Source organism: Panicum virgatum, chromosome 5K, assembly GCF_016808335.1.
Source record: "Panicum virgatum strain AP13 chromosome 5K, P.virgatum_v5, whole genome shotgun sequence".
NCBI classification, from domain to species: domain Eukaryota; kingdom Viridiplantae; phylum Streptophyta; class Magnoliopsida; order Poales; family Poaceae; genus Panicum; species Panicum virgatum.
In genome coordinates this window covers 56,538,496-56,797,933 of record NC_053140.1, presented here as the reverse complement: position 1 = coordinate 56,797,933, position 259,438 = coordinate 56,538,496, and the positions used below count along the sequence as shown (strand labels likewise).

General features: G+C 47.9%; 28 protein-coding genes, 2 long non-coding RNA genes and 2 pseudogenes across 43 annotated transcripts; 12 read left to right on the top strand and 20 right to left on the bottom strand.

Annotated features, from left to right (window-relative positions):
* Positions 1 to 39,517: 39,517 nt before the first annotated feature.
* Positions 39,518 to 41,447, bottom strand: LOC120710798. Its single transcript, XM_039996373.1, has 3 exons — positions 41,029 to 41,447; positions 40,723 to 40,912; positions 39,518 to 40,183 (listed from the first exon to the last, which is right to left on the bottom strand). Exons 1-3 carry the CDS (start codon positions 41,131 to 41,133, stop codon positions 39,696 to 39,698), a joined length of 783 nt encoding a protein of 260 aa, XP_039852307.1. The 5' UTR covers positions 41,134 to 41,447; the 3' UTR covers positions 39,518 to 39,695.
* A 1,634-nt stretch (positions 41,448 to 43,081) lies between these two features.
* On the top strand, positions 43,082 to 46,021 carry LOC120708862 (ribosomal lysine N-methyltransferase 3-like). Of its 3 annotated transcripts, none has more exons than XR_005689504.1 (7): positions 43,082 to 43,178; positions 43,266 to 43,638; positions 43,888 to 44,084; positions 44,302 to 44,447; positions 44,550 to 44,614; positions 44,732 to 45,556; positions 45,801 to 46,021. XR_005689504.1 is itself a non-coding variant. In XM_039994282.1 (6 exons), the coding sequence occupies exons 1-6, from the start codon at positions 43,156 to 43,158 to the stop codon at positions 45,404 to 45,406; spliced, it is 1,479 nt and encodes a 492-aa protein (XP_039850216.1). In that variant the 5' UTR covers positions 43,082 to 43,155; the 3' UTR covers positions 45,407 to 45,903. The 3 variants fall into 3 exon arrangements, 1 of the variants encoding a protein (XP_039850216.1); XR_005689503.1 differs by having other exon boundaries at positions 44,732 to 45,466; positions 45,623 to 45,903; XM_039994282.1 differs by having other exon boundaries at positions 44,732 to 45,903.
* A 170-nt stretch (positions 46,022 to 46,191) lies between these two features.
* Positions 46,192 to 49,502, bottom strand: LOC120708863. Its single transcript, XM_039994283.1, has 4 exons — positions 49,286 to 49,502; positions 48,959 to 49,042; positions 47,597 to 48,170; positions 46,192 to 47,241 (listed from the first exon to the last, which is right to left on the bottom strand). Exons 3-4 carry the CDS (start codon positions 48,161 to 48,163, stop codon positions 46,375 to 46,377), a joined length of 1,434 nt encoding a protein of 477 aa, XP_039850217.1. The 5' UTR covers positions 48,164 to 48,170; positions 48,959 to 49,042; positions 49,286 to 49,502; the 3' UTR covers positions 46,192 to 46,374.
* A 2,104-nt stretch (positions 49,503 to 51,606) lies between these two features.
* On the bottom strand, positions 51,607 to 52,711 carry LOC120708864. The gene has a single exon (XM_039994284.1). The coding sequence runs from the start codon at positions 52,430 to 52,432 to the stop codon at positions 51,818 to 51,820; it is 615 nt and encodes a 204-aa protein (XP_039850218.1). The 5' UTR covers positions 52,433 to 52,711; the 3' UTR covers positions 51,607 to 51,817.
* Positions 52,712 to 54,038: 1,327 nt separating this feature from the next.
* LOC120708861 (extradiol ring-cleavage dioxygenase-like) lies at positions 54,039 to 56,799 on the top strand. Its single transcript, XM_039994281.1, has 3 exons — positions 54,039 to 54,522; positions 55,954 to 56,324; positions 56,415 to 56,799. Exons 1-3 carry the CDS (start codon positions 54,130 to 54,132, stop codon positions 56,605 to 56,607), a joined length of 957 nt encoding a protein of 318 aa, XP_039850215.1. The 5' UTR covers positions 54,039 to 54,129; the 3' UTR covers positions 56,608 to 56,799.
* Positions 56,800 to 58,827: 2,028 nt separating this feature from the next.
* On the top strand, positions 58,828 to 63,889 carry LOC120708860 (amino acid permease 4-like). The gene is made up of 6 exons (XM_039994279.1): positions 58,828 to 58,976; positions 61,827 to 62,060; positions 62,178 to 62,271; positions 62,385 to 62,748; positions 62,855 to 63,076; positions 63,184 to 63,889. Exons 1-6 carry the CDS (start codon positions 58,913 to 58,915, stop codon positions 63,619 to 63,621), a joined length of 1,416 nt encoding a protein of 471 aa, XP_039850213.1. The 5' UTR covers positions 58,828 to 58,912; the 3' UTR covers positions 63,622 to 63,889.
* A 395-nt stretch (positions 63,890 to 64,284) lies between these two features.
* Positions 64,285 to 67,550, bottom strand: LOC120708857. 7 transcript variants are annotated; one of them, XR_005689496.1, is made up of 5 exons: positions 66,816 to 67,550; positions 66,395 to 66,657; positions 66,163 to 66,239; positions 64,535 to 65,544; positions 64,285 to 64,499 (listed from the first exon to the last, which is right to left on the bottom strand). It is a non-coding gene; the product is annotated as an uncharacterized LOC120708857 (long non-coding RNA). The 7 variants fall into 7 exon arrangements; XR_005689499.1 differs by having other exon boundaries at positions 66,395 to 66,444; XR_005689498.1 differs by lacking the exon at positions 66,816 to 67,550 and having other exon boundaries at positions 64,535 to 65,104; positions 65,194 to 65,544; positions 66,395 to 66,809.
* Positions 67,551 to 67,882: 332 nt separating this feature from the next.
* LOC120708859 lies at positions 67,883 to 69,744 on the bottom strand. Its single transcript, XR_005689502.1, has 2 exons — positions 68,524 to 69,744; positions 67,883 to 67,993 (listed from the first exon to the last, which is right to left on the bottom strand). It is a non-coding gene; the product is annotated as an uncharacterized LOC120708859 (long non-coding RNA).
* A 4,134-nt stretch (positions 69,745 to 73,878) lies between these two features.
* On the top strand, positions 73,879 to 76,344 carry LOC120708856 (amino acid permease 8-like). The gene is made up of 6 exons (XM_039994278.1): positions 73,879 to 74,048; positions 74,193 to 74,426; positions 74,577 to 74,670; positions 74,818 to 75,172; positions 75,345 to 75,569; positions 75,718 to 76,344. The coding sequence occupies exons 1-6, from the start codon at positions 73,979 to 73,981 to the stop codon at positions 76,147 to 76,149; spliced, it is 1,410 nt and encodes a 469-aa protein (XP_039850212.1). The 5' UTR covers positions 73,879 to 73,978; the 3' UTR covers positions 76,150 to 76,344.
* Positions 76,345 to 81,709, bottom strand: LOC120708855 (receptor protein-tyrosine kinase CEPR2-like). The gene is made up of 3 exons (XM_039994277.1): positions 81,477 to 81,709; positions 77,424 to 79,987; positions 76,345 to 77,015 (listed from the first exon to the last, which is right to left on the bottom strand). Exons 2-3 carry the CDS (start codon positions 79,963 to 79,965, stop codon positions 76,645 to 76,647), a joined length of 2,913 nt encoding a protein of 970 aa, XP_039850211.1. The 5' UTR covers positions 79,966 to 79,987; positions 81,477 to 81,709; the 3' UTR covers positions 76,345 to 76,644.
* An 8,365-nt stretch (positions 81,710 to 90,074) lies between these two features.
* LOC120708854 lies at positions 90,075 to 91,736 on the top strand. Its single transcript, XM_039994276.1, has 3 exons — positions 90,075 to 90,512; positions 90,899 to 91,274; positions 91,412 to 91,736. Exons 2-3 carry the CDS (start codon positions 90,954 to 90,956, stop codon positions 91,568 to 91,570), a joined length of 480 nt encoding a protein of 159 aa, XP_039850210.1. The 5' UTR covers positions 90,075 to 90,512; positions 90,899 to 90,953; the 3' UTR covers positions 91,571 to 91,736.
* A 9,417-nt stretch (positions 91,737 to 101,153) lies between these two features.
* LOC120710282 lies at positions 101,154 to 104,043 on the bottom strand (annotated as a pseudogene).
* Positions 104,044 to 104,762: 719 nt separating this feature from the next.
* Positions 104,763 to 108,455, bottom strand: LOC120708852 (PHD finger protein At1g33420-like). Its single transcript, XM_039994274.1, has 5 exons — positions 107,626 to 108,455; positions 107,127 to 107,256; positions 106,536 to 106,751; positions 105,848 to 106,453; positions 104,763 to 105,767 (listed from the first exon to the last, which is right to left on the bottom strand). Exons 1-5 carry the CDS (start codon positions 107,960 to 107,962, stop codon positions 104,915 to 104,917), a joined length of 2,142 nt encoding a protein of 713 aa, XP_039850208.1. The 5' UTR covers positions 107,963 to 108,455; the 3' UTR covers positions 104,763 to 104,914.
* A 2,909-nt stretch (positions 108,456 to 111,364) lies between these two features.
* On the top strand, positions 111,365 to 114,412 carry LOC120708853. The gene is made up of 2 exons (XM_039994275.1): positions 111,365 to 113,627; positions 113,686 to 114,412. Exon 1 carries the CDS (start codon positions 111,399 to 111,401, stop codon positions 112,680 to 112,682), a length of 1,284 nt encoding a protein of 427 aa, XP_039850209.1. The 5' UTR covers positions 111,365 to 111,398; the 3' UTR covers positions 112,683 to 113,627; positions 113,686 to 114,412.
* A 5,839-nt stretch (positions 114,413 to 120,251) lies between these two features.
* Positions 120,252 to 122,588, bottom strand: LOC120708851 (probable beta-1,3-galactosyltransferase 8). The gene is made up of 8 exons (XM_039994272.1): positions 122,310 to 122,588; positions 122,146 to 122,210; positions 121,825 to 122,012; positions 121,475 to 121,735; positions 121,290 to 121,377; positions 120,991 to 121,116; positions 120,796 to 120,905; positions 120,252 to 120,663 (listed from the first exon to the last, which is right to left on the bottom strand). The coding sequence occupies exons 1-8, from the start codon at positions 122,571 to 122,573 to the stop codon at positions 120,515 to 120,517; spliced, it is 1,251 nt and encodes a 416-aa protein (XP_039850206.1). The 5' UTR covers positions 122,574 to 122,588; the 3' UTR covers positions 120,252 to 120,514.
* A 1,007-nt stretch (positions 122,589 to 123,595) lies between these two features.
* On the bottom strand, positions 123,596 to 131,019 carry LOC120708850 (mitotic spindle checkpoint protein MAD1-like). Its single transcript, XM_039994271.1, has 15 exons — positions 130,613 to 131,019; positions 130,369 to 130,468; positions 129,957 to 130,117; positions 129,331 to 129,528; positions 129,162 to 129,254; positions 128,864 to 128,986; positions 127,870 to 128,117; positions 127,463 to 127,634; positions 127,055 to 127,303; positions 125,781 to 125,943; positions 125,411 to 125,498; positions 125,265 to 125,334; positions 124,912 to 125,040; positions 124,798 to 124,836; positions 123,596 to 123,962 (listed from the first exon to the last, which is right to left on the bottom strand). Exons 1-15 carry the CDS (start codon positions 130,838 to 130,840, stop codon positions 123,873 to 123,875), a joined length of 2,151 nt encoding a protein of 716 aa, XP_039850205.1. The 5' UTR covers positions 130,841 to 131,019; the 3' UTR covers positions 123,596 to 123,872.
* A 2,325-nt stretch (positions 131,020 to 133,344) lies between these two features.
* Positions 133,345 to 136,212, top strand: LOC120708849 (DNA repair RAD52-like protein 1, mitochondrial). The gene is made up of 4 exons (XM_039994270.1): positions 133,345 to 133,690; positions 134,561 to 134,598; positions 134,735 to 134,829; positions 135,766 to 136,212. The coding sequence occupies exons 1-4, from the start codon at positions 133,410 to 133,412 to the stop codon at positions 135,907 to 135,909; spliced, it is 558 nt and encodes a 185-aa protein (XP_039850204.1). The 5' UTR covers positions 133,345 to 133,409; the 3' UTR covers positions 135,910 to 136,212.
* Positions 136,213 to 139,041: 2,829 nt separating this feature from the next.
* On the bottom strand, positions 139,042 to 144,680 carry LOC120708847 (RNA-binding protein 24-B-like). 2 transcript variants are annotated; one of them, XM_039994269.1, is made up of 6 exons: positions 144,243 to 144,680; positions 143,963 to 144,095; positions 142,787 to 142,925; positions 142,355 to 142,391; positions 140,725 to 140,998; positions 139,042 to 140,350 (listed from the first exon to the last, which is right to left on the bottom strand). In XM_039994269.1, exons 1-6 carry the CDS (start codon positions 144,423 to 144,425, stop codon positions 140,325 to 140,327), a joined length of 792 nt encoding a protein of 263 aa, XP_039850203.1. In that variant the 5' UTR covers positions 144,426 to 144,680; the 3' UTR covers positions 139,042 to 140,324. The 2 variants fall into 2 exon arrangements, with proteins under 2 accessions (XP_039850203.1, XP_039850202.1); XM_039994268.1 differs by having other exon boundaries at positions 139,042 to 140,330.
* Positions 144,681 to 156,456: 11,776 nt separating this feature from the next.
* On the bottom strand, positions 156,457 to 157,697 carry LOC120708845. The gene has a single exon (XM_039994267.1). It carries the CDS (start codon positions 157,462 to 157,464, stop codon positions 156,832 to 156,834), a length of 633 nt encoding a protein of 210 aa, XP_039850201.1. The 5' UTR covers positions 157,465 to 157,697; the 3' UTR covers positions 156,457 to 156,831.
* LOC120708846 lies at positions 157,473 to 161,027 on the bottom strand (annotated as a pseudogene).
* Positions 161,028 to 162,727: 1,700 nt separating this feature from the next.
* LOC120708844 (SUN domain-containing protein 4-like) lies at positions 162,728 to 165,466 on the top strand. 2 transcript variants are annotated; one of them, XM_039994266.1, is made up of 5 exons: positions 162,728 to 163,151; positions 163,477 to 163,530; positions 163,627 to 164,819; positions 164,901 to 164,986; positions 165,127 to 165,466. In XM_039994266.1, the coding sequence occupies exons 1-5, from the start codon at positions 162,965 to 162,967 to the stop codon at positions 165,356 to 165,358; spliced, it is 1,752 nt and encodes a 583-aa protein (XP_039850200.1). In that variant the 5' UTR covers positions 162,728 to 162,964; the 3' UTR covers positions 165,359 to 165,466. The 2 variants fall into 2 exon arrangements, with proteins under 2 accessions (XP_039850200.1, XP_039850199.1); XM_039994265.1 differs by having other exon boundaries at positions 163,477 to 164,819.
* A 2,795-nt stretch (positions 165,467 to 168,261) lies between these two features.
* On the top strand, positions 168,262 to 169,983 carry LOC120708843 (F-box protein At2g40910-like). The gene has a single exon (XM_039994264.1). It carries the CDS (start codon positions 168,619 to 168,621, stop codon positions 169,687 to 169,689), a length of 1,071 nt encoding a protein of 356 aa, XP_039850198.1. The 5' UTR covers positions 168,262 to 168,618; the 3' UTR covers positions 169,690 to 169,983.
* Positions 169,984 to 170,391: 408 nt separating this feature from the next.
* LOC120708839 (chloride channel protein CLC-c-like) lies at positions 170,392 to 174,969 on the bottom strand. Its single transcript, XM_039994260.1, has 7 exons — positions 174,668 to 174,969; positions 173,924 to 174,124; positions 173,660 to 173,837; positions 173,312 to 173,574; positions 172,947 to 173,216; positions 171,746 to 172,877; positions 170,392 to 171,645 (listed from the first exon to the last, which is right to left on the bottom strand). The coding sequence occupies exons 1-7, from the start codon at positions 174,898 to 174,900 to the stop codon at positions 171,559 to 171,561; spliced, it is 2,364 nt and encodes a 787-aa protein (XP_039850194.1). The 5' UTR covers positions 174,901 to 174,969; the 3' UTR covers positions 170,392 to 171,558.
* Positions 174,970 to 176,043: 1,074 nt separating this feature from the next.
* Positions 176,044 to 180,010, bottom strand: LOC120708840 (cell division control protein 6 homolog). 2 transcript variants are annotated; one of them, XM_039994262.1, is made up of 17 exons: positions 179,698 to 180,002; positions 179,484 to 179,583; positions 179,164 to 179,387; positions 178,998 to 179,072; positions 178,798 to 178,904; positions 178,605 to 178,711; positions 178,468 to 178,527; positions 178,309 to 178,382; positions 178,152 to 178,202; positions 177,982 to 178,031; positions 177,671 to 177,731; positions 177,179 to 177,268; positions 176,992 to 177,057; positions 176,808 to 176,903; positions 176,631 to 176,720; positions 176,395 to 176,541; positions 176,044 to 176,293 (listed from the first exon to the last, which is right to left on the bottom strand). In XM_039994262.1, exons 1-16 carry the CDS (start codon positions 179,836 to 179,838, stop codon positions 176,497 to 176,499), a joined length of 1,437 nt encoding a protein of 478 aa, XP_039850196.1. In that variant the 5' UTR covers positions 179,839 to 180,002; the 3' UTR covers positions 176,044 to 176,293; positions 176,395 to 176,496. The 2 variants fall into 2 exon arrangements, with proteins under 2 accessions (XP_039850196.1, XP_039850195.1); XM_039994261.1 differs by having other exon boundaries at positions 179,164 to 179,583; positions 179,698 to 180,010.
* Positions 180,011 to 184,055: 4,045 nt separating this feature from the next.
* On the top strand, positions 184,056 to 186,024 carry LOC120708842 (glycosyltransferase BC10-like). The gene is made up of 2 exons (XM_039994263.1): positions 184,056 to 184,782; positions 184,876 to 186,024. The coding sequence occupies exons 1-2, from the start codon at positions 184,240 to 184,242 to the stop codon at positions 185,515 to 185,517; spliced, it is 1,185 nt and encodes a 394-aa protein (XP_039850197.1). The 5' UTR covers positions 184,056 to 184,239; the 3' UTR covers positions 185,518 to 186,024.
* A 1,286-nt stretch (positions 186,025 to 187,310) lies between these two features.
* Positions 187,311 to 189,797, bottom strand: LOC120708838 (dnaJ protein homolog 1-like). Its single transcript, XM_039994259.1, has 3 exons — positions 189,438 to 189,797; positions 188,985 to 189,334; positions 187,311 to 188,064 (listed from the first exon to the last, which is right to left on the bottom strand). The coding sequence occupies exons 1-3, from the start codon at positions 189,612 to 189,614 to the stop codon at positions 187,611 to 187,613; spliced, it is 981 nt and encodes a 326-aa protein (XP_039850193.1). The 5' UTR covers positions 189,615 to 189,797; the 3' UTR covers positions 187,311 to 187,610.
* Positions 189,798 to 200,380: 10,583 nt separating this feature from the next.
* LOC120708837 (beta-galactosidase 3-like) lies at positions 200,381 to 207,177 on the bottom strand. Of its 2 annotated transcripts, XM_039994258.1 has the most exons (19): positions 206,843 to 207,149; positions 206,644 to 206,739; positions 206,423 to 206,535; positions 206,264 to 206,330; positions 206,083 to 206,175; positions 205,641 to 205,787; positions 205,148 to 205,236; positions 204,906 to 205,011; positions 204,593 to 204,680; positions 204,395 to 204,513; positions 203,914 to 204,078; positions 203,319 to 203,503; positions 203,031 to 203,134; positions 202,628 to 202,737; positions 202,340 to 202,447; positions 202,044 to 202,154; positions 201,755 to 201,966; positions 201,329 to 201,665; positions 200,381 to 200,865 (listed from the first exon to the last, which is right to left on the bottom strand). In XM_039994258.1, the coding sequence occupies exons 1-19, from the start codon at positions 207,014 to 207,016 to the stop codon at positions 200,755 to 200,757; spliced, it is 2,535 nt and encodes an 844-aa protein (XP_039850192.1). In that variant the 5' UTR covers positions 207,017 to 207,149; the 3' UTR covers positions 200,381 to 200,754. The 2 variants fall into 2 exon arrangements, 1 of the variants encoding a protein (XP_039850192.1); XR_005689492.1 differs by lacking the exons at positions 200,381 to 200,865; positions 201,329 to 201,665; positions 201,755 to 201,966 and having other exon boundaries at positions 202,072 to 202,154; positions 202,340 to 202,440; positions 206,843 to 207,177.
* Positions 207,178 to 208,746: 1,569 nt separating this feature from the next.
* On the bottom strand, positions 208,747 to 216,264 carry LOC120710281 (beta-galactosidase 7-like). Its single transcript, XM_039995920.1, has 17 exons — positions 216,037 to 216,264; positions 214,406 to 214,501; positions 214,156 to 214,268; positions 213,970 to 214,036; positions 213,453 to 213,545; positions 213,218 to 213,361; positions 213,029 to 213,123; positions 212,843 to 212,951; positions 212,669 to 212,753; positions 211,831 to 211,949; positions 211,652 to 211,741; positions 211,318 to 211,534; positions 211,185 to 211,214; positions 210,630 to 210,742; positions 210,045 to 210,152; positions 209,765 to 209,910; positions 208,747 to 209,667 (listed from the first exon to the last, which is right to left on the bottom strand). The coding sequence occupies exons 1-17, from the start codon at positions 216,262 to 216,264 to the stop codon at positions 209,316 to 209,318; spliced, it is 2,205 nt and encodes a 734-aa protein (XP_039851854.1). The 3' UTR covers positions 208,747 to 209,315.
* A 541-nt stretch (positions 216,265 to 216,805) lies between these two features.
* On the top strand, positions 216,806 to 220,107 carry LOC120708836 (ubiquitin-like domain-containing CTD phosphatase). Its single transcript, XM_039994257.1, has 6 exons — positions 216,806 to 217,179; positions 218,444 to 218,588; positions 218,989 to 219,103; positions 219,187 to 219,250; positions 219,345 to 219,519; positions 219,631 to 220,107. The coding sequence occupies exons 1-6, from the start codon at positions 216,872 to 216,874 to the stop codon at positions 219,874 to 219,876; spliced, it is 1,053 nt and encodes a 350-aa protein (XP_039850191.1). The 5' UTR covers positions 216,806 to 216,871; the 3' UTR covers positions 219,877 to 220,107.
* A 1,416-nt stretch (positions 220,108 to 221,523) lies between these two features.
* Positions 221,524 to 224,707, bottom strand: LOC120708835. Its single transcript, XM_039994256.1, has 3 exons — positions 224,102 to 224,707; positions 222,682 to 222,809; positions 221,524 to 221,961 (listed from the first exon to the last, which is right to left on the bottom strand). The coding sequence occupies exons 1-3, from the start codon at positions 224,486 to 224,488 to the stop codon at positions 221,814 to 221,816; spliced, it is 663 nt and encodes a 220-aa protein (XP_039850190.1). The 5' UTR covers positions 224,489 to 224,707; the 3' UTR covers positions 221,524 to 221,813.
* A 14,698-nt stretch (positions 224,708 to 239,405) lies between these two features.
* Positions 239,406 to 244,859, top strand: LOC120708834 (disease resistance protein PIK6-NP-like). The gene is made up of 3 exons (XM_039994255.1): positions 239,406 to 240,545; positions 241,087 to 241,806; positions 242,579 to 244,859. The coding sequence occupies exons 1-3, from the start codon at positions 239,511 to 239,513 to the stop codon at positions 244,511 to 244,513; spliced, it is 3,690 nt and encodes a 1,229-aa protein (XP_039850189.1). The 5' UTR covers positions 239,406 to 239,510; the 3' UTR covers positions 244,514 to 244,859.
* Positions 244,860 to 247,875: 3,016 nt separating this feature from the next.
* LOC120708833 (probable anion transporter 7) lies at positions 247,876 to 250,076 on the bottom strand. Of its 2 annotated transcripts, none has more exons than XM_039994253.1 (2): positions 249,739 to 250,076; positions 247,876 to 249,547 (listed from the first exon to the last, which is right to left on the bottom strand). In XM_039994253.1, the coding sequence occupies exon 2, from the start codon at positions 249,475 to 249,477 to the stop codon at positions 248,095 to 248,097; it is 1,383 nt and encodes a 460-aa protein (XP_039850187.1). In that variant the 5' UTR covers positions 249,478 to 249,547; positions 249,739 to 250,076; the 3' UTR covers positions 247,876 to 248,094. The 2 variants fall into 2 exon arrangements, with proteins under 2 accessions (XP_039850187.1, XP_039850188.1); XM_039994254.1 differs by having other exon boundaries at positions 247,876 to 249,541; positions 249,739 to 250,070.
* Between the last annotated feature and the right edge of the window lie 9,362 nt (positions 250,077 to 259,438).

Genomic DNA, 259,438 nt, shown 5'->3' with positions numbered 1-259,438 from the left:
TTTGAAGCGCGATTTGACTTGTTCTCTTCCACGTCAGGCACAGCTAGCCGTGCTGCTTACGAGCACACCTGCACGACGAAAGGATGGAAGAGCGACAGACTGTTAGGCGCGGACATTTGAAGCCCGACCCGTGCCGGGTCCGAATTAGGCCTCCTGTTAGGCCGAGACTAACCGAACAAGGCAAGGACGATGAGCGAGTGGTACACGAGTGGTAGTTGACTGGCCTCCATGGCGCGCGTGCATCTTCCGTGAGCAAACAGAGGACGCTCCGGACGATGGGTGTGCTAAAAGTCGTTTTCCATACCGGAACAGAAGACCAGGCCAGACCTAGAGTCTGAACCCGCGAAAGAGACGTGGCGTGCCACACGAAGCCGGTGACAAATACGGAGTAAATTCCGTGGCCCTAACGGCTAGGGCCGCCCCGTCATCGTCAACATCATCCAGCTTGTCCTCACTGATCGGGCCTGTATGATTCACGCTACGGTTCTTAGTGCACACAATTCAAAAAAAAATCTTACATGCATAGAGTACTAAATAAAGTCTATTTGAATTTTTTTTAGAAATGAGTATAATTTTTCGAGGTTAATCTAATGATGGTAATTAATCGATGATTGGCTACAGTGATGCTACAATACCTATCATCTAATTATGTGGTCAAAGACCTCATTAAATTATTCAGAATTCCTAGCACGAGGTTCTGGAGTTGGTTTTGTAAATTTGTTTTGTTTAACACTATAATTAGCTGTCAAAATTTCTAGCACGGAAAACCAAACAGGGGCTGTGGACTCACTGAGGGCCGGCGGGTCGCCCTCGTGACCTCATCTGGACACTGTGGACGAGCGAGCCCGGCCTCCATCCAAATCGGAGGCGCTGTGTAGTGTGGCCTTGCCGCTCGCTCCTCGGGATGCTGATCCACTGGAAGATTGGCTATCGAGCACCCATCTTCGATCCGGTCGGTTCGAACTCGTTTTCCATGTGGCGTGTGCACGGTGCATCGACATGGCCCTGTTTCTTTACATGTTTTTGCAAAAAAAATTTGTGAAAGAATTTTGCCAATTTGAAGTACTAAATGAAGTCTATTTACAAAACTTTTTGCACAGATGGGTTGTAAATCGCGAGGCGAATCTAATGATGCTAATTAATCCATAATTAAGTAATAATTAGCGGATGATTACTGTAGCATCACTGTTGCAAATCATGGATTAAGTAGGTTCATTAGATTCGTCTCGCGATTTACAGCCCATCTATGCAAAAAATTTTGTAAATAGATTTCATTTAGTATTTCAAATTAGCAAGATTTCTTCGCAAAATTTTGTGTTTTTGCGTTTACAGTGTGGGAACTAAACATGGCCATAGTAGTAGGGTGCCCCACATCCGGCCTGGGTGCACTGCTACCAGGTACCCCCACACGGCTATAAACAGAAGCGGGAACGTGACGTGACAGATCTGGAAGTGAAAAATCGACGGCCCCAACCGAGGCCACCGACGACGCGCCAGCGTGGCAGACGGACCCGCCGGCGCGGTACGGAACCGACGGCGGCGGCGCGGCCCGAAATATTCTCCGGACGGCCCGCCTGGCGGTGGACACAGCCGGGTTTTGCTTTGGGGGTGTTTAGTTAGTAAAAATTTTTGGATTAAAAGTCACATCGATTGTTTGATCAGATGTCGGGAGGGTTTTTCGGGCACTAATTAAAAAACTAATTTCAGAACTCACTTGGAAACCACGAAACGAATCTTTTGAGGCCTTTGACCGCGTCATTAGCACATATGGGTTACTGTAGTACTTATGACTAATCATGCACTAATTAGACTTAAAAGATTCGTCTCGTCATGTACATCCAAACTGTGTAATTAGTTTTGTTATTTAATTACATTTAGTGCTTCATACATTTGTTTAAAAGGGAGTTGAAAATTTTTGGGAACTAAACAGCCCCTTTGCTTCCTTCCTTGTCCCGCCGCCGTGTGGCAGCGCCAGCCGCCCGCGCGGACCCATGCCTGCCGATGGGCATGGGGAATCTGCTGGAAAACGCGCGCGCCCCCGAACGACGCGCTCCGCCGTGCACGCTGGCGTGCCTTCCGGTGAGGGCTGGAGTGAGACGCACGGCCGGACGCCGCCGGCCCGGAACGCGATTCACATTGACTGAAGGGGGCGCGACGACCGGTGAGTGTCTTCGAACGCAAGCAACATGATAATGGTAGCTGCTGAGGTGTCTGTCTCTCCTTGTCAGCCGAGCGTCGAGGGGACACGCATCGGCGGCGCTGTCATCAGGAGTCCGGGGACAGTCAAAGGATTCGGTGACAATGGTCTGGGAAGTAAAAGCTTCTTACTACTACACGTGTCGTCGTCCTGCGTGGAATTAGGCGATGTACATGCATCCATGGGGCCGGGAGTCAAAGCAAATCCTTCCGATCGATCGCAGCGCCATTCGCGGCAGACGAATGCAAGGAAGATTGAGCCAGATATCACCAGATAATCTCCAGGTAGAAGTGTACTCAATGAGCTTCTTTGTACTTTTTTATTTTCTTTCTTTTGAAACGATTTATTCTTTTTTGATGTAAACTTTTGAAACGATTTATTGTACGCATTTTCCATCCGTCCGTAACTGTAGCAACAATGTCACGTTGTCCCATCTGCAAGCGAATCGATCGACGGAAACGAATCTATTATTCGCAACGCCGTTGAATAAATAAAGATGATAAGGAAGTTTATTCCTGAGCGCCGGCCGCGACAAGCCACAATTTGGTGCCGCAGATCGCAGTTGCGCGTCGGGCTTCTCCTAGTAATGCCATGCCAGGGTGGCGACACATCGCTTTCCCGCGCGCGCTCCCCCGTCAGGCTGCACGTGTTGCGGCGGGGGAGATAACAAGAATTGGATCACCAGTTTCATGGATCAGTCGACGCCAGTTAGGAGGAGGCGTGTTGCGATGCTCCTCCGCCTCCTCCTTGGCTGTCACAATATGTACACGAGGAATCCAATCCGCCCTCTTCCCGCTGGCCTGATCGACATCGACGCCCATCGGATCAGCTTATAGGTGCCGCGTCCAATCAGACCGACGGAATTTTTTTTTTGTTTTAGTTTTGTCTTGACGACTACCGATGGAAGTCTACTTTGTCGATGGATGTTTGTTTTGCTGGCGTGTCATGATTTGCATCCACAGTAGACCAATGCGACGCCGAGCTCCACGCTGCGCAAGCGCAACAAATCATCCCGGCAAGGGCGGAAGGAGAATGTGACCGCTAGGGCTAGCAGATTTCCAGGAAGGTGGCTACTCGAGCCCATGCAACTGACCAAACAGTTGAGCAAGGACGGCTGCTGGCAAGTGAAGTCCGTTTGTGCCGAGTTGATGGGCACGCATCGCCGGGTGGTCCGGATGACCAGATCTACTAGTACTCCGTAGCTAGTAATGCCCGCCATATTTGGATCATGTTTCTGTCTCTTGCGCCGGGGTCCTAGCCGTTCGACGAAGCTCCCAGACGAGCAGAGCTACCGTCTGTTACCCAACTGCTCGTGAATGTGCCGCCCAAGATCATAGTGTTCTGGTGGAGGGTGATTCATAACTCGCTCCCATCTAAATCAGAGATGAAGAGAATGCATATAGGGAAGGAGAGTTTTTGTGAAGTCTGCGGTGATCCAGATGAATCATTGTATCATGTTTTCTTCTTGTGCCCGGTGGCGAAGAGACTATGGGCAGAGATCAAAAGGTTGTTCGGGATCAGGATTAATACTCTTCACCCTCGATCCTGGACAGTGGATATCTTCAGACAAGAAGTGTGCTCGAGCTCTAGTGTGGAATGATTAATTTGTGGAGCTTGGGCATTATGGAATGGAAGAAATAATCGCCGGCATGGACGGAAGGTGTGGGAACCTGGAGCCATCGCAAGGTATATATCCGGGTTGATTGAGGAGATGTCCTTTCTGAAAATGCCGGCGAAGTCAAAGAATACAGTCGGGGTGGTACACTGGAAACCTCCGATGTCTGGGTGGGTTAAGATCAACACTGACGCTTCCTTCGATCCTAATTCATCTTCTGGCGCAGCAGGGGTGGTGATCCGAGATGATATGGGAGCGGTGTGTTCAGGTGCGGCTCGCTGGTTCGACAATATACAAGATGCTTTGATGGCTGAAGCATTGGTAGCGAGGGAGGGCTTGGAGCTTGCGGTGGAGATGGGTTATGATCGTATAATCTTGGAAGTGGACTGCAAGAACCTCAAGACCTTGATCGAGGATGGCTCGGGAGTTCGCTCTTCGATTGGGGGACTTTGCTTCGACATTACAGAGCTTAGTAAGATGTTTAGTGATTTTAGAATTGAGTGGGTGTCACAACCCCGGAAAAAAAGGAAAAGAAAAGAAAAATCGCACCGGGCCCACCTGTCAGCCTCTCCCTCTCCCTCCTCTCTGTTTTCTCCCGCGCGCCGCGGCACGCGTCGCCGCCGCCGGCCATCCTCGTGAGCCGCGCCACGTGCCGTCAATCGTCGAGTCCCGTGCCGCTTCTTCCCTCTTCCCTCGCCCTTCTCCTTATCCGCGTCGCGGCCGTTCCCGTTCCCCGCCTCAAACCCTAGCCCCCTCCATTGCCGCCGGCCCGAGCTCCCGTCGCCGCCCGCCGCCGTGATTCGGCCGCTCCGGTGAGCCGCGGCTCAATTCTTCGCGTTGGGAGCTCCCTCGCGTCGTCATCCTTTGATTTCGCCCCTCACCCGGCTCTCTCTCCCTTCCTGCAGCGCCGTCGGTGACCGCCTCCGTCCGCCGCCGCCCCTGCTCGTCGCGCCACCTCCTCACCGCCGCTCCCCATCCACGCTATCGCCGGTGAGGATCGCCTCCATCCCCTCCGCGCCGTGCGCGCCTTCCCCGGCCCCTTCTGGCCTTGCTTCGCCGTCCCGCCTCGCGCCGCCGCCGCTGGCGCCGCGCGCGCGCGCGTGCCGTGGCCGCGCTCCCGGGCGGGTTGAAGCGTCCCCTCATAAGAGAAGACTTAAATGTGATACAAAACATCAGTCCCAGGAGGCTGATGCCACATTTATTACATCAGATGGTTCAAAACCTTACAAACCTTGGCGGACACTCGATACAGATGATAATAATAATTAACTAGGCTACAACATAACACCAGACCGCGAACCACATAGGGTCTACTACGGGCTCAGAGTACTGCGACAGCGGAGGCATCTCAACAGGGCCGGTTCCACAGGCAAGGTTGGGTGTAGAACGATAACCCTACTCGGCGTCGTCTGGTACGAAGTCCGGGTCTTCTTCTGTGAAAAGTAAGAGTGGAGTGAGTACAAACGTACTCAGCAAGTCCAACCACACCCACGGAGGGGGTTATAACAGAATAATATGCATAGGTAAATCAAGGATAAGGTTACGGTTTAATTTGCAGAAAAAACGATATTTTATGCAGGGGTTCATTTAACAGAAAACCTTTTTTTTTGAAAACAGTTTTTGTAGTAACACAGAGTTCAGGTTTTAAAACTGCTACCGGACTCCCCGTCCGTCGTAGCACACGGCACAACTGCCGGACATAATTCCAAAACAACTCACACCAGCCCATCCCAAGGAAACACTAGTTATGTGACCACACCGTAACTCGCCCAATACCGTGGGCACGGACTATTCGAATAGATTCTTAACTCTGCAGAGGTGTGCAACTTTACCCACAAGTAGGATACCACAACTCGAACACCGTCGTGTCGGTGTAGATCCCAACATAGCCATTACCCACCATAGCTAAGCCTGACTAGCCATCACGGGATGCACCAAGGGGTCATTGACCGTTCACTTAGGTATAACCGGGCATAAGTCACTCGGGGCTTATCCCTTTTCCTTAGTTACCCGTTGCTCTCAGCTCTCCTGATGGCTATCACACCAACTAGTGGGATTTATGCTACGCCGTTGCCCATTCAACGGTCGAGTGGTTTGCACGATAGTGGAGTTAGGTGAGATGACACACCAACTCGGTCCTTAGACGCGACAAGATGGATATCCCCCTTCTTTGCCCTGCCACACAGGCATAAGCACACCAATCGGCAAATCACACAGAAATGCCGTCCATCTCGCCCAAACTCATCTTTTGAAAATCCACATTTTATCCCTTCCCACATGCACACATTTTCTTTATAAAATAAATAGCATTATGAATAAAGTTCTAAGCATTCTAATATCGATTAACGTCCAAGCAAAATCAGACATTAATCTAGGTGGTCAAGGAATGGTCATCACAAATCAAGGGGTGGCTATCCAACCGTGTTTTCATGCAAGCAAAACATATGTAGTTTTATAAAACAGGCCATTGGGTTGTGTTTATAAAACTAGGATAGAAACATGCATCAAAGGATGGGATTGAACTTGCCGTCTTCAAAGCCTTCGGGGAAGTCCTGTCCTTCGGGCTCGGGGTCGCGGAACGGGTCCTCGTTCACCTGCTCACAGCACTGCTCGTCAACGGGTTCTCCTTCGTTCACTCCGTGGTCTACAGCGCACACAAACAAACATTCAATCAAAACAAAGATTTGTCGTCGAGCTCGAAACGGGAACTCATGAAGCATAGATTATTATTTTTGAATGGTTTCTGAATGGTATGGCCAAAACTGAGTTAGGAGAGGCGGGGTAAAATTTTAGGTTAAGCCGAGGTCATTAGGCGCATAAAATGATAGGTCAGGGGAGCGTTTAGGCTCTAAACAGGGGTCCAGGGACCTAATTGTAATTAGGACTAAGTAGGCAGGGGCTTGGTTTATATTTTAGAAGTTTCTTGGGTTAATTAAAAAGGGTCAGGGTTTTATTTGTAATTAAGTTTATAAGGTGGGGGGTTTGTTTTGGAAATCCAATAAGGGGTGAGGCTTTATTTGAAAACCCCAAAGAGTGGAAGGGTTCTTTAGTAAATAGAAGGGAAAGGAAGGGCCTAGGGGCAAAAAGCCCTCTCTTCCCCCTCACTCCTCCCGTTCAGAACAGAGGAAGGGGATGGAGGGGCGCCGGCGGCGCCAATCCCGGCGGCCAGAGGCTCGGGGGTGGCTCCGGAGTGGGGGAAAAGGGAGAGAGGGAGCCGTGAGGTTGATTCGCAGCCACGGCTCGGGCGGAGACGGCTTGAGTTGGCCTGGCCGCGACGGGGTGCGGCGGCGAGCGGCGGCGGACATGAGGCGGTGCTGCAGCGCCTGCTTTCGGCCCGGATTCGAGGGGAAAAGGGGATGAGGAGCTCGGGAACCCCGTTGCCTACCTCGGCTCTAGCTGCGGTGCTGCGGAATGGGGGCTCCGCGGTGACCTGTGCTCGCGGCGGCGGTAATGGTGGGAGTGGTGAGCGGCGGCGGCGCTGCAGGGCTGAGGAGAGGGCGTGGGGTGGCTGTGGAGCTCGGAACTGGGGTGTGGGGCGGAGGAGCGGCGTCGGGGCCTTTTATAGGCGTGAGAGGCGGTGGGATTCGGCGGAACGCGGGCGGAGGCCGGCGAGACCTGTGATGCGACCCCTCGGCGGTGTTAATGGCGTGGGGGCCGGCTCAGAGCTGGGCGTCAATGGTGGGCAGGCGCGCACGGCGGGGCGACATGACGCCTCGGCCAGGCGGCGACCGCTGCGGCGTCCCTGTGCCGAGGTCGCCGCCGCCAGTACGGCGTCAACGGCGGCAGCAGCGGCGTGGGGCATGGGGGGGGGCAGGGCGTGGCGTGTGCGGGCGTTCTGGTCGCGGCGTGGTCGCGTGCGCATAGTTTGGGCGCGCGCACGGGCTGAGCAGGCGGGCGCACGGCCGAGCGGAGCGGCGTGGCGCGTTCGGGCAGGCGAGGTGAGCGGGCACGAGCGGCGCTCGGGGCCGGGTGTGCGGAGCAGGGCGCGCGCGTGCTCAGGGGAAAAGGCGTGCTCGGTTGGGGGCACGGTCGGGCGAGCAGGGGGGGCGAAGGTGGGTGGCGCGGCCGAGCCGTGCGGGGGAGGAGGAGTCGGGGTGAGCGGGAGCAGAGAGGGAGGAGGGGCCAGGCACGCAGGGTAGGAGGAAGGAGGGAGAAGGAGAGGGAAGGGGAGAGAAAAAAGAAAAGAAAAAAGAAAATGGGAAAAAGAAAAGAAAAAGAAAAAGAGGAGGGGAAAGAGAAGGGAAAAAAGGAGAGAGGGAGAGAGAGATCCGCGCCAGGATCACGGCGCTGATCGCGGAGCCGGTCGGCCACGCTTGGCGCCCGGGCGCGCGAGAGCGCGACGCGCAAGTCGAGGGGAAACAGGGTGCTGGGTACGGGTGTCGGGTCCTTGGGGAATCGGGAGATCTGGCAGAACAGGGAAGATTCCGGAAAACTGGGGTTAGGGTTTCAAGGAGGGATCTCGAGCTCAACGACGAAGCAAAATTTTAGCGCACGATTTATTTAGGTAAATTTTCGGGATGTTACAAACCTACCCCACTTAAAATGAATCTCGTCCTTGAGATTCGACTGGTTCCTAAACAGGTGGGGAAATTCCTTCTTCAGGGCATCTTCGCGTTCCCACGTAGCTTCTTTTACTCCGTGTCTGCTCCACTGAACTCTGCAAATTCGTACTTCGGAGTTTCTGGTCCTCCTGGTGACGGTGTCTAGGATCTTCACCGGTATTTCCTGATATCGCAGGTCGGGCTGCAGATCTATCGTTTCAACCGGCACATGTTCCACTTCGGGTATCCTCAAACACCTTCTCAACTGCGAGACATGGAATACTGGGTGTATATCCGACATTTCTTCTGGTAGCTCCAAACGGTATGCTACCGCTCCAACTTTCTTCAAAACTCGGTATGGTCCAATATACCGAGGGGCCAATTTTCCTTGTACTTGGAATCTTCGGGTCCCTCGAATAGGCGATACCTTGAGATACACGAACTCTCCCGGGTTGAAACTTATTTCCCGTCTTTTCTTGTCGGCGTAGCTCTTTTGTCGGGACTGGGCTGCTTTTATCTTTTCTCGAATCTCGGCGACTCTTTCTTCGGCTTCTTTTATGAGTGCGGGGCCGACTAGGGCTCGTTCTCCAACTTCTGACCACATCAGAGGGGTTCTGCATTTTCTTCCATAGAGAGCTTCAAACGGTGACATGCCCAAGCTTGCTTGGTACCCGTTGTTATATGAGAACTCGGCATACGGTAAGCTTTGTTCCCAATCTTTGCCATAAGTGAGAACACACGCTCTCAGCATATCTTCCATAATCTGATTCACCCTTTCCGTCTGACCATCCGTCTGCGGATGATAAGCGGAACTAAAGTCTAGCTTGGTGCCCATGGCTTTGTGCAAACTCTTCCAAAATCTTGAGGTGAACTGGGTCCCTCTATCTGAAACGATTCGGCTGGGCACACCATGAAATTTCACTATATTCTCTATATAGAGCTTGGCTAACTTCTCCCCGTCATAGTTGGTCCGTACGGGTATGAAGTGAGCTGATTTAGTAAGGCGATCCACTATTACCCATATGGAGTCATGTCCTTTCTGGGTTCTGGGCAAGCCCACCACAAAGTCCATTCCTACTTCATCCCATTTCCACACCGGGATGGGTAGGGGTTGCAGTAATCCTGCCGGCTTCTGGTGTTCAGCTTTGATTCTCTGGCAAGTATCACAACGAGCGACAAATCGTGCAATATCTGCCTTCATCCCATTCCACCAATACTTCTGTTTTATGTCCATGTACATTTTGGTGGATCCTGGGTGAATTGAGTAGGCCGAGTTATGAGCTTCATCCATGATCATCTGCCTGAAATCTCCTTTCTGGGGCACACAAATTCTGTCTTTATACCACAACGTTCCCTTATTATCAACTCGAAAGTCTGGGGCCTTATTCTCTCCGGTTTGCCTCCGGATTTCCATCAGTCCCTTGTCCGATTTTTGGGCTTTCCTGATTCTTTCTTCTAGAGTGGATTGAATGTTCAGCACTTGGCTGGAACCTCGAGGGACAATGTGCACATTTAATCGTGCCATTTCCTCTCGTAAATGGTCATTCTTGGGCCCGTAGGATTTCCGACTTAGAGCATCAGCTACTACATTTGCTTTTCCTGGGTGATAATGAATTTCCAGATTATAATCTTTGACTAATTCTAGCCATCTTCTTTGCCTCAAGTTCAAGTCCGGCTGGGTGAAGATATACTTCAAACTTTTATGGTCGGTGAAGATTTCACACTTATTCCCAATCAAATAATGCCTCCAGATCTTAAGTGCGTGCACTACGGCTGCAAGCTCCAAGTCATGGGTCGGGTAATTTTGCTCATGAGTCCTGAGCTGTCGGGAAGCATATGCAACGACTTTCCCATCTTGCATCAGCACACAACCCAATCCTTGTCGGGACGCATCACAATAGATGACAAAATCCCGATGAATATCCGGCAGGGTTAGCACTGGGGCTGTCGTCAATCTTTGCTTCAACTCCTGGAAGCTCCTTTCACACGATTCCGTCCAGGTGAACTTCTTTTCTTTCTTGAGCAGCTCTGTCATGGGCCGGGCTATTTTAGAAAACCCTTCAATGAATCTCCGATAATACCCAGCTAATCCAAGAAAACTCCTGATCTCACTCACATTGGTCGGCGGCTGCCAGTTGGATACTGCTTCGACCTTCTCGGGGTCTACTGCCACTCCTTCTGCGGTCAAAATATGACCAAGGAAGGCTACTTTCTCCAGCCAAAATTCACACTTGCTGAATTTGGCGTACAGCCTATGCACTCTCAGTTTTTCCAAAACTACCCTCAGGTGCTGCTCGTGCTCCTGAATGCTCTTCGAGTAAATAAGTATGTCGTCAATGAAGACTACGACAAACTTGTCTAGCTCGTCCATAAACACTTTGTTCATGAGGTTCATGAAATAGGCAGGTGCATTTGTCAATCCAAAAGACATCACTGTGAACTCAAACTGTCCGTATCGGGTGACAAAGGCTGTCTTCGGAATGTCGCTTTCCCTAATTTTGAGCTGAAAATATCCGGACCTTAGGTCAATCTTGGAAAAGTACTTGGCTCCTTTTAATTGATCGAAAAGATCATCGATCCTGGGAAGGGGGTACTTATTCTTGATAGTGACCTCGTTTAGTGCCCGGTAATCTACACATAGCCTCATACTTCCGTCCTTCTTCTTGACGAATAGAACCGGGGCTCCCCAAGGAGACGAACTTGGCCTGATGAAGCCAATTCGTTGTAGTTCCTCTAATTGTTTCTTTAATTCTGCCAACTCAGGGGCTGCCATCCTATAGGGTCTTTTGGCTATGGGGGCGGTTCCAGGAACAAGATCAATGATAAATTCTATGTCCCTATCTGGTGGCATACCGGGAAGTTCTTCGGGAAAGACATCGGGGTATTCATTCACTACTGGGACTTCTTCCAAGGACTTGGCTTTCATGCTGAATACCATCGGGTTTGCTCCACATTCCCGGGTATGACAGGTCACTCGGACTCCTTCTGGGTTCGTTAGGTGTACTACCTTGTCCGTACAACCTATGAGGCCATTGTGTTTGCTTAGCCAGTCCATTCCGAGGATCACATCTATCCCCTCTGACTTAAGTACTACTAGGTCTGCTAAAAACTCTACCCCACTTAAATTGATCCTTACCCGTAGACAACCCAGTTGACACCTGATGTCTCCTCCGGGCGTCCGGGTTAATAGGGGTGTTTTTAGTAGTACTGTAGGTATTTTATGTTTCTCCACAAAACTCGAGGATATGAATGAGTGTGATGCTCCAGAATCAAACAGTACTGTTGCAAGAGTTGAGCTGACTAGGTACTCACCGAGTACTACGCCCTGGGCTCCTTGAGCTTCCTGTGCGTCGATGTGGTTGACGCGGGCTCGTCCAAAAGACTGCTGGGGTTGCCTCTGCTGGTTGTTGTTGTTGTTGCTGTTGCCACGGAGGGGCACTCGGTTGGCACCGGTCAGAACTGGCTTGGGTCCGTTCACTGTGTTGGAGAAAGCTGAAGTAGCTGGCTTGTTCTTGGCATAAGGGCAGTCGGCGATGAAATGCCCTGTCTCTCGGCAGTTGAAACAGGCCCTCACATTGCTGTTGTTGTTGGTGACCTGGCTCGCATTATTCTGTGAGGCCCTCATGGTGTTCTGGCTTCTGGGCTGTGTGTTAGGGGTCCGTGGTCCTGTCACTTGAGACTGAGTTTTGTACTGCATTAGGGCTTGGGACCTTGGCGCGTTGTAGCTGAGACTTCTGGTTTTCTGGAAACGATCCTGCTGGCGTGACTTACTCTCCAGGAACTTGCGCTTGTTCTCTTTTCTTTCCTCAATCTTAGCCCTCTCGGTGAGGATTGCCTTGTTCATCAAGGTGTTGAAATCAGGGTAGATCTGAGGAGTGAGCAGGGTCCTGAGTTCTGGGTTTAGTCCCTTCTTGAACATGTCCTGCTTCTTCTCGTCGTCGTCTACTTCATCTGGCGCATATCGAGACAGCTCCATAAACTGGTGAGTATATTCTTCCACCGACATACTCCCCTGCTGAAGTGCGCGGAATTCATCCGCCTTGCGCTTCATGGTGGCCGAGGGGATGTGATATCGGCGGAACTCCCTTACGAATTCATTCCAGGTGATGGTGGAAGCATCTCGGGCAGCAGCGCAGTAATTCTCCCACCAGGCTAAGGCAGTCCCGGTGAGTTGATGTGCAGCCAGAAGAACTTTATCTCGATCCTGGCACCCAAATGGCTCGAGCTTCCTTTGGATCACGCGGAGCCAGTCATCTGCATCCAAGGGGTTGCTGGATCCGGCAAAAGTAGGTGGCTTGGCCCTCAGAAAAGCTGTCAGCTTGTCATTAAAGGTCTGCTCTCGTGGCTGCCTGTTCACTAGAGCATTGGCCAGTGTCTCCAGTATGAGAGTCTGGTTATGGATTACTTGTGCCAGGTCCACGAAAGGTGGTGGTGGTGGTGGTGGCAGCTGTGCACCATGGTTTTCTCCTCTGCCCTGACTCACTTCTTGTTCCTCCTGGGGATGGTTTTGCCCGTCAGGGTGTATTCCTGCATCAGCGGCTGCAGGGTCCCTGACTCGGGAGGCCCTTGTGATGCTCCGGGAAACCATCTGCAGAACGAGTGGATTGGGACTAAGATTAGGTGATGTTTAAGTTGGTTAAATCGTATTTTTGAAAAGGCAGTACCTATTTACTGCCGGCAAGCACACAATCAACAAGCAATCATCACAAACAACAAGCACAAGCAACTTTATTACAGCAAGGGTGGTACAACAAGGGGCAAGGTCAAACGCGTACTACACGACCGGGTACACAACAACAAAAGAAAAGGAGCACTGATCTTCTTCGGACCACACGGCTTCATCCCTTGACGGTCGCTAACACTTTAGGCTGACTCATCGGCTTGAGTGGGTTCCTCCCTCGGAAAGGAACTCACGACCTCCGGGGAAATGAGTGGTCCCGGTTCGCCATCCTCTAGTCCTCCGTTTTCCCGGGGTTGCGTTGTGGCTTCTCTTGCGGCGGCGGCCGTAGACCTTCCAGGGTTCTCGGGTGGGGCTAGTGGATTTCCAACGAGTGGTCCCCATCCTATGACGGGCGTTCCGAGCAGAACATGGTCTTCTCCTATTGCCGGGACTGGGGTTCCACTGTTAGTCCATTCTTGCATACGCTGGTCCCGAGCTTGCCTGAGGCTCTCCTGAGCAACTGCTTCACTGCTGACCGCTGCTGCGGCTCTTGCCTCGGCTTGGACTGCTCGGATCTGCTGCAGTCTTAGCGCGAGCTCTGCTTGCTCGGCTCGATGGGTCTGTTCCCTCAGCAGGTTGGCTTGCTCATCAAAGAGCTGATCCAGGGAGGCTAGGTAGGTAGCCACTTGGTACAGGAGGACTTCTTCATGGCGACGCCGTTTCAGGCTTCTCATTCGGGCTTCCCAAACTGGAGTTCTGATGGCTGGTGGGAAGAATCTCATTGGTGTGGGGGTGAGGTGTCCTTCAAATATCCGACACAAGTAACGGAGTGCTTTCCTGACGGCTAGGGGATAGGTGTCCTGGTGCCTAAACCCTGTAGCAGTCACTCGCCATGACAGGATGTCGGGGTAGCGGTCACTTCTGGCGACGACTAGGATCACCCGGCAGCGGAGAGTGCCATGATGCTCGTACTCTCTGCTGTAGTACCTTGGGTGTTCCGTGACGCCAAGGCTCTCCAGGGCGTTGATCAAGAGGCTGGGGAAGCCAGGTGCAGCTTGGCAGTCGCCCTGGGTCCATCCTTCCTCAGCCATCTGAAAACAAAGATATGGTGAAAAACTTGTACAATTATTTGAGGTACACAAAGGGGTAGATGATTTTTATTTATGGCGTCATGGGGGGTACAACTTCATGGGTACATGATTATTATTAGAGCAAAGGTTCTAGCTTGGAGACAACTCCTATCATGGAGACTCTTCCTCGATCCTAAGAGGGCGTTTCTTCAGTGGGAGGTACTGACCCATCATGTCATCCTCGGTCTGAGTTCCTTTATCCCAGTGGGTCTCTTCAGGTTCTTCTTCTTCAGTTTGAGTTCCAACATCCCAATGGGTTTCCATGGGCTCTTCCTCTTCGGCCTGAATGCCTACATCCCATTGAGCCTCTTCGGGTTCTTCTTCTTCGTCTTCTTCTATCCATCCACCTATTCCCCAGCGAGCCTCGTACCTCCGCATCCGAGCTTGGAGAGCGGCTAGTGAGTCCTCAGCGCGTGTGGCTCTTGCTCGCTGTTCTTCCAGTTCTTCCTCTTTTTCATCCATTTGGACTTGGAGGGCGGCTAGGGAATACTCAGCATGGAAAGTCCTCGACCGTTGTTCCTCCATCTCCTGGGTTGCTTTTTCTGCTCTGTGGACCTGCTGTTTCAGTTGTGCTGCTTCCTCGCGATAGAGCTCATCCAGGCCGGTGAGATAGATGGATAGGTGAGAGACCGTGTCTTCTAGGTCTTCTTCTTCTCTTCCAAGTCCTCTCATCCTGGCAATCCATGTGCGTCCTCTTCCTTCAGTCGGCGGGAAAAATCCCATAGGAGTCCGCTGGAGGTGATGCCTGTAGATCACACGCAGACGCCGCAGGGCTTTGCGGGCGGCTTTCCGATAGGTATCCGGGAAACGGAATCCAGTGGTGGAGATGAACCAAGGGTCCACATCAGGATAGCGGGTGCTCCTTGCTATGAAGATCATCAGGTCGCACCGAAGAGTGCCCTTGGAGTCATACTCCCGGTAAAGAAACTCTGGCGGATCCACAACTCCAATGCGTTCCAGGCTGAGTATCAACAACTTAGGAAGGCCGGGCTCTGCGAAACAGATTCCGCCGATCCATCCATTGTCAGCCATCTGGAACAGGGCAAGAACCAAAGGTAAGTATTTGTGTGAGGAAAGGATTAAGGATAGAAAAGTCCTAGGGTGAAAGGTCCTGAAAACGGGTTTCGCTCCTAGGGTCACGTCCTACGGCCAACCTACGGCTCTGATACCACCTGAAGCGTCCCCTCATAAGAGAAGACTTAAATGTGATACAAAACATCAGTCCCAGGAGGCTGATGCCACATTTATTACATCAGATGGTTCAAAACCTTACAAACCTTGGCGGACACTCGATACAGATGATAATAATAATTAACTAGGCTACAACATAACACCAGACCGCGAACCACATAGGGTCTACTACGGGCTCAGAGTACTGCGACAGCGGAGGCATCTCAACAGGGCCGGTTCCACAGGCAAGGTTGGGTGTAGAACGATAACCCTACTCGGCGTCGTCTGGTACGAAGTCCGGGTCTTCTTCTGTGAAAAGTAAGAGTGGAGTGAGTACAAACGTACTCAGCAAGTCCAACCACACCCACGGAGGGGGTTATAACAGAATAATATGCATAGGTAAATCAAGGATAAGGTTACGGTTTAATTTGCAGAAAAAACGATATTTTATGCAGGGGTTCATTTAACAGAAAACCTTTTTTTTGAAAACAGTTTTTGTAGTAACACAGAGTTCAGGTTTTAAAACTGCTACCGGACTCCCCGTCCGTCGTAGCACACGGCACAACTGCCGGACATAATTCCAAAACAACTCACACCAGCCCATCCCAAGGAAACACTAGTTATGTGACCACACCGTAACTCGCCCAATACCGTGGGCACGGACTATTCGAATAGATTCTTAACTCTGCAGAGGTGTGCAACTTTACCCACAAGTAGGATACCACAACTCGAACACCGTCGTGTCGGTGTAGATCCCAACATAGCCATTACCCACCATAGCTAAGCCTGACTAGCCATCACGGGATGCACCAAGGGGTCATTGACCGTTCACTTAGGTATAACCGGGCATAAGTCACTCGGGGCTTATCCCTTTTCCTTAGTTACCCGTTGCTCTCAGCTCTCCTGATGGCTATCACACCAACTAGTGGGATTTATGCTACGCCGTTGCCCATTCAACGGTCGAGTGGTTTGCACGATAGTGGAGTTAGGTGAGATGACACACCAACTCGGTCCTTAGACGCGACAAGATGGATATCCCCCTTCTTTGCCCTGCCACACAGGCATAAGCACACCAATCGGCAAATCACACAGAAATGCCGTCCATCTCGCCCAAACTCATCTTTTGAAAATCCACATTTTATCCCTTCCCACATGCACACATTTTCTTTATAAAATAAATAGCATTATGAATAAAGTTCTAAGCATTCTAATATCGATTAACGTCCAAGCAAAATCAGACATTAATCTAGGTGGTCAAGGAATGGTCATCACAAATCAAGGGGTGGCTATCCAACCGTGTTTTCATGCAAGCAAAACATATGCAGTTTTATAAAACAGGCCATTGGGTTGTGTTTATAAAACTAGGACAGAAACATGCATCAAAGGATGGGATTGAACTTGCCGTCTTCAAAGCCTTCGGGGAAGTCCTGTCCTTCGGGCTCGGGGTCACGGAACGGGTCCTCGTTCACCTGCTCACAGCACTGCTCGTCAACGGGTTCTCCTTCGTTCACTCCGTGGTCTACAGCGCACACAAACAAACATTCAATCAAAACAAAGATTTGTCGTCGAGCTCGAAACGGGAACTCATGAAGCATAGATTATTATTTTTGAATGGTTTCTGAATGGTATGGCCAAAACTGAGTTAGGAGAGGCGGGGTAAAATTTTAGGTTAAGCCGAGGTCATTAGGCGCATAAAATGATAGGTCAGGGGAGCGTTTAGGCTCTAAACAGGGGTCCAGGGACCTAATTGTAATTAGGACTAAGTAGGCAGGGGCTTGGTTTATATTTTAGAAGTTTCTTGGGTTAATTAAAAAGGGTCAGGGTTTTATTTGTAATTAAGTTTATAAGGTGGGGGGTTTGTTTTGGAAATCCAATAAGGGGTGAGGCTTTATTTGAAAACCCCAAAGAGTGGAAGGGTTCTTTAGTAAATAGAAGGGAAAGGAAGGGCCTAGGGGCAAAAAGCCCTCTCTTCCCCCTCACTCCTCCCGTTCAGAACAGAGGAAGGGGATGGAGGGGCGCCGGCGGCGCCAATCCCGGCGGCCAGAGGCTCGGGGGTGGCTCCGGAGTGGGGGAAAAGGGAGAGAGGGAGCCGTGAGGTTGATTCGCAGCCACGGCTCGGGCGGAGACGGCCTGAGTTGGCCTGGCCGCGACGGGGTGCGGCGGCGAGCGGCGGCGGACATGAGGCGGTGCTGCAGCGCCTGCTTTCGGCCCGGATTCGAGGGGAAAAGGGGATGAGGAGCTCGGGAACCCCGTTGCCTACCTCGGCTCTAGCTGCGGTGCTGCGGAATGGGGGCTCCGCGGTGACCTGTGCTCGCGGCGGCGGTAATGGTGGGAGTGGTGAGCGGCGGCGGCGCTGCAGGGCTGAGGAGAGGGCGTGGGGTGGCTGTGGAGCTCGGAACTGGGGTGTGGGGCGGAGGAGCGGCGTCGGGGCCTTTTATAGGCGTGAGAGGCGGTGGGATTCGGCGGAACGCGGGCGGAGGCCGGCGAGACCTGTGATGCGACCCCTCGGCGGTGTTAATGGCGTGGGGGCCGGCTCAGAGCTGGGCGTCAATGGTGGGCAGGCGCGCACGGCGGGGCGACATGACGCCTCGGCCAGGCGGCGACCGCTGCGGCGTCCCTGTGCCGAGGTCGCCGCCGCCAGTACGGCGTCAACGGCGGCAGCAGCGGCGTGGGGCACGGGGGGGGGGGGGGGGGGGGGGGGGGCAGGGCGTGGCGTGTGCGGGCGTTCTGGTCGCGGCGTGGTCGCGTGCGCATAGTTTGGGCGCGCGCACGGGCTGAGCAGGCGGGCGCACGGCCGAGCGGAGCGGCGTGGCGCGTTCGGGCAGGCGAGGTGAGCGGGCACGAGCGGCGCTCGGGGCCGGGTGTGCGGAGCAGGGCGCGCGCGTGCTCAGGGGAAAAGGCGTGCTCGGTTGGGGGCACGGTCGGGCGAGCAGGGGGGGCGAAGGTGGGTGGCGCGGCCGAGCCGTGCGGGGGAGGAGGAGTCGGGGTGAGCGGGAGCAGAGAGGGAGGAGGGGCCAGGCACGCAGGGTAGGAGGAAGGAGGGAGAAGGAGAGGGAAGGGGAGAGAAAAAAGAAAAGAAAAAAGAAAATGGGAAAAAGAAAAGAAAAAGAAAAAGAGGAGGGGAAAGAGAAGGGAAAAAAGGAGAGAGGGAGAGAGAGATCCGCGCCGGGATCACGGCGCTGATCGCGGAGCCGGTCGGCCACGCTTGGCGCCCGGGCGCGCGAGAGCGCGACACGCAAGTCGAGGGGAAACAGGGTGCTGGGTACGGGTGTCGGGTCCTTGGGGAATCGGGAGATCTGGCAGAACAGGGAAGATTCCGGAAAACTGGGGTTAGGGTTTCAAGGAGGGATCTCGAGCTCAACGACGAAGCAAAATTTTAGCGCACGATTTATTTAGGTAAATTTTCGGGATGTTACAAACCTACCCCACTTAAAATGAATCTCGTCCTCGAGATTCGACTAGTTCCTAAACAGGTGGGGAAATTCCTTCTTCAGGGCATCTTCGCGTTCCCACGTAGCTTCTTTTACTCCGTGTCTGCTCCACTGAACTCTGCAAATTCGTACTTCGGAGTTTCTGGTCCTCCTGGTGACGGTGTCTAGGATCTTCACCGGTATTTCCTGATATCGCAGGTCGGGCTGCAGATCTATCGTTTCAACCGGCACATGTTCCACTTCGGGTATCCTCAAACACCTTCTCAACTGCGAGACATGGAATACTGGGTGTATATCCGACATTTCTTCTGGTAGCTCCAAACGGTATGCTACCGCTCCAACTTTCTTCAAAACTCGGTATGGTCCAATATACCGAGGGGCCAATTTTCCTTGTACTTGGAATCTTCGGGTCCCTCGAATAGGCGATACCTTGAGATACACGAACTCTCCTGGGTTGAAACTTATTTCCCGTCTTTTCTTGTCGGCGTAGCTCTTTTGTCGGGACTGGGCTGCTTTTATCTTTTCTCGAATCTCGGCGACTCTTTCTTCGGCTTCTTTTATGAGTGCGGGGCCGACTAGGGCTCGTTCTCCAACTTCTGACCACATCAGAGGGGTTCTGCATTTTCTTCCATAGAGAGCTTCAAACGGTGACATGCCCAAGCTTGCTTGGTACCCGTTGTTATATGAGAACTCGGCATACGGTAAGCTTTGTTCCCAATCTTTGCCATAAGTGAGAACACACGCTCTCAGCATATCTTCCATAATCTGATTCACCCTTTCCGTCTGACCATCCGTCTGCGGATGATAAGCGGAACTAAAGTCTAGCTTGGTGCCCATGGCTTTATGCAAACTCTTCCAAAATCTTGAGGTGAACTGGGTCCCTCTATCTGAAACGATTCGGCTGGGCACACCATGCAATTTCACTATATTCTCTATATAGAGCTTGGCTAACTTCTCCCCGTCATAGTTGGTCCGTACGGGTATGAAGTGAGCTGATTTAGTAAGGCGATCCACTATTACCCATATGGAGTCATGTCCTTTCTGGGTTCTGGGCAAGCCCACCACAAAGTCCATTCCTACTTCATCCCATTTCCACACCGGGATGGGTAGGGGTTGCAGTAATCCTGCCGGCTTCTGGTGTTCAGCTTTGATTCTCTGGCAAGTATCACAACGAGCGACAAATCGTGCAATATCTGCCTTCATCCCATTCCACCAATACTTCTGTTTTATGTCCATGTACATTTTGGTGGATCCTGGGTGAATTGAGTAGGCCGAGTTATGAGCTTCATCCATGATCATCTGCCTGAAATCTCCTTTCTGGGGCACACAAATTCTGTCTTTATACCACAACGTTCCCTTATTATCAACTCGAAAGTCTGGGGCCTTATTCTCTCCGGTTTGCCTCCGGATTTCCATCAGTCCCTTGTCCGATTTTTGGGCTTTCCTGATTCTTTCTTCTAGAGTGGATTGAATGTTCAGCACTTGGCTGGAACCTCGAGGGACAATGTGCACATTTAATCGTGCCATTTCCTCTCGTAAATGGTCATTCTTGGGCCCGTAGGATTTCCGACTTAGAGCATCAGCTACTACATTTGCTTTTCCTGGGTGATAATGAATTTCCAGATTATAATCTTTGACTAATTCTAGCCATCTTCTTTGCCTCAAGTTCAAGTCCGGCTGGGTGAAGATATACTTCAAACTTTTATGGTCGGTGAAGATTTCACACTTATTCCCAATCAAATAATGCCTCCAGATCTTAAGTGCGTGCACTACGGCTGCAAGCTCCAAGTCATGGGTCGGGTAATTTTGCTCATGAGTCCTGAGCTGTCGGGAAGCATATGCAACGACTTTCCCATCTTGCATCAGCACACAACCCAATCCTTGTCGGGACGCATCACAATAGATGACAAAATCCCGATGAATATCCGGCAGGGTTAGCACTGGGGCTGTCGTCAATCTTTGCTTCAACTCCTGGAAGCTCCTTTCACACGATTCCGTCCAGGTGAACTTCTTTTCTTTCTTGAGCAGCTCTGTCATGGGCCGGGCTATTTTAGAAAACCCTTCAATGAATCTCCGATAATACCCAGCTAATCCAAGAAAACTCCTGATCTCACTCACATTGGTCGGCGGCTGCCAGTTGGATACTGCTTCGACCTTCTCGGGGTCTACTGCCACTCCTTCTGCGGTCAAAATATGACCAAGGAAGGCTACTTTCTCCAGCCAAAATTCACACTTGCTGAATTTGGCGTACAGCCTATGCACTCTCAGTTTTTCCAAAACTACCCTCAGGTGCTGCTCGTGCTCCTGAATGCTCTTCGAGTAAATAAGTATGTCGTCAATGAAGACTACGACAAACTTGTCTAGCTCGTCCATAAACACTTTGTTCATGAGGTTCATGAAATAGGCAGGTGCATTTGTCAATCCAAAAGACATCACTGTGAACTCAAACTGTCCGTATCGGGTGACAAAGGCTGTCTTCGGAATGTCGCTTTCCCTAATTTTGAGCTGAAAATATCCGGACCTTAGGTCAATCTTGGAAAAGTACTTGGCTCCTTTTAATTGATCGAAAAGATCATCGATCCTGGGAAGGGGGTACTTATTCTTGATAGTGACCTCGTTTAGTGCCCGGTAATCTACACATAGCCTCATACTTCCGTCCTTCTTCTTGACGAATAGAACCGGGGCTCCCCAAGGAGACGAACTTGGCCTGATGAAGCCAATTCGTTGTAGTTCCTCTAATTGTTTCTTTAATTCTGCCAACTCAGGGGCTGCCATCCTATAGGGTCTTTTGGCTATGGGGGCGGTTCCAGGAACAAGATCAATGATAAATTCTATGTCCCTATCTGGTGGCATACCGGGAAGTTCTTCGGGAAAGACATCGGGGTATTCATTCACTACTGGGACTTCTTCCAAGGACTTGGCTTTCATGCTGAATACCATCGGGTTTGCTCCACATTCCCGGGTATGACAGGTCACTCGGACTCCTTCTGGGTTCGTTAGGTGTACTACCTTGTCCGTACAACCTATGAGGCCATTGTGTTTGCTTAGCCAGTCCATTCCGAGGATCACATCTATCCCCTCTGACTTAAGTACTACTAGGTCTGCTAAAAACTCTACCCCACTTAAATTGATCCTTACCCGTAGACAACCCAGTTGACACCTGATGTCTCCTCCGGGCGTCCGGGTTAATAGGGGTGTTTTTAGTAGTACTGTAGGTATTTTATGTTTCTCCACAAAACTCGAGGATATGAATGAGTGTGATGCTCCAGAATCAAACAGTACTGTTGCAAGAGTTGAGCTGACTAGGTACTCACCGAGTACTACGCCCTGGGCTCCTTGAGCTTCCTGTGCGTCGATGTGGTTGACGCGGGCTCGTCCAAAAGACTGCTGGGGTTGCCTCTGCTGGTTGTTGTTGTTGTTGCTGTTGCCACGGAGGGGCACTCGGTTGGCACCGGTCAGAACTGGCTTGGGTCCGTTCACTGTGTTGGAGAAAGCTGAAGTAGCTGGCTTGTTCTTGGCATAAGGGCAGTCGGCGATGAAATGCCCTGTCTCTCGGCAGTTGAAACAGGCCCTCACATTGCTGTTGTTGTTGGTGACCTGGCTCGCATTATTCTGTGAGGCCCTCATGGTGTTCTGGCTTCTGGGCTGTGTGTTAGGGGTCCGTGGTCCTGTCACTTGAGACTGAGTTTTGTACTGCATTAGGGCTTGGGACCTTGGCGCGTTGTAGCTGAGACTTCTGGTTTTCTGGAAACGATCCTGCTGGCGTGACTTACTCTCCAGGAACTTGCGCTTGTTCTCTTTTCTTTCCTCAATCTTAGCCCTCTCGGTGAGGATTGCCTTGTTCATCAAGGTGTTGAAATCAGGGTAGATCTGAGGAGTGAGCAGGGTCCTGAGTTCTGGGTTTAGTCCCTTCTTGAACATGTCCTGCTTCTTCTCGTCGTCGTCTACTTCATCTGGCGCATATCGAGACAGCTCCATAAACTGGTGAGTATATTCTTCCACCGACATACTCCCCTGCTGAAGTGCGCGGAATTCATCCGCCTTGCGCTTCATGGTGGCCGAGGGGATGTGATATCGGCGGAACTCCCTTACGAATTCATTCCAGGTGATGGTGGAAGCATCTCGGGCAGCAGCGCAGTAATTCTCCCACCAGGCTAAGGCAGTCCCGGTGAGTTGATGTGCAGCCAGAAGAACTTTATCTCGATCCTGGCACCCAAATGGCTCGAGCTTCCTTTGGATCACGCGGAGCCAGTCATCTGCATCCAAGGGGTTGCTGGATCCGGCAAAAGTAGGTGGCTTGGCCCTCAGAAAAGCTGTCAGCTTGTCATTAAAGGTCTGCTCTCGTGGCTGCCTGTTCACTAGAGCATTGGCCAGTGTCTCCAGTATGAGAGTCTGGTTATGGATTACTTGTGCCAGGTCCACGAAAGGTGGTGGTGGTGGTGGTGGCAGCTGTGCACCATGGTTTTCTCCTCTGCCCTGACTCACTTCTTGTTCCTCCTGGGGATGGTTTTGCCCAAAATGTGGTTTAATATGGAACTTTTTGCAGGAAAGTGATAAATTGGCAAAACCAGTTTTGTTAGCTTTGTTTTCATGCCTAGTTTCTATGATAATTTTCTTGGATTTGTTTAGTTCAGTTTGTATGCCTTTCCCGATTTATCTTGCTTAGAGTACCTGAAAATTGATCTATTTATGGTTACTTATAGGAAAATGCTTTTCATGCAAAACCATTTTTCATGAGTTCTTTGCATTGTCCTCTGCATGTTTAATTTGTTTCTTGATTAATGCTTGTTGTTAAGTTCATTTCTTAATTCTTGCATCGCATTCATGCATTTTAGTGACCGAACCGTCGGAGAACGAACCCGTGGAACCCGCCGAGTCCGTGGAGGCTGAACCCGGAATCCCGTTCGTGGTCGAGTCTGAAGCTAACCAAGGCAAGCAGCTAAGCATGAATCCTTGCTCCTTTTAATCTGACTTAACTAGATATCTCACCGGGTAATGTGGGGTTATGTATAGTATGTATGTATTGCATTTTTATACCTAATTTCCTGCATTATCTTCCTTGAATTGTTAACCATGTCCTTGTCACTAGTTAGTTAGTAATAACTTAATCTGACTAGATGCTTAGCCCGGCTTAGAGTACTTTTGCTCGCTAGACAGGAATAGTCTGGAGGATCACACTTACTGGTTACCCTTGATCGCACTGGTTTAGTTTAGTGGTATGAGTTTGGTAGTATCGAGATTCGAGCGGAATAGTAGGGCCTCGAGAATGAAGTCACATGGGTATAGTCCGCTTGGATCAATTAAGGACCGAGTTGATGCCGTCGGCCTTGAGCACCTTTCCGTGCTACCACATATCCAATATAATGGAACGGATGAGCCAAATACCTTCTTTGAATTGATCATTGGGGCCCGGTCCCAGATGCGTGGCCAACGGGCTATGCAGGGAGGCTTAGCGGTCCCCGAGTGGAACTATGTGTAGGAAAATTTAGAGATGTCCTCGGTGGAACTAAGTCTTCACGCGCAAGCTGGGCGTACCCTCAACGGTTGAGCCTTGTTGGGAACGGTTGACGTGAGTACCCCCTTGCCCGGCGTGATCGGTTGGGTGAGTCGCATGGTCCTCGCGTCGTGTGGGTAAAGTAGTACACCCTTGCAAGGATTTAATCAATTCGAATTGCCGCGCTCTCGGTTATGAGCAAGCTCTTGGTTCGTCGAATTCTTCATAGAGAGTTTCGGTATTGTTGGCTTTGGTTTCATGTCATGTTGAGGATCTGTTATGTATTTTGTGTTACTCTCTTAATCAACTAAAATTCTGGGGGTTGGGCAAGATTAATTAAGTTTGCTAGGTGATAGTCTAGGCAGTTTATGCTTATGCAATAATTACTTAACTTTAAAGCTTTTACCTAAGCCTTGCATGATCCTTGTCTATATAATCGCGTAAGTCTTGCGGAGTACCTTCGTACTCAGGGTGCTTTCTAAACCTAGTTGCAGGTGAGCCAGAAGTGGTGTTCGGCCATTTCTACCCCGCTGATCCTAATGCGGGGGAAGAGTAGGCTGTTGCTGCTGTGGTGATGTCCTTGAGCAAGGCATCATCATCTTAAGTAAGTTTTAACGTAGCTGAGCTTCGGGAGAGCATGTATTTTCAATAAGCTCTAAATCTCTGTTTAATATGACTCGCGTGAGCCCAAGGCTTGTAAAGTGAAGCTTGAAACCAACCTATATTGAACTTGTAATATTAAGTCTCGAACTCTGTTTTTATATAACTGCTCTTTGTGGATTATTGGCTATATATTCGATTGTATACGGTATGTGCATATGCTGATTCTGGACGTATGTTGGAGCACATACCGGGACTACCGGATTTGGTATTATTTTGAATGAATGATGTGTCGGTTAATCGTGTCTCTAGATGTGGGATAACATGTGGCACGTTCTACGGCAAGCACGGTTAACTCTCATCTGGGTGATAATGACCGGCAGTTTGTTTAAAATAGTATCAAATTGGGCGGTTCTCACAGTGGGTGAGTAGAGGTGCCAACTCGGTCGCTCATTACTGTGCTTGTACGGTATCTGCGACGGAGCGTTCTCTCTTTTGTCGTGACGATGTTCCGGATTGGTTGTCCGAAATCGCAGCCATTGATTGTAATTTGATTCCAAGTTAGTGAAGGCTCTGTGATGCTCAAAAAAAAAAACTGCTCGTAACAAACCGTGCTACTCCAGCATCGACTGTCAGACGTTTTACTGTGCGATGATTTTTCTTCACGGCCGGACACCTCGGCAGGAAACCCCACCTGAGGCTCTGTCCGGTGGCATCCGGATCCTGCCGGTCGACCGTGTCGCCTAGCCAGGCCGGGACCAATAGACGATGATCACGAGAGCTGAGTTGATAGCGCGGCGCGCCGATCGTATCTCCCATCCCAGTCCCAGCCGGATTCTCTATCATTATCCTAAGCGTTAACCCTTGGCCTCATCCTCGCTAATAAGCTATGGTCGCATCGCAGATGCGTGAGATAAACAAAGGCATCGTCCCGATCTGACGCCGCCGCGCCCCGTCCAGATTCCATCCGTTGCGCCACGAGGTGCCAACCTGTGAAGCGCAGGCGATCCGCCTGCTTGGTACGAGCACGGCCGGCCGGCCGGCGTGCACGTACCTGTGCCTGCGCGCTGCGCGCTCAGATCAGATGCCCCCGGGGATCGGAGTCACGGTCGCAGACCTGGCCAGGGCCAAGCGCCCCCCAAACCACCAGGATTATTGGGCAGGGAAACAAAGAAGCCATCCCGGCGGTTTGACCCCGAGTGCTCGGCAGCGATGGCTCGCCTGTCGTTCTGCCGGCGGCCGCGTGCGCGCATGTGCGCGCGCGAGGGCGAGGGCGGAAGCGACGCCGCGGCGGGGAGCCCGGGGTCGGTCGCGCGCCCCACCCCGCCGCTTCGCTATCGCTCTAGCTGGCCCGGGCCGCCAAACGCGGAGCTCCCAGGGGCGTTGGCGTCCAGGCAGGCGCGTGTACGGGGGGTCGCCGTGCCATCAGGCCGGCCACCGCCCTCCTTGGACACCGCCGGCGTCTCGGATCATGCAATGCAATGCAGCTACCCCGTTGGCAAATTTGGGGGTGTTCCGCGCTCATATGACTAGCTGTCTGGCTATGACTGTGCATGGGACGCTTCATTCCCCCGATGATGGTCGGCATAACGAGGTGGAAATGATTTGCTCGGAGGATATGATTCCATCTGTTTGTCCAGATACTTGGGAGTAGTCCTATGCGTGAGCTCCGTGCTCGTCAATGTACAGGTAAACGTTTTTATATAGGGTTAAAAATGAGCGGTGGCACCTGGTGATGTCATGGCGGTTAATTTCAAACTTACTAGTGGCGATTAGTTTACAACCGAGGATAAGCAAGAGTAGGACTCGAGATAGGCTAGGGGTCTCTCCAGCCAGATGCCCAGATCCTGCTACACCGCCGTCGGCGCCATTGGTACCCGCGTCGTCGAACGTGCACGGGACGGGACGGACTCATTTCTGTATTGCCTATGGACAATGGCAGTGGCGCCCTGTTCATCAATTCCTAGGTCTCGCGTGTGCTTTACTCGCTCGTTCTTCGCAGGTAGGGTAGGGTGACCAATGCAAATTTTCGGACGCGCCTAAGGTACGGGCTGAATATTATTACAGGTCAATGCCAAGTTGTCGAGTAGTATAGGACGTTAGTACTAGCACTTTTTTTCGTTATTTATGTGCTTATTAAATATTAAGACCAGCCTAACGTGCAGGGTGGAACAACAAGGTTTGACGAACTAGACTTTGATCCTAGAATCCGAGCGTCGAGCCAAAGAGAAAAGATGGTTCGCTGATAGTTTAGGTACACTAGCTAGCGGCATCGAGGAAACCTAACGGAACGGAGAACAACCGCGCCCTTGCATTTCCAAGTTCAGACTTTGTTCCGGATTGGATGCTGCTCGGCGTGCTTGCAGACTCGGTTAAGTCAAAAGATAATCATCGTCGCTACCTAAACTCGACGCGGCAAAGAGAATGCCGCCGTGCGGCGGCTCCTGCGGGCAAAGCTCCGAACTAGCTGCATCTGATCTTCACCTAAAAGTCGCTAATGGACGGGCAACTGTGTGATCCCAGTTCCCATTAGCTTACCTAATCTAGCTGCTGCTCGTGTCAGGCTAAAACCCTTTCGCCTTACTGGGTGAGCTACCCCCACGGCCCTACTCTGGAAGTCCGGATCATTCAGAGAGCCATGCCCATGCTGTTTTTTTTTTGAGAGAGGACATGCTGTTGTTATCGGGCACACAGGCCTGTTACTTTCGGTTCAGTGCACAGAGCCCGATCAGTCACCCAGTCACAAATTTTGCAATGAAATCTTGCTAATTTGAAGTACTAAATTAAGTTTATTTATAAAAATTTTTCACAGATGAGTTGTAAATCGCGAGACGAATCTAACGATGATAATTAGTGGATAGTTACTGTAGCATTACTGTTGCAAAACATGGATTAAGTAGTCTCATTAGATTCGTCTCGCGATTTACAGCCCATCTATGCAAAAAATTTTGTAAATAGACTTCATTTAATACTCTATGCATGTGTCGAAATATTTGATGTGATGGTTTTTTTGCGTTTACGGAGTTTATTAGGTGGGAACTAAACAGGGCCCTAAACCTAGCCCGTGTTCAGTTCCAAACTTCCAAATTCCAAATTTTTTTTCCGGCACTCGCATGGAGACTTAAATCTAGACGAAATAAAAAACGCATTGCGACTGCTGTCTGTAAATGGCGAGACGAATCTAATGAGCCTAATTAGGCTATAATTAGATGCTAAATTGCTACAGTAATGCTACAGTAAATAATCTCTAATGCCAGATTAATTAGGCTCGTTAGATTCGTCTCGTGATTTACAGACGAGTTCTGTAATTATTTTTGTGATTAGTCTATGTTTAGTACTTCAAATATAGAAAGATACCTTTTCAAAAATTTTACAGCCTGCAACCAAACGGGGCCCTAAACTGAACGTGCATTTATGTCAGATTTTCTCATGCATTAAGGCTGTGTTTAGTTGGCGCCTTGTAAACGCAAAAAAATTTTTGCGAGGGAATCTTACCAATTTGAAGTACTAAATGAAGTCTATTTACCAAAATTTTTTGCATAGATGGGTTGTAAATCGCGAGACGGATCTAATGATGCTAATTAATTCATGATTAATCAACAATTAGCGAATGATTACTGTAGTATCACTGTTGCAAAATCATGGATTAAGTAGGCCCATTAGATTCGTCTCGCGATTTACAACCCAACCATGCAAAAAGTTTTATAAATAGACTTTATTTAGTACTTCAAATTAGCAAGATTCCTTTTCACTTTAATGTGTTTACGATTTTTTTGCGTTTACGAGTGGGAACTAAACAGGGCCTAACGCAACCTGTTGCAGTCGTACCACTCGACATGAGTGCCTGACACGACTGTGTCTGTGTCTGTGTTATGCACGCTCATCATCCTCTATTCTCCTTTTTTATAAAAATATTCCTAGTCTGGTCATCAAGATATTCTCCTCTATATTTAGTTTTTTTGCAACCATTCATCCTCTAAATCTCTACCCTATACCAACTACCAGAGATGGACCCACATGTCAGAATTCCTTTTTTTTAATTAACGCCGGCGGTCTCTATCTCTCCCCCATTCTCTCTCTCTCCTGGCCTCGCTCCCTCCGCGCACCGCGCCCTCTTCCTTTCCTCTCCCCTTGCTGCTACAGCGACCTTCGCCCTCCTCCTCCCTCATCCCTGCTGGCTCGAGCTCCCCGGCGGGCCTCGCCCTCCTCTGCTCGCGGCGGCGGCGGAGCTGGGGCGGGGCGCTGCAGGGGCTCACTGCGGCGGCGCACGCCGCTCGCCGGGCTAGTGAGCTCCGTCGCGATGCTCGAGCGCCGGTGAGCTCCGAGCTCCGGTGGGCCGGAGGTGCGACGTGCGGCGGCCGGGCATGGCGTGGCGGCGGAGGAGGCCTGCCTGCGCCGCCTCCATCCTCCTTTCTCGGGGCGCGTCGGCCGCGGCGGCGAAGTCCATGGCGCGCGTCTCCATCCTCCTTGCTCGGGGCCGACGGCGGCAATGGCGAGTCCATGGAGCGTGCAGCCGTCCTCCTCTCCCTCCTGGCCACGGCGGCCCGCTGCCGACCTGCGCGAGCTCGGTTGCCGGCGGTGCAAGGCCCCCGCGCCGGAGGAGGCGGAGCGAGGGCCCAGGACGGTGCCGGAGCGGATCCGCCACCAAAGGACGCCTTCCTTGACCTAGTCCACGCTGACGCTCCCTCGTGCGCCTGCGCCACCCGGGCGCGCTCCACGTCGTGCTGTGAAGCGTCCCCTCATAAGAGAAGACTCAAATATGTTACAAATATCAGTCCCGGGAGGCTGATACACATTTATTACATCAGATGGTACATTACCGTACAATCTTCCGAGGAGATGGACACTCGAGATAGACAATAACAAGTAAAAAGGCTGCAGTGATACAACAGAGCACGACCCACATGGGTTCCAGCTCGGGCTCAGAGTATCGCGCCAGCGAAAGCATCCTGAACTGGGCCAACACCACAGGCAGAGTTGGGTGCAGGACGGAACCCCTACTCAATGTCTTCGGGAACGAAGTCTGGATCTTCCTCTGTAAAAATTAGGAAAGAGGTGAGTACAAACGTACTCAGCAAGTCTAACCACACCCACAGAGGGGGTATAAACAGAATGTAATGCATAGGGTAAATCAAAGATAAGGCTAGAGCTTTCTTTGCGGAAAGCTAATTTTTATGCATGGGTTCATTTGAAAGAAAATGATTTTCAAAGCAACTCTCTCGCACCAAGTAACACGTAGGGTTGATCTACACAGGATCCAAGTTTAAATTTGCTACCGGACTCCTCATCCGTCGTAGCAGACGGCACAACTGCCGGACACTTTTCCAAAACAACTCACGCCAACCCATCCATTCCTAGAAGAAACACTAGTTGTGTGACCAAACCGTAACTCGCCCAGTACCGTGGGCACGGCTATTCGAATAGGTTTCAACTCTGCGGAGGTGTGCAACTTTACCCACAAGCGGGGTACCACAGCACGATCACCTTAGTGTCGGTGCAGATCCCAACAAAGCCATTACCCATCTTAACTAGACCTGACTAGCCACCACGGGATCCACCAAGGGGCCCTTGACCTATCTCCGAGGTTTAACCGGGGCATCAGTCACACATAGCTTATCCCTTCTCCTTGATCACCCGTTGCTCTCAGCTCTCCTGATGGCTATCAGACTAACTAGTGGGATTTATGCTAAGTCGTTGCTACATACAACGGTCGAGTGGTTTGCATGATAGTGGAGTTAGGCTAGATGACACACCAACTCAGTTCTTAATTGTGACAAGATGGGTATCTCCCAACCTTGCTCAACCGCACAGGTACGAGCACACCATTCGGCAATTCACACAGAAGTGCCATCCATCCCGTCTAAACTCATCTTTCGAAAATTCCACATTTTCCCTTCCCACACACTCACACATTTTCTTTTTATAAAACAAGTGGTACCGTGTTCGAGGTCCTGAGCGTTTTAGCAGCGATTAACATCCAAATAGAATAAATCATATTCAGACATTAATCTAGGTGGTCAAGGAATGGTTATAACAAATTAAGGGGTGGCTATCCAACCATGTTTTCGGCAATCAAAACATATGTAGTTTTGTAAAAAAAGGTCAATAGGTTGAGTTTATAAAACTGGGACAAAATATGCATCAAATGATGAGATTGGACTTGCCGTTCTCAAAGCCTTCCGGGAAGTCCTGATCGAGGTACTGTCCTTCGGGTTCAGGGTCGCAGAACTGGTCCTCGTTCACTTGCTCGCAGTACTGCTCGTCGTCGGGTTCTCCCTCGTTCACACCGTGATCTACGACGCACACAAGCAAGCACACAATCAGAAAAAGAAATAAAGATTTTATCGTTGAGCTCGAATTGGAAACAAGTAAGATATGGGGCTAGGAGTAATGTTTTTGGGCTGTTTTCTAATGGCACGGCCGAAACTATATTAGAATTGGCATGGTAAAGTTTCGGGTGAATCCGAGAATGTTTGGCGCATGAAATGACGAATGAAAGAGGGATTCAGGGGTCAAATAAGGATTCAAGGACCTGTTTGTAATTATTTTGGGAGAGAAAGGATTTGGTTGCAATTTTTGGAAATATCTGGGGCATACTACAGAGGTGCAGGGGTCTTAATTTTGGAAAACACGGAGGGCTTATTTGGAAAAGGACATAAAAAGAGAAGGACTCTTAATTAAAAAGCAAGGAAAGGAGGGGCCTAAGGGCAAATTTGCCATTCCCCTTCCTCCTGCCGACCGAAAAACAGGGGAGGGGGGCGGCCCTGGGGGCTCAGCGGCGGCCGTGGGGAGGGGAAAATGGAGAGGAGGCCGCGGTGGTTCGTTTCCCCATCTAATTTGGGCGGACGCGGTCCGTGGAGGCTTGGCCACGGCGGCGGGCGGCGGCGACCTTGGTGGCGGCGCTGCAAGGCTCGGCGGTGGCCGGGGCTAGGAGAAAAGGGAGAGGGAGGCGAGGAGGTTCTTTTCCCCTCCTTACCTCGGCCGGCGGTGGCCGGCGGTGGCCGGCGGTGGCCGGCGCAAGGAGGCGGCTCCGCGGTTGCCGGTGGAGCTCGGTGGCTATGGTGGTGGTGGCGGCGCTGGGAGCCCGGGGAGGGGCTGCGCGGTGGTGGAGCTGGCTGTGGAGCTCGGAGGCGAGGTGGAGGGTCCCTTTATAGGCACTGAAGGCGGTGGAGGGGTGGCCGGCCGGCGAGCGGCTCGTGCAGCGTTGAGCGGCGCGCCGAGGTCTGCAGGCACGTGGAGCGCGTGGGAGCAGTGTGCGGCACAGGAGCGGCTGGCGATGGAGGCGGGGCGCCATACTTGGCACGAGCATCGAGAAGGGCAGGGGGCACGGCGGTGCCGGCAGGATGGGACGGGGCGAGGGCGGCCGCGAGCGGGGAAGGCGCGCCTGGGGGAGGCTCGGCACTGGCGCCGAGCTGCTCTGCGCGGCCAAGCGCGGCAGTGAGTGAGAGGGGAAAGAAAGGGGAAGGAGGGGAAAAAAGGAAAAAGGAAAAAGAAAAAAAGAAAAAGAAAGAGAGAGAGCGCGTGCCAGCGAAATTCGCGGCGGCGACCGCGGGGCCGGTCGGCCACGCGTGCGCTGCGATGTCCGGTCGGACGGCGATGCGTGAGGAGAAAAAGGGTGATGGAACGGTAATTGAATTCGGGTGTCGGGACAGAGGTTCGATGGGAAATGTTTCGGGGGATTCGGAGAGCTCAGCGACGAAACAAAATTATGAAATATTTTTAAAATTCATTTTTAGCGAGCAATTTTTTCGGTTAAATTTTTGAAATGTCACATGCAGGCGCTCGACGAGACCAAAGCCGCCATGGCCATGGCCCCTACGCGCGGCTCCGGCGAGCTGGTGGTCGGGGGCGCGCTAGCGGGGAGGCGAGGCCGGCCGTGGCGACGGCCGCGCCGCCTTGGATGGAGCTCGAGGGGGATGCAGGGGAGGTAGCGACGCAGCCCGCGGTGCACAAACCGCCCGTGCTCTCCCGCCGCCGCCACTGCTCCTTCCCCTTCCCTCTCTTGGCGCGTGCAAAGGCCGCTGGATCGGGCGCATTTGAGGATGGAAGACGAGCGAGAGAGAGAGAGAGAGAGAGAGAGAGAGAGAGAGAGAGAGAGAGATACAGGACTCCTCTAAGGATAGGGAAAACAGGATGATACTGAATCGTAAAGGAAGCTGTAGAGAACACCGGTGCAGTAGATTTTCCCTTATATCCATCCTCTAGGAAGCTGTAGTGTCTCCCAGTGTGAGCAGCCTTAATACTGTGTACGGAGTACTCTTCTCGGCGTGGGGGATTCAAAGCATCCTGCTAGTATGCAGTACACGATCCGGTATGGGCGAGCAGGACAATGACATGGGCCGAACAGGCCCCGTTTCTAATGTTCGTGCTGGGCCTACTGATTTCATATCAGACCAGCCCGACGACGACGTGCTACTACGACCAGCCTATTATATCGCCATCCCAAGCGGCAGTGAACGAGACCACAATTTATATCAGCACAATCAATACGATTGCTTGCTTTTTATCCGAACTGAGCTTTCCATGGCAGATGGTCTACACAGCACAGTAAAGTCGAGCAGTTGCTACTTGTTGCTAGCTGCTACATAGTGACTGTGAGAGCTAGATTCCGGCATTGAAATGAAACTTTGGAGAAACGGCAAAAGAGTACTCTACGAGAGTAGCATACCCTTGTAACACCTACCTCATGGACAGTCCGCGCGGGATCGGCGGACAGCCCGCCAGGCAACGCCCAGATATTTATTTGGATGGTCGTGGGACCCACCTGTCATTCCTCTCTTCCTCCTCACTCCGTCCAGAGCCGAGGGGAGCACGAGCGCTCGCGCCGTCGTCGCCCCCTTCCGTCGATCTCCCTCCTCCGGCCACCAAACCTCGATTCCTCGCGCGGGAACCTTCCTTGGCACCCCCTCCACCTTCCCCAACCCCTAGACCGGCTTCTTACGGCCGGAATCATCCCTCGCCACCACCGGTTGCCATTGGAGGTGTTTGAAGCTTTGCTCTGCGTCGATCCGCTTCTCCAGTCGTCCTCCGCTCGAACCGACCGTGGGAATGGATTCGTGGTGAGTTCCTTGTGCTCCCCGGTTGTTTTTCCCTTCCGTGGTGCGTTGCCGGCGCCGGTGAACGGCCACCGCCGTCGCCGCCGGACTTACTGCCGGCGGCGGCGCGGGTCAGAAGCAAAGTATCGCGGACGGTCCGCCTAGGAGGCGCGGACAGTCCGCCGGTCCGATTGGGTTTCGTCCAGAGGCGATGTTGTCTCTGGTGGGTTAGCAGAATTGACTGCGGACAGTCCTCTATTGGGGAGCGGACGGTATGCCGTTGAACTTGAAGTTTGTCCAGAGACGATGTCTCTGGTGGGGGTGCGCAGGATTGAACTGTGGACGGTCCGCCACTTGGGCGCGGACAGTCCGCAGTAGAGTCTAGGATTTTGTCCAGAGACGTCGTCGTCTCTGGTGGATTGAATACGTGAACTGCGGACGGTCCGCAAATGGGGGCCGGACAGTCCGCAGGAAGGATTAGAAATTGTTCTAGAGACGTTGTTGTCTCTGGTTGGTCGGTAGAATGGTACGGCGGACGGTCCGCCACTTGGGCGCGGACAGTCCGCAGGGTATTCCAGTTAAAGTAAAATAGTTACATCTTTGGGCTGCACTCATTTACTTCATATTGCATACGTGTAGCATCCGCAGCTGAGGGCGCCGTATTTGAGGTGATTGCGGCACCGCAGGAGCAACCGGTACAAGCCCAGGAGGAGAGGTGTGAGCACCCGGCGCAAGGCCTGTCTGACCCCAGCTCTGTGCAGCAGCTCGAAGGCAAGCCCCGGTGCACATCCTATTAATTTTAAATTATGACACCTATATATGTATTTATTACTTATGCATTACGTTTAAGAGTTGTTTGAAACCCTAGTTGCATGAACCCTAGGTGTCCTTGAGTTGTACTAGTATGTATAGGACGGTAGAAATGCTATGCTAGATAGGGTTTGGTAGAAGTCGAGTAATTCTTGGTTACTCGTGAGATATAGGATAGCTTTATGCTCCAGATATGAGTTACTAATTTATGGATGAAAGTCTTGAAATGAAAGAAAGAATAGAATCTGAGACCGGGCGGGAGAGGTGTAGTTCCGCCTGTGTCGGTTAAGGACCGAGCCGTTGTTGGCCCTGCTGATCATGTTTGAACTGTACTGACCGCATACTGGGAGTAGGAGGTAGTCGAAACCGGTAAGCCGAGTACTGCCTTGCTTCGGAAGTACAGAACTTCTACCAACCCCTTAGGGCGAGTCGAGTGGCCGCGGAGAATTGGGATGCATGAGTTTACTTTTGGTGGTCTCTCGTAGGGTTCGGCTAACTATATGCAGGTGGGCCGGTTCTGTAGTTCGAGGCGGGGAGGGGAATGGTTGGTGCGTGTGGTCCGACGGGGCATACTCATGCCGTGTTGGTTAGGTCCACCTTGCAATGTTAAATCGAATCGATTCGCCGTCAGTAGCTCTCGGATATGAGCACCTTGGTCACTGCGTCGCAGCGTAGTGTTGTTATGAAAAGATGGTTATACTTATGTTGATGAACACATGAATTATTACTTGTTGTTCCACTATGTTTGCTCTAGATTTGGTTATGCAAATATTAGACTTTGTTAATCTATATATAACTTGGGCTAAAATAAGAAAAGTGAGGAATTACTTTAGTCGTTGTTTTCTGCAAGATTATCACCAGCCAAAAGCCTTACATGTCTAGATATGTGGGCTAAGTTATACCCACTGGTCGGGTAAGCCTTGCTGAGTATTAGTATACTCAGGGTTTGTTGCCACAATTATTTCAGGGCACGCAGACGTAGACTTCTGTCCCTGCTGCGCCAAGTTCATCCACCATGATGCAGAGGGATGGGAGGTTGTGGAGCCAGATGTCTAGATAGGGATCTCCCTAAGGCATACTTTTGGTAGTTGTAGGCCCTTTCCTCTAGTTGAACCCGGATTTCAGTAATGCAAAGTTTGTAAATTATGTATTTATTTAAACTTGGTCTGTAAAACTTAAGGTAAAGTCTTATGTATATTTGTTGTATGTTCAAGTATGTGTCGTGTTTATACCATCTGCGCCCACCTTCGCGTGGGACTATCGATGATGTTTCGATCGGGACGTGGGTTGATAAAGGATCGCCAAATTAAGCCGTTAAGCTAATGAACCCGATGTGTTCAAATGACGGCCATTACGCTTAATTAGAGTTTTAATTTGGCGGTTCCGTCACAGCTCTCGGCAGAGCGCGTCCTGGTCGAGGGCTCTCGAAGCGTCTCCTTTCTTCCCGTGAGAGGGGCGTCCGAGAGGCGACCGGGGGGGGGGGGGGGTTCCGGTGCTCGCGGTGGCGAGTCCGCCGTCCTTCTCCGTCTCCGTCAGCCTTCGTGGCCACGGAGGTGAGGGGGACGGCGGATCCTCGCCGCTGGTGTAGCGTGAGGTTTCCCGGCGGCGTTCGCGGGTGGCGGCGGCGGCGCCATGGTGGATTTTGTCCCTTCGGCTCTTCGTCCACCTCGCCGGGGCGCGCTCCCGCGCTGGCGACGGGCCAGTGAGGGTGGATGCCATCGGATCTGAGGTGGCGGTTTCAGATCCGGTGGCCTCCTGTTCAGGAGCTCGGGGAAGGCGCTCGTCGGAGGTGTGGCCTTTCGGATCCGGCGATGGCGTCGGGGAGATCGATAGGTTTGCTCTCCCTTTGCGTAGAGTTTGTGGAGGAGATGCAGCTGGGGGTGATGGCATGCAGCAGGAGGGTCGGCGGAGTTCGGGAAGAAAACCTTCTCTTCCTGGCGGTGAGCCACCAAGTCGATCTGGAATCCGCTCCTTCAAAAGCCGGTGTGCGATTGGAGCTGCTTCGATCCTGGATGCGATGCCTTGTTTCCTTCTGGCTTCCGGCTCCGGCGGCGACTCTGGCGATGGCGACGAGGATGACGTGGCGTCTCGGGCGTGCTCAGAGGTTTCTACGGACATGTTTGTAATTTCTATCTTTGTCAGGGACCTCTGTCTAAGTAAGCTGAAGCTGTTGTATCCTCTATATGCTCTACGTACGCGTCTGTATGTGTACGGCGTCCTGTACGTATTCCTTACTCAATAATACAGACGCTCCCCCCCACAAAAAAAAAAAGAGAGAGTAGCTTGCCCTCCTGATTTCGTGTAGGATTCTTCACCGGCTCGGGGGATCGATCTGGACCGAACGGCTTGTTCTCGCGGCAGCAGCAGCGCTTCAATCACGCCGCAACGCCACCAATCTCCCCCCTCTTTTCCCTGAGCCTGCTTACCGGCCGTGGTACGGACCGACGCCTGACAAGCCATCTGAGGTCGCTTTCTTTCGTTCCCGTGTCACCGGGGCCGCCCTGCCGGCAAAGGGGAGGGCCACCTGGGCACGGCGAGACGCGGGGGCACATGCGCGTCGCGACACGACGCTCCGAGCTCCCCAGCTCATCGTCGCGCCAAAGCGAGTTTTGTTTAACCGGGTGTTGTACGTGCGGCTAGCCAACAGCTCACTCGATGTGATCCCACTCCGGAGAGCTCGTAAAGGGCGCGGCGCCAAAGGAGATGAAAGGGGTTGGGTTGGGTTGGGTTGAGCTGCTGATCGACCCGACCTCGCGCGGGACGCCACGCTTTTGTCCGTCGCTGGGCGTGACGACGAGGTTTGGCTTCTGTCCTCATGTCCTCGTCTCGGCGTGGAGGTTTGAACGAGAACCGGTAGCAGGGCGTTGGGTTTTCTTGGTCCGATCGATCTGAAGCCTCTGCAGGTAACTTTGTTGGCACAATGGCATGCCCCAGCTCGTTGAGACTTGAGAGCATCACTGGCGTAGTAGTACTCCACTGCTGAAAGCCTGAAACGCGCAGGACAGGAGGCAAGGTGTGACTGTGTGTTTAGTGATGGGAACAGCGGTGCCGGTCTCTGGAGATTTCCAATCATGGTCGGAAGTACCGATCCGAGGGCCTACACAAGGACGGGGATTTGAAAGGGTGTGAAAGACTTGGCCGTCGGTGGGCTGATGAATTTTGCTTTTGGCACGGCGGGGCGCAGCATTGCCCTGCACAGCAGCCAGCCAGCGCTGCTGCGCATCGTGGCCATGGAGGAGCTGAGGAGCACGAAGGGACCAGCGCTACCGCTGTTCTCTGCTCAAGTGTTGCTGCTGCTGGTCTGCCGGTGTCTTGTACTGGAACAGAGTGACAACGAAGAACGTAGCAGGCGAAGAAGGAATCGGGGGAAAAAGGGTATTGGAGCCTGACCTATGTTCAGGCCCAATAGGAAACTTCAGGTTTCTTTATCGACTGGCTTGGACTTGGTGGACTGTAACCCGTGTTGGGTGGGCTCTCGGCACGAGGCAGCTTGGTGGTGGACTGTACTCTTGTTGGGTGGGCTCTCGGCACCGGCGTGCGTGTTGGGCCGTTATTAATTCTACTTTGGGCCGCGAGGACAATAGCCTAGCCGTAGTCCGTAGCCAACCGACGACTACGACGCCCCTCCCATTTCTTTTGTTAGCAGCATTTACCTGTCCTCAAAGTTTTTTTGATATCAGTTCTACTCAGTTTATGGACCATTGAAAAAACATTAAAATAAATAAACAAACCAAAAAAGGACATCTTTTCAGTCAAAAACGCCAAAAACAGCATAACGCAACTACTGAACTACTTCTTGTATCCTTTCAAATGATCTTATGCTTACCACTCATGGCTTCGCGTTGCAACAGCTCCTTCCATGTCTAGCCACCGAAAGCTACTTTTCACATCGCGTCTTCAATACCTATTCCATCAACCTCACACTTTCACACAGCACCAGAGTACTACGCCTCTACAATACAGTACTCGCTATTGCAGCACACAGCGGGTTGAGGTCCTTGGTTTGACTAAATTAGAAAATGTAGTAACTTTGATCGCTAATTACGATGTCAAACAAAATCAGTTTGTAAAATCAACTCTAAAACCCTGCACTAGAAACTTTAAAGAATTTAATGAGTTTTTTTGACCGCGTGATTAGAGAATGGTTACTGTAGCATCACTATAGCCAATCATCGATTAATTAGCGTCATTAGATTCGTCGCGAAAAGTTACATCCATCTCTAAAATAATTTTAAAAATAAATTTTATTTAGTACTCCATGTGTAAAGAGTTTTTTTAAGAAAACGTGGCGATCCAAACAGGGCCGAGAAAAAGAGGACGTGAAGCAGTAACCTGTCAGCCCGGCACGGTGCAGGCCGCGCAGTTACGTCGGTCCATGGAGATGGAGCCCCGCGTGCCGGACCGGACGGCCGGACGGCAGCGGCAGCGGTGCGAGTCCGGCTGTCCGGCGACACGGCGGCATCGCTGCCTCCCATGGACTCCGGCGAGCCTAGTGATGGCTGAACGTGTTAGCGTCGCTAAGCTATCATTGCAATGCAGCCTCCGCCGAGTGGTGGAGTAGGTCAGAGCTGCAGTGCCGTGCTGCTTGCGCCCACGCACTGTTCACCGGGTCACGTCAGGGAGTCATTGCCTGCCCTGACCTCTTGTGACCCGCCGCTCAGGAGTCCTTTCTCGTGGACTTGTGGAGTATAGGCAATTCAAGCTGCGAGCAAACCCAGACAGAGCTCATGAGCCTCCTCCTATCTCTGCGACTTTCTCGCATCAGAAATCGACAAACTTCAGGAGATCTTTCTTTCCGCTGCATACATATGTACACGTCGTGATCAGGTTAAGCTATCAGGAAACGTTAAATTGCATTGCTAATCTCTCGTGCGGCAGCGCAAAAAAACACAAAAACTGGTTGTGAATGTTGCCGCAAGCTAGCACTACGGGTTGCTAGTTCATCTACTAGCTTCCATTCTACTCTACTCCTATGATCCTATCTGACCTCTCGAGGTAGAAGATGAGAGGCACTACGCCCACATGGATCCAGCTTGGCCTTGGAAGCCGTCCGCCTCAGCGCCGGAGCCTGACAGCTCCATGGAGAGGCCGCCGCCCGTGCCAGTGCCAGACCTCCGGGGCCCGTCGCCGAGCACCTTCCCCATCGCTACCGACCACTGGGCCATGGCCACCTCCGGGGCCCCACCGGGCAGCGTCACGTCGCGGGGGAGCCACTTGGCCTGCATGTACCCGGACCGCCGCCACGGCGGGACGTGCAGGCCGCTCTCGCGCAGCGACCGCTGCGCCGCCGCGCACAGCAGGGACACCGCCTTCCGGAGCCTCGCGCGCGGGCCCACGAACACCGCTGGCAGCCGGGCCCACAGGTGCGCGTACCACGGCGCCGGCCGGGCGAGCTGGAACTGGGACCGGAAGTCGATGTCGACGACTAGCCTGGAGGAGGAGGCCGCGCCCGCGCCGTCCTCCCCCGCCGCCACCACGACGTCGATGTACTCGTAATCGCCTGCAGCAGCAAGCATTGATCATTTCGCAGCGAACTTCCTGCCGAATAATCACGACGATTAATAACTAGTAGTAATCGATTGCGGCACTCGTGCATGCTGGCAAGGACCAATGCATGCGTAATGGTGGCATTGATCATTTGCAGTTGCAGTGACATGTAGTCGTAGGCAGACAGCAGTGGATCGAGGAGTTTGGAGAAGCCTTGCTGTTTTCCTAAAACGAAAAGCGAAAACAAAGGGCAAGCAAAGAAAGAGAAAATTTCAACCCAGGTGAATCGGATGGGACTTCATGTAGAGAATGGAAAATTTGGAAAATATTTTCATACCAAAAGAAGAAACATGCTTTACATGACAGCATTTTCTGCAGGCAGCCAGCAGCTACCCCGTTTTAGAATCTTACCAGAGCAGCAAACAAGGACATACTGTAAATGGTAAAAAGAAGAGGATCGAGAGTAGGATATATTGTGGGTGCGTGCTGTCACTAATTTCACCATAGCCTAAAACTCGATCATCATGCACTCTGATGGTCAACTCTTATTACCTCCGGGGTGCTCAGTTGTGGCGACCCAAGAAGACCTGCAGAGGGAGGCATCGTAGCCGTCCTTCTTGAGCCTCATCATCAGCCTCCTCTTCAAGCTGCTCCTCTTCCTTTCCTCCCCCATCTCCCTCACGTGCTTCATGGCCCTCTCATGTATCTCCATCTCCTCCTGTGTGCTAGGCTCAACCATAGCCTGGTATGTATATGAACATGCAAACAGAGAAAAGCAGCAAAGATTTGAATCATCATCAGCAATGTTAAAAGAGATTTGATCATAAGAGATTGCAAGAACAGATAAACTAATCAGACCTCCAGGATGTGGCATGGAGTTTGGTGATGCATAATGGAGATGGTTTCTGGCGATGATGGTGGTTCAGAATCCATCTCAAACATCCACTCGTCTGAACTGCTCATGATCTAGCTTCAGGAAGCAAGCCAGCGCAAAAGACTTCTTGAGCTCAGCAATGGCGGATAGACGGGAAGAGGCTCGATCCTGCATTTATCTAGAGGCAATGTAGGGTACCTGTACTACTGCTACATCCATATATGAATGTGATGTGAGTTGGGAGCTGCTTGGATGACCTCATTTCTTTGGAAATTTAAAGGCGGGGAGGACTGGAGGAGGGCGGTCGACCGGCCGGGGTAGAGAGGGAGAAAACTTTATGGGACGTGACACGGTGATGGAGACAGACTTGTGAGTAGAACTAGACAGTGATCGATGAGTTGTGTGGTCAGTCGGTGCAGCGCAGTAGTGATGCAGAGCAGCGGGTAGCAGCTGTCTAGCTGGTGTTTGTGTAAGCACGGGGGGAATAGATTCATCACTGGGAATATTCAGAGCAAAATCATGTGTCCCGTTTGAACTGCAAGCTTCTGGTATTGATAACGAAGAGTGGAAGACGTGTCTGTCGCTGCACATGCCAAGCATGGATGACTAGCATCTCACCAATCCCTTTTAAATCTTTTCTTGGTAAATTTTTGGAGCTGAGAAACAAAGCCGATAAGTTCATATGGCCAACGAGAACAGCGAGCAGCAGTCTGATGCCTCGGCCAAAGCATCGAGATTCGAGCGAGGAAGATTTCCACGGACTCGAGCGTTTAGGCCAACCATGGCGTTCTGATGATCTGATCCCTGACGCCACTGCTACTGAGCTTTGCTGGCGTCAGAGGATAGCTGCACGGCAGCAAAGCTGTAATCGGGCGTAATCACGCGTGGATGCCCTAGACGCTAGAGGGTTACCTGTGGCCTAGGGTTCGCTAGGTGTCCAGATGTACGCCCGCGGCGACCGCATCGTGGATCGAAGCATGCAAGCATGGAAACGCAGCGATAGGACGGAGGAATTGGGTCTCGCTTCAGCAAATCAGCAGTGATAGCATTTATAGCCCTCAGTACGTTTCATCATCAGGAATAATCCAAGAAGCTCATTCATGCATGATTCGATTCCATCAGCAATATGGTGATACTACTAAATGTGAAAACACAGACACACACAGGTGGTTAATCCTGGTGTAATGCTGTCTGAATCCAACAGCTGCCGCCCATAATTCAGGCAGTAAAACCCCTTGTCCTCCGTCTTCCACAGGCGCCCACTAATTCAGGCAGCTGTTTACCCTCCCATTGAGTCGCTGCGTCCTCGAGCTCGAGAGCTGATCGCGGAGGCGCTTCCTGTTTCGCTCTAGCGCTTGTCTTCTCCCCGGGGGGTAAATGCATCGACAGCTACCTGCACAGGGCGTATAAATTGCCCCCTGCGCTCGCTGCGCAAAAGCGGGCCGGGAAAAGGTTGGGTTGGCGATCGATTCGATTCGCTCCCCCTTTATTCTCGCTGGTACTTATTTCTCCACAGGGTCTGTACGACCACGGCTAACCTTGCAGCCCAGCTATCAGCGGCTATGTCAACAGTTGTGGCAATAGTGTTGCTCACTTCCTCGGTAGGGGCGCTCATCAGCAAGCAAATGGCCATGGCCCGGCCTAAATGGGTCAGGTCAGTGCGCCAGTTACTTTCAGTCCAACAGGAAAGAAGTGTTTACTGTGGATGATGCCTAATCCAATTTAAGGCTAATAAGTTGTTTACTGTGGGTTTTCATTGGCGTGCAAGACGACGAAATGGGACCGTCGACCTGTGCGGAACCCTGACTGAATTTATGCAAGTGCTCATTAACATGGCCAGGCAATTGATCCCGGCGAACTTGAATTGCAGTCCTGGTTGCCTGCCCTCTCCAGAGCAGAGCAGTCAGTTCCGCGGGCCATGTTCGCGCGACGCTGTGCAGAGATGCGGCCCAAACTTGTAATGGGCCGGGCTGTGTTTCAGCCCAGCCCATCAGCAGCCCAGCCATATTCCGGCGGCATTGTGCAAGCAACTTGCGCCGCCGGCCGAGCCACTTCCACGCTTCTCCGAGAAACCACACCCCAGGACGGACCCCCGCGCCGCCGCCGCCGCCATGGACGGTGCCGCCGCAGCACGGTGAGATCCCTCCCAACGTCTCCTTCACCTCCTACTCCTCCACCCTACCCCATCTAACGCCGTTTGCCATCCGCGCGCCGACTGCAGCCGCCTCCGCGCCTTCAAGCGGTGGATGCGCGCGCGCGGCGTCGTCTGCAGCGACGTGCTCCGCCTCGACGCCACCGATCCCCTCGGCGTCCACGTGCGCGCCGCCGCGCCGCTCCGCGAGGGCGACCTGGTCGCCACCATCCCGCGCGGAGCGTGCCTCACGCCGCGCACCACCGGCGCCGCGGGGGCGATCGAGGCCGCCGAGCTCGGCGGGTGCCTCGCGCTCGCCGTCGCCATCATGTACGAGCGCGCGCGCGGCGCCGACTCGCCGTGGGACGCCTATCTCCAACTGCTCCCCGACCGCGAGTCCGTGCCGCTCGTGTGGCCCGCGGACGAGGCAGAGCGCCTGCTCGCGGGCACCGAGCTAGACAAGGTGAAACGTATTCCTGTACTATTGATACCTGCATGAATATAATCGATGCTGCAATGCAGTAGCATACTTTTGAGTGAATCGATTTATTTTGCACTTGCCGGCTAAGTTTCCATTGAAAAGGAACATATCTTTTCCGTTGTTTGTTTTGTGATATACTACAAGCTAGTCAATTGTTTCGTGTTGATATTTGTTTTTCCTTTATTGACTATAAACATGGAATGAATCTAATAACAGTGAATTTCTAGGCAGATAGTGAAGCAGGACAGGGAATTCCTTTGTGAGGACTGGAAAGAATGCATTGAGCCCCTGATATCTTCTGGAGAGCTGAACGTTCGCCCAGATGATTTTAGCGTGGACAAATATTTCTCTGCAAAGACTCTTGTTTCTTCAAGGTCCTTCCAGATAGACAGCTATCATGGATTTGGAATGGTTCCATTGGCTGACCTGTAAGTTTGTGGTAATTCTGTAATTATATCATTTTATTTTCCTTGTTATATTGGAAACACTACATCGTTTCAACATGTACCAAGTATTTCGGCAAGTTGGCAACTATTTCTTTATACTGTTAATGTATGGTGGCTGAAGTCAACTGTTAACATGTAAATGTCCTTAATCCTATATGATTATGCTATTTATGAAAATTTCGGTCCATCCTCTCCCCAGTTTCAATCACAAGACTGATGGTGAACATGTACACTTCACGTCTGCATCAGATGACTCAGACTCAGACAGTGAAGATCATGATGAACAAAGTGATGCTTCTGCTGATGACCAGTCGACTATAGAAAACCCGACGAGCAGTCCTTCAGGTTATATTCAAGAACAGATGCATGTTTGTCATTAGACCTTATCTAGATTTGTTATTGATCGATGGCAGCTTCACTTCTTAATTTTATACTTTTGCATTAAAGGCTCAAGAGTTGGCGACGAAGATTTGGAAATGATTGTTGTAAGAGATGCTGATGAAGGCGAGGAGGTAATGCTCAGTTTCCACCTTTGCTATTGATTTACAGATTCTAAGGACTACTAGCTATACTTCTGAATCTACATTTTTCTAGTAGTAATGTCTGTTTCCTGTCATCTTCCATTTTAGGTGTACAATACATATGGTACAATGGGGAATGCTGCTTTGCTTCATAGATATGGTTTCACAGAACTTGACAATCAATATGACATTGTCAACATTGACTTAGCAATGGTCACTAAGTGGTGCACATCCATATTCTCTGGTCGGCATGTAAGAGCAAGGGTATCACTATGGCGTAATCTGGGTTATTCTGGTTGTACTAGCCAGGATGCTGAGTACTTTGAGATTTCATATGATGGAGAGCCCCAGCTTGAACTTTTAATCCTCCTTTATATCATCACTTTGAAACCTGATGTTTATGACAAGTTGATCAGTGCGGCTCATGATTTAGTTGGCGATGAAGAGCATGATACTATTCGTAACGTGGCTAAGTTTGTCAAAGTAACAAACTCCAACCAATGTTCTGAACTTAATGGGCTTGAGGAACTGCCTGACGTGAAGAGATTACTGCATAGTGAGAGCATTTGTTCTGCACTTATATCACTTGCTGACATGAGGGAGACTCTCTATGGCTCAAACACTTTGAAAGACGACGAGGAAAAGCTGCGAGCATGCTGCATTGTCAGAGAAAGGAAGCTGTATCATTCTCTGGTGCTGCGGGTTAGTGAGAGAAGAATACTTTATAGATTGCGAAAATATGCCTCTAGCAGGTCAAAGACCAAGAAGAGGAAGCATCCCTAGTGTTTGAAGACAGTGTACTCACCTGGCGAAGTTTGAATCTGGGTCAATCCAGCTGTTTGTAATCACTGTGTTCGGCTGGTGGTTCCAGCTCCAGCTCTACAGTGTTTCCCTCTCACATCCCTCCAGCTCCAGCCTCCAGCCACCAGCCAGGTAACAGTGTTTTTCTTTCACACCACTCCAGCTCCAGCCTCCAGCTCCAGCCTGCCGAACAGGGTGAATGTTTGCATTTTGCGATTACCAAGCAGATGAAAATTTTGTTCAGTTAAGATATGACAGATTAGTTTGTGAGGTTGTTAGAAACTTAGAATTGCAGGAACATTCGAATGAGCCATTTCAGGCTTCTACTGTTGTAGCATGCAATCCTTTATCTCTTTCTACTATTCTTTCCTTGTAGTGGAGTAAACATAAGGTATGCACCGTGTTCTTTGGAAGATTAGATGCTTGTGGCTTGTGCGTGCATTGTGTTCTTTGGAAGATTAAATGCTTGTGGCTTGTGACATGCGAGGCATTCTGTGATGATTTGGTTGTGAACTTCATCTGCTGGTAATGCGAACTTTCTGGAGAAGTTATAAAATCACTGTATCCTAGTAGTTCATTTAAGTTTTCAAACAAATGTGATCTTGCAGATGAAGAAATGCGATTGAGAGTTGAGACCATAAGCCCGCTGGAACAAAGGGAAACATCTAATGATACTTGTTTGACGGCAAATAAAAGGAGTCGTGCAACTTGCTCTCATGGCATTGGCATCAAGGGTTGCATGAAATAAGATGGCCATACCCATACGGTTATCTGGAATTCATCGTTTTTTTTTTCTTTCCAGCAGAAGTTAGTGACAATCCAACACAAAAATGTATCTTTAAAGTATGTTTAGGAGGCCTAAGTGTACAAAAGCTCGAGGAATAACTGATTAGGAACCTCAAGCAAGTTTCTGAACAATCTATCTGTCGAAGTATAACTATCCTATGTATTCACTGCAGCAGCGAGGTATACCCCACCCTCCAAGCCTCTGGGAGGCGCCATTTCTTATGCCAATAAATTGACACCCTTGACCACAAAGGGAAACCAAAACTGTAGTCTAAAGGTTCATCTGCCAGCCCTCCAATGAACAGAGGAAGCCAAACATAACGGGAGTCTCTCAAGTTTGATGGACTCCATCTATCCGCCATGAAGATAAATGTACCAGGCAAACCAGGGAGGGGAAGCACAAATGTGCTTTGAGATAAGAATGTTGTCAGCCGGTAGAACCTGTTGCCTCCAACACAAGGGTTTCCCAGTGTCTCCCACGGGCCCATGATCGAGTCTGCAGCATGTGCCAGTGCCCTGTTGGGAGCCCAGCCTGAGCAACCAGAGGTGATCATGTAGTAGGTTCCTTGGTGCTTGAAAACAGCTGGAGCTTCCCGATGTCGCCTTATTAGTATTCTCTTCATTGATGCTGTGATGTGAAGATAGTCCTTCGTCAATGGACTAATGTGGAGCTCAGTATTGTCACGAGAAGAGTAGAAGAGGTAAGCAGCTCCATCATCATCTTTGAAGACTGTCATGTCTCTACTCTCAAAACCATGCGGGCGAAAACTGTAAAGGTAAGTAAAAGGTCCAGTTGGAGAGTTGCTGACAGCCACACCAACAGAAGCTTTGGTGTAGTTGGCATCATCTATGTGCATCAACATGACATATTTCCCTGTGTGATCATTATATATCACCTTAGGTCTCTCAAGCACCTTCGATTTATGAAGGTCGTGGGTGACATTAGTAGGCTCTCCATGAAGCACGATTCCTTCATGAGTCCATGACCACAGGTCCTTAGATGAGTAGCAGCTTACTCCAATGATGTTGACCTGGCAAATTGGAAACAACCAATCATCACTGCATGTCTTTGTACTAAGCTTCTAATGCTGTCTCTTTAGACTTCTCAACTACTCTAAATTACTGCCTATTCTATGATCATGATTCAGCATTTTGTTTTCCACAGAAATTTTGAAGGGCAACTAAGACGTTTTATCTACTTCCTGAATTCCTGTCACAAGCCTGAAACAACTTCTATTTGCAACTGGATAGAGAACTATTGAATATTGGTTAGCACCAAGATACAAAGTAACATAAATTACAGCTCCAGTGATCCTTTATACCTGAGCAAAATTGCAAAGAGTACAAAAATAAACCAAAGGTGCCCACGTTAGAATTTCTACTGACCCGCTGTGTCCCTTTGGGATGAGCTTGGTATGTTGGTCCATCTTTGTTTTCTCCATACCAATAGAATTTGGCAGTCTTGTCATCATACATAATCCCACCACCATGGGCTTGAATGGCATTTCCATTGGTGTCTAGCCACACTCTACCGGGATGAAAGTACATGGTATCATTTCCCCCTTTTGTTGGGTCCACAGCAGTTCTTTGATCAGGGAAGAACAATGCATGTACTGCTGAAGACTCCTCCAGATAATCATCTATAACCTTTCGTTGCTTACGAGGCCCCCGCCTTTTCACTGCACGAGGATTTACCTTGTGAGGAGGTGGCACGCGGAAATGATCCTCCTCAATGTCCTCTAATTCTCTGGTTGTAGGTAGATGGCTCAAATAAATATGGGCCTGCCCACTGTCTGCTTGATGTTTAAAGGAAAGGAAGCAGACAACGAGTCCAAAACCCACCAAGCTCCATACAATACAAGATAAAGAATATCCACGTCCTGCATCAAAACCGAGGGCAAATGATTTTCTCTGTTTGTTCCTCATCTTTGTTCTCCCCTTACTAATCTTCATAAGAGAACTGCAGTAACAAATCCGCTATGGTTTTTATCCATATGAAAATGCTGGACCAAACTAACCATACAAAGTGATTCAAAATAAATAAACAACTATAATAGGAGCACCACCGATATTGGGAGAAATAATCATGGAAAAAAATTGGAATATGAGAGTGAGGTGATGTCTGAAAGATATATAGTGATTAGCTAGGTTGCCAAATGATTGTGACAATACAAGTTAGTTTGCACAAAAATAGAGCCCGCATAATATTGATAGAAAGGAGGTAGACATAAACTTGCAGCGGAGATGAATTTATCTCAAACTAAATGCACATGTTATCTAAGACTGATAATGACAGTCGGGGGGGGGGGGGGGGGGGTCTTGGAAACAAGTGTGCCTAAACTACAAACTTAGGAGCACAAACAAAATAAGCAATCTGTTGTTGCCAAACATTTTTTCCCTTTCACAATTAAGTATTCAGGGAAAACATTCAAACAACGTATCTGCCAGTTTCACAAAGCTGCTTCAACGAACTGCTTGGAACAGCAATGCGAAACAGAGACTTTAGGCTATCAATCATAGTACTGAACAGCAGTTTAATAGACTTGGAACTAGTTTGCTGCTGAGTGAAATTGAAGCTTAGCTCCGAGCCATAACAAACACATCGACCGTTGTTATAACCATGCTATAATTTGGCACACTCACATGTCACATGTCAGAACTAACTAGATTATGGGCACACTCTTTTCCATTGCAGTTGCACAGAGCGTACAAAGAGAAAGCAAAGCACCAAAAGGTACCAGAACACACCTAATCGGCGAACCATCCCGGATGCAGATCTTGGAAGTTAGTCCTACCGGTGCATGATCTGCGCACGCGACACCGCCCGCCCACCTTCAAACATAGAACCAAACCAAACTGCAAGCATCAGTACCGAGATTCGAGAAGAGCAGCAGCAGCAGCTTATACGAGCAATCGACCCGTCTGCTCGACCGCCGAGCGCCCGGGCCAAACAGCCGATGCACCGTGAGTGCGCCGACGGGGTGCCGGTGAGGGTGCAGTCTTCCCTCCACCCGTTTCCCCCACTTCCTGCACGCACATATGGAGGGAGCACCGGAGTAGAGTTGAAGACTTTGCCTTACCTTGGTGCAGAGGTGGGGGAGCGCCGTTGCGCCGGATCTGAGCAAGACGAGCGTCGAGCGGCGGTGGGGCGGGCGGGGGCTCGGAGTGGAGAAGCAGGTGAAGTCGTGAAGACGAAGGATAGGGGTTGACCCGGACGGAGATGTCCGGTAACCGGCGGCCCGGCCGTCTTTGGAACAGACACGGCAGACGAGGTATGACCTCGGCGGCTGTCTCTAACTACCTTTGGGGCTAATCTCTTTTTTTAATGGGTCTTTGGGGCTAATCTGGATATAGGAGTGTTATGGTAAGTTCTCCAAAGATATCGTGTTATATAAAAAATAATTAAAATATTATAAGGTTATTTTACCAAATTTATTTTTCTGTTATACAATATGTCAACGGTTATGAAACAATGTATGTGCTTTCAGCTGGTTTCCGCGTCTAAGTTGTATCTGTGCAAGTATAACGTTTGTATCTCCATCGGGGTTTGCTACGGTACACCGAAATGATTGTGGACCGTTGATCTAAGGTTATATTACCTCCTATGAGGTAATAGTTATAATTTTATTTTAAATCCAAAGTAGAGAATTAGATCCAACTTCCATGCATGATTAGTTGAGATCTAATATTTCTATTTTTTCCCATCACCTGACCAATCATCTCCTAGCTCAAATCACATCACACGTTTGCTCTTTTCCCCTCTAATCACACGACATTTGCAAACCCTATCTCATGACATGGATTTGGTAGAAAAGAATTCACCTAGCCAGTCATATCCCTAGCTCAAATCACGTCATACACCCATTTGCTGATTTTGCCTGTCGCAACATGTCATCTTACAATTAAGATCTATTATAGGCGAAATATTTTGTAATTAGCAAAAGGTGCATTTTTTATTTCCAATGAAAATAATAGATAGGTGATATGCATGTCACATGGATGTCATCTTTTTGTTATATACATGGCAATTGTTTTGAAAGATATGCGTGATTTGTTTCTTTTTGAAAGGGTACATATATGATGGAATCAGTCTATCTAATTTTTCTCCAAGTCATCAGAAAAAATAGATCTAATTAAAATACGACATGTTTTTACACTTTTTTTATTCTAACGTGACAACAACTAAATGTAACATGCGTGCAGTAGATTGAAAATGAACCACCTCCGAGTAAAAAAGGTCCCAGCCCACGCTAGATTCCCTGCGTGCATGCATGCTAACTGAAACGGCATGTAAAATCATTTTTACATTTAATTAATTGGCTTCTTTCCTCTAAAATTTAAAGGTCCAGATTTATTCAACCTCTTACCTCTTAGGAGGTAATAGGAGTACCGTAGCAATGCCCATCTCCATCTCTTATTTAATTGCTTGACATATCAGCAAAAATCCTATGCAACACTACCTATATATCTCTCATGTAAAAATAGTATAAGCAACTACACCTTCAATATTCAACTATAACACATTATCTTAAAGTTACTACAGACCTGCATAATCTTAGATCTTTGTTATTGCACAATTTTGGAAAAAAGTTGTGTAGACTAAGGGGGTGTTTGGATTCAAGTACTAATATCCAGAAGTCCTAAATTTTAGTGCTGGTCCATCCAAACAGAAGTGAAATAGAGTTTGTTAAACTTTAGCTAAGATTTAAAAAATTTAGTAAGATTATGAGTACTAATGGCAGCTGCAACGTGCTTACCAAAGAGGTGCAGAAAAAGAGAGAAAAAGGTAGTTGAGGTGCAAAGTATTGGACTGAAGGTGTAGCACCGGCTGGTACTTGTGGCAATTTTTGCCCCTTGAAGCATAGATTATGGGTGGATAATATTAGAGCAATATGGACCATAGCTTTACTAGCTAGCGTGTCCTTCACTAGCAATTTCTTGTAGTGTTCAGACTAAAGCAGTTCTAATAGATGCTAAATTTTAACTCTTCCAAATAAACCCTAAGACCAGTAGTTAGTAGACTAGTAGTTAGTTTCATTTCTCTTCAAACTTCATAGCTAGCTAAATTGGCAACCAGAACGTGTAGGAGGTGGCGGCCAGCCACGTGCAGAGCGAGGGAGAATGGCCCCTGCCCCACATCTTCCATCTCATTTCTTTGCTCGACAAGGTGACGGCATTATTCCCTTGCTCGCTGGACACCCTTCACCTTCGAAAGAACGTGACCGTGTTGCCGTCCGTATAGCTGACGTATCCTGGCTCCTGCCGTCCCTGCGCCTGGTGTGCCCGGACGTCGCCGAGCGAGGATCAACCTCGTCAACTTCGATGGCGGCTGCATTACCTCCGCACCAAACCCTGCTTTGAGGTTGACTCCTTCCGCTTGTTTTTACACTCCGCGGTAAAAAGGAAAGAGAAAAGCATACGCTCACGCTGCTCCTTTATTTCGATCCAAAAAATAGAAAAAAAAAATACACCACCGTATATATACTGCTACTATCAATGCAAATTCTATACTCCTACATATATACTTACTTTAATTTTAAAAATACAGTAGGACCAGAGATTTTTTAGAACGGCGTAGATGATGCGTATTCACGTATACTATATAGTCTACACGGGCTTGTGTGGAACAGGAGCGTAGTGGGCGTACGGCGGCCAGTACAAGTGAAGCTCCGTCTTGTACGTCACCGTTCGTCCCCGCAGGTCCACCGGCGTCGACCGGACGTAGCCCAGCGCGTAGGCGAAGTCGCCGGTGCCGCCCACCACGGGGTAGTCGGACGGCTTGGTGTTGTAGGTGCCCCCGAGGACGGACACGGAGCCCCGGTGGCCGGCGTGGTCGACGGTGATCTTGCCCAGCGACAGGCTCTGCAGCCCGTCGAGGGTGGTGGTGATGGAGCTCCCCTCCGCGACGCCGGCCACCGGGGAGGCCCGGTCGGCGCGCACCGTGAGGTCGTCGCGGAAGACGTAGATGGTGCCGAACGGCGTGGTGGTCTCGCTGACGCCCGCGCCGGCCACGCCGTCGACGACGATGTACCCGGTCTTGTTGATGGTCTCCTGCTGGTACAGCGTGAGGCTGAGGGTCCTCCCGTGGCCGCCGCCGGCCCTGCTCCCGTTTTTGCCGAGCGATGTTGCGGCTACAGCCGGGGACTGAAACTGGAGGTGGTGAAGAAAGGCGACTGCTGCCAAGCAGAGCAGCAGGCTCTTGGCAGCACTCGTGGCCGCCATGGCGACTGATGATCCGTTGCTGCTACCTACCTGATTGTTGTTCCTCCTGAACTGGCTTAGCTCTTCTTGACGATGAGGTAGCAGAGGAGCTTTTATACACTGCAGGCCTGCAGCCAGGATGGACTAGCGAGCAATTCTGAAGCAGCTGATCTTGAATTCTTGACGAATTGGAGGCTAAGGTCTTGAAGGAAATTGACGGATCGAAGACGTTCGTGACAATGGACATAAATTCGGTCGCCGTCCAAGTACAACTTGATCATCTATATGGTTGACTAATGGTGGAAGATACCCTTCTCTGTCTTAACTCGGAAGACCCGTGACCTGACCTCAACTGCGACGTACTATGGTGGACTTGGTTGCCTGTGGGGGGACCGCGCCGTGGCGTATATGCCAGGGCGTTCAAGCTCTTCCTTTCTCGGGAATTGGTAGTCTTTTTTTGAGATTGGAATTCTAGTAGATTTTTTTTGAGTAAAACACCATAAAAGTGTCTCATATCTGATTCATATCAAAAAAAATAATTGGTAGTACAACAAGACGACATAAAGAAAATAAAATTACACCGAAGAGTTCTCTGGTCGTCTTCTTCATCCGATTGTTCGTCGTCCAGCAGAACTTGAAAAATACACTGAAAAAACGGTAAGAGAAAGGAACACCCGCAAACGTCATCGCCACACAAGACTTTAAAGATTGCAAAAACCACTCACTATTTGCAACGAGATCTAGTAACCGCTGAAAGAACATCGGCTGGGGAACACCCCAACCAACACAAGTTTGCAATCCTTCACCACCAAAACAGAGGGTTAAAGAAACCGGATCTTGCCGCCGAATAGATCGAAAGAAGAGGTCGAAATCGCCACAACAAAGGACAACCAACTGCATCTTCTGACTGACAAACCAACTGCAAAGATCTTGAGAGAACCTTCAGATCTTGTAGAACTAACTCTCACTTGACCATCGTCAACGCCAGAACGGACATCGTCGAGGTAGAGAAAGGCCGGAGAGACCTTATTCTAAAGCATCATCATTGCCACCACCTTGTCGATGTCGCTGGAGAACCAAACTCTAAAGAAATTAAACAGATGTAAAAATTCTTTAAACAGATATAAGAAAAGGATTGATCCCCACTCCTCTTCCAACCGGCGGCGAGGCCACAGGAGGGGCGAGGAGGGGGCAGAGGGGGCAGCGTGGGAGGGCCTGGCGGCGGCTGAAGGGCCTGGCGGCGGCTGCGGGGAAGGGGCGTGTTTTTTTTGAGCGATGTTTTTTCACCCAGCCGTCTGAATTCTGGTAGACTTGGTTGTCAGTTAGTAGTGATTCCGTTTTCCTTTCCCCTCTCCTTTCTCTTCCTTAGTGGACCCAGTAAAAGCAGAGGAGGTTTCTTTCAAAAAAAAAGCAGAGGAGGTGCCCTAGCTCCAGCCCAGTTGCAAGCCCATGGAAGACCGGCCCGGCGAAAAGGCCCGTCTAACAAAATCCGCTTTGTTTCCTCGTTAGCGGGGTCGACTAAAATACGCGGCCGTGCGTCATTGCTTACCCGGCAGTGACCACACGACGACGTGGGCCGGCAAACGGAACCAGTTCCGGTGAAGGCCATAGAAGATTCCTCCGTCTCCGTCCGTCCACCACCACCAGCACCAGCTGACCAAAACAATTTTTCAGACCAAACGCGACGCACGCGCGCGATAGCAAGCCTAGCGGGATTAATGGGGCAGAGCCAGGCCCGAGCTGGCAGAGGGAGACCCAAACCAGACGCGCGGCACGCGACGCGGGAGGAGGAGGAGAGGCAGGAGCGGCGCGGCGACATCGCGAGGCCAGACGCAGGCGCCGAGGAGGAGGAGGAGAGACCAGCGCGCGGCCCGGCCATGGACACCTTCTTCCTGTCGCACGGTTCGCCGACGCTCTCCATCGACGAGGCGATCCCGGCGCGGCACTTCTTCAAGTCGTGGCTGCCGGCGAGGGTCGCGGGGGACCGGCCGCCGCGCGCCATCCTCGTCGTCTCGGGCCACTGGGAGACGGCCACGCCGGCGGTCAACGTCATCCGCGGCACCAACGACACCATCCACGACTTCTACGGCTTCCCCAAGCCCATGTACCAGGTCCGATCCCCCACCTCTTTTCCTCTCCGGCGGCCCTCTCTTCCTCCCGAATCCCGATTCTGTTGGGGGAATGGGAATCCTCTGGTTTGAGATGACGGGGCGTGTCGAAATTGGCTTCTGATTTGCTCGCGATTTCGCATAGGAAGAAGTCAAAATTGGAAGCTCCCATACTCGCGTACAACGGCCGATGACACTGGATTATACGATTTTAGCAGTTCATTGTTGCATCCCGTAGTTGAAATGGTTCGGCTAAACAAAGATGGCCTATGCTTTTGAGTTACCTAGCAGATCATCAGCTCTGCAGGCGAAGAAATGGGGAATTTGTCATATCTCCAGATCAAAGATCTCGCTGTGCTTGTTTGTCTTAAACAAAGATAAAAATATGCTGCATTTGCCATGTGCAGTGTCAGATTCATGGGTCCATTGTGCAAGTTGTTGGCATGCCCTGCGGCTGAGCAACTGGGCTCTGTCATCGGTTGATATTAGTTTACAGCAAAACTAGAAGATGCAGACATCTCGCTGGCCTAAATTTCACCTACTCTGGTGTTACATGGGCTACGTAAGCATATAGGCCCGCTTGTCAGCAGCAGAAATCACGACATTATTCTTCATGGCTATGATGCTATATTTATGCAAATTGAAGTAGGTAAGGTGGCACTAGCATTTCCTGGATTGATTAGATTAGTCATTAGTCGACCAGCCTGCCACCACTCTGCATTTAGTTAATTATTTTACCATCTCAAAATCGAAAACATGAAAAGGACCTTTGCAAGTAAGATGTCCTTTTGCTATGGTTGTATTGTATCTCTATTTCACAGGCAGAAGTTAAACTAATAATATATAGTTTAGCTACTATTTTGTTGCAAACTCAACACATTTTTATACAAAAAATCAGCACAAGTACTACTGTACTTTAGCATTTTGCATTCTACCATAATTCTATAATTTGGATAGCGGTTGAGGTATCATACTTGTTAGGTTTGAGGTCATTTGAAAATGGGGGCTTTGGTATTTTTTAGCGTGTAAGCTTAGTTTAGCGCATTCATTCTCATAGGTCTCTTTGGGTGTTTGTTTAACCTCTAAGTTTCAACTCAGCTTTAGGGTCACCAACTTATTTTAACTATCGGTCGACAGTCTATGCTTCTAGATACTAGTACTCTTGATCCTTGAGTAGGTAGGTTCATAGCTAATATAATAATCATTAATCAGAAAAATGTTTAGGTGCCATTGCAAATCTCGTCAATGCCAATTTGGCATCGCCTTTGCCTATGGCCTTTTGGCCAACATGCCCTAGAGTCGTCGATGATGGATATGGAAACTTGACAAAAATCATGAGCATGCTTTGAAAGTTTGAATGGAATTGCTCTGAAATCTGAACTCTCCCCTCTTTGATCCTGAATCAACTGTTTGCCACTGTCCTTCCTCGTCCAGCTCAAGTACCCCGCCCCCGGCGCCCCGGACGTGGCCCTTCGGACCAAGGAGCTCCTGGAGCGCGCCGGGTTCGGCCCCGTGAAGGAGGACCACAGCCGCGGGCTGGACCACGGCGCGTGGGTGCCGCTGATGCTCATGTACCCGGCCGCCGACATCCCCGTGTTCCAGCTCTCGGTGCAGACCGACCGCGACGGCGCCTACCACTACAACCTCGGACGGGCGCTGGCGCCGCTGCGGGAGGAGGGCGTCCTCGTCCTCGGCTCCGGCAGCGCCACCCACAACCTCCGCAAGATGGGGCCCATGGACGCGCCCGTGGCACAGTGGGCCGTCGAATTCGACGCCTGGCTCAAGGACGCGCTCCTCAGCGGAAGGTAATACTAAAAGAAAAGGCGAAACTGACCGGCGCTCGGAGCTGAGCCGGTGATGTGCTCCTGCTGATGATTCCCGGTGGCCTTGGGCAGGCACGATGACGTGAACCGGTACGAGGAGAAGGCGCCGCACGGGAGGGTGGCGCATCCGTGGCCGGACCACTTCTACCCGCTGCACGTCGCGCTGGGCGCCGCCGGGGAGGGCGCGAGGGCGGAGCAGATCCACCAGAGCTGGACCAACGTCTCGCTCTCCTACGCTTCCTACAGGTTCTCCGCAAACAACTGACGGCCGGGTCGTGCCGTTGGTAGCTGCCAATTGCTGAATGATTGTGAAGTGCGAACCATATCTACCATCCGTGGTCGTGTACAGTATACGCACGCTTGTAGCATTGTATGCATCAGAGATAATGTTTGATTGTATCATTCAGTGAGGTGGCTTATTATTTCAGAAAATAAGCTCTCTGGAGTTTGGCATACAGATGTTTCTTGTGCTCCCTGGACTCGATTACCCGAACTGGGCCGTCCTCCCCGAAAGGCCGATCTAGCCCAACTGCGCCCACGGCCTGACGCTTCGGCATACTGTTGTCATGTGGCTGGCACACGCACACAGGAAAGGAACTTTCCCATTGGCCTGCCTACAGGCTACTGTATATCTGTACAGGCAAAGTTGTTGCGCATTTGGGCTATGAAACACGGAATCTGACCTGATGACAATCGTTTGTTCCGAGCAAAAGGCCGCTTTGGCTTTGCCTTGCTCCAGTCTCCAGACCTCCAGTGGCCAGTGATCTCACAAATTAAAGGTCCCTTGCTTTCGTGATCCTAGACCTGCCGACGAAGCAACGGCGGCATGTCATCCGTGCATTGGCGGCTGCGCCGTTTCGAGCGTGGTCGCCTCCAGCCTCGCGATCAGTTCAGTTGCGGGAGCACTGCACCACCTCGTCCACCGTCGTCCACGTCGACACGTGCAAGGGTATACTAGCGTAGCCTTAGCTGTTTTGCGCTGCTGTGTTCTCCCCCTCGCTCTCGGATACGGCGTGCACAACCGATTCGATTCGACGGTTTCGGAATACCGGCAGCCGGACGCCTGCACAAAGCAATTTCCACACGCTGATCAGCTGATGTGATCGAGTGGAACACGCAGACAACAAAATCTATCGTTGAGACGATCTGCTTGGCAACGTAAGTAGGGCAGAGGTGAGGTGCGGCCGTGCGGGTTAAAATCATGCACGGACAGAGTTTAACCTCTGTCGGGTGTAGCGTGTGGTCGCTTTATACTAGTAGGTCTCGAAGTGATGTTCTACAAAAAGATATCAGCTTTACCTTTTTCTTACACTTAGTTTTTGCTGAATGATGGGGTGATCCACCAACCAAAAGGAGCACGCACCGGGGCCAAATTAAGACTTGAGAGACCACTTGGGTGAAGGAGATCGCACCACTGTAAAAGTGTAAATACGAGCTACGACATGATTCATGGCGTACTGCAAGGGGTAGTTATCTATGTTCTAAGTGCCAAGCGCTAAGAGTGTACCTAAAACACTTTCAGTGGCGTCAAGAGATGGGTGACCGCACGATGGCACATCAATTGGTCTCCAGCGCAGTTTTGCAGGGTGTGGGTGCTCTCGTGGCGAACCGGCTTTACGAAACGAAGTATATTTCCCTTTTTTGGAAGCTCATGCATGTGCGGCATATGCCTTCAAAGTGCTCCCTTTCTTTTCTTTCTCTATAGGTTAGTACTACAAGACTAGAAGATGAGAGTCTGAGTCGCAAGGCAGCTTTAATTTGTTTCCCACTCCAAGAAAAGCCTTCACTGCATGGATCTTCTTTTGTTTTTTACTTCAAAAATAAAAATGTGTGGGTGCATAACATTTTGGAGAATGTAAGGTTAAAATAATCCTACACGTATTGATTCTATTTGTTTCTACGATACGTTTGGAAGTTGGAACTAATGAATTTTACAGAAATTTTAGACACATTTCACATAAAAAATTATTCAATTTCTGTAGCGACTAGCGAGCAAGCAAAGGTCGGAGGACAGAGGTTGTCTTTTGTGCAACTATATATTACTGTATTGTTGAAGATGTGCTACGGTACTAGTTTCTCGAATGAATACGCCAGGTTTTAGTGGTCCTACTTTGAAATTTATGACTGTGATTTCACTGGTGAAGGAAAAAATATTTTCGTTTAATTTCTAGTTTATTTTTACTTCGGTTGACAAAACGTCACATTATACAGCTCCTCTGCTGGCACAAAATAGATGAAACTGGAGTCGGTACAAGTCCTCCCAAGCAAATTTTTTCCATTCCATTCATGCTCGGGGAACATAAATGGAAAAGAAAAAATGTGAACAAATATTTCCATAAATTACGTACGCGTACGACCGTATACCTGATCTTATTGAGCCCTACCTAGAACTCGTAGGGTTTCGTGAGGACACCCCTGCATTAAAAGAATGAATGTACAGTGAAAGGCTGGTCAGGTGCAACGCTCGCCACCTCTATATATAGCGGCCGCGCACCGAGCCCATCATCGCTGCCAGAGACAGCCTTCAGCTCTAGAGAGAGAGAGAGAGAAGAGAGGGAGAGAAGGGACAGATGGACGTGGAGAAGGTCGAGAGGAAGGAGGTGGAGGTCGACGACGATGGCCGCGTCAGAACAGGTATTGGGCGCTGCACTTGCTCCCTCTTATACCTGTACGCGTCCCAATTCCCATCGAGCTCTGTAGCCTCTGAATTTTGGTCTCTGTTCATCATTTATCTGCCTTCGTCAACACCGCCATGCTTTCGTATGGCAGTCCGCGGCCTCCGGCGTGTCCCCGTACTGCCGAGACGTGAATTTCTCCATGCCTCTGATCCGTAGATTTTTTTTTCTTCGAACAATAGATCCATAGGAAGTGGTAGGAACATACGAGAGACGCTAGAAGTGCAGAATATAGTTCATGCTTCATGTTAGAAGTTTTCTAGCAAGACCGTTACCATCTACAGCGACCTCCTGCCATTACCAGACACTCGCCATGTGTGTGCTTCCTGCTCGGGATCATACATGGCAGTAGCCAGTAGATCGACACGTCCATGTCATTTCTTACTCTGGAATCTGGATAGGAGCATGAGCCATCTTTCTCCCTTTTGAGTTTTGACCGAGGAGCCGTGAAGCTTTCAGTTGTCAGCACTTAGGAAGCATTCAGTTCTCTTGCATGTCATTCAGACATCGGACCCTTCTCATTCCCTGTTTGGATCTTCGTCTTTCTTAATTAAAAAAAATACTAGCAAGGCGAGGTTGATAGAGCATGGGCATAGATAAAACTTGAATGAATTCAATTTCCATTTTATCCGGAAAAATATGAGTACCTCATACGAAGATGGACACAAATAGATCTCCATCATTCAAAATCTAAGCTAATCCTTTTGACATTTGTTACCTGCAAAACTTATGCGGTGCTTGGAGATTTTATGAACCATTGAGAGGTCCGGATACAATGGTTAAAAAGGGAGGAACCATCTTGCAGTGAGGCCCATGTCACTAATTAAACTAGAAAGGCTATTTATTTACAAAATCAGAACAAATAAACAGTGGCAATGCAATATTTAGTTTCTTTGGTTTTAAAAAGTAGTAGTAATATATACATGGCATAATAGTTAGAGTGAAGGGCCCAGCTTAGATCTGACGCCAACATCTTGCTAAATGTAGAAATTTGAGACTCTCGTTTTTATATTAATATAAGAATGGCAAAGTTTAAAATTTGAGTCAAACGGTGTGTTAGTATACGATCAAGAAATCTAGTTGAACATATTCAGGGAAACAAAACCAATTTTGCTTATGATGGTCACAGTTTTGAAACCTCGCCAAAATTATGAACTTCCATCCTGATCTCAGTTTCCCTGACCTGCCATGCTTTGCAAGCGTGACTCAACGAGATTGAACTTTCCTTGAGCGTATCAATTTTCTCTGAAATAGCACCGTGATACTGAAGATGACTACAAAGTATATATTCTTTTTTTTTTGCATCATTATCTAAAAAAACAGGCACTTTTGCATAGTATAATCGAATAAAGCTAGCACCAGAAAATGTGGCATACTGTATAACTGAATAAAGCTAGCCAGCACCTGAAAATGCGACATAACATTGAGTGAGGCTTCTGTTACCACACCTTTAAGAAGATTGGAAGAGCGTTAGTGGCATAGTATTGATGCAGGAACTGGGTCCTGTGTCTGCTACCAGTTGGTTCCAGCCACTGGGTTCCTTGCAAGATCCAAAATGCCAGTGACTTGGCAGCCACTACCTTTAACATACCCTTGAACAAGAAGTGATGAGGTATTTAGTGTCATTCTGCTGCTACACAGTTCCAGTTGCCAATACTAGTCCTCCAGGATTATATTCAGGCATAGTGCCGTGTGAGATCATGTCATTAGATGGTTGTTGCAATCAGTATCCTACTGTTTTATTGGAGTCCCGAAAAGAATGGAGAAAATTATTCATCTGGAATCTGTAATAGTCTATCAGAAAGTGTTTAGCGTGGGCCATCATTGGGTGATGAATGGATGGCTGGAAACCTGCAAGTTGTGCTCTCTCCACTTTCATCAGGAATCGTAATTCTTCAAATAGCTTTCAGGGCATCAAAATAGCACATATATAGCTAAGTGCATTTGGAGTGCTCCATTGTGGATTTGTGGGCCTGGACAGAGTTTGTGAGTATGACTGGACAGTTGAGCCGTCCTGAACACTGGCTGGTGAAGTGCAGAATCTGTATGGATGCGCCTGTTGGTGAGATGATGTTCCGTTATTGCCTTACGGGGTCTTATTGGCTTGTGAGTTTGACTAGTTTATGCCTGGAAGCAAATACCTGAATTCTCAACTGTTGCAAGGTTGTTGGGTGCCACATCATACTCCACATACTCAGGTTGCTCAAAAGAGTGAAGTTTTTCTTCTCAGGTGCATGCTTACGTTGCTCAAAAGAGTGAAGTTTGTGCAGCTCCAGTTGAGCTAATATAACACGAGCAACACGGGCAAATCTTGCTTTAGCTATTTAACTTTCTTATAAGCATGCTTTGGTTGTATAATTGCTGCTACTTTGGTAGTGCTTGGAACTTGGAAGCCAATAACTGAGAGGGCGCTGCGTGACGATCAACACATGGGCTATGATTAGTAGCTTATATACACATACACTATACACTGGTTGTTCAGTTGGTTTTGCTTTATGTAATGGTATCCAGCGCATGAGCAGTATATCAATGGGCTCGCTTTGCTCAACTTTTTTTACGAAAAATGATCGAAAATGATGGCGACTTACCTGGTGGGAAAAAGGAGTCCTGAGTTGACTAGCAAACGTAACGCACTTGAAAGTGTTTTCATGATGGCTTCACTGCTGTATCCAAATCTTTCTACTGAAAAATGTTCAGAGATCGCAAATACTAACAAGCTTCTTTCTGCAGCGTCCAGCACGGTGTTCTGTTCTGCATTCTATCAGAAGGTGAACGATGGTAACTGACCTAGTGACCTGGATATTTACAGGAACGGTATGGACGGCGACGACGCACGCCATCACCGCCGTGATCGGCTCCGGCGTGCTCGCCCTGCCGTGGAGCGTGGCGCAGATGGGCTGGGTCCTCGGCCCCATCGCCCTCATCGGGTGCGCCTACATCACCTACTACACCGCCGTCCTCCTGTCCGACTGCTACCGCACGCCGGACCCCGTCCACGGCAAGCGGAACCACACTTACATGGACGTCGTCCGATCATGCCTCGGTAACCAATAAGTGTCCAAATCATAGGACTTTTCTGAATTTCTTGGACGCTGGAAGCATGTTCCTGATTGCGATAACTGACAATATTGCTCTGAATCTGATGATCCATCATGTGTAGGGCCTAGAGATGTGGTGGTGTGCGGACTCGCACAGTATGCCATCCTCTGGGGGACGATGGTGGGCTACACCATCACCACTGCCACAAGCATCATGTAACTATCTCTAATAGCCTGAATCCTGGATGAAATCTCTGAAAATGAATGTGCAGTGGGGGCGCATCGATGATCGATCTAGTCTGAACAAAGTTTGTTGGGCGCATGTACAGGGCCGTCGTGCGCACGGACTGCCACCACCACAGGGGCCACGACGCGGCGTGCGCCTCGTCGGGGACGATGTACATGGTGGTGTTCGGCCTCGTGGAGGTGGTGCTGTCCCAGTTCCCGAGCCTGGAGAAGCTGACGCTCATCTCGGTGGTCGCCGCCGTCATGTCGTGCACCTACTCCGTGGTGGGGCTGTTCCTGAGCGCCGCCAAGGTCGCGTCCAACCACGCGGCGCACGGCACCCTCCTCGGCGTCAAGATCAGCGCCGCCGCCGGCGTGTCGGCGTCGACCAAGACGTGGCACTCGCTGCAGGCCCTCGGGAACATCGCCTTCGCGTACACCTACTCCATGCTCCTCATAGAAATCCAGGTACATATATATATTCTTGCACATGCCTGCCAGTGCCACTAATGTCCATGGTGGAGACTGGAGACAGAGTAACACTGGCATCGCTCGCTTCTCCGTTGATCTGCAGGACACCGTGAAGTCGCCGCCGTCAGAGAACGTGACGATGAAGAGGGCGAGCTTCTACGGCATCGGCGTGACGACCATCTTCTACGTGTCGCTCGGCTGCATCGGGTACGCGGCCTTCGGCAACGCCGCGCCGGGGAACGTGCTTACCGGCTTCGACGAGCCGTTCTGGCTCGTCGACGTCGCCAACGTCGCCGTGGTCATCCACTTGGTCGGAGCTTATCAGGTGACGATGATCATGACCGTGTGCTGCTTATTGGCTGTTTCGCACAGTACGTAGGAGTATGCGTGTGATGATGAGCGTTGAGCGTAATGTTTTCTTCAATTCTGCAGGTGTTCGCGCAGCCCATCTTCGCGTGCTACGAGAAGTGGCTGGCGGCGCGGTGGCCGGAGTCGGGCTTCTTCCACCACGAGTACGCGGTGCGCCTGCCCCTGGCCGGCGGCGGCGGCCGCGCGGCGCGGTTCACGCTGTGCAAGCTGGTGGTGCGCACGGCGTTCGTGGCGGCCACGACGGTGGTGTCGCTGATGCTGCCCTTCTTCAACGCCGTGCTGGGGCTGCTCGGCGCCATCGCCTTCTGGCCGCTGACGGTCTACTTCCCGGTGACCATGTACATCGCGCAGGCGAGGGTGGCGCCGGGGAGCCGCAAGTGGGTGGCGCTGCAGGCGCTCAACGTGGGCGCGCTCGTGGTGTCGCTGCTCGCCGCCGTGGGCTCCGTCGCCGACATGGTGCAGCGCCTGGGCCACGTCACCATCTTCCAGACGCAGCTCTGAATGGAAGCGCATTCAGACCTGACCTGATGGGCGCGCGATGGCAGACATACACGTGACGCGTGCAACTGACCGATCATACTTTTGGATGTATGCGCCGCCGCCTGTAGTACTGTACTGCTTGATATTTAGCGTATTGATTTGGGAACAACTAAGAATGTCTGTAAGTTATCTGGCTAGATTTATGTGTATTGCACGAGTGCTTTATCGTGTACACTCGATGGGAAGCCCAGCTAATAAATTATTTTAATAGATATATTTTTAGAAGCTCAAGATAAGAGAGATGGTTTTGTGGTGTAGTTGGTTATCACATCAGTCTAACACACTGAAGGTCTCCGGTTCGAGTCTTTTATTTCTTCCTTTTTGTCATGGGTCTCGCCCCAACCGTTTCAAATGGGCTCTCAAGAAGGTAAGAACTTTTTCTTGAAAATACACTACAGACACAGACTGCGCACATAGATGCAAACTCACCTCTAAAACTCACACACCCTACTTTATAAGTAGCATCGAGAGATTGGATCGGTATAACTTGACGAGTATTTTGCGCGCGCTACCGTTTTGTAGTTTTTTTTAGATATGTCAGATAATAAGTTTATTTATAAGTATTATTACATGTTGGTATGATTTGTGCAGAACATTCTGTATGCTGCATAGACAATGGGATTATGACCTGGCAGTATAAACTAATAATATGAACAATATTTCCATTGACTGGTGAGTACAGTTGTAGATATCTAATTATATACAGGTTCATAGTTTTACAAACATACATAAGTAGAGACACAGAAACAGGAAATGGATTGGGGTCTTGGGAATGACATTGTATTTCCCACTTGCTTCACTTGGGAAGGTCTCGATGCCTTGTTGTGCTATTGGAGGGACTGCGAATTAAGAAGGCAGTACAATGAATACGCACCTGGTATGTTAGTTTACCAATTTTTTGGCTCATTTTCTCGCATGAGCCCCTTGTCATCCCATTGTCATGACCATATGATGAAGCTTCAGGTATTACAAATAAACAAAAGGGACTAAACTGTATCCACTCCAGAAATTTCAGTTAGATATTCTAGATGTTATTAGTACAAAATTTGTCGCCTTAAACTGAGGTTTAGTATGTCATATAAATTAATCTATTGAAGCAACTAAATCTTGCAAATTCACATGATACTATAACGTTTATAGGATACTACAATCGATAAAGTGGGAATCTTTATGAAGATTCATAATCTGAACCAACATTAGTGTGTTCTTTAACTGGTATTAAGTTCATTCTTATTACACTATTACTATAGAGCTCTGTTGAAGTAGCGCAGCTAGAGGATGAGATGCTATATACATCAATTTGAAAGAGAATTACCTTCTTGGCTGTTTGTTGAAGATCCACTCATCTTGTAGTATAGTGTCATTTAAAGAGCATTGTTGAAACGTGCTTCACAAACTGCACCTATGGAAATACATTATCCCCACAGTTGCAAGTTGAATAGTTCTGCAAATGGATAGATAAAAAGCGAATGACTCAAACTGTGATCATAAATGGTCCAAAAAATTATGATAAGTCAGTTAATATTTGCTAACCTCTATAATTGGCACGTAGAAAAGGTATATTATATTCGGCAATGGAACAAAAATGCAACTGGTAGCATTTTCAATGGACATGATTATCCGGCCTTTTAGGAAGGATAACACTATATTCTGTCATGAAGCAGTTGATAAAGTCCAGTATACTAATGACAGAAAAAGGTCGCAATATGATGTTGACAGGATCAGCATAAACTATCGCAAACTACAATTCATTTATGCATAAAAATATAATGTATAAGATAAGCTTCCTTGTAAGAACTATCCTATTTGGCCACAAGCAAAACATGTTTCTTTCATTCTCTGAAATATAATTTGAATTATGGGCTTGACTACATCACGGTACACCTGTTCATTCCATAAGGTGTGGACAATAAAAGTTAAATGATTATTGTTGAGAATATGTATGCACAATAATGGAGAAACATCAACTGTCAATAAAAAATTGGTACTATGGACTTAAACCCTGCTTGGACTTAATTAGGGACAGCAGCTTGGACTGAGAAGAGAAAGAGCAATACCTTATCATTCGAAACATGTTCATCTAGAACATCGTCGATACAAAATTTAAAAAAATGAGGAAGTATGAGGTTATAATTATAAGTATCAATGGCATGGTATACTTTAGCTAGCAAAATCGAGCCTTTGCGACCAGGAGAATGACATTATGACAATGACATACTCATGAAGAGTAAAAATGGCTACAGAAATGCGTCAATAGCACGGTAAAATTTGACAGGTGACTGCAAGGGCAGATCAATCAAAAAAATGCTGGGTGTTGTCTTAATAGATATTCCTGTTAACCAGTGCAGAATACTCAAGCCACACATGCATTCTCAAAAAACATCCTATATTACCAAGTAGGTAGCGAACAACACTGGATAGCAATGTGGATAAAGGACATCTAGCCCCATAGAGTAGGAGAAACTAATGTCATAACAGGCTGGATGTATAAAGATCACTTACAATAGCATGCTGCCCATATGCCCATAAGCTGCCACTGCACCACCATAGTATGAATCAGCCTACGGGTGTGATATAGCCTGAAAAATGAAAGCAACTCGTGTTATTCATGTTTAGTGCAACTGGATTATTTCTTTTGGTTTATTAGTTGATGTGGCATGATTTGGATGCTTTTATGTGCACCAGCACATATAGAAGAGAAGGTATGTAAAGATTGTGTCAATCAGCATTGTACCATGTGTTTGTAGTTTAGTGGATTAAGTTCTTCAAGATGAGCCACGCAGCCTGCAGAAACCAAATCCATCAATCAAGGTTTAAGATATTTCATGAAGGATTTGGGCACAACTCTTCCTAAGTAAAGAGATCCATATTAGGTTGTGCAATGTTAAAGAGATAATACAGATCCCTACAAATACTATGGAGTGGCATCCCTCGTGAGTACAATGAGAAAGTATGAAAATCATTGATCTTTGTGAGTATGTCTTCCACTGAGATTATCTGAAAGTGTTAGCATCTAGTAACTCTGATAGGACTCGAAATTTAAGATTTGCAGACTCTGCATTGAATAACCTCGAAGAATTTGTGAAAAGAAACAGATCTATTGTATAATATAATATGTTGCGATAATTTAAACATGTAGGTTTGAAGTTATTTACCTTTTGGACCTCCAGGTAATGACTTGTGTCTGCAAGCCAAACATCCAAATGCATGAATTCAGATAGTCTAGAATATTCAGAGCATGAACCTGATCAAATAACTATTTGGATTGAACACCTTACCAAATAATATTGGTAAGGTGTTCAATCCAAATAGCGACTATACTTTTAATATTATCCAAAGATATTTGTTGGACTTGATGTTATCCAAATCAGGATATTTATTATAGTTACTATAGCTGGAACTATTATCCTAAAACAATAACTCCATCAGTCTTTCAAAAAAGAAAACAAATAGCTCCATACATATCTTCATAATGCTTTATTTAGTTATGTACCAAAGCTCAATCATGTTGCTTCTTTTTCATTACAAAATTCAGAGAGATCATGACTCCAGATGCTTTAAGATCCAATTGAGTTCAGGTGTGCACACCCATTATTCATCCAAACTCTCTATGTACTTTTTGCGAGGATCCATCCAATTCCTGTTTGAATGCATCACTAAAAAATGGTTTGTTCACTATTTAGTCTGAACTTGACTATTTGTGTCACTAAAATGTAATCAACAATTGCCTCACTGCATGTGTCAAGCCTATGCCAAACATGTGCTAATATGTGTTTGTCATTGTATTCTATTGGGAAATAAAAATTGGACCTAGTCCAAGAGAAGAAACACCATGATCTTTGCTGGAAATATCCACTGTTATCTCATATTTCTATGATAATGGAATTAAAAAAAATTCTTATATAAAAAGGTCCTCCTCGGTTAAGGTTTTCTATGATAATGGAATTAAAAAAAATTCTTATATAAAAAGGTCCTCCTCGGTTAAGGTGCAATGCTGCAAAACAACACCAGAAAAGTAGCTTCATAACTGTCAATTTGCAATTTGCTATGTTTTCTTTGGTGCACTATACACATAAAAAAACTACTTGTATCATACTCCCCAGGGAGGTATATGGATCATGCTTGGTGAAGTAAATAAATGGAGTGGTGGGAAAAAAAAAGGAAGAAAAGACATGAGCAAGAACTAAATACATAAGACCTTTTAGCCATCAGCACACAGTGGTGTCTCACTACACAGAAAGCACAACAGCTCAGTTGGAAGCAGTCACCACAAAAGTTAATAGTACAACATCACTGCAAAAGGATCTTGGGCAGAGCTTTATCTCAAAGAACACTGTAATCAATTGGATTTAAATCAATAATACCTACGCAAAATCAATAAATCAAATACAACAGCTGAATTTTTTTTCTGCTGTTACGTAAATTTTCTTGCAATACAAAAGGGAAAATACCAAGTGGTTGAGTATTCACCTGCAGTTAAATAATAGCTTTTAGTAGAGGTAAATGTCAAATGGTTAAGTATTCTTATGCAGATATACAAGAGCATATAGCAGAAGGTGCAAGAATCATAATGATTGTCTTATTTCTTTCTACAACTACTGGTATTGATCCTCGTCAGAAAATCCGTAATTATATGTCAAGAAGTATGGTTACATTAGATCATATCGTGTCACAAACACATATAGTACGTGAGCTTAATCACAATGGCTAATGGATAAAGAACTATTTTCCTTTAGTCAATGCAAATATGTGGTTTGCTCTGAAGTTGACATAAGAAAGGCATATGAGCACATCCAAGGTACTTTTAGCTTGTTAAATTTATGGCTTGAAAAATAAGATTCATTTCCGATTTAGAATCATTACCTAAGGCAATGCAAGTAGACAGAATGTGCCTTCTTGTTTTCATCAAATAGGACTCCTTGCCAACTACATGTGTAGTCACTTTTTATTCAAACTTTTGCAGAAATTAGGGCATGGTTAATAAAGGTTAAAGGATAAAGAATCATTGTCTATTTCCAAATGCAAACATGCAATATGCTGAACTTGATACAAAATTACCACAGGAGCATGCCCAAGAAACTTTTAGATTATTACAAATTTATTGTTACAAAAATATGATTAATTTCCGAGAGCTAGAAACTAGAATTATGACCTTAGACAAGGCAAGTAAACTGAATGTGCCAGCGCATTTCTATTCACTTTTATTGTTATCTGTGCAGAAATCTGGGCATGGTTGATTGTTCACCGACTCACCATTGCCAAGGCAAACTATCAAACATATGGTGTGCACCTCCATGAACAGATCATTGGTTTGGTTTGCACTGGCAAATCATCAAACACAGTGTGCATCCTCCATTGATGAGACACATGTGGACAGCAGGAGGTGGAATTGGAGCGGATGGAGCTACAGACCTGAGACCTTGCCGCGTGCTACAAATCAGCCGTTGGTGCTGGCAGGGGCCGCCTTGCGCGCCTGTGCTGCCCGCTGGAGACACTGCCATATCACAGCATGACCCTCATAAGCGAGTTGTGCCTCCGTTGACAGCGCAATGCGATACGGCCCTCATCAGCGCAGCCCTCGCTGGTGAGCCGCGCTGCTGTAGCGCACGAGAGAGAGCAAATGCCAGAAGCGTGATGGGACTCGGGAGCAAGGCAATGGCAAGGGTGCAGTCACAACAGGAACGAACAGAGTGGGCAGATGGATTCGAGGCCTAAGAAGAAGTAGATAGAAGTGATGAGTTAGAGAGCTTAATTTGAGGGCAACAGGCTCAATTTGGGTTGGGGCGATTTGGATCCAGTGAATAGAAATTCGTTTTTATTTTGCAAGCAAGAGCACTGGACCGCCTGATGCGCATCCGCCGGCTGCCATTCATGCTCGCACGGAGCAGGTGCCTGCACCTGCTATCCGCCCCTCGCATGCCTTCCTCGCCCGCTCGGCGCAGCGCTCGCCTGCGCCGTCCTGGTCGGAGAGCCAGCGCCATGGAGGAGAGTAGGGGACGCCAGCAGGAAGACTCAGGTGGACTGGTGGAGTAAAGGAGAAGATGGGAGGGGTATGATATTTTCCGTGTCTACTGACATGAGGAGCCGAGAACCTTCCGGCCAATAGCATCGCAGCAAGCAGGAGCCCAGACGCCGGATTCAGTACGCACCGCATGATACGGATCAAACGGTACATATTAATTTTGTTATCGTGGATAGCCTAGCTGACTGTCGAGCGGTACACAAATAATATATAAAAATATTGACGAAGTCACCTGATGTCTCGACGTGGCCGTGGATGGGCACGTCAATAAGATCAACATCCTGAATTGCTAAAATAATAAATCAAGAAAAAAAATGCAAAATCAAGAACTTGAATATGAAGGGATATCTTCTACTTAAAAAAAACTAACTTTGCTCCTCATTTGTATTTCAGATGTTTTTTTGTGATCAAAGTTAACCGATAAATATTTCTTTTAATTTGCATCCAGTATAACTCATTTAAACTACTAAAAGATGGTGCAAGTGCCCTAGCAAACTCTGCTTCCTTTTGTTCCCTCCTTTTTGACGATCCCCTTATATTCTCTGAACACTCAACATGGAATTTGGTCGGAAACATTGGGTATCAAAATTCAAAAGCTCATTAGTGAAAAACTAGCACCATTTTTTTTTCAAAAAAAGGAAGAATAAAGCTAAGGAGCATGCTGACTTGACACCAGTGGAGTACATCCCACAGATCGACGCAGTACACAACAAAAGCAGCAAAGCTAAAATGATTATCAGCTTCTCTTTCTTGCCACAGCATTCCCAGTCGCATCACTTTGCCCTGCCTAATGCGCATACACGATTCAGCCACTTTGCAAGAGCGGGGAGCAAATCTATGGTGTCGCACGATTGTGTCTAGATACATTGGAATCCTTGTGTGCCGTGCCATGTTCGCCTCCTTAAGTGTAAAACAAGAAAATCGCAGCTGCATTGGAGAACTTTTGCCCTATGCTGTCTTCGATTTGTCCATACATTTTCTTCACCTTTTAATAAGGATGTTTTGCTTTGGATGAGGATATGGCAAGCAATGACTTTTACCATATTGTTATCACCTGTCGATGGAGATGTGCATGATTACTTCTATCCAATCCTCTCAGGTAGGCCCTATATGCATATAGATGATGACAAATAGCTAGAATACCATCAGAAAGAATATATGCCACAAATTACTACTTTAGTTTTAATTCACACCAAACACAAGATGCCGGTTATATACCACTGAAGAAATGCTTTATGTACTTCAGTTATGAATCCATTACATATTTACCTGAGCTGTGTTCTTCCTATATATCAAGGTTTTACAACTTTATAGGTGTAGTATTCGAGTTGGATATAATCTCAAAAAAAAAGAAGTTGGATGTAAAGTTTTATTCGAAACACAATATAGATACATACACTTATATTTATTTGCACACACTCACCCATATATATAATGCACATACACACATCATACCCAATGAGAGCACATTAGGAAAAACATCAGAAAAACTAGGCCAAGTCACTATAGGAACGACGCCTCACTTTAACAAATATATTAATTTCTCGGAACTAATTTAAAAAAATATTAGCATCTATCCTGAGTGTGTGGGTGGGTACGCAAAGCCAAAGTTTATATTGCGAAATTACAAATTCAGCATAAAATGACATATTCAGTCGACAAGGGTGGCGCCCAGATATATATCCCCATGCATTTCTATGCTTTACCATCATTGTGTGAAGTTATTAGGGGGCGATCAGCTTTTTGCTGGAGAGGACCATGCATCATGTGACCAAAGTTCCTATCCGGTACAGTAGCAATGCAGGAGGTAGGTGGTGAGCTAACAAAATATCCTATATTAAAATTGTTGTAAGATTATATTCTATTTTTTACACAGAAGGTTGTTCCTCAATTTATGGGCCTCCTGGTTGTTCCTCAATTTTTGTTCTTCATTTTTTGGACGCAAAGCCGTTTAGTACTGGTCGGTGTTGTATTATGCATGAATTTTGCTGGGGCCTCCTGACTGTCCTCAATTATTTTCTTTATTTTTTGGGCGCATAGTCATTTAGTACCGATCGTTATATACCAATCCATACTAAACCTTTAGTACGGGTGTTTTGGCCGGTACTAAATGGCGAGGCGGCGTGACATTTAATAATGATCAAGCAGTACCGGTTAGCCACTCGATACTAAAGGGGAGTTGCTGACCAGTACTAGAGGTCAGTTTTCTAGCCGTGGAATGTGTTCCATTTGTCTATGAAAAAGGTAATTATTCTATAATTCCATCCTATCACAACACATATACTCGACATCTAATCTGCACGTTTCATTTAATTAAACAAGTGTCACAACTTATATGGCACTCTGCCACGTCTCTACTTCCGATCCACTTCCAAGTAAGCATATAAGATGTGTATTTTTCGTCGAATATCTGGCATCCCGAAGCTGCTATTGCTGTGACATTATTTAGTTTTCGCTTGCTCCTCACGCTAGGAGAACTACCAGATTGGTCTAGTAAGAACTAGTGAAAGAGTTGCGATGCCATGTTTTATTGCGTGTTGTTTATTTTAAGAGAGAGTGGAATTTAGCCAGGTGCCCAGTGGTCTGCTCCCGAAAGGGATGATTCCAGTTCCAGCGATCTTATCAACAGAAGCTCATGAATCTGCAAGTTTAAGGTGGCCAGCTGAAGTAGTATCATGTTGCCATAAGTTACCTCCTCATCAGTCCTCAGTCCTCACTCGATCAGCGTCCACCATGGTGAGGTACACGTCGTCACCCGCTCGCTGGCCGCGTCCATCTGCCGATCATTCCGGGCCCCGGCCGTCCTGCGCTTCTGATAGCCGACGAGTGATGGCAACGCAATGTGGCGATCGATCAGACGATGGCGACCGTGAAAAGGCGTCGATCGATCCGCGCGCGACGCAACAACCGGCCGGTGTCGGCACTCTGCTCCCCACCGCATCGGCCGGGGCGGCGCCGGTGCTCGTCGTCGGCGCACGTCGTCAGCCTGCAGTGTGGTCGTAGTCCCTCACTGCTCTCCTGACCTCGATCAGCTAGCTTGTGTAGTCACGCCGCTGGCCGGCCAGCGATTTCCGTTGCCGAATCGTGGTGCCGGCCGGAGTGCGCGGCGGCAGCGTGGCACCTGGCGCCCATGCACGCTGATCCGGTGCCCTCTCCGGCTTTGCCGATTCGAGCGTGTCCGTCCATGCGCTTCGCCGGACCGGACGGGAAAGGAAGTTGCGGTCCGCATGGACCTCCACCACTCATCCGATGACGACGACGCGCCGCCGCTGTTTGGCGCCTGCTGCTTTAATCCCCTGACATGATGAGAGCCTGCGAGGCACCTGCAAAACCGTCAGGCCCGATTCGGGGTGCTGGACTGCTGGTGGCTTGGCTTGGGCTTGCCATGCATAAATAAATAATACTACTACTCGTTAGTGCATTGGACTAGTGTGAAGTGTGATCTGAGCCGTGTGCTTTTGGTACGAGACGAGGCAATCCCCGTCGTTTTCGCCGGCTGCACTGACTGGACGTTTTCGCGATCCCCCACCGCCGTGCCCTGAGCGACCCGACAACAAGACATGGGAACACGTAAGCGCGCTGGCAAATGATGCACGCCTAAACAACGGCCTACTAATTGCCAAGCGGGGTCGAGCTCGTCGCCCCCCTGCTTTCTAGTGGAGCTCGGCCACACGTTAAGCTGGGTGCTAGGGCTGGGCCACAAAAGCTCAACTTTCTACCATGCACACCATCCGGCACGCAGGATACATTTTTTTGCCCCGGATCCGGCAGGAGTTGAAGTGGTCACGTGCATTCGTGAAAACCTGTGTGTGTGAAATCCTTTTTTCTTTTCTCTCCAAGTAGCGAAACTCGTGCAGAGTCCATAGAAGTTGTGGAAAGGCACGTTGTAAACATGGTCCATTGTGACTAATTAACGGCGTACATGGACAGAGATATTAAAAAAAATACTAAACATACCGTTAATTTGATGATTCCAACAGAGCATGGGGATTCGGACTCTGCACGATACCAGGGTCCAGGGGAAAGAGAGCTCCACCCAATATCCAAGAAGGCAAGAACAGAGGAGGAGTCCGTTGGCTTGCCGCTGCTGAACTGGCGCGCCGGGGTTCTACAGGCCCAGGCGCCGGTCCTGCCAGAGCGCGCCCCCGTGTTGGCTTCGCCTTCCCAGCCCTATATAAACCGCCCAAACCCCGTCCCGGTTCGTCGCGTGGCCCCTCCCTCTCCCCCCTCCCTGGCGCTTGCGCTTGCCGCGGTCACGGGACACCCGGGGCGCGCGCACCGGCGCACGGGTCGGACATGGACAAGAGCGCGGCGGCGGCGGACGACGTCGAGAGGGGCGACTACGAGCAGGAGCACGAGCGGACAGGTGCCTTCCCCCTTCTTCCCCTCCCCATGTTTCGGGGGATTTTTGGTGTGCTTCGGTGCCGGGGATCGGTCAAGACTTCGGCGATTCTTTCGGGTTGTTGAGCTCCTTCGGGGTATTTTTTTCCCCCTCTCGTGTTGGTTGCAGGGACGGTATGGACGGCGACGGCGCACATTGTGACGGCGGTGATCGGCTCCGGCGTGCTGGCGCTGGCGTGGAGCGTGGCGCAGCTGGGCTGGGTCGCGGGGCCCCTCGCGCTCGCCGGCTTCGCCTGCGTCACCTACTACACCTCCACGCTGCTCGCCAACGCCTACCGCGCGCCGCACCCCGTCACCGGAGACAGGAACCGCACCTACATGGACGCCGTCCGATCATACCTCAGTTCAGTACGCGCGCCGCGCAACACCCCCCCCCCCCCCCCCCCCCCCCCCCATCTCGCCGCCTCTCCGCACCTGCACGAACACTAGCACGTTCGCCCTCTGTTCCTCGCGCCGTTTTACTGATGAACGCCGCAATGCCTGGAAATCGCAGGTCCCAGGGAGGTGTTCATGTGCGGGATCGCCCAGTACGTCAACCTGTGGGGCACCATGGTCGGCTACACCATCACCGCGACCATAAGCATGGCGTGAGTAACCAAACCCCATTCAGTTTCCTCTGAATCGCTGCACAAGCTTGAAAAAAAAAACAGAGAGAAAGAGAGAAGAATCATCGTGACTCAGGATGTGCTAATCCTCTTTCCCTTTTTCTGTTGGTCTGTTTGCACGTCACGCAGGGCGATTAGGCAGACGGACTGCTCCCGCCGGAACGGCGGCGCCGACGCGCGCTGCGACGCGTCGGGGACCGTGCTGATGCTGGCGTTCAGCGTGGTCCAGGTGGTGCTGTCCCAGTTCCCCGGCCTGGAGCACATCACCTGGCTGTCCGTCGTCGCGGCGGTCATGTCGTTCGCCTACTCCTTCATCGGCCTCGGGCTCTCGGTTGGGCAGTGGGTGTCGCACGGCGGCGGTCTTGGGGGCAGGATTGCGGGTGCCGCCGCCGCGTCCTCGACCAAGAAGCTCTGGAACGTGCTCCTGGCCCTGGGGAACATTGCCTTCGCCTACACTTTTGCCGAAGTACTGATCGAGATACAGGTACGCCGCGTGCATGATTCGAAATACAAAGGGCGAGCGTGCAGCCACTCTTGCTCTGAATGAATAATTTGCAGTGGCTTCGAAAGGAAAATAGGTTCAGAACATTAGGCCGAGTAACGACGTTCTTGTCAGTATAGTGCCTTTCTGAACTGTCCTGAACTTCTGATTCTAGGACACGCTGAAGTCACCACCAGCGGAGAACAAGACCATGAAGAAGGCATCAATGTATGGGATTGGAGCCACCACCATCTTCTACATCTCCGTTGGCTGTGCTGGGTATGCTGCATTTGGTTCAAATGCTCCCGGCAATATCTTGACGGCGGCTGGATTAGGGCCCTTCTGGCTCGTCGACATTGCCAACATGTGCCTCATCCTCCACCTCATTGGAGCATACCAGGTCAGCACATCTCGGATTGCTAACTTGCTGCACACCTGAATAGAAGAATTTCAGTTATCAGATTCAGAACTGAACTAGGTACCCAAAAAATAAAAGAACTGAATTGGGTGAACTATGCAGCTTAAGCTAAAGCCCTTTCTTAATGCAGGTTTATGCACAGCCTATATTCGCCTCAGTTGAGAGGTGGGCTGCCTCCCGGTGGCCGGAAGCCAAGTTCATCAACAGTGCATACACCGTCAGCATCCCCTTGATGCAGCGAGGATCCGTGACCGTAGCGCCATACAAGCTCGTCTTAAGGACAGTCATAGTTGTGGCGACGACTGTGGTGGCAATGATGATACCATTCTTCAACGCTGTGCTGGGCCTCCTCGGCGCATTCAGCTTCTGGCCGCTGACGGTCTACTTCCCCATAAGCATGCACATTGCCCAAGGCAAGATCACCAAGGGGAGGAAGTGGTATCTTCTGCAGGGTTTGAGCATGGTTTGTTTGATGATTTCAGTGGCAGTGGGTATAGGCTCTGTAACTGATATTGTGGATAGCTTGAAGGTCTCTTCCAACCCTTTTAAAACTGTCAGCTAGAGCCCTAGAGGCTAGAAGTCATTGTAGTCATGTACAATAGCAAAAATCTGCTCCAAGTAGGAGAAGACTGTAGTCATGCTCTGATCTGATTGTGTGTGCTCTGTTTTCGTCTGATTTTGACATATCGGGTACAAACCGGCTGTAATAACCCTTCAGATTGTTCATACTCTAATAAATAGAAACGGATGGCTAAAATGAAGCACTAACCTTATCCTCATTCACAAACTTTTGTAAGGAATGCACTAATCACACGGACGCATGACATATTTACAGATTTTTTTTCAGTACAAAATACTAATTTGTACAGAATATTATCTAAAAGCTTTTACATATGGAGACATGCTTTGCAGAGGCTACACCTCAGCGTTATTTTACCAGCCTGCTACTGTATTCACTAGTCAGGCACAGGCAGTCTGAGGACCTAATAAGCTTCCCCCATGAGTGCTACAGGGTGCTTAGAGGCCCTGATGTTCTGATTGTTACTAGTATATCTTACTAAGAAAAAGCATGTTGTTGTAACTTATCATTCTTGTTCTTTGCCCTCCCAGTTGTGGAGCTTGGATCATTGTCCATGAGCATTTTCACGACTTCTCTCATTGTCGGCCGTTCAGATGGAAGCTGAGCAGTACAAAGAACAGCAATATTCAGGGCCTTTATCATGTACTCTGATGAGTCATTGCTTACTTTTGGATCAAGAACAGCTTTTGGGTTTTGCTCAGCCAAATGAAATGAAACCCAGGTGACAATGTCCATTTCGCTGTCAAACTGCTGATCAGTTGGGCTACGACCGGTAAGCAACTCTAGCAGTACAACACCAAAGCTGTAAACATCGCTCTTCTCTGTCGCTTTTAGAGAATACGCAAGCTCTGCATATTGATTTAAGATGACATGAGACTGACATATTCAGACTAATATCTTTAAATTACATGCATCTGACAGCTACATAGTTTTTAGGAATAAATGATAATTACTGAGTAAGTATGGAACACACTACTTGTGAAATGATATACTATTAATAACTGGTACCAGATCATTAAGAAATTGTAGAAGAGCAACTAAGAACTTTGCACCCGTCTTTAAGTGACAACTAGCAATTAGAGTGTTTAACAATTTGTGCACCATTTCATTTGACTAGGTTATTTACCAATACAAGTCAAAATGGATTCTAGAGCACTTGAGTTCCACCGACAAAATATTTTCTACAGTAATAGTAGAGAGCGATGTTCAGTAACTACAGCTATGCAAAAACGGAGAGTAGTCTTCAAAAAACTTACCAGGAGCCATGTAGCCATGGGTACCAGCAAAGCAGCTAAGTGGTGAACCTTCCACCAACCTAGCAATACCGAAATCTGCAAGCTTAGCTTCATACTCCTCATCCAAAAGTATGTTGGTCGACTTTATATCCCGATGAATTATGGCCGGGGAGCAATAATGGTGAAGGTACATGATGCCCTTAGCAACCCCAACAGCAATCCGGCACCGCTTGTCCCAATCAAGCTCGGGCTGTCCAGCTTTGAACTCACGGCGAATAGCATCATACAGGTTGCCATTCACCACATACTCATAGACAAGAAAGTTTGATGTTCCACCAGTCAAAAATGCATTGAGTTTCAGAATGTTCCGATGGCGTATCTTCCCAAGGGTATTTATCTCAGTCTTCAAGACCTTTGCATCATCACGCTTCCACAACTCCTTCACAGCCACAGTTCCCCTTCCCTTGCTCAATTCTAGTCTGTAAACTTTGCCAGTGCCTCCACGGCCAATCAAAGTCTCTGCATCCAAGTTGCATATTTCCTCAGGGTCAAGCTCTGGAGGATGGAAGGTCTCAAGAACCCACTTCAAGTCAGTGCCGCCACCACTCTCAATGTCCCCTTTTCTATTGAACTCTTCAAGTTTGTAATTTTCATAGCTCAGACATGCCAGCCCAGATAGGAGAACAACCAAAGATGTCACTGTGATCAGCACAAGAAAAAGACGTCTTGTTGAGAAGTTGTGATGGTTGTCGGACCACTGACAAGGTCTTAAATTAGAGACACTTTTTTCCCACTCTTCTGAAGTGTCTGCAACACAAAGGCCAGCATTTTCAGAGAATGCATCATCTCCAGCTATCATCAGGAATTGACGAGGGACTGGGCCGGATAACTTGTTATGGGAGAAATCAATATCACTCAGCTTCAGTGACTGCAGACCATCAGGAATGTCACCAGAGATCATGTTATGGGATAAATTGAGTGAATTGAGAGTGAAGAGGGAGACCAGTGTGTCTGGAATTTCTCCAATCAAAGAATTCTCTGCAAGGTTCAGGTCAACCATGCTACTGCACATACCAATGTCCGGTGGTATTGGCCCTTCCAGTGCATTATGTTCCAAATGAAGGTAAGTTAGCTGCTTGAGACTTCCAATCTGTATAGGAATTTGACCAGAGAATCTGTTGTTGGAAGCAACCAACTTCTGCAGCTCGGAGAGCCTTCCAAGTTCTACTGGAAGCACCCCAGTGAAGTTGTTGTTCTGAACATACAGCTGGTTCAGAGTAACTGAAAAGCCTATATCAGAAGATATGTTCCCAGTAAATCCATTACCAGCAACATCAATTATCACAGCATTAGGCAATCCCCATAAGCCAGGAGGAAAACTCCCACTGAATTGATTTTGACATATTCTGAACCTCTGAAGTGTCTTGCAGGAAGAATAAGAGCCAGGGAATTCACCTGAGAAGTTGTTGCTCAAAGCCAGTAAGAACCGAAGCTTGTTGTTTTGGCACAAGAATCTTGGAAAATCGCCAGAAAAATAATTCTCTGATATGTCAATTGTGTTCAGTGGTGAGAATCGGCCAAGGTTGGCAGGAAACTTTCCTGAGAACTGATTTTCATAGGTTGAGAATGATTCAAGAAACTGCAGTTCCCCCAGCCCTTCAGGAAGTTCACCATAGAAGTTATTGTGGTATATATGAAATATCCTCAGCTTTTTCAGGCCACCAATTTCCTTAGGCAGCATGCCGGTCAGCTGATTGCGAGACACATCAAATTCAGATAACAAGGTTAGATTTGCAAGCTCTTGAGGAATTTCACCGGTCAGGTTGTTTTGGTAGAGCTCAATCTTCCACAGGTTCCTCATTTTGGATATTGCCTTCGGAAATACACCAGTAATCTGATTGCGTGAGAAGTCCAGTGTCCCAAGTGATACCAAATCAAAGACTGAAGCTGGTATCTCTCCCCTAAGATTGCATTGTCCCAGGAATAGCCATGTTAAATTCTTCAGGTTTCCAATGCTTTCTGGAACATCACCATCATCGAAGTTGTTCTCTCCTAGGCCTAATTCAGTTAGACCTGATAATTTGCTGATCCATACCGGAAATGCCCCATTAAAACTATTTGTGGACAAGTCAAGAACTTGTAGGTTGAGCAATGCTGAAAGATCGGGCAACTGGCCTGTTAAACTGTTCATTGACAGATTTAGAACCTGAAGATTTGTGCAGTTGGCCATTGCAGCAGGAACAGTTCCTGAGATGGAGTTTGCCCCAAGCTCCAGAGTGCGTAATTGTTGAAGAAGAGAAAATGAAGATGATATAGTCCCTGATAGTGATATATTTGAGAGTGATATCCCAATGACATCACCAGAATCCTGGTCACATGTAACACCGTAAAATTGGCACGGTGAATGAAATTTATCCCAGTTGCGTAAGTAATTCTGTGGATCTTTCAGATAACCTTTTATGTCCAAAAGTGTGTCTCTATCCAGAGGTAGGGATTTTGATATTCCCAAATTGCATAGCAAGAGAAATAACCAGAAATATATATTAAAATCTGAGGTTGACATTGCACTCTTAGCACTGTTTTACCTGAAAATAAGAAAACCTGACGTAAGTGCACTGGTGACTGGATTTGATGACAGTAATAAACTAATAATACCTTGATATTTTAGAAAAGTATACATTATTTAACGTTGAAAAAACAAATGAAAAGGATGTGCAGTTCACTTGCATCACAGTGATCATTGAAAGGAATTGAAGGAAATTGAAGTGTGAAAGGATTGAAAGGATGTACCATTCTATTGAAAGCGAGCTACTCAATGATCATGGGGACCATGTGATAAAAACATAATGAATTATTTTTTTATCCAACCTACTGTGCTTCTCTCGTCACTGATTTGTGACTATGGTTTCTGATACTCTAGTTTTGAATAGCACTAAGTTGCACGGTGATTATTCTTTTTCAGAAAGAGATATTTGACAATGATCAAATTCCTTGCTAACCACAGAATTATGCCAACTAGTCAGATATTTTAGCAGATACTGTGATATACACGTTACCTTTTCACTGACCCTCAGTTAGTTAGAAGAACATAAGGTTAAGGTCTCGTGTATGTTCATACTTCATATATCAGCAATTAACTCATCCAGCAAGCGGATGAGTGAATGATTATATTCCAGATCAAAGCAAAGGTACTTATCAGAGCAGTCACTAGCATGCAAGGCCGTTGTCTAATGTCTAGTGGTACTTTTTGTAGCTCATGAGGATGATGTGAAAGTTCTAGCACTTTTAATACAGTTAATCCTAGCGGACCACACGTCCATATACAATGAACCGGTGAAAATTGTGAAATTACACTTCAGCGACACATGAGCAACTGACAACAATCACCAGCTTTAATATTGAGGCATTCAGAGAAGCGCATAGACAACATGATGCGCTGACCTGAAGGCGCAGATAGCATAGCGCGGTGACATTATAGGAATATGAATATCTGATTTGTATGTAGGTAACATAGTGGTAGGAAAATATAGTACATATGTTACTTGCTTTCTACTATCAATGAAAAGCAGAGAACCTGCCATATTTGCTCAGGAAAAAAATTACACTTCGTTATATGATCTGCAGGTGGTTATGTTGTATTTCTAACTTTGGTCGTTCATCCTGTTAACATGGCCAATCCAAGCACTGTCGAGTACTAAGCAACACCAACATATCAATGTCATGAACCATGGAATGGAACATTGAACCTCCATTTCCTACTCGCCATACCAACTCAAAATCGTAGCCTATGCATCATATGACTGACTGCTACTGACTACCACACCATGTTTGGGCCACTGCTTATGAATCCAGTTCCACAATGAAATATTAGCATTGGAGACTCACTCACTTCTTTCTGATTACTCGCTCTCTATTTTCTGACAAGACTTAGTAGCCTCCCACAGGGCACCCTCTAAACTTACAGTTTAACAAATGCTACTCTAAGTGAAAGTGAACCAATGAAAAAAATGCGCAAAGCAACCGTACAATGGCTATGGAAGAATTGGAAGACATACAAGTTCAGATCGAACTTACAGATATGAGATGGCAGAGCCAGAAACTCGAGCGTCCAGGGAATCTGAGTTGATCAGGGATACAAGCCAAGAACCGGGAAATGGAAGTGCATGGCCAGGTAGGACAGGATGCCACCAGAGACCAGAGACCAGAGACTGGACCAAGACAAAGTAGCTAGTGCGAGGCCAGCCTAGGTTCTAGAACTCCCTAGCCTCTGCTGGAGACAAAGCCATGGGTGCGGGAGGGAGGGAGAGACCGGGTAGATATAGAGTCGGGGGGAGGAGGCGGCGAGCGGGCGCGACCAGTGGAGCAAGTAGTGGTGCGCAGCGGAGCGGGGCGCGGCGGGCCACGCACGCGGGCAGCGAGCGCTCCCTGTTGCGCCTGCGCCGCGGCGAGCTCGCTCGCACTGGCCGTCCGGTGCGCGCATCGCGTTGCGTCCCGCGCCCGATTCGCACCGCATGCGGAGGCGGGCGCACGCGCGCAAGGCAACAAGGCGGCGGATCGAACGGGACGAGGCAAGAAAATGTACGCACGCGCCGAGCGCGCCGGAATCTACCCATCCTGTGGACGGCGCGCGCCGCTCGGCCCCCCTCGCCGGAAAGCGACGCGAGCCGCTGGGATCCCGCCCGCTCGGCCTCGGCCGTGCGCCAGTGGCCGGTGCCCGCACGGCCCTGCTCACGCGGGGGCGGGATCGCGCGCGCGCGCGTGCATTTGGAGATTTGGAGATTTGGAGATCATGTTAGACTGTGAAGAAACTATTAGTGTCATGGTCTAGGTAGGCCGTGTCGTCTGTCTGCCTCCCCATCCAATCTTCCGGAGCAGGATCCGTACATGCATCGGAGACCTCTACGGCCATGCGGCCGGGAACGCATCTTCTTCCTCCTCGTATTTTTTCTTGAAGAAAATGGGAAGGCATCTTCGGCTCTTGGTTTGCAGGAGCAGGTTTTTACGAGCCATACAAAAATGCTCACCCGCATCGAAATCGGATTTTGCCATCCTGTAGCGACTGTTGTTTCAGACCACCTGTGTTACGCCCAACTTGGATGCCGATGCATGGAAGTATCTAGGTCCAGCATTATTGGGTGCCCGGCTTCTTACAGTGTTCGTATCAAAATCTAAAACATCCGAACATTGTCGAAATCCAAACCCTGTGTGGTCGTGTTGAGTTGCTCGGCACTCGCGTTGTATTAACTTTAATCATTCTTCTTTTTAATCAAAAGACACGCAGGTTTCCTGTGTATTCGAGAGAAAAAAAGCATTGTCAAAATGGTAAGATTCATGCTTGCGTAGAAAATTTGCTGAGAACCTCACTTTCTTTCTCCTGCGGATTTCAGCTTCGAACATCAAGTTGACATGTCGAATATTAGCCTTGTACGAAGTTGTTGCATTGGCATGCCAGAAAACTGCATCCTGAGCTTACAAGGACGACCAATCAATCATCGGATCTTGACAGATAAGGAAGCTCCGAGACAAGGATGGCGGAGCCAAAATTCTCAAGCTGATATTCGGGTCAAAGATCTGCTGATTCAGCCCGTGAGCGGCCTATTTGACGTAGGAAAAGAACAAACCGAAAGCTGCTGAGCGGGACCCCTGTAGGCCAAGGCAAAACCTCCTCTCTGCCACATGAACTCTCCGCTGCCAAAATGCTGTGTCACTCTGTCAGATAAGCTCTTCCTCTCGATCTATAGTAGTATTTTTGTACACGACCAGAGAATACTGATTTGTATCTACATGTCTGATTGGATTGTGATGTGCCTCCTTTTCTTTTCTGAACTGATCATGAACGTAGCCCCGTGATTAGTCGAAAGGGTTCCATTCACAGGAGCAGATTATGAGCAGGGAAGCGGCCGCCCCTTGTCGGATTGAAAAGCACCGGTTGGCTTTGGAAGGGCACTGCAGTGCCCATAAACAACAAGCATCACTGAACGCTATTACATCAGCTCGCATCGCGAACAGTGTAAGGATCAAGTGCTGATCTGTTCTTCAGACAAGCCTAAATTATTTCCGCAGTGGACGCTCCTGCTGGAGTATATGCTTCGTTTTGCATGTGAGCTTTGACCTTACTACTCTTTAAGTGAGGTGGAAAGTAATGGAATTACCTCAAGCCTATCTATCAACCTACGCATCCAAGGACTAGGAAAAATGATTGTTTCAGCTGTTGGTGAACAGTTTAAAGAGAATCTGTCCACGTCCTAGTACACACCACAAGGCCATGTTTAGTTGTCTTCAAAATTCCAAAACTTTACAAGATTCTCATCACATCGAATGTTTTAACGCATGCATGAAGTATTAAATGTAGCTAAACAAAATAACTAATTACACAGTTTGTATATAATTTGCGAGACTAATTTTTTTAGCCTAATTAATCCATAACGGGATAATAATTACCAAATACAAACGAAAGTGTTACAATACTTTACACCCAAAAATTTACGCATCTAAACAAAACCTAAAGCTATATTTTTCATTCCAACAGTAACTCTGACCACAAAAATGCCTTTCAAATTCTGCGAGCCTGTGTGTTACAGTTACAGCCCTGCTCCATGATTGCACTCGTGTCGTGGCAACCTTGGCTCGTGCTCGACCTGAATTGACCGGGGGGAGAATCTGGCCTGATGTTCTTGTCACGGACAGGATATGATAGTATGTGTGCAGCCTCTTTTGAGTTTTGACCAGCACAGGGGGGACTGAGGAGACACCTGCTTTTGGTGGCACTACCGCCCTGCAGCCACTAGAATCGTGTGAAGACGAAGGTCTAGGTGCCTAGGACAACGATGCTGTCTGTTGGGAGCAGAGAAATCTCGCTCCTCGGTGCCTTGCTCTGTTAGAACTGGCAACCTGCAAGGTGAGGTGTGTGTGGACACGGAGTGCGAGCGTGGTCAGATAGCGAGCATACAGTGTGCGCCCCAGCTCTTCAGACCCGTGGAAACGCACCTCATCACCTTGTACCACTTACCGTCTGTCTAGTCAGCGTCTCCACAGCTACACTCGGAATATCGGATCATTCGCCGTGGTGATCTTCAGTGGTCCAGCTCACGATGATTCAGTGAGCACTTTACCGTTGCAAAGGACCAGTCTTTTCTTCCAGAAAAAGGATGAAAGCTCCGAGTCGGGCGCAGTACGCAGCACGGCGCCAGGGGGCTATTGCTGATCTCCAACTAGCGGTGAGAGCTAGCTAAAGTTTCTTTCGATCACAGCTAAACTTGATTGTGATCGCCTGCACTCGTTCGACAGTATACGCGACTGTATGAGGAGACATCAGAGTAATAAGTCCGAGACAGGCGCTTGTCTGCGTGCAAAGAGAAGGGACAAACCGCAGTGTCTTTGGGCGGCAAGGCACGCACGCCGAACTCTTTTAAAAATCGGATGCAGAATCCGTGATCGGAGCAAGTAGTGAGCGTCTGGTCTCCATTATCCGTCGCGGCCACGGCCTGAATTATTGCTCATGGTCCATGGATGGCGCGGACCATCGATAACTCCATTTCGGATTCCAATGATGATGATCCGCTTCGCGTCAATGATTTGATCTGCCCCCAAAGTGCGAGGTGCCGCCGCCCCGATCGGTGACCTGGCGAGACACTTCCTGCCGTGTAGGATAGTCGGAGGCCTCAAAAGAAAAAGTGTGCCGGCCGGCCGGCCGGCCGGCGACGTCGCGCGCAGACAAGGAAGTGGCCGAAGAGGACCCCCTCCGCCCTGTCGCCGTTCGCCGTCGTTGCCGCGCCCATGCCATGGCCACGACCTCGACGGAAGGTAGCGGGCAGAGAGAGAGAGAGAGAGAGAGAGAGAGAGAGAGAGAGAGAGAGAGAGGAATAAGAAGGGAAAGGAAGCATCGGCGGCAGGAATGGCGCCATCACTCGTCGTCCTTCCGGCCCGATGGGGCAACTCGCCGTTTGCCCTCGCGGGGCAACTGTGATCCACTCCGAGGCTATGGATGCCCTTCCTCGACGGTCGACGGACGACGGGGCAAGGCAAGCGTCCATCTTTCGGCAGGATTCCCCCTCGAGTCAAACTGATCGGTCGATTAGTCCGCGCCGTGCAAAGCTGTTACTGTTGGGATTATTACTGCAGATTTTTTTTCTTTTACTGTGTCGATCGAATCTTTCAAAAAAGAAAAAAACACAGTGTCGATCGAGGACATCGTCCACGCTTGAAGCCTCTGGAGCACGTGAGAGATTATTATACCACTCGGAACGCGGAACACGTTAGAACTTGAACACCAAGTTGACACAAAAAAAACGACTTTGGGGGTTAAACGCTGACACTTGGATAGGGTGGATAGATTTTGAGCTGCCGTGCGCAACCGGGCCCGGCACAGTCCATGACACGTGCAGCACGCCGGTCCGGCAAGGTGCTGCGTGCGGTGCCGCTGTTGCGCCCGGGCCCCCAAAGGACCGAGGGGATGTAGGTACGGCGACGGGAGCAGCCCGCGCGGCGATGGCTGCCGAGACACGTGTTGATCGTGGACAATGCGCCGGCGCGCCGTGCTCCGCCCCGCCTCAGGGCTCCTATACATCTTGTGGAAGGTGGAGAAACTATTCATCTTTAAAGCTCATTCGGCCCAATTAGCTGCTGCAAATATGTCCAACATTTTGATAGGATTAACTCAACAATTTTTTTAAATAGGTTCAATATTTAACAGCAAAATGTTGAAAACTATATAAACAAATGTTGAAATTGGAATCATGGAATGTTGAATTCGAAATGTTAAACGCAACGAGCCATCTTCTTCTCCGGCGAGGCAGCGGCGCAGAGCCCGTGCGCCGGCGTGGCGCAAGCGGCAACAGCGGCGCGGAGCATGGGGCGACAGCGTGGCGCAAGTTGCGGTGCGCGGGCCCAGGCGGAGGCGCACGGTGGCTGGAGGCGGCGGTGCGCGTCGGCTTGAGGCGCGGCGGCGGCCGGATGCGGCACGCGGGGGCCAAGGTGCGGCGGAGGCCGGAGGCGGCGGCGGCGGGACCTCCAGGGCACGGCGGCGGCCGGATGCGGCACGCGGGGGCCAAGGTGCGGCGGAGGCCGGAGGCGGCGGCGGCAGGACCTCCAGGACCTCCAGGGCACGGCGGTGGTGGGACTTCGGGGTGGCGCGCGGGGCGCAGCGGCAGCCATGGGTGGCGGTGGGGCACGAGAGAGGAAGGAGGCATGGGAGGGTTAGGGTTTGTGGGTAGATTTATTGGTTGTAGATGATTGCACGAATCTCAAACACTGGAAGATACGTTGCAAAAAAAAACTTCTGGGAGATGATAGGTTTTCTGCCCCGCCTCGAGCTCGCTCCTCTTTGGTCGCCCCACTCTTCGCCACTGAAACTGCCACGGGCTTGGAGATGTCAGCCCGGCCCGCCGGCACATACGGTGACGCTGTTCCGCTCGAAACAAATGTGGGCTCCTTTTCCTTATTCAGTTGCTTGGCTGGGCCTGGGCGCCTGCTGACAAAAGGCCTGCGGAAACACGGCCTGCCTTCGTTTTCTTATCAGGCCTACGTTGATTTTCAGCCTGGCCCAACCAGCAGGCATCGATACTTTTCGGTCTTTTTTGCTCCACTGTTTTTTCCACCACACGATCGATCTCTGACTGATCTTCTTTTCTTGAAACCCGAGTTCGTTCTGTACGTCACCAGCCTACTGCTCGACTTCAGCCGAGCCGCGCTGCCGCTTTATCTGCAGCTCTGCACACCAGAGTTTTCTCGCGTGCTCGCTTCAAGAAAAAAAAAACGGAGAGTTTCCTTTCCGGCGCGGAACCGAACCAATTCCTTTCTTTCTCGTCCTCCCTCGGTTCCCTTTTCCCCTTTTCTGCGAGCCGAGGAGGAGGGAGACATGTGAGCCCCATCCACATGCATGTGGTCTTCGGCTCGGGGAAAAGGCCTTTCCCATTTCTCCTTTCTAGGTCGCGCTAGCTATCATCACCTGCTCCGATCTACGCTTTACAATCATAGACCCCGCTAGATACAGGCCCCAATTATCCGCCTGCTGCTGCAGTACTACCATGGCATGTTCAGATTTTCTTATCGAGCTATCATCTTCTAGTGATCTTTCATATGACTTGGGGTTGATTTGATCTGCGCGCTTCTGAATTTTCTTATGGCTGCTCCAGTTTCGCTGCATGTTCCATCCGGTCTAGGCTTTTCCCAGCACCTGTCCATTTCTTTCGCGCACTGCATGGTCATTGCAAAATTGATCTCGTGCATGCATGAACCCCCTTTTTTCCATCTGTTTCTCCCCCCCCCCCCCCCCCATCGACGATAATGCGGTCTAGTAGGTGATTAGTTTTCTTCATCCGTGTAAGGCTTTATTCTGGAGTACGCACCACTTCATGCTTTGCGTCCCTTTGTTTTTCTTGGGATGTGGCTTCAGCTGGGGCACTGAGGGCAGTGCTGCATTGTAAAGGAGGAGCATGAAGTCCAAACTAAGATATGCTTTCATAATTAAGCTCGTTTGCCTCCAATGGCTTTGCCTCTCCAGCACTCAAGTTGAATGGTTCTAATTCTATAGAAACCATTCATTCTAATATAACCAACGCACAGAATGGCATGGCATGTTCCATCTCCATCCGGGACGGATGAACTCTGTACGAACACAAGGCAATGAGTAGCACATAAACTACACATGGCCGTCGTCGATGCTCTCTTCCATGCCATTCCATGTCAGCCACTGGTGCTAAATGCTCAAAGTTACAAGTAACGTGTGCAGCTGCATGCGCTTTATGAGTTGTCTCCCAACTCACAAGTGCACAGCAGCCTTAACTTTGGAAGCAAGCATTGGCGATTTTTAATGCCTCCCTCTTTTAGCTCAGATTGATGCTTGCTCAAGGCAAAGGAGACAAGATGATTTGGGGATGAAGGGAGTTTGCGAATATATAAGCAGACGAGTGTCGAGGACTGCACACCTGATGGAGGAGCTGATTTATATGTAATCTGCATGTGTAATCATCAAGTCACGGCTGTTATTTTACTACTAGCAGCGCCCTGCCAGTGCCCAGCAGCTAAAAAGGGCCATACATACGCCCATACATTTGAATACTGTCAATCTGTCATCGCATACGCACTTTAACAGGATAGATTTCACTAGCTACATGATGCAGACGCACTCTAATCAGTAACGGGAAAAAAAAAGAATCTTCAAGTTAGTCAGCCTACTAACGACATTGACAGCAGCTTTTGGGTGGTTATTAGTGACGTTATCTCTCTGTTACTCTTTCCTATGCGGATACTAGCAGCACCTATGCAATTAAGATTTTACTACGCATGCAAATCATCGCATAGGAATGTGCACTGGGGATCAGAATCTTACCCATTCTGCCGACGGTGAGAGCTGTAACAACCAAAGGATTAAAACTTAAAAGTGGGGCGCGTCGGCAGTTAAAGACTGGTCCGCCTTCAGGACAGCAGCTATACAAAGAATTTCAGTAGTGGCTGGGGATAGGATTAGCCTTGCACTGCATCCACAGACATTGTTATTGGCATGTCGCTAGGTTTGGATTCTCCGTCTTTTTCTGCCGGTGGTGACAGCCCACCCCCAAAGCATCGCCCGTCACAGACAAGCCCGATTTCATCGCATTGTATTATCCTCGAACAAATAAAGCGTTTGTCATATCGTGTTGCCAATTCTGTGTGCCACACCTCCACAGATGATTACAATAACCGTACCGCTCCTTATCTCAGAATCGAATCATATACAAGCACAAGTGCGCAACGGGAGCTTGTAAACCCTGCCCCTCTTTCTTTTGAAAGCTTACGAACCAGTAAAAATCCGCCATATTTTTAGTTATGATATGCAGGCAGCCGTGCTCCTGCAGATCGATGTTGTGTGGCTGCGATGCTCCGCGGAGATTATCTGGTGGTGCGGTAGGGCTGGGGCCTCAGAGTTTTTTTTTTACGTGCCTGAATACATATTTTATAAAGAGAAGGGGCTTTAAAGAATTGAATCGGCCAATCGTGTCCCATCACATAGGGATGCAAGTCTCGTATTTTTTGGGTCACTAGGTCAAAAGTGACATGCTACGTAATTAATTTAGGAGAGAAAATGAACTAACATGAGAAATTCAAAAACACCAATGGATACCCACTTGCATCCCTACCATCACAGCAACAGAAGCATACTTCCATGAATTCTCCCTTGAAGCAAAGACACCCACAGACTCGCAGTCCTTTTGATCTCACAGGAACGCACCACCTCACCATCTGTTGTTAATCCAGCAACCCGAATCATCGTCGCAACTAACACTAACACAGGCACATGCTCCTACATAGAAATGACATGTGAAGACGATGCAGTATAGTCGCACGGATAATTCCCCTGCTGTACGCCGCCGCCGGCCGGTCAGGTTAACCTGACGTGCACCATGATGCGCATCAGAGGCCGATTGGTCCCCCGCGCAAAGGCCGCACGTCCCTTCTTTCCACAAGCTGCTTTGCTTTTATTTTCCTGCGTCGTCGCCCGGCCGGCCGGCCATTCCTTTCGCTTTCGTTGCGCTTTGCATTGGCTCGGCCTCAGGCAGCTACAGCCTACAGCAGCCACAGCCCCGTCGAATCATTTCCGCCCTCCTCGCCTATACGGACACTACGCTAGTCTTTATAGGCGGGGTGATCATGTGGCCTGCTGCTACAGAGTGCGTGCATGGGGGTGGGGAGCCACTCCTCCGAGGCATGATTCCGGGATTATTTTTTGTACCGGCCTCGCAGCCTTGGCCATCGCATCGAACTGTTGGAGGCGAGTGTGGCAGCCTTTCCCGCGGCACTCTTTTTGTTCCTCCCAGACTTGCTCCCCTTTTCCCCCTCTCTAGTTTTTCCTTCGTTCCTTTCCTCCACATTGCCACCAACAGATCAGCTGAGATCTCACTTTCGATTCAGTGACTGGCTGGCTTTAAGTAGAGAGGCAGCCGAGCTGGACCCGGTGCCTTCTTGTAGGCTCTTCTTGGCACCCGGTGATCGCCACCGGGCTCGATCTAGTGATCCCAGCGCATGAGCACAGGCGAACCGTAGGGCTATAGGAAGTCGCTAGCCCCAGCCTTGGTCAGTTCAGAGACGAGCGCAGGGTGCCAGTGCTGAAGCCTCGCTGCCTGAACCTTGAAGGTACGCTCCCTTTCGCCTGCAGTGAACGTAGTCCTGAATTCTAGTCCGGAATATGTAGTTTCAACTTCCATAGCTCCTCTTCTGTTGTTCATGTTCCTCTCCTCTTTGTTTTCATTTCATTTCTTTTCGGCTCCTCTTCTGTTGTTCATGTTCCTCTCCTCTTTGTTTTCATTTCATTTCTTTTCGGCTTTCTTGTTTGAGGAAATTGTTAAGATGAGTTCCGACTTTCAGCGTGTGATCCTTTATTCTTTGAGATTTCATCATTAGTCATAGAGTAGCCAGTCACAGCTCAAAAAGGAAGTCAGCATTCCCTGGAGCAGTCACCATGTCATGCAACTGAAACTGTCTTCATCAAGGTTCGTTGCTTAACAGAGTGAAAATTGCAGGTAGATTGATCGACGTCTGATCGCAGAGGAAGACGCGAGCGCCGGTCGAGCAGCCATGAGCGGGTTCGGGCAGAGGTCGCGGCCGTGGCCAGGGGACCCCGCGTCCACGCCGTCCGAGCCAGCGGCGGCGGTGGCGGCGGCCGCGGACGGGAGGGGCGAGGCGTCCACGCTCAAGGACTTCGGCACGTCCATGGACGCCATCTCCTTCGGGTTCGCGGCCACGGTCGTCCTCATCTCGCTCTTCCTCCTCATGGCCATCTTCGAGCACCTCATCAAGCCCCGGGCCTTCCCGCCGAACTCCCCCGACGGCGGCACGCCCCGCGCCGCCCGCCACCGGCACGGCCGCTCGCCCGGCAAGCTCCGCAGCCCGCCCATGGTAAGATCGCCCCACCCAAGCTTGCCAATCTACCATGCAGTTACTTGCTGGCCAGGTTGCGATACTGCTCAGTAAATCTCGCCATGTTCTGCGATACTGTTTCTGACGTAAAAAAAAATCTTTGGCGTGTTTCTCAGGTGGAGGCGGTGCTGCAGGCGGCGGACCTGTCGGTGCTGATGCCGGGGCAGCGGTACCCGACGTACCTGGCACAGCCGGCGCCGCTGCCGCCGTCGTGCCCCAGGGAAGGGGTGCATTGGCCGCCGCACGACCACCATGCTTCCTACATGCCGCCCTGATTCCGTAGCCGTGTCCGGCAAACACGATCGCGCAGCATGCCGTGTTCACCGCACCGTACGCATTTCTCATTCAACATTCATCGCGTCTGTATAGCCGAGGGGGGTTGTAAATCAAATGCAGGTGATGGCAAATCTGTCCTGGCCGCCTGTGTTGTTCTTGTCCGCACGCACCGTCCTTTTCAGATGCCGAAATCGCCAATAGCTCAGGCGCAAACGTCCAGGGTTCACCTGGCAATCAGGGCCGCCGCGAATGTGCAGCTGTTCGATCGCAACAGTCTAGGAGCAGAGCAGTGCTCGTCCTCGAAAGGATGGTCCGGTCCAGTAAACTCCACTGCACATCCGTGTGACGTGCTGCCAGCCACATGCCGCCGATCCTTTTGGCGTAATGGCATGTAACCACCGATGCCCATGGGGCTTGGCTACTCGAGTTCGCGCCATGATTGGAGCAGCTTGTGTAGCGTGTGCAGGAGTGCTCGGCTAATACACCATGTGCCGATACAGTGCACGGCAAAGAAGGCTCCGAGTGTGAGCGCATGAACAGATCGACGGTCTAACAGAAAGAAGGAAGAAGGGTATGGTGTGCCCTGCCCGTCAGACATGGCGTGAAGACAGAGGAGGAATTTGCGTCCGGTGCGGCCTCCTGGGCCGGCACGGAGCTCTGAATCTGTTGGACATGAAAGCAACAATGTCCCAGGAACTCGAGCCCTGCACATCTGCAACGTGAGATCCAAGTTGCGCGCAGCCCTAGCTAGGAAGGTCAAAGAACGAGCGCTAGCCTGAAGATGGCCATTTCGGATCGTTCAGTCTTTTCAATCAGACAGATTAATTCCTCAAATGCAATCTACCAACCAGTCTGAACATGTGACACGGTACCTAGTAAGCACGATACTAGTACGAATACAGCTGTAGCTGTTGTCATTACTGTAGTAATTTGAGCGAAACCCTCCGTACATTCTCTGTCTGAGCGCGTCAAACGTCAACATAGGACAGTTCACGGGCCCAAGGGCGCGGCACGGGTACAAACTCCCGCCTGAGCACCGCCTCCTCGCTCCGCGTCGCGTCCTCGGCCGTCACCCGGCCGTCGGTCCGCCACTGCCCACTGGCCGGAGATCTATTATATAAATATTTGAGTGTTAGAAGAAGCCACCACGTTTGCTGAGAGAGGCTAGAAATTCTCACGTTAATCTAAAAAAAAGAAGAATTTAGACCGTTGGATTTTACGAAGATCCAACGGTCTGTATTATCCCACGTTTGCATATTATATTAAAAATATCCACACATGATAAAATTTGTGTATTTGCTATTGTAGTCGGACACCTGAACTAGGACTCAATTAATATCGAGAAAGGTAGCATAGTTCGATTCTAGGCAGGGTCATACTAGGACTCGATCAAAGCAAAATCGTACTAGGACTCTATCAAAAACAAAGGTAGCTTGCTTACGTTTCTAGGCAGGATTAAAAAAATAAGGAAAAGTCACATCATAAAATATGTCCATTTTTAAGTACATCAAAGTTTGGTTTCTCAGTTCCAAGGCCACCTCTGCCACGCATATTCTCACGCTCGGTATATAAATATAACGCTAAAACAATTGGTACAATTAACTTTGTCTTGCATAGTTATTTCTAGCCGAAAGAATTTCTCCATTGTTTCTCAACTAGATCTCTCAAACAACTGGCCTTAGGAATTCATCAACTGAATAACAAGTATAGTGTTAAAAGAAGCCACCACGTTTGCTGAAAGAGTCTTGAAATTCTCACGTTAATTTAAAAAAGAGAAAAATTTGCACCGTTGTATTTTATGAAGATCTAACTATCTGTATTATTCTAAAGAATCTATATCACATAAAAAACTATATTAAATTAAAATTTTGTACTTCCTATTTCCTATTAGACTCGGGCTCCATTGTTTTATTACACTCGGACTCTATTGTTTCCGATCTAAAAAAAAGACTCCATTATTTTCGTGGCGTAAAATTCGTAAGGCAGTGTGCTTTTCTAGATGGGAACATGTGTTGTAGCATTCACTCACTGTCTCTGACTTTTGCAGTCTATCAATCTCAAATTTGATTAGTAGGCTTTGCAGCCCTAAATCTGGCCATAGCAGAGGATTACATGGCATGCTCTCGCTCAGCAAAACGATTTGAATACAACTGTACTCCATCCTAGCTATCTAGCAATAGGAATATGTACATGGCAAATATGGCGGAACAAAATTAACTATAATTTGATAGATTGAAGACCCACTATTTACACAATAGGATAAGAGTCTTATCAAGCTGAGGGCATCGATGGTGTGCTGCTGTGATCAGCGGCGCCACTAGAAAAACAATTGACATCTATCTATAATATTAATACGAGAGTGTTAAAAGAAGTCACTATATTTATGGAGAGGGTTTAGAAATTCTGATGTTAATTAAAAAAGATATGGATATACTCCCTCTGTATAGAAAAAGAATGTTGTTTTAGATAAGGTCTGAGTCAAACATTGGGAATATAAATCATGAATAACTTTTAAGTTATTGAGTTTGAAAAAGTGAAAGCCATATGAATAGATTTTTTAAAAAAACACTTTCATAAAAATATACATATATCACTTTTGAACAAATATTTTTATAAAAATAAGCGGTTAGAGTTATGCTTTGGAGATCCTGTTGCTATCCTTAAAGTCTTCTATTTTCTATATGGAGGGAGTACACCGTTAGATTTTATGAAGATCTAATGGGCTAGATTAACTCGAAGAGAAATTTCCACGTTAATCTAAAAAGCAAAGGATTTATACAATTAGATTTTATGAAGATCTAACGGTCTAGACTTATTTGAAGATAAATTCCATGTTAACCTAATAAAGAGAATGATTTAAATGGTTAGATTTGTAAAGATCTAGCGGTTCATATTAATTTAAAAAATCTATATTTAAACAGTCAAATTAGAAATTAAAAAAATAGGATAGACCAAGCTTATAACGTCAAAGATTTTTCACAAAAGATATGGAAATTCATCTTTCATCCATGTGCTATTCAAGTCAAAATGTATTGCGTTAGGAAATAGTATTATTGGTTTTTCTCAGCGTCATGGGAATGGGTCCCCTTAGCTCTAGACACATCGGGGTAGATAGACACAATGCCATTCAAATATATATATCAGTGTATATTAGTATTAGGAAATAATTTGATTTGCATTTTTGTGGACAAAAGACATAAGCAAAAGGGGAAAAATACCAATCATACGGCAGGGCATGCATATATATATATATATATATCGTTGCCCCCCCCAAAAAAGGTTGTCTTGGCCAACAACTAGCATCAATCAATCATGCAAAAGGTTTTGAAGGGAAGAGCAACTGTACATGAGTGGTGATATGATCTAAAGGAACCAACTCAGAATCAATATTTGACATGGATATACCTATTTATGGGTTGTCCAACATGATGAACCTTATCCGTCCGTAAAATGTCATTCCAACTAATATGTTGACCCGGTTTGGATAGAAATTTTCGATCGGCAATAAACAATAGGTTGGATAGAGGTCGAATTTTCTTACCCAAAGTCCAAAAAAAACTGGCCCGACTTGAAAATTGTACATGAAAATTGGGTTTAACCCAAGCCTGATCACATATCGGGCTGGGCTTGGATTAAAAAAAAATCTAGCCTGGTGGTCAAGTCGGGTCGAGTTCGGGCTGAAGAGAATGCCGAGCTTTTTTAGACCCGACCCTTGATTAGATATGTATGACCCCTGATCAGGTATGTATATTAAGTTGCGGACCATCTGAGATGCATCTTCATTGACTAAAGTGTGTAGTGGGCAGAACCTTCTTGGGTCTAAATGTAGCAAATGGAATGAGCACAAGGGGCTATACCTTGCTTGCATAACAACAAATTTATTGATGCAGCCACCGCAAAACAAGGTGAGCATGTTTACATCTGTTGTAGCAATTGGAGAGATTGGATATGAAAAACAATGAAGACAATGCATCCACCACTCATTAAGTTTTTGACTAATATTCAAAAACTAATTCTAATGATATCAGAGTAGTGTATATTAAGTCACTCATCTAAATCTTATTCTTAAAAAAATAAGAGTAATTTTTAACCGCAACTAAAATTTTTAGAAAAAAATATTCACTACCAGTCAAAGCTTAATTTTTATATTCCTTTCAATAATACCAAAAAATATGTTTCTATGTGAGGTATTCTAAAAATTTATATGCCACAAAATATTATGGTGGGAAAAACATAGATGCTACCTTCGTCTAGGATATTGGGACAAAACAAATACAATGATGTCACAAACAATGCTATTGGCATAAATTTCTTTTAGAGTAGAATACAAATGTGATTACATCCATTCAAAATTATTTACAACTTTAGTTTTGTCGTAAGTGGAACATTTCTATTCACTGACCAGGATAGTAAAATATATTAATTTTCATAATGCCAAATAAACACACTATAAATATATATTTTATGATAGATTTAATGAAACTAATTTGACGTTATAGATGTTGGTACTATTTTCTATAAATTTAATTTGAATTAGATTAGTTTCAATTAGAACAAAGATAATATGTACCTAATAAAGTGACTAATAAATTAGAATAGAAACAGTGATATAGAAAATATCAAATATCTAGCTACCCGCGCTATTTGCGCGGGCCACCTTGCTAGTTTAGTGACATTCCACGGTAACATTTTTGGTGACTCAATGCCATCGAATCTCAATCCCACCGGCAGCGCCACGAGCGACCGCCTCTCGGTCGCCACGGACGGAAGACCAGGACGCGGGGGAAGCCCACCGCCACCAAGCGGCCGGGCAGTCTGACGGAACCGTCAAATTAAAATTTTAAATTAAATGTAATGGTCGTCATTTAAATATATTGGGCGCATTAATTTAATGGTTTAATTTGGCAGTTCTTTCTCAACCCACAGCCCGATCGAAACAATATCAGTAGTCCCACACGAAAGCGGACGCAGATGATACAAGCACAACGAAAACTTAAAATATAACAGCGCAACAATAAAAAATAAAACATAACTTTTGCAAACCGAGTTAAAATACAATAGTTTTACAATCTTGGTTTAAGTACATATATAATTTACAAGTTTTACAAAGATCAACTAGAATTTACATCAAGAGACGACTACGCTACGATGCTGTCGGACACCCTATTTTGATATATCGGTCAGACCGATTCCCACAACTGGTCAGATCGGCCTGCATGGATCCCGCCCAAAGTCCACCAGTCAGACCGGTGCGCTGACCGGTCTGACCGGTCTAAGCAAAATAGAGAGGTTGCACCCTCTGGCCACAAGGGTGCAACCCGCCAAATTCCTAAGCTAAGGGCCTCTATCCACCACTTTCTATCCCTCTGCATCACGATGGATAAATTTGACACAGTAGGGGCAGAAATTCACGTCCGGGTGTCCTGAAATAAAAATATGTGGCAACAAACCCTAAGCAACTAATACTCAGCAAGACTTACCCGATCAGTGGGTATAACTTAGCCCACATACCTAGACATGCAAGGCTTTTGGCTGGTAATTATTTTTGCAGCTAAAAGCGGCTAAAGTAATTCCTTACTTTCATTATTTTAACCCCCGGATTATATATAAATTAATTCTAATCTAATATTTGCATAAATCAACTATAGTAAACATGGTGGTGCAATCAATAATAATTCAATGTGTTCAATATTATTTATATATATATAACTCACATTCTAACATTTTGCTACGACGCGGCAAAGAGATTAAGGCCCTCATAACCGCGAAACACGTCGAATCGATTTGATTTAACCTTGCAAGGTGGACCTAATTAACACGGCACGCAAAAGCCCCATTGGACCCCACGCACCAACCTTTCCCCTCCCCGCCTCGAACTACAGGAACCAACCCAACGACATATGGTCAACCGGGCCCAACGTGAGACCACCAAAAGTAAACATATGCATCCCCGATTCTCCGCGACTACTCGACTACCCTAGGAGTTGGGTGCGGGTTCCTGTACTTTCGAAGCAAAGCAGTACTCGGCTTACCGGTTTCGACTACCTCCTACTCCCGGTATGCGGTTAGTACAGTTCAATCTCCGATCAGCACTGCCGACAACGACCGGTCCTTAACCGACACAGACGGGACTAAGACACCCAGAAACCCTGTCCTGCTGCCATACCTATGCATCCTCATCATTTCCCGTCCGGTCTCATTTCTCCATTTATTTCATCTCAAATTCACAACTCAAATACTGGAATACGAATATATCTTATACCTTGCGAGTAACCGGAAATTACTCGACTTATAAACATCCTATACCTCGCGAGTGACAAGAAATCACTCGTCTTCTATCGAAAACCATTAAGCATAGCACTTCTATCGACCTATACATACTAGTATAACTCAGGGAAACCTAGAGATCATGCAACTAGGGTTCCAAACAACTCCTGAAACGTAATGCACAAGTAATAAATACATACATATAGGTGTCATCATTTAAAATAATAGGACATGCACCGGAGCTTGCTTTGCGTCTGCTGCTCAACACTAGGGTTAGCCGGGCCTTGGGACGACTCCCCACGAACCTCCTGCTGCGGGGCTTGCCCCTGCGGCTCCTGTGGCTCCGCAACCACCTCGAACACCACCTCCTCTGCCGCGGCTGCTACACGTATGCATATGCATATGACATGAGAAATGCATGCATGATTTATAAAAACTACAAGTATTCACTAGCCAAATTAAATTCTAACTACTTGCACCAACAAACCCTAATTTAACCCTCTCAGCCCTGCTAACACCGGTCAGACCGGTGCCCCATACAGGTCAGATCGGTCCCACTTAACCCTACTAAACCACCGGTCTGACCGGTCGCGGTCCCTCTGACCGGTCAGACCGGTCCTACACAGATCAGAAGCTAGAATCCATGTCGCGGCGAAACTAGCCCACCAATTATAATTCCGTTCTAGGCCCAAGTTCATAGATGCATAAAGATGATTTTGGCCCAAAGAATTCGACTAAAACCTTCTAAAAAGGTGAATTCACCCAACCCTAGGTGAAATACCTTGAATGAATTATCTCGCCCACCAAATCTAAATCCCTTTTAGGCTTTAGTTCATGGGTTCAATTAGAGGTGTGTGACCAAAGAGATTCACTTATAATCACTTAGAAAGGGAGACCGAACCAACCCTAGCTTGTTTACCTTGAATGGGCTTCTCCCCCACAAAAAACTTGAATTCCTCTTCACCCTGAGAAGGAGTACATGACAGGGATGATCCACCACGCCGATTTGGAGCTTTCCTCGGCCTTGGATCAAATGGAGAGGAGGGATTTGTGGAAGAAAAATGAGAGGAAGAGAGCTCAGCCGGCGAGCTGAGCACAATGGGGGATGAGGGAGTTGGTGAGAAGAGAGAGAGTGATTTAAATAATGTGGGACCCAAAATGGTTGGAACCGGCTCAACTGGTCAGACCGGTTGCCCCGACCGGTCAGACCGGTCCGGCCCAGGTTGACAGGAGCAAATTTGAGTTGGTGATTTGTCGCGGAAGTTTGAGCTAATGATCGTAATTAATTTAACTACAGAGAATTAAAACCTGGTGTTACACAGTCGCCACTCGCCAGGCCGGTGGGTTCCGGCCAACGGGCCCGTCGCATTCGGCCTGCGCGTCCTACCTGTCCTGTTCCATCCATCCGAACCCCTGGTCGGTCAGACAGGCAACGGCCTCCCGCCCCGTCCGGACCTCACGTCGTCCGCGTTGCCGGGTGCATCCGGGAGAGGGCTCGTGCGCCGCGCACCGCCCGCCGTTCCCTCGGTCCTCACGCGGATCCGGCTCCCGAACGGCCGGTGGCCACGCCGCTCGGCAGGCCGCGGCCAGCAGCACGGCCAGACGGCGGCGTGCGCGTACGCGTCCCCTGCCTTACGCACCTGTGTCGCCGCTCTCGTGTGATTGGCGTTGGCTAACACAATGGACAGACTCGCGCAAATCTTGGTCCCTGAACAAGAGCGCCCCCGCGGTTCTCCGTCCGTTTCCTGGTAGACGCCTTTTACGACTACTGATGCTGATGCTCCATTTCGTCCACGACAGCTCGTTCTCCGCGTAACTTTTACCGGCTGGTACCATGGACGCGTCCCTTTCTCTGGTCTGTTGGAAAATGGCAGGCGCATGCCATGCGTGGGCCCGGGACGAGGTAGATCCACGGAGAAGAAAGAAGCGTTACTTACTTTAGCGCTGAGGAGGGGACCATCGGGGTGTGGTGAATCTCGCTCGTCGTCTCAACGCGCGCGCACGCACCTGCTCGTTCGCCCTGAAACTACGCACCGCACGGAATGGTCAATGGAGCGCCCAGCCTTGTTCTTCAGTTGACTCTGCAGCTTTCCGTACGTACAGTGCATGCACAAATAAGTAAGGTGCTTAGAGTAACTCCAACAGATTAATCTTTCACTTTCCACTTTCTCACCATAGAGGGAAATTCTCTTTCTCAATTTCAACATATATGGAAAAAGTGCACCAGCAGATTGATTTTCCCTCTTTATATATGAAAAGTGAGATGTAATGTCTCCCCTTTTTATTGGGGATTGGGGAGAAATTATTGGGGATTGAGAAAAAATAAAAAAGAAAGGGAGATGAAAAATCAATCTACTAGAGTAAGTTTTTTTAACATCAATCCCCTATATTAAGAAAAAATGGAAAGAAAAAAAAAGAAAAATCAATCTGATGGAGTTGCTCTAGAGCAACTCCAACAGATTAATCTTCCTCTTTTCCCTTTCTCACCATATAGGGAAATTCCCTTTCTCAATTTTAACATATATGAAAGAAGTGCTCCAGCAGATTGATTCCCCCCTTCTATATGGAAAGGGAGATGTGATGTCTCTTCTTTCTATTAGGGATTGGAGAGAAATTATTGGGGATTGAGAAAAAATAAAAAGAAAAGGGAGATGAAAAATCAATCTGCTGGAGTAGTTTTTTCAACGTCAATCCCCTATATTAAGAAAAAGTGGAAAGAGGAAAGAGTAAGATCAATTTATTGGAGTTGCTCTTACGTGATTGACTGATTGACCTGCCCTCTACCTCTACGAGCTGCACAAAAGTTCCATGCGTCAAGGTACGAAAAGAGAGGACCTGGACAATGCAACACCAAAGCAGCCCAGAGAGGGATCTTGCTGCCTTGCACGGGAATGCTAAAGCTAGCAGCAGTGGGCGGGCCAGCGCCGCGTGCCGGTGTGCATCTCCGAAACCAAAAGCAACCAGACCATTTGCGTGCAAGCGCGGACCAGGCCGGCCGCCGGGTCCGGCTTGGACGCCGCGCACGTTGCCATGTCAGCAGGCCGGGCGGGCGCGTTGACAAGTCTGTCTTTCCGCAAACGGGGACTGCGTGTTGACCCGCCGGGCAGCGCGCGCGCGCGCGGCCTTGCCCTTGCAGGGAGGGGCGGTGGGTCCCGCGTGCAGCGACGCAGCCGCCGCGCCCGCGCGGGGCGAGAACCCTAGCCAGCCAGCCAGCCAGCCGCGGGACGAGACGAGAGAGAGGGCCAATGCGCCTCTATTATGCAGACAACAACTGGTTTCCCCTTCCGTTTATTCCCGCACCCGAGTGCCCCTGCCCCTCTCCTCTCCTCTCCTCTTCCCCCCACCTCCTCTCCCTCCCTCGAGCAGCTCCACGCGCGACGCCACCCCGGATGCTCTCTCGCCGCGCCTCATTGGATCCCGGGGAGCAATCGCGCCGATCGGGACCGCATGGCGGCGCGACGCGGGGCCGCGAGGGCCCCGCGCTGGCAGCTCGAGCTCGCGGCCGCGCCGAGGTCGGTGGCTAGGTCTCGCTCGCCGCCTGGCGATTCCAGCCCTAATCGCTGCTTAGGTTTAATCCCGTCTGGCCGATGGCTCGTGCGCGCCGGGACGCTGCTTAGGGATTCTGGTCTCTCGGGGGGGGGGGGGGGGGGGGGCGAATGCTCTGCTGGGGGGGGCTCAATTTAGGTTAGCTTTTGTTCGGTGATTGACCTCTGCGGAGTTTGAGCGTGGACGCTTCCGGTTGCCATTTTCCGGCGCTCGAGGTCGGGAATTGCGTCCGTCCGGATCGAATTTGCTAGGAATCGAGCTGCTGGGGTTGTGGGCTTGCTGAAATTGGGGGAGTTCCCCGCTTTAGGTTTAGGGCGATTAGGTTTGACGCCGCAATTTGGGAATCCGTCGTTTCCGCGCTTGAGGCCTCCCCCTGGTCGCATTTAGTTTACTTGGGCGCTTTGATCTGTGCTGCATCCGAAGCATTTAGTTTCGGAACTGGTTTTGGCATAACCTGATTGTTTACTTTTTTGTACATGGGCATGGGTATAATTGGCGCCTCGATGCTTTTATTTTGGATCCAATACTTATTGTTTCAGTTTACGGTTTGCAGCTTCTATTGATCTCATTGGCGCTAGTAGTAGGGTTCCATTTGGCGTTCTGGCTAAATATGTCTATTGCTTTAACACGTGATTTTTTGTGCTGCCCGTGCTCCTTGTGGTAGTCAGATGGTTTGCTCCTTTTCTGTTACCTTCAGTGATAGATTTTTTTCACTGCCAAATTTTTATGCTCGATCTGATCTCCTAGTTTAGGTTTACCTCAGTCTTAGTTCTAATTTTTGTGTTCTGATGCTTACATTGGTTGCGATGAGGGCTATTGACTGGTTTCATTCTAGCATCATAGCTCAAATATTTCTTTTTGATGTGGGTACTTTGAGTAGTAGCACTCCATCTTCAGTATTTCATTCGAATAACTTGTGTTGATATTATTGATGGACAACATATTTTCCTTGAACGGGAAATTTGGGAGTTTTTGGGGCTCCAACCTTCAACTGTACTTTGTTCAGATTGCCTTAGCCCTTAACACATAATGGTTTGCTCTTTTTCTTGCAAGGTCTTGAAAGATGAGGCGTCCTCATGTTCTCAGCACTCTTGGAGTATATTTGAAGCACGCTGCTCAGTTCTGGTAATTATATTCAAGTTCTGGTGAACAACAGTGCTTTCTATTTTTTTTCAATTTTTGTATGTCGAATCCTTCAGTTGCTGTTTGTTGCATTTTATGAAGAATGTCACATGGGTTCTATCAAATCTGAATTCATATTTTTGTACAATGATGACAGTTAACATAAGGAAGCATGTTATGATACAAATCTAAATGTATTGGTTATAAGGTCTTATTTAGTTATATATTCTGACTGGTATTTGTATTCTAAAATTTGAAGAGGAAGTTAATCCACCTTATAGGGCACTGGTACGAACTTCAACTTTATCCTAAAATGCTTGGTCACAGTGAAAACACAGTCATATAGAGTATAGCTGTCCCTCAAAGGAGGTCACAAAAAGTAAACTGCCCAATCAACTTGCCTTTGAAAGCCCCAGTATGGAAGATCCTTAGGTTATTCAAAGATTACATCCTGCAAATAGTAAATAAATATTTATGGAAGTCCTCTCTGTCCGATGTGCCTTAATTATTTAGATGGCATATGTATTTCCATCCAACTTCCATATTCTGATTCTATCATTGAAGCTGAACCCACATAGTGATGACCAGTTTACCTTCTGATGAGAGTAGAATTAGATAATCCATCCAATGTTATTACCAGATCGATCCGTTTCATTAGAATTCTTCTTGTATGTTGTAACTACAAAAAAGCAAAATATAAGAGGCACCGGGTTTACTCGACCTTTGCAAAAACCCTGGTACCATTACTTCTCACTACTAGGCAATATTTGTTGATTGATATAATTTTTGAATATATTGGTATTGATCTCCATAATAGTTATGCTCATTGCCAACTTTAGAAATATGATCTTGAATTTGTTTACCTTTTATGAGAGGAACCTTAAATATCAATGTGCCAGTTTACTGGAATATCCTACAACCTTTGTCATGATGAGGTTTGAAAATGTCCCAGCCTACAAAAATACACAATGTGTAACATATAACTTGAACATCTTTATCACCCCCAGGTTAAAATTATGTTGCCAATACTCTGGTACACATGGTTTTAATCTTCTCACATATTTGGTTTGACTTTTTCTTTTTGTTCGTGAGTCTTACTCCCTCCGTCCCACAAAGATTGTCTTTTAGAAAATTTCAGACATTAGTAGCAGTAGAAACTGACCATGTTACCCCTAATTAACTATAGGCGTTGTGATTGAAGACCACACTTTATTTAGCTCCCTAGATCCTCAATAAATGCAAATGCATTGGAACCAGAAAAGTAATATCTACTTAAACATGTGATTGGCTCCATGCCCTTCTCAATGCAATTATTTCTTAGCATTTGATATTGCTTTAATTAGATAGACTTTACTACAATCTAAACAAACAGTCTTTATGGGACAATTTGAAGCCTAAACGAACAATTTTTGTGGGACGGAGGGAGTATTAAACAATCACTTGGAAAAGATGATTTATCACCATAAATACCCACATTGTAATTCAATAACCAATTTGATCCTAACTGATTGAGCCGCTTTTGTATACATACCCGCATAGTAATTCACTTGTCAGCTCTGCTTTCACGCTTGATGTATCGTTTGTATTCTCATCTGTTTCTCACGATAAAGGATTTTGATTGAAATTACAGGCACCGTTTGTTGGCATGTTTCTTCTGGTGTTTACTAGGCAGCCATGAAGTGGAAGTCCCAGCCTTGTCAGTGAGGCATAACGTATACGATGGTAATCAAGCTTAATTTTTTATATTAATTTAATTCATATCGTGGTTTTTTGTTCTGAATTCTGGTATTGACATAAAATGGAAGTATGAACATTGCTTGACTTGTTTTAGTGCACTTTAGTGGTTAGGTTCAGTTGAGTTGGGTGACCAGAGCAGAAATAAACTGAATAGGCAGTCTTTACCGCTTTGGATTGTTTATGATTTTGAATTGACAGTAAACATGATGTTAAGTACTTGCTAGTATAAAGTTTTTCCCCCTGCATGAATTGGGCAATATAGTTTTTTAGTGTTCTGTTTTAGTTTTGTTTCCACATAGAATGTGGCCATCTATTCAGTCATAACTATGATAAATCGTCCAATTTAGTTCCACATGGAACTCTGTAACATATACCTCAAATCTGTGAGTGTAAGCTAGCAATGCTGTCCAGAAAATGGAAGGTCATGTTAGAAAGTCCTTATATGCCAATTTACTGTTTGTGTCATTCAACAATATAGTGATTATGTAGTGCTGAAATGTAGAACTTGAGATGTGTAGATTAGAGAATGGGTGCAACTGAGAGGAGAATAGATTAACATCACATCAGTGGTCATAAACAAGATCCATTAACCACTCAAGGTCCACAAAGGCCTTTAGGTGCAGCTTACTACTCTCCATCTCACTATTTACATTTCACTACATTATGTACAGTCATCCAACTGTTGCCATGCGCCCAAACTTGCCACCACCAACTGATGATCCAATCTCGTCCTTGCACCAGTTCCCTGCCCCTGCACTAACCTCCACTCTTCCACCACCATTGCTACCCCCACCACCACGGCGACCTTTGCGTGGGCTAGCACACTTCCTGCAGATGAAATTTTCAGGGACTTCTTCAAAATCACTGATCCCTGAGCACCTGGTGTGCTGCCAGACTCCACACACGTCACATGCTAGCATACGTTCACCATCATCATCCTTGGCACCGCATGAGCAGTCCACAGTCCAGTTCTCCAAACCCCTCTCCATCCTAAACTGTACAATCCTCCGGTAATCTCCGGTGCAACGTCCCCTTAACCGAACAAGCTGGCCTGATCCAAGCACATGCTTCACAGGGGTTGTATCACTGAAGTTTGGAAAGTCAGGGAGCTGTTCAGCCTGGAAGCTTTGGAACATGAGGTAAGTCTCTTGGAATGCCCTTGAAGCCTGCACTTTGAGTTCAGCAAGGGTAGCACTTGCAGGTACATGTACAAGTTCCTCTGGAGGTGCTGTGTAGTCTTTTGGGTGATCAAGTAGTTCAATGGAGCACCGCACGCAGAGCAAGAATGGGTTTGAAGGAGTCCTTAGAGCATGCTCGTCATAATGCTTGATGAACTGCTTGCAATCAATAATCTTTGCTGCTGCACTATGTGATGATGCACCCATCACCTCTGGTTGTGAAGATAGCATGGATTCTGGGTTGAGCAGAGCGTCGTAGAGGAATCTAAGATCATGCAGGAGATGTTCAACAGAAGGCTCAAACATCAGTGCATCAACTGGTGACTGAATGGAGGAAGATTCCAGCCTGCTTGTCATGAAATAATAATGGTCAAGAAAACTACCAGACAAAGTTTGGGTATCAAAAGGGAAGGAAACATGACTCACCTGTACTCAATTGCATTTGTCTCAGCGTTGCAGCGGACAGCAACAAAATGGCCATCATCCAGTTGTTTTCCACCTAGTTCTCGAAGAGAATAATCAAGCAGCTCCTGTGAACCAACAGCCTTTGATGCAGCACCCCTAAGTGCACGCCAAGATACCCATTGTCCAGTTTGCACAACCCGGAGAACCTTAAGCATTGCAGCTTCTGCTCGATCAAGATCGTCTTTAGTCCACGCACAAAGCACATTAGATGCAAGATCCATGCGCTTATAAGTTGAGGGTTTTGACATCTGAACTTGATGAAGCAGGTGCATAATGAAGCGGAAAAGGTCCCGTAGGGTCACCAGTTGGCGATCAGAGAGTGCCCAATAAAGAGCAATTGTGTTCTGCAGTGGAGTCCTGATGGGGCTACGGTTGGAGAAGTACAGTGCCAGATGTATATTGGAAAGCATGTCTACTGCCGTTTGGTAGGTGTCTGAGGTTAGTGCAAAGCTGCCAGCACCAAACTTGTATCCCCATTCACCATACCATGGGTGCCCACTTGTGACTGCATGCAAAAGTCTGTAGTCCATTCCATGTTTCTTGGAGATGTCCATGACAGTGACCTTCCTGCAGTGATGGAAATAATAGTTAGGTTGAATAAATGTCAATTCCAAACAAAGATTGCTGCTGTTCTGCTCCTTTCATTTACCTCACATATAACACCTTGCACATGCGATCCCATAAGCTCATTATGTCACGGCCAGTGAGGACTCTTGAGCCACCTTCACGGCCATTTACCCTGAGGAGGTGCCCATACCCGTTGGCATGCACTACAGCGTGCAGCAAGTGAGAGGAGTCATCCAGATGCAGGTATGCACACTCTTCGATTTCCTCACCATCCATATCAAAGTTGCAGAGGGCACACCTGGAGAAGGCATTGCATTCAAAGTAAGAGAACTTGCAAAGTAGTATTCAGAGCATCACAAGTTCACACAACATATCAATCAGAATACATGGTTTATGATCTATTCAGAGCAAGTGAAGGTTGCAGAGATAATTTTCTAAGTTGTCTATGAATAGTAATACAAACATTTGTACTTTCATCTTTTTTACATATGCGAAGAAGCCCCATCCAAATGCAATCTAATCAAAACTCTCTGCATTTAGATTCGAGCATGCACTGATTCACAGCATGTAGACGGTCCTGTTGACATCAACTGGTCATGTATTAACATTGTCAGGTCCCGTTTCCCATTCGCTGTTATGCAAGCATGTATATTTTCTGAAATGTGCCTCCCACCTTGATTCTCCAGCGACCATGGGAGTCCCGCAGCGCAGGCAGCAGGTGCGCCGGTGGCCGGTGAGCTGGTTGCAGTCGTTCTCGATGATGAAATGGTATCGCTTCCCGCAGACTGGGTGCCCACTCCATCCTGCAACCAAACAAACGCATCAGACACAAGATTCCATTGCAGGTGCTGTATTGCTGTATGCTAACAGTATATGACAAGGAAGATTGAATCAATCATGGTTATGGATGTGAAAGCAACATCCCAACAATTCGATGACAAGACGAAAGCTTCCAGAAATTTTTGGGTGAAACGGGTCGACTTTTTTGAAAAAAAATAGAAAGACGTTGGATTTAAAAGCCGATATACCGCTCAATAAATCGAAAAGATAACGGGAAGATCTACACAAAACGAATGTGTATCTGTTCAAAAATTAACAAAATATTTTTGCGTTAAACCAATTTTGAGAGAGAGAGAGAGCGCGCAAAGGAAAAAGAGAGGAAAGCAACTCACCCACGACTCTGCACTGATCACAATACACAGATCGCGATCGGAGCACATCCTCCTCAACGACGTTGAGCTCCACCCTGCCGCCGCCGGTCTCCTCCTCCCCCGCCTCCCCGACCCTCAGGGACACCCTCCAGATCAGCAGGTGCGGCGGGGCGGCGGCGGCCGCCGGCGAGAAGATGGACGGAAGCGGGAGCAGCCTCGCGTGCTTTGCGAGGAACCCCCTCACCGCCTCCCTGAACGTCCCGGCCGCCCCGCCGTCTCCGGCCGCCGGGAACCCGGCGATGTCCCTGGCCTCCACCCGCGCCCTCGCCCTCTTCAGCGGCCGGCCGTTCACCACCATCTCCCCCTCAGCCGCCGTCGGATCCCCAAAGATCTGCCGCCTCCGTCGTCTTCCTCGTCGCCGATTAACCGGATCGGAACTCTGGTTAGGGTTTGCGGCGGCGGCGGCTGCGAGATAAAGAGGTGGAAGGCGATGGGGTCGATTCCTTCGAGGGGAAGCACGATCTGCTACGCCTGGTCTTTGTGCACCGGATCGCTGGAATAAACTCCGGGCCCACGTCAGCGCGTGCGGCGTATAGTGGGATGGGTCTATGCATGTGGTGGTGGAATGGGCTCGTCAGGTCGTGGCAGGGCGCTAACCAGGGTTAGCCGGGGTGTGGGGTTGGGTTGGTGTGGTTGGGTTCGGGGCCTTTCTGAAAAGAGGGCGCCAGAAGTGGGAGGGAATAAAGGCAGGGGCACTGTTGTCATTTCGTACCCATGGTTTCCGGGGCGGTAGGGCACGGGTACTTGTGTAGGTCAAATTACAGAACTACCCATGACCCTCTCGGAGGTCGCCAGTTTTCTCGATGCCTTGGCTATTCCAATCAACAAACCCACCCGTGGACCGGTAGAGCCGTGGAGGTGAACTGGTGATCGGTGGTGCCGTGGTGGTGCATACTTCACTCAACTTAAGATACATAATAGTTACGATGACCAGTGATAGTTAAAATACATAATATCTTGCTACTAACCATAGATGACAGTTTATGTTCACAATTGTATAAACCGGTAGTAAGAAAACTCAACTTAAGGCCCGATCATCACAAACTATGCGGAAAAAGAGTATGTGAACTTAAAAAATAAGCTGGTAAGCTACGAAGGTAATTTCTGTCACATTGAGCAGCCGCTTTCGATGACTAGTGGAACTCAAACTCCAGTGAAAGTGCGCATCTGCATCACGGACACGGAAAATTCATGCTAGCAAGCAGACTGAGTTGAGGCGTGCGGCACGAAGGGCAGATACGGAAACCCCAAACTGGCCAAAAATTATTGGTCCGTGGGTGGACGAAAATGCCCGCCAAAGTGTGAATCGTTCTCCAGTTTCCCGCGGCATTGCCGGGCGTCCAGCGGAAACGCCAGACGCCCAAAACTCCTTGGCTTCCCCAGGCTTCTCTCCCTCGCGCCTAAATTTAGCCGGACACGTGGTTCGAGGGCGCTGGCTCGACCGTTCGAGCGCGACCACGGCTGATTTAAAATAAACGGGATCGTGTAAACGGATAATACTGGCGGACGGATCCGATACTGGAGTTGTTTGTTTACTTCTCGTCCCAAAATAAATGTAATTTTAGGACCGAGCACACAAATTAATACTGTGTGTAAAATTATAAAAGTACTTCTTGTCTTTTGTGATGGGTGGATGAGATGTTAGTTGTATTTTGTGAGAATCTTTTAAAAATTGTGTTGCTTTTTGTGGTTGGTGGATCAAAATTTTCATTTTTTGTAGAACAAATTTTGAACTCTAAAATTGTATTTATTTTGAGACAGAGGAAGTAGACTTCAGACTGGTCGGATATGGTTATTCGTTTGATCCGCTTGGGTGCCGTAGGCTGCTGCGTGGAGGTTGTCAGTAGTTGGGCAACAGGCTTCGCGGGAACGTCTAAGGCTGACCTCAGCAGCTTACCTAGCAACCTGTGTACATTGTCCACGCCAGCGGCATGCGGCCAAATTTGAACCGTCCGGCGGGAGCCTTCAGAATTGTTTGCTTGTCTTCTTGGCCTGATGACGAGGATTTGAGCTGCTGACGTGGATAACTTACACAAGCGCTAGGTAGACTGCTGAGGTCAGTCTAACAGATACTCCAGAAGGGAACACTGCAGTCTGCATAGCCGTGCTAGGCTGCTAGCGGTTGGTGGGCCAGGCCCTGATCTGTCGTCTAGTCAGGTCCACGTGTTTGCTTTTTCTTTTCCATATTTGTTGATCGTTGACTGACTAGGTCTATTTTCTTTAGAAATTTGGTACTTATATTACCCCATTCGTCTCAGTATCATTTACTCACTCCGTTCCAAATTATAAGTCATTCCAATAATTTTGGAGAGTCAAACCATCTCAAAGTTTAATCAAAATTATGGAGAAAAATATAAAAATTATGATATCAAATAAGTGCACTATGAAAATATAGCTAATAAAGAATCTAATGATATTTAATTAGTATCATAAATTATATTATCTTATCATATAAATTTGGTCAAACTTGAAAAATTTTCACTCTCCAAGATTCTTGAAATTACTTATAATTTGAAATGGAGGGAGTAGAAAATTTGTGGACTGGGCTCGCCGTGCCGTTCTTGCTCCTCCACGTCGCCGGCCGAGATGGCAGCGCCGCTCCGGCTCCTTGCGCCATTGTGGGGAGCTCGGGCTTGCAGAGAGTAGTGTCGGATCCGGTGAGGAGCTCCATGGAGACGAATCCCGATGGCGTCTGCTCCTACACGAGCTGCGCGCCCATGGGATTTGCGCGCGGAGGAAGCGCGCCGGGTTCAGAGAGGAAGGAGAGTGAAAAGGAAAAAGAGATAGTGGAAAGGATGGATGTGAGACCGACAGGTGGTCCCCATGTGTCATAATAAAAGTAGGGGCTGAATAGTAGGGATTTTTGCTGAAGTTGATGGAAAAAAACACATCACCTTAAAGTTGGGGCAGTCCCTACTTAATAAAGTAGAGGCTATGGCTAGAAATGCTTAAAAAAAAGATTACGACAACAACCAGCACATTACCTAGATCCGGTTTTCACGGAGAGGCGGAAATGGCGACTCTGAGGCGATTCGGTGGCGGCGGCTCTGCCCTACCTCTGAGGGCGTGATCTCCTGGGTCTCGACGCTGGGAAGGAAGGGGGTGGGACTCGCCTTGGATCCGTTTTCACTCTGCGAAGCCGTAGCCGACGAGGCTAGAGGCGTCGTGAGAGATTGGGACTTCTGCTGGAAGGATCTTCTGTTGTTTCTGATTTGGTTACGGGATCGGTACGATATCTTCTGGTCTCTCCAAGGTATATCTACAGTATGCTCGGTTCGCGACTATGTTCTTTACTGCATTTGGCGACATCCTCGGCTAGGTTTCGTGTCTGCCGACTCGGTTTCTCCAGATCCAGCAGCCGTTCTTGCTGGTTCATCCGTTGTGGGGGTGAACTAGGGGAACCCGGTGAGGGATCTGCCCACCCGAAGCATCAGACGGGTCTAGCTGCGGCGGCTGATCGGAGTTCCTGTGTCATGGCGGAGGGAACTGCCGAGGTTCGCGTGGAGGAGGGGGCGTCAAAGGTGATGGAGGATGAAGCTGCGCTCAACCTGGCTGGGGGTAGCAACATCCCATCAGGCGGAGCATTAGTCACTATGGCGGCGGGTTCCAACCAAGACGCCGCAAAGGAGGAATTCGACTTTGATCCAGGGGATGTGGAAGGTACAGTGGAGCGCAAGTGGTTCGCCATGGCAAGGTACTATTCAGCTTAGCGCTCTAGGGGACTTTTTGCTGAGATGGGAGCGGCTTGGCTGTCGGAGAAGCCAATTCCTGTCAGACCACTAGATGATAATAGGTTTATTTTGGAATTTGAGGATGAGGAGATTTATAAGTTTGTGATCAATGGAGGTCCATGGAGGCATAAGGGGGATGCACTGATTGTGGTGCCATATGATGGGTTAACTCGTCCATCAGAGGTGGTAATTGATTCAATAGATCTGTGGCTGAGGTTCTATGATGTGCCCGTCTCCATGATGATGGTTGCTTTCGCTGGTGTTCTAGCTAGGAAGGTCAGTAATAAGGTTCTTTTTGTTGCTGGACCTGTCGAAGATTTTTTATGTGCCAAAGTGAACTATCCACTTGAAGAGGCATTGAAGCCAACTGTCGAGGTCAAGATCAAGGGCACGGGTTCCATGTTTTTTGAGGTTATGTATGAGAATGTGCCGTTTTTCTGCTTCAGATGTGGTAGAATGGGACATGGTAAGAAGTTTTGTCCTGAGGAGAATGGTATGCAATATGTGTTTAAAGGTGGGCAAATGGTGGAAAAATTTGGGGAGTGGATGCACTGTTCGCCACATAAAAAGGAGGTTGGGAAGAAGATTCAGGTCCCTGCAGCGCCGCCAAGGGTGGTACGCACTCTCAATTTCAGTGGTGATCAGCTGTTGAAGGTACAAGCGGCCTCAAGCGCTACCCATCAGGGGAGCAAGAGGAAAGATCGGGACCAAGAGGAGGGTGCAGCGGCTTCTGTAGGAAAGGATCAGATTAATACGCCACATAAGCTGCCACAGAATGTTAGCAATGCTCTCGCTGAAAGTGTCCAAAAACTAGGCATGGATGAGTATGGGAAGGAGGTTATTGTACAGCAGGAGAAGGATGGAAAAGAGAGGGTGTCAGGGCTGAACTCCTATGCGGGTTCTAGTAATATTGACGTGAGTAATGAAGGCGTAGGAAAGGGGTTGATGGATGATAAAGGGCAGGCTGCCAAGGGTGGCAAGTTGAAGCAAAAACCAGTGAAAAAGCCTGTTCTCCATGGCACGAGTCCAATCAAGGAGATTGGAAAGCAGAAGAAGGTCAATAAAAATTTGAAAGCTAGCATCCTGAATGCTTTTCCTGATCTTAAGCAAGATGGGCGCCTAGTGGAGATGCATGATGGGGCTGGTGCTGGAGCAGTTGTGGAGATGGACGGCAAGCGCAAGGAGGACGAGGTGGTGGCTCAGGCTGCAGGCGTGCCACACATACCAGATCCGACGGTGCATAATAACCTGACGGGCTCTCAGGAGGAGGCCCGTCAGGAGCAATGAATTGTTTAGTTTGGAACTGTAGGGGGCGGGGAACTCCCGGACAGTTCGTGAGCTTGATGCCTCTGTGCATCGTTATAACCCCAAGTTAGTGTTTTTGTCAAAAACTATGATTAGTGAAAGTAGGGTTAAGAATTTGAGGTAGAGGTTAGGTTTAAAAGGGTGTTTAGCAGTAGACAGTAATGGTAAGCGTGGTGGTTTAGCGCTTTTTTGGGATGAAAGCATCCAGGTGAATTTATTATCGATTAATGATCGTTACATCAATGTGTCTATCTGTGATGATCCTACTGCAGCTCCTTGGCGAGCAACCTTTTGTTTATGGGGAACCTCGTGTGGAGGATAGACATAAGCTTTGGGAAATTCTGCAGCAGCTTAAAACCCGCTGTTCGGATCCATGGGTAGTTATTGGAGATTTTAACGAAACTATGTGGCAATATGAACATTTTTCTGAAACTAAACTGGGGGAAAGACAAATGGCGGATTTTCGGGATGTTTTGGAGGATTGTGGGTTAAAGGATTTGGGTTTCTCAGGACTCCTGTGGACCTACGATAATAGAAAATCTGGTGATCGCAATGTTAAAGTTCGCCTTGATCGAGGAGTGGCTACGCAGAGTTGGACTAATCGCTTTTTTGATGCATCTGTTACTCATCTCACATCGCCTTGCTCGGACCATTGCCCTCTTTTGCTGCTTGTTGTGCAGGAACAAGGGGGCGGCTCGGGCGAACGACAAGTCTACTATGAGATTATGTGGGAGAGGGATGCTTCTTTAGGGGAGCGCGTGCAGCAAGCATGGAACAATGAGGAGACAAGGGGCGACTTGGGAGCAGTAAGCTTAGCCCTGAAAGGAGTACTCCAGGCGCTGAAGAATTGGAGCTCGATCCATTTCGGGTCTGTGCGCAAGGAGCTGGAAAGCCTCAGGACCCAGCTGGCGAACCAACAGGAAGCAGGTATGGATATTTCTGAAATTAGAGAAACTATTCGTAATATGAATGAGCTGTTATACAGGGAGGAGATGTTATGGTTGCAAAGATCAAGAGTTTCATGGTTGAAAGAGGGTGATCGAAACACAAAGTTTTTTCATCAGAGGGCAGCATGGAGGGCTAGGAAAAATAAGATACGAAAATTGAAACAATCGGATGGCACTTGGACATCAGACACAAGCTGTATGGTAGGTATGGTCAATAATTATTTTGCTGATCTATACACAAAAGACCCTGCTGTGTTCCACAGGAGGTTACACATTTGATGGACCAAAGCATCACGGAGGATATGAATGATGAATTATGAGGCTTTCTCTGAGGAGGAAATCAGTAATGCCCTTTTTCAGATTGGACCACTGAAAGCACCAGGCCCTGATGGGCTCCCTGCAAGGTTTTTTCAGTGAAGTTGGGGGCTACTTAAGGAGGATATTGTGCATGCTGTTAGAGTATTTTTTGAAGATGGGGTAATGCCGGATGGAGTGAATGATGCAGCAATCGTTCTAATTCCAAAAGTCCAACACCCAGAATCTCTAAAGGATTATCGGCCCATCAGTCTATGCAATGTCCTTTATAAAGTGGTATCCAAGTGTCTGGTGAACCGGCTTAGACCACTTTTGGACGATGTGATCTCAGAGAATCAGAGCGCTTTTATCCCAGGAAGGCTCATCACGGATAATGCACTGATAGCTTTTGAATGTATTCATGCCTTTCAGCAGGATAACTCAGTAAACAGTAAGTTTTGTGCAGTTAAATTGGATTTGGCCAAGGCCTACGAACGCGTGGATACAGTGGGTCATGGAATGTGTGACCACTGTCCGTTACAGAGTTCGCTTCAATGGTGTTTTGCTAAACACTGTAACACCCCGGTGTTAATTTTTACGCTAATATCGTGCTTAATCGCTAATTAAGGCTAATCACAATCATTAGCGCTAATCGAGTCGCATAGTAAACATCGTTTTAGCCGTGTTCGACCGCGTTTTTCTCCTTAATCCAAGCTCCGAATCAACTTTCACCCAAAACCAAAGTTGTAGATCATCTCGTCCTCTACAACTTCTATTTTGGCCAAATTTCAAGTGCCAATATGAAATTTGGAGATTTGGATGGTCAAAATCCGTTCAAAATCGTTGACCGTGGTCACTGTGCCGCGCGCCGCCCATACCGGCGACTGTGGCCGGCGGCGAGCTCCTCCACGCGTCAGCCATCGCGCCCGAACTCGCGTGGGCTCGAGCTTATCTCCTCCCGGCACCCAACTCTGTTTTCCCTTCCTCCTTCTCCTTCGTTCTCGAGCTCGTGCCGAGCCGAGCCCGAGCAACGCCGCCGCCGGCGTTCGTGCCGGCCAAACCTCGCTGCCCTTCTCGATTCCCCGCACCCCGACCCTCCAATACCCTGATTCCCCTCACCCCACACCTCCACAACTACTTCCCGAGCCCGATTTCACCGTTCCCCGGCCGGAATCGAGCCCGCCATCGCCAGCCGCCATTAATCCTATCCCGAGCTCCGCCCTCCTCTCGTCGACGTCCATCCTCCGCCCTTCCTCTAGCCGATTAAAGGTAGCCATGAGCTTCCCCATACCCTACTATATCTCCCCAACTGGTTTTTCCTTGAGCTTGTGCACTATCGTCGCCGGGAACGCGCGTCGCCGCCATGCACCGTCCTGCCGCCGCCGCTCGCCCGCCGCGGGGCTGCTCTGCGCGAGCCCGCGGGCCGCCGCTGCGAGCCCCGGGGCCGGCCAGCCGCCCTGGGCGTCGGGCTGCCTCGCCGCCCTGCCGGCGGGGAACGCCACCGCCGCCGCGTCCGCCCATGGCCACGGCCATGGCCATGGCGTGCGCGGGTGCAAGCAAGGGAGGGGCTGAGCTGGGTCTCCCACTGGCGGGTGGAGCCCAGTTGTCAGCCCGGTTTAGGGTTTTATTATTTGTTGAAGAAATGGCTGAAATCTTCCAAAATTCCTAGAAATTCGTAGAAAAATCCTAAAAATGCAAAACTAGTTGCATTAGTTCCATAATTTCATGCTCTAATTGATAGAACCATGAAATGGATAGTTTCATCACTTTTGCTAGATGGTTTTGATTGCACTTGTTTAATAGTAGTTGAGACCTAGAACACCTCCTTTCGGACTTAGAGTTGAGCCTGATCTGATCAATGCACTCTCCCGTCTTCCTTGATGGAGACACTTCAGGCTAAAGGAAGTTAAGGACTAAAATCTCATCTCAACACCACGCCATTTTGTTGAACCATAGTTGAGAATGTTGTTTTCCAGTTTTGGTCACGCTTTCTTTTAGAAGTATTGCATTGCATTGCATCATTTCTTGAGTTTCATGCATGGCATATTTTATTCGTGTAGACGCTGAAATCGAAGTTGCCTACGAGTTGATAGCCGAGCCGGTCCAGGAGCCTCCCGCAGGAGACCAGCAGTCAGGAGAAGTAGTTGAGCCAGCGCCAGAAGAAATCACTAACTCTGCTGACCTGCAAGGTAAGCCCCGGAGCATATCTCTTATTTTAAGTACTCCATGTTTTACTTAAAGTATTGTGCATTTACGTTCAAGGAGTTGATTGGAACCATAGATGCATAATCTTGGATACCCAGTGTCTTTACTAGTTCAGTTTATCGCTAGCACTGCTATGCTAAGTAAACCCGGTAGAAGACGGGTGATTTCCTGTCACCCGCAAGATATAGGGTTGCTACTTCAGTAAGAGAAGTGAGAAATAGTGCTGTAAGAATGATATTGGAGACCGGGCGGAGGGAAAGTGGAGCATGATTATGGAATAAAGGAAAATTGAGTCTCTGCCTGTGTCGATTGAGGACCGTACCGTTGCTGCTGACTAAGTTTGAATAGTACTAACCACATGCCGGAAGTAGGAGGTAGTCGAAACCGGTAAGCTAATTACCTAATTGCAACGGAATCTGACTCTCCATCTGCTACACTGGCGTGGTGCGAGGGCGGATGATGTAGTCGTCCATGGGTTCACCAGGTGTTCGCACGTGTGGGACTCATCATCCGAGTGTTTGCGGCCGCGCGTCAGATTTCGAGGTAATTATGGGAACAGTTGCTCGGTGTGACTCGACGGGGTTGCACTTGGCGTGTGAGTTAGGTCCACCTTGCAAGGTTGAATCGGATCGATTCGCCGTGACTCGCGGTTATGAGAACCTTGGTCACTTCGTCGCATCGTATTAAAGAAATGGAATGAGACTAGAATGGAAAGGTTGAGTTGTATATTACTAAAGATTAATATGATCAACCATGTATGCTCTAGAGAACTAGGCAAACCTAGTTTATAGCTGTCAACTCAATTGGAGCTAAAATATTGAAAGTAAGGATCCAGTACTAGTGGCTTTTCAGCAAAAGAACTACAGAGCCAAAAAGCCTTACATGTTTAGGAGTCGGCTAAGTATATACTAATAGTCGGATAAGCCTTGCTGAGTATTAGAATACTCATGCTTCTTGTTGTAATATATTTTAGTAGGATGTGTTCCGGAGGACTTCGAGGAGATCTGCGCCTCGTGGATCGGTCAACCACTTCCTCCGAGTTGGTCGGTCGAGTGCGTCCCGTTTTCTCCGTGAAGTTCGGGCAGGTGAGCCTCACATCAGTGGGCAAGATGTGAAGCTCGTCTTCTGTCGTCGACGTTATCTATCGTATTGTATTTTGAAGCTTGTTTTAAACTCTAAATTACTTTCCGCTGTGTTTGAACTCTGAGGTTTGAATTGTAAACCTGGTTTGTAAACACTTCTTGTAGATTAATTTGGTACTTCTATTATAAACTCGGGTTGTAAATGGCTTTGAACGGTTTTATTGCCGGTAATCATCTGTGCTCGTCTTTTGGCGAGAGTTCCTGTGTAATCGATCCTGGTTACAACAGACGTTCTGAATGTACTGGTTGAGTGTAGTAATTCTGGATTAAGTTTAAGTGTTAATTATAGCACTTGATTGGTATTATTTGGATTGTTCTGTGACAAACACCATCCAACCCACGCGTGGTTTGCGCCAAGGGATCCACTGACACCATACTTATTCCTGTTTGTGGCTGATGGTTTATCAAAACTTTTGCAGCAAGGTAACAGGGCAGGAGCAATACAAGGACTTAAAGTATGCCGCAATGCACCGGTTGTCTCCCATTTGCTGTTTGCTGATGACAGCCTTCTTTTCTTCATAGCCGAAGAAGAGCAGTCCCGAGCTGTGAAAGAGGCACTATCAAGATATTGCAAGGCAACTGGACAACTGATAAATTTTGATAAATGTTCTGTCCTGTTTAACAAGAACCAAGGTGATGCAAATATGAATGCAGTGAAAAATGAGCGGAGCATATGTAGAGATACTTTTGAAGCAAAATATCTGGGTTCGCCAACACCTGAAGGCAGACTGAAAGCAGACAGGTTCAGCCCAATTCAGGAGAGGTTGGCTAAGAGATGCAGCCCGTGGAACGAGAGATGTCTATCATCTGCAGGAAAAGAGGTTCTAATAAAATCGGTAGCCCAAGCTATACCGGTTTACATAATGAGTGTGTTCATGCTACCAGGAACAGTGCAAGCAGATCTTATGAGGTACATAAGGAGGTTTTGGTGGGGTGAATTGGGTGGCATGAGGAAAACTCATTGGATTGCTTGGGACAAGTTTACCAAGCCCAAAGGTCTTGGGGGACTCGGTTTTCGGGATTTAAAGGTTTTTAACCAGGCCCTTTTGGCTTGGCAGACCTGGCGCCTCATTGATCGTCCTACAAGCCTTTGTGCTCGGGTGTTAAAGGCAAAGTACTTTCCGAATGGCCAGTTGCTAGACACAACATTCCCGACTAACCAGTCCCCAACATGGAAAGCAATTGTTCATGGGTTGGAACTGGTCAAGAAAGGGGTAATTTGGAGAATTGGGTCTGGCGAGCAGATCAGGATATGGCGTGACCCATGGATCCCACGAGGGTTTTCGCTACGACCATTGGGCAAGAGACGACCTTGCAGACTGAAATGAATTTCACAGCTTGTTGACCGAGATAGGATGGCATGGAAAATGGATGTCATAAATGAATATTTTAGTCCATATGATGTTGATCATATTTTGGGTATACGACTGCCTCGATTCCCTGTGGCTGATTTTATTGGTTGGCATTATGAGAAAACTAGAGTGTTTTCGGTTAAAAGTGCTTATAGGCTTGCCATGGAGGAGCTGTGGATTTCAACAGGAAATTGGACATCATCATCTACGAATCAGAGTTGCAGACTGATCTGGAAACGCTACTGGAGTATTCCGGTTCCTCATAAAGTCCTGATCTTTGGGTGGAAAGTAATTAATAATGGGCTGGCTACCCAGGAAAGAAAGAGGAAGAGAAATATCGTCAGTACGGGCAGATATGAGATTTGTGGAGGCAAGGATGAATCGACAGCACATGCTCTTGTCAGATGTGATCATGCTCAAGCTCTGCGTGAAGCAATGCGGCAAGTGTGGGTGTTGCCGGATGAACAACAATACTGGCAAATTTCGCCGGAGAATTTGTTAACGATGATAGATGGGATGGATGTGGATGGAGCGGCAAGGGTACTGCTGCTGCTTTGGAGAACATGGCAAGTAAGGAATAATCTGACTCATGATACAGAGAAACTCTCCATTGAGGGATCAGCCAGGTTTCTTGTGAAATATTGGGCGGAGCTTTGTGACATTCAGCAGAAGGCAAGCACATTTGACGCAAAAGGTAAAAGACCTGTGTCTGACTCTTTGGTTGCAGGGAAGCAAGGGAGCAAACACAAGGAGCCATCCAAATGGCAGAAACCGGATGTGGGATGGGTCAAGATCAATGTCGATGGTGCCTATGATGCCAGCACCGGGGAAGGAGGAGTTGGGGTAGTGATACGTGATGATAAGATGGCCATCCAGCTAACAGCGTGGAAGTACATTAATAGAGCAGGAGATGCTGAGGAGGTTGAAGCCCTGGCGTGTGCGGAGGGGCTGAAGTTGGCACTTGACTGGTGCCCCACTCGGGTGGTACTAGCCACCGACTGTGTCACGTTGGTTCCCCTTTTGCAGAAACAAGGAGGATCACGCTCGCGGCTGAAGTTTATCGTAGATGAAGCAAAGTTAGCTGATGAAGGTCTATTGGAGTGGATAGTGATCCATACGAAAAGAGAGAGTAATTGGGTAGCACATGAGCTTGCTCAGCTGGCAAAGCGAACACGGCATTCGGCCGTCTGGCGATTCGCGGTTCCAGCTTGTGTCGAGCAGTATATTGCTCAGGATTGTACAAACGTTTCTGAGTAACACAATCTCTCTTTTCCTCGCAAAAAAAAAGACTTATATTTAAGATCGAAGGGTGTGTTTGCAATTATTGTTATTTCCAACACCCAAATCATGTAGCTAGATGATGATCGTTTTTCTTTAGAAACTTGTTGGAAGTTCCTTTTTTGGATGCGGTACGGTCATCATCCGGAGCTGACTTTCCATTGTGACTTGTAGGCCTCCCAAATTCCAATCATTGCCCTGCGCTGCGCAACAGGTTACAACAGGTACAATCAAGCTATTAATTCAGCACATGAATGGGCCCCAATATTATTCAGTCAAAGAAAACCTGAATATAGATAGGATCATGATAAGTAGCTTTACTGCAGTCTGCAGTTGATCGATCAAGCATCATTCATTCAACTTCCTTCTGCTTCAGCAATTGCATTCACACACCAATCCATGCATTCTAACGTGAATCACACATCACGGCGTCTCAAAACCAAAACGGCCATACAGAATGTTCATGCTGAACAGCGGCTTTCCCAAGCTCTCCCCCCTCGCCTTCTCATTTCCACAAATTGTTGGACGCCAAAGCAAAGCAGGTGAAGACCCACACACGCACACAAACAACGGTTTCGACGAGACGGCCGGCCGGATCATATGGCGACGTTCCAGACGGCCCCTTCGCCCTCGCCGCAGGCCTTGTGGATGTGCCGCATCCTGTCCACCGACTTGCAGACGCCGCTGCAGGACCAGTCGAAGGACGCCACGCACACGTTCCCGGCTCGCTTCTTCCACTCGCAATCTGCACGCCGATCGGACGAAAGAGGAGAGAATTGAAGAAGCCGCCGTTACAGCAAAATGATGATCTGGCTGCCAGCAGCTGATCGTTGCTGGGTGAGTTCAAGAATCAAGAAAGAGCTTGCTGGGAGATGACCTGGCGGCGTGGCGCAGCACATGCTCCGGTCGTCGACGTGCTCGACCTCGAGCCCGATCAGCCACGCGCCGAGCGAGACGTCCTCGTTGGCGAACCTGTGCAGGATCGGCCTGCAGATCGAGGAGCACGTCAGGCACGGAGGGCAAGGGAGAGCACGATGCAATGCAAGATTATGCATGGTTCGAGCTAGCTTACTGGTTGATGGAGATGTAGGCGGCGAGGTCCTTGGAGATGGCGTAGATCTGGCCGGTGGCGTGGCGGAAGTACTTGTTGCCCTCGTCCCCGAACTTCCAGTACTCTGGCTCGTGGTACTTCACTCCCCTGCAACAGAAACAAACAAATACAGGTCAAGTCAAACTCCACTGAGCCGGCCGTACTGATTAATGATCATGAGTAGTGCAAGTTGTTATTGTTTTCTAGTAAAAAGAAAAAAAACAGACGCATCTTCTTCTCTGATCCTAGCTAGTAGCTACACGGCAGGAGGTTCTGCTCACTTTTGAGAAAGAACAGGGCCGGACTTCATGCAGCCGACATACACCCTCGGCCGCGTCCTGTGCTTGGCCAGCCTGCTCGACAGCATCCCTGCAGTTCAATTCAATGCAAAAATTTGTCACGACGACTGCCCCCTGGACAAAATGAAAATTTTGCTAAAAAAAGAAGGCGCAGCGCGCGTATATACCGAGGTTGAGGTGGACGTCGTCGTCGACCTTGACGTAGAAGTCGGCGTCCCAGGTGGCGACGGCGGTGGTGAAGTAGATCCTGGTCTTGGAGGACAGCTCGTGGTAGCCCTCGGCGTGGTCCAGCCGCAGGAAGTCCCGGGTCTCCGCCTCCTCCGAGTCCAGCGCGCGGTCCAGCGCCCCGCCGCCCGGCGCGCCGCTGTGCCCGATCACGAACCGGATCACGATCCCCTTCTCCATCTCCAGCTTCCTCAGCTTCTCCCCTGCGCCGCCGCCGTCACGTCGTGGCTCGTGTCAGGCTGACAGGCTTGGTCTGCTGGTGGTCAGGACATGGTGCATGCGTACTACATACCTCTGGGGACCCAGGTGTCGCGGAGCGAGTCGCGCCGCTTCCTGCTGGTGAAGGCCGTGTTGATGCCGATCACGACGAAGGCCTTCTGGGGCGGCTTGGATGCCACGGCCGTGCCGCCGCCGTCGCCGCTCCTCGCGCGCTCCACGGCGAGCTCCATCTCCAGGGTGGACACCGCCTTGTCCAGCGACCTGCGCAGTTCACAAATGCACCCAAGTATGATCCACCGTTGCATGAGTTTTTTTTATGTGTACACGTATGTGCTTGATGGCACGTCAAACAGTTGCAGTGTTCGATTATTCGAGGCGGGGATCGAATGCTTACTCGATTGCTTGGTGAGTCCTCGACACCTCGTTCAGGAGATCCTTGGGGTGGTTCTCTCCTAGTTTCTGACCAGAGAATCAGAGTTCGATCACATGCAAAGGTTGCCGATCAGAACATGGAAAGAACGAGTAACCATGCAACGCCCGGTGACAGCACACACTCACACGCTTGTTGCCGCCGCAGCCCCCAGACACACGAACGCCCTCCTTGGCGGCGCCGCCGTCCCCGCTCGCGTCCGCCGGCATCAGCGCCACCCTACCGCTGAGCAGCAGCCCCGCGACGAAGCTAGCGACGCACAGCGCCGCGATGGCCTTCCTCGACAGCGGCGCCCTCGCCCGCAGCGCCTTGGTCTTCTCCAGCTGCGGCTGCCGCTCCGTCAGCGCCTGCTCCAAATTCCAACCAGCATACGGTGAAAAAAAAGAAGGCATCACGTCATTGGAGCCGCCGCAGAAACCTCTCGGACTCGCTCATCGACCTCGTCGACGGCGACATTGTGCGGCGGCGTACGCACCATCACTGCAGCAGGAGGCAGGCGACCTCCGCTCGAGATCGCGTAGCAGATAGGCCGCTACCAGGTGGCTCGGACGACGCCTGGATGGAGGCCAGGAGGATTTATGGGCCGGGGCGCGAGCAATGCGCCGGCTATCTGCCCGGGCCGCCTGCGCCGCGCGAGGGTTCGGTTCGGGGAGCCGTTTCGTGTGAGGCGTCTCGAGACGCTCGCCCACGCCGACCGTGTGAGGGATCGCGGCGCGGGAGCGCAGGGAACCGTCGATCTCAGGCGGGGAGACGGGACGGGCCAATCATGAGCTGAGCTGGGCTGGCTGGAAAGGGGCGCGGAAATGGGAGGGAAACGGATGCGCTTTTCAGTTGTTTTTGCAGTTGTGTAGCTCGCTCAATCTTTCGGCTGGTAATTCAGGTCTAAACAAGCAAAGCCAGCTGATGGCAGTTTACTGATTTCACGCGAAGTTTCACTGAACTGAAGCCATTGCACTTGATTCGCCTACAAGTAAATGACGTAAGTAGTAGGCAAGGCGCTGCTGTGCCGAGCCAATCAGCCAAAGTTATGTTTACAGATATGAAACGCGTGGCAGAATTTGCCATCATATCCTACATTGAACAAGCCCGTTTGCAACTAACATCTAGTGATGAGGATTAGCGAATTAATTAGTGTATTCCTGGTAAGATAGTACTCCCTCCGTTCCAAATTATAAGTCATTCCAAGAATCTTGGAGAGTCAAACCTCTCAAAGTTTGACCAAAATTATAGAAAGAAATATAAAATTTATAACATCAAATAAGTGCACTATGAAAATATAGCTAACAAAGAATCTAATAATACTTAATTGGTATCATAAATATTATTATCTTGTCATATAAATTTGATCAAACTTGAAAAACGTTGACTCTCCAAAATTCTTGGAATGACTTATAATTTGGAACGGATGGAGTAGTTACGACTCGACAACCATAGGCTTCAACATTGCGTAACACTAAAATACAAGCCGTGCCTTGACGCTCATACACGCTTTGTCACGACAGGAAAAAGGATCCATGCGATGACTAAACAAAACTCGAGCATCAACTTCAATTACCGATCCCCAGTACCTCAGCACCTCGCAATTTTTCACTCAACCATATGCGAGTGCCCATATATATACTTCTCATCAATGGAGGAAGAATCAAACATACAAATATCCAGTAATGTGACTTGCCACTAGATTCATGCCTTCAGCATATACTTCTCTTGTTGAAAGATTCCATTGTCAGGTTAGCAGTAAAGGCTGGTATGGAGTTCATCCTCCTTATGAAAACGTCGACCTGAAAAGTATGGTACTATGGTTAGATCTTCTGCGGCGGTAAATTCCAGTTTCAACTCTCAATACAAATCTAAAACAGTCATGGACCTTGCTGTTCTAACATTTTTTTTCTCAAACACACAGGAGGGCTGCATATCAATATATTAAGAAGAAATGGGTAGGGGAACTCCTAAAAGAAGTGGCGCTAGAGCGAGGAGGTAAGAAACCCCTCGAACCCCAGCAAAAGACCACTGCAGAAGGTCATCATCTATGGCAGAAAGGACCTTAGGCAAACTAGGAGAAATCCTGTCAAACACGCAGCGATTACAATGGTTCCAAATAGACCAGGCCCCTAGGATGATGAGAGTTTAACCCTATTTGGACCATCCCCTGAACTCTTCCAACTGATCCTGACCACCAATCATCAAACGATAAGTTATCCGGCCCTTGCTGTTCTAACAATGCCAATTATAAGTGTATGGAGTGGTGGTTAGGTCAAATCCTTAACAAATCTATTTATCTCAAAACTGCTTATGGGAAAACCCCAATATTAGAAATATTAGGGTTCCTGTACTCAACAAACCAATTAGACATTTAACTCGAGTGCAACGCTCAATACTTTAAAGCAAATGCAAACTTATCGATCACCTAAATTAGTCTATGGCAGCCCAATTCAAGTATCAGAACTTCAGAACCTAGAAGAAGCTGTATTTTGACTTCCAATTCAAACACATGCAAACTCAAGAATCAAACTCCGAAAAAAAAACAAAATATATAGTTCTAAGGTCAATTCAGGACTTTGAACCACTAGGATGCACGAATGATTGCTAGTAAAATGAAGTAAATTAGCTTAATACCTGCTGAGCGATTTCTTGTTGAGACGTGTAGTCGTTGACCTGTATTTATAAGTAACATCAAATATGTTCCATCAAAATATATGAAAGACCACTTCAATAGTGTGATAGTATTACCACAATATTAGTGCTTCCTGATTCATAGTCAAACTCAAGCTTTTCATCATCAGTTTGGGCATAAACTGATTGCAGAATAAAGCGTGTTACAGGGATCCCATTTGACTGCTGCTGATCGTTCATCACTATCTAAAACCATGAAACACAGAAAGGTTAGGCCAAGTTACCATTTATGTTTGAACAACTGGATAGCGCTAGAAGAATGTAAGAGGATATTTTAGAAAAATATATATAGTGGCAGAAAAATATTGAACATGAATATATGATCACTGAAACATCACATATGCAAAACATAGAGGGAGGTAGATTAGCAAAAGGCAAACCTCATTTGATGTCTGTTACATTATCATTACCTTGTAACCGAAAAGTGAGCAGCAGGCTTTCCGGAAGACCGAGATCCTCTCTGCAAACACTGCCTTGTATCTGTTTTGAACGAAGTATAACATTATATCCAACAAAATGTGCAGAAAATCTAGAAGATAAATAGTAAGTTACATACCTCTCTTCGCGTTTTTCAAGTGTGGCAATTTGATTCTTAAGTTGTGCTAACTTTTCAGCAATATTTGCATCTACCACGGTCCCAGCATCTGCATGTCAATGTTCTATTTATACGTGCACCCCAAGAAAACTAACAAGTAATTGACCATAAAAGTTACAAACTATTCAAATATTGTACAAATGTACAGATTCAACTACTCCAAAAACAAACCATGAATCAAATATATTTTAGGAGTAGCCAGAAGAACTCATGAAAGAAACTGTATACTAGTCATTGCATATGACAATAAGTGAAAATAGAAATCCATAGGACGTAGCTCTTTAGCAACATCATCCAAATCATGAACAGTAGAAATGATGAGGCTGCATACCAGTTTGTCCTTTCAGTTCTTCGACTGCTTGCAGCCTCTCTTTTGTTTTCTTTAGTTCAGCTTGTAGCGCTTCTATTGTCTGCTTGGCTTCATTGTCAACTGCAAGAGTATTTACCATGCGCAATACTTTTGTGCTCGAGGCAGAGTAATCTCCATGACCTAACTGTCAAATATGACAAGAGCTTTCAAGCTAGCAGAAGCATGGCACACAGAAGAGAATGTTGCAAGTTAAATTAGTATTCTTCACATTTACATATCAAAATAATTGCATGGCCAGTTATCTATATTTTTAAAGATGCCACATCTATTTATGTGCTGACTTTCACAAGATAACACCACTAAAACAACACATAATCTTGAAATATCAATGGAACAGACATCTACAGGATAAAACCACCCATCAAAGTTTCATTACAAGCTGAACGGCACATCACTTTTTAGCTCTCCTGCTTCAGTTCATAAACCGGGCAGCAGAAACTCCCATACTTCGTGGTTCAGGCATGTTCTCTATAATTCTATATGATAAGAAAGATGGGACATGCTCACCAAGTCATTGTACCAGCAGGAAGAAGGCATGGGTATACCAGCCCTAAGTGCAAAGAGTAAAAGTCAAGGAAAGGAAAATTTTATACAGCCACATTGCAACTGGCATAGCAGAACAAGTGTGTTCTTGAGTCAAGCAACCAGCAGAATGGCTTTGTTGTAACATGGTTGTGTGAAAAAGTCATATGTGAAGCAAATTCCTTATTTTAAATTGGTCAGAAAAACTGGCATAACAAATACTGTTTATTATCTCCATTTTTTCCTTAAGTATGTGCATGTGTGCCAGGAATCCATCAGAAATACTTTGTTGTGACTGCGAAAACGTTGTACATGAAGCAAATTCCTTATTTAAAATTTGCCAGACAATAACATATAACAGTCATTCCCTCTTAATGACCTCTACAATGACTCACCCTTCCCTTGTACTGGAGGGAGCTTCTTTTTTTGAACCTGGAAACACAGCGAGGGAGGCCCCCACTGTGAAATTTTATTTTTAAAAAATAATGTCTAACTACTGGAGGGAGCTACTCGTACTGTTCCGCATTTAAAAAGTTACCCCAGCGCCAAAATCCAATTCTGTGGCTTCTGAGATGTTTAAACAGTATATCCCATTTTCTTTTCAGAACTACAATGAGGCATACGTGAGGTTGTCCATTTTTTTTAAACTATAGCAAACAACAGATTAGGAACATCAAGGCACCAATTTAAGGGGTGATTTCAAATATCCTTACCTTGGACTCTAGTAAAGCCACCTGAGAGCGTAGTTGATCTCCCTCTCGCTCCAAAGACTTCACTTTCCTTGCTTCAAGGCTTAATCTTTCATTCATTATACTGAGTTCAGCGTCTTTATGACTAATCAGCTCTTTCTGCTCGTGCATAGTGCTCTCTAGCTCTCTTATCATTTTTTCCATTCCAGATTGATCTGACTCCATAGCATGTTCCTTTCTCAACTTGTCTCTTTCTTCACTGATCGCAGCAAGCTGACACACAAGAAACAGGCCAGAAAGAGCAGAAGTCTAAGTGTATATTTTTGGCATATGAAAGAATGGACTTTCAAACCACATGTAAACTCCAGGTAAATAGGGATAAAAACAGAAAATTGACAATTATTAGTATAGCATATAGCAACAATATGGTACCATAAGCTCAAGCCGCTTGACCTCCTTGGCAGCACTTTCAGCCCTCTCTTTAGCAAGGGTGGCTTCACCTTCTGCACGTTGCTTGCTGAGATCAGAAAATTCCAGCGCAACCTCTAGTTCTTTCAACCGTGATGTTACTTCACCAACTTTATTCAAATTTATCAATGCTTGCCTGTTATCATTCAGATGACCACATAAATTTTACATGACGAAAATACAACAACGAGTGACGAAGCTAAAATAATAGCCTTTCGTGCAAGCTTTATGCAAAACAAACCTATATATTATGGTTCCTAAGTTACAACATGCACTATATGTTGATATGTGTTTTACATAAGAAGACAATATACTACTCTGGATAGATTAAATGGAAATGAAATTATCAAAGATAAATAGGGTATACACACTTTTGCAGATCTGCAAACTTTTGAGGTATGTCGGCATAAGAAGACACATCAGGTATGTTGCTGAGCAGCTCTGTACAAGATGCTAATTCAACCTCCAACTTATGTGCTTTGGCTTCAATTTCCTGCAGCTTTGATAATTCCTGCTCTGCTCTTTCCCTGCGCCCCTGCTCCTCCAATAGTTTTTCTTTCAGCAGCTCAACATTTGTGTGGGAAGATTTTAACCTTCTAGCTTCATGTACTTCCTTTTCCTACACATATATAATCATATGGGTTCAAGTGTTACTGGTTTTAGGAACTTGCATAGTGAGTTAAAATTGAGGGATAGGAATCAATAAAAAAAAATAAGAAAGCACAACCTCATCATGCGAAACTGGTACAATATTCTGTAACAAAATTTAAGAAAACACTGCATTCTGTAACAAACTGAGAGTGCTTTGATAAATATAAGTATGCACTTGCTGAGTTTTTTCTTATTTCAGCATGATAACTTTGAGAACATCTGCTGTCCTATCTATCAGTTCCCTTTGCACTTCGGATGTTTTCTTTGTCTCGCCAACCAGGTTTTATGCTTAATGCGAAGACTTCAACATTGGATGATTTAACTAGCGGCATCTGTTACCCCTTGAGGCAGTACGGTATTTACATTTTGTATTGAATGGAAAAATTAGAAATAACAGATAGGAAGAAAAACGTGACCAAGCTGTGCTAATATAGAACTTCCAACGTATAGGTAACATATTTGGACTCCCCTGCAGCTTCGAGAACCAATAGGACAATAAACATCCTCCCTTGAGATAAACATATATCATGGATCAAGTATGGTGATATAACGTATTGGAATAACAATGATAACCTGACAACTTATCTTCCAGCCAGAAATTACTGGATTTCTAGCCAATATATATTGATAGAAGCATTTCACAAACTTTCATAAAATATCTACATGGCATAGACCATCTACCATCAAGGAGATATAAATTTGATAAATGCTTACATAATTCCGGAGCTCCTCTTGCAAAAGCTTGATCAACTTCTGGTCATCTGTTGGGGCATGTTGATCAGGCAAAGCACTGGAATTCAATAGCTTGAGCTCCATTTCATTCTTTTCACGAAGACACTGACCAAGACCATATAAAATAAAAATTAGTGTCTGGAACCAAATTGATGAACCAATAGATTTGAGTCAGTAAGTGTGGAAATTATGGTGAGGGCCCCATTTTCAGAAGGGCCAAGAATGAGAAATGCGACTATGCAACAGACAATAGAATCGTGTAAATCAGATCAATACTGACCTCATCAAGTTGCTTTTTCAACTCCACCAACTGCTCATTTAACAACTTTGCTTCACCCTCGTAGTTTTCTGCCCTGAGTCTTGTTTTCTCAAGCTATCCCAAAGGTTTAAAATAGATAAGTCAACAAGCAACCACAGATGGATATTTGAAAGGGTCTAACAATATGAACCTCAGCATTAAGTTTGGAAGCAGATAAGGTTAGTTCTTCTTTCATATATGAAAGTTCCTTCTTAAGGGTTTTCTTCTCCCTTTCTGAACTTTCAGATGATCGCTGCAAATTCCCTTCTAAGTCTTTTATCAATTCCTTTGCCGATGATGCTGATGATTCTGCGCTGATCCTAGAATCAGTCTCTTTATTGAGTTGTACCTGCAATACCATGAAGTGTGCCACTATTCATGCCCATTGATAAAATAAAGATATGATAGGACATGAAGTGTAGATCAAATGTGGTCATAAACACCGATTCATAGATTTGTCATAAATTGCTACAATGGCATTCCGTAACAGAACACCCGTATCCGTGACCCCCGCCCCACCCAATGAAGGGAGAAAAAACACTGACAGAAAACAACCCCGAGTAAACAGGAAAAGGAAGCATGATGATGATTGTATCAACTCAGTGCGGTGTCAATGCTACATATGATGCAATGGTAAATATAAAACCAAACAGGCCAATACTGCACTGAAGTTCCTTACAAGAAACGCAGGAGTGCAACAAATGAAAAGATTCATATAATGAGTCAGAGATTGATATATCCCCCCAAAAATATGCCAAAGGGTAAGAAGATTTATACCTCAAGTTCATTTATTTTTTTTACTTGATTGTGATACCGCTCCTGATAGTCAGCCAACTCCTTTAGTAGCCGTTCCTGTAATGCACTCTCCCGCCCTTTTGTTGCTGCCAGTTCTTGCTCCACATAGTTCAGCTTATCGAGGAACTGGATCCTTTCATCCTCTGCAGCAGTAAGTTATAGTTTGTTTATTCCGTTTGTAAGTATATGATTCGGTGGCATGTAACAAAATAATGCTACCATCTGAATCCAGGTTGTTTAGAACAAAAGGGAACATCAACTGTTACTCTATTAGTTTTCCCCGGTTCATATGTCTCGCGAGTGAGGAACAGCTAAATGAAATGAAATTAACCATGCTCACCCAGTACGCTTAAGAAAACAACTAATGATGAAATCACAGTAAACCAAAGCGTACCACTCTTGGATAATTGCTCCTCCGAAGCATCAATTTTTGCCTGATACTCCTGAACTTGCTTCTCTGCAGTGTCCAATGCCACCATGAACTCTGATTTCACCTTTCAGATCATTATGTGAACCGACTTTAATGACATATTTGGTAGTATCAGGGCGGCAGAAGGCAGCCCGCAAACGCTGTAACGAAATGCTCCCCAGGTCCAATGAGCAAAACCATGGCAGTACAAGGGTCGAAGCGATCTCACCATCTGGCGGCAGTGATACGTGCAGACCAGGTCGTCGAACGGAGCCCCGGGGGCACCCGCGGGCACGAGGGCGGTGGGGCGGTCGTAGAGAACCAAGCGGCGGTCGGAAACTGGACTCCGGCCGGCCGCGCTCGCGCCGCCGCCGGACATGACAGCGACGAGGTCAGCATCGGCGTCGGCTTCGGAGTCCACGCGGCGCTTCCGCTGTGGTGGCGTGCGGAGAATCATCTCGCCGCCTTCGCAGTGGTTCTCGCCTCCTCCCCGGGGTTCTGGAAGCTTCGTTCCTAGGGTTCTGGACTGGAGCCGAGGGGGGCGATAGGAGTGGGGGAGCGGGGGATGGAGGCGGCGTTAGGGAAGGAGGAGGACGAGCGATTCGATTTGAAAATCCGGTGGTGGTAAACTGCTGGAAATTTGGTGGGCTTCAGCTAAAAGGGGAAATGTTTGGAAGACGCGCGTGCGAAACCATTGTCGCGCGCGCACAATGACAACTTGACTAATAATCCACTTTTAAGTCCTGGTGTTTATGAAAATGGTGTTTATGTAAAAGAGGCTCTTTGGTTTTATTATTACAAAAGTTTACAAAACCAAGATCTATTTGGATGCAACAAAATCTCTAGTAGGTCGAAATCTACGGTATTATTTTTCTCAAATAGAAACTCAGCTTGGATTTTTTTTTTCCTCTAAGGCATGTGTTTGCGTGGCTGACGATCTTTAAGTTTTCTTCCAATCGTTGGGTAATTTTAGTGCTCATATCTCATAAATCACCATTGTTTCTTAGGACAGACAGGCTGATGTCGAACCATATCATTATCATTATAAAGAGGTGAATGCGGTGAGTAAAATTCAAAGCAGGTTATAAATCACAATATTGCTGTAATAATATAGGAACATCTTGACTAACCTCATCGTGCTAAGGTCACGTTTCGAATGGCGAATTTTAACAAATTCTACAAGTTATGAAACCATTTAATTTAAGAATATTTACCTTCCTACAAAAGATTCTTGCTGTTGCATCCACCATCGCACTGACGACTTGTCTGAGTGGGATTCTCTTGTTTCAAGCTGTTATTCTCTCATAGCGGCTGCGATGGTGTTGCTCTTCACCGCCTCCGTCACCAACTGTTTCAAGCTTCTTTTATATTTTTGAAATCCACAATTCCAAATCCTACCAGAAATGGAGAATGCGAGGATGGATCTCGCCGGAGTTAAAAGAATATGATGGGATTGAATGTATGGAAATAAAAAAAATGTTGAGAGATAATAAAATGCTCGGGCATCCAAGCAGTTCCGGAGCTAATACAATTTCCATACAAATCAAATCTTTAGATGTCCGTTTGACTGTATTTGTGTGTACTGCACACCCTAAAAAGATTTATTAGAAATTATATAGTTTCCAAATTCCATTTAGTACCAAATTCATGATCGGAATATCTTGCTCATTTTATTAATACCTAGTTTATTCCATTTGACTGCAATATGAGGATGTATCTCGCCGGAGTTAAAAGTTAATTGGATCTGTACCATTACAATTTTTTGAGTTCACAAATTTGTCATTATAATTCGTCTATTTGGAATCGTGTCATTACAATTTTACATCTCACTGAAACACACCACTACTTACCCCCTTAGATGTGTTTCTTTAAAAAAATGGATAAAATACATTCGATCTTCTTCTTCCTTTCATCCCCTCTCCTTCCTCTCTCTCCTTCATTAGGCAGGCGAGCACCTCACCACACTTGCGGCAATGGCGCTCGCAGTTGTAGTTCATCTCGCGGCTAAGACGGGAGCTTCGGCGCGGGTCCTCGTAGGGGAGGAGGTCAACCTCCGAGGCGGCGCATGGCGGCACTGGAGCGAGCAATGGAGAGCGAGTCCCTGCCCCGCGGCGCCGCATGAAGACGAGCGCGAGGAAGACAACCACAGCGAGGAGGAAGACCACCCACATCGAGGAACGACCACTGCCAACAACCGGAGAGGGCGCCACCCGGCTGCAGGGAGCTGAGGAACCCCATTGGGGGGCAGAGTCGACTGCGAGTGAGCGAGTGTGGTGAGGAGAGGAGAGGACGGAGAAGAGAGGAAGGAGGGGCACCGTCAGGTGGTAGAGAGGGAAGAGGCCTGCATGCCGCTGTCGGGCCGTGAAGGTGAGAGAGGAAGGAGCGGGGGTAAGAGCAAGAGGAAGATTGAGGGTATTTTGGTCCAAATTTTTGAAGAAACACATCGAAAGGTAAGTAGTGGTGTGTTTCGGCGAGATGTAAAATTTTAATGATACGGTGCCAAAAAGATGAATTGTAATGGCAGATTTGTGAACTCGAAAAAGTTGTAATGATACATATCCAATTAATCCTTATAAGGAAATAGTATGGAAATAAAAGAATGTGGAGAGATAATAAAACTCTCGGGCATCCTAGCAGTTCCGGAGCTAATACAATTCCCATACAAATCAAGTCATTGCTTCAGATATCGGTTTGACTGTTGTTTGTATTATACACCCTGAAAAGATTTATTAGAAATTAGGGAAGAAATTATATAGTTCCCAAATTCCATGTAATATCAAATTCGTGATCGGAATATCTTGCACATTTGATTGATACCAGTTTATTCCGAAAAAACTCCTCTTGCTTCACGGCTTCACGCCTTCACACAGCAATTTGCAATTTTTTTTAATTATTTCAATGCATGGAACTGGACCCATATATTTATATTTAGGTCGATCAGCAAACGCGCCTCTAATTTGCAAAACCCCCCAAACCCCTCCCTCGCTTTCCCCGAGACGAGATTCCTTCCGCCGGTCCGCCCCGCGATGGCTCCCGGTGCCCTGGCCCGCCTCCTCCTCCGCCGCGCGCCCACCCCTCGCCTCGCGCGCCCCTTCGCCGCGAAGGCCCGCGCGTCCCGGCGGCTGCAGGAACCGGAGCTCCCGTCGGAGGAGGAGAACAACTTCGCCGGCGGCGAGGTTGCCGCCCCCACTGAGGGCATCAGCAAGCCGCTCGCCGAGGTCCTCAAGGAGCTCGGGAAGAGAGTTCCCGACCCCCTCGTGAAGACACGTATCGAGGATAACGGCTTCGCCATCAAATACATCCCATGGTAAGCCCTCCCACTCGATCGATAGCGATCTCCCATCGGACCTTTGCATCTATTGCGTAATGCTGTGAACGATTGGTCCAGTGCGGACATGTGTGCTCGTTTTAACCTGATTCTGGCTTAGTTTTCCAGATTTATTTGTAGCATCAGGTTATGTTCGAGTAAGATATTACTGTGTTCATGAGCGGTTGTCCTGGTTTCGCTAATTGAAATTGGGATGTTTCCCTTTTTCTTTAACAAAAATGAGTTGATAGGTAGGTTCTTCGAATCATTTGTTTTTCAGAAAAGTTTACTGTAAAAAAGACGTGTTCTAAATGTTATGTAGTTGTCTGAAATGAGATCACATCTAGTAACAGCTACTTGATTGTTGGTTCATGCCTTCAGTGCTGTTATCAAAGTTGCAATTGGCGATTCACTAACAAATGATTGTTCACCTTGATGGCTGACACATCATTAGGTAGGATGAAAGCTACCACACTTGTATAGAATAACTTAATCTATGGCCTTTCTAAACTGAAGAGGTTGCTCCTGCGGAACAATTCTAAGAGAACTGTCGTGAACTGAGCACTTGTATATAACCATCAAACTGACCAAATCTCTAACCAGAACTCTTCGAAGAATTTCACATTTTGGCATTTTAGCTGTCAAGTCCTGACATCCTGAAGGCCCTTCTTTGCAATCCAAGAGCCATACTTTCTTTGTGCTTTACAGTTAATAGCTCTTTAGTTTTTGTACCATGGACATTTTAGAGGAAAAATGCTGGATTCAATATGCTATACACACATTATCCTGATCCATTTCCTTTTTCCTTTTCTTTTTATATATAAGAGGACATTGTATCCTTGTGGTCTTACTTTCTCATGCCTCTTGCAGGCACATTGTGAACAAAATTCTCAACATACATGCCCCAGGTAAACTTCTGGTCATCGTTAGATCAGATAATTGTTTGCCACTTTGCCCCATTGTTGATGCATAATTTCGAAGAGGTTGAACTGTTGAAAAGTTGCATTTCTTGTTCTACTTCAATCCTTTTGCAATCCATTACAGAGTGGTCTGGGGAGGTCCGCAGCATTGTTTATTCATCTGATGGGAAATCTGTATCTGTTGTCTATCGCGTGACTCTTCATGGGACTGATGCGGAGGTACCTATTCTCACCCAAAAAATATTTCTATACACATGACTGGTCTCTATAACTAAAGCTTATTCTGAAACCTGAGAAATTGGGTGGGCAGCGGGACTTATGGCTTGGATTTTGTTAATCTATGGATAAATCTGCTTCCTTTCGTCTTTGACAATCTATTGGAGTACTGGTTAACCGTGATTATTGAATATCAATGTTCACCGGTTCTCTTAGATTTGCCAGTTCCCAGCTGTTATTTTGAGCCCTTCTTTTCAGTATATCTACTGATCCTCTTCTGTTGATTCTTATTTGCTTGCTGATGAATCATGGATCATAATTCATGAATGTTTGGCTATGCGAGTTGAATAGCCATGTTTTTTTAATTATTGGATCCTTTTAGTTTCATCTCTTGCATATCCATTTTTTTATTATTGGATCCATTTAGTTCTAGATCTGTTTGCAGATTTTTGGTTTCTGAACAAAATGGATTTTTTGTTGCTTGCTCAATCAATATTATGGTACTTTTTGCAAATTGGCCATGCCCGTTTGTCTATGCCAAAGTTTGTTCTGTTTCTAGTACTATAAAAGATGCAAAGGGAGGACCCCTTATTTGAAGAAACCAGACCCATTTTTGGATGATACAGTCTTTTTGTTCTAGTACATAAGCAAACATAGTCAATATGCCGGACAGCTGGAGAAACATATAAATAGATAAGATTGTGTACTTATGTATGACAAAATGAGGATCCTCAGTTTTCCATTATTATTTTAAGTTCATCTCAGTGTTGTTGTACTGCATTATCCGATAACGGTGACTGTTAACTAGTTGGCAATGTTTTCTCTGTGTTATGCTGTTTTAAGCGCAGGTAGTTTTGTTTATTTATGATATATGACTAGGTCTAACATAAAAAAATGCCTTGACAATATTGCCTGCTCTCTCTATTTTTTTTCAATCAGATCTACAGAGAGGCTACTGGAACTGCTTCTGTTGATGATACAAGCTATGGCGATCCCGTACAAAAGGCAGAAGCTATGGCTTTTCGTCGTGCTTGTGCGCGTCTTGGTCTTGGACTTCATCTCTACCATGAAGATATGTCATAGATGACTAATGTTAGTGTTCGTCTTATGAGGGATGTGAACTGGTATACTTCCACTTTCGTCATATGCGGACTGTTGTCCCTTAAAGGGCTATCCATTTGCACTGGACATGCTTCTCTTTCTTATAAGGGACGTGAACTTATAAATGCTTGAAGCTTAGGTTGTCGTTTTGGGGAGACTATATGTAAGCTACCAATGCAACTAATGGTCTGAACTGTATTTAGTGCCTTGTTCCAACATCTAAATCTCTGAGTCCATGTTCATGAAACCTTGATAGCTCTGTTTTCTTATTTTCATTATTCTTAACTGGATAATCCATGTGCATGAGTGCCAGTAGGTATCACATTGGATGAAACATTTTCTGTGTTAGTGATTGCTCCAATACCAATGTGTTCTCATCTTCAAGATTACTGGGTAAGTCTTTCCACCTATGTGAAATAACCAATGACTTCACAGGATTATTAGGTCAAATGCTGCATTGCTTATCAACATCAACATCAACAAAGCCTTTTAATCCCAAGCAAGTTGGGGTAGGCTAGAGTTGAAACCCAACAAAGACCATTATTCATGGTTCTGGCACGTGAATCGCGGCTTTCCAAGCACTCCTATCCAAGGACAAATCCCTAGGTATACTCCAGTCTTTCAAGTCTCTTCTAAATGCTGCACTGCTTATGTTTTTGTTTAATCTTTACTGAAGCTATCGATCATGTCCCTACCAAAAAGAAAAGGAGGGCAAGTTTTTTTCGTAGTGTCACACTGATGATGCCATATTAAAGTATTTAACTAGGATGTCCAACTACTGACTGGTCTAAACTGTCATGATACAGGTTTGCTGGGAATTTAGTTATCACAAGCTGGTTGTTATCTTCGTCTGCAATTCTTCATATTGAGGGTAAATCTCTTTGCTGCCATTGCAATTTCATTCAATCCCTTGTTTGCCACTGTCAGTGTTATGGTAGATCTAGGGATAGCACGAAGAACCTGTTCGTCGCCCTCCCTTGGAGGCTCTGACTACTTTTAGGGTTCTTGCTTGCCTCTAACTGATACATGATAGTCTCTTTTATAGAGACGACTGACTTGACCCCTAAGCAATATCCTAACCGAATCAATCTATCTTATCTCTTTCCTAATAAACCAAATGAACCTAATCAAATATGATCCGGCACTGTTCACGCACGCGCTACAGTACTCGTGGGCATAGGTCGGCCCATTTACCATAACACTTCTCCACCCCTCGAAGACAGCTCGTCCTCGAGCTGCAATAGTGCTCAGAGTAAAGGCGGAGGATTGAAGTAGCCTGTTGTTGATGAAGATGTCCATCTGGATCTCGGCGGCTGCCTGCTTGATGTGCTGGGCGAGTAACGTGATGTTCGTGATGGTGGTGCTGAACGGGTAGTCGCCGCCGATGCCGAAGCCGAGCCAGAAGCGGAAGAAGCCGAGGATGGCAATGACGCCGGCGGGGGAGCTCCTAAACGTGAGCCCGATGCGAGGGAGCAGATGGCCATGAGCAGCACTGACCTGCTTGTGCGGCCAAGCCTGTCGCTGAGCTAGCCGAGGAAGAACTGCCCGGCGAGCGCGCCGCAGAACACGACGCCGTTCACGGCTGCGGCGGCGTTGGACGGCAGCATGCCGTGGTCGGGCCTGGCGATGTCGGTGTAGTAGATGCAGCCGAGCAGCTCGGGGACGACCAGCACCTGCAGCTGCTGGCGTGCCATGGCGCCTCGCGGGGTGTCGATGCGCCTCTGCTGCTGCTTCTACCGCCGCCGTCAGAGCTGTTGGCGTGCGAGCGGTCGCGGACGGAGGCGCGCGGACTGAGCGCGGCCGGCCGCGGATGGAGGCGCGCGGACATGGGCCGCGCGATGGGGGAGCGCGGACGGGGCGGACTGGTGCCGCGCGACGGACGCGGATAGGCACGGACAGCCGTGGACGGGGGCGCGATGGGCGGGGATGGATCCACCGTGATGGAGGATGGCCATCTCGACGGACGGCCCGAGGAGTGCTGACGGCACCGCGACGGGCGGGGCAACCGGATCCATAGCGGGCGGAGATGCCGCCGGCGAAGATCCGCGCCGACAAGAGCGGCCTCGACAGGCGGCGACGGGCCGGCGGTGACGGATCCTTGACTGGCAGTGGCCGCTTCTCCCCTTCCACGAGCGGATCGACGACGGCGGGCGGCGCAGCTGGTGTCGTCGGTGGCTGGGCCGGCGGTGGCGTTGGTGCTGCTGGCGAGGTGGTTGGCGGTGAAGGTGCCGCGGCCGTCGAGGTGATGGATGATGTTGCTGCCGCAATCATTGGGGCCGAAGTCGAGGCAGAGGATGTTGCTGTTGCAAATGCAGATGTAGCCAACGCTGTCTCCGGCACCGGTGAAAGTGCCGATGCAGGAAGTGGTGTAGGCGCCTGAGATTGCGCTGATGCTGGTGCAGCTGTCGCTGGTGCCGTCGTCGTGGGTGACGTCGAGATGGATGCGATGACAGACTCGATCGCAGCGAGGATCTTGTCAACCCCGGCTTGAAGGTCAGCTCTGGTGATGGGTTCACCCATGATCGGCAAGAGATGGGCGAACAGATGCAATCTGGGGTGGGATTGGGTGAGATTTTTTTTTGGAGTGAAATCAATCTAATGCGCAGGGGGGGGGGGGAAATTGGTGATGGCAGGGGTCGCAGGATCTAAGGCTCTGAATACCAAATGTTATGGTAGATCTAGGGATAGCACGAAGAACCTGTTCGTCGCCCTCCCTTGGAGGCTCTGACTACTTTTAGGGTTCTTCTTGCTTCCCTCTAACTGATACATGATAGTCTTTTTTATAGAGACGACTGACTTGACCCCTAAGCAATATACTAACCGAATCAATCTATTATCTCTTTCCTAATAAACCAAATTAACCTAATCAAATATGACCCGGCACTGTTCACGCACGCGCTACAGTACTCGTGGGCCTAGGTCAGCCCATTTACCATAACAGTCAGTGACACAGGTGGGCCCCTTGTCTCGCTGATACATCGATGGCAAATAAGGGATAGCATACTACTGGGTGGGGGTGTTATCTCAAGGTTCTCATGAAGTTAATGCTTACAAAGGCATACTTTTACAGATGTAATTTTACTTTCAACTGGAACATATGCAATTGAAAAGCGGTGACTAAGAAATGTGCAACACACTGGACATATTTCAAACAACATTATATAGTACTACAATGGTTGGAAATAACGTACCAGCTACTGAATTGAAATGGGTAGGATATTAAGTACACATGAAAATAAGAAATGGTTCATGTCCTACAAGTAGCATAGTGCTACTTTATTAATACAACAACCATGCCTGGGAATAGTAGATTAATAGCAAGGTCTCTGCGCTGCGCACATAGAAGGGGAAGGGAGGGGGTGGGTGTGGAGACCTGGACCTAACCATGGTAGTAACACCGAGAAGTAATGACATCTACATGAGCGGGTGACCCAAGACAATAAAAATTTATCCATGGGTCCATTGTGTTAATGAGTTACACAGTAGTGTTTGGCTACCCCAAAGCCTTCTTTGGAGCACCCAATACTGTGTTTGGAACGACAGGAGGTAGTGCCAAGTGCTAAAAACAAACATTAGCACTACTCTGAACCTGTCTCTGATTAGGGGCACAGGCTCTCCTTAGAGCCTTGACCACCTAGATGCAAGCTATCAACTGAAAGATCATTTGAACTGTTAGTTGGTACATCTAATCATTTGCATAGGAAAAGTGAGCGGTTGGTTACCACAAGTAGTCACTGGTTATATGTCAAATCCATTTGCTCTAGGTAACACCAAGACTAAATTAGAAACACTAAATGGTTCATGCTTCACCCTGAAGCACCATGCCTAAGCTAGATACAGTTGGGATTCTACTGATTATATGTGGGAGTGGCATGCTAGCTCAGTCAATTGTTTAGTTGTCATTCTTGTCCAATTTGACTAGTATCATCATGAAGTAACCCTCCCCGGGTCATGCTTGACTGATAGAGTTTCTTTAGCTACAGCCTTGTCTTGCTGGGCTGAAACTAACTCTCCCAGATGAAGTCCTTCCTTGGACTGTTGTTAGAATGGTTGGGGTTTATGCTTGTCTGTTAGTGCACCCCGTCCTTGGGGCATGAAGCTTTGAGCCCATCCTGGGGCTAAAGCTAATTTCCAATCACCACATAATTATGTGGGATATGGAGGTGAGCACTTTGACTGATGAACAGGATCCACAATAGTGCCTTTTGGTGTTAGAGATGGATGCATGGACTCAACACTTTGGAAACGAGAACAAGACAGCGACAGTGGGAAGGGAGACCATGGTTAGGCCAAGGGTTGCTCTGGAGCAGCAGACACCGCAAAGTGTGAGGGAATCAGCCGGTAAGGATGAGCAGCCTGAGTTGGAGTTGGCAGTGTTGGAGCTGTGAGTGCCATAGTCATGCCTGTTTAATGGGGACACACACTGTCAAGATATTAGTACAACTGAGAAGAAAGAAAAATTTCAACTAAACCTGAGAAAATGGTAAGTGAGTTCTTAGAAAACTAATGCAGGTGTACTAATGAAGTTATGATCATACTTTCTACTGTTTTCAATGCATGCACACTGGTTTACATTAGGGTACTGTAACCTGACAGATTGACAAATCAATGCTAGTAGATTAATAGAACAATGTGTGTACTGAACAATGTGTCTTTTCAAAAAAGATTAATAAAACAATGTGTGTACTGAAGTTTAGAATTTGCATTTACTGCACTAAGCTAGGATGAAATGCACTAGTGGGTTTGAGAGTCTTTTTAAAATGTTTCTAAGTGGATATCAAGAATAGCTAGAAATACCTGCTTGGGCTTGAGGGCTCGCTGCTAGTGACAATGGTCCTCCAAACTGCTGAGCAAAGCCCGTCACAGCTGCAGCTGTAGATGATACAGTAGAGAAGTGGAACATATGTGGGTATTGCAAGTTGTAGCCTTGTCCAGATGTGTAGTTGGTTGTAGTGTTTCCTGACTGCCCAAACTGGAAATATGGATAAAAGGGACTTGTTCCAGTCACCATGCCAGCTGCTCCTCCTCCATAAAATGGGTACTGGGCCCCTCCATAGATATTGTAGAAGTTCTATTTAACAGAAAATAGAAACATTTAGGTCTTTATGCTCATGATCATAAATTCTGTTATCTACCACTCTCTCCACACGTAAGTACATGATGTTTTAGAAAGCTTAATTGTCTGATGCTTGCTACAATAATCACTGTGTAAAACCATCTTCTCTACTTTAAGATATGCTTCCTTACAGTACTCCCGGTGGGAGTCTGGCTTTGCTTGTTACAGTTTATTTGCTTAACAGTGGGTCCGCTGACTAGAATGGACAAACTAGGGCCCCATACTATGTGTGGCTGGGTAAGATAGAAGTTGCTAGGACCAGAAACCGCTACGTTTTCAGCACTGTGTTGCTTCATATAGAGGGTATGCATTTTAAGAGATTGAAAAGCAATTCACGAACAGATATTTTGCTCTACATGACAATACGTATTTCCTCAGGTCTCAAACCTGAAGTAAATGATTTTGAAAGGCTACCTTAGATGTTGGCAGTGCATAATATTGTCGGTATGCAGGACAGATAGGTAGAAGGTGAATCTTTTTAGGAGCAGCTATGCAGTTTGCTCTTGCTAACAATGATCTTCCATTGGAAAGAAAACTAATTGGGAAGTTCTCTAGCCGTGCTCCAATATACATGCCTTAATTTTGACATATCTCCAGAAGAAAAGGGTAAATAAAACCTTTGCCGGCAGCAAAATAAAAATGGTTGTGCTTTAGATTTTCCAGTACCAATGTACAGCCCATAAAGAGGCGAAAAATTCACTCAATTGCCATTATATTTCCAGTTTATATTGGAAAGCACAGAATTAATAGCCTATGTGCCCTTTTTTGCTTGAACATGGTAAAAAAGAGTTTCAGTAACTTTCTATCATCAACAAATATAACATGAAGATGCAAAGGGTAACTTTCTATGGTATAGCCATATGCCCATATCATCTGATGCTGTTATATTTTAAGAAAAGATGCATGCTAACTGTCATTTTTTTAGACCTACAGGACTTGTTTCTAGCATAAATGAAGCAATCATACATTAAGGACAGGACCTGAATGCCAATCTCAAGTTTCAGTTTGAAAGGTCGCAGAAGACAAAATGTTTGGTAAATGTCTTAAAAAAGGTACTGGTAATTTGCATGCTATATGCATTTAATTTTCTGGCGTGGTATTTTGTGTTATATCCAGAAAATTTTATACACTGCAATTTTCCATGCATGGTGTGTCCTATCATAATTTTGAATGATGAAATACTTCTGATGCACTTATGGTGGTTGGCGGGCAAGTCCACAAATTAATGAAAGAGAAATATATAAAAATAACCATTTTGTGTACTGCTGGTGAATTAAATAGAGCTTATTACCAATGTAATTGGGTACTTACTGTTGGATAGCCGTAGTCTGGAGTATAGGGAGAGTACCTGCAGAGTGAAAGATAGCAGGGGATATTAGTTTTGGTCGTACAAACTAATTATGCAATTTTGTCCAATTCTAATGTGTTAGAGGCTGCTAGTTGATCTCTCTCTCTCTCTCTCATGTGTGGAGAGAGGGAGTGGTCTGCTATCATGTGTCACTAGAGCACGCGTGGCCACTTTATGCTTGTGTGCGCACGCGCGCGCGCGAGAGAGAGAGTAGAGGCATGCAAGATAAAAGCTTGCATGCCCATTCACCATTGACCAAGGTGGCTTGTCACAATGCACGTCATGCATGCATGTGATACACTGAGGCGCCCTCTCTCATTACTTTCAAGTTTCATAGGGTCCCGACTCCTGACAACATGTGTCTGTATGTGTAGAGAGAGAGAGAGAGAGAGTACCCATAGACATGGTAGGGGAGGCCTTGTGGGATGGCATAATGAGGGAAGGTGGCATGAGAAGGAAAAGCTGTGCCCAGTCCACCTTGGATCCCTGCCTGCTGGCTGAAGGATTTCATCACTCTGAAGCTCCTAGATCCTCCTGTAGCAACATCATCAACAAAAACGAAGCAAATGTATCTACAGCTTGCTAATATTATCAGGGAAAATACTAATTTAAAATCAGGCATTCACATGTTTGGTGCGCCACTGGTGAATTTATTCTGACATTGATACTATTCTTCAGTCTATCAGTTAAGCAAGACGACATAACAGAAGTAAAAGATTTTGTTTCTGTCCCTTACTATATATGATTATGTTTTCATCAGCAAGATTTACAATCCACACCTAGGAATAGTATACTACACTATCTGAAACAAGGCACTTAGCTCGAGGATAACTAACATCTTTGTACTATTGATGTTCCTTCAGCCCTACTTTTCCAGCAAGTAATCCCAAAACAGCATATCCTTTTAAGTCTATTTATATAATTTTTCTAACTGAAAGCAATTACATTGAACTTGAACCGTTTTAAGTTAACTTTTAAGTTAAACTCACTGTTTTAAGGACAATAAAGTAGCACTAAGTTAAAGTTAGACATTTAAGCATTATTTTATCCTCTACAGGATGCCAGTTCAATACCCTGATTTAGAACTTTGGCCAGTTATCAAAGATAGGCAATCTTGTTGTCTTGCTTTTTAAGCCCTTTGCTTATTCTAATGGCGGTAGAGCCTACCGTCTGTAACCGGAAGGTCCCGGGTTCGAGCCCCAGCCTCTGCACATTTGTGTGGGTACGGCTTGGGGCTTAAAAACAACCCTTCCCCACACCCCGCATAGTGCGGGAAGCCTACGGCACTGGGTACGCCCTTTTTTTTTTGCTTATTCTAATGGCATGAAGTAACCTTTAGCGCATAAAATCATGGTAGCTAGTTTGTGTGCATGGAAGTACATAAAATTTCTAGTAACATATAGGAGGTATTGCATCTATAATGATTATGACTTTTCTTTTTCAAGAACTTTTAGGTGCTGTGCTCTATTCAACTCAAGAACTTGTCATAAAAGGTTCTCAATTAAGCAAGCTAGCTAACTATGCCTTCTCTGTTACTTTGTACAGCCGGTGAAATAATGGTAAATACTAACCGTGCTGGGGTGTTGGAGGCCTAGATCTTTGAACCCCAAGTGAGGCCAGATTACAGTTGGCCCTCCTCCCGTCAATCACAGGCGCAGGATCAACGCAAGCTCTCATCGCTGCATCGGGGTCCCGGAAGGTAACCTACAATGTGAATTTCTGGTGCATGATTAACAAGCAAACACCATATTGCATCACAAAAAAAGGACAAATGGACAGGGGGACCGAAATGTTTACAAAGTCTACTGAAATTAAATGCGTATAGAAGTGGTGAGCTGTGTAGGATCATACAAATCCGTAGCCCTTGGATCTGCCGGTATTCTTGTCAGTGATGACAACGGCCTCCAGGATCTCCCCAAACTGCTCGAAGTACTTCCTCATGGTCTCCTTCTGGGTTTCCCATGCGAGTCCCCCAACGAAAACCTTGGTGTAGGTTGTGTCTCCAAACTGCCCCATCACACTCGGTGGACTCATGATACTTCCAACTTGGAACCAACAAATCTTTCTCCAACAAGAAGCAGCAAGGCCAGCAACTTAGGATCTGAATGGCTAGGACTAGTTCTTGTTAGAGGAAGGGAAGAAGAGAGGAGAGGAGAGGGAAGGAGGGAGGAAAGCTAAAGGTTAGAGGAAAAGGGGTAGAGGGGAGAGAGGGAGAGAGAGAGAGAGAGGAGGGAAGGCGGGTACAGAAGCAGCAATATATACTAGCGGTTTGCTATAATGCACCAGCCATGTCCTTTTGGTCCAAGCCACGCTCGTATAAAAATACCACGCACCGGGAGACACACCCACCCCGCCAATAGTAGCTAAAAATGACTCTACTACCCCTATCAGAGTGAGCAGTGGTTACAGAGTGGTGTTGGGCTGTCTTTGTCTGGAGAGTGGCAGAAACGGAACGGAGGATGGGGTGGGGATTATTCCAACGGGGTTAGGGAGCTTAGGAGGATTTGTGTTTCCGAACTTATCTGAATCTGAACATGAGTTATTCTTTTGATAGTTGGATTTGGTTGGTCAATTGATCTTTGCTAATTGATTTGCCTGGGATCTTTGTATCATGTGGAAAACAATTAATGAGCCATTAACATGGTTCTTATTTTTATTGGTGTTCTAACGGAACGCAGTAGGTGATGGGCACATACACACAGGTGACCTGGGTCTAAGTTCTTTGTCAATTTGAGGTTTGTGAAGTTGGCTATTGCAACAGAACATCGGGGGGTTTCGTCCTTCGATACTAATCAAAAGTTATTAACTACATGGATATTTTTTTTAAAAAAAATTCCCGGAAGATTGTTAGCAAGCTTGGGTAGTGGATATATATATAAATATTGTAACTTGTAAGGCACTACAAACACATCTCTAGGCGGTTAAGAGACTAGTAGACCTGCTGTTTGACTTTTAATTGATTAAATTTCACCCATATTCATGTTTTCTACCAGCTGCTTAACCTAGAAAATACTGTGGCCCATCAATTGCAAAACTATATAAAAACAGTACAGGCTAGAGCAATGGTCGATCAGAGCACTCGTGATCCTAGCCATTTTGTCACAACCCAGAAAAAAAAATGAAAATGAAAATGAAAATCGCGCCCGGGCCCACCTGTCAGCCTCCTCTCTCCCTCCTCTCTGTTTTCTCCCGCGCGCCGCGGCACGCATCGCCGCCGCCGGCCATCCTCGTGAGCCGCGCCACGTGCCGTTCATCGTCGTGTGCCGTGCCGCCCTTCGCTCCTCCCTCGCCCCTCTCCCTATCCACGCCCGGCCCGTCCCCGTTCCCCGCCTCAAACCCTAGCCCCCCTCCATTGCCGCCGCCGCCCCCGAGCTCCCGTCGCCGCCCGCCGCCGCGATTCGTCGCCGCCGGTGAGGTTCTCCCCGATCTAGCACGCGCATCACGTAGCTCTCCTCCTCCTCCGATTTTGGCCCTCACCCGGCCTTCTCTCCCTTCCTGCAGCGCCGGCGACGAGCGCCTCCGCCCGCCGCCGCCTCTGCTCGTCACGCCGCCGGTCCGCCGCCGCTCCTCGCCCGCACCACCTCCGGTGAGCCTCGCCGCCACCTCCGCCTCGCCGTGCGCGCCTCCACTTTCCCTCTCTGGCCCCGCCCCGTTGCGCCGCTTCGCGCCGCCGCCGCCGCGCACGCGCGTGCGCGCCGCGCGACGCGCGCGACGCCGTGGCCGCGCCCACGCCGTGGTCAAGGCCGGCCTCGCCTTGACCCGGCTGGGCGGCCCGCTGGCCCGTGGGCCCCGCCTGTCGGCGCCTGGGCTGGCCGGCTGGGGGTGCACCTAGCGTTTTAGCTAGGGTTTTATTAGGTTTAGTTTTTCTGCAAACTTGCAAAATCCATAGAAAATCATGTGTAGCTCCAAAAATTGTGAGACTTGTTTTGTTAGATTCCTCTAGCTTAGATCTACTTAGGAAAAATATTGTTTTGCATGTTACTTTGCTGTAGATTTATCTATTGTTTTATCTTGCAAAAGTGAGTTTATTGCTTGGTTATTTGTGTACTGCTAGAAAAATGCTAAACCAAATTTTGTTAGACTCCTTGTGAGGTGTAGTTTTCAGTGGTGCAGCTTATTCATGTGTTTCCTTGCTGTTGGTTAGGGTTTCATTTCGATTTCGTGCTTGCTGTCCAAAATATAGTTTATTGTGGAACTTTTTGCAGGAAAGTGATAAAATGGCAAAACCAGTTTTGTTAGCCTTGTGTTCCTGCCTAGTTCCTAGGATAATTTTTCTTGGATTTGTTTAGTTTAGGTTGCATGTCTTTCCTGATTTATCTTGTTTTGATTAGCTGAAAATTGTTCTATTTATGATTTCTTATAGGAAAATGCTTTTGCTGTGCAACCAATTTTCATGGGTTCTTTGCATAGTCCTCTGCATGCTCAAATTGTTTCATGATTTATCCTTGTTGTTTAGTTCATTTCTTAACTCTTGCATCGCATTCATGCATTTTAGTGACCGGACCGTCGGAGAACGAACCCGTGGAACCCGCCGAGCCCGTCGAGCCTGAACCCGGAGCCCCGTTCGTGGTCGAGTCGGAAGTTAACCCAGGCAAGCAGCTAAGCATGATTCCTTGCTCCTACTTAATCTGAGTTAGTTATCCCACCAGGTAATGTTGGGTTATTTATAGTATGTATGTATTGCATTCTTATACCTAATTTCCTGCATTATCTTCCTTGAATTGTTAACCATGTCCTTGTCACTAGTTAGTCAGTAATAACTTAATCTGACTAGATGCTTAGCCCGGCTTAGAGTACTTCTTTTGCTCGCTAGACAGGAATAGTCTGGAGGATCACACTTACTGGTTACCCTTGATCGCACTGGTTTGGTTTAGTGGTATGAGTTTGGTAGTATCGAGATTCGAGCGGAATAGTAGGGCCTAAAGAATGAAGTCACATGGGCATAGTCCGCTTGAATCGATTAAGGACCGAGTTGATGCCATCGGCCTTGAGCACCTTTCCGTGCTACCACATATCCAATATAATGGAACGGATGAGCCAAATACCTTCTTCGACTTGATCATTGGGGCCCGGTCCCAGATGCGTGGCCATCGGGCTATGCAGGGAGGCTTAGCAGGTCCCCGAGTGGAGCTATGTGTAGGAAAATTTAGAGATGTCCTCGGTGGAACTAAGTCTCCACGCGCAAGCTGGGCGTACCCTCAACGGTTGAGCCTGGTTGGGAACGGTTGACGTGAGTACCCCCTTGCCCGGCGTGATCGGTTGGGTGAGTCGCATGGTTCTCGCGTCGTGTGGGTAAAGTAGTACACCCTTGCAAGGTTATAACCAATTCGAATTGCCGCGCTCTCGGATATGAGCAAGCTCTTGGTTCGTCGAATTCTTCATAGAGAGTTTCGGTTTTATTGGCTTTAGTTTCATGTCATGTTGAGGATCTGTTATGTATATTGTGTTACTCTCTTAATCAACTAAAATTCTGGGGGTTGGACAAGATTAATTAAGTTTGCTAGGTGATAGTCTAGGCAGCTTATGCTTATGCAATAAATACTTAAACTTAAAGCTTTTCCTTGAGCCTTTGCATGATCCTTGTTTATTTAATCGCGTAAGTCTTGCGGAGTACCTTTTGTACTCAGGGTGCTTTCTAAACCTAGTTGCAGGTGAGCCAGAAGTGGTGTTCGGCCATTTCTACCCCGCTGATCCAAATGCGGGGGAAGAGTAGGCTGTTGCTGCTGTGGTGATGTCCTTGAGCAAGGCATCATCATCTTAAGTAAGTTTTATCATAGCTGAGCTTCGGGAGAGCATGTATTTTCAATAAGCTCTAAATCTCTGTTTAATATGACTCGCGTGAGCCCAAGGCTTGTAAAGTGAAGCTTGAAACCCACCTATATTGAACTTGTAATATTAAGTCTCGAACTCTGGTTTTATATAACTGCTCTTTGTGGATTGTTGGCTATGTATTCGATTGTATACGGTATGTGCATATGCTGATCCTGGGCGTATGTTGGAGCACATACCGGGACTACCGGATTTGGTATTATTTTGAATGAATGACGTGTCGGTTATTCGTGTCTCTAGATGTGGGATAACACGTGGCTCGCTCTACGGCAAGCACGTGTTAACTCTCATCTGGGTGATAATGACCGGCGGTTCGTTTAAAATAGTATCAAATTGGGCGGTTCTCACACATTTGGTCAAAACTATATAAAAACAGTAGAGGCTAGAGCAATGGTCGATCAGAGCACTCGTGATCCTAGCCATTTGGAGTTAGAGCAACAAACTGTGGTGGAGGCGGGAGACTTTTGCATAGTACATCATCAAGCACGCACAAAAGCATTCCCCACGAGTGAAGATATTTGATGATGTGCATTGCCCGGCAAACTGAAGAGAATGCATGATGTGCCACCAGGTCTGATCTGGAGATGGACGGTTGGAGATGCCTACTCGGTGTGTTCGGGAGGAAATCATATCTGCCCCGTTCCGTTCTGTGGCTCGATAGGGACGCGACGCCAAAGCTTTTGCGTCTTTCTAGCTCCTAACTCTAGATCTCTCGTGGTTTTTAAGCCATCCCTGATAACAACAGCCTCGTCCATCACTCGGTCATCTCCTAGAAAGCAACAATACTATCTTTGACGCCTGTAGGTACCTGTCCATGCATTGCCTTGCGGCCAACTAATAGTTGTCCCTTTCCTTTCGCGATGATTATAGGGGAATGTACCAAAAGAATGTATGGTCAGGTATATGGCGCTAGAATATTAATTTATTTACTAACACAGGAAATATATAGACATGGGTAATTATCCACCAAATCGTTATTTTCCATATTGTTATAAATGCATATTTCCAGTATGAAATGGTGAGAGTACTCCAGTGGATTCTTGTCTTAATCGGGACGGAGCAAAGAAGTTAAATTCACAAGAAATTTAGTTTCGTTGGAGTGATTAGAGAAAATCCTAAATCAAGAAGGATGGAATGTCCTTGTCTAATCTGCCCAGAGTTCCCAGATTATAGTATCAATGTGGGGGCTATGGTCTGGCTTTTAGCAGGCGGGAGAAGAGGTGCTTCACTATTGAACGAAGTACACAGCATTGCTATATGCGCCTTTAGTTCATCCAGAAATTCAGTGACATCTTTGTATCACCTAGCATGCATTTGCAGTCTTGTGATTTTCTCCAGAAATGTGTCAGGATATATCCTTTTCATGCAGGCAGTGATTCTCACTATACCCTCTTTTAGAGGCATGAACTGTACGTAGTAATTGGTGTACGTAAACGTGGAAGTATAGTATTTGTATTTCCCATGAAGAAGACAACTCTTGAGCACTGTTATCTTACGTCCGATGTTCCTCTTCCCCAGTTTGGTTTGGTTGTTCTTGTTCTAATCATTTGGCTACCTACTTCATCGCAAGTGGAATCTTTTCTTATGTTGGCGTATTTCCCCTCTGAACAAGGGAGGAATCAAGTCTGGCCCATGCCAGTATCGTCTGCCGTATCCGTGATTCTGTGTCCTAGATTTACTTCCCCGGTCAGTCTGGCTGTGTCTGTTGACTGGTTGAGGTTGACTGACCTGGAAGAAGGGTGCCAAAGTAATTTTGCACTTTAGGGGGACAGTCTCCTACTCCCTAATTATACCTAAATCAATGTGCTGAATGTTAGCTATGCAGCCCTGCAGGGCAAAGCCTTAATTTGAACACTTTGAATATCTGAACCATTTTATTTTTGCTGACGAGCAGAAATCTGAAATCATGATAGTTCCCCTTTCGGTGGTTTCTAATATCTTGTTTCTTGGCATCCAAGTAAGAAATGAAATCCTGGTTTGGTTTAATCTATTCTTGTCTACCTTAGTTTTTGCGTTCCTTGCTCGATATTTTGCGTGATTCAACTATAGTTGCTAGTATGCCTCGCTCGCACCATCTTCCTGCTTGCTAACGTGATTAGCGTAGTAGATTGTTTTTCTTTGAAGGAAACGAGGCTTGAATTGGCCATTTTCCAACTATCCCGTGTCATGTCGCCTTGCAACCGGTGAATAGGCCTGCCGACTGGTGTGGAATAGCGGAATAGGTTGTCAGCTCGTGTGCCCTACTGCGTGCGCAGCATTTCGGATCCCACTCTCCGTGTGTTCAACCTTTTCTGGTAGGGCGATATTGGGCGGTGGCAGTGATGTTGGAAACAAAACGCTGGGTTGTTCTTTCCTCTGGAAGAAAATGCTGCCTTCATCGCATTTTTCTATTGGTAGAGCGTTGAATTCTGCTAAACTTCTGCATAGCCTCTGAGGCTGACAGTCTGAATGCTCGTGTTTGTGTATCATTGGCGGCTAAACTTTCTGCGCCCTTTTTTCCAATTATTTTTTTTGAAAACATTTTTTTTTTCAATTATCCAAACCCCTACCACTGCAAGCAGCCGATGCAGCGGTGGATAGACTAGGTCCGGCCGGCCCTAGAACCCGTCAACGTCTGGTCCACGCAATCCTCGAACGTGTGCCGTCCTGCCGCGTTGCCCATAGTTTACGAGCAGTTTCCGGTAGCTGATGGAGTCGGATGAACAATGGAATAAGCCCCGACACGTCACACGGAACAAAAATTCCTCAATATTCTAGGGCACATCCATGTGGTTTTCTTTGTTTCTTTTTTTTCTTTTTGGAATAGGAAGAGGCATCCATGAGGTTTTGTACGCTCAGCTCGCGTAGAAGTCGGGGTCGTAGTAGTAGCATCTCTTGCCTTGCATCAGCGTCTGCGGGTGGGCCAGGGTCAATAATGCTGGAAATAATTGGCGCGACGCACACCCGACTGGGGTCTGGGCCTCTGGGGCGAGGCTGTCCCACGTGAGTGGACAGGGTGTCCCCCCCGCGAGGAACGCGACGAGCTGTAAAGCGGGCCCGCCCGCGGCCATCGGGGTCCCCCCACTTGTGCCCAAAAAGGCACCGTCCACTGCGGCACTGCCTCCTCCCTGCCCCGGCGGCACGTGCGGCCCAGGTACGGCCCGCGTGCTCTCCCACTGTGGCTGAGCTCGAGCTGGGTGGAGTGGGCCCTCCCCCTCTCAAGAGGAAATTTACCTGCACACCCTGCGGCCGTGGACTCCTCTGGGTAATTCTTCTTCCTCCCAAAGGAGGAAACGACAGCCGTGGTAACTGACCGACCGTGCTAACAGCTGGGTTTTTGTAAGGACGGGGAAGTAAATTCCAACGTTCTGTGTGGGACTTTCATTGGACTTGCTTGCGCGGTTGCGCCTGATGGTGCACTTGAAGTTGAGCTGGAGAGTGGAGACTGGAGACGGCTGCCTGGAGGAGGCGGCCTTGAGCAGAGGCGAGCAAAGTGCAAAGCGACCAACACGGCGATCAGCTGGTGGCGGGTGGCAGGGTGGGTGCTGCGCAGCAATTTCTGATACGGCGCCAGTGCGGAGCGGGCCCCGCCGCCGGTCAAATCATTGCGGGTGTGCGGATCTCGAGGCATGTGGCGTGGGCCAGGCCCGCAGATTCTGAGGCTGCCGCGGCACGGGAGCGAGGCGTTCCTTCAAACTTTTTAAATTTTTCGTCACATCGAAATTACAGCGAAATATTAAATATATTAAATAACATATATATGAAATATTAAATATGGATAAATAAAATAATTTATTATACAATTTGAATTTATGTTTCGAAATGAATTTTTTAAGTCTAGTTAACTCATGGTAGAATAATATTTACCATAAATAAATAAAACGTGCTTTTCAGTTTTAATTTTCACAAACTTTTCACATCTAAGGGCCCGTTTAGTTACCAAAAATTTTCACCTCTCCTTTGAACACATGTATGAAGCACTAAATGTAATTAAATAACAAAATTAATTACACAGTTTGGATGTACACGACGAGACGAATCTTTTGAGCCTAATTAGTGCATGATTATCCATAAATGCTACAGTAATTCACATGTGCTAATGATGCGGTTAAAGGCCTCAAAAGATTCGTCTCGCGGTTTTCAAGTGAATTCTGAAATTAGTTTTTTTATTAGTGTTCGAAAAGCCTTCCCAACATCTGGTCAAATATTGACGTGACACCCCAAAATTTTTTTGTTTGCCACCTAAACGCCCCCTAAACACAGCCCGAGTGGAGGCCGCCGCTGCAAGCCTGGCCTGCAGCAGAGCGGCTGGCCGCCACCAACGAAAATTTTGTTCTCGTACGGCGCCACAGCCAGCGGTTCGTTACCTAACGAGATCCGGGTATCTACCGGACTACCCTGAGTCGTTAAACTTTCCGACGAATTCCGTCCGGTAAACCGAAATATATTCCGTTTCCGGTAGTAGTCCGGAAATGAAATTCCGGAAATTTTCCGTTTTAAATTTGAAAAATTCAAAAAAAATTGTAAAAAATTGGGGGGAAATATGATAAAAAACTAGGTGTTTTTATAAGCAAATAGGACTGGAACACACAAATCTAAGATCATTTGATAGGCTAAAATTGCATTTTAGTTGAAAAACAAGGTTATTTGTAGTCTAATGAGATAAGATTTATAGCTTTTGAGTATCCGTACTATTAAAGGGTTGAAATAATATACTTTTTGAGTGGAATGAGAGGTCTCTTTTATTTCTCCTTGCACTTTCATCATATCTTTGTTACTTATTAAGTACTACGTGATAGACATTGTTTATTAGATTGAACTTGGGCTTTCATATGCACTATGCAATTTATGTATTGTAAACTTATATTATGGTCTATGGATTGTAACTATGTACTTATGTTATTGTGATAAATTTAGTTTTCATGCGTTTTATTTGTGATTTCATGTGACAATATGCATTTGTTATGAATAATTTATGTGTAATATATTTAATATGTATTGTACATCGCAATATACAAAAGATGCAAATAATATTCTATCAAAGTATTTAATTCTTCATATATTTGGAGTATTTTCTAGTCAAAAAATACTTTTTTTCACCGAAAAGTCCGGAATTCCGCCGGAAAGTAGCGGAATTCCGCCGGAAAGTAGCGGAATTCCGCCGAAAAGTAGTGGAATTCCGCCTGGAATTTCCGGAATTCCATTTTTCAAATTTGAATTCACCTTCTGTTCGGAAAACACAGAATTCGGCAGAATTTCGTCCGAAATTCCGATACCGGACAAGACCGGGATTTGTGTTGAAAACGAAAAGGTAATCCCTACCCTGACGTGGCGCGCATTCCGGGCGCCACCGCCCGCAGCCGACGGTGGCCGCCGCGGCGCTGGCCGGCAACGAGGAAATAACGGCCAAGGCCGCAGCTGTGGCGCGTCAGAGGGCTGCAGCTAACTCGCTGGCATCGAAGAATACGCAGGCCGGTTTGCAACTTCCTCTGCATTGCTCCGACTATTAGATGAGGGAGCACTCTATTACAAATTTAGGTTGCATTTGAACTATTACTTTTGTCAGAAAATTTGTCTTTTTTGTAACTTCCAGAGGAGGACGAATTTGACCCTGAAATTGTATATATAGATGAAATAGGTTGAGATGCACATTCAAGATTTTTTTCAGAATTTTTTAAGACTTTTTTAATTGGATTGCACGATGATTGCACCATAAGCTTGATTGCACAGGATATGATATGTCTCCCCCTGACTGGCAGGGAGGTAACTAACGCTGAGTACGTCTGTAACCATGAGGACAAACGCATGGATCCATGCGTATAACTAACGCTGAGTACGTCTGTAACCATGAGGACAAACGCATGGATCCATGCGTATGATTCCATCCCTGAGAGTGTGAGACCCTGACCCCATCCGTGATCCGTCCTAACCGACGACCAACCTGATCATCTCGATCCGTCAGCTGCTGGCCCGGACCTAAGCAAACAGCCAGTTCCAGGGAAGCACACACCGCATCGAACACGACAGCTCAGAGACCCGCCCCATCCCCCCGCCACCACGCCGTGGCATCGCGTGAACGAGAGCCATCGATGGCTCCACTTGGGCGCCCGTCACCAGCAGTGCCCCGGCTCGGAGCATCTTGCGTCCCGGATGGGCAACCGCGAAAGATCAACAAACAACCACCACTTTTTTTCCCCTTCCCCCCACGGCGGCGCCAAACAAAAATGGGCTCACGACCGTATGGCTGCCTGCATTGCCAACCAGCGGTGGCATTGGTCAAGGCCACAGGGTGTGCGCATGGCAGGAGGTGCAGCATGCCTGGCTGTCATGACTGCTGTGCTGAGAGGTTGCGTAGACAAAACAAGATTAAAGGGTGTTTTGCCATGGCCGCATGGCAGGAAATGTTTGGTTACTCCTGAAGATGCTCACACAAACAACCAACAGCGGCATGGACACAAGTCCCGAGCACTGTGTCAAAGGAAGGAGTGTAGTAAAAAAATAGTCGGTGGCAGCTGGCTCCAACCGTGTTTGACCAGCACCAGCCGCCGGGAAGATGACAGCCCAGCCCAGCACTGCACTGTCACTCATCGGCAGCTCCACCGGTCGGGGCAGCAGCTGCCGCCCGCAGCGGAGGAACATGCAGGTAAAAGCGTCAGCAGCACACCTCACACTTCCAGTCTGCAGCCCGTGCTCCGCTGTGCTCCCTCCGAGCTACAGTACATGCTACAGAGACTTTCAGCGGCAACATCGATCATCAGGGCTCTGTTCATCTCCATCCTCCTGGCCGTTCATCTCCATGGGCCCGTGACGTCGCTGCAGCCACGGGCATTGAAGGCGAAGGCCCGGTCAGGTCACGAGTGCGTGTGACGGACGCCCGGGTAGGGGTAAAGGCGGTGCCCGTTCCTCTGAAAACGGGGGGGCGGGCTGAAACGGCCCGTCCTTTCGCTTTGCCTGCTTTCACCCGGCCGGGGAGAGACCAGAGATTCAGAGAGAGAGAGAGAGAGAGATGAGATGAAGATGCTAATCCTATGTGCACAAGCAATTTGACTATGACGCCGCGAAGATAACCACACGCCCACAACGATTTAGTGCTAATCGTAGTTGCAGGCTTGCTTCAGCATGAGCGGCTACGATGATGATAGTACGAGTCGAGCGGCAAAAGGAAAGACAGCGAGCATGCTCCTTTTCTTTTTTTTCTTTCTCTGTCTTTTCCAGGGAAAGACGAGCTGCTGCCGGTGCTAGTGCAGCAAAGTGGATTCCGATCTCCTGTCGGGGTCGTAGGCCATTAGACCCCTACTAGGGTTTATTGTTTTCTTTCCATTTCTTAATGTAAAGAGATATTTTTCTACCACCGTTCTTGGCTGGGTGTGAGAGGGTTGGAAGTTGGAACTTGATTGATCGCCATCCGTCAACCACCGCTGCCTAACTCCAACCACTTCATTCCAAAAGAAAGATTGACTGCTTTACGGGCCTGCTGGTCCGCAAATGGGCCAAGAAACCTATACTAAGCATCACGATGGCCCAACAAGTACTCTTGTATATTTTTGAAATTCCAAGTCCACACAGCAAAAGTGATGTTTTTTCTCTTCCTTCTTCCCCCCTTCTCTGTATTTCCTATCAGCTGACTTTGGCCATCACTCATCTTAGCATTGCTTATCACATTAATCGAAGAGGAATTTCGGAGCATTGCTTGTAACTTTCTAAACGTACGCCATCGTGTTTGCTGGTACACTGTGAAGTGTCCTAACTAAGATTTTTTTTTTGCGAGGTCCTAACTAAGATTAGGTAAAGCGAGAGTCTGAAAAGAGGTTGCGATGCATAAGGAGTCAAGGACACACGCTGTCCTAGCTTCTGCCAATGCTCGACAGACCACGGCCGGTTCCATCCATAATTTCATATCAATGTTTCAGTATATCCCTGATTCTATTGTCCTGTTACTGTTTGGAACTGTGCGTCTCTGTTCCTGCAGAGCATTGCAAATGTACCGTAAGACATGCTGATCGAGAGCGGCAGCAGCTCCATGCGACCAGGCACATGACTGTCCGCTCTGTTCTGTTGGCTGTGGCTGGTGCTGATTTGCCGTGAGAGAAAAGTACTGCTGGCTGTCTGGTGGCTGGTGCTGATTTGGTGTGAAAGAAAAAAAATACTTCTACTAGTTGCCAGCAGAAAAGTACCTCTGCAAGAACGCATGAAGCTATTGCTTTCAAAAAACTTTAGCAATCGCCATACAAAAAAAAAACTGTACTCGTACAAATAATTACGGCCAGAAGTAATTAGTGTATTACCAGAGTAACAGACAGCCAGACATGCCTATCTCCATATACTGTTTACAACATCTCTGTTTCTGGAGTTTACGCGTAAAGGCATCTATTTGGATTTTGATCAATGACCGTACGATCCTTGTCATGCATGAACTTGTAGATTTCCTGCATTTCGCAAGAACTGAGTTTCTAGATCATGCATGACTTAAAACGCTACAATCTTTTACAAATTCTCGATGTGATAGCTGATAAGCAAACATAAAAGAATGCATTCTCTTGAGTCTTGATTCATCGCGTAAGGCACCTGAAGCCTTTGCACACCCCCATCCACACGGCGAACAGCACCAGGCACACCACCACGTCCACGCCGATCACGACCACCGCGTGGCGCCACCACGAGCGCCACCGCGCCCGCGCGCTCTCCCCACCCGGCTGCAAGGCGCGACGTTGCGCTCCAGCCCGCTGGTGCTCCTCGTCCTTCTCGCCGCCGGCGTCCGCGGCGCCATAGGCGTGGGCGGCGCCAGCTCCCGCGGCGAGGCTCCGGGAAGCGCCGCCGAGTCCCCCGCGCCGGAACTCGCCCCCGCCGCCGCGGCCCGCAGCTGCTGCTCGAACTGCCGTGCGACGTGGGCCACGGCCTCGTCGCGCAGGCGCTTCCTGGGCGCGGCGTCGCACGCGTCGCGGACGCGCTCCAGGAACCGGACCACCTCGGCGGCGCCCGGCGTCGGGTCCGCGGCGGCGAAGTACGTGCGGCCGTCGCCGGCCGAGAGGAACGCGAACGTCCTCGCCCCGGCGACGGTGTGGTGGTGCCACTGGTGGTGCTCGGGCGCGTGGTCGAGGCAGAGCGCGGCCAGCGCGAGGGCCGACTGGGCGTCGTCGCCGGCCGCGTTGGTGTGGAAGTAGGAGATGCTGCTCCTGTTGCCCCTCGACGTCGCGGCCACGCAGAAGAAGACATCGTCCGCGCCATCTTCCGCGCCGGTGACGTCGCCGCCGGCGGCCTCCTGCATCCCGGCGCTCTGCACCTCTACCGGCTCACGATGGGCGAGAGTTCTTGGCTCTGATCGGCGCGAGGTCGTACACGCTCAGTTGAGACACATGAACAGGTGTTCTTGTCAGCGCATGTGCCACTGTGTCATGGATTGGAACGAGGACGGGTTCAAATTCAAATCAATCCGACATCCGAGATGCAAAGGCTGCGCCTGCAGCTGCAAGGATGCAAAAGCTTGGAGGTGGAATTGTGGAAACGGTGCATAAGAAAGCTGCTGTAGCCTGCAGTTGCAGTACTTATGCAGGAATGATTTCGGCTGCACCGGAAGAAAGGACAGTTGATGATATGCGCTTTGGTGACCAAGGAATATACAAGAAGGGAAGGAAAGAAGCCCCAGGTGCTAGGTCAGTAGAGGAGCTGGGGTGGATCACAAGTAAACTTGCTTGAGAGGAATACCATTCTAACGCATGGCTTGTTGTGCGGTGCTGACCTTGAAGAAGCTTCTAAAAGGGGTCCAAAACGATGAGAGTGCCTGCCGTAAAATTCTTGTTTCGGGATAAGGTAATCTTGGGATAGGCGAGTCAGAAACAAGTGCCTCAGTGGTATGCACTCAATTGCCTCAGATCAACGTAGTAAGCCAGTAGGTTCGCAAAGGTAATGGAATGACATGGTTTATGAAGCAAAGATGATGAGACAAGTTGCATGCCATCACTTAGCACAAGCTTAGTTGGTGGTACGGTGGTAGTTCGGACAATGACCTTGTCACTTCCAGTATTACACAAAAGATGATAGGTGGAACTGCACTTGTAAAAGAAACTATCAGACTTGTCAAACATCAGAACTGGCAATATATTCAGGCACCAGTAGTACAGAATTTGCATAATCAATAAAATTAAGTAGGGGCCCCCTCCCCTCCCGACTTCCACCAAAAAAAGGCACCAGGCAATCTCATCTTTCCTCCTCACCTAACTTGTAAAATAAAGGCCAAAAGCCAACTAAGATCTTGCTAGCAGTGACTGATGACACCTCGACCTATAATAAGTGCCCAACAAGTGCCAAAAAAAACATGCATGACATTCCTACAACTGAGTTTTCTACCATTTGACTCACTTTTAATCTGAAATGTCAACACAAATACTAATACAGATGAAAATCGGGAATTTTCTGTTTCCACCAGTCCAGCCCAAAACGAGTTGATTCATTTATGTGGCTGGCACGAACACAATAGTGCACCTCACTCTCCTTTTGTGAATATCTGCTGGCTTCAGAGTTTTGAAATCAGAGTACACAACAGGATAGGGCTTTTGCCTTTAAGAAACATGGTAGCCTACTTCTGAAGATCTAGAAGAGATGATAACCATATTTACACGAATGAGCATGAGTACGATGTACTACAATCTAGACGTTCCTGAGATACTGAGGCATCAAGAAGCTATGTGGAACCTGGCTACTCTCTCAACATACATTCCTTGGTGCTAGTAGGATGTGTACATGATTGGGTGATTCGCAGCTCCTTGTGCAAAGGCATTCATAACAGGAGCAGGACCTCTATGGGCAATGTTCAGAACAGAACCAAATGCCTGCCTACTGTAATCATACATACCATTGCTTACCTGGCCATGGTTGTGCACCGGTCCGCCTGATAAAGCTAGTCATAAGTGCAAACAAATGATGATCAGGTTTAGATTAACAACGACCTATATGTCTGGCACATGTACTAACAGGCTGAGGAAAGGATCTCACCTTGAGGGTGAACACCATGTGGATAAGGAGTGTGACAGAAGCCAAAACCTGCAATCCTGCTGTTTACCACTGGATATGCTGACGTATGAAACACAGGCATATCACTACAACGCGTGAATTGAGTCTGTTTTGGTAACGGTATAGGATTGAGCTTAGGCATTACTGAGTTATTGCCATTCGAAGACGGTATAGGGTTGAGCTTAGGCATTACTGGGTGTTTGCCATCTGAAGAGGGTTTGTCATGACCAGCAATCTGTGAAAAGTATTAAGAAAATATATATATGAGCCTGCTTATATATGAACAAATTAAGACCACTAAGCATATTTTCAAAAAGAAAATGGAAGTTTGCGAGGAACTCAGAGAAATTTTAATGTTTCAGCAGATAGTGCAACTTATAACTCAAAAGCAGCTATAACTGTCCTACAGCTAGGTAAAACACAGTGATCCTGTGAGCACACTTTTACCATTGTAGATTAATAAAATAGTGTGCCTGGATAGAATATTATAAAATGAAAACCTACCACGAATTTAAGTGCTTTATCATTGATCCGAACAAGTCCTGAAAAAAGTTTAACAGCATACTGGGCAATTTCCTCAGTTTCATACTCGCAAAAGCATAACCTTTGAGACGGCTATTCTCCTTGTCAAAGGGTATATGCAGGTCTATTACAGGACCTGCCTGAATAAGAATCTCATACAGGGTTCTTTCAGATACCTTTTCATCCAAGTTACCTAATGAAAGGAAAACAGATGTATTAATCGAAAACATATAGTTACTTAAATCAAAACAACAGAATGCAGCTGCCTGGGAGGTCGAATACAAACTAGCTATAAATTGCTAATAAGTACCCCCCCCCCCCACACACACACACCAGACAAAAAAAAAACGTGAGACCAGTTTGAAACTCAACATCAATATCAGTTCCATATGTCCGTAGCATGCAAGTTTCAGTAATATGCATAACTCAAATGTCAATTGTCCATGGTTAAACCACACCAGTAAGCGAGTGAAGTTAATATTCTCTGCAGATTCTGATAGTTTGATCGCATAGACATTTGTCATCTGTAGTCAACTAGCAACCTAAGTGGATATAACAGCTCTTCCTATGGCATGAGCAGGAGCATTGCCACTTCATGTTCAGGGGTTGAAAAGTTTTAGAGCAATATCTCTGATACCACGTTGCACAGAGAACTACTAATAGTCTATGGACACGGTGACACTGCAAAATTGGGAATCTCCCTGCAGACAAATTACAAGCACAAAGGCCTGATGACTCAGCATAAGACGTGCGTAATCAGCAGCGCACCAGACATGATTAAATCACAAAACAACCTTCCGAAACGGATAGAAGCATTAACTACATGTAGCCCGCATCAACAGTATGAGCAGAGAACAACCAAATACGCACGAAACACAGAATCGCTCGAGAAATCTAATCCACCACATTTACGCAATCTCTCACTAGACACGCAAGCAATTCAATTCAATCACTATTAGAAGAATCCTAATAGTCCGAGAGTCCTACAGCCGAACGGTATCTCAAGGGGAACGGGATCCCTAGGGTGAAGAGAAGCTCTGACCTATGTAGACCGTGCGTCCCGTGTTCCTCGCCATGCAGGCGGAACCCCAGCGCGGGGGTGGGCTACGAGCACTCCTCGCGCGGCCGCGCCGCAATCAGCAGGATGCCGCCAACCGGAGGAGGGGAATCTGCGATGCCGCGCGACGGCACGAGCAAATCCGGTGGTGCTGGTGGCGGCGGCGGAAGCGGAAGAGGCGCGAGTTCGCCGGCTAAGGCGGCGGGGAGGGGCTGCGGCGGGCTATTTGTGGGACCTGGAGATCCGGGAGCAGGGTTAATAATCCGACCGGTCCGGTCAAACCGCCGCCCTCTGGTAGCGGTTTACCGAACCGATTTGACTGGAAGTCATTGAAAACCGGTTGAATTCAAATTCAAATTCAAAATCGCATGTGTAATCGGTTTGGATCGGTTTACCGGCCGGTTTGAATTCAAATTCAAAATCGCATGTGTAATCGATTTAGAACGGTATACCGGCCGGTTTGACCGGTTTTTCAAGTGGGTCTTAATGGACCGTCTAATTTTTTCTTTTCTTTTTTGATTTAACTTTAAATGCCCGAAAAGTATGTTAAACAAATAATTTTTTGAGAAAATTTGACACCATTAGATTTGCCGCACCTTGAAGTATTTTTAGAAATTTTTTGAGAATTTAAATTTTGAATTTAGACTGGTTTGGTACCGGCTTAATCCAGAACCGGGCCGGACTATCGGTAACCGGTAGATCGGTTCCCACCGTTTTTGTAAAGCGTGTCCGGGAGACGGCGCGGCCACCGATCCGACCCGGAGAGGAGGGAAAGAGTGGGGCCGGAATCGGCGTGGGCGGCCCCCGCGCGTCAGTTACTGTGTTAAATAAATCCTACACCTCGGGTCAACAGGTGGCTTTGTGGGGACACAAACAGCGGGCGGGAACCGCGTCGCTTTCGGGTGGTGGATGACGTGGCGGAGCATGCGTGGACGCACGGGATTGGCTTATATGCGTGGCGAGCGCTCCGTGTGCCAACCGCAAACACTCGGTTTTGGATGTTTAGTTCCAAACGCAAAAAAATTTGGATGTCTCGTCGTGTGTTTGATCAGATGTCGGGAGGGTTTTTTGAATATTAATTAAAAAACTAATTTCAGAACTTACTTGGAAACTACGAGACGAATCTTTTGAGGTCTTTGACCGCAGCATTAGCACATGCGGTTACTGTAGCACTTATGGCTAATCATGCACTAATTAGGCTTAAAAGATTCGTCTCGTCGTGTACATCCAAACTGTGTAATTAGTTTTGTTATTTAATTATATTTAGTGCTTCATACATGTGTTTAAAGGGGAAGTGAAAATTTTTGGGTGAAAATTTTTGGTAAGTAAACGGCCCCTAAGTACGTGTTACTCAAACCGTTGCAGTACGCCGCGTGCGGCCTACGCCAAGAATGTAAACTTGCTAAGATTTCAAATTTCAAATCCGAGTATAATTGTCAAGATTTACCGAATCAGTTTACAAGTGAAAGATGCTATGCAAAAGGAAGGACGCTTAGTCACTTACCGCTTGGAATTAACTAAATCCTTCGAATCCACATCTTGTCATGTGTATTCATATCTTTTTGTATGATTCACATTCATATTCCCCAAATGACTAATTACAAGCTTTCACAAAAGAATAATAACATTTAAGGTATAATCTGAAACATATCGATGTGTATCAAAAACGTCGACCGTAAAATTACTATGGAGGAGTGTGCTGCAAAAATTGATTTGAACTGTCCTCATAATCTATAATTAGGCCAATTCAGTGGCCCCACATAGAGAGTTAAATAGTTGATTGAGGATTTGAATTTTGAAAACGAAGGAAGAAGGTTCCAAATGTTGGAGAGCCTAAACAACTCGAACAATCCAAGCGATCGAGAGGATCCACCTCAGCACAGGCTGGAAGGACAGGTTGCACGACTCACACAGTGCGAACGGGAAGACGAAGCCGACAAGATCTCGCGCTGAGCAGCACAAAAGCGCCTCCCTCTTCCTCGCCCCCTGATGGAGCTCCTCCGGCCGTTTGAAAACCCCCCACCCCCCGCCCGGCGCCACGCGGCCCCGCCCCGCGCCTCCTCGCGCCGGACGCCGCGGCTCTGATACCCGACCGTTGGGCCGGCCGGATTCCTTCGCCCCTGACGCGCGGGCGGGCGCGGATGTGAGGGGAGGCAGGGAGGGGGAAGGGAAGGAAGGAATGCAGAGGTCGCGGAGAGCCCTTCTGCGGAGGACGGCGGCGGCGCAGGAGCAGAGCGCGGGGGCGGAGGCCGCCGCTAACGGGAGGAGGAGGCGGTTGTATGGCTTCTCCGCCTCGCTCGTCGTCGCCTCGTGGGTCGCCGTGCTCCTCCTCCACACCCTCGTCGGGCACGGCGACGGCCAGCGAGGTATACCCAACTGCCCTCTTCTCACCGTCTCTACGGTTTCTCAATCCTTCTTGAAGAGTCAGCCGCGTGGCTGCGTTGCGTGTTGGTGATCGTCAGACGCAAACCATGGCTCCGGTTGTTCGGTGGAGCCGACCGAACTTCGCAGCCGGATCGAATTCCGTCAAAACTTGGTAGATCCGGATGCCTTGTTACACTCTTTCTGAACACATGTCGATGGTTGCTAGACTAAGTGATGAAATCTCCACGCCCTTTGTGTCATCAAGTTGCTAGTTTCTCTTGTATCTTAAAAGAATGGGATTACATGGGTGTTGTTTGATTTCTGCAGATGGAGGGGGCTCTGCTGTCGCGCTTACTGTTGTCGAGCCTACCATGAATGAAGGTTCTGTTGATACTGTTGTACAGGGGGGACATGGGGAGAATTTGGCTGTGCCTGGTGATACTTGTGTTAGTACTGACGAAAACGTTGTGCTTTCAGAGGAGACACTGATGCAAGCAGATCAGTTGTTTTCCGATGATGAGGTGCAGAGTGAGAACACTGAAGCTCTAACCAGAGATAGTCAGTTTGAGCTTTCAGGAGATCAGGGTGGGACTGGGAGTCTTCCTCAGACAGATGTTGGTTCTGGAGTTCAACCGGGGGCGAAGGTGGAGAGTGAAGCTTTGCTGAGGCCATCGAGATTACCACGGGTTGTCCCTCCTGGCCTTGATGAATTCAAGACCAGAGCAATAGCTGAAAGGGGACCTGGTGTTTCTAGTCAACCCGGAAATGTGATCCACCGGAGGGAGCCTAGTGGGAAGTTGTATAATTATGCCGCAGCATCTAAAGGGGCTAAGGTCCTAGATTTCAATAAGGAGGCTAAGGGTGCCTCCAACATCCTAGACAAAGACAAAGACAAGTATCTTCGCAATCCTTGCTCAGCAGAGGGAAAATTTGTCATCATAGAGCTTTCTGAAGAAACGTTAGTAGATACAATTGCAATTGCAAATTTTGAGCACTATTCTTCAAATCCGAAAGAATTTGAATTGCAAAGCAGTCTGACATATCCCACCGAGAAATGGGAAACACTTGGAAGATTCACTGTTGCAAATGCCAAACATGCTCAGAATTTCACCTTTCCTGAGCCAAAGTGGGCTAGATATTTGAAGCTGAACTTGCTAAGCCACTATGGTTCTGAGTTCTACTGTACTCTCAGTATGCTTGAAGTGTATGGAATGGATGCTGTAGAAAAGATGTTGGAGAACTTGATTCCAGTTGAGAACAAGAAAACTGAACCTGAGGACAAAACCAAGGAGCCAGTTGAGCAAATGCCTTTGAAGGAGCCTACTGGAGGAAAAGTATCTGCACAGGAACCCCTCGATGAAGATGAGTTTGAAATAGAAGATGATAAATCAAAAGGCGATTCACCAAAGAATGGTGCTAATGATCAAATTTCCGAGACAAGGACACTTCAGGCTGGCAGGATTCCTGGAGATACAGTTCTTAAGGTGTTAATGCAGAAAGTTCAATCTCTTGATGTGAGCTTCTCTGTCTTGGAGAGGTATCTAGAGGAGTTGAACAGCAGATATGGGCAAATATTTAAGGATATTGATGCTGATATTGATAACAAAGATGCTTTGTTAGAGAAGGTCAAACAGGAGTTGAAAAATCTTGAGAGCAGTAAAGATAGCATTGTATGTATTTTTCTTAGTTTAATTTTCCTTAAGTCATTTTTACCTGACAAATCTGTTTCTAAAGATATTTCTTGGTTTCAGGCGAATGACATTGAAGGGATCCTCTCATGGAAGCAAGTCGCTTCCTCGCAACTAAACCAGCTGGTCCTGGATAATGCTTTACTCAGGTCTGTTGGTCTTCCTTTTGCTTTTCCTCTATAGCCATCTTTCAGTTCATGGTGTAGCAACTTGAGTTGCTTCAGTGTGTCTTCATCAAATAACTTGGTACGTTTCTAGCTTTGCTAATCGTGCTGTCATGTCTCTGCAGATCGGAATTTGAAATATTTCAGCAAAAGCAGATTGACATGGAGAACAGGAGTCTTGTTGTTATATTCCTCAGTTTTGTTTTCGCTTGCTTAGCTCTTGCTAAGCTGTCTATAGGTCTGATGTCCAAATTTTGTAGATTCTATAACTTAGAAAGGTTCCATAATGTAAGATCCGGATGGCTCGTGTTGCTGCTGAGCAGTTGCATCATAGCCTCCATTTTGATAATACAGTAATACAAGCATTCAACTCCCAAAAGTTGCGGCTGTACATTGTAATTACATGAGATTTCTGATTCAAAATCAACTATGCTACCTCTTTCAAATATCAGCTATCCGAAGCCATCAGCAATCTCAGCTTTGAGGTCATTTTAAAGCAGCAGCAAACTACTCGAACTAGATTATTTTGTCCTGGTTTCAACTGGTCCAGGGGAATGTAGAAGCAAATCTACCTGGAAAGCATGTGCAGACTGCTGGAGGCTGGAGCAGTGTACTTCTTTATTTATTTTGAGGAACCAAGGCATGGTCCCCATATGGGCTTCCATGTTATCATATATGATTGGCATGGAGGGATGGGGTAAATATACTAGTATCCTCTCTCCATGAGCATTGTGCAGTGCATGTTCTTGATCCGGCTCCATGTCTCGTGCACATGGCCTCAACACTGGATTTGCTTACAAGGCAGTGTTCCGTTGGTTTCCAGCGAGAAAGGCATCATTGATGACTTAAGTTAGCAGTGAAGTCAATGCCTACAATATTCCACTACAGGGGCTGAAATTTGCTCCTGTACACAGCTGCAGCTCTCTAAGTTTGTTGAGAGTTGAGAGGATGGTGGTTTTCGGTGGGTTGCTGTGGGTTTCTCGTTGCTTCCTTTTTTTTCCTGACGGCGACTAGTGTAAACAAATTCGGAAGAGGCCATCCATGATGGTTGACAAATTATTTCATAAGTGTAGAAGACGTGAGCTGCATCTAAAATACTGTATTGGGATCACTGGTCCGCTGATTAGGTGCCTAGAATCCAGCTGCTTGGCTTTGGCTTTGGCTGAGCATGTTTTTTGTTTGCATGAAGCTGCTTGCATCACATCGCCTTGATTGATACTCCACCATTCGGTTCGGTGACCACAGGACTGGACATTCCATTGTGCCAGGTGTCAACCTCAGACCCTCAGGCCTCAATAAAGCAATCGTTGATATTGGGTTCCAACCTTGTCGTCCAATTGATGTACTGGCTTTTGTTCTATGCTTTACTTGTATTAGCAATAAAGAATGCTTGGGTTTGGAAAAATACTAGTCTGCCAAGTGTGGTATCATGATTCATTCATAGTTTCAAACCCGTACGGGACTCGTTTCTTGGTTCCGAATTGACCGGTAGGTCGGAGATGCGCCTATGATGCGGAGATTCAGGAGCACGGATCAAAATATTCAAAAACTCTTTGGCTTATCTTCGTTGACGGCAAGCCTGCAGCTGCCATGTGGCTTTTCCACTACCTGCAAAAAATTCGAGCCAGGCTTTTTTTTAAAAAAAAACATTCGAGCCAGCCTTTCGGCGCTCGGCCCATCTGTGCTCGAAATGGGGCCCACTTGTCAGCCCATAGAGGTTTGATTTTGGCACCGGTGTTTGCTGGGGAAATTAGGCCCACGGTTCCTCTGCAGAGAATACTCTTTCGTTCTAAATGTATCAGCGACGAGCAATCAGGCCATCAGCTAATTGTCCTTTTCTAATCTCAAAAGAAAAAGCTAATTGTCCTTTCCAATACATACAAAAATCCGCCAGGAATTTTAAACCGGATACCGGAGAGATTACCGGGTTAGTGGAGTAACTGGTAATTCGTGATTATTAGTGGACACGTAGCTTTCCCTTGCTACCGCGCTACGTTGGCGTGTACGTCTCCTTGAGCCGGCACGTCGGCCGCGCCCCCCTCCCTCAATCATCGCTGCCACCCCGCATCCGGCGCGGTGCCCCAGCCAAGCTGGTGCGGCGACGCACGCGACGCGAAGGTGGCCGGTCGGCGAAGTTGCGCACTCCAAGCAACGCCGCCGAGACAGTCTTTTCGACAGGCGCGTCGCCATCAGATTTTTCAGTCCACCGAATTCAGGCGCGGGGGCACCAGCAGCAACGGAGGACCCGACCGGAGTTTTGAGTGGCATCCACACAAGTCTCGCCCAACTCCTCCGCGACCTGGCATCCGCGCCGAAAACGCATCGCCCCCTCTCGCCGAATTGTTCAGAGACAGTGGCGGGTCGCTGGCCCGGGACACGCGCCGGATTCCTCTCCTGGAGCAGGGCACGGGGGAACGGCGACGAGCGCCCGAGATTGCCGCGAGGAAAGCGGGGGGAGGGCATGGCGTCCAAGCACAGAGGTCTCTACCTTGAAGCCATGAGCAGAGGACAGTCTTGCTAAGCGTGCCTGAACACTGATGCTTTTTGTATCTTTGCGCCCAAACAGAAGGGTCACGGCGATACCTGACGAGATACCAAGCCGGCCAACCCTTTACGTGGACGCATCACCGTGCCGGCGTGCGCGGCCGGGCCGGCGGGGCACCATGATGGCCTTTTGCCTGGCCTCCACCTAGCCGGCTGTTGCTTGGAGGCAAGGCCAAGAAGAGATTTTTTTTTTGCATCATTGCCACGGAAGTATAGTTAGTGGGGTTCGACTCAAAATCTACCACACGATTTTTTCTTCTCCTCTGAACAGTTGTTTACGGGACGACTGGACTTCAGGTTATGTGCAGACCGCACAGATATACTTGTATAGTTACTAAAAAAGTGATAGGTTTGCTTGTTGTCTTCGAGAATACTAATAAGAAAATTGGTCATTTGTACAGATCAGATAGGCTTTACTTGCTGTCTTGGAGAAGAGATTTTTTTAAAGAATAGAGGTCTACTTATCACTGAAATTGTGAATCAATACAATACATCATGAGCTACATCTGTCCAGAGCTACAGGATTTCTTTTTTTTTTCATTATCTCCCTTCTTTGGTCTTCCAGATGCAGTAACTGTCTGATTCTCGTCATAAACCGCTCTCTGTTAACTTTTCAAAACAAATATAATCGTGTTCTCTGTTACAGGATACTCCTTTTTTTTCTGGTGATTTGAAGGAACAACGCGCAAACCACGCGGCTTACCCCAACCTAGTAAATGATCCGTGATCTTGCCAAAATGGCGCTGAAGTCCAAAGCTACGTCAGTTTCGGCGCAAAAGTTCGATGGCGATCAGAAGATCGTATATATATCCATGCGCAACGGACACACGTTCAGTGCATTCATTTCAGGCTATGAGCATTGCGGCCATCACCAGAAAATGATCCGTCATCTCCTCGAGTAGTTCAGTGCCACGCACTTCCCGTGCTTCGATAGAAATCTCTGCGTGGCGTGGCCACCAAAGTCTCTTGCTTTACCAGGTGGAGAAACCAAAGCATAGCCCAAGATTTATAAACAGGCAGCAGTCTCTAGCGGTAAGGTACGGTGCAGGTTCAAGAAGAGCTCTCGTGGCGTCATGGTCTCTGGAAGGTCAGAGATGGATGTCGAGCTGGGCGAGGACGTGCTCACCGAGATCCTCGCGAGGCTGCCGTACAGGTCGCTGGCGCGGTTCCAGTGCGTCTCCACCTCGTGGCGCCGCATCATCTCCAGCGACTACCTCCGCCGAAGGCTGACGCTCATCACATCGGGGGTGCTCTACCACGGCGGCGGCGGCGGCGGCGACGGCGCGAGGCGGCCGTACACGTACGCGTGCGCTCCGGACGGCGGCCGCGGCGGCGTCGCGGAGGCCGGCGACATGGGCTTCTTCCCGTGCCACGACGCGTCGACCATCATCGACGGGTGCAACGGCCTGCTGCTCTACTACGCGTCGCGCCCGGCGGCGTTCCACGTCGTGAACCCGACCACGCGGCGGTGGGCGGCGCTGCCGGCGCCGCGCGCGAGGACGCTGCTCTCCGTGCTGGCGTTCGACCCCAGCGCCTCGCCGCGCTACAGGGTGGTGTGCTTCACGGGCTGGCTGCCCCGGGGCGCGACCATCGAGGTGTTCGACTCCGAGCGCGGCGCGTGGCGGGGCCACGAGGTCGACTTCGGGCTCGACACCGACGCCATGACGGCCACCATGCACTACTCCGGCGGCGCGCTCCACGTGCTGGCCTACTCGGGTCACGTCGTCCGCGTCGACCTGGACACCATGGCGTGCGCGGTCACCGCGCTCCCGGCGCCCGTCAGCTGCCGGGCGCGCGCCGGGCACTGCCGCGGCCGCCTGCGGTTCGCGTCCAGCGACGGCGCGCGCCTCAGGATCTGGGAGCTCCAGGACGCGGGCGCGGGGGAGTGGGCGCTGAAGCGCGAGATCGGGGTCGGCGACGTCGCCCCCGGCGGCTCGAGCCAGGCCATCACCTTCCTGTTCATGGCGTTCCACCCGAAGAGGGAGGTGGTGTACCTGTGGTCGCCGTGGAAGCTGCTGGCGTTCGACATGGTCGAGAGACGCGTCGAGGAGGAGTGGGCGTTCGGGTCAGAGAAAGAAGGCGCGCATCTCATACAGATTTGGCTGTTTCCGTTCTCGCGCCATTTGGCCAACGCCCTGGCCTGACTAGGCTTGTCGACGCGCTGAAAATGGCATGGGGGGCAATACTGGAAAGAATGTGGCCGCGTCCAAGTATGCAGGAAGGTAAAAAGAACCAAAAAAAAAAGAGAAAAATCTAAATACAGCACTGAAAATACCTGTAATACTGATACATGTCCTCGTTGTTTTGTTCACCTGTAATCTAAATAATATGTAAGCTTGACATTGTTTATATCTTAGTTTTGTGCTGCCATTTTATGAATGTATGCGGTCCAAGTTGATTTGAAAAATAAAAGATTGAAGGAAGTTGCAGTGGTGATATCAGCTATGTTTGTTGGTTTGTGACAGCTTACCACGTTCGCTTAAGTTCAGATACTCACACCACCCGGTTCCGTTTTCAGCTAGTCGACATTTGTTTATACCGTCAAACTAGATGGTTTGTTTTAGTTTGGAGCTGTACTATCCGAATAATCATGAAAGCAGCATTATACATACCCCACGAGTTGACTGAAATTCTGACGACTGCATATCCTCGCTTTTCTTATTTTGATTCATATCTTGATTGATTAATTCAAATCGAATGAGTTTTTGGTCAACCCACTGGCCAAGAAGAAGCGTTGTATGTGCTCTGAAAATGTGGAAATAGTGGTTATGGGCCCCTCGAGGCTCGAGGGTGCGGAGTTATTGGAGATCTGTAGTGAATTGAGTGATAATCCAGTAATCCACAGCAGAAATGAAAACGATGCTTGAGTAGTCTCCAGTACTGGTAGAAAAAAAAAGCAAGACGAATTTGACAATGATTGGTCTCTAGCTGAAAGCATTATCCTTGATGAGATACACTTAACAAGGACTGAAATCTCAGGCTTGCCAGTGCACAGTGCAGAGCAAAATTCAGGCACGTACGCCACACCTTGATGGATACTTGATCAACAAATTTCAGGCACCGCACGACTCCTGCGTTGTATATTGTATCGCACGTCGCACCCGATGAGAAACCGCCCATGTCATCCCTGTGGCCTGCTGCCGCCTGCCAGGGCAATATAAGCAGGATGCAGACTGGGAGCCAGTCCTCCGTGGAGGACTGGAGGTGGAGCACTCCGCAGCCTACTGGGAGAGGCAGATGGAGGCCAACCGCGCGCGCGCTCCTCAGTGACGGCGACAGGGAGATTTATGCTTCGTCAGTGACGGATTAAAACATGATTATGGATCAGTAAAGACCAAGAAAAGGAAGAAAAAAGATCAAAACAGGATTACAGATCCAGTAATGACCAAGAAGATCGAGGAAGAAAACTAATGACCAAGAAGATCGAGGAAGAAAACTAAGCGTCAAATGACCAAGATATGTCTATCATGCCAACTAATGTAACGCAAAACCGTATTGCGACCCATAAATTTGGTAACTGCACTTAAAATAACAATGCATTCATGTTTCTCTTGCCAACTTCTTCAGTATTAGAATTAACTGTTGTCAATTTGGACAGAACCTGGAAGCCACCAAGAAGAGGGCCAAGAACAAGAAGAAGAAAAAAAATTCAAGAGAAGCTGAGGACAGAGAAATGAATCAAATCAAGAGAAGAAGCACTTAAAGTCGAGTTGATTATAGCTGCTCACAGTCACACATTCACAGACTCAATGGCCTTTGATCATCAAATTGGTTCAAATGTAAATAATCGGCATTATCTGTGAGATATACTACTTACAGGAGCTGAAATCTCAGGCTTGCCGGTGCAGACAAATTTTCAGGCGCACCACTTTGACAGCAGGGGACAGGGTGCTGATTAAATAGCCTAAACCTTTTTTTAGGCATACCCCATTAAAGAAGCCTAACCTAACCTATACACAATGTTCCAATGCAAATCAAAGTCCATTCGTGAGCCACCCCCTTGGCTTTTCGTTCTACCGGGGGATGGTGTTCGGGTACAGCCCGCGGATGTACTGCGGCATGAAGTCGTGGCGCGTCAGGATCCCCACCACCGGCGGCCTCTGCACAAGCACAACGTTGGCATGCAACTCCTGTCACGTCGTGGCAAGCAGAAGAAAAGAAAAGAAAAAAAAGGTGCCGGCTGGCTGATGGATCACTTACCCTCTGCGTCATGGACACGACGCACATGTGGCGGAGGGCGAGGCCGCGGAACAGCACGGCCGCCTTGGCCAGCGACATGTTCTCCACCACGGTGTAGGGCGAGCGGTTGGTGATGGGGTGGAGGTCGACGAACATGTCCATCTCCTCCTCGCTCAGGTCCAGGTCCTCCACCTTGAGGCCCTTGCCGGAGCCGGCCTTGGCGAAGTCGAAGGGCGCGAGCTTGCGGAACACCTCGGCGGCGCCGGCCTTGGCGCGGCCCCGGGTGAAGGTCCGCCCCTGCAGCAGCACCAGCAGGTGGGAGCGCAGCACCAGGCCGCACAGCTCCGGCGCCGCCGCCAGCGGCGGCTCCTCGATCACGGGGAACCCGTTGTGGCCCGTCTGCCGGAGCGTCTCCACCACGGTGCCGACGCGCTCGACGCTGGACAGGGTGATGAGCGGGCCCGACACGACGTCGCCGGCCACCAGGCTCCGCATGCACGGCTCCGCGTGCACCTCCAGGTAGGGGAGCCCCTTCATGCGCACCATCTGCTCGTACACCCCCCGGTTGAAGCAGTCGGCCACCGTCTTGGCGATGAGCAGCACGAGCATGATGAGCGGCAGCAGGTGCAGGTCGTTGGTGAGCTCCAGCAGGATGACGCACACCGACACCGTCATCCGCATCGTCCCGCCCAGGAAGGACGCCGCGTCCAGCAGCGCGAAGAGGCCCGTGTCGAGGCCGCTGATGGAGCCCAGCAGCGCGCCGGTCAGCCGCCCGAACGAGGCGCCGGCGAGGATGACGGGGATGAAGAGCCCCGACGGCACCGCCACGCCGTAGGTGAGGACGCCCAGGGCGTAGACGGTGACGAAGAAGGTCAGCAGCGTGGCCGCGCCGAACTCCCTGTCGGTCCCCGCGCTGAAGAGGTTGCGGATGGCGTCGTCGTTGGTGTTGAAGAAGAGCGACGCCAGCGCGTTGTAGTGCCCCGCCGGGCACTGGAAGTTCTTGAAGTTGCCGGAGCGCCCGATGGTCGGGCACTTGCCGGCGAGCTCGGGCGGGCAGGGCGTGCACGACGTCAGCCAGGGCAAGCCGAAGGTGCAGCACGAGGTGATCACCGAGATGGTCGCCGTCAGGATGATCTTGGAGCGCGCGCCCTTCCTGCAGATACGATAAGATGGTCACCGTCAAGATGATCTTTAGAGCTACTCCTAGAGACTGCGCACTCACTCGTTGAGGAGGCTGTAGACGCGGAGGATCCGGTCGACGAAGAAGTTGAAAAGAGCGCCGAGCAGCCCGCCAAGGATGCCGAGCAGCATGACCGCGGCGAGGTCCTTCGCGGTGTAAGCGGCTTGCCGAGAGCTGAGATCGAACATGATCAGCCCTCCTTTGCCAAACAGGCCGCAGTGGCCACCGCGGCAGTAGCTGATCAGGCCGCGCAGCACCATCACCACCACGGCCGTCGTGGAGAACGTCCTCCAGAGAAGCACACTCCGCCACCTGATGAGAGATCGCAATGCAATAGTAGGACCGACCATCCATGTCAGCAACAGAATGTGATTGCATATTGGTTTGAGGAATTGCTCCGTACATACCATGATGTAACTTCTTCAAGCGCAAAGAGCACGCCGCCAACTGGGGCACGGAAGGCTGCTGCCACGCCGGCCGCGGCTCCACAGGTGATGAGATCCCTGCGGTCCAGATCATTCTTGAAATACCTGATCCAGTTCCAGGTGAGGCCATACTTCCGTGACCCACCTTGCCCGAGAAAGGAGGCAACACAAGCACCGGTGTGCACCATTGGCCCTTCCTTACCCAGCACAAACCCGGCAGACACCCCTAGTACCGAGCCAAAAATCTGCATTTGCAGTCACAGCACAATCAGATCTAATTCTGAACATCGATATCAGAATAACGTAAGAAGCACAGCTTGAGGGCATCACCTTCACTAAGAGGGTACTAGGCGCTAAGATCGAGTGCGCATCGATGCCGTTCAGATAGGCCTTAACCTCAGGGATGCCGGAACCGGCTGCTGCCGGGGCAATGTAAGCGCACAATGCAGCTGCTGCAGCGGCCAACGTTGTATTGCAACCGATGTACACTACGAACGCCATCATGTACCTGAAGCTCCAAGCAGTGTTAAACAAAGAGGATAATAGCAATTTAAACTTTTAAGCTCGTGGCTGAAAGTGCTGTGAGATCAGTACCGGTCCTTGAGCATGGGATCACTCGTCAGGAGCAGCTTGAAACCAGCGATGTTTTCGACAGCAATGTTGTTGAAGAATCCAACTAGGGCGACCACTAAACCCACAAAGAGTGCCAGGGCCCATTTAAGGGCCTGGTATTGGAAGATCTGAAGTTTTCCTCTTGATCGCCAGTCTTGATTGTACACTTCGTTCTCCACAACTCTGAAATAATCAGTGCAATCAGGCAAGAAAATGCATAAGTAAATTTAGTTCTAACCTGCTGGTGAGTGCTGGCATTACTGCTTTCTTGGATCAAAATCCTGCCGAGTTCATTGCTAGTAGGGAAAGTCTAGTTTTTTTTTTTTTTGCGAAGAGGGAAAGTCTGGTTTTAATGTGACTTTATTTGTTTTTTAAAGCATAAAGCTCTTTTTTTGTACATTGGATCAACAACAATCAAATAGCATATCCACTATCAAAAAAAAAATCTAGTATGGTATCAATCTCTATACAAGTCCAAAGCAAAAACCAAAAAGAAAAAAAAATGATTTTCGTTCAAGAAAAATTCAGGCAACTCTAAATTAAGAGCAAACATGACTGCATTCATGTAGCTTGGTCAAAGGCGTAATTATCCAAGTTCTCCAGACTGTCCAGAATTTAAGTTACAGGCAGACATCAAATTAATTCCACTACAGCAAACTCAATAATAATGACATCAATAGCACTTTAAAATTGAAATGTAGTTGTAGGAGACACAAGGGCACGTACTCGTAATCGAGGCTCTCAATGGGGCAGGTGTTGGCGCCGACGACGGCCATCTGCGAGGTCGTGTTCGTGCAGCGCTTGTGAAGCAGTGGCCGATCCAGCGTGCCAGCCGCATCCTCGACGTCCTTCTCCCACTTCACCGACCTCGTCGACACCGGAGTTGCTATGGGCGTCGCCAACGGCGTTGAGGGGGAGCTCTCTGCTCCGCCCAAGCCACTTTCTCTTGGAGTGGCCATGGATTATTCCCGCTTTCGGTTGGTAAATTCAGGTCACTATCCTCCTCTTCTGGTAACCAAGGAGATTATTCATACTGCGATGAACAAACGGCATGGTTATATGTGGAGTGGAGATCAAGTACTTAAACATGCATGATTTCGAAGGCAATCAGCAACAGCACTGCACAATTTGGCGTCTTTTGACAACATTGGAAACATGCATGTTTCATCAAAAAACATTGGAAACATGCATGTTCAGATTTAAAAAAAAAATCAAAAGAAAACGATCCATCGAGCATGCACCTCTCAAGATGGCAATGTAATGTAACAGTGCGCATATTGCGTTGCTACTTCCAGACCAGATTAAGAAAACAAAATTGTATGGACGATTGAATTGGCGACCAATGACAATCTATCTACGCGGAATATATACAATACTAATGCTGTGTAGATTATAGCGCATTGAACTTGAACCATCAACAGAAGCACGATCCGCCGAGATCGACCGGGACTCACCGCCGCCTCGCCGGAACGCGCCGCCATCCAATCCCGGCGTCCTCGCTCGCCGCCGGCCGCCCGGTCAGCTCGATCGATCCCACGGCGAAGCTGAGAGGGTCCGGCGAGGTGTCAGCATCGGCCCGCCCTTGCAACCCTTGGCTCGACGAGAGGATGTGGCGCGCGCGGTGAGAGTGCCGGGAATTGCAAGGCAAGGGTGATTTGGTGGTGGTGGTGGCCAGGCGCGGCGCGGAGGAGACGGCGGCAAGTTAGCAGGAGCCCGGGGCCCTCTGTGGTGTCTGCGCCGTGTTTAAACCTGGCGGTGGGTGATCGGCACCGTCCGGGACTTTGTACGACGCTCGCATGCACGGGACATGGTCATCCAACGCGGCTACGATTAGGATTATCCAACGCGGCTACGATTAGGATTATCTGTATAACAGATCACACCTTGATCCACATTGTTTGATCTGCAACAGATTCTGCTGCTATCCGCACCGATCCATTCGCCCCGCGCTAATCAACAATTATGGACACGATCTCCCCATGGGCCAGCCAAATCGAGGAAAAGAAGCCTTTTTTTCTCGATTTTTCAGAACAAGAGACTATCAAGAAAATATACAATGAGATCGAGCACTCGATTTTTCAGCACAAGACATCAGAGGGCAATTGATTTGGCCAAAATACATTACATGATTCCAGCTTATCGTTACTGATTCCCAACTTTCAGCAAGGAATGTTACAACAAATGTTATTGCTATGCTAGTGTTTAGCTACATAATCAATCAGTTTTGGAAGAATAAAAATTGAAAAAAAATAAATCAGAATACAGTCAGCTATCTTTTGCAAGAATTGTGTATAGAAAATTTAACTCGTCACATGTACACTTCTCTCCGCAATCCATGTAGAATGAAAACACCTGAAATGATGAAAACTGGATTGTAAGCAATCCATGAGGAAGCAATATACGATGCAGCCTGCTCTACTATCACTGGCGTGATGGGATTGTATGTCAGTCACCTGAGTGTTTGCGCATCCAGGGTTGTAGTTGTTGGTACTCCAAAATACCAACAAACAAAAAATGTATAGCCACAATTAGCTGCATGGTGTAACTGAGTCTAGCTAGCATCTTGGCTGCTCCAGGCATTTTTGAAAGAAACGATTTCCCTGCATCATGGATTAAACTAGTAAATAACCCAGAAGACAGAAAACTAACTATATTGCTAAACGATATGATTAAGAACCTTTGTCCGCACCTTAAACGCAAAACCAATATCTGAAATGTCAATCTGAAGTGTCACTCTCCTAAGCTTATCTTCCTTGGATTGCCCTAACTTCATGAATCCCTATAATGCAAACTCCATCAAGCACTAAACATTTTGGTTGGCTTTCATTTCTTTCCAGCGAACCTAAAAGATAACATATTTGCATACCTGATCACTCAAAATCATGCACATGTTAGAAAATTCAAGCATTCCAACTGCTGGGACTTGGGTTGTTCTACAGATTTCGATGTATGATTTGTTGAGCTGAAAAAGGTATGTACAGGTAGGTCAGAACTATAGAAGATGAGGTGATCGAGTGCATTCTTTCAATATGGCATGGAGTAAGCGTTACCTCTCCTAGAGTAGTAGCCTTTTTCTTGCAATGCTGGAAAGTATTTGTCAATGCACAAAGTACCATCTGCCCAACATTACAAACATAAGGAGACGCAAAAACGTAGCAGCCTACAATTAAGGGAACAGTAGGGCACGAGCAAAAGGGGTAGCAAAGCTCCGAAGGTTTCTAACAATTGTGACCTTACCTGTTGTTGTTGGGGAAGGCACAGTATGCTATCTACTACTGCTGACTTGAATGCCTTTGACAAGGCTATATCCATATGGTCAAATGTCACCTGTAAATAATAATATTAGGCTCCAATACCCAAGATGATTCAGGCACTAAATAAAATCATGTCAAATAATTTGGACATGACCAAGTAAAAAAGTAAAATTCATTGTAGGAACTATTATACTAGTATAATTAAATGTAAACAGGTAGTAGAAGATAAAGAGACAATTGGCAACATTTGTTAATGATGCCCATAATTCAAATTTCTTTCAATCAAAAGTTACAATACCAGATTTACGTTATCATATAGATGACATGGTTGGCCAAAGATAATTTATGACAAAAGCTGTCACCTCAAATTTGATTGTTATACTTAGGAGGTATCAATCTAGTTTTATGTTGTCTGACTAGAAACCACTTAACAATTTCCCAATTAGCTACAAAATTAGGGAGAAGCAAAACATACTATTCCTAATTCTTGATCAGAAGAATCTTGTAGCCTTGCTTCAAGAACCTCCACAGCACTCCTGGAATTCACAAACAAGAATGTTATACTCTAATAGCTCACATTTGCTGAGGCATACAACCTCAAACAGTCACCATTGATTTAACATATACTAAACTTTCTGAATTTGTTAGCACAGGCATCAACAAGATTTAGAATTCCTTTGATCCCAAAAACAATGTTGTGCCCAACATTTACTAGTTACTAGCTCTAATACTGGAGCTATACTTTGCAGAGAATATCATTGTTCATCAAAAACAGAAGTGATGTACCTGCAGACACCTAGAGCCTTTCTCATGTCACCAGTGGCTGCTGCGACTTTCTGATAATACAACATTCACCAAAACATTATAAAATGAAGTAGATGAAAATGTTGAGTACAATGTTATGGCTTCTGTCATTGAAATGTATAGTGCAAACATTGCAGGATGAATGCACTTACTCTAGCACAAAACTCCAGGGCCAGTGGTTCAAAAACATCATACTCTAGAACCTGTGTAAGTACCATTAAAAAACATAAGAACAGCAAGCAATTGGATGTTAAGTAATTGGAGATAGATGCATAGAAATCTGATTTGGCAACATGACAACATATTCACCTTTAATCTATGCTTAATTATGTCAGATATTTGATCCTTGGAATAAGCACGGAAAGTTACAACAAGAGGTTTGCCTGTCAATTAAATGGCAAAGCCAGAGGAATGTTAGTTTACTTCAAATCAGAAAATGCTGAATTTGATAATGTCAGCAGTGCTTACAATTTAAGGATTCAAGCTTTGGAAGAAAGCGATCTGCTAGGTCTATGGCATTCGCAATTCCTGAAAATAGCACTATCAGTCAGCAAAATTGTATTGATTGGTCCATTGGCAGGTGTAAGCATCCTTCAAAACGTCACCTATTAGTATGCATCTTGAATATGGGTAAGTCGTAAGCATGAAAAGATCATGTAGCACAGCCCGATCTCTTGTTATTAAGTAGTCCATCTCATCCACAATGACCAACCTGGCAATAGTAGCATGCAATTCAGATGAAAGGATCAAAGCAGCAAGAAAACCCAATTGTCAATAGTGGATGCAAGCAGTTATTACATCATTCTTCTTGAAGCTGATTCCTTGTTGGAAAACATGCTCTGAAGTTGCTGAAGTGGTGACAGTTTGCTGGTTCCCTTCTTACGGTTCTGAAATTGTCCTAGTATCTGCATTAAAAAACCCCACTTAGTAACTACAATTTCTGGTGGACTTGGACAGGCATAAATAGACTGCGTCTATAACTGAGTAGAAGTTAATACCTTGCTAAAAATCTCGGATGTTTTTGCTAGGTTTGTACAATTGATTGTTAGTGAGTCAGGTGTCTCCATTCCCATCTGCATTCACACATAATTAGCACAACACAAATCAACACAACACTCAAAAACTGGAAATTACGGTTGAATCAGAGATGTTGTCAAAGCCTACCTCATCTGCCCAACACACCAAGCTCTCCTTGACCTTGTTAATGGATAACGTCTTCCCTGTACCGGGGCACCCGCACACATACAGGCTCCCAGCCTTCTCCTGCTGGACGCACGCCCTGCAGAACTCAAACACGCGCCTCTGCTCATTGTCCCGGCAAACCAATTCGCACTTCGGCACCGTGGCCACGTGCAGCGCCTCCTTGACAGCCCTCATCTGCGCGGGATCTGCGTGGCACGACCAATTCAATTCGCCATCAGGCCCCAGCACAAAGCAACCAAGCGAACGCATGGGCTGGCTGAAAAGGAAATGGAGAGGCTTGCCTCGGGGATTCCACTTGGGCTTCTCGGCCGCGACAAGGTCGCCGTAGAGCCGCTTCCTCGAGGACTTGGGCGACGCCGACAGCAGCTTCGGCGTGCAGACCTGCGAGATCGAGCAGTTGGCGCGCATTGCAACGGGGGGAACGGATGGATGGTGGAAGGGAGCAACGGCCGAGCAGCCTGCATCGGGGAGAAAGAGTAGAGCAGCCGATCTTACCGTTCCGGCGCCGGCGTGCGGGGATCGGTGAGGGGAGGTGTGCCGCGACGCGTCGGGCGACGTCAGCCGGCGCTTGACGCTGCGCGGCGTGCTGGAGGCGTCGGGGGACGCGCCCGCCGTGGCGCTGCGGAGGGTCGGCATCGCCGCCTGGCGGGACGGGAAATCGGCTGTTACTTGGCAGATGTGGGGGATTGGGGAGGAATGGTGGGCGCGGATGGCGTGGAGAGGGAGGCGGGCGGGGAAGAAAAAGGCCGGGCCGTGGAGGGGCGCGACCGCGCGCAGAGCGCGAAAGGGTTTTCGGCTTGGCGCGGGAACGCGAGAGCACGAACGTGGGATACGGTCTGACTCTGGCACTGGGGCCCGCGTGGGGACCGGGGAGGGGGGCTTTTTTTCACATGTAGAAAAAGAAATAATTGTCGTTACCGGGCAGCGCCTCGCGCGTGGTCTGGTCGCCCGGGGAATCTATTTATCGCATAGATCCATCCCATCGCAAACGCGCGCGGCGCCCGCCTCTGTCTCTGTTCATCTTCTACCTCTAGCCATGGGAGGGGCCGCGGTAGCCAGCGAGCTAGGGGACGGGGGACGGGAAGGGGTGGTAGGTAGGCGGAGCGGCCGCCGGCGAGGTCGCCGGCGGCCGGGGTGGTGGAGGGCGGCGGCGGTCTTATGATCCCGGGGTGCTAGGGGGTGGGGCGGCTCTATGGCTTCGGCTATAGAGGAGGGGTCGGGAGCGGCGGTTCGGCCGGCGGAGGGCGTGGGAGCGCCGCCGGTCGGGCGGGGCCGGACAACCGGTGGGCGGTGCTAGTGGCGGGGGCGAGGAGAAGGTGGCGGCGCGCGGCGGCGAGCTCAGTTAGCGAGGGCGGCGGCGGAGGCGTCGAGGGCGGCGCTGGAGCCCGAGAGGCGAGGGAGGGCGGGGGAGCAAGCGCGGGGCGGAGACGGCTGCCCTTTTGCGATGGGATGGATTCCCATCGCAGATGCGAGGAATAGACATCCCCTGGTCACCGGCTCGCGGCCGGCATGTCCCGTGCGCCGTGTGACGCCGCCGCCGCATCGTCCCTGGTGCCCCGTGGCTCGCCTCGCGCGCAGCCTGGTCGCCGACTCGCCGTCGCAGCCGCGCAGGTGCTCTCTAAGGACGCCGCTGTCGCCGCAGCCGCTTCCCGTGCGTGACTCGCCTGCCTGGTCGGCTGCTGCTGCCACTCGCCCGCAGCACCGAGGAGCGCCGCCTTAGCTAGCCGCAGCTGCTGATTCAAACAAAGCAAGCAAATACTACAAATCAGAAAATTGAGAACAAAATGGATTTGCTTGGCCGACTGTTTGCACGCCTACCAGCTGTGGTGGACTCGGGATCATCGATCTCCAACTCTCAGGTTTTGCCCTGCGAGCAATCAAGATCGAACCGGAGGTTCAGGCGCTCTTCGATGTGTTGGTGACGGTGACCGTTGGTAATGGATCACACACCTTTTTCTGGCTTGACAATTGGATCGGCGGGCGGTCGGTGAGGTCAGTTGCGCCACACCTCTTCCAATTTATCTCGCCGAGAATCACCAGAAAGCGCACGATTGCGGAGGCCTTGGTTCAAAAGCGCTGGATCAGGGACATTCAAGGTGGGTTGTCGGTTTCTGCCCTCAGGGACTTAGTGGTGAACCAGATCGGTTTCCGATGGAAGTGGACAACGAGCGGGGACTACACTGCTTCCTCGGTTTATAGGGCAATGTTCATCGGCATTGTTCGCACCCCCGCCGTTCAACGGGTTTGGAAGAAACTGGGCGCCTCCACGAGTCAAATTTTTCACCTGGCTAACTTTAAAGCAAAGTCTGTGGACTGCTGATCATCGCCGACGACACAACCTATGCTGGCTATGCGACCAGGAGGCCGAGACAGGACACCATTTGCTTGTGAGCAGCAGCTTTGCGAAGGTCATTTGGTGGAACTTGCTCTCCTGGATGGATTGCTCTTGCTCATTCCAGGGACCATCTCAGCTACACACTTGGTGGGAACACCTGCGAGGCATGCAGGGGTGAGACCGCAGGAGAGGTTTCGATTCACTCTTCATGTGCATCATTTGGATGATTTGGAAGAAGCGGAACAAACGCCCGTTCAAGGGAACAAGCTGCACCGCGATTGAGTAGCAGGACAAGATTAAGCTTTACATAAAACTCTAGATTCACGTGGGTGCACGTCGTTTGGGTTGTTTAAAGCGGGAGTAGTACGAGAGCGGGTTGGCCTTTTGAGGCTTGTAATATTATTCTTTCTCTGGTACCGAGTATGTGCCTATGCACATGGGCCTTGTACTCGTGTGCGGTTGTAAACTCTTTTCGTCTTAATACAGTGATACACAGATCTCATACGTATTTGAGGGGAAAAAAAAGAACAAAATGGATTGAGCATGCGGCGAGTGCCAGCCTGTTGGTTGCAGCCACCGGAAGCTTGGAGATGCAGATGCTGATGCGGCAACGCCGTCGTACCGACGCCGTACGCATTCGCGTCACCGCGAGATGCGTCGGTCACCGCCGAGCCCCGAGCGGATTTCGAGCTGAGTGGTTGCCGCTTCGCTTCTATCCTCGGTCCTCCCTGGACCCGCACACTGCCGGTGCCCAAAGCACGGCTGCGTATGATCGTGGGCCTCATGGCCTTTGCACCTAAGCGGCCCATCTAGAACTCAAACTCTTTTGATGCGGAAAAAAATCGTAATGACGGAGTTTACGTTTTCACCATAGACTCAAAAGCCAGGTATTTTGTGCAGAATTTTTTTTATTTACCTCCCTAATTGTGACCGAATTTATATTTCCACTTTGGACTCGAAAATCAGGTATTTTGGCTCCTTGGATTCACGATATCGAACAAATAACCTCTTTGACTGGTTTTTCTTGTGATTGTTCTCTTTTTATTTTATGATTATTTTGGATAGATCTTTGAAAAATCATAGTAAAGCACAAAAAATTATAAAATAGAAAATCCATTTTTTTTGAATCCATATGAGTAGATTTAAGTGGTGAGCATATGATATGATATGATATGATTTAGCAAAATTTACTTCTAAGCATATATACTTTTTTGTAATTAATTCACATACATATTTCGTAGTCTAGTTATGGTGAAAAATTTATGGTAGTCTAATCATTATATGATTGAGCTGCAGTAAAAAAATCATGCTCATTGGATCATGTATTCATGTATGCCTGAGTTATAGATTCAGGAGTTTAATTCCAAGTTATATCAGACTCTTCAGTTGCTCAAGCATACATGATCCAATGAAGATGAAATTTTTATTACATTTCAAGAATATAATTATTATCCCACCATGAAAAGTTAACCATAATTGAACTATGGAAAATATAGATATGAATTAATTATAAAAAATTATATATCTAAAAGTAAAAAATATTTTTTAATAAACTATATCATATCATATGTTCATTGCATAAATCTACTCATGTGGAATCCAACAAATTGAATTTTCCATTGTTATAATTTTTTTATTTACTTTTGACTTTCTAAAAAATTCATTCAAAATAAATATAAAAGAAAATGAGAAAAAACACTGAGATAAACCAACCAAGAAGGTCATATGACTGACGTTGTGAGTTCGAGTCATAATACCTAATTTTTGAGTTGATGGTGAAAATGTAAAGTCGACTCCTAGTTCGGGGAGGTAAATAGAATTTTTTTTCTTTAATATGTGTCCTAGGTTAGAGGAAAAAGGAAATGATAAACAAACAGGGCCACAGGGGTCAAGTGTGAATTCTTGAGTTGCATCGAACACATCGCATCTTCCTGCGTACTGCGGCTGCAAGCTGCACGATCCATCCGATCCGCCCTGGCCTTGTGCACACCGGTGGCCGTGGCACATTCCTATGCCCGGCCTCGGTATTAACTTTGACCCGCCGTGTTCTTGGACAGCTTCTTGCAGATGGCACAAACTGGAAGTACTCCTCCTACCCTGTCTCAAGGCTGACACTTCGAAGAACTTGCCATGTCTATCTCATCTCTGATCTCTCTCGCGCTTTACCATAAAAAACGATCGCCTTTTGCGCATCTCGTGGTACTTTCCACTTCCAGCGTACGTCCGGCATGCGCTCCTCGCTGCTGCACTCATCTCCTTTTCCTTGATCTCTCCGATCTCCGTCCTCCTCCCCGGCGGCGGCGGCGCCCCCGGCCTGTTTCGTTCCAATCCAGTAACGCTGCCTCGGTCTGATCAAAACCGAAGGTTCGCTTCGCTTTTCCTGCGCCTGAAATACCGGTCGGACAATACCTTTTCTCCTGCTCCGTCCATGCCTTGCTCGTGAGGAAGGGATGCTCGCCCGGAACCAGGAACCGGAGGCTGGAGTGCGCGTTCGTCCTGGCATCGCGTGCTGGCCAGTCCCGCAAGCCATGCATCGCCGCCGCCTGCGCCGCGGAGCTTAAAAATCTCCTCCTCGTCATCCATGTCCGTCCAGCAGCGAGCTTTCGCGTGCAGACGCGTCGTGATACAGTTTGCCGTTTAGCGGCTCGTCGCACGTGCCGACGTGTGCGCTCCTTGTTGCGTCCCTCTGAGACAAAGAGGCGATGAAGGGCGCGGTCGACGATTTCAAAGTGATGCTCACGAGGAACGAGCCGCTCACCGGCCTCGCCAGGGCGGTCGCGCTCCTCGCGATCTTCGCGCTCGGCGTCGTCGCCGGCCTCTGGGCGGCCGCCGGGGCCCGCCAGCCGGCCTACGGCAGCGTCGTCGTCCCGACGAGCGTCGTGCAGCTGCCGAGCGCCGCCGCCGCCGCGGACCCGCAGCCGGGCGGCGCCTGCTGCCGGCCCGACCCGGAACCCGCCTTCCCGGAGTTCGTGGCCCCGACTCACCTCAAACACGACATGACGGACGAGGAGCTGTTCTGGCGCGCCACGCTCGTGCCGGCCGCCGCCGGGTACCCGTTCCGGCGGGTGCCCAAGGTGGCCTTCATGTTCCTCGCCGGCCACGACGTCCTCCCGCTGGCACCGCTCTGGGAGCGCTTCTTCCGCGGCCACGAAGGCCGCTTCTCCATCTACGTGCACGCGTCGCCGGGCGTGACCATCAACTTCTCCGAGGACTCGCCGTTCCACGGCAGGCAGATCCCCAGCCAGGTCGGTGCCAGTCGCACGCCGCTTCAGCTCGTCGCGATCGCTTGGTCGTCTGATCTCTGATGCTTCCGTTCCGTGCCCTGCCGATCATATCAGGAAACCTCGTGGGGCTCCGTGACGCTGATGGACGCCGAGAAGCGGCTGCTGGCGAACGCGCTGCTCGACTTCTCCAACGAGCGGTTCGTGCTCCTCTCCGAGAGCTGCATCCCGGTGCACAACTTCACGACGGTGTACGGCTACCTCGTCGGGTCAGAGCAGAGCTTCGTGGAGGTCTACTACCGGAACACCAAGCAGTGCCGGAACCGGTACAGCCGGCGCATGGCGCCCGACATCACGCTGCGGCAGTGGCGCAAGGGCTCCCAGTGGTTCGAGCTCAGCCGCGACATCGCCACCAGCATCCTGACGGACGCGCGCTACTACCCGCTGTTCCGGCGGCACTGCCGGCCGTCGTGCTACCCCGACGAGCACTACGTGCAGACGTACGTGGCCATGCGCCACGGCGCCCGCAACTCGAACCGCACCGTCACGCACGTGGACTGGTCCACGGGCGGCGCCCACCCGGTGATGTACGGCGCGGGGGACGCCACGCCGGAGCTGGTCCGGAGCATCAGGGAGAGCCGCCAGCCCTGCACGCGCAACGCGCGCCCGACGACGACCTGCTACCTCTTCGCCAGGAAGTTCGCGCCCGACGCGCTCGCGCCGCTGCTCAACATGTCGGCGGCGGTCATGCAGTACTGAGAATGTTTTTTTTCCCCGCCGGCGGCAGTCGATCTGGACGCCAAGACCTCGCCGGCCGGCCGCCGCAGCTTCTTTCTCGCCTTACCCAGGCATCACCGGCTGTAATTTTCTGTGACACCATTGACTGACGAACACTCACTGGCTCGTCACCTGCCGGCATCTTGTTGCCGAAATTGCCACAGCGAGACGCGCCCGCCCCAGATCGACCCCAGGACCCAGGTACATGGAGTTGTCCCACTGCGTTGCGTTGGTGCTGCAGGCAGGCGGCGGCAGCAGCAAGCACTGCTCCACCAATGCAAGCTGCGCCCTGCAAATGGGTTGGAAACCAAACTATACCCACACCATCCCATTCTCATGAGAGAAATTATATGAATCCACTCCACCCCAAACCACCACCGCCACACACCAATCCAACCCAAATATTTGAGCTCATAATGTAATAACTATTAGTCAAACTATGGTTACAACCTAATAAGAACCCGTTTCTCAAAAAAATTATAATATAGATATTGGCACACTGTTTTACACAGAGTAGCTGCCAGTCACATTGAGTCATCTCTAATAAATTTTGATCAATTTCGATAAAATTTTATAGTGTGAACGCGAGGTTTTAATTCCAGGATCCGGCTCTTGACATGGGGCCCACGTGTAGGTCTAGCCACACTGCTTTGCACAGAATAGCTGTCAGTCATACTGAGTCATATCCAATAAATTTTGCTCAATTTTGATAAAATTTTATAGTGTGAACGCGGGGTTTTAATTCTAGGGTCTTGCCTTGACATGGGCCCCACATGTAGGTTTAGTCACACTGTTTTGCACAGAGTAGCTGCCAGTCATACTGAGTCATCTCTAACAAATTTCGGTCAATTTCGATAAAATTTTATAGTGTGAATATGAGGTTTTCATTTCAGGGTCCGGCTCTACACAAAGAATCCATTTCAACCCAACCCAATCCGCATTTACATAAAACCTGCTCCACCCCACTCCATTAACTTATATAATCCATTTCAACCCACTCAAATATACTCCACGTTAAAATCCAACCCATTAAATCCATTTGAACCCACGCCATTTGCAGGGTGAGCGCGCCTACCAAATGCCAATTGGCATTGAACCACCACGTACCACTAGACACTGGTGGCCGCAACAGCCTGCATTGAACCACCACGTACCACTAGACACTGGTGGCCGCAACAGCCAACAGGTTCCGATTTGGTTGCACTTTCTCATCAAGGAACAGCGGGGGCCCAATGCTATGCCCCCCGCGCGGCACCAACCCAACCCAACCATTCTTTCCATCCATCCAGCTCCTTCTCCTCCGCTTTGCGATCCAACAACTAAGATCATTGCATTCAATTTCCGCACTTCACTCGAGTACGAGCGTCTCCTGGTGTTGTCGTGGTCCAGTTCTTCGATTTTCACCCTCGACCACATCCGGCAGGGCCCTCGCTGGCCCAACAACTGGCCCATCAGAGGATCGAGCCCCCAGCATGGACTCGCAAGCATGTCCATAATCTTCAGGCATCTGAGGCAACCTGTGATTAGCACAAAAGGCGTGGGAAAAGCGTAAAGCGGAGCTGCAATTCTTCAGGCAAGGAAGGGATTAGGCAAAAGGTGGCGTAGGCAGGTGATGCTGCAGCCGGCAGTTCGGCAAGTCGCAAAAGGCAATCAGGGCAGCTGGGCTGGGAGGATTAGCAGGTGAAGGTGGCATTTGGTACGGGAGTACAATGCACTGTGAGGGGAGATTAGCAGGTGAAGTGGAAGTAACCAGACGGCTGGTCAGGACAAGAAAAAAACAAAAGGAGGCGGGCGAGATCTCATCAGAGTTCAGAACAACAAACACATCCAGCTCATGCCACGAGCGGGTGGGGCATCCACGGAAGGCTTGCTTGGCTCACGCTCCATATCATATAGAAAAACCTGTATGTACAACGACGTCTCCCTCTCCCTCTCCCTCTCCCTCTTTCTTTTATGTACTCGCGCTATGATATGATATGAGTATTAACATACGGCCAAGAAAAACTTGATACGGTCGTCGGTCCCGGCGCCGGCACCACCACAAGCTCGGTCGGTCGACCGATCGATCCGGATCATCAGCAGGACCCTTTGAGGATCTCGGCGAGGCCGGCGCGCTGCTCGTCGGTGAGCTCCTTGTCCTTGGGGAAGACGACCTCGAGCTTCACCCTGAGGTCGCCCCGCGCGCCCTTGTGCTCGGGGATGGGCATGCCTTCGCCCCTGATCACCTTCTCGAGCCCCGGGCAGATGACCTCGTCCTGGAACGCCAGGCTCACCTTCTTGCCGCTCAGCAGCCGGAACGACAAGGACCAGCCCGTGAGCGCGCTCACCAGCGGCACCTCGGCCTTGAGCACCAGGTCGTTGCCCACGCGCTTGAACGTCGAGTGCTTCTTCTCCGACACGGTGAAGATCGCGTCGGCGGGCAGGCAGCCCGGCCGCTCGTCCCCCATGCCTTCGAACACGACCTGCTTCCCTTTCCTCCACCCCGGCTTCACCACCACCGTCTGGGTCACCTCCTTCTTAACAATTGACCTGCCAGAAGCACGAGCAATTAGTCCAAGAGTGAGTATAAGGAGGAAGGGAGCTCAGGAGTCACTGTCTCTGAAAGAGAAAGAAAAAAATTCCTAGCTAGGCCAGCACCCTCACATGTAAAAAGAATTATGAATACTGCCGCCTATCGCTCCAAAAGGACCACTTCTTTGCTCGATAATATATCCAAAATTGGGTATTAAAAGGCCCCAACAAACATGCATACACATATGTGGCAAAGAGGGCATCTTGGGATTATCTTCTCAAGATAGGATGATCCCTCGCTGTACTAACCGCGTTCGAAAACATTGTTATCGTGGCCTTGTGTTAGGTAGGATAATATTGCAAGAATAGCATAGATGCCCAGAAGGAAGGGGGAAAGGGTAGTCACACCAAAGGCCAGGCCACTCGTGTAAAGGTTTCATGCCTACGTTCCAAAGCTAGCTAGATATTCCACTGACAAGCGCATGATGTAAAAGCAGTCACCACCTCCCACTGTAAAAAAAACACAAGCGCTCTGCGCTCGCGCCATATCCAGGAAAAAGCAGAAAGCGATTGTGCCGGTGCACTGTTCATCGTGCGTTACCCTACAGTGCAGTGCAGCAGCGAGCGAATTGGGGGGCAGCACAACGCCGAGTGGAATGTCTGTCGCCATCAGGACGGCCTCTGAATTCTTGCCTAACCTTAAGTTTCCAAGCATCGATTCATTGTTAATTCTGAACTCATACCGACATTGCTCGGCTCTGCTTTGATTAAATTTCCCTCTTTGTTCGTTTGATTGAAGAAGGAAAAAAAGGGTCAACTGCCAAGTGAAGTGATTGCTCGCCGGATTTCTAGCTGGGGTTTCAATCAACCTCTTGTTCATGGATTAGGTGTAGCCGCGTCAAAAGGGAGAGGAAAAAGCAGAGGAAAGCAGCAGGTACCCGTTCTTGGTGACGACGTCGCGGGTGAACTTGACCTCCTTCTTGCAGCCGCGGCAGAGCTCCTCGAGGGTGCACTCGAGCTTGCGCTCCAGCGGCGGCGCCTTGCGCATGATGGAGCTGGAGAACTCGGCGAAGGCGCGCCGCCCGCCGGAGTTGCCGGAGCTGTACACCTTCTTGAACTCCCTCGCCGGCGTGCCGGGCGCGCTCCTCGTGCAGAAGTCGTCGCTGCGCGTCCTCTCCATGCGCGGCCCGACGCCGGCGCCGAGGACGCCGCCGCCGGCCCTCTCGCCGGCCCGGCCGTCGTTGCACAGCCTGAACACCGCCCTGTTCTCCTGCTGGTCCAGGAGCGCCTGCGCGAGAAGAAACGTCACGACACGGCACGCCGCAATGCCCAAAAGCGCAATTCGCAGCAAGGCGCGCACGGCACGGCAGAAAAACGCCATGGGCGCTCACCTCGTAGGCCTCACTGATGGCCTTGAAGCGCGCCTCGGCCTCGGGCTTGGACGACGGCGGGTGCTTGTCGGGGTGCCATTTCTTGACGAGGTTCTTGTACGCGGTGCGGATCTCCTGCGGCGAGGTGTCCTTGGGGATGTTGAGGATCTTGTGGTACAGCTCGGGCGGGTTCCCCATCGGAGGTGACGGGAAGGGAGATGGCGTCGCTCCTGCGGCCCGGCGCAGGGGAAAGGAGCAGAGGGAGCCGAGCACCGAGCTGGGGGGGGGGGGGGGGGGGTAGAAACGAGTGTGGCGCGGGTGGTTAGTGGCGAGCGGAGGGAGAGGGTGAGAGCGGAAATTGAGTGAGCGAGAGAGTGGCTTTATGTAGGGTGGTCTATTTGAACCGGTTTTTTATAGAGAGAAAACAATGGAGGGAGCCAGAGAGGGGCTTTTCTGCAATTGTGAATGCAGCCATTGTGAAATGAAATGAAGGGTACTGGTGGTCGTACAATGGGGGCCATGAAGGTCATGAGGGTGAATTTGTTGGCAATGGACGATTGGACATGGACAAAGGCTGAAAGGGGGCGGGGAGGAGGAGGAAGACGCCGAACAATATGATTGTGGTCGTCGTGCGGGATTTGTAGATTTATGTTTCACACTTGGAGCGTTCAATTATGTTAACTTTTGAAACTAATCGAATAACAGAGTTGTCGGTGTAAACAAGAAGCCTGTTCTTTTTCGAACTACTTCTAATTTTTTTCGAACAACACAAGAACCCCATTTCTTTTTATGAAAAGGTGGTTCTTCATTGAGAGTAGGCTAGGAGGTCCAATAAGCGCTAAGAGCGTGAGGACCCATTGTCCTTCTAGTAGGTCTGCAAAGCTATCCTCATGCTATAAGGATTGCGAGACATAGATTATGCTCTGTGTCTCGCTAGTCAGGCAAGTTTGGTAAATATGGAAGAAGATATTTTGATGATCACGTAGTTTTACAACTTTGCAAATTAATAACATAATAAGTCTTTAATTTATTTTGACACCTACGTTGAAGTAGAAGTGTAAAACAATCTTTTAAACATAAGTTTAAAAGCACATGTATACGTAGGCTACTGAGTGATGTCAAGTAGTCAAACACCCCGAGACAAATTTTCTTTTAAACAAGGAACTATAACTTTACTGTGGCTATGCCCATGGATAGATATAGATATAGATATAGTTCCAATGTCTTGTAGATATGGTGTTACACTATATCTATATATTTATTGTACCTATGTTCCTAAATAGATATAGTATGATATAATTTCTTGTGGCTACTGTGTTATACTATAGGTTATGTCTTTAGTATCTTTTTTTTGAAAGAAAAAATATCTTTCTTTTAAAAGTAAAAAATATCCACTATGTGTCCAAAGTGTAGGATTTTTTTTTTTTGCTTGACGAAATTTATATAAGAAAATATGTTAACGTTTGTTGCTTCATTCATTCATTGTGTGGCTATATGTCCGTGGATATAGATAGATACAGTTTCAACATTTTGCGTATGTTCCTCAATAGAGGATATAGTTTTATTTTCTTGCAACTATTGTGGTGTCCATCTAGCGTGCTTATGTTGGTGAAGAGATGTATATATGCATACCTATCTTTTCATGAAAAAAAATACTCTTAACTATTTCCGTCATTGAATCGCATGCCTTAAACACGCTCTAACTATTCCCACGTGCACGTCTGCACGAGGCCTTGCGTTGTGCGTGCGTGACATACGTGCCGACAGATGTGCGTGGTGGTCACTGGTCAGAGCCAGCTCCGCAATACTAACTCCTTTCTTTTTTATTCCAATGGCGTACGTACAGCTATTCTCCTACCTTTCTCAAGGATCAGAATCTATTATATAAATATTTGAGTGTTAGAAGAAGCCACCATGTTTGCTGAGAGAGGCTAGAAATTCTCACGTTAATCTAAAAAAGAGAAGAATTTAGACCGTTGGATTTTACGAAGATCCAACGGTCTGTATTATCCCACGTTTGCATATTATATTAAAAATATCCACACATGATAAAATTTGTGTATTTGCTATTGTAGTCGGACACCTGAACTAGGACTCAATTAATATCGAGAAAGGTAGCATAGTTCGATTCTAGGCAGGGTCATACTAGGACTCGATCAAAGCAAAATCGTACTAGGACTCTATCAAAAACAAAGGTAGCTTGCTTACGTTTCTAGGCAGGATTAAAAAAATAAGGAAAAGTCACATCATAAAATATGTCCATTTTTAAGTACATCAAAGTTTGGTTTCTCAGTTCCAAGGCCACCTCTGCCACGCATATTCTCACGCTCGGTATATAAATATAACGCTAAAACAATTGGTACAATTAACTTTGTCTTGCATAGTTATTTCTAGCCGAAAGAATTTCTCCATTGTTTCTGAACTAGATCTCTCAAACAACTGGCCTTAGGAATTCATCAACTGAATAACAAGTATAGTGTTAAAAGAAGCCACCACGTTTGCTGAAAGAGTCTTGAAATTCTCACGTTAATTTAAAAAAGAGAAAAATTTGCACCGTTGTATTTTATGAAGATCTAACTATCTGTATTATTCTAAAGAATCTATATCACATAAAAAACTATATTAAATTAAAATTTTGTACTTCCTATTTCCTATTAGACTCGGGCTCCATTGTTTTATTACACTCGGACTCTATTGTTTTCGATCTAAAAAAAATACTCCATTATTTTCGTGGCGTAGAATTCGTAAGGCAGTGTGCTTTTCTAGATGGGAACATGTGTTGTAGCATTCACTCACTGTCTCTGACTTTTGCAGTCTATCAATCTCAAATTTGATTAGTAGGCTTTGCAGCCCTAAATCTGGCCATAGCAGAGGATTACATGGCATGCTCTCGCTCAGCAAAACGATTTGAATACAACTGTACTCCATCCTAGCTATCTAGCAATAGGAATATGTACATGGCAAATATGGCGGAACAAAATTAACTATAATTTGATAGATTGAAGACCCACTATTTACACAATAGGATAAGAGTCTTATCAACCTGAGGGCATCGATGGTGTGCTGCTGTGATCAGCGGCGCCACTAGAAAAACAATTGACATCTATCTATAATATTAATACGAGAGTGTTAAAAGAAGTCACTATATTTATGGAGAGGGTTTAGAAATTCTGATGTTAATTAAAAAAGATATGGATATACTCCCTCTGTATAGAAAAAGAATGTTGTTTTGGATAAGGTCTGAGTCAAACATTGGGAATATAAATCATAAATAACTTTTAAGTTATTGAGTTTGAAAAAGTGAAAGCCATATGAATAGATTTTTTAAAAAAGCACTTTCATAAAAATATACATATATCACTTTTGAACAAATATTTTTATAAAAATAAGTGGTTAGAGTTATGCTTTGGAGATCCTGTTGCTATCCTTAAAGTCTTCTATTTTCTATATGGAGGGAGTACACCGTTAGATTTTATGAAGATCTAATGGGCTAGATTAACTCGAAGAGAAATTTCCACGTTAATCTAAAAAGCAAAGGATTTATACAATTAGATTTTATGAAGATCTAACGGTCTAGACTTATTTGAAGATAAATTCCATGCTAACCTAATAAAGAGAATGATTTAAATGGTTAGATTTGTAAAGATCTAGCGGTTCATATTAATTTAAAAAATCTATATTTAAACAGTCAAATTAGAAATTAAAAAAATAGGATAGACCAAGCTTATAACGTCAAAGATTTTTCACAAAAGATATGGAAATTCATCTTTCATCCATGTGCTATTCAAGTCAAAATGTATTGCGTTAGGAAATAGTATTATTGGTTTTTCTCAGCGTCATGGGAATGGGTCCCCTTAGCTCTAGACACATCGGGGGTAGATAGACACAAGGCCATTCAAATATATATATCAGTGTATATTAGTATTAGGAAATAATTTGATTTGCATTTTTGTGGACAAAAGGCATAAGCAAAAGGGGAAAAAATACCAATCATACGGCAGGGCATGCATATATATATATATATATATATATATATATATATATATATATATATATATATATATATATATATATATATATATATATATATATATATATATATCGTTGCCCCCCCCAAAAAAGGTTGTCTTGGCCAACAACTAGCATCAATCAATCATGCAAAAGGTTTTGAAGGGAAGAGCAACTGTACATGAGTGGTGATATGATCTAAAGGAACCAACTCAGAATCAATATTTGACATGGATATACCTATTTATGGGTTGTCCAACATGATGAACCTTATCCGTCTGTAAAATGTCATTCCAACTAATATGTTGACTCGGTTTGGATAGAAATTTTCGATCGGCAATAAACAATAGGTTGGATAGTGGTCGAATTTTCTTACCCAAAGTCCAAAAAAAACTGGCCCGACTTGAAAATTGTACATGAAAATTGGGTTTAACCCAAGCCTGATCACATATCGGGCTGGGCTTGGATTAAAAAAAAATCTAGCCTGGTGGTCAAGTCGGGTCGAGTTCGGGCTGAAGAGAATGCCGAGCTTTTTTAGACCCGACCCTTGATTAGATATGTATGACCCCTGATCAGGTATGTATATTAAGTTGCGGACCATCTGAGATGCATCTTCATTGACTAAAGTGTGTAGTGGGCAGAACCTTCTTGGGTCTAAATGTAGCAAATGGAATGAGCACAAGGGGCTATACCTTGCTTGCATAACAACAAATTTATTGATGCAGCCACCGCAAAACAAGGTGAGCATGTTTACATCTGTTGTAGCAATTGGAGAGATTGGATATGAAAAACAATGAAGACAATGCATCCACCACTCATTAAGTTTTTGACTAATATTCAAAAACTAATTCTAATGATCTCAGGGTAGTGTATATTAAGTCACTCATCTAAATCTTATTCTTAAAAAAATAAGAGTAATTTTTAACCGTAACTAAAATTTTTAGAAAAAAATATTCACTACCAGTCAACCAACAAATATATTTCTATTGAAAGCTTAATTTTTATATTCCTTTCAATAATACCAAAAATATGTTTCTATGTGAGGTATTCTAAAAATTTATATGCCACAAAATATTATGGTGGGAAAAACATAGATGCTACCTTCGTCTAGGATATTGGGACAAAACAAATACAATGATGTCACAAACAATGCTATTGGCATAAATTTCTTTTAGAGTAGAATACAAATGTGATTACATCCATTCAAAATTATTTACAACTTTAGTTTTGTCGTAAGTGGAACATTTCTATTCACTGACCAGGATAGTAAAATATATTAATTTTCATAATGCCAAATAAACACACTATAAATATATATTTTATGATAGATTTAATGAAACTAATTTGACGTTATAGATGTTGGTACTATTTTCTATAAATTTAATTTGAATTAGATTAGTTTCAATTAGAACAAAGATAATATGTACCTAATAAAGTGACTAATAATTTAGAATAGAAACAGTGATATAGAAAATATCAAATATCTAGCTACCCGCGCTATTTGCGCGGGCCACCTTGCTAGTTCGGAAGGAGACGAGGGCACACGAGCCAGTGCCAGTCAGCAGACGACCTCCCTAACTAAATGTATCCATCCATCTTACTGAACAGGACCCTAGACTGCTGATGCTAAGTAAGAAAGAATCAACCCCATGAAAGTACAGAAGAGGACCTCTGCTCGTCGAGCAGTGCTGCTTCTGCTGGTAGCAGCAGCAGAGCAGAGCACACCGCGGGAAGGCAGGCTGGAGCTGGAAGCCGATCGATGGAGATCGACCGCGCCGTCGTGCTCCCCCGCAACAGTCCATCTCCGCGTGCATCAGATTGGCCACGACGCACGCAGCAGGCACGATTCGATTTCGATCCGCATCCGCTCGCTGGTGCAGCGCAGTGCCGGTGAATGGTTGCTCGATCGATCGGTCGATGGGGGGTGGGGGTCGAATAATAAGTAAGTACGGCACGGTTAGCGGCAATAATTGTCCGTACCGGCAGCGTAACCAGCGGCCTCTCGTGCTGTCCGCCAGCCAGCCGCCCCGACCCGCCCGCCGGATCAATCAATCATCATCCACTCCGTCTTCCCATCGCCACCGCGTGCTGTGCTGCCGCCACCAGCTGCTCGATCGCGTCGGCCCATAGAAAAATCGGACGCCATCGGCCGGCCATCGGGCGCAGATGGGATGGGAGCCGGCGAGCCGCGCCGCGCGCATCGAGATGAGATCCATTTCAGAGACCAGTGGGCGTACGGTCCCGTATGGTGGAGCAGAAGCAGGTCGATCGACCGGGCGGACCAGCAGTCAACAGTCGCCATGCCACGCCCCCCGCTCCTTGGATTCTTCTTCCTCCCGGGGCGGGGGGCACGGCCTCGCGCATGTGCCACAGTGCCAGGCGAGGGGGGGTCGCCGGATACGAATACAAAGAGCGAAGGTACGGCGAGGCCTCGTCAAGCGCCCGGCCACGGCCACCTGGCCCGTCTGTCGCCGCGGGCGCCACGCCACGTACCCGGCCTCCACAGTGCGCGGCTAGCTGCTCGCGATCTGGGCAGCAGTGGAGCGGCACGTCGAGGGTACCCGAGTAGGTACCGGCAAGCTAAGGGCCAGCGGCGCAAGACGACGTAGGCAGCTTTTCAAGTCGAGGCAAGGCGACGGATGGCGCTAGCTAGCTTAGCACTGGCATGGCAGCTTCCGATCTGGATCGCAGGGGATCGGACGGAGTCCGGAGGGCACAGATGGATGAGGAGGAACAGAACAGCGTGATGCGATCTGCCGCTGTAGGTTCTCTTGTTCACGACTCCTTCGGACGGACACTGAGCCACGCGCTGCGGCAACTAGGCAGGCCGGGTGAAAACAACAGCTCTCGATGAGTTGGATTGGCTAGAGCGCAAGAACACACGAGCACGTGCGATAAGAAAATTCAGATACCGCGGCTCCAATAATGTCGATCACTTTTCCGGAGCCGATCGAGCTCGGTTCGGTGGCGGCCGGCCGGCCTCTTCTCGATCACCCGCCGCGCTCCCCGGGGGATACCGACAGGCCGCGGATCCGGCCGAATCGCCCCTTCCGGAACCCGCAAGGTGTTCGCCACATGCCGCACGTTACGTGCGCCGCACACTTGCACGCCACGGCCGATCGAGGCCAGCTCGCCCGCGGGCAAGCTTTTGCGTGCCCCGCGCGCGTCCTCGCGTCCTTCCTTCCGCGCCCGCCGCCGCGGCGCGGTTTGGGCACGGCGAGGGCGCGCGCAGCCGGGGCGCGAGCGCGGCGCGTGTTGGGCGGTGGATTTCCCCGGCACAAGAGGACACGCACGCAGGACCATACGCTCTCACCAATTCTTCGGTTCCAGACGCTCCCATACGCAGATAGCAGGCAAACAAATGGCAGAACAGAACGAGCTCGTTTCTCTTCGTCGCCATTGTTGATCGAAAGGGACGGTCGCGAAGCTCTCACGGCGCGAGGGGAGGGAGCAGCGAGGCCCAAGGAGGGCCGCTGCTTGCGGTTAGGGGGTCACTTTTGGCCGACAGCGCTGCCGAATCGGAGCCACATCAATGCCCGGCCGGCCGGGGATTCAATGTGCTCGCCGGGCGCTCCTCTCTTGATCCCAACCCGTGGACACTGTCAGCTCGCACGGCACGTCACCCCGGGCCGTGCCCCGGAGCAGCAAATGTTGGCACCAAACCACGAGGGATCAGTACTAACACTCCTACCAGAAATGCTAACCAATAGCCAGCAGCAGCAGCAGCAGCAGCCAGCAGCAAGAAGGGGAAAAGAAAAACACCCAACATGGCAGAGTGGTTGAGTGAAACGAGAAGGTGTGGATCGATTTGACCCTGTTCCGCGTCCAGGTCACCTGGTCAGGTTTCACTAGGTCAGGTTTGCCTGCTTGTCGTGCGTGCTGCTTGATTCCGACGCTTCAACCAAGATTGGCTGCGCGAGAAAAAAAGAAGCGAGGTGAAATTCCGTGGACGTACGCCAGTGGAAAGGGAGGTCGGAATTGAATCGATCGGAGCTGAGTGGGCAACCGTGCAGAATCTCTGTTGGCCGTTCTGGTACGGATCACAGTTTTTCGTTGGTTAGAAGAAAGAAACATGAAGTAAAGCTGAAGCAAGAACCATGGATGATAATGGATTCACCAATGATTAACGGAACAGAAGAGAATCCAATGATTAGCGTACATTATAGCCATCCTCCCGAGTTTCTTTTTTAGTACTGCAGCTGACAGGAAACGAAAACGATATTTCGAGGATTTTTATTTATTTCAGGAAAATATATATACTTGTTGCAATGGAAATGCATGCGTGCTCTTTCATGCTGGAGTTGACACTGAAACAGTGTGGGGGAGTCGCCCTGAGCCTCAAATAGAGTTTCCTTTTTCCCGCTCTGGTGGGCATGGACCCTTCTAGTATACTTGTTCCAATATGTAATGGAACGAAATGATTGGACAAAAGCAAGCAAAATTGTTAACATATACTCCATCCATCCAGTTTTGATAGATATATTTCAAAAACTGAAATGTTCAAAATTGATAGATATATTTGCTATTGGCATGGGCTGTGGCAATAAATAGTACTAGTAACGAGGAGTTTCCAGTTAAAAGATTGGAGGACCAACAAAAAGTCTGTGTTGCATTGATTAGATTGATAAGTACACTTGGTGTCCTTGGTCATTGTGCCATATGAAAATATATCTATTAAAATTGGATGGAGAGAGTACTACGCAGTCGATGGATATGTAGGCAACAAATTGCTTTAGTTGTTGCTAGGAGAGGGCCCTCCAATTAACCATCTCTGCAAAAGAGATCTGAAGTTGACAACATGATCAGAAAATAAGCCATCGTTTTGCGAATCATTGACGTGTTTATTGCTTTCAGGTTCTTGGAGCCTACAACTCGTTTCAAAAATAAACAAATAAATCTTTCAGCTGTGTTTGATGGAGAATTAACATATATGCCTCCCTGGTTGATGTCCTTGATCCTGTCCTCTTCTTTCCTTAGAAAATAGTCAATTGACAATGATATTAGCATGTTGGGAGATAACAGGATAGCATGATTAATTAGATTCCCGGTCACGTCATTACTGCAAACTAATAGGACTAGAATACTGTGATGACAGTTTGGCATGCGCTTTACTGGTGTCCTAATCACAGCTGCCCCATCAGGTCCAAGGTAATTAGGTAAATCTGAACAATCATTTCTTTCTTTCTTTCTTTCAAATTCTTGTTCTGGTTCTCCATGGTTCCATGTCATTGTTGCAACCAGCGAAACGACCTGATGTAACCGCAGTCCGCAATATACGACATCGTAGTAGCAGGGAACTCTATCACTCGAGTGTCGGCAGATGGGGAAAGATATCTATCAGTCGTTCTGCCTAGATCTGCTAATTTCTGTAGAAATCCTTCCTTTTCAATAAAAAACTTTAAGATGAAAACTTTCTGAGGTTGGATTGATTAGAGACAGGAACAGCTGATTGACGTTAACAACAATTTTAAAACGAAGAAGAAATATTTGTTCCTTAATATACACACTCTTTAAAGGTGTCACTGCAGAAAAAAGGTGCCAATCATCTCTATTGCAAATTTTGCAATGTCATCAACCTTATCTGCTCCTTCATCAGTCTTCTGACGAGAGGCCTGCGTTAGTGGATGGCAGAGAGCTATCATGTTCCGGGCCCCTGCTTATGTGTGCTAAATCGACCAACATCGGCTAGTGTTTATAAAAAAATTATGGCATGCAGAAGAAGCTTGGTTTGTGTTGCCTGCTGCTAGGCTGGGGCTGCTACTAGAGCTCAGAGCTGAGAGATGCTGGGCCTGCCACGCCCATCTACGCTGGATGCTCCAAAATACTCGCTAATGGCTATCTTAGATTAAACTAATACTGCTTCCTGCGTGGACCGTGGAGTTAAGACACGGATAGCAGCTGAACACACCCTGGCTATTTTTATCTGTACCAAGTACCAACCACTAGACAAGTCTTCGGAAATGCACTTTGAGTAGTAAAAAAAATAGTAATTCATATGCTTTGGTGACAAAATCTGGCCCCCAGACCCCAGTTGGCTTTACCCCGAAAGAGGCAGAATTTAAAACTCTTATGCGTATTCACTGAGAAATTAAGAGTCTCTAAGTTTGCATCTGATTCCTTAGGGCTACATCAAATAGCATACGCGCTGAGTATGCAGAAGAGGCAATCCATGCAGGAACAAGAACGAACAACTTGTCAGTAGTGCCATTTTCTCCTAAAAATGCGGGTCAGGATTATCTGTCGAACATATGCTACGGGCTAGACCTGGGAGAAATGGGAATAAGAAAAAAAGAACTGGGAGAAATGATTCCGTTAGCTGAGATGTCGCCGGCTTGTGATGTAGCCGTCAAGGGCTTGGCGTCAACGATGACAGCCCAAGACTACACCGGTTCAAATAAAATCGGAGCAACGCTGATAAGGAACATACATGCAGAAATGCACAAACAAGATTGAATTGTCCTCTAAAAGAAACAAAATTGAATTGAACAACTTCCATCGGAGTCCACAAAAATACCAATATCCGCGGTGTGTGAGAAAAATACTGCTGGCCGGTGCTGATTTGGTGTGAAAAAAAACACTGCTGTTGGTTGCCAGCGGAACAAAAATCATTTGGACGACTCAAGTTTAATGACCGACAACTACTGCACACTCCAACGTCCGTACATCACGAGCAGATCCCGAGTTCGTGAGCCAGATGCTACGGTAAATGGGGCACTAAGCTGGAGGTTTCGTCTCACTGCATCCACAGTCCCGCACTGTGAACCTGGTGGTATCACTGTGGGGAGGCTCATTTGTGTCCCCCAACAGTGAGGAGACGACAAGCCATCTTTATTCTTTCCGACCTAAATTTATGCATATAGCCTTGGATCATAGTCATTGGCTAATGGAGAAAGTTCACGACGCGACGCAACACGAAGAGGGGGCAATGGAGGAGCTCTATTCAGTGCGATCTGATATCCATAACAGAAGAGGATGCCAATTCAGAACAGTGCCATGTGCATCGGATCTCCATGCGCCATGGCAGTTCGTTCGTGGTTCTCAATCAAACAGTTCATACAGATCCTAGTGTCCGATGCATTCGCTTGCACGGATGATCAGTATCAATCACTATCCTTAACTGTCACCTTTCATCAGGACTCAGCTTTGGGTCACTGTTCAGCAACACCTTTCAAGTTTCAGCAAAGCGACGGCTCGCGGAGCCAAAACCTACAACTAGGTAGAATTTCAAATCCAGGTTAACATAGCATGCTGCGCAACAAGCACTACAATTTATAATTTTTTCATAAGCGCACTTGTAGTGGAACCTGGAGTGCATAACAGAGGTAGCTCACTAAGAACAGTCCGCTTCGACAGCAAGTGTTTTGGTGACTCCAGGGCATAAATCATTCCCGAAGCCCCCATCTGACAGGGAGACTGTACAGCTATTGGTGTTGAGACAGGCCTGCCAAGAATAACACAAAAAAACCGTTCAGTAAAGGTACGAAGCTTGATATGGTCAAAAGTAATATGTGGGTATTTCTTAGAAAAGCAATCCTATGCGGATCTCTATGCAGTCATTGTTGATAAAAAAATTATCGGACAACTCATACGAACCTCATGGTTACTTAATATGAAGTTAACCATTGTAAATGTTCTACCCAAACCCGATGGCCCTAAAAGGAAATCCCCATTATGTGGAACTGTAAATTTGTAATTTAATCCCAATTGCACTAACACTGCAAAGTCAGAACCCAGGACTGACACTGATCGAATTCCAAGACTAAGTTCACGTGCATTGATCCAAGTCCACATGCATCAACACATCTCAAAAAGTCAGAACTGATGATCCATCGCTCCTCTGATTCGAAGATCAGATTCATGTGCGCATTTGTGTCAGGAATCGAGAACAGCGTTGCAAATGTTACCTTCTCAACAACAGATAAGGAGTTCGGGTGGTGACAGCTTCCCTTTTGGTACGATCTGCATGTTCCACTGGGGTTTCCAAAGCTTGCAAACTTTACTGAAGATATATTTTTGCCCTTGGGGCAAGACAGCTGCACTTTGGCTGCTGTTGTGGCGTCATTTGTGGTACTTTTATCCCAGGACTCCACGTCTATGGAGGGATAGTGCTCTGACACAAAGGAGCACACGCTTGACACGACCCTTCTGGAGAACGTGATCTTCGTAGGATCCCCACCCTTCTCCTCGAAAACCACAAGGGTGTTCCCAGACGGATGAAACCATGACCTTGGGACATGATACCTGGACCAAGCAAGCAGATGTGAAATACAAGATGATAGAAGAACAAATAAAATTACAGCTATGAACTTTGCCAAATTCCGTTGCATTACCATCTCTGAGTTGGCTGTCCACAACCTGTCCTGCATTTGTTTGGATCAAATGTTCCCCTGTAGTTACAACTGGGAGTGCACCTATCATCAGTGGAACTAGTCCTGGGCCAATACCTCCCAATGGCATTTCCATTCAACCAAGCCAGGCCTTTCCCCATAGACTGCATGTCTATCCCAACCGGGTCATCTCCTTGGGGGACATCAACATTTACCTAGAAGCTTGTTTCATTAGTAAATGCTGGAGGTTGTGGAGAAGTTCATCTCGAGAATGAAAATAGTAGAAGCTTACCTTGTACCATGTCAAAGGCTGTTTTTTCGGTGGCTCAGATTGTGGTATCCACCGTTTGTTACTTCTCTGATCCGGCTTGAACAAACTATAATATTCCCCTTCTAGTCCAATCTACAAATACATGAATAAAGTAAAAGCATGCATTTTCATCTCAATTTCAGTACATATCAGCACGAAAAAAAATCTCATACTTTGTAAATAAATATGGTTAAATTATATCAAATAATCATGTAATTTCGTATTGAGTTCTTAAATATAAATTTGCCTGAAAAAATGAAGAAAATTGGTAACAGCACCTTGTGCGCCCAATTATTTGAAGACAAGTCTACAGCTCCATTTTTCAAACCAGAGATGTTCACATTTGTAAAGCCTGCTCCTATCCACTCATAAGAGGGTCCTGCATTCTTAGAGAGTGCATAAAGTGCCAATCAGTATGGAAAAATTTTACTCTTAAGGTGTATGTTTGTCCTTTTTTTCTCTCAGGTGTGTATCTCACTAAATTTTCATGGACAAAAAATAACAATGTGTAAAGATTTTTCACACAGATAATTCAAAGATAATCATCTTTCGTAGCAAGTGCTTACTTGTAAACCAATGGTCATACTCAGAAGGGCAAGATCATTCTTTCCAGTCCTCAAGTTGATAGGCAATCCCACAGTGAAACTTGATTTTGAGCCATTGCCATATGCACTACCTGGAGGAAAGAGATATCCATGACTATAATGAGAGAATGTGAAACTAACTAACTACTAGTATCTAAGAGTCAGAGTCACCACAGAAGATCTATGGTTCAGCAGTGATCAGAAATGCTGGTAGAAACATGAGTTCTACTTCACGAGGATATCTTTTGACCACACGGGAATATATGGATACTTTGAAGATTCATATGGGCTGAATAGGAACTATGGAAACCTTCTGGCAAAAACCCACTGAAAATTTCACATTAAATGACTTTTTTTCATTAGAAAGCAAGAATAAAGAACAAACCTATAAGCTCATTATTCAGGAAAGCATGGACCCCATGGCCTTTGGAGTCAATATTAAGAACAGCACGGCTCCCTTTCGAGGAGTAACTTCCATTCACACTAAAACTGCAGACGACATTAAAAAACAGACTATCACAAATTGAATTGGAAACTGTAAAGCCTTGTTCGGAGCAAAATCAACTCATAGCCCATAGGATGAATGAATGCTAAGGTTTCTCCTGTCTGGTCAATACCTGTGTATTCATTCACTGTGCAATAAGCTTACATGAAGGGTCTGAAGTAAACAAACCTTGTTGTATACCATAGGTAGTCAGTGGTATCCTTTGTGGTATTAATATGGTCCACAAATCCATTTCGGATGAAGTCATTTTTACCCCAAATCCCAGTTGTCTCTCTGAAAATGCTCCATGGCTCAGGTTTTGATGCTCGCAAACTTTCTGGAACCATCACCACCATTGAAGTTTGAGATTGCACCTAAAGATCACCAATCATCAGGAATTAAAAATCTGTAGGCCTTATTTATTGTTATAAAAAAAATCCTAACAGTGTTTCTTCATAAACTCACTACTGTTCAAGTGACTATTACTAATATAGAGTAATTGGAGGCAAAAGTATATCAATCACAAGTGTAAGAATAGGAACAAATGTGTGTGTGAGTGCGGGAGAATAAAGATAAAGACTTTTGATTAGCTGTCTCCTAAATTACTTACCCGTGTAGAAACATGGGGACATGGACTAGTGTAAATAACAAGAATCGGAAACTCGGATACTGGTTACAATTATTCATTATTTATTTACCTGAGAAGAGCATTATCCATTTTTTCTAACTAGGCTGAAATCTGTTCCTACTCTGAAAAGCAAACGGCGATAAGAAAGTCAAGTACCTTAGCAGTGTTGAACACCACATTCTTGCAGTCAGGAAGGATACTAACTGACCAAGCAGGAAGATCATATTGCCTGTTACGGAATGTGACGACTTTGTCCTTGTCTGAATCAATGTTTGCCAGAAATGCAACACAGCCTCCAGACCGATCAGTGTAAATATCAGCCTGTAAATAAAGATTGACTATTAATTTCAAAAATCAGTAGGATTACCAAAATGTGGGACCTTGGGGGTAAAAGTGAATGCCAATATGCAGTAACACGTAGGCTGAATCACAATGTGCTGACATTAGACAGATGACTTCATAGCCATCTAATATAGCAGCATTAATCAAGTAAATATTAAATGCAATGACATTAGCTATTAAGAAGTTAGAAATGCTGAGCTTATATTGATATATAATATAACTGAGTTAAATATGTTGCATTTAACTGGATTACATTATATCTCACAAGCTATAACTCCACAACAATAAAGGTTACCTCTTGTTTAGGCCCCAGGGAAAGAAAAGACGTGTTTCCATACAGCAAGGTATGCTCACACAATTTTATAAATTTGTGAAGCTCCTTCAGATGCGCCCACTTTGGAAATCTCCTTAGACCTGGGTTTCAGATCAATTATGTTAAGATCGCATACACCTTAAGATCATTGATGGATTTATAGTTGCAATAGAGCCAAACCGTATTCATCAATTGGTGCATCATAGTCATAGCTAGTTGTAATGAATGGACCCCCAGTAGTGCGACCAAAGTTCGTTCCACCATGGTACTTCAAAAGGATAGCAGAAACTGGATCAGCTTTCGGTAAGGGTAGCAGTTTTCAGTGTTTACCAGGTAGGTGTACTGAATAATTATGATTTCACTATTTCAGATGCTTGAGTCTTGACCATGTCTAACAGAAAACAGTGGTTTTGGCAACTTGGAATGGAATATGAAATGCATCGGTATACAAATATTTTATCAAGTTAGAATATGAGTAGTGCAAAGGCATTACCACATAGTAATTCTGAACACTGCCGCCTTTCTCAAAAAAACGTGCAACGGCAAATGCAACATCTTCAGGTGGTCTGTGGGGATTACTTTCACCAAAAGTCTGGAACCTACTCAAAAATTAAAAGAGATATTTTAGTAAGCAGATCATTTTACTTCAATTTTGAGAATGAAGGAGAAACAAAAGAAAATGTGTTATCAACAACACAACATATTTATTGCTAATAAAAGTATGCATAGTATTACCATCCTGGCCAGTTCTCAGTCCAAAACTTTGGCTTGGTAGGCGAATTTGGCTGGAAGCCATCGCAGTAGAATGAATTGCAGGTGTTTATCTGCAAATATCAATTTGCATGCATGAATGGGTCTGCCAAAAAAACAGTTCAGGTAATGCATAGGAAATAGTTAATTCTATAAAAAACTAGCATAGAGAACACGCATGAATGCTGCATTAAATCACATAGTAGTGTTCGCCCGTAGTTCCAGGGACCACAGAAATTTTATGTACCAACAGTTATCTGCCATTCAGCTTCCTTTTTGTACTGTAACGTCGCTCAATTTTAGGGAAAATAATCAAGACCGTATCATCAAACTTATTTTTAGTGTAGAAACATGGCAGTAGTGTGAATCAAGGTTGCAAAAAAAAAATTGCGATTTGAGCAACAGTATGGTTAACTCAATTCATGTTTTAACTTTTAACTGTTAATAAAACAGTCAGGCATTGGATGACCAAACTAACCACAGGATCGGGAGCGTCAGGCTGCTGGCACATTATCCAAGGGACACCGGTGTTCTGAGCAAGGGCCATACTAGCTGCCCACATTGCGTATGCCTTGCCGGCAGTACCATAATACTCCTCAAGATAACCCCCATATTCATTTTCAATCTGTAATGTACAAATAAAACTTCTAGTAAGCCTGACAGTTGCAAAAACATAAAACAGAATATAAAATACTAGATCAACTCTTATGACCTGAGCTAGGATTCGTCAGGTGCAAAAATGTCAAAACAGAATATAAAATACTAGATGAACTCTCATGGCCTGAGCTAGGCTTTGTCAGGTGCAAATATATCAAAAACAGAATATAAAATACTAGATCAACTCTCATGGCCTGAGCTAGGCTTTGTCAGGTTCAAAAACATCAAAACAGAATATAAAATACTAGATCAACTCTCATGACCTGAGCTAGGATAATGTTCCCTCCCTGCGAAGCAAAGAGCTGCTCTTTCTTCATCATATTCACGATGTACGTCGTGAAGCTCTGCATATGGCTCTGCATCCAGAAAAATAATCACTACTGTTAAACACCAAACAGAAACAACTACCCCAGAAACTCAATGAAATCCATAGGTCGACCGCACCTTGAATGGTTCATTGTTCGTACGGAAAACCGTTCCTGGCACGTAATGCAACCACACCGGCACGCCTCTGATACTCCATCCACGATACGCATATTAAACACCAGGAAAACTAAAACGGGGTAGTAGAGTCAATCGTGGTTGTGAACAAAGGAAGCTGACCCAAAGTTCCACTCCGCGGCGACGAACGGGCCAATGCGCAGGATCAAGAGCAGGCCGGCGTCCCTGACGACCTTCACGAACCGCACCAGGTCGAACCTATCCTCGAAGTAGTACTGCAATCCAGCAAAATTCGAGAGCAAAATTCACCACAGAGAAACCCCACATAGTTCAGAAGTAAAATGACTGCAGAGCAACAGTTGATTTTGAAGCGGCGCGCGAACCTGGCCTGGGGCGATCTCATGGCCGTTCCAGAAGACGTAGGTCTCGATGCAGTCGGCGCCGCCGTCCTTGGCCTCGGCCACCAGCTTGGGCCACATCTGCGGGCACGGGTGCCGCAAAGTTAGCGCTGCTGCTAATGCTACAATGAGTGCGCACGCGTAGAAGCATGGCGTCGAGGGGCAGCGCCGAGCATGAGCCTACCTCGGGGACGCTGCGGGGGTAGTGGATGGAGGTGGAGATGACGAGGCGGCGGCGGCCGTCGATGATGAGGGAGCGGTGGTCGTACGTCACATTGGCGGCGGCGCCGAGCGACGGCAGCAGCAGCACCAGCAGGAGGCACGGAAGGGCGGCGAATGAGGCCGCGGCGGCGGCCATGGTCGGTCGGAGCTGAGTTTGTATGGAGCGCGGTGGTGGCCGTCTGGCGGAGGAGGTGGTGGTATTAATAGCGGTACGCGGCGGCGGGGAGCGAGCGAGAGCGAAGTGTGGTGGCCGAGGCCCGAGGGCGAGGACGGACAGGGAGTGGGGGGAACGCCGCGGCGGGCGGAGTGTTTCGGTGGGGGACAGCGATGCGCGAGGCAGAGCAGAATTATTGCATGGGACGAGGGTTTGGGCTTGGCGTGCCGTGGGATTGGATGCGGCACGGCGCTCCCGGGTGTGCCGTGCCCGCCGTGCGCCGCGGCGTGAACTGCCAACCAAACCCCGGCCCGCCGGCGCCGGTCCGCCAAAGTGACAAAGGTAATAAAAAGAGTGAAATGCATGGCCGGATCGTGAACTTAGCAAGGGGTGTCATCCAGATCCCCGTACTAAAAACGTCTGCTCCGTGGAAGGATGCCGACGCGGATGGCGTCCAGCAGAGCAACCGGCAGCCGACCTTGTCCGAGTACGACGAGTTGGCCGGCGGGCCTGCTCCCACGATCCTGGTGGCGGAACGGCCGATGCAGCGGGAGCAGGAAAAGGCCGGGGCCGGCCGGCCGCAGGCGTCGCGCTTCTCACGCGCGCAGCGGATTGTGGGGATGGGTGACTGGGTGAGGCAGCGACACGGCGCAGGGAAACAGCGAGCCGTGGAGCGACTCGGCGTCGCGGCGCATGTGACCTTGGTCTGGGCTGGTCAGGGCAGGCGGACCCATGCTCCCGGCCCCACACGGCTTCAGCGGTAGTCCTCGGCATCACGGCCCTGTGCACGCGTGGTGCGCAGGAGATATGGCCGTACAGAGGCGCTGGTTCAAAAATCGAGAACTCTGTCCTTTGATTTACAAAAAAAACACATTTCGGGTCTGTTATAACTTATCAGCGAAAAGATGAGCTACACAAACTAAGAGAGATTACTTGGTCAAAGTTTAGATCATCTTATATCAATTCACTCCAATCAATACGTGTACCTACAGTAACGTGTTCGATGGACAAGTGAGTCATGCTGGTTGCTGGCAGCTGGCACCAATTTGGTTCCACCTAGACCCTGGAATCCAGCTTGTGATCCACTAAACCTAGACTGCGGAATCCTGGCTTTTACAATCTATCATTTTAAATTTACAATCTACGAGTGAATTTAAAACTGCGCTTAATTGAAACCACCACAACTATCGCGATGATTGTTGGGAAAGTGTGGCATTCTACCACGTACTTTAATCCATGTGCACTAGTCTAATCTAAATGCATTTATAATTACAATAAGAGGAATTAGTTTCATTACCGAACCTTGCTACTAAACAATAACTAGGTTGAATCCGCACATAAGACTAGTGCAACAATTCGTAAATCGCATATATGACAGTAAATTCACTGATAGTTTTATTCAGTTCATGCAAAAAGAAAATATTTCTGTTTTGTTCCCACCGGGGAAAAAATGTTAGCGTAGAAAGAAGGGGGGAAAATAGTTTTGCACTTTTGCTCATCTTGTTCCCACGGGCCACGGGCCACGGGCCTACGATCGCAGTGTTTGCTTGGTTTCTTCTGGTGGGCCTGGGCCGCCCGGGCCACTGGTTCTGCGCGTCAGAGCGATTGCCGATTCAAGTGACACTCCCAACGACCGGCGACGGCGCGGCGGCGGCGGCGCGTATCACCATTCACCACCAATCGCCACTGCGGATCTTCAACGGTCTCTATCACCAGCAGGTAGTCCAGATCCATCATTTAGCCTTCACGCATTAAGCAGAAACTGCATTGCGTGTAGTTGGATTGCTTTCCTCAAATCTCATCAGAGCCTGCATGTGATGGAATTTAGTGCGGAAAAATGGCAGGACAATGAGCTGTCTTTCCATCGAATCCAACAATCTTTTCGCATTGAAGTGGTGCGTTCCTTCACTAATCCTACTCCTTTTAGTAATTTACCCCCAAATCTTTGAATGGCTGCTACAGAATTTTTTCTATAACTATCTTTAATTTCTGTACAAATCATAGTCTTTGTGACGATATTTTGCAAACAAAAATGCAATGCTGATTATTCACATCATGAGTGAAGTGTTTCCCTTATCTTCATCCACATATCGCCACAACAGAAAGGGATTTTTCGATTCCGGGGCATGGGTCCCCTCCAAACTTGGGTGCCCGTACTGGAACGACGCACTTCCTTCTGCCTAGGCAAGCCTGAAAGAACAAGTGGTTCTGTTGTTAGACATTCGTGCTTTGTGGTAGCATATTTGTCATCAATATTATAGTGCATTCACGCAATGTGGCATTAGCATGTAGCTTTTGAGGTGGAGAAGTTTACATTCTTCACGACAAATTCCGACATTTCTGCATGGCAACTTCCATGGCAGTTCTGTCCAGACTCTATGCAGTTTTCATGGGAGTTTCCATAGCTTGCAAACTCAATATCTGTTATGTGTTTGCCTCTCTGGCACCTGAGGTGAATTGCTGGATGTTTTTCACGTGACAAGAGAGATGGGGTAGATAACTCGCTGACGCTACTATAGATTCTGGTAACGGACATTGTGTTCACTGTTATTTGTAGTGGGTCGCCACCAATTTCCTCCATGATGACAAGGAGATTCTCTCCGGTCTTCAGAAAATATCGTGGTATATGGTACCTTAGAAAGGACAGTGAAACAAAACATTTCACATTGGGCTGTAAGGATTGAACAGAAACAATTTCCTTCACATTATAAGCTAAGCTTGAATACCGACAGGGATTGCGAAGGTTTTCCACTTGGAGTTTTGAAGGAGACCCAGTACCGCCCAATGCTCTCTCCATTGATCCACACTTCACCCTTTCCCATACTGCTCATGTTCAGTGTCACAGGGTCATTACCCCATGGTGTGTCAAATGTTGTCTGTTAAACAACAATAATTATCCCAAGCGAAAAAAAAGACTAGTTAGAGTTTCTCAAAAAAAGCTTAGGAAAGGTGTTGGTTACAGGCACTAGGGAGTAAGTATGCAAGCTCAAGCATAGTACGTCTTATGTACCTTATACCAGATAAGTGGCAGATGCATGGACTTGTCAATCGCACTCCATTCTGCACGAGATGATCCTTCAGATGTGTAGATTTTATTTGTTTCTCCAGATAAGCCAACCTGTACATACATGCTTGAAAATGAGTGTGTGATGTTGATCTATCAATTCAGAATCAATGTGGACCTGGGATTGACTTACTTGGTTTTTCCAATGTACAATGTTCGTAGAATGCAGTTTCTGCTGTCTTCGTTTTATGCTTACTCTCCGGACTCCAAAGGTTCTTCTCTCCATATAAGCGCCCAAATCCTTTCAATTGGTGGATGAAACATCAAGTTAAAAAAAATTATCATGACTCTCTGCTTTTTTTTTGTGGGTTTAGGGTTTAGGATCATATAAGGACCAGAATCCTGCTCATTTTTTTGTTTAGCTAGCAGTTCCATATGTTCTTAACCTTCTTCTTTTTGTGTTGTTTTTCAGCGTTGTTCATATAGACTGCAAATCTGAATAGTATTAGCTGTGGATATGATGACAACCAAATGACAAGAAGTTAACTTTTGTTGTTTGTGAGCACATAGAATAAGCTGGAGTCAATGTACCGGTGATCCAACCATGACGCATAGCAATGATATGGAATTTCGTCCTTCCCTTAGTGAAATAGGCGCCTTAAGAACAATATTGCCAGGTTTATCATGACTCCCGTGCACACTTCCTACCACAATATGGAAAAGACATCAAACATAAATACAAAAATTAAAAACAGTCCAACTATTCATTACTTCCTCTGATGACAAATATAGGTTTTTCCAGAGTCAAACCTTTTTAACTTTGAATAGAATATCTTTAAAAATATATTATCTTAAATGAAAGTATTTTTCATTATAAATCTGTCTCATGTTGTGAATCTATAAAAAGTTTCAGTTATTAACGGTCAAAGCTCAAAAAAGTTTGACTTCAGACAAATCTAGATGGACTTATATCTAAAAATGTAATAGCTTAGCCTAGCCTTAATAATATTCCTATTTCTACTTTTATTGTGCACTCCATAAGTCCCTGTAATTGCAAATGAGAGTATATTGTTGTCCTTACCAACGTAATCACTGTTGATGAAAGCATGCAAAATATGTGCATGTGCCTCAACATTAAGCACTAACTGTCGATTCCCATTTCGTTTGTAGTTGTGTCTGCACAATTTTCATAATTATGGTTAACATAGTCCTCAGGAAAGTACTAGAAACTGGGGGCCAATACTGAGTGGTACAAGCTAGCTGAAGAAGCTCATCACTTACATGGCGAGGTACCAGAGATAATCTGTTTCATCTTTTGTAGTTGAGAGGTGCTCATAAAGCTGGTTTCCTACATGTGACATTTTGCTTGGTACCGTAGGAATTGGTTCTTTAAAACATTTCCACCTATCAACATGATTTATAGACTGCACTACCTGTGCTGTTCTTAAACCATATTGAGCATTTATCTGCCATAAAATTTTTCGATGACAAGCATTTCAGGTCTTAAGTGAACATGAGTTTCATGAAAGTAGCATGCACACCTTGCCTGTTTGAAATATTAGTTCCCTGCATTGCGAGAGGATACTGATTGACTTAGGAGCTAGCTGGAGCACCTCTTCACCAAATTGAATGGTTGATATCTTATGCTTGTCAAAATTTACCAGGAAAGCCACACACTCGGACTCTGTTGCAAAAACGTGCCCCTGTAATACGCCGAAAAATTCCCAGTTAGGATGATGAAAATATACTAATATATTGTAAATACGGTATGCCAAGGTTACTCTGATTTCACCTCTTGCTGTTGACCAAATGAATGATTAGAATATGCTCCCCAAAGTAATGGCTCTGCAGACTGCTTTACTGCAGCATGCAGTTCTCTGAGATGAGCCCATGTGGGTTGCCATATTAATCCTGGATGTATAATTGTTACTTTAAATGAATACTATCCAAATGTTGGTTTGCTAATAAGAGAAAAGTAATTAGTGAGTACTTTAATATTGGATAGAATTCGATAGGAAACTCTTTGTTCTTCCATGTTTTCTGCTACAAAGGTGTATTGATGAACAGTACATGGAGAAGGCATCTCTATGTTTCATGGAGCATCAATTACTGACTGGATATGCTATATGGTCTGCCATATTGGGCTTTACATGATCTTATACAGTGGGTTAATGGCCCTTCTTGGTACTTTTTGTTAATTTCAAGTTTGCACTCTAATTTCACCTCTTCTTGTTGACCAAATGAATGATTAGGATAGGAAAAATATGGTTCACAAAGTAATGGCTCTGCAGATCTTACCAGTGCTCCCTAAAGTCATAATCTTATTAGGATATTTTAAAAGCAAATATGGCTCTGGAAATTGGTGATTGATTAATGAGGGTACAAGGAGTACATTATATAGGCAAGGATCATCTAGGGTTTATACTTTATAGGAAACACCCAATCAATGGAGATCCTTGCCTAATCTAAATCAATTACCATAAAACCCAAAGAGCAACACTAGCTGCCTAGGCTGGGCGCCGTGGCCCAAAGGCCGGCCCACTAAATGCCTTGCTAACATATTTCATACAACAAAATGTGCTGTAACAAAGTGCCAGTATTGGGCAAGTAAAATATGGTTACCAACTTACCATATTCATCTAGAGGAGCTCCATCATAATAGCTTGTTGTTACATAGGAAGATGCAAACCTTCCAAAGTTTGTTCCACCATGGTACTACATCATAAATCTTAACTCATGTGAGAAGACTAAAAGAAGTATTAAGAGAATCGTTTGAAATATTTCCATAGCTTCATCTGTTCTACCATGTAATAGTTTACAAAGCTTCCTTTCTTTCTCACTATAAACAGTGCTACTGCAAATGCAAGGTCTGCTGCTGATCTATATCTTCGATCCTGACCATATACAGGATAGCTGTATGCAGGGAGATATGTGTTACCAAATGGATCATGGTAGAAATCTTAGAAGATAAGCACGAGTTTTTTCCGCACCGAGATGTCCAGTTTTCTGTCCATAGAGCTGGCTTGTTCGGCGAATTTGGCCCTAGAAATGTTTCCCCACAGATGAGCCCATTGCAGGTGTTGATCTAGCCATGTAATCAGTTGCACTGATTTTCAAAAAACCATATTCCCAATTTATAAGTCGCTGTAATAGTACAAATATGGTCACGAGTCACTGACAATTGGATCTGGGGCATCATCCTGCTTACACATCATCCAGGGAACACCTGTCTGCAGATTTACTGCCATTGCCGCTGCCCAGCGAACATAAGGTGGCCCTTTTGAATGGAATGCAGCCTCGACCAGCTTATATTCATTCTCAATCTGTAATGTTAATTGAAATTTAACATTAGCAATCACCTTCACCTTGTATAGATGTCAAAGGACAAGCATTCTTTAGTTGAATTTAACTGACCTGTGACATGATTATGGGGCCTCCTTGTGGGTAGAATAGTCTTTCATCCTTCATCAGGTTTACTATTTTTGTTACAAAATTTTGCATATGCCTCTGCATATTATATATGTACTATGAAAATAAAAACAATGTGAACATGAAATTACTCTATAAGATGCTCATCAAGTTGAGTCCTTTCTCATCTCTGTCTTTTCTAACTCTTTTATTATTTTTTTACAGGAGTCTGAAACTTAGGTGGACACAGCCCTTCTTGCACCATGTATGGTACATTGACACTTGTACAGTAGTACTGATCATAAATTGTGTATCTCTTGTTGCTTGCTTAAAGGATTTCGTGTCATTTTGTTGTGGCAGTGGACTGTTAAGAGAATGCAGTTGTTCTGTTCTGTTTTACAACAGTGAAGGGAGAATATTGTGCTGAGGAAAGGTAAGTTGAATTGTTAACCATGCAAAAGAAAGCAAGGAAGGGAACAAGAGATGGTCGTTCATCTGAACTATTTATATGCAAACAGGATACCTTGAAGGCTTCATTGTCACATCTGAAGGTAATGTTTGGGATGCCACGTAACCAAAATGGTAAGCCTCTGCATGAATAGAAGGAATTCAGTACAGAATTTTGAGTTCTTTATTTCTTAGAATTCAGCAAGTTATAAGAAACAGAAATCTTGTGTGTGCTTAGGAAACATATTTCATGCTTTCATACCCGTATTTCCACTCCGACTCGACGAAGGGACCAAGTCTGAGACTTACATAGAGGCCTTGAGCATGGATTTCTCTGATGAATTTCACCAGATCATATCTTCCCTTGAAGTTATACTGATCCAGCAAGGCAGCAAGAGAGAATATAAAGAGTTCATTGTTACAAAACACTCACTAAATTGAGTTCTTCATTGTTTTCTGACAGATAATTTGGTAACAAAATTAGCCTAGGAGATTTCATATATAGCACATACCTGGCCCTGAACAGGTTCATGAGCGTTCCAGAAGACATATGTTTGGATGACATCAAGGCCACCTTTCTTGGCTTTTGCTATGAGGTCCGGCCACATCTGTTAATTTTATTGTACATTATGGCTATATGGAGGGAAGTGTGCAATGTTGTATTTAACTATGCCAAGAAACTTGTACTCATCATCTCTGTTTCCCCACTTAATGAATTCGATGCGTAGCCTAGCCATTAGAAGTTTTGCACGAAACACTTAGATATGATTTGGTACTCTGTATTGTGGAAAAAGTCTATATCACCCTCCAACCTATGGGGGGTGGACTATATAATCCCCCAACCTATGAAACGGTCTATATCACCCCCTGAACTTTTCAAAACTAGTCAAATTACTCCCTAAAGCAGTTTCGAAAAATCATAGTAAATCACAGATAAATCATAAAATGAAAAAAATCAATTGTGTTGGACTCCAAATGAGTATATCTACACTGTGAGCATATAATATGATATGCTTTAGTATATTTTTTTACACGTATGAAGAAAAGTATAGATCTCGTGTAAAAGAATGTACTAAAGTATATCATATTACATGTTCACTGTGTATATGTACTTATTTGGAGTCTAACACAATTGGATTTTCCATTTTATGATTTTTCTGTGATTTACTATGATTTTTCAAAACTTTTTTAGGGAGTAATTTGACCGGTTTTGAAAAGTTCAGGAGGTGATATAGATCGTTTCATGGTTTGGGGGGTTATGTAGTCCACCCCCATAGGTGAGGGGGTGATATAGACTTTTTCCCTGTATTGTTGGTTCATTATGCTCGTGAAGTGACGACTGCCAGGGGGAAAAATTACCTGCCTGACTTTCATGTTTAAGTATCTTTTGCCTACTTACGAAACAATGTAAACGCCATTGAGTTTGAGATGCGCCCATTTCATGTTCGTCAAGTGACTGGAGAACAGGAGAAGGGAGGGTCGCACTACCTCTGCATAGAACATCTATTTTGGGTGTAATCCTCCTTGCCGTTAAAAGAGAAAGGCAAATGCGAACTGCTGAATTTAATTAAAGATTTGCATTTGTCTATGTTTTTCAGCTTCCGTTGGTTCCTTCTACCTGTGTGCACTTGTCAGCATCCAAACTAGCTAGCTACAAAAGCTAACGGCTACACCACACACGGTTTTCTCATGGGCTATCAGTTCCCTAACGCCAAATATAAATACTGCCATTTTTTTTTGCCTCTATTTATTTTGAGACGAGCCGTTTCTTGTTCTACCAGGTAGGAAGGCGAGCGTTGGATAGTCGTAACCAAGATCATTTACTCGGAGAGCGGTGGGCATGCTTGGTCTGCGACCTGAAATCCTTCGGTTTTATCAAGCAGTAAAGTGCGCCGTGTGTCGATCGGTTGCAGGATTTGCAACTGGCTGAAATTTGTGGCGCACTAGCTCTGTCTAAGCTCAACGAAGATCACAGCTCGACCTCGAAGTTCAGAGAGCGAAATCTGTATCTGTATGCAACATGATCAACTTCACAACGATCAAGCCTCTGCCTGCGAGACACCCAGAAACTGAAGCAGTCCAAGAATGGCATGCATGAGCATGATGAGTCTACCGGGCAACAGCAGCAGAGATTAACGGGTACCTCAGGGGTGCTCCGAGGGTAGTGCATGTCGCCGGAGAAGAGCATCCTCCTGGCGCCGTCCAGGATCAGCGCCCTGCCATCGTACGTGACCTCCCTGCGGCGGCCCGCCGTCCTGTTGCCCCTCTCTTCCTCGGCGCCTCGAGCTCTCCCCGTCCCCGCCGCGGCCAACGCCGCTAGCGCGGCGAGGACAACCACCGCGGTCATTGTCGCGCCGCCGGCGCCGGTCATCTCCCCGCCGTCTCTTGTTTCCACCGCCGCTGCCGTTTGCTCCGCGCAGGTACTATACGGTAGGCTCTTGGTTCTCGCGTCGTGCGTCACCGTGCGCGGGCGCGCGCGTATATATGGCTGCTCAGCCTCTGCACCGATCGTGAACAGCCGCGTCGAGGTATGTTGCGATTTGGAAATGCAGGGAAGGCGGTAGGTTGCAAGGCTCACATACATGCGCAGCTGGTGTGTGTGTGTGTGTTACTGTGCACTGTACCCGTAAAATCAGAACCATTATTTTTTAGATTAGATTAAAAATCAGAATCATAACTAACCATACCAAAGCGCCCATTCCATTCACCACATGAGCTAACTTCGAGGCCCATGAAAAAAGGAACAAGAAGTGGCCCAAGGCCCGTGCCACGCAACAAGCCCGCGCTCGCTTCATAACTCTCAGCGCCCAAGCCAAAGCAGCCTCCATTTCCGCTTTGAGCCATCGATTACGTATTACCATCACGTTCCGCCTTTGGAGCACGGTTACGTATAACCCATCTGCTTTGCCCTCGTTTCTCACCCCCCGGAACCGAGAACCCTTCCTCTCCTGTTCGAGCTCCGCGCAGCCAAAGGCCCCATGGCGGACACGCCCTCGTCCTCGTCGGTGCCGGCGCCCCCGGAGGTGGACGCGGCCTCCATCGCCGCGGTGGCGGCGCCGCCGGAGGAGATGACGCTGGTGGTGAAGTGGCGCGGGCAGGAGCAGACGGTGCGGATGGTCGGGGACGACACGCTCGGGGAGCTCAAGCTGCGCATCTGCGAGGCCACGGGGGTGCTCCCCAAGCGCCAGACGCTGCTCTACCCCAAGCTCATGCTCAAGGACATCGACGACTCCACCCTCCTCTCCTCCATCCCCTTCAAGCCCAACGGCAAGATAAGCATGATCGGGTAAGCGGCGCGGTTCCCCCGTCCCTTCCTCCTCCTCCTCCTCCTCCAAACCCTAATTACCTCCCGTCTCCTCGCTTGCACCGTTTCGGTTAAACGCGCAATCGGCGTCGAATTGGAGGGCTGGTCTGTGAATTTCCGCGGAGCCGCTGGGTACCAGTTGCCGAATGGATCGGAGAGGTCCACTTGGTGGGGATCGTGTGCTTGCTCCCCATTTGAGATGGGAATGGTCACCTTTGGGTAGCTAGAAAACCCGATCGCTAAACCCTAGCTTGCTTGGACTCCTCAGAGAGTCAGGGTCATCCGTTTGCGTCCTAGTGTTCGTTATCTGAGCGTTGTGCTTGGGTTTGGGTACATACGGTTTGGGGGCATTATTATACTGTAGCGACATTTTTGGGTTTATGGAAGTACCACCCCCATTATCTGTTTGGGATTTGGAACCTTTCTATTTCGTGGGTTCGTTGAGTGGATGGATAATGTGTTGTGGGTGATGATGGCAGAAGCACGTCCTTGGTTCAGTTTCGGTTGACAGAGATGCGATTAAGGTATTTTAGCTGAGGTCAGTGTTATTACCTGCGAAACTGTAATGAATTGCAGGTTGATCACAATTCACATTTTTGCCATTAGTTGATGGGAGGCTCATTTTGGCTTGGACTAGGTTGATTGTACGAAATACCAGACCATCTATGTGATGTTTGAAGTTCCTACTAAGTCGACGGGCAATTCTACCTTTTGGCTGTTATAGGAATTACTCATTTCTATATTTTTGGATGGAACCGCCTAGTTATTCTCTATATCCTACAGGTTTGAGTTCGACATTTCCTGATTTTAGTTTCCGTAACATACGTGAGGTGTTTAAGGCCTATGGTAATGTCTGTCAACTGTTGACATGTTAATAGATGATATGAATCTGATTTATGATTTCAGAGAAAATTAAGTCTGGTTGGAATTGGATAATATGGTGTTGGGACATCCTAATCTCAAATTTATTCCTGCTCCTTCTATGGAAAACTTCTCAAACAAACAAATGTTAGTTTTTCCAGCCTCTCTAGATTCTGTTTAGTCACTAGGTCACTATGCTTTGCCGAGTCTGCCAAATTTCAGAATTTAGATAATTGCTTGTTCAATTCTGTTCAATATCTGGCACCTGAAGAAGTTCTTAATCATGCCTTTGCTACAATGTGTCATCTCCCTATATTTGGATGGCAGTCACTGGTTCCTTCATGGTAATTTGTATGTCTTTAAAAGTTGTCTGTTGTAATTTCAGTACTGTTGAAGAAGAAATATTTGTCGGCCAAGAAGATGATCCCGAGTTACTCGATGATTTTGACTTTGAGCAGAATGAAGATACACCCATTAAGGATAAAGATGTTTACAAGCAAAAATTAAAGCGGCGTGCAAGTCAGTATAAGGTACATCTTGTTGGTCTCAAGTTCCTACTATATCCTTCACATTTTCACCGATTTATATTACTATCTGATGTGCTTCTTACTATGGCCTTGCTCCTGTTTGATCTGTATGTATAAACTATTCTGATTTCCTACCTTTTTAACAGCAGTAGCAGTGCCAGAGACTGTTTTCCCTGTTTGATGGCATAATTGGGTCTATCCATAATGTTATCTGAAAATGATTACTTAGCCATTACTCTGAGTGCCTCTTCTTTTCTCTACCTACTTCTGATACTGGTGTTGACACCAACATAAGGAAACAGTGAGGAGCGCATACTGTTGTTTTTTTGATGAGGTGGTTGCTTGTTGAGCTCTTACTAGTTAGTTGGTGATTGATACCTGTTTTTGGTGCCTATTCTTATAGATCAAGCTCTTGAATCCATGCCGCCAAGGAAAGAAGCTGCTTGTCTTGGACATTGACTATACTCTGTTTGACCATAAGTCGCCAGCTGAAAATCCTAAGGAACTTATGCGTCCATGTGAGGGGACTTTTCAGCACCACTGTTAATCTGTTATGTTCCTCCAGTGGTGTTACCATTAAGTTGTGGGTTCCTTTTTACAGATCTTCACCAGTTCCTTGCAGCAGCATATACAAAATATGACATCATGATATGGTCAGCAACTAGGTAAGCCCCTTATCACCCTTAATTCTCAGTTACTTGGTTATGACTGTGATATGAGTTGGTCATTGAAAAAAAAAACATTGACCCTTGGATGCAGTATGAAATGGGTGGAATTGAAAATGGAGCAACTTGGAGTTCTTGGCAACCCCGACTACAAAATTACTGCTCTTATGGATCACTTGGCTATGATAACTGTGCAATCCGAAAACCAAAGTAGAAAGAAAACTTTTGACTGCAAGCCTCTTGGTGTCATTTGGGCTCAGTTCCCTGAGGTTAGTATTCTATTTCTGACTTTCTGTGGTTACCATGTTACCAGTTTATTATGAATCTGTGATGGGTCCTCTCAAATTCTTTGCTCACTACTCCTGCCTCTTCATATGCAGTACTACAACGAGAAGAACACCATCATGTTTGATGACCTAAGAAGGAATTTCGTCATGAATCCTCAGAATGGTCTCGTGATCAAGCCATTCAGGAAAGCGCACTCGAACAGAGACAATGATAAGGAGCTTGTGAAGCTTACACACTATCTGCTTTCCATCGGAGACCTAGAAGATCTCAGCAAGCTGGACCATGGTAAATGGGAGTCCTTCATAGATGATAGCGCAAAGCGACGCAGGCGCTCCTAGTTTCCTTCGGTACAGTGACTGGTAGAAAGAAAAACAGAACCATCCCTTTTGTTTTCTGTTCAGTGCTATGAACTGAACACAGACTTGCATTACAGAATGACCAGGATAGCCCCCAGGATTTGTTTAACCATTCTGCAAACTGTCACTCTTGGATTTCGCTTTGTAGTTACAGACTCAGTAGTTTCTGAACTTGCTTAGTGAAATTTGAATCTTTTCTGTGATGTTGTATCATTGATAAGCGTGGCCCCTAGTAGGGGTCATCTGATCTGCCATATGGTGGTGATCAAACTAGCTGGATCTGGCCCCTGTAAGGCATGGTGATGATGCTGCAGGCTATATAGATCTGTGTGTAGTAATAAGTAGTAACCAGTGAATGTTATGGTCCCCGTAGGGATGAAAACGGACGGGAACGGGCGGGAAAACCTCTCAACCATTTCCGTTTCCGTTTTTTATACCGGAAAACGGGAGCGGGAGCGGAATAGCCGGGTACGGGAGCAGAAACAGGATATAATGGACACGGAAACGGGCGGGAATCGGAAAATCTACTGGAATGCATTATTATTTAATCATCACTCATTTTGCATGAATATAACACTAGACACTCTTTTACACAAGCTATTTTTCAAAAATATGATCAATATTTCTTGTTTTCTACTATTAAACTGTGAAATATATGTATTGATGTTGAGAAATATGTATTGATATTGAGAAACATGAGAGGATATATGGTGTGTCAATTTATTTTTTTCCGGATTTTATAAATACGGGATTATCCCGGCTAAAAACAGGATCCCGCAAATATGGACGGGATACACCCTCTTCCGCTTCCCGTCCTATTTCCATATTTTTCTGTAAATACGGAAACAGTCGGAATAAATATAGAAATTCGGGCGGGACGGGACGAGATTTTTTCCATCCAGTGCGTGCCGTGCAGGGGTCTATATGTTCAGAATTCAGAGTGGCCATCACCGCGAGGACGGCCTTAATAAATACTGCTGCTATGCTGAAAGGGGGCAGCTGTACTGAGTCAATATTTACTGGGCGGAGACAGGCTTGTGTTATCTTTGTATGGTTGTTGAGTTCAATATTGGTGTCAACTGCCCGCTTAGATCTTTTGGTGCTGAAACCTCCATGTCCATGTCAAAGCATCCAAATGCGAAACACGATCTGTTAGAAGCCCAAGGGGACCTATCTGGTAATGCATGATCGTAATTAGCTGCAGTAGCGTTATCAGTGTTAGGACTTCCTGGCTTGTTTGTTGCCTGATGAGACGCTGGAAACGTTGGTTTTCTTGCGCAAAGTTGCCGGAGCCGGGGACCCGGGGGATGAGGTCGCACTGACATCTGCGTCGTCACCTGGCATTGGTAGTAATAATCCTTTTAATTCATTGCCCGGTTGCTCCCCAACCCCAGGACCATCAAGCGGCGCCCCACTGGTTCCGCTGGGTGCTTCAGAGGATAGTGTCAGGCGGAGCCAATGCGGCAATGCCACTGCCATTCCTCCTCCCACCTCCGAGCTTGAGTGGAAGTGGGAGTCCCAGTTCCAATTTCGAGTTACTGCATTGGAAATGTCACCTTGGTCTTGCAAATGTGTTTAACCTGATTGATCATCAGGCTACTGGGTAGCAGCAGTAGTCAAACAGCAAACTTGGAAACTTCGATAATCTCAGCACAGGAAAATATAGTATTACAACAGGAGGATTGGTCATTTATGCCGCATTATACGAGAGTACATTACAGATTACGAACACCACAGAGGAGACAAGGCTCTTTTGGCTTTACAACAGAAGCAGCAGAATGATCCACACACACACACACCGACAAGGCAGGTGCAAAGGCATTTTTGTGACGGACTCGGTTAAACGCAATGACAGCAGATATACGGGGAGTAAAAATGTGGTTCATGTAATAGTGACTAGGCTATAATGACAAAGGTTTTCAGGCCAGGAGCCAGAAGTTCTTCTGCCACCGGGTGCTGATGAGGTACCCACCGACGCCCTTGCTCTGCTTCCTCACCGCCAGCGTCAGGCACTCCGCCTGGTTGATGCACTGCTCCACAAACTCCTCGCTACTGCTCCGCAGGAGGCTGCGAAAAAAGAATGAATTTGCAGCAGAGGCATTTGAATTTGCTCAAACAAGGGCTGATTTTTCACTAAGGTGTAAAGTAAAATTTTCCCCTAATCCAATCTTCAGAAGTTCAGATGCTCCTACACATGTGACTTGGCAGCAAAAGTATCTCTAGCTGGTAGCTGTGTTTATGGTTGTTGCTTTTATTTAGGGGAGGTGTATCTAGAAGGACAGGCAAAGCATCTGCGATTTATGGATAGCACATGGCACTGCATCCTAAAGTGTTGTTTTTACTGAAAGGCATGGACCCTGCGATTGAGCGATGGTGGACACTCAACAGGGATCCCTCCCAAATAGTTTGGCCACCACTTGAGACGAGTCAGGCTGCTCATCATTACTTTTTTTTCTCAAAAAGAAAAGAAGGCCATGAATCTCTTACAAAAGAAAGCAAGCATTGAGATGTGAATCTAGTGCCAATCAGCTCACTCCAGAACCTTGACAGGATAAGCTAAATCTGATATTAGTTGAATATTCTGCTGGGATCTAGATATTATTAAAATGATTCTGACGCCGGGGCATCATTTTTAAACAAAACACTACGGACTGACACCATGACATATTCTCCCTCCCAGTTGTGGAGTTACTGCCCATAGTTGACCTCTGAGAGGTTCTCATTTCCAACACACATACGCAATGGAAGGGGATAAGATAGAAAGGGGCATGGTGCTGAGTCGCTTACCAGCCTAGCCAGCAGTAGGGAGATGGCTTGCTCTGGCTGAGGACCAGCACGGAGGCCTCCAGCTTCTTCACCTGGCTGAGCACGGTGGCCAGTTTGGGCCCTTGGATCACAAGCGCTTCAACCTCCACCTACCAACATTCACACCCATTTCCTGTGAGCCCTATCCTTCACACATCAACAGGCTACAGGACAAAGGAATAGTGTCAATGCACCTACTGTCACACTTAAGCAGGCAGGTGCAGAGACACTGAAATAACTATGGCTTTTGATTGAAGCAAAACAAAACCAGCCAGGAGATTGCATTTGTTCATAATGCCATGTTTATGGCTTGTGAGATTTTAGGGGACCAGGGAGGGAGGAGCCCCACAAGGCCACAACCTGTTCCTTGCTTCCTTTATTTGTGGTAATGTTTTCTTTACCAAGGTTACTGATTGGCATGATGCCCTTTTGGTCAGTTTAGGATCTAGATCCTGATCCAAGCAGATGCAGGCACAAAAGTGGGGCATGATTTCCTTTTCATGAGGTCCTGGTCTCATCTGTGATCTACCTCAACTGGTTGCAAGTCTAAAGCCCTCGCAAGTCTCAAGGCCTCAGGTGTGGTGGCTGCACCAGATTACCTAGGTCCTGTATTAGTTCCCACCCATAAACCCTTAAACGTAAAAAAAAAGTCACATCGAATGTTTCGACATATGCATGGAGTACTAAATGAAGTCTATTTATAAAACTTTTTGCATGGATGGGCTCTAAATCGCGAGACGAATCTAATGAGCCTACTTAATCTATGATTTACAACAGTGATGCTACAGTACCATCCGCTAATTATGGATTAATCATGGATTAATTAGCATCATTAGACTCGTCTCGCGATTTACAACCCATCTATAAAAAAAATTGTAAATAGACTTCATTTAGTACTTCAAATTAGCAAGATTCTTTCGCAAAAAAATTTGCGTTTCAACTAAACAGGGCCCTAACAACCAGAATCTTGAAGCATGAACCACCAGCACACTGGTGCTCATTATCTAAAAAAAGTACACTGGTTTACTGCAAAAAAAAAGTACACTGGTGCTAATACTTAGGCTGATCACAGCGGAGGGAGCAAGAGCAAATTTGCTCCATCCTCGTTTCCCACGCCCTCTCTGTCTACAGTGCCAAACAATACATCTACAGTGTCAAACAGTGTATTTGCTCCTTCATTTGCTCCCTCCACTGTGGACGGTCTTATGGTCTGTTTATTTTTCATTAGCTCCTAGTATGTAGTTCTCTTTGTGCATGGCTCCAATCATATGCTCCCAAAAGAAGTCTGAACCAAACTTAGTTCAAATATGTGCACTCCTTACTAGCTCACCACTCGGTAATTAAGCTTCAGTAATCAACAGAGCAAATGCATGTGATTAGTGATATAGCGATATGTGTGTACCTCGGGCCTGCTGGCCTTGCAGAGCGTGCCGAGCGAGTTGGCGAGGGAGGAGGCCTCCTCGCCCCTGCCGCTGCCGGAGTGCGGCAGGACGTGGAGCAGCGTGAGGAAGTCCCCCTTGCTGGCGACGTGGGTGAGCGCCCACATCATGGCGTGCTTGCCGCCGGAGCTCTCGTCCACCACCACCATCACCCGCTTCCTCGCCGCGGAGGCCTCCCCCTGCTTCACGCCGTAGCCCCTCGCGGCGGCGGCCAGCTTCTTGGACCACCGCCGCGAGCCCCTCCTTCCGCCGCCGCCGTACTCCTGCTGAAGCCCGCAGCCCGTGTCGTAGTCGTAGCCGTTGCTGGCGCTCAGCTGCCTGAGGAAGCGGTCCCCCGCGCTGCTCGCCATCAGCAACCACCAGCTCCCCCCTCCCTCCCCTAGGCCCTAGCTAGCAGTGTGCAAGCGAAGCAAGCCAACGGTGGCGTGCTGGTGCGAGGAAGAGGAGGAGTACTGTGTGCGGTGTGATGCCGGCGGCTACGGCTACGGCTACGTGCAGTGCGGAGGCGAGGCGAAGGGCGTCGAGAGATTATAAAAGGATGGCGAAGGTGGCGGGCGGAAAGGACCAGGGTTGCGTTTAGATCTGTAAAATAATGGTAAAAAAGGTCATATCGGATATTATAGTATTTTTTTGTTTGTTTGTGGTAATTGTTGTCCTACCATGACCTAACTAGGCTCAAAAGATTCGTCTCGTCGTATACATCAAAACTATACAATTAGTTTTTTTATTTATATTTAATGTTTCATGCATGAGGCAAAAGATTTGATGTGATAGATGAATAGTGAAGTTTAGATAGAGAAATTTTAGAACTAAACACACCCAAGGCCGCGTAAAAGCAGAGGTGGTCACGAGCGTATTGGCCGAGCAGACGCCACTGCGACCTTATTAAATAGCTTAGCCGGATTTGCAGTACTATAAGTAGTTTTTTTAATGAAAAGTACTATAAGTAGTCACCTCATCATCTAGAAAAGGGTTAGTGGTAAAAAGGTTGCAGCGGCAGAGAACGCAGCGGTAAATTAAGCAGAAGAAATGTAGGAGGGACAGTACTCGCCGTACTGGCATGTTATCTTCCCAGTGCGGCAGGAACTGGCTCGACATATTTTACTCCATCTGGTGCTGTAAAGAGTTCCCTCTTTTTTTAAGAACAAAAGAAAGAAAGCGATGCAAAAGTTAGAACTGGGAGTGGGAGATCAGAGATGCTGTCGCTGGTAGTGGTAGAGTAATAGGGGCGTCATGCAATTCCAGCGTTTTGAGGGTAGATTCTTCATGGCCTACCGATTTCACATGCATACGGACGCTTCCGAGCCGTGCCTGACGAGGGAATACGGCAGGTTTTCGTTGGTATTGTTGGCTCCAAACCCGCGGTTGGATTGGTGAATACGGCATCGCTCGTCCCCGCTCGTAATGTGCGGGATCCTTGGCCGTACTAACCGCATGCGTACAAAATCATTAATCATGTAGCGCGCCTTCCAAATTCTCCCCTACTCCTATTTCAAACCCTTTTCTTAGGAAGGGTTATTAAAACACCCAGCAGCCTACGTGCGCGTCTCAGGAATTTCAGGGCAGGTTAGCAGAGGGAAAAGCAAAGAACAGGCGCTGTTGCCAACAGAGATCTAAAATGGCCTAGAGGTAACCCCTCGCTAGATCGTGCCGGGGCCGGGACCAGCCAACTACACGCACACCTATCGCATCCTATCCCGCCCCGTCCTATTCATTGGGGCGCAGCCGAGCAGCAGCCAGCGCGCAAGCCATGGCGATGCCCGAGCGGCTAGCGGCCGATCGAAGTCGTGGCAAGTGGCACGGCCCGATGGCCAGATGCCACCCCCCGCTCTGGCCATCTGCATGCATGGCCGTCGCAGCATGGCACATGGCAGCGCGGGTTCTCATCACTCAACAGCTCCCCTCGCTTCCCACCACCGTGGCCACCACCAGAACAACAAGCCGCCGTTCTCCTTTCCTGGAGGGGCATCATTTCGCCCGCGGCGCGACGTGATGTCCCGGCGACCTGCGAAAGATGGTCGCCAGGGCGGGCGCGCGGGCGGTGTCGCATGCGCGGCGCAGCGGGGCATCTACGGATTGCACGCCGGGTTTACATGACGATGCTCTCTGCTCGTGACGAGCTATGCCGCCTAACTACTCCCGGGCTTCTGGGGGCGTCCTGAACCCAGAGCAGAGCGAGCACCGAAAGGGCCAAAGGGGAACACGGAAATGAAGGCTGGGCTGGGCGTGGGCGCCCTCACGTGTGCGTGCATCAGGGACGCGTCACTTCTTGCGCATGCACCTCTCTGGACGGGGGCACTGGGGCGCATCTTCGTCGCCGAGCTTTAGAAATTTTACATGGGAAGACGATTTCTTATTATTTGATACAGTTACAAAGCAAGGAAAACTCCCCTGATCCAAATAGCCGAGAACCGTCGCCCCAAACTAGGGCAGCTTTTGCGTGTAGCCCAAGGGAGAGTGCGCCTGTTCGCGCGCGTACTGCGTTCGTAGGACTACGGTAGGGTATGTGTAGTACTAAAATAGAAGATCTGAGAGCAAGTATTATAAACGGCTGGGAGCCGGCGAGATCCCATGTGGCGGAGAGAGAAATTAAGAAAGAGAAGAGAGCGGGCGAGTTGGGAGGCGCCGGCTTGAGCGGGCGAAATGCCCTGTTCTGCTGCTGCTATTGGCTGAGAGTGTTGCTGGACAATTAATCTCCGCGGGGCCCGCCACCACATGCGTTGCCTCGCCCGTCGCTTGCAGCCCGCTGCCGGCTACATTATAAAACTTGCTCTGAGGAAGCCGATGAGCGAATCACGCGTCAAATCAGCACAGACAGACAGTGGCCGCACAAGGCAAAACAGTGCGACCTCCCTCCCGGCACAAGCAATCCAAGGGGCCTGCCTGGCCTGCGCCCGCGTCTCAGGCAGCCCTCTCGTCACCGCTCGCCACGCCAGGAAACCGCACGAATGCCGGCCGCGAGCTGGCCAGGAACTTCAAAACAGCCGGATTAAATCCTCAGATTAAGGCGTGGCCCCCTCGTGCGTCGCTGCTCTCTTCGCCCTTAATCTGATCGCCTGACGCTGATGGGGCTGATTCGTCAGATTAAGGCGTGGGTCGCAGCGCATCGCGATCTGGGCCTGAAAAGTTGCTGTCGTTCTGCTCATTTTACTCGGCTCGTACGTCCTCCTCTGGTGGCAATTAAGATCCGGGGGGTCAGCTTTTCTGCACCAGCGGTAGATGCAGCGCGCGGCGTGGCTGTGCAACCGTGCACAGCGGCTAAGGCTCTCTCCGCATTCGTCGTTCTCTGAATTTACTCTCTAAACAGAATATTTCATCCTAATCATCGAGATTCTCCACTCTATATTTATTTCTTCCGCACTCGTCATATTCTATATCCCATCCTCCATATCCTAGTCATCTACATTTTCTACTCAAATCTACTCCACCCACCACTTCTAGCATCACTGACGAGTGGGACCCACCCAACCTTATCTCCCACCCATCCACTCCCTCTCCCCGCGTCTCTCTCTCTCCTCCCCTGCTTCTCCTCCGCGGCGAGCGAGCGGCGCCGGCCTTCCCTGGCGGCCCTCCCCGTGCCTGTCCTTCTCCGGCGGGTGGCAGCGGGGTCTGGTGCGGCGAGCGTGGCTGGCAGAGCTCGGCGGGCCCCCTGCTGCTCACCCTGCCGACGGCCCCCCTCCCTCCCTCACTCACTGTAACATCCCGAAAATTCACTAAATAAATCATGCGCTAAATTGTTTTTGTTGAAGCTCGACTTCCCTTAAACCCTGAACCCAAGTCCCAGAGTTTCTCCTGAACAACCCGACACCCGAATTCAATTCGCGTCCCATCCATTTTCCATCCAACGCGACGTGTCGCGACCGGCCGCCGCGAATCCCGCCCCTCCTTTTTCCCTCTCTCCTCCGACCGCGTGCCCCACCTCCCGCGGCCCGCACGCCGCGCGTGGCCGACCGCGGCCTCGGTCGCCGCTGGCGCGCACCGCCCCCCTCCTTTTTCCTTTCTCTCCTTCCCTTTTTCCCATTTTTTCATTTCTTTTTCCCTATTTTCTTTTCCTCTATTTCTTTTTCCTTTTTCTTTTCTCTCCCTCCCTTCTTCCTTTCTCCCTCCTCTGCCTCGCTCCCGCACCCCGCCTCCCCCGCTCGTCCTGCACGACCGCCCTGGCCGCGCACCGCACTGCGCCCGACCACCCCAGGCCGTGCTCACGCACGCGCAGGCGCGGGCTCGCCACGCCGAGCCGCGACGCCGCCGCCCGAACGCGCACGACCGCCGAGCCGTGGCGTCGCCACGCGCGCGCACCCGCCAGCGCACGGGCTTGCCACTGCACGCCCCGCCGAGCCGGTCCACGCGCGTGGACCGCGTGCTCGGAGCACCGCCGCGCCACCCGCCGCTGCCAGGCTGCCCGCTCCCGCGCACCACCGCCTCGCCGCCCGCGCCACCCCGCTACGCCTCGCCCCGCTTGCGCGCACGCGCGCACGGAGCACAGGGCTGTGGGCGAACGCGCCGGGCCGCAGCGACGTGAGCTCCGCCGAGCCCACGTGCGCGCCTGGCCGCGCCGCGCGCCGCCCGCCGCTGCCCCGCACAGTGCCGCCCTGTGCTCACCGCTGCCGCTCACGTCCCGTCATCCCTGCACAACCTCGCTGCCCGTGCGCCGCTCCACGACGTGCGAGCGCGGCCGAGCGCCATTAAGGCCCGCCGCGCCGCCCGCCGGGCGGCACCTACTCGCCACCGGCCACGCCCCCCCCAACCGACCTACATCGGCTATAAAAGGCCCCGTCGGCGCCGCTCCTCCGCACCCAAACTTCCCCAGCCACCACCGCCTCTCCTCGCAGCTCACAGCGCCGCCGCCATTTCCGCCCGCCGCCGCCGGTTCACGTCGCCCCGCTCCCTCGCCGCGCCCCGAGCCGAGGTGAGCTGGGGAATCGAACCCCACGCCCCCCTAGCCCTTTTCCCCCCACCCCCGGCCGCCGCCGTGGTCCAGGACGGCCAAATCGGCCGCCGCCGACGCACGGGGGCGCCTCCCCTGTTTCCCCGTGCGAGGGGGAGGAGGGAGATGGCAGTTTTGCCATTAGGCCCTCCCCCCTTCCCTCTATTCCATAAAGAACCCCCCACTTATGGCCTTTATCCAAAAAGAACCCTGCCCTTTGTTCTAATTCCAAGAAAACCCTTTCCACCTACAAACGTAATTCTAAATATGCCCCTAAACCTTCCAGAATAGTCCAGATGTTTCCAAAAATTACAGCCAGGCCCCTACCCCCTCTGGATTAATTACAACTAGGCCCCTGACCCCTTAACCGACCCACGAACCTTTATAAAACTTATCATTTCATGTAACAAAAAACCTCTGATCAACCCGAAACTTTACCACGCCTCTCATAACCAAGTCTTGGCCATGCCTTTAGGAAATCACTCGAAAATAATACTTCATACTCTATATTTTATGTGTTTCCGATTCGAGCTCAACGATAGATCTTTGTATTGATTGGATTCTTGTTTGTGTGTGCTATAGACCACGGAGTGAACGAAGGAGAGCCCGTCAACGAGCAGTACTGTGAGCGGGAGAGCGAGGACCAGTTCCACGACCCCGAAACCGAAGGACAGGACTTCCCCGAAGGCTTCGAAGACGGCAAGTTCAATCCGATCCTTTGATGCATGTTTCTGTCCTAGTTTTTATAAACACAACCCAATGGCCTGCTTTATAAAATTGCATATATTTTGCTTGCATGAAAACACGGTTGGATAGCCACCCCCTTGATTTGTGATAACCATCCCTTGACCACCTAGATTAATGTCTGATTCTGCTTGGACGTTAATCGTTATTAGAACGCTTAGGACTTTATTCATAAATACTATTTGTTTTATAAAGAAAATGTGTGCGTTATGGGAAGGGATAAATGTAGTGTTTTTGTAAAGCGTGTTTAGACGGGATGGATGGCATTTCCACGGATTTGCCTTTTGGTGTGCTCGTGCCAATGTGGCAGGGCAGTGAAGGGAGATATCCATCTTGTCGTGTCTAAGGACCGAGTTGGTGTGTCATCTCACCTAACTCCACTATCGTGCAAACCACTCGACCGTTGAATGGGCAACGGCGTAGCATAAATCCCACTAGTTGGTGTGATAGCCATCAGAAGAGCTGAGAGCAACGGGTGACTAAGGAAAAGGGATAAGCCCCGAGTGACTTATGCCCGGTTATACCTAAGTAAACGGTCGATGACCCCTTGGTGCATCCCGTGATGGCTAGTCAGGCTTAGCTATGGTGGGTAATGGCTATGTTGGGATCTACACCGACACGACGGTGTTCGAGTTGTGGTATCCTACTTGTGGGTAAAGTTGCACACCTCTGCAGAGTTAAGAATCTATTCGAATAGCCGTGCCCACGGTATTGGGCGAGTTACGGTGTGGTCACATAACTAGTGTTTCATTGGGATGGGCTGGTGTGAGTTGCTTTGGAATTGTGTCCGTTAGTTGTGCCGTGTGCTACGACGGACGGGGAGTCCGGTAGCAGGTTAAAACTTGAACTTGAGGTTACTACAAAAATTGTTTTCTAAAAGGTTTTCTATTAAATGAACCCCTGCATAAAATATCGTTTTTCTCAAGTTAAACCGTAACCTTATCCTTGATTTACCTATGCATGATATTCTGATTTAACCCCCTCCGTGGGTGTGGTTGGACTTGCTGAGTACGTTTGTACTCACCCTACTCTTACTTTTTACAGAAGAAGACCCAGACTTCGTACCAGACGACGCCGAGTAGGGTTATCGTTCTACACCCAACCTTGCCTGTGGAACCAGCCTTGTCGAGATGCCTCCGCTGTCGCAGTACTCTGAGCCCGTTGTAGACCCCATGTGGTTTGCGGTCTGGTGTTATGTTGTAGCTTGGTTAATCATTACCATTATCTGTATCGAGTGTCCTCCAAGGTTTGTACGGTTTTGAACCATCTGATGTAATAAATATGGCATCAGCCTCCTGGGACTGGTGCTTTGTATCACATTTAAGTTCTCTCTTATGAGGGGACGCTTCACTCACCAGGTGCGCGCGCGGGCCGGCGCCGAGCCCTGCCCCCGGCGGCGGAGCGGCCGGCGCCCGCCCCGGCCGCCCGACGGCGAAGCTCGCGACACCCGCCCCGGCCCCCGGATCAGATATTTTTTTACCCCTGTCTCCTCCCCTGCTCCCCCCGCCGGCACGCCGCCCCCTCTCCTGCGCCCTCCCGCCGGCGCGCCCCTCTTCGCACGGCTCCCTTCTCCTCCCTCCTTCCCACTCAACTCCGCGCCCCTCTTCGCACGGCAGGAGCCCACGCCGGCCAGATCCCACGGCGGCCTCCGGCCTCCCCTGCGCGGCGGCCCGCGCGGCGGGGGCGACACGGCCTGCAGCGCCGCCGCGAGGGAGCAGGGGCTCCGCCCGAGCTCCGCACACGCGGCGGTGGACGGCGCCGGCGCTCTGGGACGCGGGAGCGGAGGGATGGCGGCGGCGGCAGCCATGGCGTGCGGCGGCGCAGAGGTTCGCGCGGGGTGGCGGTGGCCGGCGCGCCTGCCCCCGGCGGTGGGCCTCGCGGTGGCCTCATGCTCCCCGAGCTGGGGGCACGGGCGCGGTGGCCATGGCAGCGGCCACGGCCCGGTGCTCGGCCCCCACGGCGGAGGAGGCTGCGGCCACGAGCCCGCGGGGGCGCAGGCGGAGCGGAGCCACAGCGGGGCAGCGGGCCTCGCCGGACCGGAGCTCGGCGGGCCTCGACCGCGCGAGGCTATTGGGCGGCGCGGGACCCGCGCCACGGTGGCGGCGTAGCGAGCGGCCGCTACCTGCGCTCGATTTGCCGCGCCGCTCCGCGTCCGCAAGCATAGCGCGCGCGATACAGACCCCCGCTGCAGCGTTTTTTTGCGGTAAAACGATCTGTATAAGATGTACCGTTTGGTTTACAGAGCCGAGTGCGGGCAGCCTAATCCCCCACGGAGCATGACCCGTGATTAAGCAGAGTCCTAGCGCTGAATTTAAGCTTAGCAATTGTCAGGCAGTAGTACTGTAATCCTACTGCACAAATGGGACCTCGCTGCCGGGTGTTGACGCTACATGTCGGCTACCGACGCATAGATGATACTCCAAGATGGCCGGCTCCATCGACGGGAACGCTCCCCGGCGAAGGAAAAGCGGCGCCCGATCGATTTCACCGCGCGACGGGAGGACGGGGATGCGCCTGACGCATCACGTCGGTGGAAGGAAACCGACAGGACGTCCCGTGTCTCAGCGCCCCGCGCCCCCGAGCTCGGCCGCGGGACGGCGAGGGACCACCGCCAGCCGCGTGCACGTCGATCGGATCAGACGGAACGGGCGGAGGAGTGGGGGAGCGTGCTGCGAGCCTGCAACTGCGAGCGGCAGCCAGCGGAGCCGGCCGGCCTGCGACGGCAGCAGGGCGGGGCCTGAGCTGACGCTAACAGGGTCGAGCGAGCGAGCCGGCAGCGGGGCTTGAATGCACCCCGTGTTTCTTCTCTTCCCTCCGTCCCAAAATAAATTTAAACTATCGCACTATCGAACTTGTCCACTCAGGAGTCAATTTTGTCCGGTTTTGATAGTTGGATGGTCTATGTTGTCCGATTTCGTAATTAAAAGTTGAAAATCGGACTTTTGCGATAATTGGAGGGTGTAAACCGGACTTTTTCCTATAATATAAGACAAAGCACGTAAATCAATGCTACATGTAAAATTATTAAAATATTTTTTATCTTTTGTGATGAGTGGATTAGATGTTAGTTGTCTTTTGTAAGAATATTTTAAAAATTAGCTTGTTTTTTGTGGTAGGTGGATCAAAGTTAGTATTTTTTATGGGATAAATTTTGGACTATATAATTGCATTTATTTTGAGACGGAGGGAGTACTATGTATTTATATATTATATATATCAAATTTATTGAAAATAATCCAATTTACACTCTCGTTCTATCAAAAGTTTTATTTTCAACCTTCAACTATAAAACCGAGTAACAAAAGCTATCTCACTGTCAAAATCAGACAAATTTGATCGTTAGGGCGGTTTTGAAGCTGGTTTTGTATTTAAAAAATAAAAAACTATAGTAGATCTAAAAAATCACAACTAATTCATTTTAAATAAAAAAATGAAACTAGTACCTTTTTTACAAAAAAATATAACCTATCTATTATTGCTCCATTTAAATCTTAGTTATTCAAAAATAATAGGCATAACTACAAGCAACAAAATATTATGAACATAAAAAATTAGATCTGAATAACTAACAAGTATCATGCCAATAAATAGATTACATTTTTAGAAAAATTTTATACCAATTTTGTATTTTTTAATTTAAAATAAATTACGTAAGAAATTTTATTTTAGATTTAATATTTTTAATTCATAAAATAAAAAAATCACCTTTCAAATCACCTAAGGGGCCAAATCTATCCGGTTTCAACAGTTAAATGCCCTCTATTATTCGGTTTAGTAGCTAAAGATTGAAGATCGAACCTATATTATATTTGAGTGTTAGAAGAAGTTATCACATTCACAGAGAGGGTTAAGAAATTTCCACGTTAATTCGGAAAAAGAGAAGGTTTTGCACTATTGGATTTTATAAAGATCTAAAAGTTTAAATTAGAGTTCATATCAAATACAATTAATTGATAGCTAATTTTATATTTAAAAAATTAAGAAAAAATAGGACATGACAAAGAGTCCATGCTGAATACAATAGGTAAAAAGCTAAATTCAGAATTAAAAAATACTAACCACTTAGTTAGTTCACCTGCTTGACAAAAGTTCACGTGTAGGAGTGCCAGCTGGTGTGTACCACTGGCTAAGGTGGATCCAACGATGGGTCCGGAGAGGCTTGACCGGAGAGGCTTGAGGCTCTCCTATAGCTGAAAATCTCATAGAGCCTCCCCCCACCCCCACAAACACACACCACCACCACCACCACCCAAAGCACCTTCTACAAATTTGAGGAAGAAGAATGAGGGAAGGGGAGGATTGAGGAGAAAGAAGAGGAGGAGAGTCCCTCCTGGGCTCAACCCTGCCTCCTCCGTGGGTGCATGGAATGTTTTACGTTATCAATAATTGTTTGTCAAAAACTTTTATACGTACCACTTGCCAAACATTTCAGCACTCAGTAGCACGCACTACTCCCACTTTCCACTACAGCATACTCCCTTCATATTGTAAAGGAAGACATTTTGAGTTTGTCTTAAATCAAATATTTTAAACTTTGACTATAAATAAAAATTTTTTGATTGAGTTTAAAAATATAAAAATAATATAAGTAGATCCATCTTGAAATGTAGTTTTGTAAAAATATATGTTGACTATATTTTATAAATTTTTTATAGTAAAAAAGTGAGTTGTCAATGTTATTTTTGGAGAATGTGTCGATGTTCGAAACGACTTCTTTTACGATATGGAGAGAGCACGGAGTATTTGTTTACAAAGAACAGCGCCCGTGGCACGAATGTACACATACCCGGTGGAGTATGTGTGTGTGTCGAAATCTTACCCACACACGCTACCTCCGACCCCCCAGATCAATCCGGAGCTCCGGGTCATCCGTCCAGGAAATGGGCTCCGGTGAACAAGGCGTCGGGGCGCCGCGCCGCGCACCTCATCCTCGACGTGACAACGAATAGATCCCCGGCGGACCGGACCACCTGGTCACCGCATCGGCTTCCTCGCACGTTCGCCGTACATCGGACATGTGGGAGATGTGATGCTGTCGTTAGTGCTGACTGGCTGCTGATTGAAGGGATGAGAAGCTGGTTGCTTGGATTGTTTGTCGAGAAAAAGAAAATTAAGGGAGAGCAAGCTGCTAGGCAGCAGGATCCTCTGGACTATTGAATGGTGTAGTTGGGTTACTAACATGTGCGTACAGCGTCACATGTCAGTGACTGCACTATTGCAGAGGAACCACTTCCGCTGCCAAAGCTGGAACTTTGCTAGAGGAGTATATTGCTGATTGGAGGGATGAGAAGTTGGTTTCTTGGATTGTTTACCGAGAAAAAAAATGAGGGAGAGCAAGCTGCTAGGCGGCAGGATCCTCTACACTATTGCCTGGTGTAGTTCGGTTACTAACACGTGCACTACTGCAGAGGAACCACTTCCACTGCCAATGCTGGAACTTTGCTAGAGGAACAACTTCCGCTGCTATGAATTCAATCCGGAGGAGCAAGGACATAATGGTCAGTTCCCATGACTAAATAAGTCAGAAATTGCAAAATGATATGAAAAGGAATGAAAATGCATTGTGGCGGGTGATCCTATTTTGATAATGGCATTTTGGTGAAACTCATTTGCGGGATAACATTCTAGCAAAGTTCACTTTTGACAATGACGAAATCACAAATTTCTCGAACGCGGTCAGAATGGTTTGCCTGTGCGAGCCGGCCGTGTCTTCTGAATGGGAAGCGGGATGGTAAAGTTTGATTTCCAATTAAAATGAATAAAGTATGAGATGTAGTGTCTAGCAGCAAATTAACATATTTGAAGAGTGTCGTTTGGCAAAACTTTCCATATTTGATGGTTCGTAGAAAAAAGATCGTATTTGAAAAGTGTCCGCCAACCAATTTTACTATTGCCTAAGCACCTCTCTTCCTTGTCGCTGTCCCGTATGGTGGCTTCCTTTCGCTCCACTCCTCCCTGGCTCCGCCCCTTGCCAGTCACTGCCGTGGGGACTTCCTCAACGGCATCGCTCCAGTGCGACATCCGCCCAATGCGACCGGCACATCCATGCTATTGATGCAAGGGCCTGTCACCGATGTCCACAACCCGTTCCCAATAGCGTTGATGTCGCCTATGTCCACAACCCGTTCCCCAATAGCGTCGAGCTGCAGGTCCACGTCCTCGGACCTCGGCCTTGATTTGAAGCGCCTTAGCAGGGCCATCCATGATAAATTGTCTCTAGCCTGTTGCATCTGCATTTGAGCTAACATTTATACCTGGAAGCTCTAATGAAGCTCACTAAGTAATATTCCTTCCTTTCTAAATTATTAGTCATTTTATTTGGGAAAATTCGATTCATGCCACTACAACTCCGTGAAATTGGGTTTCATGTTCAAAATCATGCCACTCAATGACATGGATTTCAACATGAAATCCAATTTCAAGAAATTGTAGTGGCATGGATCCAACTGACCCTATTTTTTTCTAGATTTATAGATTTTGTTATGCACTTATATGTATGTCTAAAAAAATATAATATATATACAGATGCATAGCAAATACTCCCTCCGTATCAGTTTTAGAAGTCGTTCCGGCGATGAGGACGGTTTGCGGAAACGAAGTCGTTCGGCGCTTGGGAGCTGGTTTTGGACGCCGCTGTCCCTGTACGCTTCGACTCCCGTGCGTTGCATAACAGCGTGGAGTAATAAGCCCTGTTTGGAATCAAACTTTTTTCAGAAGTCTCTATCACATCAAAAGGAATCTTACTATTTTATAGTATTAAATAAAATTTGTTTATAAATGTTTTTTGACAGCTGAGTGCTTTTTCGCGAGACAAATCTAATGAGCCTAATTAATTCATAATTTGCTACAGTGATGCTACAGTGATGCTACAGTAACCATTCGCTAATCATAGATTAAGATACATCATTAGATTCGTCTCGCAATTTAGCCCTAGGGTTCTGCAGTTAGTTTTATAATTAACATTTATTTAATACTTCTAAATACTAAAAAGTTCCAAAAACTTAAAAAAGTCTCTGGAACTAAACAACCCCTAAGCTTGTCGCAGCACTTGCATCGCCCTGCACGACTGCTTAGGGCATGTACAATGGTATGGACAGCTGTTGTCTATAAGTGTCTAGAGCACTGCACACAGACAATAAAATAGGCAACTTATATAATGGGGTGTCTGTTAGTGTGTCTATTAGCTATTTAATTTGTACATGAATACATAAAACATGGGGAATTAAGTATGGAATTGATTTTTATATACCTTCTTGTTGTTTCTTTAAGAGAATAGATAGGCATTGTTTGGTTCCAAGACTTTTTTTATAAGTCCCTATCACATCAAAAGAAATCTTACTATTTTATAGTATTAAATAAAATTTGTTTATAAATATTTTTTGATAGCTGAGTGCTAATTCGCGAGACGAATCTAATGAGCATAATTAATTCATAATTTGCTACAGTGATGCTACAGTACCATCTGCTAATCATAGATTAATATAACTCATTAGATTCGTCTCGCAATTTAGCTCCAGAGTTCTACCATTAATTTTATAATTAATCTTTATTTAATACTTATAAATACTAAAAAGTTCCAGAGACTTAAAAAAAAATCCGTGGAACCGAACAAGTGCATAGTGCTGTACTGCTCTCGCTGCTGCTACTTGCGTTCACATAAAAAATACTACTCAGGCTGTCAGCCAACCGGAATGCTCCCGTCCACACGTTTCCATCCCCCAAATGGAGGCCAAAAAAAAAAATTCCCACCCAGTGGAGAAGCTCACATATCTCTCTTATCCTCTTCCAGCTTCCTTGCCCAACGCACGCATCTCTCTTCCCCTTCCCCTCTGAAAGCTCCCCTTCGTTTCCTTGCTGTTCACATGCGGTATGGCTGCAGGCGGCCGCCGCTGCCGTAGCATGCGGAAGCGGGGAGGCAACAAGGTGGTCGGCGGACAAGGCGCAGTGGCAGCCGGCCGGCCGGCTCCCGGATGGTCGTCACCAGGAGGTAGCGCTGGTGGGCGGGTTGGGCGGTGTCGAATCCTGGGCCTCCGGTGAAGGACGACGGGGCAGAGCCATGCGCGCCAAAAAGCCTCCCGTCCACACGAGATCTGAAGACGTCGTCGATGGGTCGAAGCGAGTCATACAACGGGGGAGCGGCCGTCAGTATGGTCTGGGGCAACGAGCCCACGCCGTCGCCTCACGAGGCGACGAGGGCGCCGTCGTCTCACTGCGCCAGGGTGTTTTGTGCAAAACTTATGGCTTGTAGATGGCTCGCAACGCCGCGTTGTGCGTGCTCTTGCACTAGTGTCGGTGGAAGTTTTACGGACACAGATATGTAGATTGGAAACGGATAACCGTGACAGATCATGGTGATAAAATTCCCCCTCACATTATATGAAACTCCATCTTTTTTTCTTATCACATCAACAAAATTGATGATATTTAATGTTATGAAACTCTCCATGAAATCCTCTCTTAACACTGGCCTTCATCCGCCCACCTCGCCTGCTTAATTATTCGTAGAGGAGCTCACGCCGAACTCCCTCAACATCGCGTCGGAGTCGGAGCTCACGCAGAGCTTCGTCGCGCCGGAGTCGGAGCTCGCGGTGGACTCGTTGACGGACTCTTTGTCGCCGGAGTCCGAACCTGCGCTCTGTGCTCGCTGCGGCTCCAACCACGACAAAGACGGCAGCGAAGCCTGCTTAATTCCAAGCTCGCCGTCACGCTCGCAGGTGCATCAGCTTCTTCCTCTATCGAGCCCGGCGATGCTAACAAGCGACCCCGCGCCTCGGGACCAAGCTTCCGTAACCAATCGAGCTGTGTGCGTATTTATGCCTAGGATGCACCCGCCAACGTATTTAACATGGACAAACATGAAAAAATTACCTCTAATTAATGACTTTTTGGTATGCACAATCATGTCTTAAACGATCTTTAAAACTGATACGAAGGGAGTACTATGTATCTAGAAAAGACAAAATGATTAATAATTTAGAATGTAGAGAGTATTCTTAAGTGGTGGCCCCTGTCCCATAATACATTATAATTGATTTAGTTGTTTTTACGCAAAGGGAATTGACGAAGGTCGGAAACTCCATGAATGCTCTGCAGTTAGCTGATTCTGCCGTTTTTTTAGCTGTATGACTAACTCAATAGTGCAACTCAGCTGCCTACATCTCTTATAAGCTGGAGTTAACTTGCCGAGTGCCGACAGGCGACAGCTGCACCCGTTCCATATCCACAATTCCACATACTCCTACCAAAACAGATTAATTAATGAATTGTCACGGTCAGGACAGCAAAAGAGCATGCAATCATGAATTGTCCAGTCGTTACGTTTGGGTCGGACTCCTACAACTTTTCTTCATTCCACCCCAGCTGCTGGTGTATCTTCATTGTTTGCTCTCCGAGGCTCTGACGACGGGTTCCGCTCCAAAACAAAGTCACCAATCTCTGGTTCATCGAATCCAGACGAACCCAGCTGCTGGTGTATCTTTTCCAGCATGTTATTTAGGACAGGAATGAGTACACTTTTTTTTCTTTCTTTTTTTTGGGGGGGGGGGGGGGGGATGGTCCCTAACAGTCCTGTTCATTGCCGCCTCCAAGTGGAGCAAGTGGCACCCCCAAGTGGAGTGAACGTGAATGTTTTCCAGTGACCCAACCCAATCAGATGAGTAGCGTTCTTTGTTAGTTGCTAGCGCCCATACACAGGAGAGCTGGCCATGGAGGCGACGGCGCTGAGCGTGGGCAAGTCCGTGGTGAGCGGCGCGCTCGGGTATGCCAAGTCCGCCGTCGCGGAGGAGGCGGCCCTGCAGCTCGGCGTCCAGCGTGACCAGGCCTTCGTCCGCGACGAGCTCGAGATGATGCAGGCCTTCCTCATGGCCGCGCACGAGGAGCGCGACGACGACAAGCACCGGGTGCTCATGGCCTGGGTCAAGCAGGTCCGCGACGTCGCCTACGACGCCGAGGACAACCTCCAGGACTTCTCCGTCCATCTCAACCTGAGGTCACCGTGGCGGCGCCTGCGAGCGCGGCGCCGCGTCGCCAGGAGGATGAAGGACCTGAGGGCCCGGGTCGAGGACGTCAGCCAGAGGAACCTGCGCTACCAGCTCGTCAAGACCGCCGCCGCGTCGTCGTCGACGGCCGCCACCGCCGCCGCCGGCGACCTGTCGTCCAGCAGCGCGACGGCCGCGGCGGTGTTCGGCGTCGACGAGGCGCGGCGCGCCGCGAAGCGCGACGAGAGGCCAAGGCTGGACCTCGCCGACCTCATCACCGTGGAAACCGAAGACCTCAGAGTGATCGCCGTGTGGGGGACAGGCGGCGACCTCGGGCAGACGTCCATCATCAACGCGGCCTACGAGAACCCAGGGATCAAAAACAGGTTCCCATGCCGGGCGTGGGTACGCGTCACGCGTCCCTTCGATCCGAACGAGTTCGTCCAGAGCTTGGTGAAGCAGTTCCGGCCGGCCGCCGGGGTTGGCGTTCTGCTGGGGAGAGAGAAGACCGGGCCGGAGTTGGCGGCGGAGTTCGCCGGACATGTGAACGAGAAGAGCTACCTGATTGTGCTTAATGACCTGAATGCCTTTGAGGAGTGGAATGTGATCAAGGCATGCTTCCCAAACAACAAGAAAGGGAGCCGAATCATAGTGGGCACGCCACAGGTTGAAGTTGCAAGCCTGTGTGCAGGGCAGGAGAGCCAGGTATTGGAGCTCAAGCAGTTGTCAGCTGGTCAGACTATCTATGCTTTCTGTGATAAGGTACTCTTCATTTCATCCTCAGAATTCATCTGATTAGTGCTACCTGACCTGTTATTCTTCTATATTAACATCTCGTCTAGTTAGAAGCATTAAGATTGCTCTAAAAAACGTGTTAAGATCGCTGTATACTATTCACGGGGATAACCGGATAAATCATCACATGGCACTGCAAATCATCACCTAGGCCTACATGCCATACATATCTCAATGGCATATATGGGATTGATAATTTAGTTTTCATTGCAAAAATGTTGAAGGAAGTTTATGTTACCCTGTAAGAACCTCTTTGCAGGTAGGACAACACTGTTCCAGCAAATGAATGGCTATGTCTGAACACCTCTAATTGAGCCATATATTACCTTCATCTATTTTCATTCCTATATAATTAATTGTATCTTGTTTTTTAATTAGTCAATCAATTGATACCCGTGGTCACAATAAATTATATGAATGCGTAAGAGGCTCTCCTGTTTTCAATAAAAGTATTATTTAAACATGGACAAAATTCAAACCATGACAAATATTGTATACATTCATTCAGGATTATCAGGATCAAACAAAATTACCAATGCCAAATGCAGCAACAACAAGTAATGACTCAATGGTACCCACCAATGAGATACTTGGGAACGAATCGAATGTTGGCGATGAGAAGAAGGTGATCACAAAGCGCCTCACTCGCATCAGAACTATAGCAAGTGATTTGGAGGAATCTCAAATTATCGGTCGAGAGAAAGAAAGGATGGACATCGTCAAACTCATGTCAAATCAATCTACTCAAGAACTTCCAGTGATCTCTGTGTGGGGAATGGGCGGTATCGGAAAAACCACTCTAGTGAAATATGTTTACCAAAGCCAAAAAATTATTGACATGTTTGAGAAGACTGTTTGTGTCATGGTGATGCGTCCTTTCAATATCAAGGAGCTTCTTAAGAGCTTAATTTTGCAACTACTAGATGTAGCAATTGATTTCGGGGGTCGCATAAGAAAAGAATTAACTGTGATGGGAGTTGAAGAATTGATGAAAGAGCTGGCAAGGCTCTTACAAGGAAAGAGGTGCCTAATTGTTCTTGATGATTTGTCATCTACTGCAGAGTGGGACTTGATAAAACAGAGTTTCCCTAAAATGGAAAATACAAGTTGTATCATAGTCACGACAAGAGAAGAAAAAATTGCGAAGCATTGTTCAGTGAAAAGAGAAAACACATACAAGCTTGAAATTCTTGAAGACAAGGATGCACTTGACCTTTTCACAAGAAAGGTAGTGATAGTTTGATACACCCATGCTCCATTACTTTGAGATTTTGTTTGCATTGTGAGCATTGCACTATTACTTGCCTGTAGAGATAGACAATTTCGAGGCTGGTGTAATTATCGCCGCTAGCCCATGGACTCCTTTGCAGGCTGTGTATATATTGAAACTAGCTAGAGTGTAGAGATGTATGCAGAAAGCAGAACATATTTTCCACATGGATTAGGTTTTAAGAAAAGTACGATTTTTTGGTTTAATTTCACAGATGTAGCAGGGTCAAATAGGTACGTAATCCATTTTATCTAACTGCTGAGCTATGGGGATCAATTATGGTTTTTATATATTTGATCTGGAAGACGTCTCTTGCAATATATTTTTCACATGTGGATCTTCATCCATGGTTTATGAGTGAAGCCAACACTCTTCCAAAAATAAAGAAATAAATAATCCACACAAGCATGATCCTGGACACACACCAGCAGTAATATATAATCAACGACTTATATAGTTATATACATTGCCACAACTAAGTTAGGCAAATTGTTTTTGCCATACTAGTGCCATAGGTAAAAAATGTGTTTATGGCAATGAACCAAATGTATCGTGTGAGCTCATTGTGTGACAAAAAGTGATGGATCCAGTAGAAATCATCTCTAGATTTTTTTTATACATTCCTGCATGCTCCTAATTCCCATATGGTCAAAAGTGGTTAGTTATATTTATTTTTAGGCATAATTTAAATTTAAGAGTGCTTAAAGAACTTATACCCTATCAACTTCAGGTATTTAAGGAGGCCATCAATTTGGATAAGCATCCGGAACTTAATGAACAAGCAAAACTGATATTGAAAAAGTGCAGTGGACTTCCCCTTGCAATAGTTACCATGGGTGGCTTCTTGGCAAACCAGCCAAAAACTGCTATGGAGTGGAGAAAATTGAATGAGCATATTAGTGCCGAGTTGGAGATGAACCCAGAGCTCAGATCCATAAGAACAGTACTTCAAAAAAGTTATGATGGTTTACCCTATCATCTTAAGTCCTGTTTCTTGTACATGTCCATCTTCCCTGAGGACCAGAAGGTTAGCCGAAGGCGTTTGATATGGAGATGGGCTGCAGAAGGTTACTCAAGGGAGTTTCGGGACAGCTCCTCAGAAGAAATAGCTGACGGATACTTCGTGGAACTAATAGAAAGGAGCATGATCCTACCATCTCGGGAATCAATTCATAGTAGAAAAGAAATTGACTGTTGCCAAGTCCATGACCTGATGCGTGAAATCGCCGTCTCAAACTCGGAAGAGGAAAACCTTGTGTTTAGCCTGGAGGAAGGTTGCAGCTCAAATCCCCACGGCATGGTTCGTCATCTTGCCATAGGCAGAGATTGGGAGGGAGGCAAGGGTGAGTTTGAGAGTCTAGTGGACCTGTCCCATGTACGCTCACTGACAGTGTTTGGGAGATGGAGACCATTTTTTATCTCTGACAAGATGAGGTTTCTGCGTGTGCTGGACCTGGAAGGTACGTTAGGGCTGTTGGATCATCACCTTGAGCACATTGGGAAGCTTCTTCACCTCAGATACCTTTCTGTAAGAGGATGCAACGATATTGTTAGGCTACCAGATTCCTTGGGCAATCTTTCACAACTTGAGGCACTAGATGTTGCATTCACATCGATATTGAAGCTGCCAAAGGCCATCACCAAGCTAAGGAAGCTCAAGTATCTCCGTGCTGCATCCGTCGAGCAGGATGACGACGATGGTTTCAAATCAATTGTACAAGGCATGCCGTACTTACTGCGTAACAAGCTGTGCATCCTGACAGTGTCCTTGCTGGGACTTTGTGTGGGATGCTGCTCACCAAAACTCCTTAATGAGCGTACAAAGACTGCGGTTGGTGATCTGAACAGGTGTGATGTATGGAACTTCTTCTGCTGCGCCATGATCCCTGTCATGATGTTCAACCAAGGCCCAACTCGAGTGCCAAGAGGTATCAGGAAGCTGAAGGCGCTCCACACGCTGGGCATGGTGAACGTGGCATGGGACAAGGCGATCCTGCAGGACATAGGAAGGCTCACCCGGCTGCTCAAGCTAGCGGTGACAGGCATCAGCAAGAAGAACGGCAAAGAGTTGTGCTCAGTCATTGCCAATCTTGGCTGTCTGGAGTCACTTTTAGTGCAGTCTCGAGGCGATGCAGGTTTGCAGGGCTGCTTGGACGCCATGCTGTCCCCTCCGAAAAACCTGCAGAGCCTGAAGTTGTATGGGAATCTGGTGAGGCTACCGGAATGGATCAGTGGACTCCATAACCTCGTGAAGCTAACGCTGAGGAGCTCCAGGATATCGGAGCCTGGTGCCACCATGGAAGCCCTTGGCAAGCTGCCGAACTTGGCCAGCCTGCGCCTGTGGGCGAAGTCGTTCCAGGGAGAAGAGCTCCGACTGAGCTTCTGCCCGGAGGCCTTCCCGAGCCTGACGGTTTTGTCGCTGATCAACATAGACGGCCTCAAATCAGTGGAGTTCAAAGAAGGGGCGATGCTTATGCTTCAGATGTTGTGGTTTCAGGATAGGTGTGAGGAAGCCGATGCAGGCTTGTTTTCTGGGCTGTCGTTTCTACCAAATCTCAAGGAATTCATGCTGCACAAACAGACACACAAGGACAGCTTCATGGAAGACGTGCGAGGCCAACTTAACAAGAATCAAAATGGGCCTGTTCTGAAGAGGTGGCAGTGAGGCGCTGATGCAGAGTGAATGTATTGTGCAACAAGGTCATTGCTCTGCTCCTTCCCTGATCCCCTTGGTGTATGCTATCTCAGTAATTGATAGTGTGTGTGTGTGTGCTGGTCACATGTCTCTTTTGGATCAAATGATCTATGCAGAATTGCAGATAACTAGAATAGCTGTCGTGCTTGGCTGCATCCCCAGCCAGCTGGAAATGAACTATGTTCAGTTCAGTAATACTTTACTACAAAGACTGGTAGTGTATGTATTAATGTTGGCAAAATAGCCAAATTCATCCTGAACTATGGAGCTCGGCTCAATTTGGTTCCTGAACTATGAAAATGTTCAATTTAATCCCTGAACTATTCTAATTGGCCCAACTTCATCCTTGAATGTGACGTGGCACGCTACGTAGACTACTCTAGTCACCGTTCAGTTTGGGATATGAAATGTCCTTTTTACCCTCCATCTATAGAGCAGGCTTAACACAAATAGTTTTCGGTCTGCATCGAGCCAAGTGATGATGGCAGTAAGCACTTTATGATTGTCCTAAACATGAATCTAGCGATTATTGTTATTGGGTCATTCATGTTGAGCCTGCTCACAGGAAGTCTGGGTTGCTCTGCTGCTTGCCATTGTTCTGTTGAAATTCATTGAAGTGGCCTGTGTTCATCATGGGCGTTGGATCATCCGCTTATTTGTCAGGTACACATGCAGGGTCAAATTTGCTCGCGTAAAGGTTGGAATGCATGATCACTAGACCTTCATAGATGACGCTAAGTTTTTCGTGCCTACATCGCTTGAAGCCTGTTCGGTGTTGGCTTCAGGAGCAGAGTAGCTGCAGCGACGTTGTTAGTTCTGCCTCTGTTGACGCATTTTCTGGTCAACACACGAATACGCTAGATCGCGCGACGTGAGGAGGAGTTTCTTGTAGCGCCTCTTACGTGGAGCGGTCAGACCAGTCAGAGGAACCGGCCAGACCGGTCGCTGTGCAGAACGGCGACGATCCGAAGAACGCCCGCCCGGGAGGGACTCCGTCGGGGCAAGCGCGCATAGGATTGCCCTGGGCTCGGCACGCCAGCTAGGGCGACTTCAAACGCCATGGAGACGAAGGAAGAACACATATTGGGATTGAAAAAGTTAGGTAAAGACATAAAAAATAGATGTATTTGATAAGTTCGATTGGGTTCGATCCCTCAATCGGCCGTGACCCTTTATATTTATAGGGTGGAGAGGTCTGTAATCGTGGGAGGTCGAAAATACAAATAAAATCGACCTATAATCAACTTACAACTCTAATTCAAACTAAACTATTAAAAAACCAGTCAGACCGTCACCAAATCTGGTCAGATCGGATTTATTACGGCGCATAGCAGCCAAAACTGGTTAGACCGGTTACCAAAACAGGTCAGATCGGATTTATCCAGACATGAAAATTTGCATGTGTCATATCTCCTATGTTCGGACTTCAAATTTGGCGATCCATATATCCGTTTCGATCGTCTCGACAAGGGCTTCATCTTGGCGCACTCAAACTCATGATTTGACCTCATCTTAATGCTGTTTTGAGGCATTCTTTATCTCATTGATGAAATCATGTCCAAAATATCCCAAAACGATCTTTATGTCCTGCATAATAATTATACATGCCAAACTTGTAAAATAATATGCGTTAATATTGAATTGGTTATTTTGACCTATATCATGCTTGCTTTAGATAATGTCAATTTTGAGTGTCAACAACCTCACTGAATAGTATACCTGCAGAGGTGTTATCTAGATCTTGCACAGGTGTGGACACGTGCAGACGTTCATGCACGATGGTCACTGGTCAGCGAGGCTCGTCTCTTTGATACATGGAAGCTTTGGTCATGATGTACGGATGTGCTGCACTCTCAGCAGTCAGCTCCTCTGGCGCCTGTCAATGCTGTATACAAAGATTGTTTGGTACAGTAGTAGATACATTGTTCCAACGAATGCTTGTCTCAGCAGCAGTGATGCCACTACCATGTACGGCGGTGGGTGATGCACATTGAAGCCGCCATCGAAGCCGCTCACTACTTCATGGGCCATGGCTCCGGCCCAGCCCCTGTTAGTGTTTGCTCCATGTGTGACCTTGCGATCGATCCTAGCTCGCGAGGACCGTGACCGCCATGCATGAGCGAGGTTTCCACGACGGAGGTGAAGTGGAGCTTGGGCTTGGCGGCCGCCTCCTTATGTAGAAACAGGCGCAGGGCCAGCACGCAGCAGCGTTTAGGCCGGAGGAGCACGCATGGCATGGGCACAGAATCCCGGTTGCTCCAGATTTGTGGCGCCGTTTGCCGTTGGTTCAACCAAACCGTGGCGTTGTACCAAATGGAGGTCTTTTCACTAGAGATCACAAGCGGGTTCCGCAACCCCTACGTATAGTTCATTTTTTTAGGATTAATAAAGTGGATCTCCACAAAAAATGATTTATATGAAATCATGGGTATCCCGCTTGTATCCCTTCACGGTTGATCCCCGGCGCACCTCATCCTCGACGTCACAACGAATAGATCCCCGGCGGACCGGGCCACCTGGTCACCGCATCGGCTTCCGCGCACGTTCGCCGTACATGGCGCGCTGCGGACTTTGATCAGACATCCAGACGTTTCCATGGTTCTCTTCTTCTGCAAGCTGACTCGTGGTTTTGTTCGGCGCCACAACAGGGCCTCACCGCGGTCAGGCTGCTGCACCAGAGGTGAACCTGACTGCGCCGCCGCCGGAGGTGCGCCACAGCTGCTGCCGCGACGCAGCACCAGAGGAGAAGATGTTGCCGATGGAAAGTAGCAAACTGTAATCTAGGATCTTCAGCAGATGCGAAAACACCAGTAAGAAAAACGGTTGCAAAGTCATTGAAAAGCAGGATTAGCAAAGTACTGAAGCAAAATTAAGAAACCAAGCAAGCTACATCCTGTGTTCTGCATAGCCATGAACGTGCTTCAACCAATACGCAAGATATTCTCCCGTGCACATACAGAGAATCCAAATAATCGAGGGATCCTGTGCAGCCAGGTGGAAAATAACTCGAAATAAGATGAACAAAGAATTGCGAAAGGATAGGCAAGGGCAAATATCTTCTGGGTACAGAAACACAATAACTGAGTAAACACACATGCTCACCCGTGTGACAATTTGCTGGAAGGACTATAACCACAGTAAAAAACCAAAGATCAAAATGGTTCAGAGCATGTAAGCTAGTGTATCAGCCTCACTTCAAGCAATGGCATTCAAAATAGGCAAATTAGTGACAGCTATCTTTATTCTCATCTGGATCATATGATTATATAGCAGGGCAAAAATAAGAGAACCTTGGTGCACAGGAAATTTTGTTAGCTGCACTCACTTGCAACTGCACCAATGAGATGACTCTTGATATCATATATAATATATTCTACAATAATAATGTGAGCTTTCTTTTTTTCCTGAGATGCTTTTCTCATCACGTGTGGGATGCAGTCTGAACTCTGAAATTTAGTAATAAATGCTACAGATACATGTGAGATTCCCGTTTTGCTATCCTGCCTCACCGTAAATCAGAAAAAAGAAGAATAGGCAAAATTAATCACCCTTTATTCGAAGACCTTTTCACCGGTTGAGAAGGCCAAAAAAATGACAGAACTAAAAATACAAAGGTATGCTGGAACAAAGAACACTGTTTTCCAGGTTTCTGAGCTTGTTAGATCCTTGTTAGAAGCCTTTGCTCCCTCCAGAATATACCCGGTGAGGCCGACACCAACAATTCCAGCCAGTGTCCCCGCCGTATTTGAGACCCCCATTACTATTCCTGCAAACTTTGGAGCAACATCCATATGGTTTACAGCAAACCCTGCTCTTCCTAGAGCCAGAAAACCAAGAGATAGCGCTGAACACATTACAGTGCCTGAGGGTGTACTGAACAAAGGAAGGGCCATGAGTGCAAATGCTGAGACAACAAACCCGATGGTATTCAGAAGCTTCCTTGTCTTGGTAACAGATAAAATCCTCCTTGTAATCAAGTGATCAGCAACCACACCACCGATATTGGAGAAAATGAACATGTTGAAATAGGGAAGCATCTTTGCGGAACCCATATCCTGGAGGCTAAGCTGAAGGCCTAGCTCAAAGTAGGTAGGGAGCCAATTCATAAGAACATACAGGGCATAATGGAAGGTGAAGTTGTTCACAACAATTGCCCAAACAGGTAGACTGAAGATTATCCTTCGCCATGGGATCTTTACAGTGCGAGGTGCGACAACCCCTCCTGCTTGTGCCTTGATCGTGTCTCGAGATGCCACTTTTGGCATTGATACCTTTGGAAGATCAGTGCGAGGTGGGTCACTGGAAAATTTCAACCATATCACAGACCATACTACTCCCAATACTGCTTCAACAAAGAAAACTGACTGGGGACCCATATTCTTCACCAGACTTGGGAAAAAAAGCATGCCACAGGCTGCACCAAGATACATCCCTGAGGTAGTAAGAGATACTGAGCGAGAGCGCTCCTGTGGTGGCACCCACTGCGCTAGAACAGTGTGAATGGCAGGAAATATGAAACCTTGTGCTACACCAACAAATAGGCGAGACAGAACCAGAATGGTTACTCTGTTGGGATCAAGTGGAATTAAACCACATATCAAGGACCATAATATGAATGACAGTAACAGAACACGTCTACCTCCTATTCTCTGTGCTGCCCACCCACCAGGAATCTGTGATAAAACATAACCATAATAGAACATAGAGAGTATCATGCCCTTGTTTGCTTGATTCACACCGATGGCATCGGCAGCGACAGTGTAAGCAATGGAGAAACCAACTCGCTCAATGTAGCAAACATTTGTGCAGATGAATGTCAGCAATACTATCACATATCGTTTTGGAAACTTCATCCTCGTCATTAATGATCTAAGATGAAGCACACTGTTTTTCTTTAACACTCTTAGCCAGGCCAGAACTTGCTGACCTCCCATGAATATTCACCAGGATTTACCATAAGCCTGATTCTCTTCCCTCCATCTCAGAGGATACTACAATCTGAAACTGACAAATTACTGATATCAGTCAGGGGCGGACTCAGCATAGCACATGGGTGTACACATGTACACCCGATAATTCATGCAAACGAAATCGAAGTTAGTAGGTAATACATTGTAACTGGATTCAGATCCGAATACAAGGGTCTGGGGTGCTCCGTTTCGCATAGCAGAAGGAAAGAGAAGGGGTGGGCATACCTGGAGGATACGCTCGTCGCCGGCAAAGGGCTGGGCGACGACAGGACAAATGGCGACGCCGCTCGCGCAGTCGTCGCCGCCAGGGAAGGAAGGTGAGGGGATGGCTCGCCGGATCTGGAGGCCTTGGGTGCCCGCGAGCAGGCGTGGAGACGACCCACGCGGCGCGGCCGACGCTGGGTACGCGGCGGTCGGGGCGGGAGCGGCGGCGGGGGATGGGGAGGTCTGCGCTGGGGGCGGCGAGTTGGGAGCGCGCCGGGTGGAGGGGGGTTTGTACCAGTGGTACTGGAGCTAGATGCTGAAATCGTCGGGAGCGCCGAGAAGAGGAGGGCACCGGCAGAGCTCGGCGGTTGGTCAGTCCATCTATAAGACTATAATTCCACATGGTGGAACAGAACCACCACCGGCCTTTGCCTACCTACAGCAAAAATCAGCTAGGCAGTCAGCAAAATTGCCTGTGTTTTTTGTTGCAAATTTGCAAATTTATTTTCTTGGTTTCTTAGATCCTTTCAGGTCATTAATGCTAAGAAGATATTATTAGTTTCCTAATCGTAACATATTTGAAAACAGAGGGAATATATATTCTATCGGATCACATGGATAAACTTCGGATGCTTAGCACTATGTTCTATATGCCATTGCGCGGGTTAGGAATCCTTATTTCTGGTAGATCACAAGAACCTCCAACTTGTTTTATATGGGTGCTATACCACATATTCCGATCTCATTCAGTGACGAGTTAGCAACATCTGTTTGATCTTGTAATTAGGAAAGACAAAAGACTGCTTTTCCCCCTTGACTATCGTTAAAGTCTGATTTTTCTTTCTCAATTTTAAAACCGGATATCCATCCCCCAACTACTAAAACTGTTTGTTTTATCTCCCGGCAGTTTTACAAGCGGTTTTATATTTTTTTCATAGATTTTTCTCGCTTATCTCTTTTTCTCACTCAAATGAGGCAGCAAGTGGTTCAAAAATCATAAAAAAAATGTAATGGTGGTAGAGGAGAGTACAAATAATCTAATTTTGCAAAGTTTAAACCTAAAAAAATTTGAAACTTAAATTTTAAAGAAAGGAAGAATTCAAAATTCATTAAATTTTTAAGGCATCAAGATGAGCTCCATTTTTAACAAAATTTGAACCATGTGACACATATTAGAGGCATATTACTAGAAATTTTTTATGAGTACAAGTTTTATAGCAAAATTTGAAGTTTATCATGAAGGGCCAAATTTGAGCCAAAGTTTCTACTTTTTATTTATTTTCATATAATAGAAAATATATTCATGAATTTGCAGTATAGATCAAATATGCAAATGACTCAGTAGATTTTAAATTCTATGAAAATAAATAAAAAAGATAAAATTTGGCTCAAATTTGATCCTTCCTAAGAAACTCCAAATTTTTACTACACGACCTATACTCACAAAAATTCTATATTGATGCGCCTTTAATATTGGGGGGGTGGGGGGGGGGGGGACTAGGTACCGGGCACCTTGCTAGTTTCGCTTACTCGAGTGAGTCCTGACTCCTGACCTGATTGGTCCCGGCGCCAGCTCCGACCCTGCCGGTTTGCCACCACGGCGTCCCGCGGCGGATGGATTGGGCGCGGCGTGCCTCTGTCACGGGCAATGGTGTTGGTGTAGTACTCGAGTTCGCGACTGCTCCGACCTGCAGGTTTGCCAAAGAGTGCAGGCTGCATCCACTGTTGGTTACGTCTATAGTCACAAAGTTCGCGGATCGATCGGGTCGAGGAACCGGATCGAGGGTCGATATTTTATAGAATTATGGTACGAAAGGGGTATACCCATTCGGAACGAGAATCCCAAATCTGATACGTGACTCCGTCGTTTATGGGTCGATGATCCCGGAACGGTGCTTGGGTCGAGGGTACTTTAAGTCTCCAAAATAAAAAAAATATACACAAATTCAACACAGGCCACGCATCAATTCGATGAAAAGCCCATCAAACAGTAATAAACAAAGACCATTAAACCAACCTAAACCTTATCTACTCCTCTGGTCGTCCACTCCACCCGCCGCCTCCTCTCCCCCAGCCCTAGCTTCCGTCGCTTGGCCGGCCACCCGCGCTGCTCCTCCGCTGCCCAAGCTGCAGCCGCCTGCTCGCCCTGCCTCCTCTGTCTCCTCGTATCCTCCACCCGCCTCCTATGCCCCCGCCGCTGCCGCTCGCCCGCCCACCCGCGCCTCCTCCGCTACCCAGGTCGCCTCTTCCTGCTCGCCACAGGCTGACTTCCCCGCCCATCCTGCCTCCTCCGCCGTCACCATGGACTGGCTTCCCCGTAGCCGACGTGCGAGCCTCCGCAGCCGTCGCCGACGCCCCAACTCGTCCCATTCTGAACCTGTGCGGCGACCCATCATGAATCGGGACGTCGACCCCTGTCGTCCCCGACCCGCGAATTGGAACGACGATCCCGAGTCACGGATCGCGACATCGACCCCGAATTCTGTGACTATGGTTACGTCAGGGGCGTGGCCGTGCAGTGCAGCTGCCAACCTGTACGTGTGCTCGGCTTCTTGTTTTCTAAATGCTGGATGGTACTAGCTCTAGCTCACTGTGGATGCTTATGCTTGATTTTTTTTCGCTTCTAGGTCGTCGGAATTGTTCCCACGCTCTGCTGTTCATGGGCCGCGCATACTCGCTTCTGGGTTGGGCTGGACTGTGGGGACGGATGGACGGGGCTGGGGGGGGGGGGGGGGGAGAGAGAGAGAGGATGCCGGACCGGCTGCTCGCACATGGGCTTCCCGTAGCGCCCCGGTGCATCGCCGAGGCCGCAACGCCCCAGCCCACGGGAAAGAGATGCGGGGCACAGGCGAAGCATTGCGGCCCATGTATTCCTGCATTTCGGCCGCTTATTGCTGGCTCATAAACGTTAATGGATGTGGTTTGGTTGGCTGCCCCACTTGTCCTTTTGTTTGGTTGTTTTACCGAACAACAAGAGCATTGGAATCTTGCTTGGAAGACTATCAAAAATAAAATATCTTGCTTGGAAGGACTGTGCCAGTCTCGGACGGGCAGCTGCGGAGTACTACGAAACTACCAACTACCACTACCAAGACAAGTGTTTTGAGTTCGAAAAAAAAAGAAAACGCTAGAGTGTTTTTGCATCGCTCCTGCTCCAGGAATCAGGAGGACCTCTGGTCAGCAGATGAAGGCAAGCATGCCCCGCGGCGAGTTCTTCACAAAGCCACACCAGCAACCCCGAACGGACTCCTTCAAAAAAAAAAAACGAACGGACGATGCCCCCAACGCCAGAATCGCCGGCAGCCATCGGCCACCGGCCGCGCGTGCTCCGAATCATGGCCCGAAGCCGTAGCTGCGAATCGTGCCGGCGCCCGACGATCCCCCCATCCCATCCCGATCCGCCCCCAACCCTTCGTCGGACGACGCAGCAGCCATGCCGGCGTGTCGTGTCCGGTGTCCCCCCCTCCCCAGCGCTGCCGCCCCCCGATAAATCATAGATTTCCCCCGCCCCAATATTGAACCGCATCATGGCGGCGGCAAGCTCGCCGGCTGGCGGCTGCCGCTGCGTCCATCCACCACCCGTCTGGCCTGACACGCAGGCAGGCAGCAGAACCGTCTGCGCCCTCGCCATCCTCGTCGTCGTCGTGCTCCGCGATCTTTACAGCCAAGCCGCTGCTCCTCACACGCGACCGGCGCGCGCAGCAGATCATTAGTGCTGATTCTGAGACCGTGTTGGCCACCGGCCGGGAACAGCGGGGGCGTTTTAAATCCGGGGCCGGCCGAGTTAAGACGGGGCATTACCCATCATGGCGTGTCCAAAAAGGATCAGGGCAAATAATCAGGCGGCAGCCTTTCTGGGGCTCCTGCGGAGCACCATCATGAGCCCCGAGTACTGACGGTTGGGGATTGGACCTTCGGAAGCCCTCATCTTCGGAAATACTACCTAACTCGTTTGCAGGACTTTCGGAGACCAAGTTATCGAAGGATATCGCCTTCGTCCGTCCGAAGGTGACGAACGGTTGCCCAGAAACGCAAGCTCAGGGGCCAAGACCTTCGGTAGCGAAGGATATCGCCTTCGTCCGGCCGAAGGTGACGAACGATTGCTCAGAAGCACAAGTTCGAAGACCAGGACCTTCGGGGACGAGGATCCCCTTCGGAGCTCCCGAAGGAAACGAAAGCCTTCGCCTGGAGCAGGCGTGCGTGTGAAAAGTGAGTACGTGAGAAGGTCGGGTTTGTACACTTGAATACGTGAGAAGGTCGGAGTTGTACAACTTTAACCTTGTAATTTTACCCTGAAACCGGTTGTAAGTGAGCTGTAAATGAGTTGGAAGGGGGCAGTTTAGGAAAACCCGGCCGAAGGCTAGGGGTATAAATAGCCCCCTCTCTCCACAGTGTAAAGGGTTGAATTTTCTTGACTATTACTGGAGAATTCTGTTCCTACTTTCATTGCCATTTTTCACTCTGTTCATGCTCCCTGTCTGGGCATCTAAGAAGGTAAGATCCCAACAGCGACGCCCACCGTTCCAGCTCGAAAGACAACCCACGATGACCCCAGCGAAGAAGAAACCCACCGCCAGCACCACAAGCACCTCCACTCAGCCTGGTCGTATCCTCGATGATCCTCAACCGCAGCACGAAGGAGCCAACCCACGAATTGAAGACACCACCAACAAAGCTGCTCTTCATGGAGACCCGATTGATAACACTGAAAAAACCGAAGCTCATCAACTCACAGAAGCATCACTCAAGCTCAAGGCCCCTTGAAATGAAGAAAAAGAACATCGAAACTCAGCTTGCCACCAAAAAGAGGGTACTGGACCAGGCAAATAAGCTAGCCGAGGTCAGGCGCAGGCTAGCAGAGATGGAGGCAGAAGTTGAGAGTTTGCAGAGAGCATACCAAGAAATGCCCGAAGGTTCCTCCCAGCAAGAAAACCGCGTCATCCTCCAGACAGACTTCGCTCACAATGAAAACCAAAGGCCACCGCCGTTCAACCTCCCATTTGACCCGACCTCGCCACTCTCAGTCGCACTGCAGCGAACTTCATGGCCGCTCGGCTATAAGCCCACACAGCTCCCAAAGTACAACGCTACAACAGATCCAACTCAGTTCCTCATGGCCTACGAAGCAACCATCGCCTCGGCCGGAGGTGACGAATCCACCATGGCCAAGTCCTTCGTCATGGCCTGCGAAGGTTCTGTGGCCAACTAGTACTCGTAGTTGCCTCCGCAATCAATCAACAACTGGTATCAGCTGAAAGGAATGCTCCTCCAGGACTTCCAGGACTTCAGAAGGCTCAACACCAACACTGTGAAAGACTTCAAATGCCCCCAGCATGACCGTGAGCCTCTCTATGACTACTTCCGGAGGTTCGTCCAAAAGAAGGCTCAAATTCCAAACTTCCCAGAAAAAGATGCGATAGAGAAATGCATAGAGGGTCTCCTGCTTGGCCAGCTTGCTTCCCACCTCATAAGAGAGCCTCCGAGGACTCTAGAGGAGCTTTATTCAGAAGTAGAAAAGTACGCGAAGTTAGACGCCGACCACCGCAGAAGGGTCGAGCAAAGAAGAATCATGCGTCAGGCAGAAAAATACAACCAGCAAACATGGCAGCAAGAGAAGCAGTCAGCTCACCAGCTCACCTTCGCATGAAGATGAGGATCAGATAACCAATGCTCAAACGATAAGCAACCTTCGTCTGGGGCACGAGGCAGAGGTCGCGGCAGAGGAAGGGGCCGAGGTCGTGGACCTTCGCGTGATCCCAAAAAATTCTTCTGTCACTTCCATGGGTCTGACTCCGACCACAGAACAAACCAGTGCCCGGAGAAGAAGAAGACCCTTGACAGAATGAAGTCCGAGAAAAAAGCCAAGCTAGTTGGGCACACTGCATGGCCTCAGACTCCACAACCGCAACAAATACAGTACGCGCAACATTCGTTCGTTCCACCACCCACATTTACACAAGCATACCGTCCACCCATGTTTAACTACAACTACAATCACAATTGGCAGCCGCAGCCAAACCCTCAAACACAAACCATTGAACCCACCACCCAAGCTCAACCAACTCAAGAGCAGCTACCACCACCCCCAGTTCACCCACCAAAACAAGAAAATCAAACCGCAAATACCCAACCCGCGGCACTACCATCCTTCGGTATGATCATGCCCATCTCCGGAGGTTCCACCCTGGACTTTGAAAATAAGAGGCAGCGCAGGGACTACTTTAGGCAAGTCCATTGCATCGTCTCCGATGGTCCAACCAAGAGAACCCAGTGGTCACACTCTCCGATCACTTTCTCCGAAGAAGATGTCAACCTCATTAGCTACCCACACACAGATGCTCTTGTCATCGAGGCAAACATTCAGGGCTGGAGAATTGGCAAGATACTGGTTGACACTGGCAGCTCTACAAACATCATTTTTTCCGACATCTTCAACAAGATGGGCATCGACCGAAATCCGCTTCAGCCTTCGGATATCCCTTTAATGGGTTTCGGAGGAAAGAGAGTGAATGCAATCGGCAAACTGTCGCTTGCTGTGTCCTTCGGAGACACGGCCAACGCAAGAACAGAGCACATCACCCTCGATGTGGTAGAGATGCCCTACCCATACCGCGCAATCCTAGGAAGGGGGACAATCAACAAGTTCGAAGCTGTCGTACATCAATTGTACTTATGCATGAAGATTCCGGCTCTCGCGGGGGTCATCACCATCCGTGGAGACCAGCACCTTGCGCGGGGCATAGAGCGGGGATACACCCCAGGCCAGAAAAATGTCCACAACCTTCGGACTGAATCTAAGCCTGCCACCTTCAGAGAGCAGCAGAGAGACAACGAGAAAGCAACCTTCGAGGAAGATTGCGAAGTCAAGAAGGTCCCCCTTGACGTACATCTACCTGACAAAATGGTAACCATCAACACAACCCTCGAGCCCAAGGAAGAAAAGGAGCTTCTTGAATTTCTCCGCAAGAATCAAGATGTTTTCACATGGTCCGCCAGTGACCTACGGGGCGTCAGCAGAGATATCATTGAGCATCACTTGGATATCAACCCAAACATCAAGCCAAAGAAGCAGAAGCTTCGCAAAATGGCAGATGAAAAAGTCGCAGCAGTCAAGGCCGAGGTCCAGAGACTGCTAGATGCAAAAGTTATCCGAGAAGTCAAATACCCAATATGGCTGGCAAACACCGTGCCGGTCAAAAAGAAGAATGGTAAGTGGCGCATGTGCATCGATTTCACTGACCTCAATAAAGCCTGCCCGAAGAATGACTTCCCGCTGCCAAGAATCGACAGAGTCGTCGATTATGCGGCAAACAGTCAACTGATGTCTCTGCTGGATTGCTTCTCCGGATACCATCAGATTTGGATGAGGAAAGAGGACGAAGAAAAAACAAGCTTCATAACCCCCTTCGGCACCTATTGCTTCTTTAGGATGCCCGAAGGATTGAAAAATGCAGGACAGTCTTTTTCAAGAATGTTTTCGGTGGTCCTGGAGCACCAACTCAGAAGAAATGTTCTGGCTTACGTTGACAATATTGTAGTAACCAGTTCAATAAGAAGCAATCATGTGGCAGACCTGGCCGAAACCTTCGCAAGCCTAAGAAAAGCAGGCCTATCCCTGAACCCCAACAAGTGCATCTTCGGAGTTCACAAAGGAAAGGTGTTAGGATGCCTCGTGTCCACCAAAGGCATCGAAGCAAATCCTGACAAAGTAAAATCTCTCTGGAACATGGAGGAGCCCAAGTCCATCAGGGATGTACAGAAGCTCACAGGGCGGATAGCAGCCCTAAACAGATTTATCCCTCGCTCTGCTGACCGAAGCCTACCATTTTCAAGGTCCTTCGCAATGCAAACAAATTCGAGTGGGGCCCCGAGCAAAGCGAAGCCCTCCATGCACTCAAAAACCATCTCCAGAACATGGTCAAAATGACCTCACCTGACCCGAAGGATGTGTTGCTCCTGTACATCACGGCATCCTACTCTGCTGTCAGTGCAGCGCTCGTGCTCGAGAGAGAAACCGAGGGGAAGAAGAAGCAGCTGCCAGTTTACTTCTTATCCGAACCTCTAGCTGGCTCGAAGCTTCTGTACTCATAGCTAGAGAAAATTGCATATGCAGTAGTCATGTCTGCTCGAAAGCTTCGACACTACTTCGAAGCCCACAAGATAATTGTAGTTACAGATCAACCTCTGCATGACCTGTTCAACAACAGGGAAGCCTCGGTCAGGATTGCCAAATGGGCTTCAGAACTATCTGAGTTCTAGACTTCGAGAGGAGAACAGCCATCAAGTCACAAGTATTGGCAGACTTCATTGCCGACTGGACATCCCCAATCTTCAAGAAGGAACCTTCAGCTGAAACTTGGACCGTGCACTACGACGGAGCCTGGTGCAACGAATGAGCAGGAATTGCTGCGGTCATAGAATCTCCCTCGGGAGCAAAAACAAGATACGCAGCACGGCTAAGCTTCGGCAACCTCGAATCATCAACAAACAACACCACCAAGTATGAAGCCTTGCTCCTGGGCCTTCGCAAAATGAAAGCCCTTGGCCATCAAAATTTCATAGTCAGAACAGATTCGAAGGTCGTCAGAGACCACGCCGAAAAAGACGAAGAGGCAAGAAAACCAGAACTAATCAAGTACCTCGATGCCGTCAGAGCCATGGAGAAGCATTTCAAAGGCTTCGACATCGTCCATATCCCGAGGCATATGAACGACGGGGCTGACAAACTAGCAAAAGCAGCATCTAGAAAGGAACAATTACCCTCGGATGTATTCTTCGAAGAAATCACAGAACCTTCGGTTAAGTCGAAAAAAGAAAAGCAAGTTTCAGTCATCTCAGCCGAAGATTGGAGAACACCGATAATGGAGTACCTCCGAGGAAACATCGAGCTGCCAAATGAGAAAGAGGAGAAAAAAATGTTCCAGAGGGCGAGGGGCTACATCATCTCCGAGGGAGAGTTGTTCAAGTCAGGTGTCACCAGCCCATGGTTAAAGTGCATCTCGACAACCGAAGGAATCGAACTCCTCAAAGAAATTCACTCCGGGTTTTGTGGATCACACATTGGCTTCAGACAACTTGTCTCCAAAGCTTTAGGCAAGAATTCTTCTGGCCAACGGCGCTGAAGGACGCTCAGCACATAGTGAAAACATGCCAAGCATGCCAAATGATGGGCCCAAAGCCCTCTAAACCTTCGGAGTCAACTCAGCTGATACCTCCGATCTGGCCTCTTCAAAGATGGGGAATTGACCTAGTTGGACCTCTACCAACAGCCCAGGGCAATTACAAGTACGCAGCAGTTGCTGTTGAGTACTTCACAAAGTGGATCGAGGCCAAGCCACTCATCAACATCACATCAGAAACAGTCAGAAAATTCTTATGGCAGAACATCATCTGCAGGTTCGGGGTCCCAAGGGAAATCACTGTCGACAACGGCAAACAATTCGATTCACAGCTCTTCAGAGAATTCTGCTACAGTGTGGGCACGAAGGTAATCTTTGCCTCGCTATACCACCCGCAATCCAACGGGCCCGTTGAAAGAGCCAACGGCATGATCTTCGGCAGCATCAAAAAAGTGCCTGTTTGATCAGAAAAGGGCAAATGGGCTAATGAACTACCGAAGGTCATCTGGTCGCACAACACCTCCGAATCAAGAACCACCAAGTTCACCCCATTCAGGCTACTCTACGGTGCCGAAGCAATGACACCAGATGAGCTCAAAAAC

Excerpts from the sequence above, each read along its gene's own strand:
- LOC120710798 (XM_039996373.1), bottom strand. The coding sequence starts at position 41,133 with ATGAGCAGTTCAGACGAGTGGATGTTTGAGATGGATTCTGAACCACCA. Across the intron at positions 40,913-41,028 it reads CTCCATGCCACATCCTGGAG|GCTATGGTTGAGCCTAGCAC; the intron begins GTCTGATTAGTT and ends TATACATACCAG. Across the intron at positions 40,184-40,722 it reads CACAACTGAGCACCCCGGAG|GCGATTACGAGTACATCGAC; the intron begins GTAATAAGAGTT and ends TTGCTGCTGCAG.
- LOC120708862 (XM_039994282.1), top strand. The coding sequence starts at position 43,156 with ATGGACGGTGCCGCCGCAGCACG. Across the intron at positions 43,179-43,265 it reads GACGGTGCCGCCGCAGCACG|CCGCCTCCGCGCCTTCAAGC; the intron begins GTGAGATCCCTC and ends CGCCGACTGCAG. Across the intron at positions 43,639-43,887 it reads CGGGCACCGAGCTAGACAAG|ATAGTGAAGCAGGACAGGGA; the intron begins GTGAAACGTATT and ends ATTTCTAGGCAG.
- LOC120708863 (XM_039994283.1), bottom strand. The coding sequence starts at position 48,163 with ATGAAGATTAGTAAGGGGAGAACAAAGATGAGGAACAAACAGAGAAAA. Across the intron at positions 47,242-47,596 it reads ATCCCAAAGGGACACAGCGG|GTCAACATCATTGGAGTAAG; the intron begins GTCAGTAGAAAT and ends CCAATTTGCCAG.
- LOC120708864 (XM_039994284.1), bottom strand. The coding sequence starts at position 52,432 with ATGGCGGCCACGAGTGCTGCCAAGAGCCTGCTGCTCTGCTTGGCAGCA.
- LOC120708861 (XM_039994281.1), top strand. The coding sequence starts at position 54,130 with ATGGGGCAGAGCCAGGCCCGAGCTGGCAGAGGGAGACCCAAACCAGAC. Across the intron at positions 54,523-55,953 it reads TCCCCAAGCCCATGTACCAG|CTCAAGTACCCCGCCCCCGG; the intron begins GTCCGATCCCCC and ends TTCCTCGTCCAG. Across the intron at positions 56,325-56,414 it reads GACGCGCTCCTCAGCGGAAG|GCACGATGACGTGAACCGGT; the intron begins GTAATACTAAAA and ends GGCCTTGGGCAG.
- LOC120708860 (XM_039994279.1), top strand. The coding sequence starts at position 58,913 with ATGGACGTGGAGAAGGTCGAGAGGAAGGAGGTGGAGGTCGACGACGAT. Across the intron at positions 62,272-62,384 it reads ACCACTGCCACAAGCATCAT|GGCCGTCGTGCGCACGGACT; the intron begins GTAACTATCTCT and ends GCGCATGTACAG. Across the intron at positions 63,077-63,183 it reads ACTTGGTCGGAGCTTATCAG|GTGTTCGCGCAGCCCATCTT; the intron begins GTGACGATGATC and ends TCAATTCTGCAG.
- LOC120708856 (XM_039994278.1), top strand. The coding sequence starts at position 73,979 with ATGGACAAGAGCGCGGCGGCGGCGGACGACGTCGAGAGGGGCGACTAC. Across the intron at positions 74,427-74,576 it reads CGCCGTCCGATCATACCTCA|GTCCCAGGGAGGTGTTCATG; the intron begins GTTCAGTACGCG and ends TGGAAATCGCAG. Across the intron at positions 75,173-75,344 it reads AAGTACTGATCGAGATACAG|GACACGCTGAAGTCACCACC; the intron begins GTACGCCGCGTG and ends TTCTGATTCTAG.
- LOC120708855 (XM_039994277.1), bottom strand. The coding sequence starts at position 79,965 with ATGTCAACCTCAGATTTTAATATATATTTCTGGTTATTTCTCTTGCTA. Across the intron at positions 77,016-77,423 it reads CCATGGCTACATGGCTCCTG|AGCTTGCGTATTCTCTAAAA; the intron begins GTAAGTTTTTTG and ends ATCAATATGCAG.
- LOC120708854 (XM_039994276.1), top strand. The coding sequence starts at position 90,954 with ATGAGCGGGTTCGGGCAGAGGTCGCGGCCGTGGCCAGGGGACCCCGCG. Across the intron at positions 91,275-91,411 it reads AGCTCCGCAGCCCGCCCATG|GTGGAGGCGGTGCTGCAGGC; the intron begins GTAAGATCGCCC and ends CGTGTTTCTCAG.
- LOC120708852 (XM_039994274.1), bottom strand. The coding sequence starts at position 107,962 with ATGGTGGTGAACGGCCGGCCGCTGAAGAGGGCGAGGGCGCGGGTGGAG. Across the intron at positions 106,454-106,535 it reads TGCAAGGTGTTATATGTGAG|GAAGGTCACTGTCATGGACA; the intron begins GTAAATGAAAGG and ends CCATCACTGCAG. Across the intron at positions 105,768-105,847 it reads ACAAATGCAATTGAGTACAG|GCTGGAATCTTCCTCCATTC; the intron begins GTGAGTCATGTT and ends CATGACAAGCAG.
- LOC120708853 (XM_039994275.1), top strand. The coding sequence starts at position 111,399 with ATGGGAGCGGCTTGGCTGTCGGAGAAGCCAATTCCTGTCAGACCACTA.
- LOC120708851 (XM_039994272.1), bottom strand. The coding sequence starts at position 122,573 with ATGCCTTCTTTTTTTTCACCGTATGCTGGTTGGAATTTGGAGCAGGCG. Across the intron at positions 121,378-121,474 it reads CGACGTCCACCTCAACCTCG|GGATGCTGTCGAGCAGGCTG; the intron begins GTATATACGCGC and ends ATTGAACTGCAG. Across the intron at positions 120,664-120,795 it reads GTGCTGCGCCACGCCGCCAG|ATTGCGAGTGGAAGAAGCGA; the intron begins GTCATCTCCCAG and ends ATCGGCGTGCAG.
- LOC120708850 (XM_039994271.1), bottom strand. The coding sequence starts at position 130,840 with ATGATTCTCCGCACGCCACCACAGCGGAAGCGCCGCGTGGACTCCGAA. Across the intron at positions 125,944-127,054 it reads TGGCTTTACTAGAGTCCAAG|TTAGGTCATGGAGATTACTC; the intron begins GTAAGGATATTT and ends CATATTTGACAG. Across the intron at positions 125,499-125,780 it reads AGAACTGAAAGGACAAACTG|ATGCTGGGACCGTGGTAGAT; the intron begins GTATGCAGCCTC and ends ATTGACATGCAG.
- LOC120708849 (XM_039994270.1), top strand. The coding sequence starts at position 133,410 with ATGGCTCCCGGTGCCCTGGCCCGCCTCCTCCTCCGCCGCGCGCCCACC. Across the intron at positions 133,691-134,560 it reads GCCATCAAATACATCCCATG|GCACATTGTGAACAAAATTC; the intron begins GTAAGCCCTCCC and ends TGCCTCTTGCAG. Across the intron at positions 134,830-135,765 it reads TTCATGGGACTGATGCGGAG|ATCTACAGAGAGGCTACTGG; the intron begins GTACCTATTCTC and ends TTTTTCAATCAG.
- LOC120708847 (XM_039994268.1), bottom strand. The coding sequence starts at position 144,425 with ATGAGTCCACCGAGTGTGATGGGGCAGTTTGGAGACACAACCTACACC. Across the intron at positions 144,096-144,242 it reads GATCCAAGGGCTACGGATTT|GTTACCTTCCGGGACCCCGA; the intron begins GTATGATCCTAC and ends TTCACATTGTAG. Across the intron at positions 140,331-140,724 it reads GAGCCCTCAAGCCCAAGCAG|GCATGACTATGGCACTCACA; the intron begins GTATTTCTAGCT and ends CCCATTAAACAG.
- LOC120708845 (XM_039994267.1), bottom strand. The coding sequence starts at position 157,464 with ATGCAGGAGGCCGCCGGCGGCGACGTCACCGGCGCGGAAGATGGCGCG.
- LOC120708844 (XM_039994265.1), top strand. The coding sequence starts at position 162,965 with ATGCAGAGGTCGCGGAGAGCCCTTCTGCGGAGGACGGCGGCGGCGCAG. Across the intron at positions 163,152-163,476 it reads GCACGGCGACGGCCAGCGAG|ATGGAGGGGGCTCTGCTGTC; the intron begins GTATACCCAACT and ends TGATTTCTGCAG. Across the intron at positions 164,987-165,126 it reads CTGGATAATGCTTTACTCAG|ATCGGAATTTGAAATATTTC; the intron begins GTCTGTTGGTCT and ends ATGTCTCTGCAG.
- LOC120708843 (XM_039994264.1), top strand. The coding sequence starts at position 168,619 with ATGGTCTCTGGAAGGTCAGAGATGGATGTCGAGCTGGGCGAGGACGTG.
- LOC120708839 (XM_039994260.1), bottom strand. The coding sequence starts at position 174,900 with ATGGCCACTCCAAGAGAAAGTGGCTTGGGCGGAGCAGAGAGCTCCCCC. Across the intron at positions 173,575-173,659 it reads CTAGTACCCTCTTAGTGAAG|ATTTTTGGCTCGGTACTAGG; the intron begins GTGATGCCCTCA and ends CTGCAAATGCAG. Across the intron at positions 173,217-173,311 it reads CTTGAAGAAGTTACATCATG|GTGGCGGAGTGTGCTTCTCT; the intron begins GTATGTACGGAG and ends ATCTCTCATCAG.
- LOC120708840 (XM_039994261.1), bottom strand. The coding sequence starts at position 179,838 with ATGCCGACCCTCCGCAGCGCCACGGCGGGCGCGTCCCCCGACGCCTCC. Across the intron at positions 177,269-177,670 it reads CTGATCAAGAATTAGGAATA|GTGACATTTGACCATATGGA; the intron begins GTATGTTTTGCT and ends TATTATTTACAG. Across the intron at positions 177,058-177,178 it reads GCCTTCCCCAACAACAACAG|ATGGTACTTTGTGCATTGAC; the intron begins GTAAGGTCACAA and ends AATGTTGGGCAG.
- LOC120708842 (XM_039994263.1), top strand. The coding sequence starts at position 184,240 with ATGAAGGGCGCGGTCGACGATTTCAAAGTGATGCTCACGAGGAACGAG. Across the intron at positions 184,783-184,875 it reads GCAGGCAGATCCCCAGCCAG|GAAACCTCGTGGGGCTCCGT; the intron begins GTCGGTGCCAGT and ends CGATCATATCAG.
- LOC120708838 (XM_039994259.1), bottom strand. The coding sequence starts at position 189,614 with ATGGGGAACCCGCCCGAGCTGTACCACAAGATCCTCAACATCCCCAAG. Across the intron at positions 189,335-189,437 it reads CCATCAGTGAGGCCTACGAG|GCGCTCCTGGACCAGCAGGA; the intron begins GTGAGCGCCCAT and ends CTTCTCGCGCAG. Across the intron at positions 188,065-188,984 it reads GACGTCGTCACCAAGAACGG|GTCAATTGTTAAGAAGGAGG; the intron begins GTACCTGCTGCT and ends TGCTTCTGGCAG.
- LOC120708837 (XM_039994258.1), bottom strand. The coding sequence starts at position 207,016 with ATGGCCGCCGCCGCGGCCTCATTCGCCGCCCTTCCGTGCCTCCTGCTG. Across the intron at positions 205,788-206,082 it reads GGAACATTATCCTAGCTCAG|ATTGAAAATGAATATGGGGG; the intron begins GTCATGAGAGTT and ends TGTACATTACAG. Across the intron at positions 205,237-205,640 it reads CTGACGCTCCCGATCCTGTG|ATAAACACCTGCAATTCATT; the intron begins GTTAGTTTGGTC and ends TGATATTTGCAG.
- LOC120710281 (XM_039995920.1), bottom strand. The coding sequence starts at position 216,264 with ATGACCGGCGCCGGCGGCGCGACAATGACCGCGGTGGTTGTCCTCGCC. Across the intron at positions 212,952-213,028 it reads ACAGAAAACTGGACATCTCG|CTATCCTGTATATGGTCAGG; the intron begins GTGCGGAAAAAA and ends CCCTGCATACAG. Across the intron at positions 212,754-212,842 it reads GCTTTGTAAACTATTACATG|TACCATGGTGGAACAAACTT; the intron begins GTAGAACAGATG and ends TTTATGATGTAG.
- LOC120708836 (XM_039994257.1), top strand. The coding sequence starts at position 216,872 with ATGGCGGACACGCCCTCGTCCTCGTCGGTGCCGGCGCCCCCGGAGGTG. Across the intron at positions 218,589-218,988 it reads GGCGTGCAAGTCAGTATAAG|ATCAAGCTCTTGAATCCATG; the intron begins GTACATCTTGTT and ends CTATTCTTATAG. Across the intron at positions 219,520-219,630 it reads TTTGGGCTCAGTTCCCTGAG|TACTACAACGAGAAGAACAC; the intron begins GTTAGTATTCTA and ends CTTCATATGCAG.
- LOC120708835 (XM_039994256.1), bottom strand. The coding sequence starts at position 224,488 with ATGGCGAGCAGCGCGGGGGACCGCTTCCTCAGGCAGCTGAGCGCCAGC. Across the intron at positions 222,810-224,101 it reads GCAAGGCCAGCAGGCCCGAG|GTGGAGGTTGAAGCGCTTGT; the intron begins GTACACACATAT and ends GAATGTTGGTAG. Across the intron at positions 221,962-222,681 it reads CCCTACTGCTGGCTAGGCTG|CCTCCTGCGGAGCAGTAGCG; the intron begins GTAAGCGACTCA and ends CTTTTTTCGCAG.
- LOC120708834 (XM_039994255.1), top strand. The coding sequence starts at position 239,511 with ATGGAGGCGACGGCGCTGAGCGTGGGCAAGTCCGTGGTGAGCGGCGCG. Across the intron at positions 240,546-241,086 it reads TCTATGCTTTCTGTGATAAG|GATTATCAGGATCAAACAAA; the intron begins GTACTCTTCATT and ends ACATTCATTCAG. Across the intron at positions 241,807-242,578 it reads TTGACCTTTTCACAAGAAAG|GTATTTAAGGAGGCCATCAA; the intron begins GTAGTGATAGTT and ends TATCAACTTCAG.
- LOC120708833 (XM_039994253.1), bottom strand. The coding sequence starts at position 249,477 with ATGGGAGGTCAGCAAGTTCTGGCCTGGCTAAGAGTGTTAAAGAAAAAC.